The sequence below is a fragment of the Phyllostomus hastatus genome, unplaced genomic scaffold (assembly GCF_019186645.2).
Source record: "Phyllostomus hastatus isolate PE091 unplaced genomic scaffold, TTU_PhHast_1.1 phas_contig_1162, whole genome shotgun sequence".
NCBI classification, from domain to species: domain Eukaryota; kingdom Metazoa; phylum Chordata; class Mammalia; order Chiroptera; family Phyllostomidae; genus Phyllostomus; species Phyllostomus hastatus.
This window is the reverse complement of record NW_025333537.1, coordinates 11,258,027-11,531,676: the sequence shown is the minus strand read 5'-3', so window position 1 is coordinate 11,531,676 and position 273,650 is coordinate 11,258,027. Positions and strand designations below refer to the sequence as shown.

At 59.3% G+C, this 273,650-nt stretch overlaps 11 protein-coding genes across 20 annotated transcripts in view; 3 read left to right on the top strand and 8 right to left on the bottom strand.

Annotated features, from left to right (window-relative positions):
• The window catches only part of DNAH10 (dynein axonemal heavy chain 10), a 90,782-nt gene extending 2,410 nt beyond the window's left edge, over positions 1-88,372 (bottom strand). Inside the window, exons 1-77 of the mRNA XM_045843105.1 lie at positions 88,153-88,372; positions 86,428-86,514; positions 85,244-85,296; positions 83,382-83,426; positions 82,165-82,273; positions 80,086-80,201; positions 79,643-79,859; positions 78,986-79,143; positions 78,089-78,319; positions 76,290-76,480; positions 75,278-75,476; positions 74,617-74,811; positions 72,377-72,547; positions 70,480-70,656; positions 69,572-69,697; positions 68,676-68,839; positions 68,134-68,285; positions 67,637-67,801; positions 66,896-67,103; positions 65,806-65,962; positions 64,101-64,577; positions 63,833-63,991; positions 62,252-62,368; positions 62,066-62,168; positions 61,413-61,591; positions 59,488-59,699; positions 58,340-58,493; positions 57,188-57,421; positions 56,184-56,306; positions 54,183-54,416; positions 51,544-51,767; positions 49,051-49,320; positions 48,714-48,897; positions 47,209-47,343; positions 46,605-46,757; positions 44,468-44,656; positions 43,084-43,230; positions 42,457-42,648; positions 40,913-41,031; positions 39,396-39,554; positions 37,225-37,360; positions 36,071-36,193; positions 35,038-35,172; positions 34,510-34,726; positions 33,555-33,674; positions 32,418-32,563; positions 31,088-31,240; positions 29,979-30,239; positions 29,177-29,349; positions 28,115-28,208; positions 27,686-27,853; positions 26,920-27,108; positions 25,508-25,679; positions 24,804-25,007; positions 24,158-24,238; positions 22,567-22,764; positions 21,484-21,645; positions 20,180-20,354; positions 17,409-17,590; positions 16,177-16,313; positions 15,335-15,552; positions 14,177-14,398; positions 13,841-13,988; positions 11,994-12,273; positions 11,137-11,366; positions 9,899-10,172; positions 9,019-9,123; positions 7,627-7,781; positions 6,915-7,069; positions 5,863-6,046; positions 5,063-5,263; positions 4,121-4,330; positions 3,667-3,762; positions 3,044-3,215; positions 2,456-2,587; positions 2,079-2,290; positions 1,830-1,997 (exon numbers count right to left, since the gene is read on the bottom strand). Of these exons, the coding sequence (XP_045699061.1) occupies positions 1,830-1,997; positions 2,079-2,290; positions 2,456-2,587; positions 3,044-3,215; positions 3,667-3,762; positions 4,121-4,330; positions 5,063-5,263; positions 5,863-6,046; positions 6,915-7,069; positions 7,627-7,781; positions 9,019-9,123; positions 9,899-10,172; positions 11,137-11,366; positions 11,994-12,273; positions 13,841-13,988; positions 14,177-14,398; positions 15,335-15,552; positions 16,177-16,313; positions 17,409-17,590; positions 20,180-20,354; positions 21,484-21,645; positions 22,567-22,764; positions 24,158-24,238; positions 24,804-25,007; positions 25,508-25,679; positions 26,920-27,108; positions 27,686-27,853; positions 28,115-28,208; positions 29,177-29,349; positions 29,979-30,239; positions 31,088-31,240; positions 32,418-32,563; positions 33,555-33,674; positions 34,510-34,726; positions 35,038-35,172; positions 36,071-36,193; positions 37,225-37,360; positions 39,396-39,554; positions 40,913-41,031; positions 42,457-42,648; positions 43,084-43,230; positions 44,468-44,656; positions 46,605-46,757; positions 47,209-47,343; positions 48,714-48,897; positions 49,051-49,320; positions 51,544-51,767; positions 54,183-54,416; positions 56,184-56,306; positions 57,188-57,421; positions 58,340-58,493; positions 59,488-59,699; positions 61,413-61,591; positions 62,066-62,168; positions 62,252-62,368; positions 63,833-63,991; positions 64,101-64,577; positions 65,806-65,962; positions 66,896-67,103; positions 67,637-67,801; positions 68,134-68,285; positions 68,676-68,839; positions 69,572-69,697; positions 70,480-70,656; positions 72,377-72,547; positions 74,617-74,811; positions 75,278-75,476; positions 76,290-76,480; positions 78,089-78,319; positions 78,986-79,143; positions 79,643-79,859; positions 80,086-80,201; positions 82,165-82,273; positions 83,382-83,426; positions 85,244-85,296; positions 86,428-86,514; positions 88,153-88,372 (13,293 nt within the window). The remainder of the gene's footprint in view (positions 1-1,829; positions 1,998-2,078; positions 2,291-2,455; positions 2,588-3,043; positions 3,216-3,666; positions 3,763-4,120; positions 4,331-5,062; positions 5,264-5,862; positions 6,047-6,914; positions 7,070-7,626; positions 7,782-9,018; positions 9,124-9,898; positions 10,173-11,136; positions 11,367-11,993; positions 12,274-13,840; positions 13,989-14,176; positions 14,399-15,334; positions 15,553-16,176; positions 16,314-17,408; positions 17,591-20,179; positions 20,355-21,483; positions 21,646-22,566; positions 22,765-24,157; positions 24,239-24,803; positions 25,008-25,507; positions 25,680-26,919; positions 27,109-27,685; positions 27,854-28,114; positions 28,209-29,176; positions 29,350-29,978; positions 30,240-31,087; positions 31,241-32,417; positions 32,564-33,554; positions 33,675-34,509; positions 34,727-35,037; positions 35,173-36,070; positions 36,194-37,224; positions 37,361-39,395; positions 39,555-40,912; positions 41,032-42,456; positions 42,649-43,083; positions 43,231-44,467; positions 44,657-46,604; positions 46,758-47,208; positions 47,344-48,713; positions 48,898-49,050; positions 49,321-51,543; positions 51,768-54,182; positions 54,417-56,183; positions 56,307-57,187; positions 57,422-58,339; positions 58,494-59,487; positions 59,700-61,412; positions 61,592-62,065; positions 62,169-62,251; positions 62,369-63,832; positions 63,992-64,100; positions 64,578-65,805; positions 65,963-66,895; positions 67,104-67,636; positions 67,802-68,133; positions 68,286-68,675; positions 68,840-69,571; positions 69,698-70,479; positions 70,657-72,376; positions 72,548-74,616; positions 74,812-75,277; positions 75,477-76,289; positions 76,481-78,088; positions 78,320-78,985; positions 79,144-79,642; positions 79,860-80,085; positions 80,202-82,164; positions 82,274-83,381; positions 83,427-85,243; positions 85,297-86,427; positions 86,515-88,152) is intronic.
• Positions 88,373-89,052: 680 nt separating this feature from the next.
• ATP6V0A2 (ATPase H+ transporting V0 subunit a2) lies at positions 89,053-116,873 on the bottom strand. Its single transcript, XM_045844810.1, has 20 exons — positions 116,552-116,873; positions 111,997-112,075; positions 110,709-110,806; positions 109,220-109,357; positions 108,262-108,350; positions 107,122-107,248; positions 106,334-106,416; positions 104,963-105,056; positions 104,037-104,249; positions 103,078-103,228; positions 102,813-102,949; positions 102,300-102,487; positions 102,095-102,185; positions 100,824-100,942; positions 100,058-100,268; positions 97,993-98,112; positions 96,562-96,681; positions 94,322-94,439; positions 92,672-92,843; positions 89,053-92,070 (listed from the first exon to the last, which is right to left on the bottom strand). Exons 1-20 carry the CDS (start codon positions 116,666-116,668, stop codon positions 91,971-91,973), a joined length of 2,565 nt encoding a protein of 854 aa, XP_045700766.1. The 5' UTR covers positions 116,669-116,873; the 3' UTR covers positions 89,053-91,970.
• A 2,079-nt stretch (positions 116,874-118,952) lies between these two features.
• Positions 118,953-135,758, bottom strand: TCTN2 (tectonic family member 2). The gene is made up of 18 exons (XM_045844823.1): positions 135,579-135,758; positions 135,310-135,417; positions 134,775-134,854; positions 133,765-133,960; positions 133,060-133,160; positions 131,789-131,985; positions 131,279-131,405; positions 129,872-130,013; positions 128,706-128,768; positions 127,615-127,749; positions 127,315-127,392; positions 125,618-125,698; positions 124,937-125,048; positions 123,623-123,729; positions 121,140-121,296; positions 119,573-119,698; positions 119,343-119,431; positions 118,953-119,159 (listed from the first exon to the last, which is right to left on the bottom strand). The coding sequence occupies exons 1-18, from the start codon at positions 135,658-135,660 to the stop codon at positions 119,056-119,058; spliced, it is 2,085 nt and encodes a 694-aa protein (XP_045700779.1). The 5' UTR covers positions 135,661-135,758; the 3' UTR covers positions 118,953-119,055.
• A 2,621-nt stretch (positions 135,759-138,379) lies between these two features.
• GTF2H3 (general transcription factor IIH subunit 3) lies at positions 138,380-151,370 on the bottom strand. 2 transcript variants are annotated; one of them, XM_045845433.1, is made up of 13 exons: positions 151,288-151,370; positions 148,991-149,070; positions 148,569-148,675; positions 147,708-147,874; positions 145,479-145,541; positions 144,758-144,787; positions 144,589-144,617; positions 143,275-143,349; positions 142,550-142,603; positions 140,562-140,630; positions 140,139-140,274; positions 139,994-140,030; positions 138,380-139,907 (listed from the first exon to the last, which is right to left on the bottom strand). In XM_045845433.1, exons 1-13 carry the CDS (start codon positions 151,298-151,300, stop codon positions 139,838-139,840), a joined length of 930 nt encoding a protein of 309 aa, XP_045701389.1. In that variant the 5' UTR covers positions 151,301-151,370; the 3' UTR covers positions 138,380-139,837. The 2 variants fall into 2 exon arrangements, with proteins under 2 accessions (XP_045701389.1, XP_045701398.1); XM_045845442.1 differs by lacking the exons at positions 148,569-148,675; positions 148,991-149,070; positions 151,288-151,370 and adding an exon at positions 148,299-148,545.
• An 81-nt stretch (positions 151,371-151,451) lies between these two features.
• Positions 151,452-160,428, top strand: EIF2B1 (eukaryotic translation initiation factor 2B subunit alpha). The gene is made up of 9 exons (XM_045843289.1): positions 151,452-151,587; positions 152,385-152,486; positions 153,695-153,831; positions 153,911-154,027; positions 155,088-155,200; positions 155,675-155,743; positions 157,115-157,190; positions 158,449-158,574; positions 159,182-160,428. The coding sequence occupies exons 1-9, from the start codon at positions 151,575-151,577 to the stop codon at positions 159,344-159,346; spliced, it is 918 nt and encodes a 305-aa protein (XP_045699245.1). The 5' UTR covers positions 151,452-151,574; the 3' UTR covers positions 159,347-160,428.
• DDX55 (DEAD-box helicase 55) lies at positions 160,355-173,190 on the bottom strand. Of its 2 annotated transcripts, XM_045843266.1 has the most exons (14): positions 172,675-173,187; positions 170,076-170,126; positions 169,901-169,987; positions 169,476-169,567; positions 169,335-169,397; positions 168,185-168,334; positions 167,401-167,590; positions 165,209-165,291; positions 163,454-163,585; positions 162,519-162,611; positions 162,156-162,270; positions 161,527-161,695; positions 160,972-161,261; positions 160,355-160,756 (listed from the first exon to the last, which is right to left on the bottom strand). In XM_045843266.1, exons 1-14 carry the CDS (start codon positions 173,035-173,037, stop codon positions 160,412-160,414), a joined length of 2,223 nt encoding a protein of 740 aa, XP_045699222.1. In that variant the 5' UTR covers positions 173,038-173,187; the 3' UTR covers positions 160,355-160,411. The 2 variants fall into 2 exon arrangements, with proteins under 2 accessions (XP_045699222.1, XP_045699232.1); XM_045843276.1 differs by lacking the exon at positions 163,454-163,585 and having other exon boundaries at positions 172,675-173,190.
• Positions 173,191-174,369: 1,179 nt separating this feature from the next.
• Positions 174,370-183,442, bottom strand: TMED2 (transmembrane p24 trafficking protein 2). Of its 2 annotated transcripts, XM_045845048.1 has the most exons (5): positions 183,150-183,442; positions 181,506-181,698; positions 181,046-181,066; positions 179,181-179,288; positions 174,370-175,798 (listed from the first exon to the last, which is right to left on the bottom strand). In XM_045845048.1, exons 1-5 carry the CDS (start codon positions 183,327-183,329, stop codon positions 175,674-175,676), a joined length of 627 nt encoding a protein of 208 aa, XP_045701004.1. In that variant the 5' UTR covers positions 183,330-183,442; the 3' UTR covers positions 174,370-175,673. The 2 variants fall into 2 exon arrangements, with proteins under 2 accessions (XP_045701004.1, XP_045701012.1); XM_045845056.1 differs by lacking the exon at positions 181,046-181,066 and having other exon boundaries at positions 183,150-183,441.
• Positions 183,443-191,703: 8,261 nt separating this feature from the next.
• Positions 191,704-222,454, top strand: RILPL1 (Rab interacting lysosomal protein like 1). 4 transcript variants are annotated; one of them, XM_045844710.1, is made up of 9 exons: positions 191,704-192,228; positions 198,112-198,262; positions 203,756-203,874; positions 204,669-204,890; positions 212,255-212,427; positions 214,237-214,329; positions 218,798-218,885; positions 219,179-219,202; positions 220,871-220,986. In XM_045844710.1, exons 1-8 carry the CDS (start codon positions 191,926-191,928, stop codon positions 219,179-219,181), a joined length of 1,152 nt encoding a protein of 383 aa, XP_045700666.1. In that variant the 5' UTR covers positions 191,704-191,925; the 3' UTR covers positions 219,182-219,202; positions 220,871-220,986. The 4 variants fall into 4 exon arrangements, with proteins under 4 accessions (XP_045700666.1, XP_045700640.1, XP_045700657.1 ...); XM_045844684.1 differs by lacking the exon at positions 218,798-218,885 and having other exon boundaries at positions 220,871-222,454; XM_045844701.1 differs by lacking the exon at positions 219,179-219,202 and having other exon boundaries at positions 191,705-192,228; positions 220,871-221,009.
• A 1,419-nt stretch (positions 222,455-223,873) lies between these two features.
• Positions 223,874-229,456, bottom strand: SNRNP35 (small nuclear ribonucleoprotein U11/U12 subunit 35). The gene is made up of 2 exons (XM_045844716.1): positions 229,341-229,456; positions 223,874-225,499 (listed from the first exon to the last, which is right to left on the bottom strand). The coding sequence occupies exon 2, from the start codon at positions 225,494-225,496 to the stop codon at positions 224,756-224,758; it is 741 nt and encodes a 246-aa protein (XP_045700672.1). The 5' UTR covers positions 225,497-225,499; positions 229,341-229,456; the 3' UTR covers positions 223,874-224,755.
• A 13,194-nt stretch (positions 229,457-242,650) lies between these two features.
• On the top strand, positions 242,651-252,831 carry RILPL2 (Rab interacting lysosomal protein like 2). The gene is made up of 4 exons (XM_045842466.1): positions 242,651-243,325; positions 246,639-246,790; positions 248,746-248,865; positions 252,373-252,831. Exons 1-4 carry the CDS (start codon positions 242,999-243,001, stop codon positions 252,401-252,403), a joined length of 630 nt encoding a protein of 209 aa, XP_045698422.1. The 5' UTR covers positions 242,651-242,998; the 3' UTR covers positions 252,404-252,831.
• A 2,584-nt stretch (positions 252,832-255,415) lies between these two features.
• On the bottom strand, positions 255,416-272,379 carry KMT5A (lysine methyltransferase 5A). 4 transcript variants are annotated; one of them, XM_045842462.1, is made up of 8 exons: positions 272,286-272,379; positions 267,388-267,515; positions 266,126-266,282; positions 263,150-263,369; positions 262,729-262,816; positions 258,752-258,811; positions 257,312-257,502; positions 255,416-256,624 (listed from the first exon to the last, which is right to left on the bottom strand). In XM_045842462.1, exons 1-8 carry the CDS (start codon positions 272,293-272,295, stop codon positions 256,414-256,416), a joined length of 1,065 nt encoding a protein of 354 aa, XP_045698418.1. In that variant the 5' UTR covers positions 272,296-272,379; the 3' UTR covers positions 255,416-256,413. The 4 variants fall into 4 exon arrangements, with proteins under 4 accessions (XP_045698418.1, XP_045698419.1, XP_045698411.1 ...); XM_045842463.1 differs by lacking the exon at positions 272,286-272,379 and adding an exon at positions 267,785-267,919; XM_045842455.1 differs by lacking the exons at positions 267,388-267,515; positions 272,286-272,379 and adding an exon at positions 267,785-268,052.
• Between the last annotated feature and the right edge of the window lie 1,271 nt (positions 272,380-273,650).

The following is a 273,650-nucleotide window of genomic DNA, read 5'->3' as shown; positions in this document are numbered from 1 at the left end:
GTGAGACAGTCCCCAGCAGTAGTCCCCTTTCAAGGGCCCGCACGCAGGCGCACTCGGACCCACTGGCCCTGGGCTCCCGCGCTGGGCAGCGGCCCAGAAGGCCCCAGGGACACTTGGGGGGAGCCGAGCTGTCTGGCGTCAGGGCGCGAGCTGGTCAGGGGCAGCTTTCTGCAGAAAAAAGTGCCGGCTGGCAGAGGCCACTGTTCCTTCCTGAGCCCTCCCCGTGCAGAGCCAGCAGGTGGGTGCCACCTCCGGTCTCTGTCCGTCAGTGTGGCTCGCTCTGTCTGCCCGTCTGCCCAGCCTGAGACCTTGCCCCGCCCACCCGAGCGGTTTCTGGGGGCCTCTCCTTGAGAACGGCCTGCCCTGCATGGAAGTTCAGGCCTTCCTAAAACCTCTCCAGCAAGCGGCATCCGGCCTCAGGGAGCCCCTCAATGCTCACTAAGGGGACCACTCCAAGACACAGCCTACTTAAAATGCAGAGTTAGAGACAAAGAGAGAATCTTAAAAGCAGCAAGAGGAAAGTGAGTCACCTGTGAGAGAGCTCCCACAGACTGTCAGCTGACCTCTCAGAAGAAACCTGGCAGACCAGCAGGGCCGGCAGGGAATACTCAGAGTGACTAAGAGCAGGGACCTGCAGCCGAGCCTGCCCCACCCGGCAAAGCTGTCATTTGGAACCGCAGGGCAGATAAAGAGCTTCCCCGGACGAGAAGAAGCTAAAGGGGTTCATCACCACCAAGCCAGTATCACAAGAAATGTTAAAGGTCTTCTTTAAGGAGAAGAAAAAAAGATAAAAATGTTGAGTAATAGAATGGCAACGAATACATATCTACCGACAACTGAACCTAAAGAACAAGATAAACAGACAAGCACGAGAGAAAGAGACTCACAGACACAGAACACTTTGGTGGCTGCCAGGTGGGAGGGCAGTGGGCAGTGGGGGGCTGGTGAGAAGGGGGAGGACTGGAGAGCGCAGACTTGCTGCGACAGCGACAGCGCGGTCATGAGACGCCCAGGGAGTCCCGCACGGGGAGCCGAGGCGGCGGCACCCCGACAACCAGGCCCGGTGGCTCATGGGCGTAAGATCCATCGGGATGAGCTCTTAGTAAGCCCCACGGTGTCTGATCGCTGGGGTGGACACCTGATACAATGTGGTACGTCAACTGCACTGACCTATGCTAAACCAAGAGTGAAAATGACTTTGAAAGAAGGAGAAATGCACGTCCCGACAACCAGGCACCACTGCTGCCGGCCGGGAGAAGAGGTTCAGCACACTGGGCACACGCAGCGCTGAGGAGACGGGCGACCTCACACACTCGGGTCTCGGCTTCTCCAGAAACCGTCTGACAAGAGCCGCCCGGATCTGAAACCCGCGCACCCTGACCCGCCGCTTCCGTGCGGAGATGACCCGGGGACATACGCGTGTGCACGCCCAAGGCGCACGCCCTGGACTGCTGCCGCTGCTGCTGGCAGAGAGAAAGAAGAGGAAAACCCCACGGTGAGCGCCTCAGTGCCCACCAGTGCCAAGGGCCCGGGGCGCCTGCGAGGTGGAGAACCCCGGAAAGAATGGGGTGGGCCTGGAGGGACCTGGGCGGAACAGTTTCCGAGGCAGGCTCGCCGAGGAGTGCACCGAGCTGCAAGGGGCCCACTCCCACGCCCTCACACCAGGAAAACCAGAAGAGGAGGAGGCAAAGAGACGCAGACGCGCCTGGAGGGGCAGAGACCGTCTCCAGGGCGCTCGGGCAACTGCCAACACAAGCCACAGGGACAGCGGGGGTGGGGGAGGCTGGGAGAGGGTCCGGGCTGCGTGCGAGCCAGCCACTCCCCCTCACCCACGACGTGTACTGGCTGAACCGCTGCAGGAAGTAGAGGATCCAGTTGCCGAGGGACTTGAGGGTGTCCGGGGCGAGCTTTCTCCAGATGTTGGGGATCTGCCCGATGAACAGGGACCTGGCGACGTCGTCCAGCTCGCTGCTCATGCCCACCTCTCCGGCCAGGGCCTGCGGACGCACGGGGAGCGGGCGGGGGTCAGCTCAGGCTCCAGGTCGAGGTGGAGCCCTGCCCGCCGGGGACGCGCTCACCCTCTGCAGCTCGGCCAGGGACCGGGACATGCGCAGGACGAGCTTGTTGAAGCGCTCCAGCTCCTGCAGGAGCACCACCGACGTGGGGGAGATCCCCGTGCCCAGGTGCTTCCTGACCTGGTCCAGGTTGAAGACCTTGGGCATCTTGTTCTCTATGTCCTTGGCCACGAGGCCGATGTAGTCTTCTCGGCTGACGCCACTGCTCGATTCCCCTGAAACCAGGGCACGCGTCGGGGGAGCGCGGCGGCGGGGTGTGGCCTGGGCCCCGAGCCTGGCAGCTCAGGGACAGGCGTCAGCAGCACAGACGCTCTAGGCACCAGCAGCAGCGCTGCAGACCAACGGGCCCCGGCCCCCGGCCCGTGCTCCCAGGCCGGTACCTGTCTGTGGCTGCAGCTCCAGCAGGTGCGCCCACATGTCACGGGCGGCCTGCGTGTAGTAGCCGATCTCCGCGTTGGAGTGGAGCCCGAACACCTCCGGCGTGTTGGCCAGCGGCAGGGCCTCGATGGCCTCTGCAACGAGAGACACCCACGAGGTCCGTGGCGCGCCACCCCCGGTCGCGGAGGGGCCGCCACCCCCACACCCCCGATACACAGGCTGATGCCCTGCTCGGTGACGTGTCTTTGACCAGAATTTGACGCCAGCCTGACCCGTCCAGCTCTACGTCCGTCTGCTGTGAAAACAGCTCGGTGAGCCTCGGGGGCCGCCCTGTCCTTCCGGGCGGAATCCGACAGACTCGCCGTCACCCCAGGGTGGGGAGTCTGAACTGGCTCCATCAGCTCAGGGGCTGGGATGAGCCCCACGGGCTGCTCAGGGGTGTGACGGGCCGCACCTCCCGGCCAAGGGGTCCCTCGGGCGAGGGGACAGAAGGGCCGCCAAGCCGACCACAGAGAACAGAACAGCTGCAATGCATGGACCCCCTTAGAGAAGACTTTTAAAATACTTCTCTGGAGCCCGAGGAGCCTCACCGACGAATCTCTCCTTCATGTCGCCAGCGGGGATCTTGTAGTCCACTTCCCTGTTCCGGAAGAAGTGGAACGGCTGGAAAGTGTCGAAGAGGAAGTCCCCCAGGTACTCGTCCATGTAGATGGTCAGGATGCGCCGGTCGAAGCTGTCGATGGCCCGCCCCCCGTACATGACCTGGGGTGACAAGGGAGCCCACGGCGTGGGACTGGAGAAGCAACCAGAACACCACAACCGAACGGGCCAGTGGCCGCGTCTGTTTCGAGAACTGGGACGTCACTGTTCGGGCCGTGGACCGCCACCGGGGAGCGCAGCAGTCCCGCATGCCCTGCACAGAGGCACGGAACGGGAGCCAGGCTCTGCGACACGCCCAGGGCGCGGCGAGGTGGGCCCTGCCACCTTCGAGGACACCCGCCTCCGGGCGATGAGCCCAGAGCCTGCGTGCGGGTGGGGGTCTCTGAGAACGAGGATGGCGGGGTGACGGGCTGGGTGTCGTGCACAGAGACCCAGGGGCCCAGGCTGCCGGGCAGGAAGAGCGAGAGGGGGGTGGCCCGGGGCTCCAAGATCACGCTCAGGGGCGCCAGGCCGCTCCGGGAGGCAGTGCTCGGAGGCCCTGAGACGCTCCTACCTCTCCGATGAGGTACTTGAGGCTGCCCCAGGGGATCCGGGGGTCACGCTGCTGGAAGGCTTTCGTCAGGTACGTGTTCAGAATCTCCATGCAGACCTTCGAGGCGGAGGGACGGGCTCAGCAGCAACCAGACCCACAGTCCCTCGCACCCTGCCCCTTGGGAAGACTGGGCAGGGCCGCCACCACCGTCGCCCTCGGGGGAGAACGGGCCAGAAGTTTCCCGGAAGCCACGGGAAACTTCTGCATGAACCGCTAGCGGACAGCAGGCCGGGGCGGGCCTCTGGTTAGAGACACAAAGTCCGTGCAGACCAGCCGAGGCTTTCCCTGGGAGGCGCAGCTGCCGCCCAGTTCGGGATGGGGTGACCTCTGAAGAGAGAGGGAGGGCGGAACTGGACGGGGTACCCAGGAGGCTCGAGCCACATCCTCGGGGGCGAGGCCGTGGCCGCACGTTCACCTGGAAGTCGGACTCGTTGAAGTCGTAGTACACGTTCCAGCCGATCTTCCCGAACTTCCTTCTCTCCTGCACCACGGCGTGGAAGAACGCCAGCACATAGACCAGGGGCTTGAACGCGGGGTGAGGGCACTCATCCAGGGTCTCCTGGGAGATCTTAAAGTAGGTCGCCCTCATGTTGAGCTTCAGCCCGTTGGGTGCCTCCGTGACAACCTGTCAGAGGAGGGGACCGAGGGTGACGGAGGCCACGGACCGGCACACCGCTCTGCAGAGCACGGGAAGCGCAGTCTCCCCGGCTGTTGCCGCATCTTTCCGTGGCCGCCTGTCCTTTCCCCGGAAAGCAGCCAAAGCAGCCACCTCTGGTTAAGGGCCCAGCAGACCCTAAGGAGCTGGACGGACGTTCTCAGGAGCATTGCCCCTTGCTCTCGGCTAGTGACCTGGAGGAGGTTCTCCCACCTCTCCCCGAACCGGGGGTCCTCCAGTGTGAAATGAACGTAGTCACATCTGCCCTCTACCGGCCGGAGACAAATGACAGAACCGCTCCAAAAATTCTCTGGGCGGTAAGTTAAACAGGGCGTGTAAGCCACGGGAAACTTCTGCATGAACCGCTAGCGGACAGCAGGCCGGGGCGGGCCTCTGGTTAGAGACACGAAGTCCGTGCAGACCAGCCGAGGCTTTCCCTGGGAGGCGCAGCTGCCGCCCAGTTCGGGGCGGGGTGACCTCTGAAGAGAGGGGGAGGGCGGAACTGGACGGGGTACCCGGGAGGCTCGAGCCACATCCTGGGGTTATTTCTGAGCACGCGTGCATGCACACATGCAAGTGCACAGTCACACATGCACGCACGCACCCCCCCACACACACACGTGTGCACAGGCGTACACAGAGGAATGGCAGTGAGCTGAAGACGGGGCTGTGGGTGCGTCAGGGTCTGTCCTGAAGCCGGACCTTCAAGGACTTCTGCAGAATCCCGATGGGGAAGCCCTTGGTGGGGTCCGTGGTCAGCCACAGGCGGAAGTCCGGGTGGGGCTTGGTGATCCGCTCCAGGGACTTCTCCAGATCCTTCAGCCACTTGACCAGGAGGTGGCAGTTCTGCAGCATCAGCCACTGCCCGCGACCCACCGCCGTCTCCAGCAGCTGCAGAGCCAGCTGCAGCGACGGGAAAGAGGAGCCGGTATCCCGGAGCCCCGGCCCCCCGGGTCCTCCCGGAGACCCACCCTGGCCCCTGCCCGGCAAAGGCCCGCTCCAGCGGGAGCTGCGGAGGGGGCCCTGGAAGGCACAGTGTCCGCACTCCCTCCCTCAGGGTCGCCTGCGTGTGCAGGGCTGGTCGCAGCCTGGGCGGTGAGGGAGCCCTGCGGCCTCCCCCGTGGCCTCCCCCAGCCCCGAAAGCTCCCACTCCTCCCCCCACACAGTCACACCTGCTCCCCGACCACTTCCTCGGCCCGGCCCCCTGGGCGCTGACCACCCCGATCCACAGCCGGGGAGGGGCTGCAGGGGTGGGAGGAGCTGGCTGTGTGTGAGAGGGCTTCAGGGAGAACAGCACCCACTGCCCGCGCGCGCGCGGGGCAGCCACCGGGTCTGGAGCGGGTCTGGAGCGACGCTCTCCCTACAGCGCCGTCGTCCTGGCACCCGGCAGCTGCTCCGGCTCTCGTGGGGTGTGGCCGACTCGCCCAACACCGGGTCAGCTCTTTCCTCAGAGGCCAGGGACACTGCCCGTCTAAGAGCCGTTCCTTCCAGCAACAACTCACCTTATCTTGGCCTTGGCCCATGGCGAGGAACTTGAGGCGGTTTCCCCCAAACCCACTGCGCTCAGCGAGCTTCATGAGGTCGCTGGCGGGGTCGGAGCCGGGGCTCAGGATGAACACGATGGGCGAGTTGGGGGTGCTCTGCTCGAAGATGGCCTCGAAGCTGATCATCGGGGGCTGCACGTACCTGGCGGGAGGACGCGCGGCCGGAGCACTCTCCCACGTCCGCCCCCTGGGCCCACCCCTCTGCCGGGGCTCCCGCGCAGCCCACCCGGCCAGAGGGTCCACTCGCCACACAAGCTGGATGCGGCGCACCGGGCCCTCCCTGCCCCCCACCGGCACAGCCGTGTGGGTCTGCGTGGGGCCGGGGCCTCCTGACGGAGCCCCCCTCGGCCGGCCTCCCAGGGGACGTCCCCTTGGCACCAGACCCCGGGGTTCCGCAGTGACCTCGGCGCAGGCCGGTTCTCAAGGGCTCCCATCTTGAGATTTCAAAAAATTAGCTTCCGACATACAAGGATGGGGAGAAACCTAAACTTCTAGCTCCTTTTGAAGAGTCAGAGGACCTGGGCCCGCACTGCCACCTGGTATCAGTCGGCGGGAGTTGAGGGGCCGCCGACCGGGACCTGACCTCCCCCCCAGTCGGCACAGCCCCCGCCCGGCCCCACACACTCATCTCCACCGCCTGTCCGCCGCCAGGCCACATCTGAGCTGCAGCGCCTGGCGTGGCAGGCACGAGGCGCCGTGGCCGCTGGCACCTGAAGCGTGGCCGTCCACACCGAGACAAGCCCAGGTGCGAGTCCACGCAGGGTTTTAAGTCCTCCATCCCAAAGAAACGCACATGATGTCTCACGGACCCCGTGTTGAGACAGGACGTTAATACGGGAGCTTCCACACTGGGTCTCCCCAGACCGGCGCTGCTCTGGGGTGGCCACCGAACAGCTCTGACGGGCGGCTCCCCCGGAGCTGGCCACACCGCCCCCCTCCGACCCGCCGTCGGGGCTCGAGGCAGGGACGGCCCCACAGAAAGGGCTGGGCAGTGCGGCCACCGCACTCACTTCTCGCCCATCGTCACAGTCACGTAGTCGGTCACCGCCCGGTAGACCCGGTCCACGCGGAAACAGCGCAGGATCAGCAGCTTCTGGAAGGCGGTGATGTTGCGGTCGTAGCCCAGGGGGAAGGGAAACTGCTCCAGCGAGTCCAGGTCGTACCACTGGGGAGGACGAGGCGCGGCCGAGGTGGCGTTGGCGGTGTGGACAGGCTGCACAGGCCCCGTCCTCGTGCGCCGGTCCCAAGGCCACGGTCAAGGGGGGAGTCTGGGAGCGTGACCACCAAGGCCGCTTCTCACCAGACCCAGCGTTTCCTCCCCCAAACCGCACACCCCAGGAAAGGGGGCGCTGAACCGTGTTCACCCCCGAGACCCCCAGAGCCCGTCAGGGACGTGCCCTTGGTGGACGCTCAGTGAGTGTTTCTTGGACGCTGGAGGGATGAGTGGATGGAGGGACAGATGCATGGATGGACGGACGGAGAGACAGATGGATGGACAGAAGGATGGATGGTGGATGGACGGGAGGACAGCGGTTCTCCCAGGAAGTTAGCTGACCCAGCACATGAGGAAGAACTCTGCCCAGGGAATCAGAGGGCCCTGGTTCCGCTGGGAGCGGCCCACTCGGAGAGACGCCCCGCAGGCACGCACGAGGAGCCGGGTGCAAGCTCAGTCCGGGGAGGCGACGTGCAGGGAGGCAGGGGAGGGGCCGAGCAGGAGCTCACCTCCTGCCAGATGGTGGGGTGCTTCTCGATGTCCTCGGGCAGGCGCCCGAAGCGGTCTGCGAACGCCTCCGACAGGAGCATGATGTCCTCCCAGCCCTGGTCGGACAGCCACGTGCAGGGCTTCTTCCGCCGGCTCCTCTCCAGGGAGATGTTTCCTGGTCGCGAGGGCGGCGGCGGGAGCAGGCTCAGCGGGCAGCACTAACTCCCACGGTGGGTGGGGGGGGGCGGCAGATCTGTGCCCGGACCTCCCTCCCTCCCGGGGCAAACCCACCACAGAAAGGGGGCGTGGCCTCCCTGTCACCACTGGTGACCCCTGCCGGCCCCCTCGACGGCTGCCAGCTCTGGGGGCACCTTCAGGCGGAGAGCGGCGGCGCCACGCCAAACCAGAACCAGAACCAGAACCAGAACCAGAGCCGTCTGTGAGGCTGGGACTGCCCACTGAAACCTTCAGTGACCAGCACGACGGAAAGCCGATTCCGAGGAGAGTCTGTTGTGGTCGTGTTCGTGAAAGCAATGTGTACCCGTGTGAATGAAAGGAGATGCTTTCCTTACTTTTCTTTTCTAGGGGATCCAGCACCTCTGTTTTCCTTTATCTCAAAAATGCTATGGGCCCTGGCTGGTGTGGCTCAGTGGGTTAAGTGCGGGCTGTGAACCGAAAGATCTCGGGTTTGACCCCCGGTCAGGGCACAGGCCTGGGCTGTGGAGCCAAGTCCCCAGCAGGGGGCGTGCGAGAGGCAAGTGACGGATGTATCTCCCGCACAGATGTGTCTCTCCCCTCTAAAAGTAAATTAAGAAGAGCCATGGATTTCCAGGCCAAAAAGTACCCGAAATGCCATCAAAAGTAGCTCCTCTCTACCCTCCTAGGCCACCAGCCACGCCACAAACTCCTTAGGGCACAATCAGGTTTTGACTTTTTCTGTACTGAACCAAGGACACTTAGAACACGCTGGGTGGATACACTCTCAGCCCCAACCACACATCCCAGGACTCTCGCCAGGGCACAGAGGAGGGGCCCCAAGCGAAGACCAGAGGTGCATTTCCCACCGAGGGACCACTCAGCAGCTCACACCACTTGGAACAGCCTGAAATGGACTGGAGGCAGGCAGGGCAAAGGAAAGACGTCTTTAGAATTCCTGGCCCGCAAACCCTCCACCCCACGCGAACTACACATCACAGGAGAGCTGCTGTCAGAAGGAGGTCCCAAAGCTCAGCAGCAGGAGGGAAGGGGCCCATGCAGGCAGCACCAGATCAGAGGCCGCGCCAGCTAGCAGGGTGGCAGAGTCAGCGATGCCTGCCTTTGCACCAGCGGCTGTGTCTAGGACAACGCCATCCACCGTGCACACAGGAGACCCGGAGGGGGTGGAGTGGAGGCACCGGAATCGCTTTCCTTACCTTTTAAGAAGAAATCTAATTCCTCCTGGGGGACTCGCCCTTCTCCTTGCTCTATCTTGATCGTCATATTGAAAGAAAAGAGTAACTTGTGTCTCTCAAACAACCCTGGGGAAAAACGGCGGGTGGATATTGATTTAGAAAATGTGCTTTTATCACTGCGTTTCTTATGCACGATGTGATGTGCTCATGCACAGGAGAGAACTGTGACGGGACGAGGGACAGGGCTGCGGAGGGAGGGAGGTGGGCGGGGAGCGGGGCGGGGTGGGGGACACGGAGACAGCTGTGCCGGAACAACAGCAAGAAAAGAAAAGGGAGGAAAGTAACAAAATGCCCAGATGGCGCGGCCGCACCTCGCCCTCCCTGGGCTGGGTTCACAGGCCCCGCCCCCCACGCTGGCTGTGTTCCAGTGACACTTGGGTTGTGAAGGCAGGCGGCGGCCGGGCGGCCCGTGGGCCGTGGCTGCGGATCTCTGGCGCAGAGGCCGTGCACCCCGCCCACAGGAGGACGCGCACGCTGGAGTCCTTTCTGACGGGTTCCCGGGACAGCTGCCGTCTGAGCCCAAGTCAGAGGCCCAAACTCCCCTTCGCCTGTGTGAGGAGGGTCGGCCACCCGAGGGCGCCCTACAGGGACAACAGTCCTCAACCAGTTTCCCGACCGCCTGGTGCAGCCGGGTGCAGCCGGGGTCGGCTGGGTGCTGACCGCCTCCCAGCCCTGTCGGGGGAGCCCCGAGCCAGGGGCCCGGGGTGTGGCTGCGGCTGGAGACAGAGCCTCTGAGGAGGCGGGGAAGCCGAAGGGAGGCCGTGGGCGGGGCCCAGCCCCACCTGGCGTTCGGGCGCGGACACCCGAGGTGCACACAGGGCCCCCTGTCCCAGTCGCTCACCCGTGCAGCCGTAGTTATAGATGTTGAAGGTCAGCGTGTCCATTATGTTCTTCAGCCGCTTAATGAGGATGGAGTCCGGCAGCGACTTCTTCAGCGACAGCCCGAACACCTCCAGGAAGGCGCTCAGGGAGTACTGGTACATGGCGTTCACCAGGGCCATCTCCGACAGCACGAAGAACAGGACGGCGCCCCGCCGCGCGGCCGGCCGGTAGCCGTCCCGCAGCCTGTCGATGTCCAGGGCAGTCTTCTCCGCCAGCTTGAGCTTCTCTGACACCTGAGGGGAAAGTGCGTGTTGCCAAGGGAGCGAGGAGCCTCACGCCCGTAACCACGGGGACTGCGAAGTGGGTGAGAGAGTAAGAGGCAGGGGAGGGAATCGGGGCCGCCAGAAAACCCCAGCAGTGCCCCAGGGGCGACCAGGGCACCCACCCCCTCCCGAGACGTGATGGACGTTAGTGGCTTGGTTTCCCTGCCCTCTTTTCTAGTAACAGTCTCTGAATTTTACTTGGGGAGTCACAGCTTTCCCGTCTCGTCCCATCTGTGGGACCCCGCCCCAGCCGCGGGAGAGGAGCATGTGCCTGAGGCCCGGCCAGTCCACACAGTCCTTCCCCAGGCCAGCCCCAGGCCACGGGCCTGGTTTGGGGTAAGCGTGTGACTTAAACGCCTCTCAGAACCTTCGTGATAGGGACAGGTAAAGACTCTCACCCTTCCCTTGGGACTTGAACCTGAAAGGACATGAGGCCAGACCCATCCTGAGACCACAAGGGGAGTTTAGCTCCACAGGGAGGCAGAGGACAAAGCCAACAGAAGGCCCAGCCCAGGAGTGGAGAGAAACCCAGTCTTGATGACATGCCTGAAGTCTTGGGTCTGGAGTCCTGGATGCAGCCCTACCTGAAGCCTTCATAGACCTTTCTGTTTACTAAGCTGATAAATTCCCTTTTGACTTAAGCCAAGCAGGGCTGGACTTCCCATTACTCTCAACTGAAAGAGGCTGACCTACTGCACAAGGGGCCCTGGGTCCCCTTCAGGATGACCCTCCCCAGAGCACGCCCCAGTGGAAGGGCCAGTTCTCATCAGGTAGACCCTCGGTAGCCCGAAGCCTGGGCCCAACGAGAGAGCAGGGTGATGTCCTCCCACCCCCAAAGCCTCCGATTCTAGGACCTGGGACCTCGAATGAGGCCCTGAGGTCAGGGAGTCCAGCTCTCCCCTCAGACTGAATGCGTCTCCTGAGCGGCCGGTACCTCTGTGGCCTTGGACTTGGTCTCCTCCAGGGTCTGCACCAGCTCCACGTTGTCCAGCATGTTCCCCGTGGAGGTGGCCAGCTCGCGAAGGAGCGAGTCCTCCAGATCCTTCAGCAGGTTCTTGTTCTCGCTCGTCTCCTGGATGAGGTGCTCCCGCTGCTCCTCCAGCTCGTGCCGCTCGAAGGCCACCAGCACGCTCAGCAGCTGGTCCTCCAGGCCCTTCAGCGTGACTGCAGGGGAGCAGGGCGGCCCTCACTGCACCGTCCCCCCGTGAGCCTGCCCCCGTGTCTTCTCGCCGGCGCAGCTGTGCCGGGGGCAGGCCGAGGGCAGGCGCAAGCCAGCATCTCAGCGATACGGAGACTCACGCTCCGGACATAATCACTCTGAAGCCACAAGGCGATCGAATGTCAGAATGAAATGGAGACGCCGCCCTACAGAGGGGCGGGCAGAGTGCAGACGCGCTCCATAAAACCCCAGTGGGAAGCACTGCCGCACCTAGCCAACCTGTCTGAGACCCTGCGTGACGACCCTGGGAGATTCAAGACGTGGTGTGCGGCCCCTCACAGAGCTCAGCCACGCAGCGTGTGCACGCACACGGCCCACTTCCTGCCCTGCCTGTGGGGTCTCGCCTCTTCCCAGTGTGGACATCTGAGCCTCGGTCCCACCCGGCCACCTCAAGGCTCAGAACGCGTCACCATCCCAGGTGTCACTGGGTCGTTAAGAACTGAGCGGCTCAGATGTGACAGAGAGGAGGCGGCGGGCCACTGGATAAAAGGGCGACCTGGGAGAGCCTCGGCCGCAGACCACAGCCCCCATGGCAACCCCCTGGCCGGGCACCGCGGCGCGGAGGCCCTCACCGGTGTAGTTGATGACCATGGCCTTCCCGAACACGGACGGCGTGTATCGGGGGTTGGCCAGCTTGGTGGTCAGGTAGAGTCGGAAGTTGGAGTCGTAGTCCACCTCCTTGTCGCCCAGGATGATGAACTGCCGCCCCTGGGAGACCTTGATGTTCTTCTCCAGGACGTTGTCGATCACGGGGTCGATGTACTCGTCCACGTCGTGGAACAGGAAGGGCGTCCCGTACTTGATGGACATCTCCAGCTGCTTGAGGAAGTCGGGGTCGTTGAAGGAAGCAACCTGGGGGACGGGGGGCAGAGGCGCGGGGTCAGCCCCCTGCCCGGTGTGAGGCGAGGAGTGGGGGTGGACCCAGAGCCTGGAAGACGGCCAGAGAGGGGGAGAGGCCGGGCGCGTGACCCGCGAGAACCCAGAAGGCCCCCAGGCTCAGGCTCAGCCTCCCACTCCAAACGCAGAGTCCGGCAGGGAAGAGCGATCACCTCCCTCCGGAGGGAGGGTTTTGTTACGTCTCCCGCAGGACGGCAATGGGGCCCCAGCCCAGAGCCCACGGAAACCTGCGTTTTCATCCCCTTTCCTCTTCCGTTCCCCTCTCTGAACCAACCCTCAGGTCTGCCTCGGTCTAGATCCTCAGAGCACGCGGAGACGCCTCCTCCCCGTGCCGGCCCGCTGGCACGCCCCCCTCCTCGGCTGCGCCCCCTCCTACTGCGCGGGCCTAGCCTCTCCCCGCGGGACCCGAACCCGCCCTCTTTGAGGCAGAACGGGGCAGCAGCGGCAGCGGCAGCGGCAGCAGCAGGACGGGGGCCGGCAGCGGGCGGCCGCCTCGAGGCCCTGGCAGGCTGAGGGAGGAGGGCCGCTGGGCAGCGCGGCCGCACACGGGAGGACGCGCGTCCCGGTCTGTGGCTCCCCCGAGCTGCGCGGCCGGCGCTCCCCTGACCACACACACAAGCAGTTTGGCCCTGGCCGCAGGTACGTCCCGGACAACAGGGACGGGAAAAAAGGGCAGAGGTAAAGCTCGAGATCGTGGATTTGCTGATCCCTTCAGCCCAGAGGTCGGACTCCGGCCACCTCGCCCGAGGAAACATGAAAACGTGCCCACAAGACGGCGTGGGCTCGAGCGTTCTCGCACTCTTCACAGCAGCTGAGAGGCGGAAACACACCACGTGCCCGTCAGCGGGTGGACAGACAGACGTGGTCCGTCCACGCAAGGGAGCCGAGTCAGCTGTGAGCAGGAACGCAGCACTGACTCCTGCTGCGCGGTGCGCGTGAACGTAAACACGCGGCGCCGAGTGGGAGACGCCGGACACGGAAGGCCGCACGGGGCGTGACCCCACCGCACCGAGGCCGGGAACAGGCAGGCAGACGGGCACGGTCAGAAGGCCCGTCGGTTGGCGAGCGCCAGCGGCTGGGGATAGGGAGGAGCTGGGGGAAGGGTGGTGGCGGCTGAGGGACACCGCATCCCCTCGGGGTGGCAGACCTGACCCGGGTCGCTCCGTGAGTAGTGACTCAGCCAAGCCCTCCCCCACTCCCTCCCAGAACAAAGCGACTGAACACCCAAGGCCTCCGAGCCCCGCGCTGCAGGGACACGAAGATGAGCAAAGCGCAGCCTCCGCCCCCGAGTTGCTCGCAGCCTGAGGGCTGTGCAGAGCGAAGCCAGGGGACCGTCCTGCCCTCCAGACTTGACTAAGGGGCAGGGGGGCTCCGCCTGGGGCTCAGAGCAGTGGCATCTGAGCTGGGCGTAGCCAGAGGTGGGGGTGTGGGTGGGGGGTGCCTGGGGGGAGAGGAGGCGGGGAGCCAGGCCGAGGCCCGAGCAGGGCCAGGAGGGCAGCGGGGGCCAAGGGGGCCGGCATACCCGCAGGTTGTTTTTCTCCTCCTTCCTCTTGATCCAGCTGAGGGCCTGCTGCTGCGGGTCGATGCACAGCGGGAAGCGGCTGGCCCGGGTGGTGAGGATGCCGTTCTGAATGGAGAGCTCATCGGGGGGCAGTCCCTGGGAGCCCCACCTGGAAGGGACAGTGGCAGGAAAACCCACTTTTCTTGCCCAGTTGTGAACCAAGGGTCGAGGGGGGCGGGGTCAGCCTTCCCCAACAATCCACCCATCCTGGAAACTGCTCCACCACCCTCCGAGTCCGGGAGCTGGATTCGCAGCACACCCGCTGCTACCCGCCCCCCGGCTGGGGACCGCACACACCTGCTGACCTCCACGTCGTCCGTGAGCAGGCTCTCCAGCCGAAAAGGCAGGCTCAGGGGGATCTCCCGCTCCAGGATGTCCTTCTGCCAGACCTCCCGGACCATCTCGCTGCGGAAGTCCCAGGTGAAGGCGCCCTGGTAGCTCAGGAACGCCGCGCAGAGCAGGCAGTCCCCCAGCAGCTTCACCCGCCGGTGCATCAGCTCGCCCAGGTCCTTCAGCCACCTGGCGCAGGACAGGGGGGCTGCAGTGAGCAGTCACCTTCCGGCACCGTCTGAAGGAACATTCTAGAAGAACCGGCCTGACCCACTGCTAATGGGGCGAGCCAGAAAAAAGATTTTCTTTTCTGTTACAGATTGCCAACTCACTTTGCCACTTCCCTTCCTACACACTTAATGTTCTAAAAAGCTTTGCTCAATTCCAAGGCCCAGCGGAACCCGGCCCCGAACAGGGGCCTTGATGGATGTCCGTGGGACGCGCTTCGTCTCCGAGCTCTCTGGGGAGCGGTGACCGTGTTGCTTCCGAACACTCCACCAGGACTCACGGACACGGCCGGTGGGGCGCGTGCGCTCTGGCCCGGCCAGGCGGCGCAGAACCGCCTGCAGCGGGAGCGCTGTCCCTTTGGCCTCTTCTGGGACACGGCCAAGGTCCTCTGGGTTTTGCAAACAGGGACCGTGTGCGCTTCCCACGAGCAGCAGTGCCCCAGCGTTTCTGCACCGCGTTCGCAGGCACTGCATTAGAAACTGCTGTCCCCCCCAGTGGGCCGGCTGCGACCACGCGGCCCCGCCCCGAAGCATCGGACAGCCCCGCCCACTCGGGGGCGCAGCTCCGGGCTGACAGGGCGCAAGGGCACAGAGTGGCCTCCCCTCCAGACCCACCCAGAGAGGACTCGGGGCCCTGAGAAGTAGCCACCCCCGGGACGGGGGCACCTCACAGGAGGCGCCGGTTTCTCCCTGTCTCCACAGCGGGTCTGCCTCCGTAACCCACAAGAGTCACTGGATAAACAGCACTCCACAGCGAGCAGAACGGCCATCTGCAGGCGGCCGCTGCCCCTTCTCCACCACAGCGGCAGCCGGGGAGTCGAACTTTCTCACGCGTTTTCAGAGGGAGACGCAGCGCAGACTCGGCCCAGAGCCCCGGCCGGCCCAGGGCCCCGCTGACCTGACGTTCTCAGAGCCCAGGCCAGAGATGAGCTTGTCGGCCGCGATCAGCCGCCGCTCCATGATTTCGGCCTCTTCCTGAAGCTTCTGCTTCTCCAGGATGGCCGCCTCGTACTTGGCCCCCAGCGCTTCCAGCTCCCTCTGGATCGCCGCCAGCTCGTTCTGGATCTTGTCCAGCTCGCGCTTCGTGAGGTAGAAGGTCCGCTCCAGCCTGGCCACCTGGGTGAGGAGGATTGGCAGGCGGTCAGGGGCAGGCTCACCGAGCGAGCGCTCTGAGCAGTGGAGTTCTGCGTGACGACGCGACATCAGACAGTGGCTCGCGGCGGCAGCCCCAGCCCCGGCCTGCGAGTGCTCTCTGAGCTGTGGGTTCGGCGTGCCACTCCGACCCAGCGGTTCTCCGCTCGGGGCCACCTGCCCCCAGGGGATACGGGACGATGTCTGGAGACCGTGTCAGTCGTTGGAGCTTGGGGGCAGGGACGGCGGCACTGGAGGGCAAAGGCCCGGATGCCGAGCTGCGGGGCGGAGGACAGCGCCCTCGACCACTCCACCCTCGACCCCGCTGCCCAGCCCCACTGGCCGAGACCCCTGCGCGGCCCCCAGCGACGACCCTGAGCGTCTCTCACCCTGCTCCCTCCCACAAAACTGGGATGCCTGCGGCCCCAGCTGCCGTCAGTCCCCGAGACGGTGACGTCCAAACGAGGGCTGTGACCCACAGGGACGTCGCCTACCAGGACAGAACCGTCCGTGGGCTTCAAACCGCAACCTTGCCGGAGTCCCTCCAGCACAGCGAGGACACGTGAGCACGCAGCCCAAGGCGGCCCGCGTCCCACAGGCAGGCAGTACCTTCTCTCTCTTGGGCTTGATCTCCTTGAACACGTCGCAGTAGCCCATCACGGCCTCGACGAACTTCAGCATGCCCAGGCCCGCCTTGCTCACGGCTTCCATCTCCTCGGTCGTGGTGTTGAGGTTCTTCAGGAGACCTGCAGGCCGAAGACAGGTGACCGGGGTGGGCGGCAAGCCCCGTCTAGGGGAGCAGAGCGGGGAGTGAGCTGCCCGGGGACGAGCTGAGGGCAGCCGGTCCCTCGGTCCTCGGTCCTCGGCCCCCGGGAGCGGGCCGTGGACAGCCGCCCCGTGGACACTGGGGTGGGCCCAGCCCCGGGTGAGTCCTGTGTAAGAGGACGCTTCAGAGGGGGGCGAGGGCACAGGCCACTGCCGCCCAGAGCATCCTGTGACCCAGGTGCTTCCGCAGGACAACCAGCAGTCCCGGGGCACCTGGGGGGTCAGTGAGGGCCCCCCACCAGGCAGCAAGGTGGCTCAGGGCAGGGAGCTGGCTGGGACCCGTAGGCCACTACAGGTCCCGCCGCCTCCCCCCGCCCCCTCAGGCCCGGAGCAACTTCACACTGAGCCAGTGCTCGGGTGGAGACGGTTCCTTGGGCTTTTGTGGTGGCTTCGACCCCTTGTGCTTCCTTCGCTTGTGTTTTCAAGGGGCTGCACACGGACACTGGACAGCACGGCTCCAAGCAAACGTCGGGGTGGGCAGTGACGCCACAAACCCGAGCCGGCTCTCGCAAAGACCCTCGGCGTCCTCCCGGCTCAGCGCCCGGGCAGGACAGGCTCCAGGTGGAAAGGGGGTGTGGGCACCCCGTGACTGGAGGCGGAGGGGCTGGCCGGGGCGGTGCTGTCCCCTCCCCCGCATCCTCCCCGGGGAACCTGCAGAAGACTTGACACTGGCGAGAAGCCAGGAGGAGGAGCCGAGGGTGAGAGCAACTCTGGGCACCTCGGTGCCTGTCAGACAAGACGCTCAGAAGACGGGGCTGGTTCGAGCTCCACGGGACGGCCCGGCCTCCTCCCAAGGAGAACCAGAGCAACTGGGGAGCTGAGCATGCGGGCCAGCCAGGGTCCACCCTCCTGGTTCACGGGACACTGCCCCCATCGTCCTCTGGGGACCAACATCCCACCCCCTCCACCCACAGGGCCACCATGCGGCTGCCGGGAGGGCCTGCCGCCCCCACCCCGGAGACGGACGTGCCCGGGCAAGAACCACCCTGGCCCTCCCCACGTTCCTCTGCACTCACTTCTGATATTTTTAACCTGGCCCTGGGTGATCGAGTCAAAGTCGATCTCCATCAGCGACCGCAGGAAGTTCGGGTCAGACATCATGCCCTTGGCGGTCTTCCAGTTGAGCTCCTTGTAGCCCTTCATGATGAGGATGCACTCGCACACCGTCTGCACCTGCTTCGGGGGCTTGGCGAAGGACCTGGCGAGACACGGGGGCACCAGGTGTGGCCAGGGCTGGGCCCGAGCACGGGCCCCAGCCAACACACCTCGGCCCGGAGCGCGGCCGTGGAGGCGATGTCACGTGGCAGCAAAGGGAGCCACGTCCCAACTGACACTTGGGCTCCTGGGGGCGAGCTTCTCCAAGGACGGATCGGGGGTCTCGCCCACTGGGTGCCAGCCCAGGCTCCCTGAAGCGGCCTGGGCACCAGAATCGGAGCAGGGGGGTCAGGAGAATGCAAGCCCAGGTCACCACCGAGGGTGTCCCAATCAGTAGGTCAGGGTGCAGCCAGAGGATCTGTGTTTTTTTCTTTTAAAGATTTTATTTATTCTTAGAGAGAGGGTAAGGGAAGGAGAAAGAGAGGGAAAGAAACACCGATCAATTGCCTCTCACTCACCCCCAAGCAGAGGCCTGGCCCACAACCCAGGCATGTGCCCTGACCGGGAATTGAACCGGCGACTTCTCAGTTTTGCAGGATAATGCTCCACCAACTAAGTCACACCAGTTGGGGCAGAATCTGCATTTCTAATTACACGCTGAGGTGACTCCTCAGACTCAGTGGGAGCCAATGTCAGTACCGCCATCACCGCCACCACGACCACCACCACCACCATGACCATGACCATCACCATGACCATCACCACCACCATGACCATGACCATCACCATGACCATCACCATGACCATGACCACCACCACCACCATGACCACCACCATGACCACCACCATGACCACCACCACCATGACCACCACCACCACCATGACCATGACCATGACCACGACCACCACCATGACCACCACCACGACCATCACCACCACCACCACCATGACCACCACCACGACCATCACCACCACCACCACCATGACCATCACCACGACCATCACCACCACCACCACCATGACCATCACCACGACCATCACCACCATGACCATCACCACGACCATCACCACCACCACCATGACCATGACCACCACCATGGCCACCACCATGACCACCACCATCACCATGACCACCACCATGACCATCACCATGACCATGACCATGACCACCACCACCACCATGACCACGACCATGACCACCACCATGACCATCTCCACCACCATGACCACGACCACCACCATGACCATCACCATGACCATGACCACCACCACCACCATGACCATCACCACGACCATCACCACCATCACCACCACCATCACCACGACCATCACCACCATCACCACCACCACCATGACCATCACCACCACCATGACCATGACCATCACCACCACCACCATGACCATCACCACCACCATGACCATGACCATGACCATGACCACCACCATGACCATGACCACCTCCACTGGCCTCTTCTCCGTTTCCCAGAGGCAGACCGGGGCCCCGTGCGCGGGGCCAGGGGTGCCCACATCCTAGTCTCCTTGAGGGCTCGGTGGCCCCTTCCCTGTTTCCTTTGTCTTGATGGGACCAGACTGTCCCTGTGCCCTGCCACTCTGTGCACAGTGCTCTTGACCCTCTGGGCACTGGAGGCCCAAAGGCCCAGAGGGGCTGCTTCTGGGTGAGGCGGAGCACGCCACAAGCTGTGAAGACACCAAAGCTGTGAAGAGGCGGAAGCCGAAGGAAAATGACGAAGAAAGGGCAAAGGAAAGGGGAAGGAGAGCAGGAGCCGGTAGGGTCACGGCCGTCGTCCCTGGGGCCAGCTGTCGGGGGGTGAGGGAGAGTGGGGAGGGGGGTGGAAGTGGGGGAGAGAGAGCCCCCACCCACGTCCCCGCAGACGAGAGAACGTCCAGTCCCTGAACACTCCACGGGGACAAACACCGCGGGGAGTAAGCCTGCAGCCCGGACCCGGAGTCTCTCCCAGGAGACCCGGCTGTGCGGCCAGAGGACAGAACCCTTCGGAAAATGAGGACGCGACAAAGAGTGAGGGACGGAGAGAGCTGAGGTCCCTAAGCCAGGGTGACGAGTGTGGGGCCAGGCAGCCCAAGGACAGCAGACAGGCGGGCGAGACGATGTTTATTCCTGGCTTCACTCTCGGTGCTGACTTTACCAGCGGGACCCTGTTAACGGCGAACCCGCCCTGCACCCGCCCCTCTCCCTGACAGCAGGCGGAGACGTCTTCCAGACTGACTTGCAAAACGTCTGGGCCACAGTGAAGGCCTGTCCTCCCTGCTGTGGGCAGGCCCCTCCGGCTGGTAAGGGATTAGAGCGTCTCCCACAGTCCCAGGGTCCCTCGGTCCCTCGGTGGGGACAGCTCCGCCACACTGTGTCCAGCGGGGTGCCGGCCCAGCCTGGAGTGTCTTCCCATCAAGAGGACCGATTTATGAAGCTCCACCTCTCCCACACAGCCCGTTCTGTGAGTCGGCCTGGGTGCAAGGTCAGCAGGCCCCGCAACCTACCAGCTGGGGACCGAGGGCAAGCCACCTCACCTCCCCGGGCCCCACCTCCCTCACCTGCAAACGAAGGTAATGACAGTCCCCACCACAGTGGCACCACAGTTACCATAACTACTTTCAGGAGGGGTGCTGGGGACAAGCCGAGCTGGGGACCAGCCCAGCTGGGGACTGCCATCGATACCTGATCTCGGTCACATCCGACTTGTCCAGCTTCTGCAGCTCCAGCTTGGCGGCCTCCAGGATGGGCATGACCTCGGCAAGGGCCGTCTCGGCCTCGGCCTTCTCCACGGCGATGATCTTGTTCTGCTCCTCGATGTCTATGGCCTTCTCCTCCGCCAGCTTCTTCTTCTCCTCCGCTGTGCGAGGAGGGGGCAGTCAGCGAGGCTGCTGGGCGTGGGCAGGACAGGCCACCACTGTGGGGGCAAGCCATGCACAGCCCTCGGTCCTCACTGGGCCACGGGGGGTCTAATGAGCCCTGGCCAGCCCAGTGCCCCAGGGCTCCACTGGCAGGGGAGTCCTTTCCATGCCCTGGGGCTCCCACCGGGACAGCTGCCCCCGACTCTGACCCTCTCACCCATGTCCCGCCCCCTCCATCCCACGTGACATCCCCCAGGCCTGCTGGGCCAGTGCTGGATGAGGACGCCAGGCCACCCTCCGTGTTTCTGGCTCACTGAGCTCTCTCTGCCTTTCCGTCACCTTTTCCTACGTGCATTCGGGCCCAGCTCAAAACGCCACGCTGCCCCCCGAGTGGCCTGGCCCTCTGCTCCTCTCAGCCTCATCACCCTGTGTACGCGCCTCACAACGCCGACCCCGATCCGAAACCTCGCCACCTCATTGGCTCGCTGGCCCCGCTCACTAGAACACAAGCACCTCCAGGGGCTGTAACTCCAACATTCAGGACAGGGCGTGACCAACAGGAGATGCACTGCATTGAATAACGGTCCCCCAAAGTTCAAGTCCGCCTATAACCTCAGGGCATTGCCTTGTTTGGAAGCGTCTTTGCAGTGTAGTCAACAGGAGGCCGTGTGGGGTCAGGGTGGGCCCTTAATCTAGCAACTGTGTCTTCATGAGATGGCCACGCGAGGACACAGAGACACAGCGGGAAGAAGGAAGGTCACGTGACGAGGGAGGCAGCGGCTGGAGCGACGCATCCGCGAGCCCAAGAGCGCCCAGGGCTGCCGGCCGCGGCGGAGGCTGGGGGTGCGGCCGAGCCCCACCTGGAGCCCGGGGTGGAGGCCCGGCTCTGCCGACAGCGCCCTTCCAGGCGTCTGGCCACCGCAGCCGTGAGGGAGTAACTTTCTGTGTGGCCGCGTGTGTGGCGCTTCGTCGCGGCCGCCTCAGGAAACACCTTCGGCGGTATGCGACAGACGCACGCGGGCCTCACTGGCGTCGCCCGCCTGACACTAACTTAGGAAAACATGGCAGTCGAAGGGTCAGAAGTGTCGCCCCCGCCCCCCCCCAGCAGAGCCCCGCCCCGCCGCTCACCTGTGGCCGTGTTGGTGGCGATCTCGTCCAGCAGGGTCTCACAGGCGGCAGACTTCTCGGCCAGCACGATCTTCTGCTCCGCCAGCTTCCGGTTCAGCTCGTCCAGCTGGATGGTGGCCTCCTTCAGCTTGTCCAGCCCCCCCTCCAGACGCTTGCACTGAGCTGAGGGAAGAGGACGCCGGCACCCACCACCACGGTGGGCGCTGGGCCCGGCACACCCAGCAGCCGCGCCGCCGTTCCTCCCCCCGGGCTCACGGGGGAAAAGTCCCTCTCGGCACCTCTACTGCCCCGTGGGATGGCACTAGCCAACACGCATCTCTTTCTTTTTTAATCTGTTTTAAAGATTTTGTTTACCTATTTTTAGAGAGGAGAAGGGAAGGAGAAAGAGAGGAAAACATCCATGTGTGGTTGCCCCTTGTGCGCCCCCCACTGGGGACCTGGCCCGCAACCCAGGCATGAGCCGACTGGGAATCGAACTGGCCACCCTTTGCTTCGCAGGCCGGTGCTCGGTCCACTGAGCCACACCGGCCAAGGCCAAAATGAATCTCTTTCTGTAAACACCCCTTAATGTGGCCAAGAGCCAGAGCATTTTTAAAAAGCATTTTCCAACAAAAAGCTATGAAAGGATTTAAACCAGAATTTAGAGATTATCTATGTCTATGACAAAATTTTAGAAGCAATTTTAAAATTTCCTTCAGTATTTCTGATTATATTTTTCATCTTTCTATAACATGCACATTACTTTCGGAATTTCTTAGAGGGCTCATATTTTTTCAATAAATAAACGTTAATAAAAAGGTTTTCCAACAGAGCACAGGGCTGCCATCAAAATATCTCTACGGCAACAAAAACTTAGAGCTAAGAAAGTTCACAGCCCTACACAGAAAAATAAAAATAAGGGCATGCCAGGGCCCTGCGCACACAGGAGAACCCTTCCAAAACGCAAAATCCCAGCTGTGTCCTGCTGTGCCTCAGCCCCGAGTGCTCCTGAACTCACCGAGCAACACCTGCTTGAGGAAACGGTCGGAGTTTGGACCGTCACAGATAACAACAACGTCTGCTAACCACCCATTCCCGGCTTACCTATGTTGTACTGCGTTTTCTCATCCAGCAATTTCGAGTACGTGTTGATAAAGTCGAGGTAATTCTTGGGAGTCACGTAGTTGCTGCGCCTCAGCTTCTGCAGGAACTGTTTGCTGAACTCGCCCACGGATTCGTGGACCAAAACCACGTGGTCCACCAGGTCCTCTAGATTTTCCGCCGGGATCATCAGATTGTTGCCTGCAGAGGAGGGACCGGAAACACGCCCCTTAAAGAGAGGCGAGGAGCAGGGCCTGGAGAAGTCGCACATGGAGTCCCCGCGGGACCCAGCGACCCCGCTCCTGGGAGAGTGCCCGAAAGAGTGGAAAACGGACACAAGCAGAGTCTCATCTGCCGACGCGCACAGAGCACTGCTCACAGGAGCCAACGCGCAGGTGGCCCAGTGTCCCGCGGCAGATGACGGACAAGCTCGAGGTGGCCCGCGCCCACGGTGGAATGCCACTCCGCCTCACGGAGGAAGGAGCGCCGGCCACAGGCCACACCGGGATCGACCTCCAACACTCAAACACACGCCGAGCGAAAGCAGCCGGACACGAGAGGACGCGCGCCGCATGACTCGACTCACCGGCGGGCACGGGGACGGGGGGAGGTGGACAGGCACGGAGTCTGGGCTACAGGAGGGGAGAAGCCCCGGACGTGGACGACGGTGGCGGCCGCACAACAACGTGAACGCACTTAATGCCACTGAATCGCATACTTAAAAATCATCAACGTGGCAATTTTTGTGTTACATATTTTATCCTTTAAAAGACACAGAAATGTTTTGGAAACAAAAGAGCAGCAGTCACTCGTTGGTGTGTCTCTGGACCGCAGCACTGCTCTGTGCTCCAAAATTTCCTCTGAGAACACAGAAAATTCTCCTCCTTTCTTAGCTCCCTCCCCGCAAAACTGCATTCTTCATGTACAGGGAGAGTAATTATTTATTGAATATGTATTTACAACGGTGACACTATTAATAAGGTCACCCGGGGTCATACATCTGCCCAAATTGGGTCCCTAAAAAAGTATTTTCCTGAAGATAAATTAACTTGTTTTCTTATTTCAAAGATTAAAGTTAATAACCAAAGCTTAAGGTATTTGACACTTTAGAGCAAATTCAGTGCTGATTGATAATCAATTTATTGAAAGGTCCTTTAGGTTTCTCTTGGGCCAGGGGTCAGCACACAAACATGTAGGCTTTGTGGGGTCCCACGGGCTCCGTCACCAGAACTCAACTTTGCGTCTGTAGCTTAAAAGCAGCCACAGACAGTACATCTGTTAGCAAGTGAGTCGTATTCCAGCACAACTTTATTAACCAAAATAAGCAGTGGGCCGTGGTTTGCCAACTCCTGCTTTGGATGATGCCTGATCAATTGTTACCCTAAAGTCCTCAAGTGTCCTGGTAAGTTCCCTGAAATCCAGTTTGAACTACAACACAGTACATACCAAAAACACACTAACACGCGAAGACCCCTTCGTGGTCGTGGGGGTTAGCAGTGAAGGAATCTACTGGACCACAGTTCAAACCCAGGAGAATGAAAACCAATTGCGCTGTTATGCCACCAATGTGGTCCCCACGCTAGCTGTCACTCACCTAAAAACGACTTGGCGACAGCATGCAGGGCCTGGGGGGGCCAGGGCATGAACCAGTCGATGCCGGTGTTATTCACCAGACCTAGGAGACAGAGAGCGCGGGAACAGGGGTCACTCTGCAGCCTGAGACGCTGCCCCACACAGCGCTGAGCGGGCCGGCTGTGTCCGAGCACGGTTCATCAGAAGCAGGCTTCGCAGCCTCAGCACCACTGACAGCCTCGCGGGAGGACCCTGTGTTTGGGGCTGCCTGGGCATGGCAGGGGGCTCGGCGGCACCCCAGGCCTCTGTCGGCTGGACATCAGCAGACTGCTAGCCACCCCATGCTGACCGCCAGAAGTGTCCCCAGGGCGCTGCACCTTGCGCAAGGCTGGCACAATTCCCCCAAACGGAAGCAAGCAGAGAGTGGGCCTCACACCTGGGACTGTGAGCACGTCCTTGCGCCAGAAGGACAGCACCCACCCACGCCCCACGCGAGAGCCGGTGGCAACTGCGAGGGGCGGGCACAGCCTGCACTGTGGAGCCCGAAGCTCCTCCCAGTGACCGGTGGTGTCTGACCTCGCTGGTGGGACCGCAGGCCGCGCACGGCTCTCCACGGCGCACACCCCGCCGAGAGGGGGCTCGCGCGTGCGAGCTCAGCCCCAGGGTACCTGGGAAATTCCTGCACCAGGTCCTCAGGGTGTCTCCCACAGGCGACATGCCCAGGACGATGTGCAGGTTGTTGGCGCTCTTGCTCACGAAGTACTGCCACACAGACTCCTTGGCCAGGCCCAGCCCCTGCTTCAGAGCCTCTTGTCCGACCTGACCGAGGATGGACTCCTTCTCCTCCTCTGCGAACAGCGCAGGCACCATTCCTGGAGAGCACAGCGGGGGCCGGGTCCCCTAAGTCTCGGGTCCTCGTCTCGGCAGGCCCTGGACGACAGAGGCCGCGGCACAAGAAGAGCCCAGAGAGCAGGCCTGGGCTCCCACCTCTGGCGCCCAGGGCTCGCCCGCTCTGAGCCCCGTCTCCTCGTCCGGGAGTTGGGGGGGCAGAAGCCGCCTGCCTGCCTGGGAGGTTATTGTGAGCATCAAAGCAGGGCTCCCAATGGGGGCAATTCTGCCCCCCAAGAGACATTTGGCAGTGTCTGAGGACGTCTTTGGTCGTCACAACTTGGGTGTTGGGGGATTGCTCAGGGCCTGTCATGCTCCGGTGAGCACCGCTCCCCTTGCCGGCCCCACCTGGCGGCGACGGCCTGACCGTGGCCTCTTCTGTGGGGACGGACAGGTGACGGACAGGTGCAGCACTCCCCCGTGGGAGCCTGCGGAAGGCCGAGCCCGGAAAGCTGGCCCCACCCGGCGCCCGGCGCCGCGGTACCTGAGGTCAGCATGTTGTTGATGAGCTCCAGGAAGCCCTCCTCGGCCACGTGGGCGTCCGTGAACAGGAAGATCATCATTTTGTTCTCGATGCCAAGCTTCAGGTAGAGGCTCTTCAGGTCCTCCCGGAAGTTGTTCTCGGAGTAGCCTCGGCTCAGGAGGATCTCAAACACCTGCGGGCCGGAGCACAGCAGGCGGTCGCGTGAGACGCCGGGCCAGGCCGGGGCTGACGGCCCCCCGGGAGTGAGGGCCCCTCGGGGGTGAGGGCCGCCCCGTGAAGCAGAGGTGCGCGTTCTCGGGGGCCATCAGGCCGTGCAGCCGGCGGAGAAGGACGCGTGAGAGCACAGCCAGAGCACGCGGGCCGTGTTCACGAAAGAGCACTGAGTGAGAAACGCAGAACAGGAGCCTCGCCGCCACCTGCAGAGGCCGCGCAGGCGAGGCGCCCGTGGGCCGAGCGAGAGCCACTGCGAGGCCCTGAGGACCCCGCCCGGTGCCGGCGGGGGCGTGGAGCTGCGCAGACACTCTGGGAAGCGAGCCGGCGGTCTCCCAGATGAGCAAACACAGAGCTGCCGGGCCCCGCGAGCCCGCGCTGAGGGGTGTGCACCAGCAAGAACACGGGCGCTGGCGTGTGTGCGTGAACGTCTGCACGGCGTCGCTCACGGCAGCCGAAGGGCGGGGACAGCCCGAGTGCCCGCCTGTGTCTGGCACCCTGTGTCTGGCAGACAAAGGGTGGCGTGTGCGCACACGCAGCGGCGTGCGGAGACGCGGGGGAAGCCTGGAAGCGCCGGGCCGTGTGAGCGAGGCCGCACCGCAGACCGGGGCACGCACTCCCGTCCGTGGGGGATGCGCAGAACAGGGTGTCCATCGGTCAGACAGCAGCTAGTGGCGTCGTGGCGGGGGCGGTGTGGGAAGGTGGGGGACAGCACTAAAGGGTATGAGGTTTCTTTGTGGGCGTGGGGCGAGGAAACTGTTCTGAAACAGACGGAGGTGACGGCTGCACGGTCTGCGAATCTACCGAGAAGCGCGGAACTGTACACTTTACATCGGCAAGGAGTGTGGCCTACCAATGCTCTCTCCGTGACGCTGTTTTCAAGGACCAACCCCGAGCACCACCCAGCACGGGCTGTGCAGCCACAGCAGGCGGCCGACCGCCGACCCCGGGGCTGGGCCCGAGCCCCTCCACCTGGGGGCTCGCACCTGACCCCCAGCCTCAACACAGCCTCCACCCCAGAGCCAGGACGAGGACTCGGCGCTCCAGCTGCACGGTCAGGTCAGTCCTGAGCCCCGACAAGCACCCGCTTCGTGCTCCACGAGACCGCCACGTCATGACCGTTTCCGGACTGCCCCAGCACTGCCTGAGCGGCCGGGCGCATCAGACCTGTTTCTGGGGTGGGGGGCGGGGGGACACCTCACCTCATAGCCAGCTGTGAAAGCAGCCAGCCTGGCCAGAGACTGCTTCCCGGAGCCCCCGACGCCCACCAGCAGGGCGTGGCCGCGGTCCATGCGAATGATGCGGTGCACGCGCGTCAGGTGCTCCAGAGCGTCGTCAAAGAGGACCAGGTTCATCCTGGTGTTGCTTTCGTTGTACTCCTCGAGGATTTCCTGAGTTTAAAAAATTCCAGGTAATGGGGAAAATACAGTAAAAGACAAGTAAACTACTGGAACACATAAATAAATAGAAATGAAAAGAGTCCCAGGGCCCCTGGGTTTGCAGAGGCAGCCTCTGTCCTTGTCCGGGGGGGTTAAGAGTGGGGGAGCCTTCTGCTCAGTGCGCGCAGCAGTCCAAGTAACTGAACCGTCCAGGTCTACGGGACCGAGCGCAGCATTCGGGACCCAGGCTCCCCTCTGCTGACTGGCTGGCTGCCAGGCTCCCCTCTTGGGTCAAGATGAGAATGAGTGACGGAGCCGGGTGAGTGGCCCCCAAACTCGGCCATGCACCGGGACCCAGGCCCCTCCCCGGCCTGATGAAGGCAGGGCCTGTGAGCCCCGGGGTCTGTGTGTGCTTAACAAATTCCTCAGGTCACTGCCAAGCACCACGGGCCCTGGGGACCCCTGGGTTAGACACGAGCCTGTGTCCTGAGCACGGACAGAGGGAGGCCCAGGGGCTCCTCCCAGATCCCCCCGCCCCGGGTGTCCCTGCAGCGCGCGGCTCCTCGGAGAAGGCGAGCCCCGCCTGCACCTGGAACAAAGCCTTGGCCGCCTCGTAGTCCTGGATGTCTTCGTAGACGCGCGTCTCCTCGTCGTGCAGCGCCATCCGGAAGTCCCCGAACAGGATCGGGTCCCTCATCACCACCTCCACGTCGTCGTGGAAGTGCTCCGTGACCAGGTCCCCAATGAGCTCTTGCACCTGACAGCAGAGGACGCGTGGGCGGCACTTACCGGGGGAAACGCCTGTGCCGGGGTCACGGGGTGTGCGTTTAATTCTCCTTCCCAGTCGCTACAAGGTACTTAACGACCCCCCTCCGACCCCCTCCTTTACAGGCTGACTCTCATTTTTAGTGTCTATTTACTACATGTACAATACATCGGGTTTCTAATGCTTTTTTCCACTCAGAGGAGAATTCTGCGGTTAGTTTTGCAACTGCTGTGTCGGTTTCGATGCACTGACCAGCTGCTTGTCCGTTTCGTTGATTAATCGGTCGTGGAAGACCCGCAGACACTCGTTCCTCCAGACCCTCACCATCTGCGTCACCGTCTGGAACCTGCGTGGGCGGGGCGCGGTCAGCCAGGGCGGCAGCTGGAGGAGGCGGGGCTCCCAGGGTGCGGAAGGACAGCATTCCGACAGCCCCGCCCCCGCTGGGCTCACATTACAAGCGGAAAATTCAGGGTGCAGACCACCGCGTGGTGTTTATGACTGACCCTGAGGCAGGGGAGGAAAGGGCATCATCTACAAACGACACTCACGGCACCAAGTGAGCATGGCTCCTGCTCCAGCTTTGTGGGAACTCGTGAATTTAAAGGCAGCACCGGGCACTGGCGGCGCCACCTAAGAACCGGCTCCATCCGGCCCCAGATCTGGAGCTTTCTCTGGTTTCTGGCAAGGAGCCCCCACTACACTCTAAAGGTGGGGAGCCTGAGCTGCCATTCCAGCCCCTCACGAGCGCCTGAGAGTCGGTGTGGGTGGGTGGAAAGGCCTTACTCCAGCAATATGATGCGGATTCATAATGGGACTCCAGCCTTGCAATGCACACAGACTGAAGCATGCCTCACTGGGAGGGCATGCGTCCGGTTTTAAAGAGAAAATCTGTACGCCCAGATGGAAGTCCCTTCTGTCCTCTGTGCCTTATCCCAGACACACCACAGAGCCGATCTGAACTGGAAACACTTCAGCCACACGAGCAAAAGGCACCATATGGGCAAATCCAGACTTCAGGACCACGACAAGAAGCCAGCAAGCGGTCTCAGCGGGGGACACACCAGTCCACATGGCCACCCCGCTGCCTCTCCTGTCCCACCTGCCTTCAGCTCAAGGGCTTACAAGGCAGCGGGCCCCATGCCAAGCATGTAACTCTTTTCTTCTTTTAACGTAACCAGAGGGACACGGAGCGATTCACCGACACACTGACTGATGGACTTCATCCGTAAGTCCCCCGTCTTACTTTCCTTGAAAGAGTAAGAAAGGCCGTTGCTCCACAGCACGCGACCCCTTCACGGCACAGCGCAAACTCACCGCTCGGGGTTGGTGAGGACCAGCCCGTGAAAGACCCGTGAGAGGTCGCGCAGGTTGAAGATGTAGTGGAACTTGGACGGGGTGGGAGGCAGGTCCTGCACGATGCTTGTGTACAGTGCCAAGGTGCAGCGTGTCAGCTGGTCGCTCACGGCCACGATGCTCTCGTGGAACACCTGGGGAAGGAGGCCGCCCTCAGAGGCCACCCCGGGGCGAGCAGAGAAGCAAGCCTCGGCCCGTCCACTCGGCGGACGGCGGGTCCTCCCGGAAGGGGACCGGGCACCGGCCGTGACACGGACGGGCCCTGAGAGCTCGACGCCCAGCGAGGGATGCCAGACACAGAGGCCACGTGCTGCGTGACCCCGTTTACAGGAGATGCCAGGCGGGGGAATCCAGGGGCTGGGGGTGCGGCTGCTTTCAGGGTAGTGAACGCATCCCGGAACTAAACAGCAGGGGTAGGGCCATAAACCACTGTGAACGGACTACATGCCACTTAATCACACACCTTAGAATGGTTACTGATCTCATGTGAGTTTTGCCGTCATTTTTACAGAGGAGATAACATATACTGAAAGAGAAACTCACCATCTGGCCTGCCTCTGCCCCCTGGATTCCCACACTGGACGAGTCAGCAGGTGGGACCCGGCGCCCGGGCTGGGTCTCACCGGAAACGCTGTCTCACAGGCCCTACAAGCTCCGTGGGCGCTGTGCACGCGGCACCGGATGAGCAGGCAGGTCGGCCCTGGGGCACCCCCACCCCCGACACGGGGCCCGATCAGTCAGACTGCTAATCAACGTCCATTACCGAGGTGTGGCCTTTCAGGATGGAGAAGTAAATCAAATGCAGAGACTCCTCCGAAGGAAACGGAACGTGGAAGACACTGAACAGCGAAATAAACCTCAGGTCCACCTCGTTGCGGCCGCCCCCGGCTTTTCCCATCGCAGCCAGAAAGCCAAGGTCTCGAATGCTTTTACAGTTCAGCTCCTTCCCGCGGTCGTACAAGTAGCCTTTCTCCAACAGCAGCTTCAGCAAGGCGATGGGCTGCTGCGTGCCGTATTCGTCCACCTGGGTTTTTCACAGAGAAGGCAGGCCACAGTCAAAGAGCAGAGCCAGCGATGCCTCTGCACCCCGCTTCCCAAAAGTCCGCAATCGTACGTTCATCTGCACTTCGCTCCCTCTCCAGCCTGTAAGCTCCACGGGGGCGGGCACTACGCCCGGTCACTCATCGCTGCACAGCACCGGTGCTAGGGGATGCTCAGTAAACACACGCTCACTGGAAGGATGGACAAGCAGGTGTGTGGATGGATGATGCCTGGATGGAGGGTGGACGGATGGATGGATGGACAGGTGCTTGGATGGATGAAGGACAGGCGGATGATGGATGGATGCATACATGGATGGATAGATCCTAGCTTTGCATACAGTCCTTCTAAAAGACAGATTTTCGGGGGGAAATGGTTCTGTAGAAATGATACAAATTTAAACGCTAGTACTAAGAAAACTTGGCAACTCTCAGGCTCTGGCCCCAGAAACACACCCACCACAGGTGCTTAGTCCCCTCCTTGGTAAGTGCAGAGGGATTCTCAGGGAGTGTCCGCCCGCCTGCTGCCCGTGTGTGGGGCGCTGAGAACAGCGCTCTCGTCGGACGGACCGCTCCCTTGGAAACCACTCGCTCAAACTCGCGCTGGGCACGGTCCAGAGGCCGCCTGCTTCACTCTTTTCAGAAACGGAGGAGCACGACCCCTGAGGAAAAGGCTCCCCGTGCAGGGAGAGCATCCCAGGAACGTGGTCTCCCAGGCTGGCTCCCCGCAGACGTTCCACAGCGTGCAGGCAGGGAGGTCACACGCACGCACGCACCGCCCACGCACACAGCACCCGGCCCTCCCCCCCCACACCCGGGAGCGTCCCCCTACCTTGGGCATGTTCATGTCGTCCATGAACACCAGGAGGCGTTTTCCCATGGGGGGCCCGTAAGTGTCTTTGGTTCGTTTTTCCACATTTGTCTCCAGATTTCTCTGGATATCCAGGGACGTGGTGCGGGAGGAGAAGCTGACCATCAACACGATCTGCAACAGAGAGAGACAGCTGCAAGAGTCAGTCAGCCCTTCCCTCCCGGTGCGGGCAGTGGAAGTTTGAGCGCGAGCCCCCACCTCTTCTACAGACTCCGGGGCCGGAGCTAACTCGTTAGGGCCAGGCAGCGGCGTCTGGCGCCGTCAGTTTAGGCGCTGGAACAGGAACGCCCCTTTCCCTCCGGCGGGCCGCGGGGGCGGGAACGAGCTGCCCTGTGGGCCTCGGGGACAGCGCCTCGGGGGGCTGGGGGGTCTGGGCCCCACGCAGTCCTAGCCAGGCGACTGCACAAGGTCGTGGAGCCTCCCCGCGCCTCGTCTTTCCCTCTGGGGGTGGTTCTAATGAGACTGCGGGGGCCGCCTCCCGGGGGCCCGCCTCCCGGGGGACCGCATGACGCCACGAGGAACACGAGGGCAGCAGCTGCAAGGCGACGAAGCAACCGTCAAACATAAGCCCGACCGCACCCGCCGAGCCTGACCGATGGGTCACGGGAGCTCGGCCGCCCTCAGTCCCCTCTCCGAACCCACTGCCGAGAGGAAGGGGAGGGAGCGCCGGGTCCCCGTGCGGGAGCACATCCTCATGCTCGGGGGGGCCCCAGGCCTCTCCCCGTGCTTCTCAGAGCCAAATCCCCGGACCCGGGGCCCCACACCTCAGGCGTCGGGATCGCCTGGTGGGCTCCTGCACTCAGTGCCCCGGGCCCTGTTCTCAGTGGATCTGGGGCAGATCAGCAAGTGCCCAGGGGATGCTGCCGGTCGACCGGAGAGCCCGCGCCCCAGACAGCCCCTCCAGCTGAGGCCCCAAGTGCAGGTGCACCGGAGCTGCACGCGTGGGAGCCGAGTGTGATCTCCCGGTGGTGACCGCGTGGGCCGTGCCTCCCTGGGCCCGGAGGCACCGGCGCCGAGTCCCTGCCCAGATGACAGGCCCTGTGGAGGGTGCTCCGGAGCACCGCCCCCCGTTGCCGGGCTCCCCAGGCCCGCAGCTCTCTCTGGCCGTGCACACCGCAGCCCCCCCACCCCGTGCCCTCCGCAGTGACAGCCCGAGAGCTCGGCAAGCCACGTCTGCACGTGCCAGGATGTGGGCGAGCGTGCCCCCCCATGGGCAGCCCAGCCTGTCCTGTGAAGCCCATGGGCGGACACCCCCGCTGTCTCCGGCCCGGTCAGCACCACGCGGACTCACGTTGGTCTCCTCGTTGAGGTTTTTGAGGAAGTTCTGCGTGGTGGCCGTCTTCGAGGTGCCGGACTCCCCGACCAGCAGCACGGGCTGCTTGATCTTCACCATCTGCTGCAGCACCCAGGTGAGGCGGGTGGTGTCCACCGTGTGAACTGCGGAGCACAGCACAGACGGGGCGTCACGGGGACGCGGGGGTGCGACGGGGACGCCGGCGAGTGAGCATCGGTGACACGGAGCTTGGCAGAAACTCACAGATCCCATAAAAAGTGTCAGCGGAAACCTGACCCGTGGCCCAGGTACAATCTTCTCAGAAGCTCACTTCCCCAACCGCTGTCTTTAGCCACTCTGTGGAGGTACGACGTGTGCCCACGAAACCCCCCACTGTGAGGGGGCGACTTCCCAAGGCTGCTCATCCCTCAGGCCGTGGACCCAACGCTGTAGTCCAGGCGCAGACCAGTCAGGCCCGCCCCCTGCTCCCCAGCAGGGCCTCCCTGCTGCCCACGCCCCTGACGAACCTGCAGGCCCCGCTCTCCTGCCCAACCACCTCCTCTGAAGAGAAAACAAAACCTTGAATTTGGGCCTGGCTCGCTCCAGCACTGGCAGTTTTTAATTCTGACTGCTTCCTGAGACCCTCACTCTCCATGAGCCAGCGCCGGACCCTGGTTGTGGGAGACCGCCAGCCTCTCTGTGATCTGAGCACCCGGGCGGCGGGGAGGGGGCCGCCTCAACGTGGCTCTGGGGGAAACACGCAGCTGCCGAACACGGCTCACAGGGCAGCGGCGGTCGCAGCACCCCCGGCCTCGTCCTCTCCTCTTTTCGTCCCTCCGGCCCAGACAGCAACGGGAGGGGGATGGAGCCGCACCCAGCCCACCCTCACCCTCCCCCCCTCACCCACCCACCCGTCAGACCGGGCCTGCCGCAGGAAGAGAGTCGCAGACGGGAGAAGCAGCCCGGACGCCGCGGCCCCAGAAGAAGTCCGAAGCGCCACCCTCTGGGCAAGGCCCAGGTCGCGTCTCCGGTCTCTCCCCACTGCCGTCAGGGTGGGGCCCCGGGTGCCAGAGAGACCACGGGTCCCCGTCTCCCCCTCCCGGACTGAGAGCCGCACACTCTCCCACCAAGGACAGGGGCTCGGGCCCCACTCACCCAGGATGTCAATGAACTTCTTCTCACGGGAGTGAACATACGCGGGCACTAAAGCGTTCCACGGGATCCATCTCCTCTGGTCGGGGTCAAAGTGGAAGTCGTACAAGGTCGGGAGCTGGCCTGCAGAACACAGCGGTCCACTCCACATGGGTCACAGGTGTGGAAACACGCCGTCGGCCCTGCCTGCACACGTCTGACGCGAACTCACGCTCCCCGTTCCCAGGACGGCAGCCGCACCGGGGGCTTCCCACTCCCACCCTCCCCGCTCTGGACCGACTCCGCTCCCTCCCTGGCAGAGCTGCACCGAGCGGTGTGAACCACCCAGCGGTGTGAACCACCACCGCCCGCCCGCCGAGCCCTTCCCTGGGCGCGCAGCAGCGGGCAGGCGGCTCTGGCCCCGACTCTGAGCCGCCGGTGCGCTGGGCGGCGGGAGACAGAGACAAGCACACAGGCGGTCTCAGCACCAAGTGCCGAGCTCTGAGGTGGGCGGCAGACGCCCCGTGAGGCGTCTCGCCGGGTGGGCCAGGGGGGAGACTGAGGGGCACTGGGTGCGGCAGGGGGTGTGGAGAGCCTCGGCCCACCCCTGCACCCACACGCTCCGTGCCGTCCTGCCGGTGGACGACAGGGGTGCTGTGCACACCCAGCTTCGGGAGAAGGTCCTCATGCACCCCCCTCCCACGTGGGCTGCCGCGCCACACGTGCCGGAGCCGGCGGGGCAAGCGGGGCTCCTCGAGACAGGCCACCCGGAGGGGCTGGGCTGCCGCCGCAGCAGGTCACGCACAGAACTTCCCCTGAGGGTACCGCCGGGTGCTCTGACCACTGCCCGCTCCTCCACGGAAGCAAACACGCTGGAAAGCCCACACACTTACAATGGAAAAGCAAAGTCAAGGTCGCTTCCTCTAAAAACCAACCCCAAGTATTCTGAGCAGGAGAACAGGCAACCCCCGGTTCCCACCTGGCAGTTCCCCGGGTTTGGCCCAAACCCCGTCGGCATCGGCGGACGGCAGAGAGGCGAGACGTTTGACACACTCGTCGAACCGGGCCCGGCCGTCGTCCAGCAGGGCCGCGCCCAGGGAGCAGCACAGCGCCTCCAGGAAGTAGCACTCCAGGAGGTCGGGGTCCTCTGTCTCTCCTTCCAGGAGGGCGTCCAGCACCCGGGTCAGCTGGGTCACCTGGTTCACGGGGAAATGCCCGGGTCGGCCCCTGGAGGCCCTCACACCTCCCCGCCACATGCCCACCCGGGGTCAGCTCTGGTTCTAAAGTCCCGGGACCCCAGTCCCGGGGTCCGTCACTCTGAACCCCCGGCCCACCCTGCTGGCTCAGACAGACGGAGCGCATCCCGCACAGGGTCCCACAGGGCAGTGCTGTGTCTTCCCCATCACAACCCGCGACGTGATGCCTACACACCAGGCATCTCTGTTCCCCCCACGCACCCACCCACCCAGGGGGAACATTCTCTCGGCCAATGGGGCCCATCTCTCACCATGTTCAGGTCTGTCTGAGGAACTATCATCTTCAGCTTTTCTCCCTGCCTTCCGTCCACCAGGCCCTCCACGATCATGTCAATGAGAACGGGCACATACTTCTCAAAGAGATTCTGCAAGCAGCTCTGGTCCGCCTACCAAAGGCCAAGCGCCGAGGCATTTTCAGGGCCCTTCGCCTGCGCTGCAGCCGGCGCAGGGCCCCTCTCCCGGCCGAGGCACCGATGGCCCCGGGGCCGGCGGGCCCCGACAGCTCGTTCCCATGGGACCGCCTCCAGCGGTCCCCTCACGCTTCCCGGCCTCGTGGTCCTCCTACGGACACACCCATGTCCCTCGGACATGTCGTCATGGTGTCCTGGGTGTGGTCAGGCCACAGCCTTCCCACAATTGTCCCATCTACCTCGGTGCCTTTCCATGAAGCCCACTGCTAAGACAAGACACACTCATGCGGAGCAGCCACGTGACACACCACAAGGTTCGAAGTGAAATGAAATCATCGCATTTCCACGCCCAACAGGCTAGGCGCTCCGCACGCTGCTGTCACCCAGTGAGCAGAAGAGGAGGGGCTGGGCGTCTCCTGGAGACAAGTCTCTGCGGAGCCGGGCGGGCCGGACCGGGGCTGCCCCCACAAACAATGAGGCCAGCCGGGCCCGCCACCGGTTTTCGCACATGAAGTTTCCCTGGTGCACGGCTGTGCCCGTTCACACCCCAGCGGCAGAGCTGAGCAGTCACAGGAGAAACCACGGGACCCACCGAGTCTGGAGTCCCTCTCTGCGCCCCGTATGGAGCAACCGCGCCCGTCCCTCGTCCAGACGACCGGAACCGGCAGCTCTCTCGCTGGCTGCAGGTCGTCTAGAAACCCAGTAAACCTGCCCTCCTTGCTTTTGTCCAGTTTACTGACAGCATTAAGTGCTCAAGGTCATGACAGGCCAAGGCCAAGGTCATGGGCTTCAACTACAAACACCTGTCTGGGTGATGTTTATCCAACTGCCCACCACTGCCACCAGCTGTAAGCTCATTTAGAAGCAAGCTCACCTTGTTTTGTATTTGGTTGACCCACTTCTTCCAGTACGGCTGGTACTTCAGGTTTTTAGGGTCCACGTAAACCATCCCGCATCGAGACACGGTGGCGGGGGAGGCGTACTGCAAGTCTCCGACCTGGAGGAGAACGAAGACCACGCGCGCCTGCAGCTGTCAGCACCTGGGCCGCACACTGAGAGGTCTCCGCTCGTGCGCGTTGTCACGGCGGCAGAGAACCCAAGTCACACTCAGGTTAGCACGGCTCTCGTGAGGCTTCCAGCCGAACGCTCGGGCTCATCGGGGGAGACCGTACATCTCGGATGCAGAGCCTTTTAAAGTTCCCTGTTGCTATAAAATGAATGTGAAGGCTAACAGGCTGCAGAGCACCCGACAGAAACCGAGAAGTACAGAGGGGAAAATGAGCTATCCAAAATCGCACCACCAAGAAACCCGTTAACCCCTCTTCTGTCGTGTCTTTTCCGCACAGCGGGGGTTGGGCATGGTAAAACTCGGCACGTGTGCGCCCAAGGCAGCGACCCGAACACACCTGCCCCTGTCCCAACAAACAGGACGGCAACAGGCACGGCCGCGCCGGCGCAGACACGCTCTGGGCCCGCGCCGAGCTAGCGCGACGGCGAGTCTCGGGCCCACGGCTGCAGGACGGGCGCAGAGGGCGCAGCAGAAAGTCCGAAAAAGCGAAGGGAGGAGGGAAGCGAATGGTGCGAGAGGAAAAGCAAGGCGGTGACAACTCCAGGCCAAAACGAAAGGCTCTGGAGAAACGTGAACGGAATCGCGGCATGCTAGCCGGCTCCACGGCAGGGACGTCCGTGTTCCAAGCAGCGTGCGTGCTGGGTCCGGGCTCCACGGCCTGAGCGGCGCCGGACTTCGAGGGGGAGGCAGGCCGACGGCATCAGTCACCAGCCGGCACCCAGACTGGGCGGGGGAGGGGGCGGCTCGCTGAGCTCCTCGCGCGCAGAGGCCGGGGCGGCAGGGGAGGAGCGGCGAGCTCAGGGGCACAGCGAGGAGGGGGGAGGGGAGGGGGGATCGAGGGTCAGACTCCTCATGACCTCTTCTCCACCCTTTGAGTTTTCCGTGATCACCTGCACTGACTCCCACTTTAATGAACTGAAAGAGAGACATTGAGTCAAGGTTCCTTTTCTACGACTTGCCTCAAAGAGCAGAGCACAGTGTGCCTGCAGCCGGATGCGCTCGCCGTTGGCCAGGGTCAGCAGCTTGTTGTCGTCCATCACGGAGTTCATGTTCTCCACCCACAGCGCGTCCACGTCGCCGTCGAACAGGATGTACCTGCAGCGACCGGGGACGGAGCCACGGCTGTGGGCCCGGCTCCCTGCGGGGGGCTCCGGGCAGCGCCCCGTCCCTGCTGCACGGCGCCCCCAGGGCTGCCCGGCCAGGCCCCGCGACACGGCCCTCTGCTCGGTCCCGAGGTTTGACCCGGGAGATGAAGAGGAAAATACATAAAAACTGAGTTAACACCAACTTTTAAGAATCAGGCAACTGGAAGGTCTGACGACACAGACCTGCATGCCTGCCTGGGGACAACATGCCAGTGCCCCTTGGGGACAGAAAGTGTCACAGTTGACCTCATTCTTGTCTTTTCCTCAGTTACTGCTGAAGTCGACCACTGCTTGCATGAGTTTCCGGGGTACAGCCAGCAGTTACGCTTACGTAGTTCACACAGTGGCCCCCACGGTGAGTCCACACCCACCTGGCCCAGACAGTTGTTGGGCATTACTGACTACGTTCCCTGCGCTGTATTTTAAGTTCCGTGACTATTCTGTAACACCTCGTTCTTTCAAATCTGACACTGTACATCAATTATTCTCTGTCACTGATTCCGACACCTCGCTTTCTAACGGTAAAATGAAGAGAAAAGGGGAGTATTTAATATACCCACGTGTGCTGGGTTCCACCGTGGCCCCTCAAAAGGTATACCCATCTGGGACCTGTGAACGTGACCTTGTGGGAAAAAGGTCTTCGCAGGTGTAACTAAGTAAGGGATCTTGAGGTGAGATTGTCCAGAGGGCGCCTAGTCTGGTGACCAGTGTCCTTACAAAGGGGACACCTCTGTGAAGATGAAGGTCCCCTGCGAGGAGCACTCGCCAGGGACGAGCCCCGCCCCTCACACAGCCGCAGGACAGTTACCGAGTCGGGGGCTCAGCCCCGGCGGAACGCTGCTGTCCGGCGCCCGAGCCGCACCCAAACTTCGCCAGCTGTCCCCACAGACAGAGAGCCTCCGTTTCACCGTCCTCCGTCCTCGCGGGGAGACGAGACCCAGGCCCCACCGACAGAGGCTGAGGCCACCAGGGGACGGCGTGAGGAAGAGGGCGCTCCTCCCGCGGTCTCCGGTTACCTCCTCCCAGGCTGCTCATCCACTGCGGGGAGAGCCTGACCCCACCTGGCCCCACCGTCCAGAGTGAAGACCGCCACCGAGGGAGGTTCGGAGGAGACACGAGGACACCACGCCAGTGCTGCGAGGCTGCTGCGCAGACGCACAGTCCGCTCCCACAAGGAGGATGCGCCCCACGAGCCCCAGCCGGAGCTTTCTGTACAGCAGCTGGCATGCAGTCTTCCGGAACATCAAGGCCGCAGAAGAAGTCAAAGGCAACCCGACGAACTTCGGGAAGTTTGAGGACACCGAGGAGACAGGACGCTGAGTCCAGTGCCAGACCCCGGGCCGACCCGGAGCTGGGGGAGAATCACTGAAAAGAGGCTGTTCCACAAGCGATTCGCTGAGAGCCGGGCGCTTCTTTCCGGTGGTTTTCGTTAACGGGTCGGAGAGCGCAAAACCAGGCCCGTCCCTGAGCTCACCTGAGAGGTGTCACAGGAACAAATGACACCAGGGGAGGCTCTGACCCGACGTGCCGACAGCACTCCTGCTCTCGGCTTTGCGCCACCCCCACCGGCACAGCGTGCCGTGATGGGAGCACCGCAAGCGTCACCAACTGCCTCTACTCGTGAGAAAGTGCAGCTTGCGAGGGTGTTCTAGCCCTTTCCGTGCCACTTCGCTGCCCTCCCTTGACTTCCGTGCCACCCGGGCAGCCTGGCCTGGTGGCTGTGTTTAAGGGCCAAGGGTCCGACAGCCCAAGTTCTGACCCCTGCCCTCGGGGCAGGGCCCTCACCTGCCCTAGGGCTCAGTGTCCCCTGTGGCAAGCTGGGGACGCTGGCAGGTGAGGGGCTGACCGGGACAACACGTGAAGACCCAAGACGGCACTGGGCGCGTCGCGAGCTGAGGGCCCGGTCCCTCCATCTGCTCGTGCGGAGAGCCTGGCCGACTGGCCCCCACCAGCGCGGGCGCCCTTCCCGGCCGACAGGCACTCACTTCCGCTCCTTCTTATCTGTCGGCTTGTTGATCTCCCTGAAGATGTTGGACAGCACCCCGTCCGTCCAGTCTCGCGTGGTGGGGTCCAGGATGCCGTAGAGCTCGATGACACTCACGGCTTTGGGGTTCAGGATGTAGAGCTTTGTGGTCAGCCCAAGCCTAGGTCACAGGAGAGGCTTCAGGGGGGCTGCGTGCGCCCAGAGAGCCACTCGGGCCACCGCGCAAGGGTCACACGTTTTGGATCTAATGTGACATTTGGGACGCAATCCACACAGACTCTCCCCTGGGCTCCCCCCTCGCTGCAGGGAACCGCCCTTCACCGAGACCACGGCCCCCACACGAGTGAGGTCTGAACCAGGGCTTGGCTTTGCCTCTGGAGGACTCGGAGAAGCTGACTTTCCTATGTATTGCAATCCACATCTATTCCATATTCATGCATGTGACCGGCTACATAAATGTTTCATGACTGGGGTGCGGGAGAGAAGTCAGTCATCGGGACAGCACCCTAACATTTAATCCTTCGTGTTTACAGGGTGACCGCTGCTCCGCACTGACTTCCTAAATCACGTGGTCAGGGTGCTCCCCACAAAAACACCTGTGAGTTCCCACAGTGCCGTGGGATTAGCTCGTCTACAGAAAACTAAAGTTCCCAAAAACCACAGTTCGTAACTAATGAAACACAACAATAAAAGTAACAGTGGCACACACACACACACACACACACACACACACACACACACATTCGTGATCGCCCTGAAAGTCAGCTAACGAGAAACGAACTGAAGAACAGAGCACGGGACGGCCCCGGCACAACCCGCTTCGACCCGGAGGCCGCCGCCCACTGGCCCTCCCGTGAGGAACACCAGCAGTCGGAAGTGACCGTCGCTCACCGGGTCTTACAGGCTGTCTGCACCTGTCAGAGTCCCAAGCTCCCAAGGCCCGACCTGAGCTTTGCTGGGACGCTGGCGTCACACACAGCCTTTCTAGAGTCTGGTTATTGCCCAGGAGAAGAGCGAGGAGCCGGAAAGCCCGTGCCCCCTCGGAGGGCAGGGCAGGTCCCTGCGGGTCTCTGTGACTCGGTGCGCGGGGTCCCCGCACACGGAGCCGCACGGCCCCCCACCCCACGGCAGGGCTGGCAGGGGTGAGGCGGGGATGGAGGGGGCGCTGTCTCCGGGCACGCTGCTGCCGGAAGTGCTGTGTCAGGACGGGAGCCCTCACTTACTCTAGAAGAGCAATCTGAACACCAAGGGAGCAGGACGTCAGTTAACTTTTCAAACACCCTCGTGAGACAGTCTGGGGGACACTCGTTCCGTTCAGTCTGATGCACAAGTCACCGTCCTGACTTTAAAACGCGTGCGATACACCAGCCACGAAACAAGTCACAGTGTGACAAGGGTGAAGGGGTGTTGGGACAAAACGCACCCCCCAGGCAGTCAGAGAGCAACGAGGGACAGGGGGCGCTGCCACCAACCGTAGCGCAAGGCCACCCGGCCACCGCCCCACGGGGTCACACTCACTTGGTCTGGGCCTGGCACAGAGCGTTAATGACCACGGACTTGCCCCCGCCCGTGGGCCCCACCACCATGGTCGTGTGGCGGGTCAGCATGGTCTCGTACATCTGAACGACTTTATCCACCTGCGGGACAGAGTGCAGAGCTGGGTTCAAACCACTCTTTCTTAGACAGCTTCACGGACCTTTAACTCACCTCCCCTACAGTTCACCCTCTGAAAGTGGACAAATCGATGACTTCTAGTGCGCCCGAAGGCTGCGCTCCGTGTCACTGCCTGCCGTCACCCACTCCCCACGAAAGACCCTGTGCTCACTACCCGTCTCCCCCAGCCCCCTCCTCCGGCCGGGTGCCCACTCTCGTCCACCCTCCGTCTCTGCCTGTGCGGGGAATGACGTCAGTGGACGCGCACAAGAGAGGCGTGGCCCGTGTCCACCCTGCAGCAGGCGCCGGCGCTCCGCTCCTCTTCGCGGCCGAGCCAGAGTCCACTGGGTGGCCGGGCCACATTTTCTTTACCCATCCACCCCCCGTGGGCGTCTGCACTGTTTCCCCTTTCTGACCGACTCTCGTAACTGACACTGCCGTCCACTCCCGTGTGGATGTAACTCCTGGCTCCCTACGGGGAGACCCCTGGGAGTGGGCGGACCCCTGGCACGGGGCGGTCCCAGGACGACCTCCACGAGAAGCCGCCAGACTGTGCCCCACACCGGCTGCACCGCCGGGCGCCCTCGCCAGAACACGCGCCTCTCTGAACCACCGCCTCCAGAGGAGAACGTCCCGGCGGGGCCGGTGCAGGGAGCCCCCTGACCCGTGTCCAGGGCCGCTGCCCAGGCCCGAGGCCTCTGAGCAGCGGGGCAGCTGCGCTCTCGGCAGAACGCCCCGGCAACCACGTTCGGCTTCACGACGGCACAGACGCCCCCCCAGGCTTCAGACGGTCGGCGCCCCACCAGCCACGCCTCAGCTCCTCGGTGAGTGTGACTCCGGGGGCGGGGACGAAGGGCTGGGCGGGAACAGTGGCTGGTCAGGCCCCCAAACACAACGCTGGTGTCGTCTGACCACATTATGCCAAACAGCCAGAGCAAAGCCGGAGGGCGGGCCAACCTCACGACAGAGGGCCGTCCGGCCTCAGCCAGGAGGGAGCTGCGTGCCCGGCTGTGACTCGAACGCGCCCGGCAGACCTACGCCGAGTGAGACGTGCCGGACGCAGAGGGACACGGGCGGCACGACTGCTCACGCGTGAAGCACTGCGAGGAGTCAGACTCAGGGAGAGAGAGAGCAGGACGGGGTTCCCTGCGCTGGTGGGGGACACGCGGGGAGCCAGCGTTCAGTGGGACCGAGTCTCGGTCTGGGAAGACGGAACAGTTCTGGGGACGGACGGTGGTGGCGGTCGCACAGCAAGGTCAGTGTGCTTCACGCTACCGAATAGCACCCTGAAAAGCGGTTGAGACGGTGCGTTTTGTGTCGCCTGTACTTCGTCACAATGTCTTCAAAAGTCACTGGCAGAGATGGAAAGGACACGGCAGTCAGTGAACCCCCCGTCCCAGCACTTTTACCTGGACAGGCAGGATGATGAAGCCGTTCTCCTCGAGCACCTGCTCGACGGCGTCGTTGAAGTTGGGGTACCGGACCCGCGGGCAGTCAAGCCCGGGAAACAGGTCAGAGATCAAACCCAGGAAAAGAGGCACGTCTTCGAAGACGAACTTGGGCAGGTTCATGTCTCGGAGCGCCCTCATCAGCACCACGTCCTGGGCGGAAGGAGACGCAGGCTGAGGGCTGGCCTGGACGCCCTCTCGCAAGCAGGGAGTGGGGCGTTCATATAGAACCCAGAGTCAGACCCAGAGCGCGACACCCCCGTGTGCAGCTCTGGAGCGACGCGGGCGCAGCTGGGCCGAGCGTGGCTGAGCTCCCACGGCACTCACGTGCAGAAGCAGCACGACCGTGCCTCTCGCTTCTCTCACCAGGGGGAGGGGAGTCGTGTGCGTGCGTCCGCCCGAGCGGCGAGGGGCTGACTGCCGCCGCCGAAGCAGCGCCAACCCGCTCCACAAAGACACTGAACTTGACTGACAGCGGAAAGTCACGTTAGAAGAAAACAGATGGAATGCAGGCCAGAGCAGCGAGTGAAACGGCAGCCGAGACAGAAACGCTCCCCAGGGCACCCCGTGCCTCCGCACGGCCCTCACCTCCTTGAGCTCCAAGGAGCCCCTCTTCAGCTCCCCCGCCATGACCAGCACCGACTTCAGGGCCCGGAGCCCGAAGTCGTAGTGGTGCTGCTTGGAGAGCTGCTCCCGCGCCAGCTTGTACAGAACCGTCATCTTCTTGGCCAGCATCTGCGGGATGAAAGGTCGTGAAACACAAAGAAAGGAAATGACCAAAGGTGTCCGGACGAAGCTGCTCTGCAAACAAGCAGACGCCGCCGCCGCCGGCAACACCAGGACGGGTCCCTGGCTTTCCTGCCTGCGGCGGGCGAGGAGAGAATGTAGAGGAGCGCCGGCCCGGCCTGCGTCTGACGGCTGTCCCTGAGCGCAGGGGAGGGTCTCCCCCGCCTTCCTGCCAACGCCCGGGCCCAGCCGGAGCTTTCAACCACAGCCGTCACGCTCCAGAAATGCGCGTGCTCTTTATTTCCGCCTGAACGTACTATGAAAGCTCCTCCTGTACCCGTTTCTGAGGACAACTCAGCCACCTCGGCCACACCAAGGACTCAAAGCTGCCGGTCCCCAGGGTGCACGGGGACCTGGCTCACGGGGACCTGGACCCACAAATGTCACCCCTGTGCTCAGAACCCGAGCAATGTAACAGGCAGTGAGAGCCTTTAAAAGATGTGGGAACGCAACCTCACAATCCTTTATGTTCAAGGTATCTGCTATTTTGTGCCTTTACCAGAACCTCCTGCAAAAAACATTTGTGCGTATTTTATACATACTTTAAACAGTGACAAAAGACACACACACACACACACACACACACACACACACTTACAGCCACGTATCCTTGAGGGAATGAGGCTGAGTGAAGGAAGCCGCCTCTGAGAGTGACACACAGTGTGATCTATGCACCGATGACAACCTCACAGTGACAGCTACAGCGGCACAGAATGACCGGTCACTGCCAGGAGCTAGGGCTGCTAACGCCCACTGCTCACACAGAGGGAAATGCGGGGACAGTCCCGCACCCTGCCTGTGGCTCCGGTCACTCTACAGGCATGATAACATGGCACGGAGCTGCACACCCTCTGGACAAGGTAAGCCCCGGGGGTGCCCCAACCGAGTCCCTGCTGTGGGGGAAGCATGTGCCCGCCGCAGTCCCCGATTCCGACGGTGCGCTTCATTCAGCGTGTGAGACCATAGGTGTCATATCCGGGGGAGGCTGGGGGAGGGGTGCGTGGGACTCTGCTCTGTTCTCGCCCCTTCTTGTCAAGTCATCACAGAATAAAAGTTATAATTTTAAAAAGAGGGAGAGGGAGGAGAGCGGCGAGGCCGCCCGGAATGAGACGCCCGGGGACCAGTGTGGGGGTTGGCATGGGGGGGTGGCACCGGGGGCACGGGGGATGGGGGAGGGCGCGCTCACCTTGGCCTGCAGGAAGCCCTCGGAGAAGAGCATGATCTCGCAGATCTGCCTCATGTCCGGCACGATCACCACCACCGGCCGGAAGAGCGCCTTCACCGACTCGGGCAGCTCCGTGCGGCCCGCGTAGCCGGGGTTCATGGTGATGAAGATGCCCATGCGCGCGTCCAGCGAGATCTCCTGCCCTTCAAACTGAAGAGCAGCAGGAAGGGGGGTCAGGCCGCCGGCCGGCCCGGTGCAGGTACAGGCAGAGGAGGCGGTGCGGCCCTGTGATCCCACGGGCACCAGGCAGTCCTTGTGCCGATGGCCTGGGTGTCCGGGAAACGAGCCTCGCCAACCCCCAACCTGACCTGCCGTCCCAGGTCGTGCCCCTTGAGAAGCTGCTCATGGTGGGGCGATTCGAGGAGCTGTGTGACCCCTGGCAGGTCACCGAACCTCCCCGAGTGCCAGTGTCCTTTCCTGAAGGTCGTGGAGGCCCGGTGAGACGGGGCAGGCCAGGGAGCCGTGCACCCCTGTGAGCTGTCACACTGCCCCCGTCCCTCCTCCCCAGCCTGGGGGCCTGGACGCAGCGTGGCTCGCGCTCCCCCAGACCCTGCCCGCCACTCAGGGCGCCGCCCTTCCTCCCCCAACGCCCAGGCACGTGTGAGCTGCAGCCCCTCCCCCTGTCAGCCTCGAGCCCGCGGCTGAGTCTCAGCCACCGCGACTGCTCTCAGTGCCGGGAGTCCGCTTCTTCGCTTCTGTCAGCGGCCCGCCTGAGACAAAAGACAGAACAGCGCACTCTCGTGAGGAGGCCAGGCTGCCTCAGCGACAAGAGGGCAGCCCAGCGGTTAGCCGATGCGCCCCCCACAACAGAGCTGACTGTGCTGACGTCCCCACCCCTGAGCAGCCCACCGAGGACCGACCACCCCGAGATGACAGGCGGGCCTGCCCTTGAGCGCACGGCTCTAGAAACCTAAACGCGCGGCGGCAGTGAGGTCTCCGCCCCCACAGGAGCAGCAAGCTCAGCCCCAGAATACTTCGGAAGAACTCCCTGAAAGAAAATGCGCCCAGAACCTCTACTGGGACCCTGAATGTCTAACAGTGTCCAGCTAACGTGACCCCTGGACAATGACAGTGAGCCCACTGAGGTCTGGGGAGATAGCAGGGCTGCCAGGCCGCAGGGGCGCCCACCACAGAGCCGTCGCCAGACCGAGCCGACGTCGGGTCCTGAACCACCCCCGTCCCCACCCCACCCCCCACCCAGGAGGCTCTGCGGGGCCTCCAAGGACGTGTAGGCACGCTCAGGCGAAGAAGAACAAAGGGCAAGAGAGGGCAGACAGGGATGGAAATGGTGTCACAGCGCATGGCGTGTCTGTGAAGCGAGTGGTTTGCGGTGGCCAAAGTGTAGGGCACACGGGGTCAAGGGCAATGGCAGCAGCGGTAGCAGAGCATGCTGGGACCACAGAGGACCCCAGCGTGGGGAAGCGGCCCGGCCCCTCTGGGCCCCACTGCCAGAGAACCCGCCCCTGGGCCACCCACACCACGGAAAACCGCGCTTCCCCGGGCTGTGGGCCGGTCAGTCCGAAGTGGCCTCACGCGGGCTCCTCAAAGCCAGGTCTGAGCGTGTCTCCTGGGACCCAGAGAGACTAGGGAACTCTCTCCAAGTTCTCTAAGTTGGCCTCTTCACCTTGACCACCTTCAAAATCGGGCTCGCTGTCAGGCCCGAAGTGCCCCAAGTATGAAGGCAGAACCTCTTACTCCCTGTTACAATTTCTGTTGAAGACACTCTGACTGGCTGGAATGTTCATCTTTTACGTCATTTTCCCCAAATACGGGAAGTCACTCAGAACATTTTTTTCCTTTAAAGAGCATCACTTCTCTGAAAACACTGCTCACTTGTCTGTAACGACTAGTTACCTGTCTGGAGCTAGTCTGAAGCTCTTAGAATATTGAGATCCTCAGTCATCGAGGCTGCTGACAACCTTGGGAAACCCAGCCATGCCACCCAGAACAAAGTCCATCAGATCCTCTCCCGCGGGAAGCCTGGCCGGGACCAGCCCCCTCCGAGGCTTCGACAGCAGAGCCCGGCGAGGGTCCCTGTGGGGACAGGGAGGACGGGGCGGACGTTCACAGGGCAGGCCTCACCTGGAACAGGCCTCACCTGGAACGTGGCGAGCTGGTGGATCAGGGCGTTGCGGATGGTCTGGATCTGGGACGAGATGACCGAGAGCACCGAGGCGTCGATCCGGTTAAACTCGTCGAAGCAGCCCCAGGCCCCGCACTGTGCGAGGCCGGAGAAAATCTTCCCCACGGCCTAGACAGAGGAGACGTCCAGACAAGGGCCGGTGTCCATGAGAGCTGCAGGCGGCGCCCCGACGGAGACGCGTCCCCAGCGAAACCAGGCGGCCCTCAGGCGGCCCTCAGCTGGCCCGGGGGATGGCCTGCCCCCGCCGCCCGCGAAAGGCCTCCCCGGCGGTAGCCGACGAGTCACCGAAGCAGAACAGGGGCCGCTGAGCCCGAGCGCTGCTCCGTCGTCTCTGCCGGCCACTCCCCTGGCTCTGGCAGCTACGTTCAGGCCCCCGCTCCACCTGCTGCCCACATGGCAGACACACGTGAACCCCAAGACTGGCATGGTGAGAGGTTTTCTCCACACTTCCCCGGCTCCCCCACGTCCCCACCGGGGGGCACATGCCGTGGGTCCCACAGCACCCCGCCTGTGCTCTCTGCCCACTGACACGGTGCCGGCAGCGACACCAAGGCCTCACTTTGTAATCCATGCCTTCGCCGCAGTTGGTCACGACACAGAGCAAGCCCAGGGCTTTGGCCAGATCCTTGGTGGTCTCGGTCTTGCCGGTGCCCGCTGGGCCCGCAGGGGCCCCACCCAGGTACATGGACAGCGCCTGTCAAAAGCCAAGCCCAAAGTGAGGCTGTCTGACTCACCGCGGGGCACAGATGTCACGTGCCGGTCCCACACTGGGGGGGCAACAGACGTGAGGCACACGTGCGTGGCGGCGGACAAGGTCGCACTCGCCTTCCCGACACTCACCACGTGCAACGTCCCTGCCTCTCCTGAACCTCGACTGACCCCTCCGCCCATCGTGAAGGGCCAGGCGGCCCCGGGCCGGGCGGTGCGCCGGGGGCGGTGCCTGGGCCGGGAACAGCGCCCGGCAGCTCCGGAGCCGCGGCTCACGGGCACACGCACATCTGTGCGTGGCGCAGTCGTCTCTGCCAAGGGGAGGTCTGAGCCTCTCTCTCCGGACCCCAGCACTGGCGCCTGAGCCCTCGGGACACCCTGCCCGAGAAGCGTGGCCTTGTTTATCTGGGGACCACGGGCCACGCACGACAGTCTAACAACGTGACCGTCGGTGGGCCTCCGGGTCGCGTGGCATCGGCCTGACTTCCGGGGATGCTGGAGGCCACGGCCAGCCTTCGGGCGGTCAGTCACGTCCGCATGAGCAGTCCCAGCTCCAGCCCTGGCCCCCAGGCTCGGGCAAGCCTCCCGGGGGCAAGAGCTTCCACAGCTGTCACTGCCGCTGCTGGAGGAATCGGCGCTGCTTCTCCGGGCCCTGCCCCACGCCTCCTCCTGGCGCGGATTCTGACCCGTGTCCCATTGCTACAATGAACTGCGACCTGACCCCAGGAGAGCTGTGAGCCCTTGTAGCCAATTCCTGACCCTGAGGGTGGTTTCAGGGGCTGCCTCCCCTTCAGCAGCCCAGTCTCGGACAGGGACAGTGAGGTAATGCCCCAGGCGGAACCCCCTTGGAAGAGCTTGAGGCAGCGATCCCCTTTGCCCTCTCGCTCGTGTCCTGGGCTGCCATACCGGCCACCACCACCGGGCGGGCGAAAACACAGGAATGTACTTGTCCACAGTCCTGGAGGCCGGAGGTCTAAGGCCAAGCTGCTGGCCGGGCCATGCTCCCTCCGGAGACTCCAGGAGGGGTCTTTCTTTGCTTCCGCTGGCTCCGGCGCTCCGGTCCCTGCCTCCGCCTTCACATCACCTTCCGGTAGCTCTGTGCCCTCCCCCCTCCTTACAGGGACGCCAGTCACTGGCTTAGGGCCCTGGCGCAGGACGTTCTCGTCCTGGTCCTTAACCAGTCACGTCTGCAAAGACCCCGGGTCTAAGTGAGGCCGTGTTCTGCGGTTTTGAGAGGGCGCGGTTTTGGGGAAGACCCTGCTCGGCCCGGTCACTGGCACGGTCTCCGCAGTCACGCTCGGGACACGCACACGGCCACCGCTGAACGACAGCCACAAGAGCCCGCGCGCCCGTCACCTGCGTCAGAGTCAGGTAGATGCGGTCGGTGAGGGGCGTGATGACCAGCCGCCCGTTCAGGCCCATGTACTCGTAGCCGTAGCTGAAGGTGCCGGTGCACTGGCGGACGTGCAGGTCGTCGGGCTCCCGGTCCCAGTAGAAGCGCAGCTGGCTCTCCCACTCGAACTCCCGGGCCTCGAGGATGCTGGGGGCGAGACGCAGGACACGGAGGAGAGTGAAGGAGGAGACAGGTGCGGCGGAAGAGAAGGTGGACGCGAAGGAGGCCGGAGAGGCAGCGAGAAAGGCCAAGGGCGATGAAGGATGCCCCCGGAGCCGCCGGCACCCAGAAGGCCCTCACCTGCCCCTGATGAACGAGTCCACTATGTCCCTGGCGTGCACGTCGATGATGAGAACAGTGTTGTATTTCTTCCGGTCGTTTTTGCTCAAGGGCTTGGTGATCCGCGAGACCAGCTCGTCGATCTGCCGGTGCATCTTCCTGCCGTAGCTCTTCATGGCCTGCTTCTCGCCCTCCTTCACCTTGCGGAAGACGTCCTCCACCTCCCAGGTCCACCACACCTGGCTGGCGGCCAGCACCACCATCCCTTGGTAGAGGAGCATCCAGTCGACTCTGAAGGACAAGCGCACCTTTACGCGTCCCACCGGGCACCGCCAACGGCCCCGAGGAGCCGCCATCTCTCTGGTCTGGGAGAGGGCAGGCAAAGTAAAAGCCCCGGGAAGCCCGAGGCAGTCAAAGTCCTCCGGCAGGACGGTGAGACGCAGACCCCCACACAAGCATGCACACGAGGGGCCGGGGCACGTGCAGGAAGATGCCAGGGAGCTTTAGAAGTGCCTCATACAGTTCCAAAATCACACCAAGTTTTTAATTTTTTTACACTGCAACAGCAAATACCTAATAACCTCTGAGCACACTGCCCAGGGGTCCTGGGTGTAGGCAGCTCCTGGGAGTCACTCGCCACTCCTCCCCACTCTCCTGCAGCCTGCGCCCAGTGGCACGCACGTGTGGGAGGCGGGCTGGTGTGGATGTCGCGCCACCGACGGCACCTCGCTTCTCTCGCTCGGTGATTCGAGTGGGCTGCCCGGGCCGGTGGGTGCCGGTCTAGCCCCGCCTCTGAAAACACTGCAGGGTCTTCCGGGCATGGCAGGCCCACAGCGCCCTCGGACGCCGCCTCACTGGGGTCTGCTGCCTCACTGGGATCTGCTCGGGGTGCCTCCGGCCCTTGTGCCAACACGAACACTGCACGAACCATCCCCCCATGGCGCTGCCGAACATCCCTCGGCACACAGGACAGTCTCTCATGGTAAAGAGCCCCCTGCCCCCGCCCCCACCCCCGGACAGTGGGGAAGCTGAGTGCCCGGCTCCGCACACACCCTGAGGAGTCGGAGTGGCCTCTAGTGCCCCGAATGGAGTCCCGAAGCAGGGCGACAGGCCGCGCACGGTGCTCTCTCTCGGGGTTTCCTTTAGTAAGCATGGTCACGTGGCTTTAAAAGGCCGCAGCAATGCCGGCGCCTGCCCAGCACCGCCCAGTGCGCCCTTCTCACCAGCCCCCTCCAGTACCAGGTGTTACCGTGCTCGGCTCCCTTTCTATTTTTTACTGCACACGATTGGTTTTCTTTCAGCCTACTTGGAAGGTGAGAAACTGTCTCATCCTGCCTTTGCCTGCAGATCCCTGACAACTAGTGGAGTCTCTCCTCTCTTCACATGTTTATCGGCCACTTGGGTTTCTCTACAGAGATACTAATTTCCCGAGCTGTTAAGGGCCTTGAAGTACATTTAGGGAAAAATATTTTTTTCCTAAATCATACTTAAAAAATATGGACCCAGAGCTTTAAGTTCCAGTCCGGGAAGAGTGTCTGGGAATCACTGGTCCTTATCTCAGTGCTAAACCATTCATTAATGGTGAAATAAGTTTAAACGAACATTTCAAACAATAAAAAGAAGTATCAGGCTTTGCCGTCTTGCTTTAAACTTGCATGGTGCGTCTGAAACCTCACTGGCACTTTCACTTAACGAGCCCTGCACACACACGAGAGCATCCAACGAATCCGCACCAAACGTTGCGATAAACTTAAACGCTCCTCCTCGGAAACTATTCGGATGATTCAGAGGCTGCAGCCACAGGCAACGGGTGACAGGCAGCTTCATCACGACAACGTGCCTGCTCATGCATCACGTCTCGTGCAGTCTTTTGACGAAACATCAAACCACCCAGGTGACTCACTGAGCCTCCTACAGCTGAGATGTGGTGCCCTGCGACTTCTGGCTTTTCCTAAAACTACAAGCACCCTTGAAAGGGAAGGGATTCCAGACCATCAACAAGATTCAGGAAAATACAACAGGGCAGCTGAGGGCGACTGGGAGAACTGTGTGAGGTCCCAAGGTGCCTACTCTGGAGGGGACTGAGGTGTCATTGTCCTGTGTACAACGTTTCTCGTATCTTCCTCAGTAAATACCTCTGTTTTTCATAGTGCATGGCTGGATGCCTTCTGGACAGACCTCGTACACTACAACTTTCCTGCGAATCCGCCTAAGTCTAATCGAGTTATCCAAAGGTTCTATATGTACTGGAGTTCAACTTCACATTGAAGCCAGCCGCAGTTTCCAGCCCAGGAACTTGCGTTTCCCACAGGCTCCCAGCAGCCCTGAGGCTGCCGGTCCAGGGCCCACGCTGTGGCAGGTGCTGCGCCAGGGGACCCTTTCAAGACGGACGGGCGCTGCCAGGACAGAAACCCCCTCCGGAACACCAGTCAGTGCAGCGCACGTCCCGGGACCCGCCCTGCCCGCCGCGACCGCCGCCGCGACGCAGGAACACTGCCGGGGTGGCCGGCTCACCTGCTTCTGTCTTCGCAGTACCTAAAGATGGCCTCCTTGGTGATGAGCCGGTTCGACCTGCGCATCTCCTTCAGAACTGCTGTCATCCAGTCCTCCACGCGCCCCTCGGCCCGCACGATCTTGCGGAACTCCATGACCTCCCCTTCGGCCGAAACCATGGCGGACACCAGCTTTTCTCCGCCCTCCCCATCGCTGAACCGCAGCGACGCGATGTTGTCGTACATCTGCAACACAGCGGGAGGACGCGCCCGTGACACGGCCGTGGGGCTCTGGGGCCCCAGCGCCGCCCGGGGTGCCCGTCGCACATGGACAGACTGCTCGCCCGAGTGCGTCTTCGCGGACAGGTGCACGCGCAGCGTGAGCTCCCGTCTGCCCTGCGCAGCACAGAGGCCTGGGGTGGGCTACGAAGAAAGAAGGAACAGGAAGACGGACTCCCTCCCCGCCCTCGAGATTCCAGAGTGCAGAGGTGCCAGACGCACGGACCGGCCGAACGTGGGAGAGGGGACAGCCTCTCTCCTCGGGGGCAAGGTGCCTCAGTGCCCTGGGGATGAAGAGTCAGAGACCCGCGGCTGCACGCCAGCTCCCCCCGCAGTCCGGCTGGGCAACCTGGGCACGCTGCTTCCTCTCGCTCAGCCTGGGATAAACGTAAGTGCACCACTTACAAGATGAGGCTGGAAGGAGCAAATTAACAACGTGTGACATGCCAGCACGTTGTCGGCTACCGTCACTGCTATTAATCAGAGTAATAATCAGGGAAATGAATCTGCCGGGGCCCCATATAAACATCGAGGTGCCCTGCAAACCCAAGAGGAGGAGGAAAAGGCAACAGGCTCTAGAGGATACTATCAGAGGTGTACAAAAGGGACTCTCAGCAAATGCAGCACTTCTAACAACACGGGTTTCTACAGCAGTGAAACGGTTTTTATAAAAGCAGGCAGAGAATATAAGCCTCCCCTTTGGAAAAAAACAAAAACGCGCACTGGAACCCTGAACCTGCTTTAGGAAGGAAGTCAGCATGAGTTAGAGAGTCAAGCCCCTGGCCCTCACCGCCCTGTGTGTCTGGAACAAAGAAATGACTCTTCACAGGCACAAATACAAAGGACGCAGGGACAAAAACTGGGGGGTGGGGGACTGTGGAAATGGGAGGCAGATGGGGAGGGATGTGTGGGTGGGCTGGAATCAGAATAAAAGGCAGAGAACTGTACCTGAACAATGACGAAAAGAAAAGAAAAGAAAAGAAAAGAAAAGAAAAGAAAAGAAAAGAAAAGAAAAAAAAGAAAAGAAAGGAAAAGAGAAAAAAGAAAAGAGAAACGACTCTCCCACGCTGGTTCAGAACCGCGGACGGCCTCGCCCCAGGGGACAACGGCAGTGTCTGGAGACATGCTGGGCCACCCTGACTGAAGGGGGTGCTCCTGGAGCCCAGCGCGTAGAGGCCAGGGACGCAGCGGGACATCCTCCTGTGCACAGCCCAGCCCCGACCCCTGCCCTCACGCTCTTGCACGCTCACGCGCGCACGCACACACACACACACAGGGCGAAGGATCACCGGGCCCAAAACCCGGACGGGGCCAAGGTTGAGGAAGCTGCCCTGGGCTGGCCGTGAACACAGAGCTTCGCCTCGCTGACCGGAGCCCGCTCCGGCCGTGCCCTGGCTCCCGGCCACAGGAGTCATCCTCTCTGGTGTGCTTCCTGCCGCGAAACACTGCTCACGACACACGCGTGTGTGTGACAGCGTGGAAACGCGGCTCGGGGGGGGGGACGCACAGGCAGCTCGTGGGAGTGGCTGCCTCTTAAAGGTGGAGGAGGAACTGTGAGTGGGGAGGGGGACAGAGAGTAGGCGACTCTGTCCGTCCCACCTTAATTTCGAAGAAGATACACAGAAAACATGACCGGATGGCAACAGTGTCCATCCTGAGTGGTGGGTGGGGCTCTCTGGCCAGCACTGTAAGGCAGGCCCTGATCTAAGTTCTTAACTCATTTAATCTTCCTAACAACCCCACTGAAGAGGGTGACTGTTGGGGTCACCCCCACTGACAGATGAAGAAACTAACGCCCAGAGAGGCTGAGTAACTTGCCCACGTCGCACAGCAAACCCGTGCGGAGCCAGCCCCGAGCCCAGGCAGGGGGGCCCCAGAGTCCTGGCGCCAAAGCACCACCCTGCACTGCCGCTCTGCCTGCTCTCTTCGTCTTTGTGTATTTGCGCATTTCCTGAGTTTCTCAAAAAGTGTGGTTTTTGGACTGGAAAAAAGAGCCACATACAGCAGCTGAGTCCTGGTGTCGTTTCAGATGACACGGGATTTCATCAGATTTGTGCTTTCAATGAAATTCCAGCAGCTTTTTCTGCCCTGGCTGGTGTGGCTCAGCGGACTGAGCGCCAGCCTGGTTGGCTCACCGGTTCGATTCCCAGTCAGGGCCAGGTCAGGCCCCCAGTAGGGGGCGTGCGAGAGGCAGCCACACACTGATGTTTCTCTCCCTCTCTTTCTCTCTCCCTCCCCCTCTAAAATTAATTAATTTCAACAACTCCCGCAGCTTTTCAGTCTATGACCTCCGAGCTGACCCACACTGGGAAGAGGACTCGGGGAAGACAAACCACAGGCGCAGAGTGCACCCCCCGCCCCGCCGGGAGCCCCGGGGCCGACCTTGATCATGTGCTCCTGGACACACAGCGGGTCGCTGCTCCCCAGGATGCTGAGCAGCTCGTCGTCGGAGATGAAGAAGAACCGGGGGAAGGCGTTCCTCTTGGAGTCCAGGTAGTCGTTCAGGCTCTTCTGGCACTTCTCCAGGCCGTCGCTGATGAGATGCAGGTCCTTCAGGCGGTTTGGGGCCTCGCAGCACCTCTTGATCACAGGGTCTTTCAAGGTCTCGCCCATGATCTGGACAAGGTCAGGAGGACAGGGGTCAGGCCAGGGCAACAGGGCTCCGCACTTGTCCCCGCTGGCACTTGCTGGGGCCAGCTGGGCAGACGGAGACGAACCGACACCTCCCCGGGAACAGAGTCTTTGGAGAGGCCAAAGCTGTTAGGCGTTAGAACGAACACACCCATGGCACCTCCTGACCCCCCTACGGAATTTACTCAGCTCCAGGTCAGCTGCTCGGGGCACGGCTTTCCCTGTCTTGTCCTCACTGACTGCCCCTCACACCTACAACGGGGCCCGCGTACAGCAGGCCCTCGGTCAGTGTCTGCCGATGAGCAGAGCCAGCAACCCCACTTCGAGCAACCCGTATGGACCGGAGAACTGAGTACGGCGCCCTCTACAACGGCAAAGAAGGGGGGACGGGGGAAGGAAATAGCCTAACCGCTGGACAGCAGGGAACCAGGGCAGTCCCTGGCTACGCTACTGATTTTAACAGACGAGTAGATGTTTGTTTACTGGCACGCACATCAACAACGTTAAATTACAAATAACAATCACTGGCATTTTAATGACTATTTTGTAGAAAACTTACTTGTCTGTTTATTGGCATGTTTACATAGGAATATGCAAATTCGGGAACAACATATGCTAAACTGTTCAAATGGTTATTTTGGGCATGGGATTGCCAGCCTTTTTTCCTTTTTCTTTTTAACTTTGCTTTTTTTTGTGGTTTTTAATTTCTCCTTCAATGGATATTTACGATATAATGTTTTTTAGGTTTTTTTAAGAGCTTACGCAAATGGACAAGGACAATGACCACCTCTCACGGACAAAGGAGGCCCGGGGCGGACCGGCCGCTGGTGGCAGAAGACACGGTGGCGTCGATAAGCAGCAAAGCTCCGGACTTGAGGGCAGGTGGGCTGGGTTGGACCCCTCGCCCCACAAGCCACCACCAGCAGCGGTGACAGGCACACTCTCTCACGGCAATTCACCCTCTGACAACCTCCTGGAAGACACTCATCCTAAACATGGGGACAGCGCCAGGTGCAGACCTGCAAATGAGCCCTGACGGCAAAGAGCTCCGGCTCCAACAGGGTGTCCAGTTACCAGACAAACATCAACTAAATTCACATCAAGTCACACATACATATAAAGGCATTAAAAGACTTTCTCAGATGGTTTCATAATATGAGATACATTTCTCCTAATGCTAAGGAAAAATCATAAGATATAAAAGTATACAAAATATCACTGTAATTGTTTTTTAAACCCATGTACACAGGAAAGCATTTTTAACATATGGCATTAAAGTGGCCATCTGCAGGTAACAGAACCGTGAAAAATACATCCTTTCTGTTTTTCTAAATTTTCCAAATTTTTCTCATACAGCCAGTATTACCACTGCCCTGCCTGGCGGCTAGTTGTTTGGAGCGTTGCCCGCCACCAAGAGATCGCGCATTTGATCCTTGGTCAGGGTGCGTGCGAGAGGCAACCCATCAATGTTTCTCTCTCACGTCGCTCTCCCCCCCCACCCCTGCTCTCTCTCTAAAACCAATAAAAACATATCCTCAATTACTTCTATCATAAAAATAGGTAAATACAAGAAAGCGCCGTGTGCCAGCAGCTACAGATCAAACAAACTTTCACTGGGCAGACTAAGGCCACCTACGGCGACAGAAAAACTTCAGGAGCCACAGACAGACAGACAGACAGACAGAATAATACATGAAAATAGGTGAAACTACTCCACTTCTCTCGGGACTGAAAGAGAAGCCGGTTACTTGCCCTTTTAAAAATCCGGTCGATGTTGTCGAACTTCTTCGCCTCCTCTGGGAGCTGCGACCGGATGTCCCCCCCGATGAAAATGCTCTCCAGGTACATCCACTTCCTCTGCACCAGCATCCAGATCTGGGGGCGCACACGCTGCCGTCAGCCCCGGGCCCCGGGTGCGTGGCGGCATTCCCCCCAGCACGGGGCAGGCTCACGCCAGGCAGGGCGGCCCCTCCCCGGGGAGACGGGATGATGGAGGACGCACAGCCGGGTGTTTCAGAATCCGTGGCCACACTCAGAAGCACCAGAGAGCTCTGCCCCGGACAAGGAGGGCGCTTCCAGCCGAGCGCAGGGGTTCGAGGGGCCCTACGACCCAGGACCTAGGCCTGTGTGGTCTGCCATGCACCCCCAGGCGCAGACCCACAGGAACTGAGAACAGGGACTCAAAAGCAGTTGTGCACAGATGTTCACGGCAGCGCTACCCGCAACAGCCAAAAGGGGGCCATGGACAAGCGACAGGGAAACAGAAGTGGCCCATCCACACAGCGGACGGTGACTCGGCCCTGTGAAGAGCTCTGACACCAGCTACAACCTGGGTGAACCGTGAGAACGTGGTGCTGCGAGAGAGATGGGGGACTCAGAGGGCCACACAGTGCGTGATCCCATTCCCGGGAAATGTCTGCAAGAGGCCAGCACCCAGGGACAGAAAGCAGACTGGAGGACGCCGGGGCCAGAGGGAGGTGCAGCAGGGAGTGGTCACTTCCAGTGGGTCGGAATTTAACTCTGAGGCTGAAAACGTTCTGGGACTAGACAGAGGAGGTGGCTGTACCTCTGAGTGAACGTGCTGGGAGATTCTGAATTGTAACTTTCAAATGGTTACTTTATGTCATGTCAATTTCACACCCACTGAAACACCTTCATGTGACAAACAGCCACACTGCACCCGACCTACCAGCTGTGAAGGCTCTCGCCCCCTGAAAGTCGGCTCTCGGCCGTCTCCCCGGGGTCTTTTCTCTCACCTCGATGACTTCGCCGATGAGGGAGAGCGTCTTCTCCCACTTGTGAACTGTCTGCAGAAAAGGCCCCACAAACCGGCTCCCCGAGATGCTCTGCAGGTTGAAGGTGTTGTCGTCGAGGCACTGGATGATCTCGTCGACAGAGCCCAGGATGTAGCCCCGCTCCTGGGTGCCCTTGCAGTACTTGACCACGGAGAACTTCAGGTTCTCCCACGTGTCCAGGATTTCCTTCACGGCCTGCTCGGGCATGCGCGAGGGACGGTTCGGGCACGCGCGAGGGACGGTTCGGGCACGCGCGAGGGACGGTTCGGGCATGCGCGTTTAACCAACGGCCCCACCCCTCCCGCAGCTTCCAGAGCCTGCCCCGGGCCAGCCCCTGCACCCAGGGTCCCGGTCCACTTCCAGAACAAGCAGAGGTCCCGACGGGGAGATGCTGGCCACCGTTCGCCAAGGACTCGCTGCCTGCCAAGTGAACCCCCTGGCGCCCCGGTTACCACCCGTGTACGGAGGCGGGGACAGGGGCTCAGAGCTGAAACAGCCTCTGCTCCATGCGCTCAACTCTGAGTGCCGGGGCCGGGGTCCAAGCCCCCCAGTCAGCCCCTGGCTGCGCGCTCACCAAGCCCTGCCTGCGCTCACTGTTAAGCAAGAAAACCAAATGATAAAATAACACGCCTACATATGACGACTTACAGGAACACTCCATCAGTGTTTATGTTATTAGAAGCGTAGGTATATCGTGTGTACGTGTGCTATCACATATGTGCTTGTGCACGTGTGCCTATGTGTGTGTGTGCCTTTCGTGTTTGTGTGCGAATACGTTTTAGTGTGTGCGTACATGTGTGTATACGCATGTGTACGTGCATCGTTAAATGTTGAAGGATAGACCTAAAGTGTTAATAATCTTCAGGTGGTGCGATTCTGAGTGACTTGTTCATTTCCTCGGTTTTCTGCTGTGAACCTTCCTCATTTCTTTAATAAAAAAATAAACAATGAGACTCTAGTTGAAGAAGATAAAAACCTCAACCGAGGCTGAGTCCCACGTCTAGGACACATGGCTCCTGGTTCCCCGCACACCACAGGTCCCCGGGCCGCCCCCGGGTGAGGCCAGCGCCCCTCCGCCCAGAGCGCGCGGCCAACCGAGCGCGGCGGCCCCACCTTCTCGATGGCGATCTCCTTGACGGCAGCCATGACGATGTCGTTGAGGACATCGGTGTGCCGGTGAAGCTCCATGGCAAACATGTTTTCCAAGGTGAACGTCTCTGTCATCTCGAAGAACACGCCGGTCTTCTCCATGAGCTCGTTCCAGTGCCTGGGAACGCACCAACAGGCGACTGTTTACCAGACCGGGCTGAGCTACGGGCCGGTTCGCCCCGCCGAAGGCGGAGGACAGCCCGCCACAAACACTGTGGAGTCCTGCAGCGGGAGGGCCCCACTGGCCGCCCCGGTTAAAGGCAGGAAACACCGAGCACGACCTCCTGCTGAAGGGTCAGAGGGGCTGGGAGGGACTTCCTCGGGGTCGCCTTCTCACGGGGTCGGATGAAGCCCTGTGACGCCACATGGCCCTCTGCCCGCCTGGGAAGTGTGAGGGGGACAGAGGGCCTGCCAGGAAGAATGCACTCACACCTTCCTGCGGACCCCTGTGTGTGGGGGGCCGCGTCCGAATGGCCATAGACAAATGAGAGGGACCCTCCTCCACGTCACGCACACCCGCCCCCCCCGCCCCAGCTAGTCCATTAAAAAACAAGGGAGACCTGCTCTGATTGACAGCCACGGGCCACCTGTGGCTCCCGAGCATCTGGCTGTGACGAGTCCCAACTGAAACCTACTATAAGCGAAAAACATACACTGGACCGAGATGTACTTTTTAAGAACATAAACTATCTTGTGAATAGTGTTGTACCTGGATTACATATTGAAATGACAATATTTTGCCTGTGTTGGGATAATTAAGTATGCTATTAAAGTTAATTTCACCTGTTTTCTCTGCAGCTGCCAGAAAACTGTAAGTTCCTTACATGTGTTGCACGCATCCCCCAGAGGACGCTGATCTAGACCCCTTCCCAGTTTTTAAAAACAACTTCTGGCTGAAGCAACTGCAGATCACACTTTGCACCTGACAAGGTTCCTTTTGTTTTAAACGAGAGAATCCTTGGGGGCGACAATTCTGTAGGGAGTGCACATCAAACAACAGGACGGAAACAGGCCTTGCTCTTGGCCACCAGACCAAACTAAGCAAAGACAACTCTGACACTGGAAGCATCCCCCCTCTGCTCTCACGGTGGCTGACAAAGGACGAAACGCACCTGTCCCTGAGTGCCTCGTGCTTCAGGTCGAGAAGGAGAGGAATCGAGTCTTTGAATGCCTTCATTTTTGCTTCCAAATAGTAGGCCACTGACAAGTTCCGGACCTGCCGGGGCAGCTTCCTGAGGGACCTGAGGAAACCTTCGATCCCGTCCTGGAGAAACTGAACGTTCAGGTTGACCCAGAGCGTCTGCGCCCACTCTTCTTTGGCAAGCTGGGGATGGGCGAGAAAGGCCCGTCAGCACGACCCCTCAGCATCGCGCAGGCAGCCGGGCCGAGGGTCACGCTCGCTGCTTTTCTGGACCGTCGCCCATCAACCCCCGGCAACCTCTCGTTCACGGGGGAGGACTGACCACGGGGCTCTAGAACACAACCCAAACAACTCCGACCCCTTCCGACCCTCGCCAAGAGAGGTGTCTTCCGAGCCCTAGGAGAAAGGGCAAGCGTGGGGTCAGAAACAGGTGTTTGAGAGGGAGGAGTCACGTGGGCCCTTGTGTGCTTCGTCCAGAGGCTGCCCTGACGGGCTCCCCCTTCCTGATAAGAGAAGCTCAGTTCACAGAGCACAACTTAGGTGACCGCGCTCGATCACCACGGCGAGGACCCGGCTCTCTGTGCTCCGTCTTCCCGAGACTTACGTGACAAGCACCGTCGGGCGTAAACTTGCCGCCTCCGACAGTTCCCACGTGCCCCTGCAGCACCGAGGCTCCTCAGGCTGGGAGACCATCGGCCTGACCACAGGCGGAGCTCACTGGGGCACTCCGCACACGGCGGTTGTTTCGGTCCAAGGAGTAGGCGGCGTCCCGCTGGAGGAGGATGAGCCCTGCACCCGCCAGCCGGCCCAGGCCAGCCCCGCTGCGGATTCGGAGCCCTGCTCGACCACGGCCCCACCTCGCCCCCACCCCCGGGCTCCACAGCGCCCCCTGACCCTCACTTCTGGACGCTGCACAGCAGCACAGGGGTTCGTTCCCGTGTCAGTGGGAGGGTTACCGCCACGCATCAGCCTGACCAGGCCCTGGACCCTGGACACTGGTTTAACGCCACCCTGGGTGCGTCTGTGCGGAGGACTCCGGGTGAGAGTCGCGTCTGAGTCAGCTGACTGGGTGCAGCAGACCGCTCTCCCTGCTGCGGGTGCGCCCGCGCCAGGGCCCCGAAGGCCTGGGCCCAACTACGGGGCCCAGGAGGAGAGAACCCGCGCGCTGGACGGTCCTCGAGCCCAGACTCGGTGAGAGCAACACCATGGGCTCTGCGGGGCCCTCAGCCTGCCGACTGCGGGCCGTAGGACCGCTCGGCCTCTGTGGCCACGCGAGCCGATTGCTCGCGATCCATCTCTCTGGTTCTCATTGGTCCTGTTTTCCGGAAGAGCCCAGACTCACACATTAATTCTCTCGTCGGGGCTCAAGAAGGGCAGGGACGGCGAGTGTTCCTGCTCCCCAGCCAGCGCGGCACTGGGCCGTAAAGAAGCAAGTGAATAAACAGATGGAGGTATGAATGGATCAACCGACCGACCAGCCAACGGCATGAAACCGCACAGGGAACGCGCACGGCAGAAAAACCCAAGTGACGCGATGCCTGCCACCCGCCACGTCCCCTCCCTTCCAGCAGCGCACGCCACGCCCTCACCAAGCCCTGGCCTCCGGGGGGGTTTTATCATCACGGGGGTAAAACACATGCGACACCTGCCATGTTAGCCGGTCAGTGACGTCAAGAGCGTTCACCGTGTTATGTGACCATCACCACTCTCCTGTTCCGGGACCTTCTCCCCCGCCCAAACGGGAACCCCGTACCCGCCAGCAGTCCCCCTGAGAGCCCCAGTGAGGAGAGTTCTGGGAAACCTGCCCGGGCTCTCCCTGGCGGGGGCCTCCGAGTCCGCTGGGCCTGGGCGCGTCCTGCCCCCGGCGGGCAGACCGGGTCTGCGGGGCACGCTCACCTTCAGCCCCCGGTAGAGCTCGTACACCACCTTCAGCCCGCTCATCTCCTTCTGCACCTTGAGCAGCTCGGGGTACATTGTAATCGGAAGGTCGAAAAGTTTCTCAGCGTTAGCCAGCTCCTGGCGTTTCTTTTCATGCTGTACCAGCTCTCTTTCAAAAACGGCTAAAAGGTCTACTCCTAGTAAACAAGTAAATGCATAGGTAAATACAGAAAACTGTAAGGCGCCGAAGTCACAGGAGAAACCGCAATGTACGTGAGCTCTCATTTCCCCCGCAGAAGCCACCGGGGAAGACAGACTTGGAAGTACCAGACTCGATCTCACCATGGCTCTGACGAAAACGGAAGGGCCAGTTACACCTGCAAGTTGGCACAGCCTGTCCCCTTAGCATCCCCCTCCTCTCGGTGTCTCAGCCTGGGACGGGCCCCAGGACCCCACGGGAGCTCCTAAACGTCCCCAGGGCCGGACCACCCTCGAGGACAAGGGACTCAGACAACGTGGCCCTGGGCCGCGGCCCCAGTGGTGCTTGGAGGTCCCCCAGGTGAACCCAGCACACAGGCAGGGGTAAGAAGCACCACCCCATCCTGTCCTCCCATAGAACTCGGAGGTAAAACACACTCGACACCCCAAAAGACCAACGAGACTTTTCTCACCACTGTCAAGATCTTCCCCAACAGAACCAGGGCCTTCGCAATAAAAACGTTTTGCAAAATCCTCTATCTGCTGCCTGTAGCCTGATATTTCTCCTCGAGTAATCTGGGAGAAGCAAGGAGGCATTAATTTGACCCAGTGGACGTTTCTCAACGTCTTCACTCGGAAAGCAAAAATGTGAAAGGCACCTCTGTGAAAGTTTTCTTTATGCCACCCAGCGCGTGCTCCACGTTCACCGAATCGCTGAACAGATTTAGCCACATAGTCTCAACGTTGTCCACCAGTGTCTTCTCTGCATCGGAGGGCTAGGCAAAAGTAAAGGAAGGGCAAGGCAAACGGTAAATGATCAACAACTTGGAAGGGAAATTCCTGCTCAAAGACACTGCCAAGAAACTTCTGCTTACGGTCACAGCAGGCCGAGCGATTTGAAACAACAAAAGAGCTGGTTGAAAAATAAAAATTATATATGTATAGCCCTGACTGGTGTGGCTCAGCGGGATGGGCATCCACCCGCAAGAGGAGAGGTCGCTGGTTTGATTCCCGGTCAGGGCACATACCTGGGTTGTGGGCCAGGTCCCCCGGTTGGGGGTTGGGGGCGCGTGTGAAAGGCAACCAATCAGTATTTCTCGCACATCAATGTCTCTCTCTCCCTCTCTCCCTTCCTTCCCCTCTCTCTAAAGTCAATAAGCATGTCCTCGGATAACGATAAAAAACCAAAATAACAGGCATATAAGGATACAAAACGACTTGAATGAAGCCAAGAAACCAAGAGAAACATGAACAATATAAGCAAACCATAACAAAGTTTTAGGATACAGAGTTTAAAATCACTTTACTTAATAGAGTAAAAGAAACAAAAGACAAAACAATTTTTAATTACAGAAATAAAAATTCTGTCCTGGCTGGCGTAGCTCAGTGGATTGAGCGTGGGCTGCAAACCAAAGTGTCGCAGGTTCGATTCCCAGTCAGGGTACATGCCTGGGTTGCAGGCCACGGACCCCAGCAACTGCACATTGATGTTTCTCTCTCTCTCTCTCTCCCTCCCTTCCCTCTCTAAAAAAAAAATAAATGAATAAAATCTTTAAAAAATAAATAAATAAAAATTCTGCATACTGTGCATTTTTCTCATGAGAGGATCTCTAACTATCAGCCCAGGGTTACTGCTCAGGGAAAGGTACTCAAAGCAGTCGAGTAACATCAATGCTGAAATATAGATTTTATGCAACTAGACTTAAAACAGCTATTTCTCTCTCCCAACTGTGCATTTGTGTGTGTGTGTGTGTGTGTGAGAGAGAGAGAGAGAGAGAGAGAGAGAGAGAGAATGCAAAATCTCTGCATACAGTTTCAGGGGCTCACCCACGGGTTTCTAAAAGTCCTTGAAACCCACACTTAACAACCCTAAACAAAGAAAGACAATTAAATTATTATCTTCTACCAGTTTGCTATCATCTTTTCTCTCTCTCCCTCTTCCCTTACCATTTTTGCAAAGGCTTTTACTTATCAAAAGAAATTACAGCAAACAGAGAGAGATTGAAATAGTGTGCAGTTAAAGACCAGCCTACAAAACGTATTATTTGGGCTATGCAAGATTAAGAACTAGACCCTAAATTTTCACGGTCCTAAGTAACAGTGGGGTTTCCTTTACACTTCAGTCTCATCACTGGAAGTCTCAAACAAATGCGTGGCAGTGCATCCGAGGCGCATCTGCAGACGGAGCCCCCGTGCCCGAGACCAGCAGAGAAGCGCAGGGAGAGCGGGTGCCCACTCACGTGGAGGTTGTACGCCGCCAGGGTGCGGTACCGCTCCTGGACGTCCCTGTATCTGAGCTCCATGAGCAAGGACTTGCTCCTGATCTCTGCGATTGTCGCCAGGACAAACTTGAGGTCTTCGAGGGTGCTGGGGCTCTTCTTCAAGCTTTTACCCAGGTTCTATGGAGAAAGTTCGAAGGACACAAAATAAACACCGGGGGGGGGGGGTGCCAAGCCGAGCCCGCACTCGCGTGAAAAGCAGCTGCGACTAAGCCCAGTGGCCCGCTACCTCCATCTCCTCGTGCAGGCTGTACAGCTCCTCCTTGGCCGACTCGCCGAGCAGCTTGCCCAGCGAGACCACCCAGGACCGGGCGCTCTCCTGCACCGTGCTGGCCAGGGGCCCGAGCTGCAGCCGGACGCAGTGCTCGTCCTTCGTCAGCGAGTTGCGCGCGACCTCGTAGGAGATCTTGGAGTAGAACTGCAGCTTCTCGTCGTACGCCGTGCAAGGGGGCCTCTTGGCGGCAAATTTCTCCATCACGATGGCTTTGTCCAGTTTCCAAAGGGGGCGATACTTCTTCCATTTCTGTAGGTACTTCATGAGATTGATAAGAATCCTGTGGACGTTCTGGGGGATCATAACAGCTTGTTCGATGATCTGAGGGTTCAGGGAGATGTCGCTGTAGAAGCTGATGATCACAACTTCCTCCTCCTCGCCCTTCTGAGGGGGGCACTCTATGCAGCTGCCATGCATCCACCGAACAAAATTCTGGCAAAGGGAGAACCGGGGGAGAGACAGCACTTGAGTATCAATGTTGCTTCCTGTGTGTACAGAAGTATTCAGTAATAATTCTTGCTAGTAATGAAAATCACTCGATTATTAATAAGCTGTGCTCAGGTGCAAGCAAGACCACGACCCTCTGTCCCTCCCAGCAGTCCCCTGCCCCGGGCTGGCCGGCGATGAGACCACCAGGAGGGCCAGAAGTGGTTTCTGCAAGTTCCAAGCCCAGGACTCGGGGCACTGCGCAGCTTCCACTCTCAATGGGTAAATAAACATGCAAACAAGCAAGAGAAGGTCAGACGGGGGAGCTGCCAGGAAGGAGGCAGCCTGGTGCTGCTGGGACAGGGAGGACAGGGAGCCAGTGAGAACAGGTCCGGGGAGAAGGCCCCACGTGGGCAGCCAGCCCGGGGGGGGGGGGGGGCGGGGACACGAGCGGCAGGTGCGCGAGGCTGGGGCGCAGGGGACGGACAGACTCAGGGAGGGGACAGGAGAGGCGGGCGGTACTGGCTGTGACCGGAACAAGGGGCTCAGATTACGGTCTGATTGCTACGTGAGGTCACCAGGGCCTCCAGACAGGGGAGGACAGGAGTCACCGGGGCCTCCAGACAGGGGAGGACAGGAGGCGGCTCACGTTCTGACAGGACCGCCCTGACCACCTGCTGTGGTGGGGGACCCATCGCCCCGCCCGCGTCCAGGTCAAGTGGCAGCACTCAGGAGAGACCGGTCACGCAGAAACGGGGAGGAGGACAGTAGAAGATGCATTCGGGCAGCAAGATGTGCCCGCCAGTGGGCTGGGCGTGGGTGGACAAGAGAAAGGGCTGAGTTGGTGCCATTTCCTGAGACAGGGAAGCTGGGGTGGGCCCAGGCTGCTCGACCTGCACCCTGGACGAGCCAAGTCTGAGACCCCAGGAAAAGGGGACGTCCAGTGGGCAACGGGCCATCAAAGGGCGGGGAGGTCTGGGCAGTCGGCTCCAGGGGCCGATCACGGCTGTGCAGGGGAGGGAAGGGAGAGGAGACGGGGGCGCCAGGGTCGAGCCTCGGGACAGTCCGGAGCCTGGAGCGCTGCAGAGGCCGGGGCGCTGGGGAGAGGACAGCGATCTGGGCAGACCGCAGAGCGACCCGGCCACGACCTGCTCGGGAGACCGCCGTCGGCCGCGGGCGGGCTGGCCCTGCGATGCCAAGCCGCTGGTGCAGCAGCGCAGACGCCCCACCTCACCTTGGTGACCTCCACGCAATTCCGGACGCAGTGGACACACATCTTGTTGATCTCGTTTGAACTGGGGTGGAGGATGATCTCCGGCGCGGTCAGGATGGTTTCCGTTTGGAACACAGGGACGTTCCCCAGGATCAAGGAGTTAAAAGATTGCAGGTTCCTGAGCAGGGTTGATGAGGAAGACTCAGTCCTCACTGGCGCAGCGCACACGCAGCCACGGACGGCAACGCCCAGAGTACCCGGGGTCCCACGTCAAAAGCCTGGTACACGGAGTGTCCCATCCCAGGGCAGTCATGGACAGTTTGGGGTGAGCTATGTCACCGATCCTCTTTTTTTGGCCTAAATTTTACAAATAGCTCGTTCCAATTTTGGGGAGATAACTACCGGTTGGGCGACACTTAAACAATGACGATGACCTCCAAAAGCCGTCCGACTCTGGCTCAGGAAGACTGGCCACGCACAGGCTCACGTTCCGCCCCGGAGGCGCCGTCCCTGTCAGCGCCCTCTGGTCTTCAGGCCTCGGCTCGGACGCGGCCTCTGCATACCCCCCGTCACAGCTGCACCCCCCACCCCCACTCCCCAGGACACCCCCTCCTCTCCCTCTCTCATGGCCGCCGCCGCCGCGGCTGTGTCTGTCGCCTGTGCCGTGCCTCTCCCCGCCGTGAGGCTGGGCCAGGCCGCAGGCATCCATCCCACTGTAGCTGACACTCTCCTAGCCGGGGCTGCCCTCGAGGCCACCGGGACATGGGAAAGGGTCCCCTGACTTTCACAGCAGCCCCTCTCAGCACAGGCAAGAGAGCCACCTGGGGTTCTCGTGACCTCCGCGAGACGACAATGCTCTGCTGCCCAGGGGACACACATGCTCGTGTCTTTCTGGTGGCTGAGGGGTGGAGGGAGAGCTCCTTTTCTGAGGGCCTGGCAGGAGCCAAACGGAAAGTCGTCCCCCCGTGCGGCGAGCAGCCTGCCGCCGGGAAGCAGCGTCACCCCCCGCGCGGCCCTCGCCCTGCCCCTGCAGCGCCCCGGGAACCACCGCCCGCTCCAACTGCCTTGCTCTGCGCACACGGTCCTCAGACAAGCCACGAGACGGACTCACTTCAGGATGAGCCGGGTCAAGGCCTCGTACAGTCTCTTCTCCCAGTGCTCGTAGTAGGAGGCCAGCTTGGGGGCCTTGCCCGTGTTGGTCTGGACGACCAGGCCCTCGACTTTGGTCAGCAGAGGCCCGATGGCCAGGTACCACCTGACCATGTAGTCCACGTCTTTGGCCCTTTCTCGGTCAATGTGCTCGAAGAACTCCTTCACGCCTGCAGAGGAAGTCACCTGTCACGGCTCCTCACAGGGAGGGACAACTCCTGGGAACGCATCCCCAACGTTAGCTGTCTGTCTCGGAAGCACGAAAGCAGCCTCCAAGCCGGACCCGAAGCCGACAACGAGGCGACACCAGAAGCCCAGACGGGCGGGCCCTCGGCGGGAGAGAAGGACAGCGCCCAGCACCCCTGGGCCGAAGCGCACGCACCACGCCCCACGGGCAGCGGGCGCGTCTCTGGGCCGACCCACGTTCCCCGAACTGCGGGCTGACTGCGCCTGAACCCCAGGCCGACGAGTCTGAGGCCACTCACGACACCTGGTCTGAACAAGCGAGCGTGAGCCCATGAGCGTGAGCCCATGGGAATCACTGGTGACCCCGGCAGGTCGGTGAGCGAGACCACTTGGAGTCGTGCTACTCCGTGCATGCGGTGAATGTGTGTGTGTGCACACACACCTGTGGGTTCGCAGTCACCACCAAGAGGCTGCTTCCTTCCCTTCCACGATCGAAGGACCAAGGAGTAGGGCATACCTGGGAGCTCTTCCCCACTTTTCGGGGCTGGATACTTGAAGAGATTTATGGACTCTATCAACGTCAGCCTGGAAGAAATGTCATCCGCGTTCTTCTGAATCTGGTGGACGAGGGACTCGAACTTCCCAATGGCCTGTCTGCACCGGGCTATGTAGTCAGCGATGCCTTCGGGGAAGAGGGAAACGGAGAGAGACAGGCATTGGCCTTTGGGCCTTTCTCTCCGTGGCCCCTCTACCGTCTGCAAAGGTAATGCCGTGCAGCATCCCTCTCGCGGGAAGGACGCAGCCTGTCCCGCCCCTGGGTCAGCGAGGTGGCAGAGAGCCACAGGAGCCCTGGGGAGGAAGGACCACTGTGCTCAGAATCAGCAAAATGACATATTTCTTATTACGCTCCCACGTAACTGGTCACCACATCCCCCCCACACACACACGGAGAGATTACGGGGTGACCAACACCACCTCCAGGGCCAGAAGGCGGTCACGGACGCGGTGCGTTACCTAGCGAGTTCCAGTTCAGGCGCTTGTACCCCGACCTGAAGACGCGCACCAGCTCCTGGGAGTGCTCGTCGAGGAGCACGGCCTCGGCCTCGGTCAGCGTGCCCACGAGCTCGTGGTAGTGGTCCAGCATGCGCTGTATCCCCTCCGTGTACCTGCGTGTTCCGGGGGAGACGGCGGCTGAACGCAGCCCCCCTCGGGGACGGCCGACCGGAGGCCTGCAGCCGGCCTGACCCTCGGACCGAGAGCTTTGCAGAAATGCACAGCGATGCCACTCTCCCCACCCACTTCCGTTTGGTTGCTTCCCGTTAGAAATGTTCCTTACGTTAACATGGAATGGCTCATTACTGTTATTTTTAGGTGAGTGAATAAATACACGTTTTAAATGTTTCTTAGTTTTAATTTATAGTGGTGAACACTGGTAGTTATAAAGTCCACCAAAATGAAAGCTTTGCAGAAGGGGAGCAGTTCTCGATGGTTTTTCAGAGAGCGAGGGTGTCCCAAGACCAAAGTTTACTGCCCATTTAAGAGAAGAAGCTTTTTACCTAAGAAACTTGTCCTCCTGGAGGGCGACATTCCTTGCTAATTCGGGGACAGGAAACCCCAGCTGTTCCAAGTACTTTGTTTCATTAATAATCTCCCTGAGAGCGGTGGGGAAATTGATTGCGAAAGCCGCGCTCTTGTCGGAGCTCACGGCGTCATCAGAGACCTGTGGAAGGGCAGTCCTCAGGGCAGTCAGTCACTACCCAGGTCACACGTGGGTTTGAGAGAGAACAGTGCAGGTACCCCCGGGCTGACAGACTCGGGAGCTGCCTGGGACCAGCGAGAACATGTATCGGTGAAGTTCCTGAAGAATTCCACTCAGCCACCCCCTTTGGCAGCCGGGTGATGGCGTACAGAAGCGCACAATTCTGGCTCCCCTCAAAAGCCTGGGAAAGCTGATGGCGTGTGACAAGAGGGGCCGGCGTGGGGGAGCGACGGCCCCTTTGAAAGGACCAGAGCAGTCAGCCCCTCACAGGCCCCCCGGCCCTGTCCCTCCTTCTGGTCCCTCCTTCAGAATTTCAGGGACCAAAGGCCGAAAGCCAGCGGGCCCCGGCCGGTCCTACAATGTCCCCACCGGGCACCTGCTGCGTGCCGGGCCCGGGACAAAAGACGAGGAAGAATCACGTGCAATGGCGTCTCCTGCCGGTAAGAAATGGTCAGCAGCCAGCTCTTCCCTATGCGGTTCAACCAACACTTTGTGCATTTACGTCACGGAACCCAGCTCAGGCTCAGGGTGCAGCCGCCTGCCCAAGGAGTCGGGATGGGAAACGCCCAGTTCTGGCGGGTTTCCTGCCAGTGTCTGAGTTTGCAAACACCCATGGGCTTTAGGAGGTCAGGAGGAGGCCGCGCCCCCACAGGGACAAGGCCGCAGTGTCCGGATGGGGCGGGGCGGACACACCTTTGTGAGCAGGCTCTTCTTCATGAGGGCCGGCAGCAGCTGCTCGGTGGCATCTCTCCACTGCTCGTACTTTCGGTCCTCGTAGCTCTTCATCGTCCTGCCCACCTCCAGATACTTCTGTTTTACCTATCAAAGGGTTCAAACAATTATCGTTTGGTCCTTGAAGATAATATCTGTCTCTCAAAAAAAAAAATTATCTAGCACATTCTGCAAAAGGAAGCAGACAGAAACTTTGGAGGGTCTGCTTGAGATGGTGCGGCTGGAGACCCGGGCCGACGGGCAGAGACCAGCCGACCCAGCCGGTGGCTGCGTCCGCTGCAGCCCCTGGGCTGAGCACAGCTTTCCCGCGATCAGAAGGACATCACAGAGGACAGTGCCTTGTGGCACGTGAAAACGACACGAACTCAAGTTCCAGCGCCCACCAACAAAGTCTCGCGGGACCACACCACGCCCGTCTGTCTTCATGGTACCTGTGGATGCCATCCGCTGCAAGTGCAGGGCCACGGAGCTGCACCCGGACTGCACGACCCACAGCCCCTAAAATATTTCCTCTCTGGACTTTTAAAGACAAGGGCTGTCAACACCTGTGACAGAACTTACAAAGCCCACGGGCGGGGAGGGACAGGCGGCATTATTGGAAAGACGGTGGTCACCCTCTGGAGGCTGAAGTTCAAGTCCAGGGAGAAGCCCACTTGCCTACCCCCTGGAAGGTGTCATAGGTATCGAGATGCCAAAGACAAAGGGTGAAAGGGGCACTTTAAATCTGAGCCCCGAATCAGGGACCACAGAGGGGACCTCCAAAGTGTCAGGCGGGAGGAGGGGGGGGTCTGAGTGTGAGCTGCTTCTCGCGTGGCATCTCCCGAGAGCCCGGGACCCACGGCAGGGGCGGCTCCGGCAGCGCAGCACACCTCTCGTCCCCGGTCGCTGTCCAGGATCTCCGCCACCTCCTGAAACCGGAGGATGGTGTGCTTGATGCGGAAGAACAGGGACCGCTCCCAGTAGATCGCCCCGGCAACGGGGGGGTGGTTCTTGTACAGCGGCGGGTTGTCGAGGTTCTCCGTGAAGATTTTATTGACGGTGTCGATCTGGAAAGCAACCCGATGTGCACCGTGAGTGGTACGCGCCGCCGTTCGGCCGAGAAACACTCGGCCGGGAGAGCGGGCGCTGGAGTGTCAAGGGACAGTCCGGAGAGAGTGTCCTCACTACGTCCTGTTTCATGCTTCTCTTGTGTTCTCCCTGTCATTTTTCTACTGTTTGATACTCGGAACGTTCCAGATTGCCTAATCATTACAGACCGTGCACGTCCACCTGACTGACTGATTAGGAATTCTGAACCCGCTCTAGACAGGAATTGTGCGTGTGTGTGCACACCGCTGAGGCTTTATCATCCTTACACATTTTCAAATTGCGGCAAAGCAGACGTAAGATAAAACTGACCCCTTCAGCCCCTCCCACCGCACTGGCCGGCGGCATCCAGCGCACTCACGAGGTCGCGCACCGGCCACCCCGGCCGGCCCCGGGACGCCCTCACCGTCCCACCCGGACACCTGCGCCTGTGAAACGCTCACCCCGGGCCCCGCCCAGTCCTGACGAGCACCCTTCTACCCTGTCTGCAAATCTGACCACTGCCGACTCCTCAGATAGGGAAATCGGACACGAGTGGTCTCTGTGACTGGCTTATCTCTCTGAGCAGGATGGCCTTGAGGTTCATCCACGCTGCAGCAGGTGACAGAATTTCCTTCCCATTTAAGGCCGAATAATAGTTTCCCACTTTACGGACAGGCCACATTTTGTTCATCTGTTTCCCGTCAATGGACACTCAGGTTCCTCCCACCCCTTGGCTGCCGTGAACACGCCGCCGTGAACACGCCGCCGTGAACACGGGTGTGCAGATACTCCTCAAGACCCCGATTCCAGTTCTTCTGGGCATGTACGCAGAAGTGGACTCATGGGGCCACGTGGCCTGGGCCTGCACTTTAAAAGCATTTCCCCACTCTCATCTGGGCATTAGGAGTGGGGGAGAATAACAGCCCCCACAAAGGCCCTGGTCCCCAGAACTATAAGTACGCTGCGTCCCACGACAAAGGGAATGAGGCTGCAGAGCGCACAGAGGCCGCCAGACCACTGACCCCGAAGCAGGGAGACGCCCCCACACTGTCCGGGCAGGTGCTGCCCTCACAAGGGCCCTTCAAGCAGGAGGAGGGGCAGAGCCTCGGTCGGGGTGGGGCTGGCCACTGCTGGTTTTGAAGGTGGGAGAAGACCATGACCCTCCAGAAACCAGAAACCACCGGGGAGTGAATTCCCCCAGGAGGCTCCTGCCGGGTGACACTTTGATTTAAACCCAGTGAAACGGTGGCCGGCTTCCACCCCTTCGGACTGAATGTAAAGAAACAAACTAGTGTAGTTCTCCGTCCCTGAGTTTGCGGTTATTTGTAGCAGCGGCGGTGGAAAACTAACAAGCAGACGGACGACCACCAGACCCCTCTGCTCGACCCTGCCCTCTGTCAGCCCACGACCTCCCGGATCTCAGTTTACTGTCCGAGTAAGACGGGAAGCACCTTCCCGCCCAGGGCCCGTGCAGTCACCATGGAGGCGTGTCCTGTTACACCTGATACACTCTCACCGAGTCTCTCCACCGAAGAGGCGAACCCACTCTGCTCTGGTCCCCACACTAGGTGACGTACCTGGGAAACCCCGCCGTCCCTCTGAATTCAGATGGAAAGGGCAGATAATGGAATGACTCGGTTGTTCACATCTCACCAAGTCCATTTTTCCTGCGACAGCAGCTACGGACTTCCCACTTACCTCTTTGCAGTACTGGGCAAGAATGTCATTGAACTTCATCATCATCTGTCGATTAATAGCCTCCCGGGAACGAATGTGCTTAAACTTTAAAAGCATGTCAAATGCTGCCTCAGCTGATCGAAGTGTCTTAAAAGATTCATCAATAAAATTTTTTGCTTCTTTCTCAATAACCTGCCAAAACAAACAAACAAAAAGTCAAGAAAACATTCCAATGTCATTATCCCACAAAAGCAAAATGGTAAAAAAAAAAAAAAAAAAAGAGCAAAAAGCCAACTGGTGCCCCAGGGGGTCCCCAGAACTGCAATGGCAGGGTGGGGGGGTGTCCACTGCACAGCAGGGGACGGCTGCTTCGTCCCCGCTCCCCTCTGCCCGTTCAGATGATGGAAGGGGAAGGCTTTAAAGCATACGTACGGAGACAGGGAAACGGGAGAGGGCACCACAGTGGAGGAGGCAGTTCAGGAGTGTTTGGGAGGAGAGGGACTAACTTTACAGAAGGCAGGGAATCACCCCTCACGCCGGCAACAGGGGTCCTCTCTGCTCCCCAGGAAACCCCTGGGGGGCTGAGCTCCGGAGGTGCCAGGAAGAGGAGGGGGAAACAAGGGGTCCTTCCCTACCCCACACAGCCAGGCCCCAGTGCCGCCTCCACAGCCCCACCCCACTCTTTAAAAAGGGAAAGGCTGACGCTAGAAGAATTAAATCAGAATGACATCAGACTTCCAGTAGCACTGGGAGAGAGATCTCAGCGATGAACGCCTTGAACTTTTGGAAGAGAAGTTACTCTCAACCTCGACTTCTATGCCTGTTGTTGCGGAGCCCACAAACACAAGACTCAGAAAGTGTGGGTCCCGGGAGACACTCCCAGTGGCTGCCTGCTGACCTCTCGGGGAGCCACTGAGCAATGTGCTCCCACAGAGCAGAGAAGCGGACGAGGACGGAGGGGCGTGAAGCCTAGAACACAGGACCAGCAGAGGCGAGAGAAGTCGGAAAGCACAGGGCCCCTGCTCTGAGAGCCGACGGCACAGGGCGGGGCAGAGCGCCGCGGGCTCCGGGAGGGGGGCCCCCCCGGGAAAGCGACAGCACTGCTGTGCTCCAGCAGAGGGGGCCCACTGGTGGCAGGTGTGTGGCTGCGATGTTAGAGCAGCTGGAGAAAATGAATAATGCAGAGGCAACCGAGCGGGGGAATGCAAAAGGAAAGCCGCGGCTAGCTCCAGGAAAGCGAGGCCTGGACGGAAAGGCAGTGAGGCCGGGGGCTCCCTGCACCGGCAGTGGGCAGCATCCGCACGGGCATGGCGAGCAAACTCTGATGGGGGGGCAGCAGGGAGGGGACGGTCGGGTCTGAGAAGGGGACAGCCGCACTGGCCCGCCCTCCCCTTCGGGAAGCACGGGTCGTGGACACCGCCAGCGAGGGCGGGGATGGAGAGGGCTCGGCTTGGGGCTGCTGGTTCTCATCATGAGCCTTTCGTGTCGCAGCGGCTTTGGTGAAACGTTCAGTTTAAGAACAAACGACACGTCTGATGAAATAGAAGCTGAGAATAATTCAATGCAGTTGAAAGGAAAACGTTCATATAACCAAGTAGGACTGCCTGGGCTTGTCCACATAAAGAGGTATTCTGGGATTAGAAAACAATTACTCAAGGCGCAACACGGGGCAGTGCTTCCCCACTGGGCGAGAGGGAGCCCCTGCCAGGCCTGGTGCAGCGAGGTCGCTCGGTCACCCCCAGCCCCGCCCCGGCAGCTCTGCCCCGCCCACACTGCAGGCCAGAACCTCGGCAGCATCCCCTCCCCAGCCCGACCCACCCCCACCGGTGCTGTGGCCAGAAAAACCTCACTCAAGGCTAGTCCCTATTACACTGCTCCCTTGGCCACCAGCCCTCAAGGCTCCTCCCACGCACGGAATCAGCCCCACTCTCGGCCAGGCCCTCCCGTGTCCCCTCCAATTACACAGTAATTGGCCTAGGCAAAAATGCCGCTGTGTCTAGTGTGACTCAAACTCACTCGTCTTGGGGAGGAGGAGGGGAAACCGGGAGAAGACTGGGGAGTGAATGCTGACTTTTGTCCTGTGCTCTTCTGTATTGTTTCCATGTTTTGTTTTGTTTTTTTTTACAAAAAAAGCAAGTATTAATCTTTGTGGTTTAAAAGAAAAAGAACTCTGAGCCTAACTAAATAACCCAGCCAATTTAATGAGGAAACCCATGGCGTCCACGCCCAAGATCGGACCGACAGCGCAGCCGGGTACTTGCCAGGACTTCCACCTTGAAGTCGTCCATCACGTACTTCCAGTACTGCGAGGACTTGATGCTGAAGGGGTCAAAGGTCAGGACTTCCATGGGCGTGACCAGGCTGTCCACCCTGCACAGGACGTCGTCGATGCGCTTGGGATCCCCCGTCACGGCCTTGAGTTCTGGCCCAAATATGTTGTAAAATTCCTCCATCACCTGTCCGATCACACAAAACACACGGAGGTCACCCCTCGGTTCTGCCCTGAACGTTCTCACCGCACAAGGGCCTCGGCACCTGCACCGACCAGCTCTGCGACCCTGTTCCGACCCGAGGCCTCAGCGTTTCTGCCAGAACCGCTGCCCTCGGGCCTGATCGGCTGGGTGTGTGGCCAGGAATCTGGCCAAGGCTCTCATCCAGGCCACAAGGGAATCCTCGGGAATTCTGGGGAAGACTGAATTCCCAAGTGCTGGTTTTCGGACAGAGTATGATCCGTAGGCCTGTCTCTCCCTCTGCCCCTACGATCTTGCAACAATGTGCCTCATCAGTTGTGAGTTTACAGGTGAAGCGATTTCCCACATAAATGGGTATAAATGTATAAATGTGGTTTTTTTTTTTAAGCCAACTGCTTTTCACCTAACCCCCTGCACACGCACTGAAGCAGACGCGCCCTGGCCTGCCCACCTGCAGAATGTTGGCGAGGTCCTGGCAGATGCTGGCCATGTAGTCCGTCCGCTCAAACAGCCGCTTCCGGTCGAACTCCCACCGGGCCTCTCTCCCGGAAGCCTCGATCTTAGCCCTGGTCTCAAAATAGGCCTTCTTCCACATGACTAGGGTCTTCTTGGCCTCCGAGACTTTGTGCTGTGCGCTCGCTCGGTTTTCCCTGTGACCAGAGAGCCGGTGACGGGGACACAGACGTGCGGGGACTCTGGGCCACAGCCCCCAGGGGAGCGGGGTTCCAGGGGTGGAGTCGCCCTGAGGGGCAGAGCCCCCAGTTCACAGCCTCTTCACGGAAAGCTCCCCGGGCGGGCAGCTGCTCTGTCACAATACACCACAACACGCACAGATGTGACGGCAAGTCCGAGCCGCAGCCCAGGCCGACCTTGACACCAGCTGCCCACCCGAGCTGAGGCTCGCCCAGGGAGCTTTCGGACCGAGCTGGAAGCGGGGCAGGTGGCCTTGGGTCCCAGGCCCGATGCCGACAGTAGGGGCTGCCACACCGCAGCAGCATGCTGAGACTGAGGGTTTGGCTCCTGTGTCACCTACGCAGGTTATTTTTACGGCCCGGCTCCGACCTGCAGCCCAGGCGCAGGGCCAGGACAGACAGGACTGCAGTCTGCTCTGCCCTGGCCGAGACAGAGCGCCACCGCCAACCGGGGGCTCCGTGCCCCCTGCCAGAGATTAGACTTTAAGAAAGTGAAAGAAGATCTGTGTCTCCTTCAACATTTGTCCCTCCGAGGCTGTCCCACCCGAGGGGTCTGGGGTCGGAACTGAGGACTTTCTGACCCCCTGCCTCGGTCTCTGAAGATCTGAGTAAAATACGATTACCAAGCCTCCACACAGTGGGCAACGCCTTGGCCATCGAGGGGACAGAGCGCTGACACCTGCCGCGGCGTGGGCGACCCTTGGGGACCCACGCTGAGCGGGGACTCGGACAGAAAACAGTCCCGAGGGAACGAGCGCGCCGCCCCCTCACTTGAACAGGGTCCGCAGGTTGACCACTCGGCAGACCCGCTCGGCGATCTCCCAGGCGATGCGCTCCATGAGCGGGATCATCCTCTCGTCCTTGTTGTAGTGCCGGGAGATGGTCCACACCATCCGCAGCGCGCTCATCATGGACGGGATGGTGTCCAGGATGACGGGGAAGCTGGACCCGTGCGTGAGGTTCTGCGCGGGAGACAATGCGGGAGAGAAGGCAGAGCCAGCGGCCTCAGCCTCGGGGCCGAGAGATCAGTGCAGCCAGAGAGCGGGGGCTCCGCTCTTCTCGGGCCCCCCCAAACACACTTACTACGGACAAAAGTGGTGACCAAGCAAGTTTGAATGAAACAGGCTGCACGGACTGCCGTGGAGATTCACGATCAAAGCGGATAAAGCGACGTGCAGAAGTGCTGTGAAGTGTGTGTGCACACACACACAGCACCTGCACACGTAAACAGGAGTGCCGGCACACGCGCACCGGAGCCGCCCCTCTGCAGGGACCGCAGCCACTTCTCCGAGGCGTGTGTCCCCCGGCGAGAAGTGCGGCAGCTCTGGTGGCGCGGCACCCAGAACTCACACAGCCTCACCCACTCTAACGCGTGTCGGGGAACGTGTGCGACCAGCCCGCGAAACAACCGCACAGGCACCACTGTCTACCACGAGGCCAAGCTGCACACTCGCACACGCGTGCACGCACAAATACCACAAGTAAATTTGAAGTCGACGTAAAGGAGGGTAGGGGAGGGCACAGACCGGGGCAGCGGCCCGGGAGGGACGGGAGCCCGGCACCCCCGAGCTGCACACGCCACTCGTCCTGCAGAAGAGGAGAGGCTGCCGTCACCACGTCAGCCCAGGGGCAGGCCCTGCTCGGACCGCAAACCCTCGGGCTCTACCAAGGTCGCACCACGTCCATGCCACCCTTGTGTGTGTGTGCATGTGTGTACCCGTGTGCACATGCATGCACACGTGAACATGCATTTATGCTTGTCCGGCATGGACAGTGGGGTTTGGGTCGGTTGCTTCCCCGATGCTCCTGGCGTCAAGTGCTGTGGACGCATGTGCTCATGCAAGACTCCCAGCAACCGTGTGAGCTGAGTGTTCTCCTCGTCCCCATCTTCCAGAAAAGGAAAGCAGCTGGGAGGTTGCGCACACAGACCTGGGCATCGGGGCTGAGCCTGCACCCAGCCAGTGCTCTGCACACACGCACCGTGCCCTCGGGCACACACACAGGGCTCTGACCACCCTCATTCTCGGGACAAGAGTAATGACTCCGGGACTCAGAACGCTATGCCTATGTGTAATAAATTCAGAGAAGAAAAGGACCCCCCAGATGCAGTGACACCCGTGCAGTGTTGAGGGGAACGCACGACGGTGCACAGAACCGTTCACCAGAGTCACCACAGGACCCACAGTTCCACCCCCAGGAGCACAGCCGAAAGATCCAGACGCAGGGGTTCAGACAGGCCGCCCGTGCACCCCCGCCACCGCAGCGTGTTCACGGCGGCCAGCGGGGAGCCGCGGCCCTGGGCCATCACCGGGTGGTGGGCATCAAAACAAGGCCCAGCCACACCAGGGAACACCGTGAGCCTCAGAAGGGAAGGCACCTCCGACCCAGGCGGCCCCGTGGCACTGCGTCCAGGAAACCGGACACTGAGCCAGACCCTGCCTCCGCGGGGCCCCACGACAGGGGAACCCGAGGGACAGGAGCGAGAGGGGAGGCTGCCGGGGCTGGGCGGAAAAAGGACGTTGACCCCACGGGAGGCCTGATCTGCAGAGGCGGGCCCCCGAGCGTGGCACCTTGAAGTGGCGCTCCACGGTGGAGAGGAACCGCACGTTGTCCGAGGCCTCCGTGTGCAGCTTGAACAGCTCTGTGAAGACCGGCTGCAGGTTGGCCACGATCATGGAGTCTGCCTCCCGGATCACGTCCAAGACTTTCCTGACCATGGGCAGCTTCGTCTGTTCGTGGAGTGCGCTGAGAGTGGCGTTCCTCTCCCTCCAGAACTCGATTTCGGCCAGAGGACCGTTACCCTGAGAGGCGACAGGAATGCACAAACGACTGCCATCGTTAGTGGGACACCCGCAGCTGTGTCTCCAGCACCCATCCCTCTGTTCCCAAGGGGACATCCCTCTGTCCCCATAGAGGGGCTGAGCAGGACAAGGACTCCGGGGACTGACGCTAGACCCAGGACAGTCGGACCAGAGTGAGTCCCAGGACTTCGGCTGGGAGCACCGGACAAAGACACTCCGTCTTCCTCCAGACAAGGGAGGAAACCAGCCTGAGGGAGAAGCGCCCAGGGAGAGGAGGGTGGAGTGGAGAGTCACAGGGAAGCACAGCAAAAGCCTTGATCAGACTACACCTGAAACCAGCCTGCCTGTGGACCTTCCAGTTATGTGAGCCAACAAACTCTTTCCCTTATCTGAGCCAGCCGAGCTGGGCTTCCTCTCCTTGGCAGCCCGAGCATCACGACCGACCACGGCACTACCTTACCAATCAACGCAGGAAGTAACCTGACCGCACACGAACATCAGAGAGCCCCAGAACGGCATCTTGGGTGTGTTTACGTCGACCTCCTGAGGAGGTCACGAAGCAGCATGAAAACAGGCTCGACCACACAGGGTGCAGACTGCCGGCTCCTTCTCGGGGAGGCGAGCGTGCGCCGCACCAGGGACACAAGGAAGCACGGCCCAAGGTACCTGGGGCGTCTTCTTCAGCTGGCCCTCCACGGCCGCAGATATCTGGTTCAGCCAGCTGATCACGGTCTGCTCCAAGGCCTCCACGGTTTCCAGGTCGGCCGCCAGGGCGGACACCGGTCCCTCCACGCTGATGCTGGGCATTTCCAGCTTGATCTCACCTAGGACAGTAAAAGTGCCCCCCGCCCATCAGCTTGGGAGGAAATTATTACGGACGATAATGTTCAGTTTAACCTGCTGGCTCTTCTCCCCAAAGGTCAGTACGAGAAGCTGGGGTACGTCCCCTGCCCAGCCTGTCTGTATTCCCATCTCTTCCACGGGAATGAAAATGGAACAGTTTGGAAGGCGGATCGTTGTCCCAGTGTTAACCTCAATCAAAACGTTTAGTTGTTTAAGATGTTCCTGAAGTTACAACCTAGTAACTTCTGTTTAAAAACTGAACCAACCAGAACTTCACAGGTATTTGAGAAAACGCCCATCACGAAACACAGTCCAAGATAAACCAGAAACAACGACCTCAGGGGGCACCGAGGCAGTGCAGGGAAAATCTGAACAAGAACGATCATAAATTAAAAAACAAGAAGGCTCCCGGACTCTTACGTGGCCCTCTGAACGTGAACCCCGCGTGCCTGGCCAAAGGGGAGGAAAACGGAAGCTCACCTTCGAGCTGCTGCATCGTTCTCTGTATGCTGTTTGCGAACTTCTGGACGTTCATCAGAAACTCGTCCCGTATCAACTGAATGCTGTGGTACTCCACCGCCTCCCCCGGCACACTGGGCAGGTCCACTTCGCGCTCCAGGCGGTCGGCGACGTCCCCGGGAGCGGACCCTGTGGCTGCCTCCTTGTGCTGATTGAAGGACAGCGCTGGCAAGAACACCTGAAACGCCACGCCGGTCACATGGATCGTCACGCGATGCCGTGTTCGCTGACTCGTGCTGGCACGCTGCCTCCGGCTACGAGTGTCTGTCGCCGGAGGCACGACCGCAAGGGCAGCCCGCGGCAGTGCCGGTGGGGTCGGCGCGGTCAACAGCCCCCCCGGGTGCGCAGGAGTCAGACGGCCCTGACCTCGGCAAGGCCGAGCCCCCGCCCCCGCCCGCCCTCACCTGGCATATGACGTCTCTCAGGAGAGGAAGCACGTTCGCGTTGATGACCCCGTACTCCATGGCCTCGGGCATGGTCTCCATGGCCTCCTTCATGTCCACGGCTTCCAAGATCGCCTCTGAGAGGGGACGGGTCGGGGGTGAGAGGAGCGGGGAGTGGCAGTCACTGCTCCCCCGCGCACTGGGACGCTCCAGCCACAGACGCAGAACACACGCCACTTTCCAGTCAGACGGACGCCCTGGCCGCTGAGAAGCCGAAATGGACACGGACGCCGGGGGCCCGGGGCTGGCACAAGCGGCGCCCGAGACTCGTCCAGATGAGCGGCCCTGGCGGGGTGGCTAAAGCCGGACATGAACAGCAGCACCTGGGGGCTCCTGAAAAACACTGGCCGGGCTCCCTGCTGGGCTGGTCTCCGCCTCCCCCTCAACGCCTCCCCAGTTCACTGGCAACGTGCCTTTGACTCGTGGGGCCTTTACAAAGACATTCTCAGCAACAGGCCACCCTTCTGACGAGGTCTGACGGGTGTGAACTGGCTGCACTGACCGAAAACCGATCAGCACGCAGACATTCAGACGCCACCCAGGCGTGGCACTTCCCCCGTCTCATTGGGGGGAAAGGGGAAACACAACAAACGCACCCACTGAAGCTGGGCAGTGTTCTTCGCTTAACATATTTGTTTGTATCAAACACTTCTTCGTTTAAATTTATTTTAAAGGGAAACTGTGTCAACACCCAGTGTGAGAAAGAAAGAGAGCCTGACCTCAGTGAGAGAGCCCTAAAGAGGCGAGTAAGGGGAGGGTGAGGGTGAGGGTGCGCAGGAGCAACGCCCAGGCGCCTGCCCAAGGGCGCCTGTGTGCGGTGAGTCCCACTGTCACGGGCACAGCACCGTAACGGGGCGGTAGCTCCGGAGGCAGCACAAGGCTGCTCAGTGCCCACCCTCTGCGAGTCCCGTTCCTCCTGCTCACCCCCGCCCCCTGGGGGAGAACGAGTTACAGGAGCTCAGCGCTCAGCTGTGAAGTCCTCTCCCAAAGTGCCCCCGAAGTTCAGAACAAGGAGAAGAAGCGTAAGAGTTGTCCTAAAATTCAGGGTGTGCCCTAAAACGTAGCTAGGTGGGGAGAGTGGAAGTTGGCCTGAACGGATACAGCCAGGAAAAGAGCGGGGGTCGGAGGGGACCAGAGAGCAGCGGTCCCCGGGGGCGCCACTAAAAACCGCCCATACTTGCCCTGCAGGGCGACCTGGGCCTCTGAGAAGCCACACAGAGAGCACCCACCAAGGCTCACTTTACAACCCAAGGTAGATCATTTTGAATCTCCCACGGACAAGTTATAAATAGAACTAAGACTAGACTAATACAGTCAGTCCCCATCATGCACAGCAGCCCCGTCCTACACAGCGCCAGGAACGCCGAGTGGACGGCCACTGGGCCACTGTTCCCAGGAGAGAGGCAGGGCCGGGCCCCCGTGAGCCCCTGGTCTTGAAGACCTTGCTGGGGCACAGTCCAGCCGAAGACCCGTTAGTCGACGGGCGTCCCTGAGTCACTGCCGCGGACCTCCTCGCGCCCCACCACACTCCCTCCCCGTCCCAACTGCAGGGCTTAGCTAGCACCGCAGGCTTCCTCCCTGGGCGCACCCCGGCCTCCCTGAGCTCGGGGGCGCTGGACGGCCTCGGGCACTAGGCCAGGCGCCACCGTCCGCAGTGAAATCAGCAGCAGAGGGCACAGAAGTGTGGAACCCGTGGCCCCAAACAGGTCACTGTAAGGGCACCTGTTTACGGAGAAGCCGCAGTAAGAAGCAGAGTGTTGCCTCGTTTCAGCCATGTCAGCGGGGGACGCGCGTGTGGGGTGACTGCTGTCTCCCCCTCGGCACACGTCCTTGAACGACCTCGAAAGCATTGCCGGTCTTGATTTAGGCATTACAAAGAAACTCAAGTTGGTAGATAAATTTGCAGCCATGAAATCCAAGGAAAATGAGGACTATTCCAATAAAAAGTCACACTCTCAGGAGAGTGCAGAGAGTTAGACTCACGCACACACACAGGCGTGTGCAGGCCCCCACAATCGTAGGCACACAATGGAAACATACCTTTCGTATTTCTCAGAAAAAACACCACATTCTGGTCCAGAAACTCCTCGGGAACAGGAGCACACAGGACGTGGAGATACATCTTTTCCACAACTTGTGTGACAATTCTCTGAAACAGGAGGAAGAAACCCGTCACCCCGAGATTATCCTCCCCCTAAACAGCCTAACATCCCCTGGAGCTGTCCCCCCAGCGCCATGTTCCGAAGTCACTTGCCCACCATGCAGACACAGCTGTTACACGGCAGGCACTAGCGGTAACACATGGCCTGGAACGCACCCGGACACTTCTGCTGACTTCCGACGCAGCTGCACTTCGACCAGCTGCCCTGGCCGGTTCCCCAGGCCACAAACTGCAACTGCCCAGGCCGGCCCAGCTTTGGGGGCGGGCCCCACGCCTAGGGCGGGTCGGTGTGGCCTCATTCAGCAGGGGTCAGGCTGAATGCTTGCATCTCAGCTTTACCACCCCCCACCTCGGGATCTGCACAGGAAAGGGCCAGCTCAGCTGGTCTGGGCTGCCCAGACCTGCACCTGCAAGGCTTTCAGCCTGGCCCTTGACCGGCCCCTGGGTGACAACTTCCAAGACTGTGGAACACCCTGCCTGACTTGAGAGCCTTTCTGTCCTGGGGACTTGGGTCCTCCTGTTGGACAGCAGACACCAACGCAGTGACTTCCGCTGACGCTGCTCTGTCTGCCCTGGGCCCCGACTCACACTGCAGTCTGACCTCTGGGGTGCTGGAGACTGAGGAACCAAGGTCAGACACTCGGGCACCTCTGGCCTCTGTGACTGACCCCAGTGAAAACCCTGAATGTCAAGGCTCAGGTGGGCTCCCCTGACGGGCAGCGCTTCACACAAGCTGTCGCACAGAGCTGCCGGGAGAACGGGCTGTGTCCACGTCCTGCCCCGAGGAAGCTCGCACTGTGTTCCACTGGACTCCGCCCTGTCTGTCCGTCCCTGTGGGCTCTGGTCCGTGCTCCCGCGCTGAAATCAGCTGCAGCCACGAGTCCAGGAGCCCGCCTGGGTTCTGGGGGTCACTGTGGTGCAGCGCTGCGCCCGAGGGTGGCCTCTGGGACCCCTGCACAGACGTCTGTCATCTCCCCTCCCACATGGTGCGTCCCTTGTCTGAACTGGGTCAGTTAGTCAGATGCATCGGAAGCAGGGCAGTCCCATCACCCACCCCACCCCCCGCCCCGCCCCGAGGGGAAGAAAGCACACATACCTTGGCAGGAAAGTTTTCCAAATTCTCTTTATCCACTTCTGCACCCTCTATGCTGATTAAAGACGGAAACGTGGAACTGCTTTTCAACAGCAAATTCTTAACTGCAAAACATTATTCAGCGAGCAAGATGCACCAGTCAGAAGGCTGGGTTCTCTTCCATCAGGCCAGATGCACACTTTGTACAGCGTATTTCATTCACCAGGTGTGGTTCCAAAAAGCTGCACTTGCATTTACAAATGGGTCTATCGTAGTCCAGACTTACAATGTAACTAGGAGATCTGTGTTGCGGTTTTGACAGGCCCTCAATCAGAGACTGTGTGTGTGTGTGTGTGTGTGTCTTCTACTACAGTGTCCACTGAGTGACTGACTTCCCAGAGTTTCACTTAAAAAGATTTATCATCACAATGGGAATCACAGCTAACATGACAACATTTACTCCTTTTCCACGATGAAACTCGACATTTGTGGAGGGGTGACAAGAAAATAAAAACGACCCCGTACCTCTCAAGTCCACCGTCACCGGGACAGACCCAGAACCCCGGGGCCCGGGCACAGCCCTGAGAGTGCCGGACGAGCCTAGTAGCTACAGAGAAGAGAGACCCTCCCTGCACAGTTCAGCCCCCGCTTCGGGCGGCTCTGTGCGCGGTCGGGGTGGCTTCGGAATCAGGCCAACATGTGGGTCTGAATCCGCCCTCCTATTCTACTGGTTTCCCCATCCATGAAATCGGACAGCAGCACCCACTGACCAGACTCGGGAGGACCGGGGGCAGTGTGGCGCGGTGCTGGCACGCCGGCTGGCAGAAGGCGGCTTTGTGGTCGCCAGTGCTGACACTGTCAGAACACGGGCAACAGCCCGCAGTCAAAATACACTTCAGTGTACACTCTGTGCCACTGAGCTGCACACATGGGACGGGTTAAAATGGCAAGTTTTACGTGATGTATTATATTATCACGATAAAAAAACACACTTAAGTAGTGACTTGGAGTAACGCTATTTCGCTTTGCTGCAGAAGACTCTCCTGGCCTTTCTCTGCAAGCAGCTGCCTCCCACCCAAGCCTCCCTGTTCGCAAGTTCACAGGGCGCATTAGGGGGGACCCTCTGTTACTCGGCTGCGGCCCTCAGACCCACTGTGTGTCTTATCAAAAGCCAAGCCTTACTCGTAACGCACAGCCTTTCTTTCTAAACTTGTAGTCCCCAGTCTTCACCAGGGAGGGTATTACATTTTGGCTAAAATAAATTCTTTTGAAAAATAAAGGTGACTAGAAGAGACACTGAGCATGGCTAAAACCCCTTCTCCCCTCTGACTTTCAAACACTCAGGAGCGTGCTGCCCCGGTGTGTCTGACCTACAGCTTCTGCTGCTCACAAGGGAAGGCGAGTCACGGGATCGCAGGAAAGGGACGGGCCGCTCTGCAGGCGCTGTGGGGGGTGGGGCACCGAGGCTTTTCCGTGCTCCACTGCCGACACTTGGGGCTGGGGCACGACTGGCTGGGGGCTGTCCTGTGCTTTGCAGGGTCTTCGGCAGCGTCCCCGGTCGCCACCCACCAGATGCCAGCAGCACCCCCCTCCAGCTGTGACGACCAAATGTCCCCTGGAGGCCAAGGTCTCCCCTGGATGAGGATGGCCGCTGCAGACCTGGGCCGACACATCCGCCACTGCAGGGGAGACTGCTCCTGCCGGGACCTGCAGCGTCACGACACCCCCAAGCGTGTCTCCAGAAACGTCTCTGGTTTAGACCTTTCCACTGGTGAGCAGTGAAACCCCCGATGTGCGTCTCAGATTTGCCGAAAGAAAGGGCAAGCGCAGCTCACGCAGCGGGACGCCACCCGCACTGCGCATGTGCCGTGGGCTCCGGGCTGAGCTGCCTGAGACGCTGCCCGGGCAAGAACGGGTGTTCTGAGCTCCAGGCGACGGGCTGGAGTAGTGCCCATCCCCCTCGAAAGGCACGTCCACCCTGAACCTCAGACAGTGAGCATTTTGGGACCGAGAGTCTGCAGATGTGAGTAGTTAAGACGAGGTCACACTGGAGCAGAGTGGGCCCTAAATCCAGAGACTGGTGCCTTCCTAAGAGTGTGGATAATGCCCTGGCCGGTGTGGCTCAGTGGATCGAGCTCCGGCCTGCAAACGTAAAGGTCGCCAGTTCGATTCCCAGTCAGAGCACTTGCCTGGGTTGGGGGCCAGGTCCCCAGGAGGGGGCGCTCCAGAGGCAACCACACATTGTTGTTCCTCTCCCTCTCTCACTCCCTTCCCCTCTTTAAAACAAAATTAAAACTTTTTTTTAAAAGTGTGGATGAAACGAGGGCTTCTAGGACGAGTCACCTGACAGGGTGCTCTGCCCCTAAGTCCCTAACTGGGCAGGGATGGGGGGGTCCCGCCCCAGGCACTTAACGCCCGGAGTAAAGGGCTGTCTGCTCCGAGCCCTGCCGCCAGGTCTGCGCATCCCGTCAACGCGCCGCTGAACGTCCTCCTTCTGAGGCGAAGCGCCCTCTACCGGTCAGCCCGATCCCCGTCTTTCCGCCGCCTCCCGCCACCTCTGCCTTCTGGGCCCTCCGAGGCAGGAAAGAAACCGCAAGGTGTGGGTCTCAGGAGCACCTGAGATCCTGCTCCCGGGCAGACGCCGTTGGTTTGGCTCACACCCACCGGGGGACCCGGGCGGACCGGCGGCAGGAGGACCTCCACGCGACCCGAGGTGGAAATAGCCCAGGACTGACAACCGCCACCTCGGGGGAGGGGGGGGTAGCGAGCCGGCAGGCTCCCCGGGAGCCTTCGAGGGCCGCTCGGCAGGTGGCAGCTCGACTTTGGCCCTGCGACCACCGGGGCCGGGAGCCGCCGCCCATCCGCCGCCGCCAATCCGCGGCCTCCAGTTGCGGCAGCCCCGGGACACCAACGACGTGCCTACGGACACCCCGCGCCCTCGCTCCGTGCGTCCCACCAAGTCCCGGCTCCGTCTCCGGGAGAAGTGGAAACGATCCCGGCCCCGGCCCCGGCCAGGCCCCCCCCCCCCGCCCCCGCAGCACCGTCCGCCCGGCGCGTCCTGAGGCCACACCTGACGTTTTATCAATGACCCCGACTTGCTGGGCCTCGGCCTCCTCTTCCTCATTTTCCTCCTCAGACGGGGCAGGAACGTCGCCGTCTTCACAGCCACGTACATGGAAAGAAAGAAAAAAACCGTGACCGTCTCACTACGTGAGAGCCCATGGAGCCGACGGACCGGCTGAGGCGGGAGAGCCGCGCTAGTAAGTCCGCTAGAGCGGAAGTGACCCCGGCTGACCCGGAAGTCGGCCTCCCTGCGCTCGGAGTGTAATGTAGGTTCCGCCGTGGGTTCCGCCCACGGTCCTGCGGCGGGAGGCGTTTTCAAGGACGCAGCCTGAGAGCTCCTTGGGGCTGAGACTTTCAGGGTGGTGACCGTGACTGAGCCGAGCAGAGGTCTCTCTATAAGCTATGATCACGGCGGGCTGAGACGGCCTCGTTGGGCGGGCACCCAAAACGAGCCGCAGGGGCAGCCCCCTTGCTTTTTAAACCTCTCACCGCTCCACCTGCCTGCCCTTCTCCATCTCTCCTTGCTCCCCACGTCCGGGGGCCGGTCTGTAAACCAACGCGGTCATATGGAAATACCCGAGAGACAGCCTTCATCGACTCAGGGAAGAAGAAGACTTGCGCAAATTCTCCCGGAGACGAAGGACTCAAGAATCATCACATAGTGACAACCAGCACAGGGGAAACATGAATAACCAGAACGCATTTTAAAAGACGCTCAGCCCTACTAAGGACTGAAATGTCGATTAGCATAAGGAAGCGCATCCGCCATTCATCTATAGGAAAGAATAAAAAGATCGACCACATCCGGTGGGGGCGAGGCTCCCGGCACCCAGGCACCTCTCGGCTCTGGGCGTGGGCTGGCGGGGCCCTTCCGCAGAGCAGATTGGCAGGACCTACCCACACTGCAAATGCGCATGCCCAGGAGAGCAGCAGCCCCACTTTTACACGCCTATCCCACAGAAAGTATACATATGGATATATATATATATATGTGTGTGTGTGTGTGTGTATATGTATAAACATACAGGGTCTGGCAGAAGGAAGGCCTGTTTGGGTCTAGTTGGTAGGGTAATAATAGGGGTGTAATAATTTATCATTTGGAAAAGGTGTGGCAGGGTACACACCAAACTAACAGCGGTCACCCACAGGATTCCTGCATTCACTGGCGATTTCTGCCCGTGCCCCGACTGCAGAGAGCTGACTGCAGGGCACATCCACCCACTGTAGTTTTGGGAATCTCATTCAGGCATTACTTTACCATTGCACGCCAGGGGCCTCAGGAGATAGAAAGGACTGCTCTTCAGACCCTCCACAGCCCCTGCCCCTGTCAAGGAGAGGGAGGGCGAAGCCTCCCTCCCTCCCAGGGCCGCTTCTCTCGTGTCTATGGCCCGTCACTGGGCAGTGGGTCCTACTCTTGAATCCTGTGTGACCTAGGTGGGTGAGTTGTTCAAGCCTCCCTGGGCAGCAGCTTGCTGCTGTGTGAAATGGGGTAACAATACTCCCACTTCGTAGCACTAATGAGCTGATACGGCCGTTAGGGACTGCACCCGGGACAGACTAGGCACTCCATAAGCGTTTGCTGTGACTGTTCATTCCAGGCTGCCTTTCCAAGCGGACTGTGGGAGCCGGGACTGGGGACCATAACCGTCTGCAACCTGCACCGGAGGCCAAGGTCAGCCGGCACAGGTCCCCAGCGTGGAGAAAGCGGCAGGAGGGGCGGCCGCGGGCTCACCGATCTCCACCTCCACCTCCACCTCCTCGGGCACCATCTTGCGGTAGAAGAAGAGCGTGGCGGCGGCCTCCTCTTCGCTGGCCTGGTTGAGGAAGTGCAGTATGAGGTCCTCAGCCTCACCGTCGTTGCGGGTCATCAGGTCCTCAAAGAGCTGGGGGTCTGTGAGGCCGAAAGCCGTGTATACGCGGTCGCGCATCCACAGCACCCGCAAGTCGTCCATGGCGCCGAGAAGGGTCTCGCCCGGGGAGCCCAGCAGCAGCGGACCGGCGTCCTTGGCAACGGCCCCCCTAGCGACGGGCGCCCGGACAACGGCCGCGGTCGCGGGCACCAGCTCTCGTTGTCGCGGGACAAGCCTGCACCCCGCCCCTGCGCTCCCAGGGGCGCGAACCCAAACGAACCCAAACGCCGGAGGGAGGGTGACGGCGAACCCTGAGGAAGGGCCAGGACCTCACAAGCCTGCGCGCAGTGGGGCAAGGGGACCCTCCCCCCATCCCGACGTGGGTCCGCCCTTCTCCGAGCCCAGCTACTGGGCAGCACGCATGCTCCTCGGAAGCCGGGAGCTGCTCTCAGACCGCTGTGACCGAGGGCAGCCGACTGCGAAACTCGCAGTGCGCTGGGAGCGTCGTCCTGTGCCAGCGTCCTGCCCGTGCTGCTCTCAGGAAATCGCGGCGAGAGGTGACCACACAAGGTCACAGTACCCCTGAGTGGCAGAGGCAAAGCTGAAGACCAGGAAGGATTTGTCTGAGCCCGGCACTGCTATGCCTTGAAGGACGTTGGAAGGGCAGATACCTTGGGAAGAGGTCCAAGAAGGAACTAGTCCCTTTACAGGGTTTTGGGTCTCGGAAGGAGCCAGGTGTTTTGGCTTCCTAACCAAACCAGGGTGTAATAAAGCAAAACACGTTTTAAAAATATAGATGTATTTATTGTTCACCAGTAAAAAGAAGTTCAATACTGATAGGAAGATGCAAATTTGTCCTTGCATGCATGTGGGGAGCTTGGACTTGCTCAGTGGTGTTCCCTCCGCAGAGAGTTGAGCCCCTAGATGTCCGTTTTCCCTGTAGGAAATACGTGGCAAGTTCTAGGTATTTCTTAACATGATAAATCAAAGCTCAGCATCAACGGCCTGGCTATCAGGAAATTATCGCTCGGAACTGCCTTATTTTCGTTATCTTGAAGTAAGATTTCTCAATAATCTTGCTGGAAATATACCAGATGACATGCAAGCAAACCTGGCTTTAAAATTTTAACCAAGAAATTTTATTGTTTTCAAATGCAGACTGAAGAACAGTTGTTGAAGTTATTTTGTGTGTGTGTGGTTTTCCAAAATGAACAAGATTCTAAAATGTCCGTAAGAGCTACCTATGCTATCTGCTATGAACTTCTTAAACTGTTACAGGTTGAAACCTGAGACTAGAATGTTGCTCTAAAATGCCCATTCCAGCAGTGAGGGCAGAGGGGCACTCGGTGAAAGGTGTCTTTTCAAAGCCGTACCCACAATGACCGGAAAGGCCGCAGGGCTCAGGGACCTGACCAGACACCTTTGCGCTTCTTAACGGGCGTGACGAAGTCACCTTGCGGGATGAAGCCAGAGCCTACTTCCCTGAAGGAGTCCCCTGGGTTTTTAGGACTCCGTCCACACAGAGAATGAGGACTGGAGGAGTGGTCGCCGTGACACTTCTCTTTAGGGAAGCAAGCGTATTTGGCATCATCTAACAATGACCGGCGCTCCTCTTGAGATCTGCTGTCGAGAGAATCAAGTCTGTGCTGAGGACTGTAACACGACAGTCCTACCAAAGGCTTACACGCAGAACAAAGCGACTGCTCTGCAAACAGGTCCCTGGAACCAAGAGCTGTTATCAGGAAGTAAAATTTCCCCTGGTGCCTAAAAGACACCATTAAACCATATTTCTAGAGTTCTGTGAGGACTATTAATGTTTACTATAATTACATTCTACGGTTTTGATTGAAAAAATGACCCTATGCTCTCCATTCTACCCCCTGGGATGGGTGTTCATTAGAATGTAAAAGTGGCCCCCAAGACGAGCAGCCATGGGGCCAGGGCGCATGCCTGCAGGTGCCGCACGTCTTGCGTTTCCTCGTTAGCTAGTAGTTCCCCAGAAATCGTGACTTTCCTGGGGTGAATCCGCCACCATTTTATTACAACAGACCCTTGGAGTAAAGTAATCAAAAAATGACCACCCGTGAGGGACAAGTTTGATCCTGGACGGCATTATTTTGATTCCATACTCACCCCCAAAACTGTCCAACTTTCTGGGGGAACTCGGAGAGCAGAATCGCTTTCCGGAGTTTCATCGGGACCCTTTTGTGTTTGCTATTTTAACGTCAAGGACAAGACCCAGGAATTCCAGATGGCTCTGGGTAATACCTCATGGAGGAACAGCGTAGGATCTGTACTACATTTTAAAAAGTTTAATGTCAGAGTCACAGCTGTGTCGTGACGTTCGGGTCACGCCCCTCAGCACACGGGCCTTGAGATCGCCGAAGGGAGACGCTTGAGTCCAGCGCCAGCATCGCGTCGGCCTGTGACGAGAACGCCACGCTCGCCCGCCAGCCAGGGCAAGGGAGGACGGCGGCGAACAGGCCTTTGTGCGCGTCACAGAAAATGTGAGAACTCGGAAATACTGCAGATTTCTTTTTGAAAATAATTATCTAAAATCAGTTACAACAGAATATGAAAAATGAGCATAATTCACAAGACGACAGATCGGAACGTTCGACGGGACTGACATTCACGTAAAACTAAATGTCAAGGGGGCAGGTGAACTTAAACTAAAGACTCCAAGTTAATGGCTAACAATTAGCTTTAAAGTTTAGTTTAACAATTAGTTTAAAGTTCCAATTAACTCTAAATGCCTTCATCAGACCTTTCTTTAGACTTAGTCTGAAAGGAAAAGAACTATCAATGCATTGTGCTCAAGGGTAGGTTCCAATCTCTCTGTGGTAAAATATCTTAACGTATATTTTGTTATAAAAATACACAGAAGACTGCTTTTTACCCTTCCCTCACGCAGCATAAACCCCTTCGGGTCCAGTTGCATGGGTCACTTGCGTCCGACCCTGCCTGTGCCGCGCCTCCGCCAGGCACACTGCGCTGCGAGGCGCCGTGTACGGTTTCTTTCCGAACACACACACAATCATCGTCACTGGTTTGATGGAGGGACAACAGGGCGAGAGGTCTTTAAATATACACACAGGTAGGGTAACCACGTGTTGCAGGTTCTGTTACCCCGTTTCCCCAATTATAAAACAAGACAAAGTTGTAGAAACCATCTCCTACTCGTAATTCTGGACAGCATACAATAAAAAAAGGTTCATATACTTTCAGTCAAGCAGAATAACGTGTCTTGATTATCCGTCATTAACATTTTTAAAAAACTAGACTCAACTTCAGCTGTTGGAAAATATTATCTGACTTCAGGTGACAGAATAACTCTGTTTTTTTTCTTTTTTTTAATAAGGTGAAAAGGAATTAAGTATCTAAGACCATTTTCAGTTAGCCATTTGGCATGGACTTCTCTCCCCCAAGTCTGTATTTTAAAAAATAACTTTAGCATAACTGTTGGCATTAACTTATATTTGTTCATCATAAAAACTGAAATAGATTTACGTATCTAAAATTGATCAAATTTACAAAATATTTAACATGAGGAAGAGGTATATCTTACAGAATTATTTGGCTATATCATAAGGCAATCAATGAAGACAGAATTTTCCCCATCGTGAATCTGACCTAAGTGAATTTCTACAACATGATAATTCTCTGTCACTCTGAGAGCTGGCCGGGTGCGGCCAAGTGATCACGCCCCCTCGTCGTTGAACTTCCATGAAAGGCGTCTGAACGAAAAAGGGACGAATTTGATGCCTGCACCAACGTAGAATTTGTTCTGAAATTCTACCCTAAAAGAAAAAAAAATTCCACGTGTTAAAGAAACGTTGCAAATAACATTTCCTAAAGCAAATTTTACTAAGCTTAAGAAAAAAAAAGTTCTTGCACTGAAACCGCTCCGTTCCACACGTGCTCTGGGCAGGAATTATTTGCACTCAGATGAAACTTAACTGCACACCCACCCCACCTGGGCTTTCTCAGAGCGCACCAGAAACGCTGACACACACGCCACCCCACACCCTACACTACGGTCCTCTCTCCCCGCCTTCGTAACTGGATATGCAGACAGGTAACCTGACATACACTGTGGAACATTAAGAAATAGGTGTGAAGTATTTTACAAGATAAAGCAATCTGTCAGGCCCAGAGTGAACGGAAAATATGACTATTCATAATTACTTGGCAAGCATTAACTTGCTTTTACTCGCCAGTGGTAACGATTCGGAAACACAGCCCAGGGGTAACTCAGGGGATCTGAACACGCCGATCCCAATGTGAGGAAGAATCAGCCTGAATCAAGCACAGAAGTGTGTGTGGGCTTCCTGTGCACGTGTCGGGGGGAGGAGCCAGGGTGCTGCGAACACTGGTTCCTGCGCCCCGTCCCCCGCTCACCAGTGCAGGCGTATGGCGTGCAGGAATGCAGACAGCCCTTCCATGACCAGAAGGATGAAGACGGTCAGAACCGCGAAGAGCGCGATGACGGGCAGCAGCAGCAGGACCCCGTAGGTGGTGTCCACCCGGAGGCCCACGCGCATCAGCATGGCCCACAGGACGTCGGACAGCTCTGCGGAGGAAGCATCGCGCACAGTCAGCTGCCGTTCCCACTCGGCGAGCCTCCGCGGTCGGCTCGCGGGACGGGGTTTCCTCCGGCGAGTCCCAGCCGCCGTGGGCGAACTGACCGCGCCCGCCTCCACCAGAACACACGCGTGACCCGCTGCTCGTGTGAACCGTCTCCAACACGGAGGGGGACAGGCAGGCCAGGGACACGGGAAGCCGGCCTCCCAGTGAGAGCTCTCGCGCCAAACCGGGGTGGGGTCGGCTCTGTCCCAGCGCAGCCCTGGGCCGGGAGGGAGGAAGCCGGGCGTCCGGTCCTGGCTGTGGCACCAGTGACCGACCCGGTGTCCCTGCGTCGGCACCCACCCTCACTGGGCTTCCGTGTCTTCCTCTGCAAAATGAAGACGACAGACCAGGTCCCTTCCAGCCACGAAATCCCAGACTTTCGGCCGTGCTCATAAAAACATCAGTGTGACGAGAATAAACGTAAACCCTCCCTATCACCAGTTCTCACCGGCACGGGCAGGCTCCACCCAAAGCAGGCTCAGTGATCAGCGGAAACCATCCCCTCGTCCCCGTGGCTTGGAGAATTTTTGTCAGATCATTAAAAATGCTTTATTGTCAGTTTATAAATGCATAAAAAATGAAAAATAATAGATCTACTTTTAAAACATAGGAAACATTGAGTATTAAATTCCCTTCTTTTACCAAAAAAGAAAAACACGCATCCAGGGTGGTTTGAACGCTGTGCCTTCTCCTCGTGGAACCCGGGTGAGCTGGCCCCCGACACAGCGCGGGCAGGTGGCTGCCCCTGACTGCCCTCTGCCGGCCAGGTCCCTCACTCGGCCCCCATTCCGGAAAGTGCCGCCTGGGCCTGCCGCTGTGGCGCAGGGAGGAGAGCCACCACGTGCTTTGCTGTCTGCGTGTGAACGCGGAACAGGCAGAGGGACCGACCGGTCCCCGGCAGGCTCTGCCAGGACCGAGGGACTGGGCACTGGTCACGGAGTGCACGTGTGTGTGTGTGTGTGTGTGTGCGGTGACCCGGCAGTGAAGCCGGGACTCTGCACTGTGGAGACCAGCTGCCGTGGGGCACGCGTGTGATGTGGCTGAGGGTCATCCTAGCCATGCACAGGGAGGACCGCCTGTCACCAGAACCACTGGCTGGCACAGCTTTAGGGCCTGCCTGGGAGAAACGCACGCTCCTACTTGGGAAGCTGGGACTGGACAATAAAGTACCAGCGACGACACGAACAATGGTGGTGACGACAGAGAGGGCAACAGTGCCAGTGCCGCAGGCCCCAGGCCTCCCCAGGCCCTCCTGGCTCTGGGGTTGCACAGCAGCCCGAGGCCCGACGGCCACCCCGGGGCTCCGCATGCTCAGTAGCTAAGACCCAACAACACGCATCGGATCGGACAGATGGCGCTGGGCTTCCCTCGCAACCTGAAAGCGTCCCGGGGAGCCGGCTGCGGTGCGGGGGCGACACTTACGTGCGTGAGCCAGGCTGAGGGCCCAGAGGCGCAGGTAGGACGCGGTGTTGGAGATGCAGCCCAGGCAGTACTCGATGGAGTGGATCGCCTGCGTCATCAGTATCTCCCCGAAATTGAACTGCGGGAGAGAGAACATGGCACGGTCAGCATCCGCGTGCCACACCACACGCGTGCTTGCGAGGACTCGGGGACACGCTCCCGGTCATGTTCCTCGGAATTAACCCACTGTCTCAAACGAAACACTAAATCACCACCGATTAAACGTGACAAAACGTCGATGACAAGAAACTTGGTTCCATCTCCCTTGGCGAGCCAAAGGAGTTTCCGAGAATTTCCACACACCGGAGCGGCACAGTCTGGGTCCCGTCTGCCCGGCTCTGGGCCTCTCTTCTTTGGGGGGAACCGCTTCCTCTCCGTCTAGCCCTGTACCCCCAGCCACAGCAGTGACGGGCTGAACCCTGCTCCCCAAACTTCACTCTGAGTAAGTCCCAAGGTGACCGTGTTTGGAGAACAGGGCTTAGGAGGAGTGAATGAGGGTTACGTGAGGTCACGTGGCCCGGGCCCTCATCAGAAAGCCCGGGGGCCTCGTGGGAAGAGCGAGCGGCCCCAGGTGCGCCCAGAGAAAGACTGAGCGAGGACGTGGGGAAGGCAGCCACCTGCAAGCTGAGGAGAACGGCCTCGGGAGAAGCCGACCCTGACGACACCCTGATCTTGGACGCCCAGCCCCCAGAATTGTGAGACATTAACTTCTGCTGTTGCAGTGACCCTAGCCAGGCCAAGCCCAGCTTCCTCATGAGTCTCCCTGACAGTCGTGAGCGATTAAGAGTGCTCTTCTCTCTGAAAGACTGAAGAAAATGAGCCCAGCACAGCCTGGCCGGTGTGGCTCAGTGGGCTTGGTGTCACCCCACAGAACAAAGGGTCACCAGTTCGATTCCCGGTCAGGACACAGGCCTGGGTTGTGGGTTCAATCCTCAGTCAGGGCGCATATGAGATGTTTCTTTCTCCCATCAATGTTTCTCTCCCTCCCTTCCCCTCTATCTAAAAATAAATAAGTAAAATCTTTAATTAAAAAAAAAAGAGAAAGAAAAAAATGCTGGTCGCATAACTTAAAGAAAGAAAAGAAGTCCAGAGCCAGCTGTGGCCACGGCTCCAACGTCACGGAGCCGCCCGGCTGCAGCACAGGAAGCGGATCTGCACAGACACACCACCCCAGGCCTCCCGGAATCGGGGTCCACCGACCAACCACCCCGGGGCCGCGGGGCTCCGCCCCGACGGCAGCCAGCGTGCACTGGGCCCCGTCTCACGGCCACAAGGCAGGTCTGCCTGGATGAGTGTCTTTGGGAAGGAGCGTCCGTGGCACCTGTGGTCGGTCACCAGGTAACCGCCGCTGCAGCGTTACCACCACAAATCCCACCGAGAAGCGGACACGACGGAAGTGAAACCGAAACCTGACGTATGATGATGACAACTGTGAGGCCAGACGAGCATCTGGGAACCGCGAGCAACGGTTGTTTCGCTTCCGCTTTACCTGCTCATTGAGGCGTGTCGCGGGAACGCTGGTTAGCAAGTTCAGGTGAATTGCCGGGGCGCGACACTGCGACGTGCTCCCCCCGCCCCGGGCTCGCCACCCCGACAGCGGCCGACCGGACAGGGCGGGCCCCACCTCCGGGTCCGCGTGCCACCTCACTGACGTGTCCTGCTGCGGCCCACCTCGCCTCCCGGGAAAGCGTCCCAGAGCCCCCAGCTGACGGCCACCCGTGTCCCACACCGTGCCGCCAAGACCACTTTTGTCCTTGACGGCCAGAACGGCACGACCAGCTGCTGGCAGCACTGGTCACAACAATCACCATCGTGAGGCCCCCGGCGGTGCGGCCCGCGGTGCACACTGCGTCCTGTCCCTGCGTCGTGTGTCGTCAGCACCCGAGTCACCCTGTCAAATAGCCCGGGGAGCGGGGCTCGTCCAAGCGAGCGGCCGGGTCACCTGTCTGCGCCGACCCGCCTCCCGTGAGGAACCCCCACCATGGAATGAAGTCCCTCTCGGTCCACCCCGCGCCTGTGTCGTCCTTCGGTCCGCAGACACCTTCCCAGACCACCAGCACACCTGCACCCCGCCAGCAGACACCACCCGCGGCCTCCGCGCTGTTCCGTGGGAGACTCGCACCTCCGCTCTCGAGGTGGCGGCTGCCCCCCCACGGAGAGCTCGGGCGGGTCCGCACCCCCGCGGGCCCGGGACGCCTTACCTCCTCGCCAGTCACGGCCCTGCACCCGTCATCCAGCCGGCCGCCGCCCTCCTCCACGTCCTGGCTTCCCAGCAGGGACACCTCCTCCTCGCTGTCCTTCCGCACGAGCGTGTAGCCGCCCTGCCGGCAAACACACAGAGACACGGTCGGCGCCGCCGGCCGGAGCCCCGGCGACACCGGCCCCAGGTGGAGCCCCCTCCCTGGTCTGAGCGACTTCCGTCTCTTCGGGGGTGAAACATTCGTTCTTCAAAGGACAGTGAGCACGTCACACCCGTCACAATGACTACTATGTAAAAAAGCACAAGGAAGGAAAGATAAAAAATGCAAAACCAACATTTTTTTAAAGAGCACGTGTCAGTGAAGGCATGGAGGGACGGGACCCCAGGCGCTGCTGCTGCAGGGGGACCCCGGGCGGCGGCTCCTCCAACAGTGAGCCCGGAGCCAGAGCCCGACCCAGCGCTCCCACATCCGGGTGCAGGCCCCAAAGACATGCTCATACGCCCGTGTTGCCAGCAGCGTTGTTCACAACCGCCAGCAGGTACACACACCCCGAGTGTCCGCTGGTGGGCGGACCGTGAACAAAGGGCGGGCAGTGCCCGGCGGAGCATGGTCGGCCTGGGGTGGGGAGGAGCCTCTGGCACAGGCTGCTGCGCAGAAGGCCCTGGAGGCCACTCTGCCCGGGGGCGGGGGCGGGGGGAGGCCCACCGCAGACAGGCAGGGTGCCGGGAGTGGCCACACTAGACACCCCCAGAGCTGGGCGGCAGAAGGGCGGTCGCTGGGGCGGGGGAAGGGGGACCAGGGTGAGTGTTTCGTGGGGACGGAGTTTTGTTTGGGAAGAGGGTCTCCCTGGAGACGGAGGGTGGCAGGGGGTGGCTGCACCACTGCGTGAGTGTGCCTTGTGCCCCTGATTGTGCACGCTTGAGCACGCTCAAGAAAGAAGATGTGTTGTGTGTGTTTTACCACAATTTTTTAAAAGGGGATAAAATGAGAAAATAAACGCCTAAGTCTAGAAAGAAACTTAACGTGGCTCATAATTCAGCAGTAAAACTTAAGGGCATTACTTTCAACGTTTTCCCACAATTTCTGTAATTAAATTATATATTTTTATATGAATAAAATTACTTTTGAGGGGAAAAAAATAAGAGGCAAGAAGGAGAATAAGACGTTTTGACCGGCAGGACTCCATCTGAACCGCCGGCGGGTCCGGCCCCCGTGGCGGGGCCTGTCTCCGCGCCCAGACACTCCGGCTCCGGCTCCGGCTCCGGGGGTGTCTCGTCTGCAGAACAGGCAGCCCCAGGTCTAAATCGGGGAAGCTCTGGCTTTTGAACGAGAGGCCGGGGACCCCCGAAAGGTGTTTTCTTCCCCAAACCTTCCGTAGCCAAGGGAGACCCCGCGCCGTGTCCACGGACGCGCGCCCGGCCGAGCACTCACCCTGCTGACCCCGAAGCAGCTGCGCCCGTTGTGCAGCCAGAACAGGAACAGGGGCTTCCCCAAGAAGAGGACCGGCACGGACAGCGCGGTGATGGCCAGCAGCAGCCTCTGGACGTGCTCCTGGGGGCGCAGGAGGAGGGGGTCAGCGGCGGCACGCGCACGAGCCACGGTGTCTGCGGCGCTCGCGACCGCAGCGGCGGCGAACGCACGGAATGCCCGTCTGTGTACCAACAAGGAGCGGGAGCCGGCGGGAGCCGGACCCCACGGGCCGGCGGGCGGTGTCCTGAACCCACAGCGGGGTCCCGGTGCCGGCGGGCGGCCGACCCTGCTGAGAACCGCAGATGGGCTTTCGTTTGGACCAGGAAGGAAGCTGCGGGGAAACGCTGAAGAGTCAAACTCGAGCTAGTACTGCCAGGTGTTATTTCTGGAAACACCGTCGGGGGGAAACACAAGAGAAGCTGCACATTTTTCTATATCCTTGGTTCGGGGTTTTTTTTTATAACTATAGTGACTATTTCAAGAGCGCGAACTCTCACACGTGAAAAATACGGAAATGGCATTCAGGAAACTAAAAACATTTCCTTAGAACGGCAGAGGTCTCGCAGTTGTCTGAAAGTAACTCAGGAGCGAGGCAGACGCACGCTGGCACAGGCACCGCGGTGGGGGTGGGCCGGAGGGTCGGGAGGCGGGTGCTGAACGGGCCACCAGAGGGGGCGCTGTCCCCTGCTCGGCCCTGTCTGGGGCCCTCCCAACAAACACGGGTTCCCAGAGCCCTGCACCCCCCTCGGCCACAGGCGGCAGCATCCGTGTGCGAGCTCCCGTCCTGCGTGACCAGCACCCTCGCCCTGAAATGCCGATGGGAGTGGGGGCCATGGGGGCCGTGGGCAGAACCACATCCGGGTCGGGTCATGAGCTGCACGGGCAGGCAGAGCAGGTGCGCGTCCGGGGCCTGAGCCACCCAGAAGACGCCACCCGCCCCGGGAGGGGGAGGCCGAGGGCGTCAGGAAAGGGCAGGAAGGAAGGCTGACCCCCGAGGGCGGCGCGGGCTGGAGAGAGGCGTCCCTGCCCGGCCTCCCTGCCCCCAGCACCCACGCCCCACTGAGCTCTGCTGTGTCTGCCTAGGCTGTGTCGCTCTGCAAAGGCTCCGAAAACAGTGCCAAAACACAGTCCTAGAATCCTCACCGAGAGAAACACCAGCAAGAGGGAAAAGCTCGAGCCGTTCACAGAGGGTGCCCGGCGGCAGCGCCCCGCGGGGCCGCAGTCGGCTGCGTGGAGCCTCATCCAGCTCGGCCTCTCGGCTGCACGCACCAGTCAGCGGACCCAACGTGCCGGGTCGGCACGACTGCAAACCCAGGCGCCACCCGGCTCAGGAGCACCGGGGTGTGGCAGTGACGGCGGAGAGGGCCGTCCCGCAGGCAGGGTGCTGAGGCCCTCGTGGTGGCTCCGAGACCAGGACGGCACGCCCTCCCGGCCCCTCCCATGCACTCGGGGCCGGGCACTCTGCTGAGGGCTCCGACGCACCAACTCCACGCTCTGAACAAGTGGGTCTGGATTCCACGGCCACTTCACCGACGAGGGGACCGGGGACCAGGGCCCGGGGCGCAGCAGGGCTGGGGCAGGCAGGCAGGCAGGCAGGCAGGCCTCGGAGCCCAGGCTCTCGGCCACCGGCCGCACCGCGCTGCGCATGGGCGGCACCACACAGACGCACGGTGACGAGAAGCCCCGGAGCGGACCGCCGTGCTGTGGCCCAGAGGCCGATGCCCTGGTGACCAGCCTCGGTCAGAGACTGATTTCAAAGACACAGGACAAATGGAGGCCGCCCTCGGGGATCCCCCAGTGACATGTTCTGACGGCTCCCATGCGGCAGCGGGTCTGGGTCCCGCTGTCCACCCAGCGCCCCCAGCACAGCGTCCGGAGCAGGCTGGTGTCCTCCTGGGACGCCACAGGGAGGCGCAGAGCCCCGGGTGCCGGGCGGCCCAGGGAGAGCACCGGCCCTCGTCCGCCGGCCACAGAAAAGGCTGCGGCAGGGCTGCCCATCGGCTCGGGGTGGGGGGGGACCCCTCACCTGGCCCGAGTACAGCCCGCTCGTCGCACTTCCCGGGAACAGGAACATGTTGATGAACTCAATCAGGATGCTGGGGGCGGCCCTGGAGGTCTCCGCGGAGTAGGCCAGCCACTTGTAGAAGATCATGAAGATGAGGTACCCAAAGATGCAGAGCAGGAAGAGCAGCTCTGGGATGGAGACCAAGTAGATGTTGAACTTCTTCCTGAAGTGCCTGGAAACAGAGGAGCCCGTCAACCCGCAGAGAAGGCGGGACTGAGACAGACAGTCAATTTCCCGCGAGGAAGCCCACCTCAGCCCCCCGACATCCGCCCGGAGCCCCACGCCAGTGACTCAGGGGCATCTCGAGAGCAGACACCGCCAGGTCCGGTCAGAGAAAAAAAGACACGACCCCTTTCTCTCACTACACCAGCTCTCACAGACAAACAGTTTTCTAATTAAAAAAAATGGTGAAACGAGAAAAGTCAAGTCTCTGAACGCACAGGACCACACGCTGCCCCCGTCACTCGGACGTGTAAGTGCCTCGTCTCCTGCCCTCCCTGCCTGGCCCCCGGCGGCCCGCACGCCGCCGGGCACGTGCTCTGTGCGCAGGGACACCCGCTGCACGAAGGAGCCGAGGGAACAGCCAACACCCTGTGTCGCCAACCAGAACCGCGCAGCACGACTCCACCACCGGCTGCCCCCGGCCTGTGCAGGCCCCACTCCAGGGGCAAAACCGCGAACGCCCAGCTAGGCTCAGAAACGCTGCTTTTACACAGCCTGTACTCACAAGTGGTTAAATATTCCCAGGACGACTCCAAAGGTCATGTGGATAATCCCTAAAATCACAGACATTTTCATCTTGAACGAGTTCAGGAAAGTGAGGCGATTCGTGGCCAAGTTCCAGATCTGCAGACAAGACAGACAGACCCAGCAGGCTGTGACGCCCTTCCCGCGCCCCACGCCCGGGGCTCGCGGCGCCGGGGTGGGGGTGCGGGGGTGCAGGGGCGGGCGGGCTCCGGGCTGAGGTCAAGGCGGCCACTCCTCTCCACCCTCCAGTCTGAGAGGCACCGCTGTCCCGGCCCCGGGCCACAGGCTGCCGCACAGCAGTTCCATTGTCAACTCGAGCTCCCGGGATGACGAGGATGCGGGGCTGCGTTTAGGGGCGCGTCCAGGATGGGACACCGGGGAGGAGAGGGAGAGGACGCGCACCCGGAGCCCAGGGGGCGGGAGCGTCCCCTCTGCGGGCAGCTGGGGGTGGGGGGGTGGTGAGGCGGGTCCTGGGGTCTCTGACCCTGGGCGGGGACACGTTCGATACACTGTCCCGTAAGTGTGTCTTAAAGTTTAACTGCAGAAAGAAAAGGAAAAAGGGCGGGCAGACTCATCGCTTCGAAGCGGGACCGGGATTTCGGAGAGCGAGGCCAGGCTGGGACGGGCCGAGAGGGGGCCGGCCGGCTGGCCCGCGTGGCTGAGCCCGGTGTGCGGCCGGCACTCCCCGTGGGCGTGGAGCTCAATTTTAGAGTTGGGCACGGGGCCGGCTCCCGGGGAAAGCGGGGAGAACGAGAACGCCTGTTGCGTGTGTCTGCGTGTCCTCGCAGACGCTCCGGAAGGGCACACGTGTGACCGGCACGAGGCCCAGGAGCGGGGGGCGGCCGGGGGCGTCTGGGGCCCGTCAGCCAGGGTTGGAGGGGTTGCTTCTCACCAGACCCAGACCCTCCCCGCACAGAAAGCCCCCCTCCCCGCGCCGTGGATCTGCCCGCGGGCCCCGCGGCTGCCGTGCCGTTTTACAGTCAGACTGAAACCCGTGCGGTGCCGGGCGGGCACCGGAGACGTCGGGGACCCCTGTGTGATGCGGACGACTGTCCCGCCGCCGTGCCGGCCGCACCCCTGAAACCAGCACCCAGCAACACTGCCTGCAACCTGTGACTGGAGGAGGATGCCGAGAGAAGAGACGAAGCCTGTGACCCTTGAGGGACGGTGAGAGAGAAACCACCGCGGTGGCCAGCACCTCGTGCACGGGGCGGGGGCGGGGGGGGGGACGGCGGGGAAGCGTGCACTCACGGGGTCGATGCCGAGGGGGTAAGGGCCTTGGAACACGCCGGGGACGCTGGGGTCCAACTGCAAGACCCGGCTGTGCTTGACCACGCTGTCGCTGCAACAGAAAGCAAGTGAGCAGGAGGAGGAGGAGGACGGAACCCGGGCCAAGGCGTCTGCTCCCCGACCCCCGTGCGGCGAGGGGACCCCCGTGCGGCGAGGGGACCCGTACTTCCAGAGCGCCATCCTGCCGCGCTCGGCGGCCGTGTGGCCGGCGCTGTACATGGCGGACACGTTCCAGCCGGAGCCGAAGAGGTTGACGGACTTGGAGAAGCAGTCGTTGTAGATGAGGCCCGTGTACACGGAGAACAGCCCCATCAGCAGGAGGATGTAGCGGCCGTTGAAAAACATGCGTGTGATCTGTGGGGCGCGGCGGGGGCTGAGCCGGGGACGCGGCGGCGGGGGGAGGTGCGTCCAGCCCAGACCTCGGCCGCCCGCTCCTCTCCACCCCCGCCCTCGGGGCTCCCGAAACCAGGCAACGCCACAGGCGCCCCCGTCACACCGAGAGGACCCGCCCACGCCTCTGACGTCTGGGTCAGCCGGGTCACGGTCACGGCCAGCCACCGAGCAGCCCTGGAGAGCCAGCTCTCGCTCGCCCGCTCGGTGCAACAGAAGGGCATCGGCACTCACGCCCCCCCCCCCCACCCCGGAGGCGGACGGGCGAGCGGCGGCGCTGCCCCTTTACCTCCTGGGACTGCGTCAGCCGCGGGTGGTCCTCGTTCAGCACCAGCAGGAGGGCGAACAGGAACATCACGAAGCCGTGCCCGAAGTCCCCGAACATCACGGCGAAGAGGAAGGGGAACGTGACGATGGTGAAGAGCGCTGCGGGGGGGCGGGGACTGCTGACCCGGGCCAGGCGGGGCGCTCCCCTCCGCCCGGCCCCCGCGCAGCGCCCGCCCGGCCGCGGCCCGACGGGCCCGTGCTCAGACGCGCGCATTCGGACGCCCAACCTGGGTTCACCTCCCGGTAGCTGCCCACGCCGTAGGCGTCCACGATGTTCTGGAAGCCCTCGGTGAACTTGTTGGTGCGGATCAGCGTGGGCGGCGTCTCCCTCGTCGGGATGGTGTTCATGAACGAGGGGATCGCGGCACCACTCTCTCTCTTCCGCGTGAGCAGGGAGAGAAGGAGAAGAGACTTACTCTCCAGGAGCCCTGCCGACCAGCTCGGACGCCCGCCGCCGCGGGTCCGGCGGGGCCCTGCGGGAACAGACTCAGGCAGCGGAATATTAAATAGTTATTTTCAAAAACAGAAAAGTTTGCCCCGGGCGGTGTGGCACGGTTGGTTGGGCATTGTCCCGCGAAGCGAGAGGTCGCTGGTTCGATTCCCAGGTCAGGGGCCTGGGTTGCGGGTTCAGCCCCTGGAGGGGGCGCACACGAGAGGCAACCAATCAGAGTTTCTCTCTCACACACTGATGTCTCTCTTCCTCTCTTTCTCCCTCCCTCCCCCTCTCTCTAAAACTAAGTAAATAAAACCTTTTTAAAAATAGGGAAGTTTCATTAAGTGAAAAGAGCAGTATACATAACACGTGACCTCTTGTGAGAAAAGGAAAGAAAAATCACCCATTCGTGTCTGCTTGTCCGGGATGAAGAGCCGCACAGACACCCTGGGACTAAAGCGCTGGCCGTCACTGGGTGGGGGCATGGGCGGTGCCGCTGCGGCATGGCCGCCGCATTTTCTGACGTTCCCACGGGGGGGGGGGGAGGGGCGGGACTGCGCCCCTCGCTCGGAAGACCAAGGCGAGAACCCCACTCACACACGCCTGGAACGGCGGGCGCTCGGGCAGCCCAACCCCAGGAAGAGGCCCGGGCGCCCCCGTGGCCCCGAGAAACGCGGTCTCTCTCTCTCTCCACACTCGCAGGTCTGACCGCCCAGCGGGCGAGCGCAGCGGGGCCCGGTGGGACGGCCTTACCGACCCGTCCTCGAGCGCCCGGCGCAGGCCCTGCAGGTCGGCCTCGGGACACCAGACCTCGGCGATGAGGCACTTGTTGGTCACGTCGAAGCTGCACATGTTCAGCATGTGGTAGATGGCCTTCATCTTCTTCACCTGGATGGCGCGGGGGTAGACCGACTCGGCGGCCTTGCACAGCACTTGCCTTAGGTAGTCCTCGGTCTTGTGGAGCACCTGGGTGAGGACAGCGGCGGGCGCTCAGCGGAGCGGGTGACCTGCAGTGTCTGCCAGGCGCCCACCGGCCCTGGAGACACCCGTGGGGGGGTGGGGTAGCTCCTGCCTCTCCTCCCAGGGCCCAGCACCACCCGGGGGCAGGGGGAACACCTGAGTGTGGCCCGTCTGACCTCCTGGAGTGGCCTCTCAGGGACACGGCCCCAGGGCCACGGGAGAGGCCAGAGGGCCTGGTGGCTGCGGCAGCAGCTCGGCCCGGCCGGGTGCCGAGCCCCCGGGTCCCCGCCCGTTCCCCACCTCGGCCCGGCTCCCCGCCAACCCGGTGGGCCCCCATCTCCCGCCCTGTCCTGCCAGGAGTGCCCTCTGGCCTAAGCAGATCACCGCCAGCTCCCTGCAACCGAGAGCCCCTCCGCCATCAGCAGACCCGGGAAACAAGAGCCACACTTGAAACGGGCTCATCTGTGCCCCCCGACGGAGAGATCCCCCCCTCCGGGCCCCACAAAGGTGGGCTTTCGTTGCAAAGCCTGGCGCTCTCTAGGTTTCGAACAGGCTGCTGGGACAGAGCCGCCACAAAGAGGGGGCAGGTGAGTGACCTTCCAGTCTTCCTAAAACGCCTGAGTGGCCCCCGCCGAAACGCGCCCGGGAAGGCAGGAAGCGTGTGGGCACGCGTGGGGCAGCTCCGGCCGAGGCGGCGGCGGCAGCGGCGGCCCACTCACGGTGTAGAGGTCCTGGATGCGGGTGCTCAGCCCCTCCTGGATCTCCTGGCGCTCCGCGGCCGTGCTCGGGTAGGGGTACACGTGGCAGTGGTAGCTGGAAGGCAGAACCCAGGCAGGCACACGTCCCGCGGGGCCGGGTCTCCCTGGCCGGGACGGCTCCCGACATCACGCCCAGTTCCAACCTCCAGACACGCGCCACCCTCCCCGGGTGGGAACCTTCACACGGGTTTGAGACGGAAACACAAAGATAACACGCGACACCTGTCACCTTTGAAAAAGAGAAGTCAAGGGGAGACAGAGGCGCTGGTGAACCAGCACCGCCGGGCCGTGTGCTGCAGTGAGCCCCTCCCCCACCTCACAGCGCCACCAGTCTCGGGGCCGCGTGACGCCAGGACACGGGTGGGGGGGGCACGCAGGGCTGGGCCCGCCGCCCACACTGCAGCCACCCCACCCGCCTTAATGCTTCCCTGTAAGTTCTGACTCCTAAAATTAGCCCCGCCCCCCGCCTGACCCCCAGCGGGGACGTCCGTGGCACCATGGGCCGCTGAGCCGGGGCAGTGTTTCTGCCGCGCGCTCAGACAAGCGGCTGTCCACAAAACCACCGCCGGTTTGCCCACGTGACGCCCGAACGCCTTCCACGGCCCGGCGACTGGGCATCGAGCTCCAGGACGCGGGATCGAAAACAAAGCCGAGCCCCTCCCTCGCGCCCGAGGGACAAGGCGGCCGCCTGCAGGGTCCCCGCGGACGAGAAGGCGACACGCCCTCTCCTGCGCGTCCGCTTGGCTTCGCCTGCTCTCCCAGTCGCTGGCAAGAGCGAGTCACAGGCAGGCTCCTGTGTCCCCGAGGGGAGCTGCGCCCCCTCCCCGCCGTTTTCACCGCTGAGGACACGGCGACGTGGTGACCCGCCCGCGGCTGCCCAGGTGGGACGGAGCCCACGTGCCTCCCCCACCACCCCGCCCCCGCCGCCCCCGGTGCGCGGGAGCAAGCCGCCCCGTGTGGGAGAGGAGAGAAACCACAACCCCACGAAGTCTCCGTGCAGCCAAGGGCAATGGGGAGGCACGAGATACAACAGTTTGATTCTTCTTCCAATGGGGTCTTAAGTCTTGATTTCAAAAAAGGGGAAAAAACCCGCAATCTGACAATGTTACTAACGTGATCTCCACTTTGAAGTTACTTTAAGTGCTGTCCTGGCAAGAGAGAGGACAAACTAAGTATTTGAAAACGTGGGGTGACAGTGGCGACGTCCCCTGACGAGACCCAGGAGCCCCTGGACCCCCGCATCTCTCCTCCGACGGGGGCACCCTCGGGGAGAACCAGCGCCCCCTGCTGGACACAAAGGAATAAAGGGAAGCGAGCACGGCTTCTCCTTACCAGTCACATATCTTCTTGACCTTGTGGCCGATCTGCTCTCCCCAGAAGGAAATCAGGAACACGTGCCACTTCGTGACTTCTCCCTGCGGAGCGAGCAGGACAACGGTCACTTCTGCGGCCACAGCCGTGAGGGCTCTGCCAGCAGCGCAAACTCGGTCACCACTCGACCTGACCTCCAGCCCTCGGCACCGCGGGTCCCGCGACGGCAAGGTCACCGCCAACACCGCCCCTCACCCCCAAACCGACACTCGTAATGCGGTGTTGTTTTTTTTTTTGGTCACTTGCAGACGTGCAGGGCGACAAAAATCGCGAGTCGCCCAACGCGCACGTGGACAAGGTGACTTCCTGGTTCACCTCGAGCTGTAAGAAAACGTCCTTATCAGGACGCACGCGGCGCAAGGTCCTCCCACGCTCGTGCTCTCGGTGGGCGCCGGTGCTGCTGACGCGGCCCCCCGGGCAGCGCTCAGGTGCCGGCCCGTGTCCCTGAGCGCAGGGAGGGCAGATGAGCTTCGTCCACACGTAAGGGACGGTGCTGTTAGCTGAGATCAAGGTCAACGAACTGACAGTATCTACTAAAGCATCTTCACAAACAAACGCAGAAACAAAGTTTCGTCCCGTGCTGCCGGCTGGACGAAACGCTGGGGCCAGAGGCTGGCGGGCACCTCGCCGTGGCCCCAGGGCACGGCAGCGGCGCGGCGTTTGCAGGGAATTCACGGATCAGAACGACCGTGAGTGACGGAGCCTGACTGCCCTTACAGACGGACGCCCCACAGAGAAACCAAACTCACCGTCTCGGGGTCCTCGAGGGGCTCGTCCAACTCCGCGCAGGTCACGATGGTGTACCCCTTGCAGGCCCTCCACAGCATCCTTTCGAACGCCTCCACTTTCCCTTGGCTGATCAGGCCGGACACGAAGCTGGGGGACAACGTGGGTGGGCAGGCGGCGGTCAGCGGGGAGCAGGGGACTCGCATCAAACACACTCGGGACACGACGAGGACGTCCGTTTCGGCCGGCACGGCAGAGACGCGGAAGGCCGCCAGCCGCCCAGTATCCAAAACGCGGGATCAAGAGCTGTTGACACTTCCTTCCCCCTGCAGAGCTGAGCCTCGGGTTAGAGAAGTTCTAAGAAATCAAAGCGACGGCACCTCGCGGCCACCCCGATGCCTCACACTGGCCTGGAGCTCCCACCTGGCGTGGGAGACGGGCGTCGGGCAACGGGTGTGCACAGGGGAGAAGACACTGACCCCCCACCCTCTCCCTTCTGAGGCGGGGACCCCCAGAGGGCTACGCCTTCAGTGCACGGAGGGACGAGGAAAAAATCCACCTCCTTGCAGAGGAGCCTACAAGGACACTCGTTTCCAGGCTGGGTGGGGGAAGTCTGCATGGAGGACTTACAGCCACAGCTGAGAATTCACTCAGGCCTGGGGCTTAGATTCTCATCAGGCGCACAGTGAACAAACAAACAACGCAGAAGCCTCGCGGAGAAACTGATGTGAGATGACTCCCGTGGGCGGTGGGCTCTCAGGCACCTAACGCACGCAGAAATCCACTCTCTCCGGAGGAGCGAGAGGCGCTTCGAGTCTGGGTCACGTGTGAACCGGCTCGGTTCAGCCTGCGTCCCCGCCACGCAGAGCAGGCCCTGCCGCCGCCGCAGGGACCCGGCGGCTTGGGGTCGCGGGGGTCACGCCGGCACAAGCGCCCTTCCTCCCAGCTCACTGTGCCCGCAGCGGCAGCACCCGCCACACACACACCCGTTGGCGGCTGAAAGCTCGCCGCGCAGGCCCTTCGCCGCAGGCCCAGACACACGCGCTCTCTTCGACAAGCCCCGCCTTCTCCCCCTCGAGCCCCGGCCTCCGAAGGCGCCCTCGCACCCAGCACCAACCTGGCAGAGTGCGCCCGAGGCCCCCCGACGCCCAGGCGTCACCTACCCCAGCTTCGCTCCCAGCCTCTGCATAGAGCTGTAGTCCAACAAGGAGTCGCTGTCCAAGGGGGGGAACTCCTCGTAAGTGGGTTCAAACTGCAACGAGAGCGGGAGCCCAGTGTGTCCCGGGAAACGTGAGTGTGCGTGTCACGCTTCCAAATGAGAGCGCGGGGCCGTCACCGCCTGCTCAGACCTGGGTGCTCGGCCCCTCGGCGACCCAGACACGGCACTCGGCGCTGACCGAGGAGGAGGAGGAGAACTTCTGCATCCCTCATCTGCGAGCTGCTTTACATGAAAGGACAGTCGTAGCCCTGCCTGGCGTGGCTCAGTGGACTGAGAGCCGGCCTGCGAACCAAAGGGTCGCCGGTTCGATTCCCAGTCAGGGCACATGCCTGGGTTATGGGCCAGGTCCCCAGGAGGGGGCGTGTGAGAGGCAACCACACATGGATGCTTCTGTCCCTCTCTTTCTCCCTCCCTGCCCCTCTGCCTAAAAATAAATTCTTTTTTAAAAGAGTAGAGTTACAATTTTTGCCATCCCCTAATCCAAGGTAATTTTTTGACATGAAACTAAGTTCGGAAGAGATGTACTCCTCTCTGATGCTCAGGTGAATGCAGGAATACAACGTAGGCTGTTCTTTATCCTCCTAAATCAGGTTTTCTTATCTCCTTCACTCTTAGCAATTTGGAAATAAAAGCGATTTTAGAACTGAACTTCCTCCATTCAATTTTTCCTCACGATCATGAAAAGATTTTCCTCAATTGTAAACTAAAGCATTTTACCCAGAGGAGGCGCTGTAACTGCTAACAGCAACCGACCCGGGGAAAGACGGAGCTACGTCCGGCTGGAAGCACAGCCCAGACCAGAGCCCCTCTGGGCAGCGGCAGCATGTCGCCCGGAACCGAGGGCACAACCGGGCCCGACGGGAGGGAGACCCCCATGGGAGAGGCGGGCGGGCCGCCCGTACCTCCACGTTGCGTCTCACGAAGGTCTTGGTCACCCTCAGCATGTGCGTGTACTCGATCAGCTCCAGCAAGTTCTTCCTCAGCTTCTCCTTGTTCTTCGTGACCTCCCGCAGCTCCACCTCGAGCTTCTGCAGCTGCTCCTGAAACGAGGCAGAGGCGGTTCCTGGAGTCCGAGCCTGGCCTGACGGCCTCCCGCCCGCCCCGGCGGGGCTCGGAGGGGCCGGACTTTACGGCAGCTGGGACGGGAAGCGCGGGACAGGCTCTAAGGGCCGTCGTCCGCTGCGCCACGTGAGGGCGGGTGACTGCCGGGGTGGGGGGCACACGACACGCACGGAGGCCAGGCCCCCTCGAGCTGCACTGACTGGGATGCGGGTGCCTAGGGCTTGGGGGGCCCTCCGTGCCCACCCGTCCCCTCTCCCTCACCACGCGTCTTCCTGCTTCAGGGCCGCGTGTCCTTTTATTTGCAGTGCAGCACACAGGTTGAGGCCCTCTGCTATGAACATACGTACTCCTGTCTCCAGCTTGACAGTTTGCACACAGCCGCACTCACCGTGAATCGGGCATAAAAACTCTTCTTAGATACCGCGGTGCGGGCAAAGCATTCTTAGCAACTTGCAAGCACAGAAACAACAGAGGCAGGGACCCGAGACACAGACGCCTGGCCCCAGGGACTCGCGCACCCGACAAGTGACAGGTCGGGGGACGCACCACACGCGTGCCTGTGCTCCGAGCCAGAAAGGGCCGGAGACCACGGCACCGCCCTCCGCACAGGCCGACCCGGGCGTGACTGCGTTCTGCCCTCCCTCGGGCCCACTCAGCACCAAGCATGCGGTGGCGCCCTCCCGGGTGGACCGACAGGGTGGCCCGCAGTGGGGCGGCCCGAGTCACCCAGTGAAGACCCTCTGGGAGGGGCTGTCAGGGGCTCTCGGCTCCCGCCAGGGTGATGCTCGACCAGGTGCCTGGACTCAACCTCAGGGGTCACTCACGGCACGGGTGTGGGTGTCCTCCCAGGGGGACGCTGTGTCCCCAGCACCCGAGACCCTCGACTCTGGCAGGAGTTCCGTGGGTGGCCCCCCTGGAACAACCCTCGCCTCCCGTGGCTTCTGAACACGAGGGGGAGGCTCAGGGACACGGGGACAGCATCGTCCCCCCACCACGCCTTGCCCGGGGGGGGGGGAGGCCTGCTGCAGCCCAGAGAAGCCCCCGCTGACCGCCCAGGAAGCAGGCCTCATGGCCAGCTCTCCTCGGCCCGAGCCGAAGACCGCCAGGAGAGGGGCCCGCGCCTCGAGCTCTGAAAGGAAACCGGTTCCGGGAGAGTGCGTCCCAGGCGGCAGGTTACTGAGGGTCAGCGCCCCTGGGCTCGCCTGCGCGCACTCCACGGCCTTGAGAGGGAGGGCAGAGGAGCCCCCGGCGGCGCCGTGAGGAGAGAGGAAATAAGCAGACTCACTCGGAGAACAGTGACGGGAAACGGCAGTGGCGGACGCAAGTTACCTGCATTTCTAGGACCTGCTTAAGAGGCGGAGCCGGAGGGCTGGCCTCTCCCTCCGGAAGGGGAATGTCGGCCCTGTGGATCTCCTGGACGAGGTACGCTGCGGAGACAGAGGTGCACGCGTCAGACCCACAACCGAGCGATGGGCGCACCGGCCAGCGCGGCCTGCACCCCGCCTCCCCTGGGCCACCTGAAGACTCAAGTCTAGAGGCCCCAAAAACCCTGCCGGTGCCAACAGACCCGCAGGCCGCCCGCTGCGACCTTCTCCCCAGGGAAGACGCTGCCCAGATGCTTTCTCTTCATTTCTAGCACTCCAGTTAGAGGACCCTGGGGTGGCAGCGGTGTCTGCACGTGCAGAGGGAAGGGCAGGGGAAGGACACAGCTGGCCGGGCCGCAGCAGCCCAGGGACAGGCTGCCACCGTCCCCACTGCGACCGAGCAGAAGCCCCATTTCCTCGCCGGGACCCTGTCTCCCCCGTCCGTCCACCCCCCTTCACCATCAGGCACTGAGGATGTCAGACGGCCGTCAGCAGTGACCTGCCTTCAGGACGGGGCCTCAGGACTGCTAACCACACGGACAGCGTTTTGGTCACGCTGGAGACACCGTCCGGGCCCCGGCTGGTGTGGCTCCAGGCCCAGGAAAGCCAGCCCACTGACCACACCCTTGGGAGCCCGCCTGACCACCCCTACTCTGACGCCCACCAGTCAGCCAAGACCAGGACCCCAACCAAGCGCACAGGCCGGGGGCACCTCCGGCAACCCCGCATAACTCGGGGGCCGACAGCCAGGAGACCGCGACCTGACACCTTCAGGAGGGAACCCGGGGACACGGAGTCACTGTCATCCGGCCGGCCCGCCACTGCCCGCCGCCTCTGCGCACGGACAGGACGCTGAGTTGCACGTGGACCTGCACACGGTGCTGTCGGGTCCCACTCAACTACGAGGGGTCGGATGGACGGGCGGGCGGACGACGCCACGTGCATCAGGGCGCAGCGTGCAGCCACTGGCGACGCGGACGGGCGGGCGGGTGCGCTGCCGGGGAAAGGCGCCGCAGCGCCGGCGACAGAGTCGTCACCTGGCCGTCCCGGGGGGGAAGCCCTCCCCTGCACGGGTGAGCGGTGAAAAGCACGGACAAGCAGCGTCGGCCCACGTAACAGTGTTTACCTCTGAAGAGCCAGAACACGGCAGTTCCTTCCTTCCTTCCTGTTTCATCTGTGTTTTCTGGTTTTCCTCATGCGAGCAGGGTTTGCTCATATAAAAACGGTTACTCAGGTTATCAAAATAAACTCACCCAGTATCCGCTCCAGCTCCTCACACCTCTTCACCTCGCCAACGAATTTCCTTTGGAAAGAACTTACATTCTGGTTGAGCTGAGAAAAGAGTAAAAAAATTTTCTTGGAACGCTCCGAAACTTAGAAAGTGAATTGATTTTAAAAAATACAGTATTACTGGCGAGGGTCCAGAGAAGAGCCCACCCTCAGGGACCATTCAGCGGGGGCACAAACCGACGCCCCCTGCCCGGAGAGTGACCCGGCAACAGCTACCAGCACACCCAGAGGTCCCTCCGGCCCAGAGCTACTCCGCGGAGAAATGTGCCCAAGGAAAGAACGACGGACACGGACACGGGTGTGTCTGGAAGACACCGACCTCGGGCACTGAGAGAAGCTGATTCGAAGGAGAAAACGGATGCGAGGAATTGCAGGCAGTCCTCACCCCGCGGAGCACCCACGGGCGCGCTCAGCGGCAGAGCAGCCGGGGACGACGCTCTGACACAGGGCGGCAGAGGAGGGCACACAGGGGCACTGGGCGTGATTCCGTCTCTAGGACAGGCCCAGGAGCGGCTGCCTGGGGCTGGGGGAACGGCCCGCTGTCCGGGAACACGGGGGTGCACTGGGGTGCCGGACGCACAGGTCGGTCGGTCTTCTAAAACTCAGTGACCTGCGCGGCCGAAATGCGTGGATTCTATCACAGACACCAGGGAAGCTGTATAACAAGTACGATTCAGTCATGTAACTTACGCACTTTTTTAAACTCTAACTGTTGTTAACCCTCCGCTGAGGACGCATTTACTGGTTTTAGAGAGAGGGAGGCAGAGAGAGACACCACCCATCGGCCGCCTCCCGAGCTCGCCCGGACCAGGGATTCTGGCTTTCGGGACACGCTCCAGCCACCCGCACCACCAGCCGGGCTACGATGCCCTGGTCAAAAATGGCGTTTTAAGTGACTAAGGCCTTTGATTCTATAAAAAAATTAGTTTAAAATTTTAGGTGTGATAAGGATGTTATGGTCGTGATTTTTCCGTGGCCTGACCTTTGAGAGATACTGTCTGAAATAATCTGTAAATGGAAGTGCGCACCTGGGACTGGCTTCATCGTGTTCCCGGGGGGCGGGGGTGGGGGTGGGGCGAGTGGCCAGAGTTTCTCCCGCGGGGACGCAGGCGGTCACTGCGCCCGCACACTCTTCCCTCAGCCTGACTTCTCGCACCAAGCTCAAAACAGTAAGTAACAGTGTAAAAAAATACTTAATAAAGTCAGGAAGGTATCCATGATTTGTGTCTAAAAAAGATTAAAAGATATTTTCAGTGTGGTTCCAATTACATAAATATATATGTGCATTTAAAAATAGTATTTAAAAAATCACGTTTGGCCCTGGCTGGTGTAGTTCAGTGGATTGAGCGTGGGCCTGTGAATCAAACGGTCACCGGTTTGATTCCCAGTCAAGGCACAGGCCTGGGTTGCAGGCCAGGTCCCCAGTGGGGCGCACGTGAGAGGCAACCACACATGGATGTCTCTCTCTCTCTCGCTCTCCTTCACCTCTCTCTAAAAATAAATAAATAAAGTTTTTTTAAAAATTCATGTTTGACCAATATTAACCAAAAAGTTTAAGTGTTTATTTCTAAGTATTGGAATCAGAGAAATTATTATTATCTTATTGTTCTCTTCCACATGTATTACTTGCATAACAGAAAACTTGACAGCACTCACTCGTGCGGAAGGCAGTCAGGGCAAGGGTTTTTTGCTCAAGCAGCACCTGTGTGGGCACTCTCAAGAAACAGAATGAGGCAAGAGCTTGGTGTGAAACTGCCCAAACATGAGAGTATCTACCCCAAAGGTTTCGTTCTTTTTTTTTTCTATTCTATTTTATTTTGCTATTTTTAGACAGAGGAGAAGGGAGGGAGAAAGAGAGCAAGAGAAATAAATACCCATGTGTGGTTGCCTCTCACACGCCCCCTACTGGGGACCTGGCCTGCAACCCAGGCATGTGCCCTGACTGGGAATCAAACCGGCGACCCTTTGGTTTGCAGGCTGGTGCTCAGTCTGCTGAGCCACACCAGCCAGGGCCCAAAGGTGTAGTTCTTGTTCAGTCTTTTTATAGACTGAACCAGAAGAAGGATTTTTTAAAAATTCCAATTTCACTTCTGTCTGTCACAGTCACATTCATTTCTGGAACTCACTCTTGTCTGAAGAGACCACTTTCCGGTCCCTGGTGCTCCGGGCACGTCTGTTCCCACCAAGCTGGGCATGTGAAGGGGAAGCCCAGGCACCACACCCCGCCACGAGCAACACCACGTCTCCGTTCCCATTTTCTGTTCCCTATCGAACACTGTAAGTCTAAGTGGACACTGTGGCTCTCCAAACAGAACCCTTATGGAGAGGCCCGTGTCTGCAGCCCTGCCACCAACGTGGTGGGGTGGACAGCCACTGCCGCCACTGCCACCTTAGGTGAAGTCATTGCTTCCTCCCGGTAGGTGGTTTCTTTGACAAAGTTTTATTTATTTCTCTTTCCTTTTTAGGGAGGTGACATAACCCTCATTCGGGGCCAGGGACAGGAAGCAGCTTCACTTGAAGCCCAACAGTTAACTCAGGAAAGCTGGCGGGGGGGGGGGGTTGGGGGGAGCCCTGGTGCAGTTTTCACTGGTCTGCACCCCAGTCCCCGCGGCAGCAGCTGAGGGACGGCAGGGAAAGCCGTCCTTGTCCTCGGGCTGCAGGCTGGCACCGGGAGAGGGGCTGGCACCCTTCACTGGGGCCCACAGCTCGCCACTGTCACTGCAGACGCCCACAGCCCACCTCCTTTCCCTTAGAAGGATGATTTTTTTAAAAGCAGATCATTCAGCCCATGCAAGCCAGGCAAGGCTGGGGTCAGGGACCCCATCGGGTGAACTTGAAGTCAGTAAAATGCCAGGAAAGTGCGGGAAACGCCAGGTGCGATGGGACGTTCTGCACACGTGTGCTGCTGCTGCTGCTGCCATCACACAAGGCAACCACCCCCCTGCCCCCCTCTCACCCGGCTCTGAGGACCCAGCGCCCCACGGAGACCATTGAACATTTCAGTTTTATTTTCCTTCTAGCAAAAGACACACCACACTCTTTTTCCTCACTGATTGTCCGTTCCAAAGGATCCCAGTGCTGAGGCCAGCAGTGAAACCGGAGTCTGGGTGGTGACTGGGGCACCGGTTCAAACCTCTGAGATTCGAGCGGGCGCACCTCCTGGCCCGAGCTCTAACGGGACGGAACAGCTCCACCTGCCCCCGTGGAGGGAGCGTGTTTCTGCGGTGACTGTTTCCTAAGCCTCTGAGGCGCTACTCGCAGCTGCACACAGCCCCTGCCAGGTCCGTGGGTGCCGGGTGCTGGAGCCCGAGTGGCTCCAGGAACCGGGAACAGATGGGGGCCTGCCCTGCAGCCTCCTCACCTGTCCCTCTGGGCTTTCTCTGGACTGTGATTGCCTCGGGGTGCCAACCCAGGATCACTGACATCAGAGCTCAGGGAGGGCACTCCCTTTCCAAGTGAAGTCCGCCCCGCCCCCCAGAAGATGAAGAGAAACAACCAGGGGATGAGAGCTGTGGCCAGGAAATGACATGTCCACCTAAGTGACTTTCAGTTCCATCAGTCAGTACCAGGTCCGGCTTAATAATCTCCCTTCCACGCCCTGTTCTTCCCGAACACACTGCATAATCGGGGTGATTATCTGTCTCCTCCCAGGCAGTGAGCAACAAGAACACAGGGACCTTGTCCTCCTTGCGGGCCACTCAGTCCCCAGCACCAAACCCAGCATCTGGAACAGAGCAAGCCCTCAATAAAAGCCTGTGGCTTCACTCAACAGATGCCCATTAAGGCCCAGAAGTGCCAAGGGCTGCAGGACTCAGGAGTGAGCAAGTCCGGCAAGGCCCTTGCCCTTGGGGGTTAGCAGTCCCCTGGTGGAGACAAACAATAAACAAGTAAAGAGATACATAAGCAAGTGTTTATTGTTACTTGTTGGCCACACGGCTCCCACTCCCTACCAGGCAAGCGGCCCACATCAGTGAACGAAACCGACAAGGATCCCTTCCCTCGAGGAGCTTACACAGGCTCACCGCCAAGTCAGGCTCTGGGCTGATCCGGCACCGCGTTCGCCCAGACCTTCCCGGGGACAGCTCCTTCCCATCAGGTCTTGGCCCAAACGTCCCCTCCTCCGAGAAGCCTACCTTGACCACCGCCAGCCAAGCCACCCTCATACTAGCCCCCTTTTATTTTCTTCATAGCAATTTTCTTGTTTATGGACTTATTTTCTCCAACCTTTGTCCCCCACCACCCCCGTAAGTTCCAGAAGAGCTCCGAGAGGCCTTATCATATTTGTTCTCCCACTTAGCCCTGCGCCTGGCGCGGAAGCATCTGATGGCACACCCCAAAGTTGCCGAAGCCCTCGCGGAGCGTTCCCAGCGAAGGCGGGACGCTGGGCTCGGTCCCGCTCTGCGGCAACTCCGGCCGGGGGCCGGAGCCTCAGCCTCCCCGTCTGGGAAATAGAGGCGGCGGCGCGGCCCGGCCCGGGCGCCGGCAGAAAGGGGGCCCGAGTCCCCGGGGGACACTCACGTCTCGGAACTGGACCAGGCCCTTCTCGCCCAGGGCGCTCAGGCACTCGTAGGCCGTGCCCGACTGCAGGAAGAGCTGCGCCAGGCACATGCTCTCGCTCCGGAACAGGGACCCCATGGCGGGCCGGCCCGCGCCCCGGCGGGGCCCGACGGGCGGCGGCGGCTCCGGGCAGAGCGGGCCCGCGCGGTCAGCGGGGGCGGCCCAGGCTTCGGGCTCCTTCTGCGGCCTGGCCGCGGCCCCGCACCATGGGGCTCCGGGCTGCAGCAGCCGCCGCCCCCAGTCCTGCTGCCGCGGCCGCCGCTCCAGCCGCCGCCACTGCCGCGTGAGGCCCCGCCCCCAGCGACGGCCGGTTCCGGTTCCGCCCCCCCGCGGCCGACCAATGGCGCCCGGAGTTGCGGCGGGCCAGGGGCCAACCGACGCCAACCCGGCGGAAGACCGCGGGGCCCCCGACGCTGAGCCAGGCCCGGAAGGAGGGCGGCCGCTGGCCCCGCCGCTTGGAGCCGTTCAAGAGCAGCCTACTGAGCGTGCGGGCCATGAAGCTCGCCCGGCGAGAGCACGCAGTCCCGGGGCTCGGGTCAAGTGACAGAGCTGTGCAGCCCTCCGCCCGGGCGGCGTCAGAACCCGGCGGTCCGCCCCGACCCCTGCGCGGCCGCGCGCCCTGCAACCGCGGAACAGCCTGGTCCCCACAGATCTGCCTGTTCAGGACACTCATATCCACGGAGCTACTCCGTCCCCGTGCAGACCAGAGAGCAGGCTCGGACCGCGGCACTACGGAAGCGTCTGTCGCTCCGGTCTTCTGCGCAAGCTCCTGCACCCAGCAGCCACGGTGACCTCTGACACAGGGCCGAACTCACGCAGCCTACCTGAACCCCTCTGGCTTCTCCCACCCCACTCCCGAGAAAAGCCAAACTTCGCACCGTGGCTAGCGAGACCCCACTGCACCTGGCCTCTGCCCTTCTCCCAGCCCTCACCCCCGCCGCCTCCCCTGGGCTCCCCGGGCCCCGCCGGCACCTGCCTTCTTTCCAGGTCTGAGCCCTGGGCCTTACTGACCCCTCCTCGTGCCTAGAATTCCCTGCTCCCAGACCTTCCCAATGCAGGCTCCTCCTTTGGGTCTCAGCTCAAAAGTGCCCCCTGAGGGCCTGTCCCTGACCCCTAGCGCAAGTAGCCCTTCCGGCCACCCCATCACATCCTCGTTTTCTTTTCTTCGTAGCACCTACCACTGTCTGAAATTATCTTGTCTGTGTTATTGCCAGTTTCCCCACAGAGCTTGTAAGTTTTATTGGATAAGGGACACTGCCTTCCTACCTCCAGGGCCAGTGAGTAGTGGCCACTCGGGAACTGTTTCTCAAACGCATGCAAGGGTGGATGGACTTGAAAAGGTTAAAACTGCGCGGGATGCCCCCAGGTCCCAGTCTACTGCCAAAGCGCGTTTTCCCTTCTTCAGTACCAAGGTCCTGCCAGCACAGCTCACAAAATCAGGATAGATGACCTGCCGCTTAGAAATTCTTAATTAGTCTCCCAGAGCTACTTACACCAACTGCCATAGACTTTCTGAATCACTGCAATTAATCAATCACCGGGTATTTCCTTCACTTTAACAAAAGACAATTTTCGACTTCTAGGATGACTTTTCAAAACCAGGTTTATTGATGGTGCACCAAGCCCGTCTGCGGCAACGACTGAAGGCAGCTGGCCCGCAGAGGAAGCTCGGAGGCGACTCACTGTGTGGCCACTGCAGGGGAGGAGTGGGTGGGGACGCGCCCCGGGCCGCACCCTACTGTCTGTCCCCTTGTGAGGGCCCTCGGGAGGAATCCCTCTCAAGACTCAAGTAGGCAAACCTGCCCCTCGGTGAAAACCGGCCTGTTTTTAACCAATGGACCCTGCAGTTCTTGTGTTTAATCACAGTTGGGGTCTCTGTAAGCTGAAGATTAAATCAGGGTCTAACTTTACTGAGTGCAAGGTCTTTGGCATGCATTTTCAGGGGCTTAGATTCCCTCCTGGCTTTGTTCTACTTTCCTCCCTAATATTTTCCCTCCCAACCCCCATATTGTTCCGTAACAACTTATTTTGTGCTCCTGTACTACAGACGTTTTTAAGGCTTTGTGAGTTTTCATCCTTTCTTTGGGATAGGGGAAATGAATCCATCAATGCAGCAGAAAATATGTAAAAAATTGGAGAAAAGACTGACCCTCAACAAATAACATAGTTGGCCCAAAATTCCTACGACTTGAGTAATTTCTGATAAACTGGAGATTCTGATCGCCCTCATTTACACAGCTGACCCTCATATGCACTAGGCCCGGTCGGGCCCAGCAATGAGAATGCCAGTTCTGTATAGCTTCGCACACCTGGGCAGCGACAGGTGTTTATTAAATCCACAGAGCACGCCATCAACATTTCCTACAAAAATAAAACACCTCGTTTATTGAAACTGCGCATCGCAGGACAACAGATCCCCACAGGAGAAGCCTGTGGTCTGGAAGGACACAGGTGGTGGCCGTGGGTCACGCTCTGTCTCTTCGGGGCCAGGGGTCCCGGAGGAACACGGCTAGCAGGGACAGGAACACCAGCAGCAAGCCCTTGGCCATGCACTGGGGGTAGGGCTCCCCTGCAGGACAACAACGCGAGTGAGCGACAGTCTTGTTGCACAACCAGATGTTTACCCAGAAAGAAGCCAAAACATTAGTAATGATCACTTTTAAGTGGCAATGTTAACTGATAAATTTTTTCTTCTTCCACTTTTCTATACATAACATCATGATGAGCATTCCGGGAATCGGCTTCCCCCTACCTTGATAGTCCCGGGTCAGTGGGTATAGGAGCTGTGGCCAACACACGTCGTTTCTGTTACAATCGTACTCTGTGAAGTTGACCTGGAACCTAGAAAGCATTTAAGAAGATGACAATAGCTACAGCAGAGCACGCTTCTGGCGAGAAGCATTAAAAGCTGGTTGAAGCAATAACCTTATTTTCAAATGTATACACACTTCCACTCCCTAAGACGTCAGCCGGGGCGGTTACCTTGTCAGCGGCCGGGGAGACTGCGCAGGTATCTGAATGAACTGCACGGACGCGCTGAGAGGCAGCAGGTCGGCCTGGAGCTCACAGGTGAGCCCGCACTGGAACTGCCAGTTCACCGGGGAGACCCTGGGAAAGAGGGCGCAGGCCACGCATGGAGCTCACGCCCACTCTGCCGAGCGCGCCGGGGGGCTGGTGCAGCAACCACCCAGACCGGAGTCTCGGCTCCCCCGCCTGGTGTGGCGGACCCCTTCCAACACGTGCGCGGGAGGAAAGGGGGTATGACGGCCCCTCGGGGGCCTGGCACCCAGCCACCGCGCCGCCCACATTGTGCCAGCGTTGTCTCTCTCCCCCGTCCTGTGGGTCTCATGTCGCACTGGTGCTTCTAAAGCTACTTTGCTCTTCCACCTGCTCGTCCCAGGCTGTGTGAGAACAAGGACCACGGCAGCTAACCGCGCTCATGGCTGTCCGAGTCCTAGGCACGGGGCCACGGTGCTCCGGGGGCCTCCGAGCAGTACCAGGCGCGTTGGGTGCTTAGCATCTGCTACTTCGGCCCACCCAGCACCCCTTCACCCTTCTGCTGGTCACTGTACCCCAATTTTCCCATGGGGAACCACCCCCCTACTCTCAGTTGGCGGGACCAGGAGGGACCCACCTGAATTCAGGGGGCGGGCCCCTCACTGAGACCAGCCAATGCGAGTGGCCTGCTGCCCTGGCCCCAGTGGTTGGTTCAGAAGGGGGCACGTGACCAAACTGCAGCATGGAGGTCTGCCCAGACTATCTCTGAGGAAGATGGGGAAGAGGCGCCCCCTCTCCACTGCACCTGCAAACGGGTGCAAGCCTGGAGTTGCTGGTGTTCGCCTTTGCCTCCTCTGGAGGAGAACCTTCCCAGGGCGGACGCCACCGGAAGGAAAAAGGAGCCAGGGATGAAGGAAAAAGACCCTCCGTCCCCTGACCGTGAGCACATGGAGACCACGAGCCACAGGCAAGGCGCGTGTGCACCTTTCGGAGCTTCACCCAGGAAACCCCCTCCCGGCGATGTCAGTGTGCGTCGGGACCCTGTCGCTGAGAGCTGACAGAGGCCTGAGGACACGTGACGGTGGTGTCCCCACTTCACAGGTGAGAAAACTGCCGCTCGGAAGAGATGACATCGCCGTGCAGCTCACAGGGCCCCAGCGGGGAGACGCGTGGCCCGGACCCACCTGCCTGCCGCCGCCGCCTCTGCCCGCTGGGCGGCACTCCCGGCCTCCGTGCCCACCGCGGTCACGGATTCCCACTCACGCTCTGCACCAGGAGGCCCCTGTTCGGCTCTGTGCCCCCCCAAACACCCTGCGGGATCCCTCACACCGCACTGTGCGAGCCCTTGTGAGTGAGCACAAGCCTCCGCCACACACACGGCCGACACACTTGCCGCCGGTGCACGGGCTGCTGGCAGCTGGGGTCCGCAGACAGACCCTCGGGTCCCCGGCCAGCATCTCCCTGCCCCGTGGAGCGCCCCGAGCACTTCCCTGACTCTCTCCCCCGACACTCCCTCTCGGTGGGGCGGGGGGGGGGCGCGGCGCAGTCAGACCTCATCTCTGCGCCCAGGATCTCCCGCTGGGCAATCCCTTCCACCGCGCCAGCGTCCGAGAAGAGGATGCGGATACTCAGCCGAGCGGGAACGTCCGGGCAGGTGCCATTCGCGCTGCCGACAGGAGGGTCTGCACCCGGGTCAGGGGCGCCTGCGCCTGCAGAAAGGTGGGGTTGCGCATCCAGGAAAGAATAACCTAACAAATCGTTCTACAATGCCACGATACCAAAAACTGGGAAATGTTCTTAGAGAGCAATCACGATAATGAGGCTTAAATCTCTAACAGGCTCTAGCTGTTTGTTACGCCATAACCGCATGACCGTGTTCAAAGGTTCAAGGTGTTTCCTCGTGAGTTACATCAGCCACTGAGACTGTAAAACCCCCGACCCACGTAATAAAGCCGTAAGTCGCGACTCTGCTCCTCACCGGAATCCCCTCAGAGTTTCGGCAGGCACGCTGCACCACGGCAGTGAGGGCCCCGGGGGTTGTCCCGGGGAGTCCCTGTTCTTGCAGCAGCGGACGAGGACACGTGAAACCCACAGTGACAATGTTAGTTAGTGTGTTACAGTTCACACGCAGTTTCGTAATGTGTTGCCAGAGCTGTGACCCAAAAGGGAGAGAATGACACTGGATGGGAAAGTAATTTTCATTCACCTTCAGAGTTGGCTCACGGAGGGAACAAGAGTGAGGTCAAGTATGACAGGTGAACGGCAAGTTCTAAGGCAACCCTGGGGGGGGGGGGGGGTCCTTGTTCCCTCCGGGCTCTTGAAGGTCGGTGACACTGTTTCTTTACGGGGTCCAGCTTCCTCCTCCTGACACGTGAGTTCCACGTCACGTCTCTTCTGTTTAGGAACCAGGGTCCAGGGTGACTTTGGCTCGGGCATGAAAAAGACGCTGTTTTCTGCCTTGAAGGCCACACAATGTCACCACCTGGGGTTTCTTTCCTGACCAACTTGGCTCCTCTGTCCTGCAATTCCCCATTCTCATCTGCGGTGCCCTGCTCCCTCCCTCTGTCCCTTGGTCATTCCAAGACGGCCGAGCCCAGCGGCTGACAAGCCCCAACCTCGGGGTTCCATTCCCAAACGAGGATCGAACTCTGGGCCTCGTGAACTCGGAACGGGTGGCCACCAGGACCCCTGACCACCCGAGGGTGTCAGGCGGAGAGAGGCATAATGTCTGGGCCCCATCACAAGGGCTGGGGAGAGCGCAGGCATTTGTCCAGAGGGTGCTTTTTTGTGGGTGCGCAAACTCCAGCCCACGGACATGCCCGCAGAAGGTGCGGGGGATAGCTGCTGCCCGCCGGCCAGCCAGGCTGCAGGCATGGGAGGAACCAGAGGGGCAGGAGGGGACCGCGGACAGCAGGCCCTGCAGGGCCGCTGAGCCCTTCCTGGCTCCGAGAGACGCCCTGTTACCCAGAGCGACAGCAGTGGCTTCCTTCTCGTCGGGCATCGACGCGCTCAGGCCCCCCCGCAGACGCCCGGAGGGACGCGCCCGACCTCCCGGCCGAGCAGCGAGGATGCAGGCTGGAGCCCCAGGTTCAGTGCCGGCGCCGCCACAAGCAGCTGGGACTCGAGGCTTCTCCGCTGACGACCGTGGGAGCTGGAGCCCGGGGACCAGCGGGCACCATGGGATCATCTGCAGGTGACGTCAGGCCTGTCGTGGCAGCCAAGGCCGGTTCCCTTCCACCCCGAGGGACACGTGGGCTGCGTGTCTCGTCTTCCGGGCATGCATGCCCCTGTGTGCCGACCCCGTGCTGTGAGCGCCTCCGGCCAAGGGAGAAAGGCCCTGGGCGCCCAAGTCTTCTCACATGGCCTCGGGGTCCCCGCCGTCATTGGAGCTGCTGCACCCTAATCTCTGTCGTCCGGCCTCATCGACATACCATCCGCCCGCTGAAGTTCCAGGCCCAGCAGGTTTCAGTGTGTTCACAGGGGCGTGCAGCCACCCGCAGATCAACCTGAGAACATCCTCACTGCCCCCGCAAGGAGCCCTGCGCCCACCAGGCGACCCCTCGTCTCCTCCCAACCGCCCGGCCCTGGCCCCGCCCCCGCTCATCTGCGTTCTGTCCCTGTGGGTGTGTACCCAGCCCCGGGACACCCCACACAGACGGGGTCGGACAGTGCGTGGTCCTTCACGGCTGGCTCCTCTCACTTAGCACCTTCTAACACCTCATTTCCTTTGAGGTTGCTTTCCTGAATCACAAAGTCAGTGCTCGACGGCCCATACGCCTGCCGGTCAGAAACAGCGCACACTGAAACGCGCCGACGACCTTCGAACCTGCTCCACGCAGGCTGTCAGCTCCTTCGACAACGGGGCGACCCGACCTTCCCGCAGTCCCCCTTTCCCAGAAACAAAAGCGGCATCGCGAATGCAAGGTAAAGACGTGAGGAGGCCTCCCGCCTGGAGTGTCGACCTCTAAACACGCGTCAGCCGCGGGGCCCCAGCAGCCCGGTCACGCACGCCACGCGTGCGAGGCCTGGACTCACGTAGGATGGCAAGCCAGCCGTCACTGAGGTCGCTGTAATCGGAGTTGCCTCTCATCGCCACGTGAGTTGCCTGCATCAGTGAATCGAGCATTTCCGCAGCCTTCCTCCTGCAAGAGAGTCAGACAGTTCGCGGCGCGCGGCCGGGCGGTTAGCCCCACCCTGAAGTCCTTCGCAGGCTGCAAAGTAAAGGGTCTCGGGTTCGATTCCCAGTCAGGGCACAGGCCTGGGTTGCGGGCCAGGTCCCCAGTAGGGGACACGTAAGAGGCAACCACACATTGATGTTTCTCTCCCTCTCTCTTCCCTTCCCCTCTCTCTAAAAATAAATAAAGAAAATCTTAAAAAAAAAAAAAAAAGGACTGAAGACAGATGTGCAAACAAAAACCAGGGCGTGAATGTTCACAGTGGCCCGAGGGCGGAAGTGACCGTGTGCCCAAGACCAGCTGAGGACGGACAGGACACAGGTCGCCCGCACAGCGGCTGTGACCCGGCCACGAGAGGGAGCGGAGCTCTGGCCCCGGCCGCAGCGTGGACGAACGTTGAGAACGGGACGCTGAGTGACAGATGCCGGACACCGAAGGCCACCCAGTGTGAGTGACTCCGCTGACGTGAAAGCCACAGAGAGAGCGCGCAGACCGGTGGGGGCTGGGGCTGGGGGCGGGGCCGGGCGGCAGCTGCGAAGGGCACAAGTTTCCCTCCGCAGGTGGAAACGCGTGGGGACCGAACATAAGTGACGACTGCGCAGCACCACGAATGCACCAAACGCCACTTCCAAACGACTAATCACGTTACACACACTTCACCTCAATTTTAAAAAACAAACTGGGGGGTGGGCCCAGGGAAAACTAAATTAAAAATTAAAAAGAATGCCTATGCATATCTATAAAAACACGTTCCAAACGCCGCCCACTTAAGAGGCAAGTTCTTCCTACACCACATAAAAGGGCTCGGTGCGCTTTCAATGCTAACCGACCGACGACACCCGCCCGGCCCCTTTCACAGCCCGAGCAGCCCCGGGTTCCCGTGCGCTGACCCAGCTGCAGCAGAGGAACTGGCATACGTGTGGAAGAAACGGCGTGAGCCCCAGGAAGAGAAGTCCGTGTTCCCTCATATTGTATCTGAATCAGCTGTGAACTGTGCTGGAAGCTCCATTCATTCCACACTCACTATCGCTTCCACATGGATGTTCCGTGCAGACCCGAATTCCCCACCCACTTGTCCTCTTCCGGGCTCACGTGGTGAACAAAATCTAAGCGAACACCAATGACGCCAACGACGACGCCGAGGACGCCGACACCCCCTCCGGGAGACGCCCACCTGAGCCGGCCGCAGTCCTCCCCGACCCAGACTTCCAGGAGGCACCCAGAGAGCGCGTTTTCTCCGAACAAAATGGGCTTGCGAGCTGCCGGCGTGCACAGACCTCTGCCAGCTGTGAAACAGAGAGAGTGTATCCTCTCACTATCGTTGCTAAATGAAAGAAACGACGTGCTTCCAAGTTCTCCCGGGAAATCAGAGAGAAGACGAGGAGCAGAAACAAAGTCTCCAGTCTTTCAGAACCGAGGTCACGGTGGGACTGAGCTCCTCCACCCCAAGGCTGGACGAAGGCGCCCTCCTGTGTCGGAACCCCTGCCGCAGCGGTGGGTTCTGAGCTCGAGACCCGGGGCTCTGGCGACGGCGGGTAACACCCCCCGGGGTGGGAAGGCCGCCACGGTGTGGGGCCTGCCTCGCCGCCTCCGACCGGCATCTCCCTGGGCTACGGGCGAAGGACCCTCGAGCCGGCCCCACGTGCAAACCCCTCTGGGGACCAGCGCCTTGGGGGCAGGCACTGTTACCATTTTCACAGCAACAGAAAAAAAAAGAACACAAAAAATAACCACCCCGCAGCTCCATAAACCAACTGAGGCTTAAAGTGACTGCTTGCTTGATGGGACTCAAAATACGGCACCATTTCCCATTCTAGTTTACCTAAGAGCTAGTCCTGTGACCAGACCCCATTACCTGGCTGCCAGAGGTGTAAAGTCGAAACGCCATGCATCCCGTTGGCATCCAAAGCGCGCACAGGCCTGCCAAGCTGGTAACCTAGACGACGGCACAACAGACAAGAGACAGCAGCATGGTGAGCACGAGCCGGCCGAGCAGCACACGAGGGGGACACACACTGAAGGGAGTTACCTAGGCAGGGCTTCTTCAAAACGGCCTGGAGGGAAGGGAGGGCGTCGCCTTCATTTGTGTTAACGAAGGCATTCGTGTGGCCCAGGCTGGTGTGGCTCAGTGGATTGAGTGCTGGCCTGAGGACCAAAGGGTCGCCAGTTCGATTCCCAGTCAGGGCACATGCCTGGGTTGTGGGCCAGGTCCCCAGCAAGGGGCTCATGAGAGGCAACCACACATGGGTGTTTCTCTCCCTCTCTATCTCCCTCCCTTCCCCTCTCTCTAAAAATAAATAAAATCTAGAAAAAAAATTTAAAATACAAAATAAATTGCATTTTAGGAACAGATTGTGAAAAACAAAATAAATTGCATTTTAGGAACAGATTGTGAAAAGCGGAAAGCAGGCAAGGATTTGTCTGGGATCCCTCAGCTGCACTGGCCGCTTGGTGAATGCCTGCTGCCTGGCAGAGCCGCTCCCCAGAGCAGCTCGCACAGGACGCTCGGACCCAAGGGACCTCTCGACGGAGCCCCTCCTGCTCTACAACCCCGGTCCGACCCCACCCACGGCCCGGTCAGATCCCGTTCCCACCCGTCGGCGGTGAGTCCTAATTATCATCCCCAACCTTTTATTACGAAAACGTTCACACGCCCAGCTGGCATAGCTCAGTGGATTGAGCTCGGGCTGCGAACCAAAGTGTCGCAGGTTCGATTCCCAGTCAGGGCACATGCCTGGGTTGCAGGCCATAACCCCCAGCAACCGCACATTGATGTTTCTCTCTCTCTATCTCCCTCCCTTCCCTCTCTAAAAATAAATAAATAAAGTCTTAAAAAAAAAAGAGTTCCATTAAAAAAAACAAAAAAAAATGTTCACACGCACAGAGAAGCCGGAAGTAATACCGTGAAGGCCAATACAGCCACCATCTAAAACCCACCACTGTTAATATTGAGCCATAGGTGTCTTATCTGCATTATATAAACACAGACTTCTCTCTATATATACATAGACAGATAGATATGAACAGACACGCACGTATCTTTTGTAGGACCATTTGAAAATAAACTGGAGACATCTCAATACTTCACCTCTAAGAGCTCTGCCCACAACCCCCAAAGGAAAGGCGACCCCACAGCCGAGAGGTGGTCCGGTCCATGTGCCCATAAACACAAAATGCACGGCGTGACAGGGACATCACAGTCCCCGGGAAGGCTCGCCACGGTCCCCCCAGGTTAGGGGCTCGTCATCTGCAGACTGTTCTCCCTTAAAACGCCAACCTCAGCGACATTTTACAGGTGTCACCCCTTTTACAAAAGACCGGGGGCTAAAGAGAAGGAATGCCTTGCGTGTACGGCAACATGCTGCTGTCTACAGCAACTTATGCAGGAAAAAAAAGGGGTCATTGGAATGAGAGCTCCGTGTCAGCACAGAGAAGGAGGGAGGCCAACCGGGGCCGCAAACCGAAGCGGGAGAGTCGCGCAGAATCACCGCGTCGGGGACCCATGCCGGACGGACACGCCCGTGAGATGGTGGCCGGCGGGCGCCGGCTTACCTGGGTTTCCAGACGTTCCCCTCTCGCCACCACTGTTGTAGCTTAAAAATGTCACCGTGAACCTCTGCGTCATCACTCCTGAGACAAAGCAAAGCAGAATGTCACGTGTGCCGTTCCACTGGGAAAGGAAATGATCCCTTGCGGTCATTTCATGTTATTCTCTCTACCCTAGAATTGCATTTGGACGGGCCAAAAAATTAGTCTTTTTTATTAACTCACACATACACATAAGAAACAAGTGTGGCTGACTTATAAAACACTTTACAATGAAAGCAGTCGCGCTACCCTCGACCCAGTTACCTTTCTGGTGGGCATTAATTTCTGCCCTAACAATCCTGACATGTATGTCACTGATGGTATTATTATTCCATCTGAAAACATAATGTTCTTCCACAGTCACGTTTCTGGGGGCGGATCCGGGGCTTAAAAGTGTTTCTGCAAACACAAGAAAACTTCCATGAACCAAAGACCCCCTTCGGGCTCAAGTCTATTGACGGCCCCACCAGCTCAGCATGGGGTGCTTGCTGGGTACCCTCGCCATGCCCCGAGTGAGGTCTGGCCCCTCCCTGTCATCTCTGTACCCCGCCACCTGGCTCATAGCCCAGGGCACGTGCTGGGTAGAGCGCACATTGGATGAAAGACTCAAGAATGCCAGCACCTCCAGAGCGGGGCCCGCGCCCAGTTCACGGCCGCGCTGCGGGCACCCACTGCGGTCTGATGACGAGACGAGGAAGTTCGAGCACCACGACACACCGAGAAGGAGCACAAAGGGTGCCCTTCGTCAAACACAAAAGCCCTGGCACCAGCAGCCACGCTCTGCATAGCTTGTCTGCATCACGACTGCGACGTTTAAGTTTAAAAAAAAAATGCCCTGGCTGGCGTAGCTCAGTGGATTGAGCTCGGGCTCAGAACCAAAGTGTCGCAGGTTCGATTCCCAGTCAGGCCACATACCTGGGTTGCAGGCCATGGCCCCCAGCAACCGCACATTGATGTTTCTCTCTCTCTCTCCCTCCCTTCCCTCTCTAAAAATAAATAAATAAAATCTTTAAAAAAAAAAAAAAAAGGAAGACGAGAAAATGCTGGTCCTGAAAAATTCTAAAACCATCCGGAAGACATTTAAGGGAGGTTCGCAGACCCTGCGACAGAGGGGCCCGGAGCCCATGGAAGGTGAGCGGCGGAGGAAGCGGTTCCAGGTCACTCAGGAGGCGCCGCAGCAAGGGAAGACGGGACGAGGGACAGGGACGAGGTGCGGGTGGGACGGCTCCGAGCGGCTGTGAGCCTCCTTGAAGGCTCAGCGACAACGCATCCGATCTGGGAGTGCACGCCACTGGTGAGCAGCAGCAGCACGTGCATTTCTGCGGAAGAGGCGTAGGGGTGGCGCATTCCAATACCTGTGCTGAGGAACCTGTCCAGGCCGGCTGCTTCCTCGTAGGTCACTTTCGGAGTGACAACGCCTGAAAGGACACGTGTGTTACCCTTCCGCGGGACGGCGTGGCCTGACCTGATCCCATTCCCTCGTGCAAACGAGAGCTCACCGTGCAGATGGGGTCCCTGCCTGTCCCCTGTGCGGACCACACCACCCTCTCCCGCTCTCCACACACCTTCCGTGGGAGCCCCACTACCGTCCGCCTCTCACCACAGCCGAGGGGAGGGGGCGAGGCCACCGTCCTCACGCGCAACCTGGAAAGTCCCTGCCACGCAGGGACTGCTGGCGGGAGCGTAAACGGGTGCAGTCGCCGTGGAAAACGGCTCGGTGGGCCTGGGTAAGTTAAGCAACCCCGTGACCCCGCAACTCCCCTGCGGGGCACGCGCCGAGAGAAACGAGAGCGGGCGTGAGCACAGACACCTGTACCCGAGCGCTCACCGCGGCCCCACGCCAAAAGCCAGCAGCAGGAGCGAGCCCGGCGCCCCCCATTGGAGGGACTGGGTGACACAGTGAGGTCTGGTCACGCGGTGCAGGAGTCTCAGGAACCTGACGCTAGCCCTGGCTGGCGTAGCTCAGTGGATTGAGCGCGGGCCGCGAACCAAAGCATCGCAGGTTTGATTCCCAGTCAGGGCACATGCCTGGGTTGCAGGCCACGCCCCCCAGCAACCGCACATTGATGTTTCTCCCTCTCTCTTTCTCCCTCCCTTCCCTCTCTAAAAATAAATAAACAAAATCTTTTAAAAAAACCCTGAGGCTGAGCGAGAGAAGCCAGACGCACAGGCTGTGTGCGGTGTGAGGGCGCTGGTGTGACATGTCACTACGCGGAGGAGGCGGCTGCACGACATTGTGCATGGATGAGAGGCCGCCGAACTGTACACCCTCAAATGGTTCGTTTTATGGTCAGTGAATTCTAATGCATTCTTAAAAAGGAACCACTATGCGACAGGCTGGCTGCCTAACGGAACGGAACGGAACGGAACTTCTTCCCAACACGACCCCCTCCTGGATCGGCGGACGAACTACTCCCTTCTGTTGCTCCAGCGGAAGTGGCCTCTGTTCTCGCGAGACCGGAGTTTAGCTAAACGCTCGCTCGGTCCGCCCGCACCCGCCTCTCACGCCAAGGTGGCCTACCTCCCACGGCGCCACTCTTTATCCTGGCGTCGGCCGCGCCTGCTCGTTCTCGGTAGACTTCCACGTCAGCGACGCACCGGATGTCGAAATTCTGAAGGAACCCCACCGGGGCGTCCTGCACACACTGCCCAGCCAGGGACACCTGCAGGGGGGCCGGGGAGGGGGACCCGAGCAGACGGGTGACCTCTGTCCTGACCCCAGAGCACAGGCGCCGTCTCAGAGAGGGCCCTTCTGCAGCCCGCCCCTGCTGCTGGGGTGGGCTCGGCGGCGGCCGGCTCATCCACTGACGGGCGGACCTGCTTCCTGCAACATGGGGTTAGCTCGCCAACCAAAGTCTGGAAGCCACCGGCTGGGGGGGGTCTCAGTGCCCTTCCGTAAAAACCAGGAAAACTCCCTGCCCTCCTCCGCCGACTTTGCCGGAACGTGACTGTATTCAACTTCATTTCTTTGCCTCGTTACAACCGGATTTGTCTTAAAACCATAAAAATGGATTCACGTGGATACTCAAGAGAAATCGTTTTTAGACTCCCATTTTTTGTTTGTTTGTTTGTGCATACTCCCCCAAAGACATGCTACTGATCGCAGAGACAGGAAAGGGAGGGAGAGAGGGGGAGAGAAACGTTGCCTCTCGAGTGCACCCCAGCGGGGGGTCAAACCCACAACCCAGCCACGTGCCCTGACCGGGGGTCAAACCCACAATCCCCCTGTTTATGGGCCAACGCTCCAACCCACTGGGCCACACCACCCAGGGCTAGACTCTCACGCTTTGTTCTCACTGATATTTTTTCCATAGAATTTCGAACTAAAAAAAAAAAAGGTTTCACATAAAACTCTATAGCCTTAAAACAGTTTTCAAGATTCTGGCATGTTATTGAATATATTAAGTTATACATTTATAGCTTACTAGAAATTGGCTATTAAACTAGCAGAAGCGAAGAATGAGTTACTTTGATGGAAATTTATAGAATGTCTTTTGGTTTTCATTAAGTTCACGCTGAGATTTAGCAAAGACAGTGGTTAATTTAAGAGTGACTATGAGAAAAAAAATAATCTAGAGACCATAGATAGTTGAGTGCCTAGAAAATCCACAGGAAGAAAAACAAGTAAGTTAGACTGGTATTTTTAAGAGCAGTATGAGTTAAATTAAAAGTAGGATGAAAAAATAAGGCCCTGGCTGGTGTGGCTCAGTGGATTGGGTGTCCTCCGGTAAAGGGAAAGGTGGTCGGTTCGATTCCCAGTCCCGGCACATGCTTGGGTTGGGGGCCAGGTCCTCCGCTGGGGGGTGGAGAGGCAGCTGATCGATGTTTCTCTTGTACATCCATATTCCTCTCCCTTTCTCCCTCCCTTCCCCTCTTCCCAAAAATAAATAAGAAAAGGCTCGCACCGTGTTACAACTGAAATTCTCACCTGAGGAACAGTAAAATATGCCTTGTCCGCAGTCATAACGGGGTCTCCTTGTTTGTACCCGAAGTCCGAAAAGTCTCTCGGGTCAGTGTGCACGGACACCTCCGAGGGCGCGTGCTGGCCCGGGGCCCTGCGAATCAATGAGAGGGACCATCGCGGACGCTTGCAGCCGCTCTCTACTAAAACAGCTGTTTATGGGAACTGTATTCTCTACTTTAAACTGCCGACGTGGTGTGTGTACTAAGCGTCACTGAACTGCATACTGTAAAGCGGTCAGTGGATAAAAACAGTGACGCAGTGGGTGCGGTCAGCTGGGCGTCTCTGGGCTCCACTCGGTCATCACGACAACAGCGGCTGGAGCTGACAACAGAGACCCCTGCCCCGACCCCGACCCAGGGGCGCTGCTCTCCGTCCGTCTGGGTGTTTCAGGGGAGGCCGGTTCTCTCCGGCACAGAAGACACTCACTACCTGCAGTCCAGAGGGGAGGGGGGACCGGCCGCGGCGGGCACTCACACGTCCCCGAGGTGGAAGTAGCCGAGGAAGGGCGAGCTGGCGGCGGGCGACTGCACGCACAGCAGCGGGAACCAGTCCGCGGCCCCGGACGCCCTCTCCGCCGAGCAGAGCTGATCAAAGAGTGGGTTGACATCCCCTCCAAACACGCCGGTGAAGCAGGACCCCCTGAAGAGCTCTGTCACCTCTGGGGAGCATTCCTGGGGAGGACATGGAAAGGGGCAGTGGGAAGACCCACACTCCGCCCAGGCCGCCACCAGCCCCCCGCCCCACTGCGGGCCAGCACCGACTCTGTGCAGCGGCAATGGTGGCGGCATCCCTGGCGCCCCGCAGGGGGCAGGGACGGGGCACACACTCCGGCTAGTGTGCGAGGGCTCTGCGCCCCTTAACCCACTCCCTCCGAGCCTCCAAGTCGGGAACCCCATCCTTCGAGGGGACCACCCCTCTCCAGGGGACACAGGTGTGCCCACGGAGAGCAGGAAGAGAGGAAAGATAATAGGGAATACACCCCAAACGGGGACGAGAGCAGAGCGCACCTCCCTGTCATACTGTCCTCCCCCTTCCCAGGAGAGGAACGGGACATTCCGCCTGGTCCACATTCAGTGAGAACCCCGAAGGCCCCCGCTGCCCCGCCCTGCAGGACACAGCCCCGGGAGGAGGGGACAGGACGGAGTGCCCCGTGCCACTGCGGCATTCCTTTACGTCAACAGAGCCACTGCCACGGCCCTAGCCTGCACGTCTCCCTGCACACGGACGACGGTGAACCGCCTCGTCCCTGCCCTTCATGATCTGACAGAGAGACGCAGCGGCTCACGGGCCGGGGCCGGAGCTCCACTGACGGAACAGGAAGGCGCGGGGGCCTCGTTTCTGCTGTGATGCTCGCACTAACAGTTGCAGCCACAGTAACAACCCTACCTAAGTTAAAAAACTAAAACGGTAAATCTGCTCCAGTATCAGCAGAGGCGTGATGGTTGTACAACTCGACACACTTTCTAAAAATCATTGACAAGATGTATTTTCCTTCCGCTTCATGTTTTCTTGGCGGCTCCTACAAAGGAAATTCAAACTGCCCTCCAGGGTGACCGCCATAGTGCGACCTCACCCACAGACATGCTTCTAGGTCCCTGTGCAACGCGGGCGGCGCTGGCGAAGGAAATACTCCATCGGAAGACAGTTCGCACGTGAACCACAAGGAGACTGCGGGGGCCCCGCCGGGGCCCTCCCCACGCCGCCAGGCCCCGTGATTCTGCGCCCAGTAATGGGAAGGAGCGTACCTGGTCACAGCAGCAGCGGACGTCACAGGCCCCGGCTGTTAAATTACAAGGGCACGGACCAAGAGGCTGGTACACCTGGTTGGGGATGACAGTCACATTCTCTGAAAAGTACAAGCAACGGAGAAGGTCAGCCATGAAACAAACCCTCTGACAGAGCACAGCCACAACGTTGACATTGAAGAGAAAGCCGAATCCCTGTTTCACAAACCGCCATCCCCACGTGCCCCACGGGACGGAACCCCTGAAGGGAGCGATGCATAGAGCGCACCTGAGGCCCGTGTGTACTGCCCCACCAAAAACCCGAGTGTCCGGAGACACGGGGCTAGTTGTACCAGACCACAGAGGGTGCCGCTGTCGTGAAGGTAAGCCAGTGGCTACAAAGTTAGGGTAAATGGAATGCACTGGTTTTATCTCTCAATACGCAGAACCACCCTTTTCTTCACGCAGACTGCTGTTCAAGCATTTACCCCTTCCGATTCACCGCCTCCTCCAGCAGAGGGGCCCGGAGCCATGGCGACACTTCAGACGGCTCGCCTGGAGCTCATCCAACCGTGAGAGCGCGTGTACCTGAGCTACCTGCCCGGCCTCTAGTCCTGTCACCCTGTGAGGCCAGATCTCCCCGTCCACAGTTAAGGATGCAAGCTACACGGCACACATAGACACCGCTCGACATGAATGTCGGGAGGGTCAAAAGATGTCACTTGCCTGATGCATTCTGGGCCAGAGAGGAGTTGGCATAAATCTCCACCTGAATGGGCAGGTGGGCTAAACAGGATGAGTTGTGAGAGGCGGAAACCAGCAGAGCGTGGACGAGACACGGGGACTCGGAGAAGGGGTCTGTCTCGCTGGAGGAACACCGCCGCGGAGGCCTCTCCAACCGCACTGCCACTTCCAGCGTATTCTGGACGGGAGAGAGTGCTGCGCTTTAGCATGATGGAAAACACACCCAGATCACACACCAGCCTGAGTTCGGTTTACACAGGGAGGGCTGTACACGAAGGTAACACAACTCTGTGTAATTCCACCCATAAACCTCCAGCAATATGCTAGCCCTGATTTCAAAGCCTGTTTAACATAAAAGCAAGCAGCCTTTGGGTACGCAGAGAAAGCGAACCCCAAGTCTAAAAATTAACTCAGTTTGCCCAGCCCTTTTTGAGTTATCATCCTGCCAGTGGACGATTAAATATACAAAACAAGCCACTGAAAAAATTAATAAAAACAAGGAACAACAACAACAAAAAGTGCCTGCACACAGCCCCCGGGTCCTGAGGGGCGAAGTCTGACCTTCTCCTCCTCCATAAACTCTGGAGCCTGTATCTTGCACACAGTGGGCACTCCTTAATGGAAATTACATGGAACATATTTAGTCTCTCCAGACTTCAGGGTCCTTACACACGAGCCCAGGGTAGGATGAGATCCGTGGTTTAAGGAGCCTTTTTGAGTCACAGACTCATTTGATCATCTGATGAAAGCTGGCAACCCTCTCGTAAGAAAAATGCACATGCGCACATGGTTTGGCACCCAATTTCAGAGGGTTCACAGACCCTTTGTGACTCATCAGAGGATCCCTAACCCCCAGGGAAGGACCTCAGGGCTGGATGAGTGTCTACGGGACCTGAGAGCCCACAGTTTGGTGGCAGTTCCAGCCCCGAGACAGGTGCACCTCGTCCAATCGAGAGAACACGCACTGCGGGTCTCCACAGATGCCACCTTACCACACTGCGGGTCACAGTCAAACTCCAGTCTCCTGTGTCATTGTTCAGCACGTCATCACACTCGGGAACGGGCAGTGGTCCTAAAGGAGATGAAATGCAAGGCGGTTTTGCCCGGAGGCTGACGGGGTGCACGCACTGCCTGGGATGGAACCCCTTTCCAAGATGAACATCGGGCCCTTCACAAGCTGTGTGACTTCGGGCAAGTGGCACCCTCTCTGAACGTCAGTCAGTGTCCTTGGCTGTCTCATGGGACTAAAAAATATTACTGTTCTCATTGGGACAATGAGGGGGTGATGCGTGTCAGGCACGGGGGTGCAGCTCACTAAACGCCAGCCACTGTGACTGCAAGCTGGCTTGATCCGAGCTGCCCGTCGATCATCCAGGGTCCACAGCAGCCCCCCGCCCTCCGCCCCACATCCACGCCGTGGACAACTCCAGGCAGGAGACACCCCGGGTGCCACCTCGCCCGTTTCCTCTGCCGGCCGGGACCTGGCCCGTCCACCTCCCTCCCCACTGGAAGGGCCGGATTCTTTACCCGCCTCGGCTTGCAGCAGGGACAGGGACACAGCCACATCCTCGGGGGCTCCGACCAGGGTGGCGCTGACCTCAGGGACAGACATGCGGATGAAAGAAGGGATGAACACTAGGGAAGGAAGAAAACAGGGAGGAGTTAGTAGAGGTGGGGTCTGTGCTCCCGGCCTGCTTCAGTGCTGACTCCGGAACTCCCCAAAGAGACCGCATCTGGCCCCATCAGCGCCTCGTCCCTCAGCCGGGCCCTGCAGGCCCCGGCCCCGCGGTGCATACCCGGGCCTCCCGACAACGGCCTCGTGACGCCCTGAAAAACCAGGAGCCCCATAAGCAGAGTGACCGGCGATGGCAAGCCCATATCTGGGACCTCTCCGAGTCGAACGCGGAACCGCGCGCGCCCTAGAAGTCAGGAACCCCCCGGGACGCAGCACCCAGGGCCGTGTCGCCCCTCCGCCGCCATTTTATCAAGCGAACGCCTGGAGCTATGGCAACCACCAATCAACCACGGGCCTGCTGAGCAGCGCGGTGTGATTGGCCCGGCGGGAGAGAGCCCGCCCCCGGCCCTGCCACTGCATCGGGGCCTCGCCCACAAGGCTTGTGCCCAGGTGAATGATCAAGAAAAGTAGGAATCCGCGTGGAGTTTAAAAACTGGAGTTGCGCGTGGGGAGGGCGGTATAAGGGGACTAAGTAGTAATGGAAAGAACACAACAAAGATTAAACATAAGAAAACAAACTGGAGTTTCGTTCTGGCAGCTGTGGCTCAGCTCGTTGGAGCTTTCGTCCTGTACACAGAAGGGCACGTGTAAGAGCCCATTGGTGTTTCTCTCTCTCTCTCAATAGCCCTTCCCAGACAAGATCGTGTGGGAAATAAATGAGGCAAGGTATCGAATGAGCTTAGCCCCATGCCGGGCACACCATAAGCCCTCGATAAATGCTGGCTCATTTTCACTCTCAGAGGGCTAGTGCGGCAATTAGCTGAGAGAACGCACGCAGTGTGTTCAGCACAAGGACTGACCGACGACAGCAAAGGCCAAGTAAGCGTTTGCCTGTATTACTCTATATGTTCCAGGGGGGGAGGTCTGTTATATATTAATTGATCAGCGAATCTAACATTCTGAGCATTTTTTCTTACACTCTTCTCGCAAAACTGTTAACTGCTGCAGTTGTAGCATTAGCATTAACATGGCAAAGTGTTTCCATCTCTGGATGTCTGGGAAAAAAGCCCAAGAGAACCTCACTAAAAGGAGGGTTATCAAATGATGAACATTTTATTTACTAACCATTTCTTAACAAGAAAGTAACCATATACAGTGAGGGAAATGGGCATGTTGAATTACTTTTAATCCTTGGGTCAAGATGCTTTTTTATTTCGGTAAAGCATAGGGAAACACTAATGGCCATGGGGTACTTTTAATGTATTATAAATCCTTTTCACCAAGTCCCACTTTTCCAGACCTTTACACTCTTACTATGTTGTCATGTATTTTAAATAGACATCATTGGTACCACAGTTACCTGTACTGGCAAAGGTTGCTTGTCAGATGTAAAATAAACACTTTTTCTTAGGTCAGTTGAAAAATCATCCTTTCATTTATCAGACAACGGACCTGATCAATGTGAGACGTGCCACCGTGCCACCGGTGAAGAATGTACCGAATATTAACAGTGATTCTCCAGCCCTCCCAGCTCTGGGTGAGCAGGGGGGATGATGAGAGTGGATTTTCTTTCTATTTTTCCTCTACTTTTGTAAATTTTCTCCTGAACACATGTAATCATTTCACATTGTAATAAGAAAAAGAAGTACTTATTAAAAGTATGCTTTAACTTTCCTGCTTTTAGTTGCATTAAGCTATTTTAGCCAAAGGAGATTTATGGAAATGAACTATGGAATTCTAAGGCATTACACTCAAAAGAAGTTTCAAAAGTAAAAAGTGGTATTTCTGAACTCCACTGGTATTAAAAATCAACTACTGTAGGTACATGTGAAACTAGTATTGTAATCAATTACCAGAGAATTCTTAAGATTCTTTGTGATAATTTGTATTAATATAAAATGCATATATAAAATTTTAAGTCAACTACCAATGCAAAGTCCTGATTTTTAAACACTGCACTTTTCATATAAAAATGTCGCTGCTAGCCCTGGCTGGCGTAGCTCAGTGGATTGAGCGCGGGCTGTGAACCAAAGTGTCACAGGTTCGATTCCCAGTCAGGGTACATGCCTGGGTTGCAGGCCATGACCCCAAGCAACCGCACATTGATGTTTCTATCTCCCTCCCTTCCCTCTCTACAAATAAATAAATATTTTTTAAAAATGTCGCTGCTGTGTCCTCTCCTCTCCGTGACTGCTGGAACCGTTCCATGCACTCTTTCCACTCTTTTGGGAACTGCTGAAACTCTTATAAATGTTTGGATTATTTCAAATGAAAAAAACTTCAAAAAAAAAAAGCCACAGTAGGCATGCTTTCATGGATAAGGCTTGAAGACCCGCCTTCAGAGCGGCAGCTGGACGGGTCTGACGCCTGAACGATGGACTCTGTCCGGGGGCCACTTCGTGGTTTCACAGGCGGCTCGTGCGGCAGAGTCAAGTGCCCCGCTCTTCTGGCATGGAGACATTCATCACACTCCAACACCAGCCTGCTGTACCCAGTGAACATGCCCAGTCACTGAAATTTTGTGAATCCTGCTCCCAACATAAAATTATAAATACACATCAAATCGTTCTTCTAATCCTTTCACGCTTAGAAATCTTGTATTAACTACTTCATACCAATCTATTATCGCATAGGATTTGGAACAATATTTTCATGAATAATTTTGGCAAGATTTGAAATTAAAGTTCTTCACAACTGAGTAAAATATTGTCTGGCTCTGGCTGGTGTGGCTCAGTGGTTGAGCCAAAGGGTCACCGGTTTGATTCCCGGTCAGGGCACAGGCCTGGGTTGCGGGCCAGGTCCCCGGTGGGGGGCGTGCAGGAGGCAACCGCACACTGATGTTTCTCTCCCTCTCTTCCTCCCTCCCTTCCCCTCTGTCTAAAAATAAATAAATAAAATCTTTTAAAAATATATTGTCTGGTATTTGAAATAATAAAAATTTATTTTATTGTAAAAATGTATATAAAATAAACCATAAGCACAACACAAGCATAAAACAAGCAGAACTCAGACAGTATGTAAAACAGTTCCAGTGAAGGAAAAATAACAGAAACCTTGTCAGCTTGCTTGAGCATACCCGTCTTTTACAAACACGCTGCTCTTCCCTGGGCTTCAAACAGTGACCTTCATTACACTTAACCGGGCTATAAAGTATTAAATCTTTTTAAAGGACAGATTTTCATACTTAAGAATTAAAAAATACTTGCAAAGTTATTATCAAAATTTTTATTTAAGAAAATTATAAATCCAGAATACAAAATCCACCTGAAATCATCTAACCAAAGACCACCAAGTTACTTCAATGAGACTCAGTTTCTGAGATGGCATTAAGAGAAAATGTAAATCTTATTTATACACAAAATCAGATACACAATTTACCAACATACTTTTCCAATCCAGCCACTGTTCCTGAAAACCCTTCCTACGCTATTAAAGGACTTTTAATAACTTCAAAGTTACACAGAAAAATAGTTGTTATTGTTAAAACTACAAATAATTTGTCTTTTGAACTTATAGAAGTTTTCAATATTAAGTCCAAAGCTTCTAAAGGACAGCTCTCCACTATCAAAGATTTTTGCCTTTTCCTCGGTTAGAAAGCAAAGGATTCAGTCTGCGGGCAGAACTTAACTATAAAGAATCTATGTCACACACACACACCCCGCCCCCACCCCCACCCCGGCCAGGCCCCGAGAACTCCACTCTCACAACTGGACCCTGGCTTTCCGGGGAGAGTCTTCATGCAACGGCTTTCAAAGAAAAAGTCGCTACTAGACTCCCGCACTCTCTTGCCTCGCTCATTTAAAATCGGATTTTGTACGGAGTCGGTGACGAACCATTATTATTACTTGGCTATCTTTGTCCAAACACGTACCGAGGTCGCACAACAGAATGAAGAACCGCTAATATCTAAAGCCACACCTCAATGGGGACAGTAAGGGTTTCAGTTGCACGACTACTGCCCCAGTTAACAGCCGACTCAGCTACAGCGCTCCCTACTGACTAACGCCATTACTGCACTTTTTCTACCCCTGAATTTCGCATGTACCATTTCACAGTAAGAGCCTAGACCTGGGCAGTAACTCCGAAGCCTGTAACCAGTCAGGGCAGACTGATGGGACGGACAAGTGATCAGCACAATAAGTCACGAATGTGTGCTTTCTCCCCCTCTCGGGACCAAAATCGGTCTGAAAACACACTGGGGTACACAGACTGCGCAGAAGGGTTCCCGCCCACAACCCAGCCCAGAAGCACAGCGTGAGGACGGCTCTGCAGACCTGCGCGCGTCCTGGAGGCACGCCTGCGCATGCCCGGGGCCCTCCCGCAACGCCTCCCCCGCACGGGGTCCGTGGGTGGCTCTAAATAAAGGACGGGGCAGTTTCATCACGCAGACACTTTCAGCTTCTTCTTCTTGGCCTTCAGCACGGGAGGCAGCGAGATCTTGAAGGCAGTCCTGCAGTGACACGGGAGGAAAAGCCCGGTGACGCTCTGGCAGCTCCGCGGCGCGCGGGCCGGCCACACCGCCTCAGAGGTACTTACTCGCAGGTGGTGCAGATGGGGCTGAAGTTGCAGAATACTGTAATTCAGAAAAGAAAAAAAAAAACAAAAAACACAGGAGGGTTTAAAACCACATAGCCAAAGTTTTCTCCGACGTGGAAAAGAAAGACGCGGTCGGTGAACTTACTCGACAAGCACACAGAGCAGACGTAGCCGATCTCAATGAGGTTCCGGTGGCAGAAGCACGCAGCCCGGTAGTCCACGTGCACGGGGGGCGGGAGGGTCAGCTGAGGCCTCTGGTCCTGATCAGGAAGAAAAACCCACTGCAGAGTGGGGGGGGGGCGTTTTTATTCACTCAGCAGTCCCACGAGCACCTCCACACCCCCCTCGTGCAGGCAGCGCTCTGGCAGCACCCCCACCACACTCTGCGCGCATGCAGCTCCCAGCGTTGAGAGACCCCCCGACGCCCAGCCTTCTGGGCGTCCTGAGCCCCAGGTCACCCCTTCGCTCCGTTCTCCCATCCTGCCGGCACCAGCCACCGGGCTCCCACCCGTCCCCCGGGGCCCGGCTCTCCCGGCACACCGCGCCCGCCCTCCGCCGGCTTCCTCACCAGCAAGTACTGCAGGAGGGAGGGCATCTGCGGCACCTTCAGGTACATTCCCCCTGTGATGTCACACGCCTGCAAGACACACGGGGCTCTGGCACAGCAGCACGTACTGAGCCTTTCCGGGGGCAGGGGGGTCCCTCCAGCCACCTCCAGGTCCCGCGGGGGGAGAGGCCACGCGCAGGGGAGGACGGCGGGGCCTCCCCGCAGCGGGCCAGGGCCAGAAACGCCCAGCTCCCGCCGAGAGGCCCACGCGTTTCTTGTTCCCCTTGCTCGCACCCTCTCACTCTTCGGAGACTGTAGGTGCCCCATCTTCCGTCTGCCTGCTACTACTGGCAGGTTTTCGTTCGATCATGTTTATTCATTTTCGTTATATTTTTTTAATAACAACTCTGAGATCCAATTCGCACTATTACTTGAAAAGCGTACAACTCTCTGGGTTTTAGTATATTCAGAGCTGTGCAACCATCACCAATACCCGGCTCCAGAACATTCTCATCACCCCACAAGGAAGGCCACACCCATTCCTCCCCCGGCCCCTGACCGCCACTAATCCGCCCTCTACGCGCATGGGCGTGCCCACTCCGGGCACTGCACGTAAATGGAATCTGATAGTATCTGTCCCTTCGTGTCCGGCGTCTGTCACTCAGCATCATGTTCTCAAGGTCTGTCCGCACTGCAGCGGGCGTCAGAGCTTCGTTCCTTGTCGGGGCCGAGTCCCAGTCCACAGTGTGGACGGACGGGGTTTTGTTCACCCCGTCGTCCTCTGCCCATGGACGCTTGGGCTGTTCCCACGTTACGGCTGTTATGAACAGTGCAGCTGTGAATGTGCATGTATAATTTTTTCTTTGTTTTTTTTTCATCGTGAGTAATTTTTTAAGCTTGCACAATTTAATTTCCCTTGGATACATGCAGTTTGCTGGGTCACAGGGCAATTCTGCGTTCCATGCTCTGAGGAAGTTTCAGGCTGTTTCCCAAAGCGGCTGCCCTATTTCACGCCCAGTGGACGCCATGGGCCTACCGTCGAGCTGAAGACACGGGAGCACTCCGGAGCCTTCCATGCGGGCGCACCCTCTGCTTGTCCCTCCCCTGCACCCCATGAGCAGCCATAACTGAGACTCGAGGTTTTCTGCAGTTTCGTGCTTTTACATGATCTTTTAGCAAACAATATCTCTTATGGTCAAAATGCATTTGTCAAAAGTTTGGTAATTTCTTGAATCTTCATTTTCTCTTCCTTTCTGGTTAAAGTTGAATCCAGTTTCCTACTTCCGACCCAAGAGTGACATCTGACAGTGCTGTCCAACAGACACACACACAAGCAACCCAAATAATCTTAAATTTCCTAGGTGCATAAAATGGAAATAAAATTTTAATAACATATTTTCTTTAACTCAGTGTATCTAAAGCACTACCAGTCTGACACGCAATCAACGCACAAAGTCAGTAAGAAGACACTCCGCACTCTGTTTCTCACAGGCAGTCCCTGAAATCCAGCGTGTCTCACACTTACCGCACACCTGAGCTCGGGCCAGACTCGTTCCCGAGCTCAGCGGCCGTGTGGCTGCCACGGGGACGGCACAGACCTGGAGCGCGGTCCCATTGCCCTAAAATTCTCGGCTCAGGGGCTGGGTCTTCCATCTATGCCCATATCCGGAGAGATGTGGCATTCTGTTCGCCTAACATTATCGATGACGGTCATTCTTGGCTGATGGGACCCGAAGGGATTTTTTAAAACCCTTTAAAAATACCTTGCTGTATTGTTTGAATTCATTTAAATGTGTGAACCACTTTGACAAGTCAATCAAATCACTATTTGAAACATAAATAAGAAGTCTGGCAGGACCAGAGGGCTGTGAGTTCTCCGCTCTGCAGCACCGGAGAGGCCCACCCCTGACAAGGCGCGAAGGCCGGTGAGAGGCATGTAGCAGCAGAGGCCGCACACGCCGCACACTCCCTACCACCAACACCAACGCCGAGCCCCCCCAAAGACACACCTGCTGGAGGAGTCCCGAGTCGGAGTCCAACACACAGGCGTCGATCAAAATATTCTGAAACGAACGTTGCAAAAATGTTATGACGACGACAGCAATGACCACCTTACACCGATGACCTACCACGTGCCACCCTCCACGCCTGAAACACGGCTCACTTAACGCGCACGACCGCTCTGCAGGGGACGCGTGTGACTGGCATTCTGCAGCTGAGGCGTCCAGGCCCCGGCCAGGCTGTGGTCGCGGAGGCCAGGAGGCACTGCCGCCAGCCCCGGCCTGCCTGTCCCCGAGGCCCAGGGTCTTGTCACTGCATCGTGCAGGCACTCAAGGTGGAGAAGACTGCACACGGCTACAGCATTTCAGGTTAACACTGATGTCTTAAGTTCTCTGCTACGAGCGATAATCCATCCAGGGATGGAGCAGACCGAGAAGCCAGGGGTTCTCGGCCTGGGGTCCAAAAGTGGGCTGAACAGGGAGGGCCGCAGAACACCCCGAAACTAAAGTGAACTGTTCCAGTGCCCGTTTTTTTCTGGGGCTCACCGGATTCTCAAGGGGTCCAGAACTCAAAATAGAGGAACAACTGTATGAAGTATGGATTGCAGATCCCTAATCCACGAAGAAGGCCATTTAGTCAGAACCCCTCCCGAGCTAGATCATTCAGGAAGAGAGAAAGCAGCTCCTTCATCCGGAAGCAAACGCCCCCGAGGAGGGCGGGCGGCGGGGCGCACCTGTTTCTGCGCGGCGAAGATGACGTTCATGAAGTTCATGTACTGCAGCGCGCTGTCCTCCGCGGCCTTGATCACCTGCGGACCACACGGCGTCAGCGCCCGCAGGCTCGCACGCATGCACGCGGCGGCACGCGCACTGCGGGCTACAACCGCTGCTGCTTTTCTCACGTGCCGGCCTCGTTACCGCCGCTACGTAACACCTCGGCGTGTAACGGTGCCCACGAGCTGCCGCTCGAGAGGCAATCGATGTTCCCAGAGAGCGCCATGGCGGGCATGTGCGCACACTCACGCCCACGGCACTCACGCCCACAGCAGGACGACCCCCTCTCTAGCGTCTGCAGCCTGCTCGGGTGGCTCTAGCTCATCCCTCCTGCCGACGTCACGGATGCCCGCCGTTCACCGGCTACCCGCGGGGCACGTTTTCGCATGCGCGTCCCAGTTCCAGACCGCGCTCTGATGGCCACGCTCGGACGCCCCCTGCAGGACTCTCGGGGTAGCCCCTGCCTACGGAATCGGTGAGGCCGCACATTTCTCCCCGACACCACAGGTGACCAGCCGCCCTCCAGACAGGCTGTGCACTGTATCCTCCCATCGGAGACGCCAGCAAGTGTCCAACCCCCAACACCACCGTCAACCCTCGGAAAGGCCAGCTTTTTCATTTGTGCTGAGCGAGAAGCGCACAATGAAATGAATGTGTTTCCAAACATTAGCTGATCATTCGCATTTCTTCTCTGGCAGACTGCTCATCATTGTTGTTTTTTTAGACTAACTTTGACTTGTAACCATTAATGAGAGGCCCAAGCTGGTGTGGCTCAGTGGACTGAACGCTGGCCTGCAGACTGAAAGGTCACTGGTTCAATTCCCAGTCAGGGCACATGACTGGGCTGTGGGCCAGGTCTCCAGTTGGGGGCGCACAAGAGGCAACCGATTAATGTTTCTCTCCCTCTTGTTCTCCCTCCTTTCCCCCTCTCTAAAAATATAAATAAAATATATTTTAAAATTTATGAGAGCTTTTTACCTTTTTTTTTAATCCTCACCTGAGGATATATTTACTGATTTTAGAGAGGGAAGAACAAAGAGAAAAGAGGGAGGGGGAGAGAAAGAGAGAGAGAGAGAGAGAGAGAGGCACATTGTGAGACAGAGACCTCAATTGACTGAATCCTGTACGTGCCCCGACCTGGAATCGAACTCGCAACCTTTTGGTGTATGGGATGCGTTCCAACCAACTGAGCCACCCAGCCAGGGCTCCCACTAGGTTTTCTAATTGGCTATAACTGACATATAAACATAGTATTGATGTTTTTAGAAACTTACCAATATCCTTGACTTCATTTCCTGATTATCTATAAAGAGATAGAAGCAGATTACAATTTAACTGACTCTTATTAAACGTATCATAAGGTTTTCGAAACAATTTTAAACAGCCCACCATGTTACAGTAGTAAAATAAGAATTAGTTTCGTAGAAAAATGAAGGTTCCTACCTTTAACTTCCTTGTTCATTCTATGAATGTCTTATTTTCTTAGCATTAAGGAATTTAAAAATATTATTTAATTTCATAAATACTCATAGTAAACAGAGAAATAACCTCAAATTTTAGTTAAGTAAACCCAGCAACCACATAGTTGAAAAAAAAATGTTCCATCTACCGTGATAAACACACAAAACAGAAGAGACCGGGGATTTCCAATGACCATCTGCAGTCACTGACCTCATGACCCGACCGAAGCATCTTTGTCCCCGAAAAGTCGCACCACCACCACCTGGCCGCTCTGTGCGCGATTATCCACGACCTCCTACACCCGGACCCTGGGCCCACAGGGGAACCACCACGTCCGTCACATGAGACGGCAAACTCGGCGACCACGCAGCGAGGACCGGGCACGCCCCGCAGGGCCAGGAACAGCCGGGTCGGGACCGAACGCTGCTCTCGGGGACAGAGGAGAGAACCGGCTCCCGGCCCGTCCCGACAGGCACTGAGGACACGTCCTGAAGAGCCGTGAGCAGGACTCGCCGGGGTGCCTGGCGGTGCCCCGACCTCCCCGTTCCGCGTTTTCACCGCGTGTCTCGCAGACGTGTGACAGCCCCGCTCCAGACTGCTCGCGCCTCCCGCTCGCGTGGGCACCGGGCTCCGGGGAGCCCCGCAGGGGGAGACGCACCCGCCCCAGCAGGCACCCTCTGCGCGGCCGGAGCACCAAGGATACAGCAGAGAGCTTTGGCGAGGGATCCTGCCAGCAGAGTTTCTGTGTGCTGGCCCTTTATGTCACCTGTGAACAACAGTGAAAAGATCAAAAAGGGAGGTTTTTTGCATTTTCTTGAACTAAAATGATTTTCAAACCAAAGCATTCTCCATGAATGAAATAACACAACAATTTCAAACTGGGTTTAAAAACAGCAATTTGTTCTCAACAATGCTTAAATGGGCAGTTTTTTAAACATTTTCGGAACTGAAGAAACCCTGGTGGCCAGGGGTGGAGGCGGGGACGGGGCGGTCCGGGGGCACCGAGTCCCAGCGTGGGACGGGGACGAGCTCTGGGTCGGGCGGCGGTGCCGGCTGCACGACAACGAGCCACCAGGAGGAGCTGCACGTGCACTCGGCTGGGGGGTGGGGGGGGGGTGTTTTGAAACAGTCAACATTATGCTGCGCGTGTTTCTCCACGACAGAAAGTAAGTGACAGAAAGTATCCTGGGGTTCCGTGGAAAGTCCACACGAGAGGGCCGGTGTGACCGCTGGCAGCAGCACAGCGCCCTGGGCCAGGCCCCAGCCTCCCTGCCCGACTTTCCCACCGCCCCCGCCCCCAGCGCCCCTGGGAGAGCTGCCGCCAGTCGGGACTGGGGAAACCTGTCCGCTGTGTGAGCCGCAATGAAGTCTGCAACTTGCTTGCAGCCTTGGGTGAGAAATCCTCACTCTTAAGAAACATCAAAATTGTAAAGCTGTGGCGCACGGGGGCGGGGAGCCCAGACCGCCACCTCACAGGACAGGGCCTGCAGCTGATCCTGGAGCACGGACGCCCCACCTCCTGAGCCTGGGCCAGGAAAGGCCTGAGCCCCACCCTGAGAAGCCGGGACGCTGAGCGGGCCGCGCCCTGGAGGCCAGAGGTTCTGAGTGTGATTCTGGGCCCGGCTGTGGGAGCATGACCGGGGCCTCCACAGAAACACAAGTTCTGGGGACCACCCTAGACCCAGGCCATCAAAACCTGCGGAGTGGGGCCTGGCGCTTTCCTCCAACGGGCCCGCCAGGGGACCTGTAACAGCCTTCTTGCCATACAACTTACGGACATAAAACTCACCCCTTTAAGTACTCAAGGCAATGATTTTAAGTACTACGTCATTTTAGGGCGTTTCCCTCACCCCAAAAGATCACGAGAGCCCATTCCCGGCCGCTCCCTGCTCCTCCACAGCCCCGCAAACCACGGACGCCCTCCTGTCCCTACAGAGTCGCCTCTCCCCGCCAGGGGATTCTGACAGAGGCCACGCTCTGAAAAACATGGCCTGCAGGTAACAGGGACCCGGGCAGCAGGCACCAGAGAAGGCCTTTAGGCCACAGAGGAGCCGCTCTGGCCCCCAGGGGGAGAACGCTGGAGGCTGAGCGGAAGGACCGAAAAGGAAGAGACAGGTGCCACTCAGGAAGCTGGGACAAGACCTGCAGCAAGTGCGCCCTGCAGGAGGCATCCGGCCCTGTCTGCAGACACACGCGGTTGTCACGGCCAGGGAATGAACGTGTGGCAGCCAGTGGCCGAGGCCGGGGACGCCGCAGCGCACGGGGCGGCCCCTACCACAGAGAACGGCCCGGCCCGAACCTCGGCAGGCCCAGGTGCAGCTACAGCACGGGTACCGAGGGCCGGCCTGTGAGGGACCTTCAGAGGCTGTGGGATTTCAGAGCTGATCAGACTCTGGAAAATTCTGGGTGGGTGCGGGTGATGGAGATGGGGAGCGGACTGGGTGGGACCGAGGAGGAAGGAAACGGAAACGAATCCAGGGACACGGGGGGCCACTGGGGGGCGGCATGCATGCACGGAAAAGGAAGACTGGGCCGGGGCAGAGGTCGGGGAGTGTCCATAGGGAAACAGTAAAGAGTGGGGGAGGACACACGGCAAAAGAAAACAAGGCGTGCAGAAGAAAAAATACTTTTTTAAAGAGACCAGGTAAAAGAAAAGTCAGAAAAAGAAAGAAGGCCCAGAGCAGAGGAAAACCAGATGGACAGGAGGAGAGACAAAGAGCGAATTTCAAGAAGCAGAGGCCGGGCCGCGGCACCCGGGGCTGCGGGGGCAGGCGGACGGAGCACAGACCGTGCTGGAAATGACCGTGAACCGGGGAGAGCAACAAGCAAGCAGGGAGTGTCAGGAACCTCAAAGCTTTGGGCTTAAAGCCTCTGGGACCCCCACCTTCAACTCCGTTTGCAAAATAACTGTAAGGGAAAAAAAAGCTCTTACTCTTGGTCATCAGATCTTTAATCTCTTCGACAATGACTTCATTTGCTGCTGTTAACAACTCGTACTTCCCGTCTTTACTCCCCGAGGGGGTGAGCTCAGCAGAAGTCTTGCCAGGGTCCCCGAAGAAGTCTCCCAGTCTGCCATTCTTTCCAGGATACAAGAACCGGCTGGAACAGCAGGGAAAGAGGACCTAGTCACCCCGGGACCCGGGGCCCTCGCTGACACCCACGGGAGACTCAGCAGAGAAACAAAGACCACGTTAATCCTGGGCTCACGGGATTCTATAATACATTTCATCTTCTTAAAAACGTTCAGAACAGGCAAGTTGGAAACCCGAGTCAACCACCACAGAACACTGTAAGGACCCCCCTGTCCTCTGGAAGGTGGGAGGAAAGCAAGGAGGACCGGGCTCCATCTCTCCCAATGCTTCCCTCCAGGGCAGCGGGGCGGGGGCGGGTCTCACTCTGCTTCCTCAGCGACACCTGGGAGATTCCCACACACACCCCGGAGGCCCATAGAGCAGTGAAACACGCCTGCCAGGAGAGGCAGGCCCAGAGCCCCGGGGAGAGCAGACCCCCACCTCCCTCTCACCTGCCTCCGGGGCAGACCCACGAGTAGCGCAGAGGTGGCTGCCTGGCCGATCCCATCATTCTCCTTTGTGCCTGCGGCTGGCAACCCGACTGCGGATGAGCTACTGCTCGCCCTCTGGAGGCATGCATGCATGGGCCCTTGGTGCCGCCGGTGCCGTCCACTGGCACAGAACAAACTGTTGCCACGCACAGTGGGACAGTGCTGGGCACATGCTGACCAGCAGGACCACCTCGAAGGGCAGGAACCACGCGGGCCCTTCTGACGACCTACCTTTCCTGAATGTGACTGGCTATCACCGCGAGCTTGTTGGAACGGTTCATGAACAGGTGCGAATTCCCCAGCACCATGACCGCGTCCATGCATTTTGATAAAGTAAACTGTTGAAGGAGGAAGACAGCAGAAAGGTAAAGCAGCTGTGCAAATACCTGTATCGGCTCTTAGCGCAGATTTCACTGACATATTAACCACCCACTGCTAAACATTTGCCCAGGCGCTCCCTCCTCCAAAGCCATGAGCCGAAACACTTGAAAACTACAGTTTTCTAATTTTACTTATGTGGGATCGTTTCTGTGTCAGGACGCTATTCCACAAATACTTTCTGTGGAATGTTTAGGGGACAGCAAACACCACATCCTCTGTGATGAAATGACTCTTCCCCAGAATCACCCAAAGGCCTCCTCAAGCCGTCTTACCTGGGATCCCTTTAATGCTTGCTTTCCCCACCAAATCGGGTTGGTGTCAACTATGATAACTAGAAGGTTCAGTTCATCTTCTGAAAACATTAATGGAAATAAAAACACATTAGCCCAGTGAAAGTGAATGCCAGCTGACATCCCACGTGCCTTTTCGTGTGTCTGATCTGACGGCCGTGAGGTTAAGGGAAGGTCAAGTGCCCGTCAACGCCTGGAGTCTGCGGGCCCTCGGCAAGCCCCCGCCTGCCGCCTGCACCGCTGCCCTGACAATGCTGCCCCTGCACCGCTGGAATGGAAACGGCTTTCTGTCTGTTCTGTCACCGCTTCTGCTTCTCCTCGGCTCCTAGCCTGCCGCTCGCCACAGAGGATGCGTAGTAAGTATCTATTACATGAACCCAAACACTATTGCACTTTAAATACCTGGTCAGTGATAGAAGCACTGATTAACCAGCAGTAAGAACCACTAGTAGTAAAATGTTGTGGGGCGGGAGGGTTTCGGGGCTTAAAGGAAGGAATCAGGAATCAGTTTGGCCCTGAACACGTCAAAACCCCTAGCAGCAACGCCAGCTGTGATTGGGAGCTGGTTTTAAAAGGCGAAAACCAACTCCCATGTGAAGAATATTTTCCTGGGACAGAAACCAGGCTACACCCTCAACACGGAGTCGCCCAGCTTAACGCATGCATTCACGCAACAGACTTTACACCAAGCGCCAGTGTCAGCAGTTGGGCCCGCTGCGTCTGAGCCCTCGGGAGCCTGCATTCTGACGCAGGAGACGCTGGAACCTGTAAGCACGTGCTCTTGTGAAAACCCAGGGTGCTCCTTTAATGCCGAGAAGCGACCATGCCTTTCCTGCTCCCATACTTTCCTTCTTGCAGTTCGGTCTCCAGTCTTAGCGTCATCCCCACCCCACCTCTGATTCCTGCTCACCCCTCCAAATCCCACTTCCTCTTCAGGGCCCCAAACCAGTGCCACCCCCTTCTTCCGAAAGCCCTTCCTAGGTCTTCCAACAGGCCCCAGCTCCCTGGTCTCGGGAGCCTGCCTCCTCTTCCCCCAGCCCGGCGCAGGGAGGCCTACAACCCCACTCCACGCTGACAACCCAGCAAGGGTCATGTCATTGCCACCGTTCATCAATTACAAGATGTACCTCCTCCCTTTTTCTTTTTGTTTACATTTCACAGTTGCTGAAATCAGATGGTATATGGTGATTAAGATGTGCAGTACTTTTTTTAGTGGTATTTTAAATAAAAGCACGTTTCATAATCAATATTGTTTTAGATTAGATGAAATATGGTATTCCTGTTTTACAAATGGAAGTAACTTGCATGAAGTCACACACCTGCCAGCAAACAGCAAAGCCAATGCCCTGCTCTGAAGGCTGATCCTCCCAAAAGCCCCATGGCCGGCCCGGTCCTGCCACTCCACAGTGCTGACGCTCAGTACTCCTACCTCCTTCCCAGTCGCTGTGTTTCTCATCTCTCCCAACCCCGCATGCGAGACTGGGGACTCCTTAGACACAGGGGATTTGTGTTAATCCTGCAAAGCACACCACCAAGTGCCCAGCACAGAAGCAGCACTGAAAAATGGTGCTTCCCATAAATCTTACGCCTCTGGCCTTATTATCTATCCATCGGCCTGCACCTCACAATTCTCAGGACACCCATTCCTTGCTGCTATCAGGAAGCCTGGGGGAAGACACAGCGCACTGTCTGCCAGGAGAGAGGTGTGTGTCCACACACATGCAGTGTCCCTCCCGTCCCTCTTTTCTTCAAGGAATCGGGCTCCATACCTGGTCGTTTAAAGTACGAGTGGAAGTCTCTCCACCTGCGCTCACCCCCCAGGGTCCCCGTTCCTGTTTCCCTGTGAAGTAGCCGCTCGACTCGCCACGGGGCGTCGGCACCGTCATCCGTCTCGGTTTCGACAGCACTGCCGCCCCCTGGGCGCCGATCTAAAGTGGTCCCTCCCCCAGGAGCCCTCAACCGCAGTCCGTCACATCACCCCCATCACACTGTTTGCATAGCTCTTGCTCCCCTTCAGGATCATGGTCCGTCTCACCCACTAGGCTGTGACCTCCTCGAGGGCCTGTCACGCCCTCTGCTGTGGTCCCCAGCGCAACCCGCGACTAGCGCCTGGCACACAGGAGGTGACCCCAAAAGATCTACTGAATGCATACATTCGCTAGCCCCCTAAGGACCAGCCAGATTCCGCCCCGCCCCAAACACAAACTCCACGCGGCCAGGCCCGACCCGGCCCACTCCGTCCAGCCGCGGTGTCCGAGCCCCGCAGGCGCGACCCTCACCGTCGGAGGCCATGGCAGCGGGGTCGCCCAGAACGGAGCCGCCGGGAACCAGGCGGGCATCCCGGATGCGGCGCTCACCGACTTCCGGCGCCGCCGAGGGACGCGCCAGGCGGTTGGGCCCAGACCCGGCGCCGTACCCAGGCCCCGCCCCCAGAGCGCCGGAAGTGGAGTGCGGGCCTGGCGGCGCGCTGTCAGTCCCTGCGGCTCGGAGCAGGCGCGCTCGCGGGACTCCTCGGGGCAGCACGGACGGCCCCGGGCTCCTCGGGCTCCGCGGTCAGGAGGGCACCATGGACGACAGGGGTAAATTGGGACGGGACGGGACGGGCCTGCTGGGCCTGCAGCGGAGCCGCCCAGGGGTTCTCCCCGCCTCGCACGCCCAGGCTGGGCTCCGGGAGAGCTCACGTTCCAAGCTCAGGCTGCTCAGCCGGCTGAATGCCGTTCCTTAACCCCTGTCGCGGTCCCGTATCCAGGGAATGGGAGTGTCCGCAGGCACCCCCTCTCCCCACGCTTCTTTCCAGTGCCCTCGTCCAGAAAAGGGAGGCTTCAGACGGAGCGTGCAAGTCTTAGCAGTCTCGATGTGCCCCTATGTGGGGTAGGAATGAGACTCCCTGTCCTGATGACTCTGGTGCTAGAGTCAAAGAATAAGGCGTGTTTGGTGTGCCTATCTAGTGTGGTTGTCAAAGTGCTTTGCTAAGGGAACTACAAGGGCAAACTAATATCTCTAATGTAGTTTTCATGTTAAAAAAAAAAAAAACAAAGGGGGTGGACCTCTCCACACACATAAATAAGTCTGTGTGCTAATAGGCTTGACTTAGCAGACACCGTCCGTGGGGGTGCAAGAGAATGGATAAGGTGGTCGATGCCGGGATGCGCTCAGGACTTGGGGTGTCGGTGAAGAGGGAGAAGGACCTTTCCGTTGTCATTTAGCAGGTGTCATGTCTGTTCCCATCAAGCATCGGCATTCCCCTGAAAGCCGAACACCTTGAAAAGAAAGTTTTTAAATCAGGTTGCTTCGTAAGGTCAGCAATTACTGCCAAGCCCTCTGGCCTTACAGCCTGCCGGGCGAGCTTGATGAGTCACGTTTCTGTCTGTTCCAGAGCTAATTGGGTACTTTAAGTCTCAGATGAAAGAAGATCCTGACATGGCCTCAGCCGTGGCTGCCATACGGACGTTGCTGGAGTTCCTGAAGCGAGATAAAGGTGAGGGCCTTCCTCCAGCACACTGGGCCCCGGGAAAGTCTCCTGGTCCCTGTCAGAAGTGGAGACGGTGAGGGACATGCATGTGCCTACATCACGTCATGTCGCCCCAAGCTCAGCCTCTTCCTTCATTTCCCTCTTCCTTTTAGACTAGAGAGAGCCCTCGAGTTACCACTACAATGGGTTCCCTTTCATAAGTGAAATACACTTTGAATCAAGGATAACCATTCTAGCCCTGGCTGGTGTGGCTCAGTGGGTTGAGTGCCTGCCTGTGAACGAAAGGGTCGCCGGTTTGATTCCCAGTCAGAGCACATGCCTGGGTTGTGGGCTGGGTCCCCAGTAGGGGGTTGCAAGAGGCAGCCACACGTGGATGTTTTTCTCTATTTCTCCCCCCTTCCTCCTCTCTAAAAGGAAATACATAAAATTTAAAAGAATAACCATCTTATATCAAGTTGACTGTGAAGCTTAAATTATAGCAACAGTTCAGCGTTCGGACTGTTTATGGGCTGTCTTGGGCCAGATTGTATGCAGATGTTACAGAGAACGTTCCAGAGTAAATTCTGGTGTTAATGTCCTGCATTGCGACTGCCTACTAATTCAGGCATTCCCGATGTGAGCATCTGGGTATGGCATGACATCTTGTGTAGGCAAAACAATAAAGCCCAAAGGGCTGGCCCAGAGACCTGTGTCTCCGGGACCACCTCTGGCGTCTTCTCACTGTACTTGCAGTAGCATCCATACCCCTAACCCTCGCCTGCGCCCCCTCACAGACCCTCCACGCTGGCCCTCCACCAACCGTGCTCTCGGTCGCAGCAACTTTGCTCCCGTCTCGGGGCCTCTGCATTGTCACCGCCTGGCCCTGCGCCTTTTGCACCGGCTCCGTATGCAGCCGGATCCCCCCTCCTCCAGTCCCAGTTTAAGTGGCCCCCACCGCAAGAAGCCATCCCTGTTCGCTCTGCCACAGCCTCACCTTGCTCATCATGCTGCTTTTTTTTTTTTTGTGCTTGTACCATCTGTAATGAGCTTCTGTATTTCTCTGAGTACTTGTTTCCTGTCTGCCTCTTCCACTGGGGAGGGAGCGCCCTCGGAGCCCGGGCCCTGTCTCTCGCTCACCCACGTGTCTAGAATGGTGCCTGGTGCCCAGTGTGTGCCCAGCAAGTGCCCGTGGCACTAAGACGACGAATGTCTCGTTGCCCGTCTGGTCCATGCAGGGGAGACGATGCAGGGCCTGAGGGCAAACCTCACCAGAGCCATCGAGACCCTGTGCGGCGTGGACTCCTCGGTGGCCGTGTCCTCGGGCGGGGAGCTCTTCCTGCGCTTCATCAGCCTCACCTCCCTGGAGCACTCTGTAAGCCCGCCCCCTCGGGTCCCCGTCCCCGTCCCCGTCTCTGCCCCGGCCCTCCCTCATTTTGCTCTCCTCTTCCTAGGACTTCTCCAAATGTAAAGAGATCATGATCGAGCGGGGAGAGCTTTTCCTCAGGAGAACGTCGCTGTCGAGAAGCAAGATCGCGGATCTGTGCCATACTTTCATCAAGGACGGGGCGGTGAGCAGGCCCCCCCGCATGCACCGATGGGGGCCAGGACTGCGCGGTTAGACCCCTGGGGTACAGTCCTCCCTCTGCCGTCACCTGCTGTGTGTGTAACCTCGGACAGGTCCCGTGACCTCTCCGAGCTGCACTTTGCTCCTCTGCCCCCTAAGGGGCGTAACGGCACCCACCTCCCCGGGTTGTGGTGAGGCGTCGTGTAAGGACTGGGCTCAGGGCCTGGCACCCGCGAGCACTGTGTACATGCAGATGTTAGTGTCACGGTTGTCGTTCTAAACGGGCAGAGGAAACACAGGGACAGCGTGGGTGACACCTGGTCCAGTAGGAGGCCTGACTCAGGAAGCATTTTCACTCTGGGACGTGCTCGGAGTTAGCGTGACCCACCGGGCGGACACCGAGCCGCTCCTGTCACTGGTCACGGCTGCCGGTCTGCCTGCCGGGGGCGGCTCTGGACCGAGGTTTTCTCCCAGCTCCCTCCAGGTGCTGTCTGAGCAGTGCTGCCCAGGGTGGATTGGGGGGGGGGAACCGGAGCTGCAGGTCAAGTCCGTCCCCCGCACGGGGCCAGTAAACCCTTTGGGACGCCTCTCCCACCGCCTGCCTCCTTCCTGCCGTCCGCCCTCCACTGACCGTAAAAATATTTACGTGCATTTCCACTCTGAAATCTGGTCCTGTTTTATTACCCTCTTCCCAGCCTTTGAAGTGTGTAGTTAAATGGGTGGCGTGAGAAATGTGAGTGGAACTTGTACAAAAGCCAGGTGCAAACACAGCCATTTTCCGCCCAGTCGGAGCCCTCCAGTAGAAAGGCTTCCATCCCCTGTGAGGGGCTCCCGTTCCGTCCGGGCTGGGGAAGAGGAGACCCCAACACGTTCCTCTGGCGGAAACCTTTCTGGATGTGCGCAGGGGCTTCAGGCTCGGCCCAGCGTCAGGGACCCTCCTCTGACTGCGGCTGAGTTGTGAGGACGCACGGGGGAGCCCTAGGCCCAGGGGGCCCGTGGGAGTGGCAGGGCGTGGTGGCCATGGGAGGCCGGCCCTTTGACGAGCGCTCTCTCTCGGCCCACAGAAAATACTGACTCACGCCTCCTCCAGAGTGGTGCTGAGGGTCCTGCAGGCGGCAGTGGTGGCCAAGAAGCGCTTCAGTGTGTATGTCACCGAGTCCCAGCCGGACCTATCCGGGCAAGTACCTTTCCGCCTGGGGATGGGCCCCGCCACGGCCATCACGAGAGGGGCCGGAGTGCACCCCAGGTCGCCTGCCCCTGTGCCTTCAGGGCGGGTCACTGTGGGGGACCCAGGGGCTTTCATTCGCGGTGAAGTCAGAGGAGCGGCAATATTTTTTAACAAGGAACAGACGGCCCACGTCTCATCTACTGGGAAGATAACGAAAGAATAACGTTCTCCTTTGTTCTGGATTTGCACGCCTTACCCATAGTCCCCAGGGGAGTCGTTTCCCTGGAACACACACTTCCTTCTGAAGAACCCAGACCCTCGCTTCCTGAGTCCGAGGCCCGGGGCCTGTCCCTCAGTCCGGGAATGCCAGCGCAGTTTCGGGCTGGCGTGCTCTGTCGTTGGCGTTTAAATGACGCTCCACGTTATGCACCACCTCGGGGCTTTCTTGGATTTTCTCTGATGCTTTCAAAATGTCGTTTTCAGTAAGAAAATGGCCAAAGCTCTCTGCCGGCTTAATGTTCCTGTCACCGTGGTCCTGGATGCCGCTATCGGGTAAGCGCCCAGCCTCCCCAGACCCAGTGTCTCGCCCCCACCCACCCCCGGGTCGGCAGGGGACAGGGTTCCCGGACTGGAGGTGTGTGTCCCACTCGTAAACCTGCACTGGGCCGCGTCCCGCCTCCTGATTAACAGCTGCATTAAACAGCAACTCATCACAGGGTTTTTTTTTTTCCTAAGATTTTATTTATTCATTTTTAGAGAGGAGAAGGAAGGGAAAAAGAGAGAGAGAGAAACATCAGTGTGTGGGAGACACATCGATCGGTTGCCTCTCACACGACCCAGCGGGGACCTGGCCCACAACCCAGGCACGTGCCCTGACTGGGAATAGAACCCACAGCCTCCCTGTTCATAGGCCGGCGCTCGGTCCACGGAGCCGCACCAGCCGGGGCCCTCACAGGGTCGTGACATTGTTCCCAGTGGCGGGCCGCAGGACGTGGGGGTGAGAGTCATTCGCACAGCCTTTTGAGGCGTTGAGAGAGCAAGGTGTCAGGGTCGGGTCCTGATCAGCACACGTGACCCGTGCCGCCTCATCTGAAGACACGGGCGTCCCCGGTGCCACTGGGATTCTTTGCACCCACGCAGCTGGCACTGAGGTGGCCTGTGGGCGACCCTCGAGAGAGGAGACAGGAGTAGCAGTCTCTTACCAGGAAAGCGCATAAGGAGATGACCAAGGGAATTGGGGCTGTGTTGGGAAGGAAGCGTTTTGGAGAAGGCCACCACGGCTCACTTTACAAGGTCAACCGGACCTGACCCGTGCGGCTCGGCGGGCTGAGCGTCGTCCCGAGAGCTGACAGCTCACCGGTGCGATTCCCTGTCTCGGCAGGTGCCCGGGCTGTGGGCCAGGCTTCCAGTTGGGGTCGTGCGACAGGCAACAGATCAGTGTTTCTCTCCCTCCCTTCCCCTTTTCTAAAAACAAATAATAAATTTTTTTTAAAAAGGTAAGTGGCCGTTCTCTCACCTGGAAGACGCCTGAGTCATAGACCATCTCCCAACCTCACGTCGGATCTGTGAATCTCAGAGTTGCGGGCATGGAGGCGGAGGGGGCACTGCGTGCCGCACGTGTTAGGGGCCGATCGCGGGCCCTGAAAGTCTCGCTGCAGGCACGCCTGTCCGCGTGCACGCACTGGGTGCAGTGTGACACGCGACGGGGAGCCGGCGGGCCTTAACGCCCCGGCAGCGGGAGTGGCAGCAGTGCCCGGGGCTGTCTCTCGTGCACAGTGCTCTTGGGAGGAAAGGCACAGGAGGAGTTCACCGCGGTGACGGGGGAACGTGACCCTCCGCTGGTGGACCCATGGCCGGAGAGCCGGGAGGTGGCTAACGAGAGCCGGGAAACGAGCGTAAACCTGTCTTCCTTAACTTCCGCAGCTACATCATGGAGAAAGTGGATCTCGTCATAGTCGGTGCCGAAGGAGTTGTGGAAAACGGAGGGATCATTAACAAGGTAGGGGCCTCAGCTCCCCCCAGTCCCCCTGGTGGGGAGCCCCCGAGGACCAGCCCCCAGCAGTGCCGCGTGCCAGGGCTCGGCCGCCTGACCGGCGCAGCCTGGTGACTGGCTCCCCGAGTCCCAGGAGCCTCTGCAGCGGTCAGTTCCATTTTGGTCAGAGTCCACTCTGCTTTGGAGACTGAACTATGCAAACAAGGGGATGTAACTTATATTGCCTCAAAGCATGTTTTACCTGAAATTGGGTTTTTTAGTTGGTTGGTTTTTAATTAAGCACACTTCTATCAACAAAATGTGTTAAAACCTCTCTGTCCGTTGGGTAACATGGACCGATTTCACGGCAGTTCAGTTTCTGTGTCTGCGTTAGAGTATGTGTTGCATAAAGCCCCCATCCTAACGAGTTTCCGGCGCACAGGTCAGGGGCGTCCACTACACCCCGTCGCTGTGGGCACATCATTTCCGAGACTTGTGCCGCCCGAGCCGGGACGGTCCCCTGGGCAGACTGCACCACCCCCTCCCCGCGTCTCCCAGTCTCTCTGTCTCCCCGGCTGCTGCCTGTTCTGGGCCCCTCGTGTCGCATGAGTCGAATCATAGTGTTTCTCCCTGGAGTTCAGCTTGTTTCGCCTCGAGTGCCGTTTGCAAAGCTCATCGAGGCTGCAGCGTGGGCCAGCGCCTCCCGTTTCCTGGTGGCCGGGTCCTGGCCAACGTCCAGTCTGTCCATTCGTCCGCTGACGGACAAAGCAGACCCTTTTGGGCTATTGTAATGCAGCTGCGAACGTGGGTGTACAGGCCCCTGGCCGAGGTCCTGGTTTCGGTTCCATGGAGTGCGCACCCGAGTGGCCTTGCTGGGTCACGCGGTGGTTCTGTGTTCCGCCCTTTGAGGAACCGCCACCGTGGCCCCAGCGGCTGCACCAGTGTTCGTTCTCCCCAGCGGTGCACCCCCCAGCGGTGCACCCCCCCGCAGTGCACGCGGTTCCGGTGTCCCCCCTCCCCGCTCAAACTTCCAAAAGCTGCTGTGGCCATCGAGTGGGCGTGAAGTCACATTTCACTGTGGTTTCGACCTGCATTTCCCTCCTGACCAAGGATGCTGAGCTTCCTTTCCTGAGCTCATTGCCGGCTGGTGTGTCTTGCTCAAAAGACCCTCTTCAGTTCCAGAGTCAGAGTTACATCTGTTTTGTTCACTCGTACTCTCCGCTGCTTCTACCTGCGACGTGCTGTGACGCTCACCTGTCTCCTCCCCCTGACCTCTGACCCCCAGATTGGAACCAACCAGATGGCCGTGTGCGCCAAAGCGCAGAACAAGCCGTTTTACGTGGTCGCGGAAAGTTTCAAGTTTGTGCGGCTCTTCCCGCTAAACCAGCAGGACGTCCCGGATAAGTTTAAGGTAAGAGTTTTACGTGTTTGGAGGGGTGTTTGCATCTAAACTGAACCCTTTGAGAAACGCTGAGAATGTTTCAGTGAGTCACGCCCTTCTCGTGGCTGTTCCTCCCACACGGCGGCTACAAAGCTGACCTGCGGGTGGTGAGACTCCGAGAGTCCAGTGTGCCCCGAATTGCAGTCTCCCAGCCCCCTACTCCCCGCAGCGCTGCGTGCACACGGGCTGCGTGCGGGGGCAGGAAGGCTGTCGGCGAGCAGTGCGAGCTTAGGGGCCAACTGTCTGGACCCAGTGCCCTCCCCTGCCACTTACTGACCCGGCGCCCTCGGCATGTGCCTCCCTCTGCAGCCCCGGACCTCGGGTGTCTGTGCATCGGGACAACAGCACGAGCAGGGCTGGGAGGGCTCTGAGCCAGTCTTGGGACGGGCTTAGCATGCTGCCCGGCACATGGCACACTGTCCACCGTTACCTGGGGAGGCTGCTTGCTAGTGAGGGGACACACGTGTGGGCTGTGTGGCCCACCCGCACCTCGGGGTGCACTGCCTGCTCCCGCAGGGCCTCGGCAGGCGAGCCTGAGTCCGGGGGGCGGACTAACCTGTGCTCCCCGCCCTCTCAGTACAAGGCAGCCACTCTGCTGTCGGCGCAGACGGGACAGGATCTCCGAGAGGAGCACCCGTGGGTGGACTACACCTCCCCCTCCTTGATCACGCTGCTGTTTACGGACCTGGGGGTGCTGACGCCCTCTGCAGTCAGCGACGAGCTCATCAAGCTGTACCTGTGACCAGGGACCCTGCACTGCCCCGTGTGGGAGAAGCCACTGGGCAGGGGGAGGAGCCTCCGGACCCCTCGCTGAGCCGGGCCAAGACGAGATTGTTTTTTTTAATGAAGATTTGTGGACTAAGGACTTAAAATCATAGGTTTTGGTGAACTTTGTTTTCATTTCAGTCCCATTTAAACATGTTCAGGGTTCCCCTAAAACTCAACCTAAGTTGTACTGACAGCTTCCAGATACTTTTTCATTTCCTGTTTCCAGAAATACACATTAAATTGTTGGCTACTTAGCCAGTGAGAGCTGAGCCCGAGTCCCCTCCCGGCACCCTCCGCCGCCCACAGGCCGATCTGCCAAAGGCAGCCACCGAGGAGACGCCGCCTGACCACACAGGCGCTCTCCCTGCGGGAACTAACAGCCGCCCCGGCCACGCAACACTCGTGGTGCCGTGTAAGGCAGGCGGTGCACTCCTGCGCAGCCGGCATCGGGCACCCGGGATCAAGCCCAGCAGAGGGAGGCGGGACAGCCGTCAGCAGGCGTCTGCCACACGGCCCCCCAAAACGAGACGCCAGCCAGAACGTTTGTGCAGTTCCGTGTCTCTGAAAGATGTGGACCTGACACGGCTGGGACCTGAGCACCTTGGGAACGCCGTGTCTGGGAGCGAGCGCAGCACCTTTCCGAGTGAACGGCACGAGAGACTTCGCTGCGGGGTTGCGCTGTGCTGCGTGCTGCCCCAGGCCCTCCTCGGTGAGGCCCTGCAGCTGCGCCCACCCACTCCCGGCTCCGTGGGCCGGAAGGAAGCACACTTCGTTCGACAGGAGGCGTCACGGTGCTCTGTGCCGGGTCCTGACGCGCTCCCTCGGGCTGGCACCTGCTGCCACCCAGGAAGAGAGCCCCCGGGCCGTTCCCCTGCCCAGGAGAGGAGGAGGAGGACCCTGGCCTTGCCGGACACACGGCGGTCAGCTGCCTGAAGTCAAGTGCGCTTCAGTGTCTGCACGTTAGAAACGAGTACAAAGTAAGCCCAGAAAAACGAGCTCTTTAATTACAGGTGACCCATCAAAAAATAAATACTAACGTCTAATATTTACACTCAATTTTACATCGTGTGCCGGACTGCGTGTTCTCAGTAGAACATCCAGGAGGTGAGAGCCCCGCCCTCCCCAGACAGAAGCGACGGCGCCGGCCGGGGCTCCGGTCACGGGGACGCCAGCACACGCCGCCCGGCACGCGAGGCCCCGGGGTCAGCAGTCCCCCTCCACATCCGAGACCCCCCAGCTCTGCTGCCGTCCCGACCGGCCCTCTGGCCCCGGTCAGCAGCCCCTTCTCAAACTCCTCCTCCGTGATCTTGCCTTTCTTAAGCTTCTTGAGGAGCCTCGTGTCACTGAGAAGCTCCTCCATGTCCTCGTCATCCGTGTCCGAGCCCTGAGTGCACACAGGCCACAGCACACCCTCGTTTCCCGGCCACAGGGTCTGAGGGGCCCCTGGCAAACCCCCGCCCCCGCCCCCCGATCCGACACACTGCATTCCCCCCCACAATCCCCACGGGGACACGCGAACCTGCGGGCCCCTGCCGCGCCACCAGAGGGCGCTGCTCCAGGGAGCCGGCTCGGGGTCCCGGGCGGGTGTGCGGGCCTCACCTCTTCCCTCCTTCTCTTGCCCTTCCTCCTCCGCTTCTCCTTCTTGGCCTTCTGCTTCGACCACGCTTGGTTTTTCATGAACCTTCTCCTCCCTCCGCTGTCTGTCTTCTCCTCCCTGCGCTGCTCCAGCAGCTTCTGCCTCTGCTTCTCCCGGACCTTGTCTCTGAACGGGATGCTGTCCGTGTCCACGTCCGCGGGCTCGAAGTCGGGGAACTGCCTGCCCCTCAGCTCCGGCATCCGGGGCATCCGCAGCAGGGCGAAGCCCCGGGCGAGCGCGGCGAAGTCCAGATCTGGGGAGCCGGGCGGCACAGTGAGCCGCGCGCCCGGGGCGGGGGCCGGCAGGACGGCTCTCCGACCAAAGGCCCTCCCGGGTTCGTCGTGGTGGGAGTCACACGGACTCCGTCTCCGCTGAGGGGGGACCCTCGGCAGCCAGCTCACTGCCCGCGCACACCCCGGGCCTTCCCGTGGAGCGCCGAGAGCGGAGGGGCCCCGACCCGGCCGGCGCCAGGGGGACCGCCCGCCCCCACGGGGACGCCCGCGCGCGGCCCGGCTCACCCTTCAGCCTGAAGATGAGGCTGCACTCGTGCTTCGCGTAGGCCTGCACGTGCGACACGAACGCCCGGACGCCCTTCTCGAAGACGGCCCGGTCGGCCAGGGCCATGGACCGGAGCATGGGGAGGAGGTCCGCGGGGTCCCGCTGCGGCGCCATCTCCTGCAGGGGGCACTGCACAGGGACCGCGCTCAGTCCCCTCCCCACAGCGCACTGCCCCCGGCCCCCGACGCCCCCCAGAGCCCGAGCCAGCAAAGGCAGAGCGGCTGGTCTGAGCCCCCGTCACAGGCCCCGAGCCCTGAGCCCCAGGCCAGCCCACGGGTTCTGCTTGGTCTGAAAGTGTTTCTAAGTTTCTGAAGGAAATCTTAAAATTAGGCTTTGCGCAACACCCCGACTCCCGGTTGGGAAGCAGGGCAGCATCAGGTCCGCATTCCCACGAGTGCCCACGAGTGACAGCCAGCTGGGGGCGAGCCGCGGCGGCCACCCCGGGTGAGGCCGGTGTCTCTGCGCAGCCTTGAGGCTGGCCGGGGTCCTGCAGGGGCGTCACCGGCCTGGCCCCGGGGGGCTGCCACCCCCAGCCCGGGTTCCAGACCACCTGCTGGAGGAGGACTCCTCCGGCCGGCGGGCGGCTCACCTTCTGGTTGATGGCGAGGAAGCTGACGTAGGACTCTTCCATGGGCAGGAGGAACACCAGCGCGCTGCCCCCATGGCCGATGCGGGCCGTGCGGCCACAGCGATGCACGAAGGCGCTGCGAAGACAGGGTGGGGACGCGAGCACGCGTGACGGTGGCTGCGCAGAGCAGAGCAGGCCCGGGGCCGCCCGCCTGCAGCTCAGGCCCCGCTCTGCCGCCAGCCGATGCTGACACAGGAGAGCTGGCGGTTAGACACACCGAGAACCAGGAGCATTTGGAAGCGCCTGCAATGGCGGCGGAGCAGGCGTCACAGCTCCCACGGAGGCGACCCGCCCACCCTCCGGCTCTCCCGTTTGTGGCCGTACCTCGCGTTGCTGGGAGGGTCGTACTGCAGCACCCAGTGCACCTCGGGGATGTCTATTCCTCGGGCCATCACGTCGGTGCACACTAAAACCCCGCTGGGAAGGGAGGGAACGCCGTCACGGGGGCCACGCTCCCGTCCCCACCCAACAGGCGCCCCCCAGCTCGGCGGTGCCGGCAGTAACCAGTGCCAGGAGCTCTCCCCGAAGCAAATGCTTAGCACGAACATCTTCGTTCATTCCCTGCCCCCCGACCAAGACCCTCCAGGGCTTCAGGAGCCCCCAAGAAACACAGGAGGTGGGGCAGGGACTCGAAGGGCCTTGAAGTTCTGTGTCCTCCCGCCTGGAGAGAGACCGCAGGGGGCCTGGTCCTCTACAGCCGGTGAGAAAAAGCCAGGGAGACGCTCTGTCCCTGACTGAGGTGTGGCAATCGGTTCCGTCACTTCCCCAAACACGTGCTTTTAACAGCATGTCATCAGGTTGGCTCAAATAAACTTACAAAAATTCTCTTGAAAAAAAATAGACAAGGATCGTTCTGTGCACAAACAGAATCAAGCCACGGTCCCTGAGAGACACACGGCCCCCCATCGTCACCGCTGGATGACCTGCAGGCTGGAGGGAATGCCCTGCTCGGTGACCCGCTTGCCCCCACAACGGGCAGTTACGAAACCCCAGCGGCCAGGCCCCGGCCAGACCCCGGGAACCCAGGCGTGGACTCCACGACACACACGTGCCTGTTCCCGTGGAGCTCACAACCTCACGGGGGGGTCGACAGGGAGCTGAGGAAGCCCGTGCAGCGAAGCGTGATGAGGCCAGGGCAGAGGGACAAGTGGGGGGGGGGCACGCCCACAGAGAAGACGGGGGGGGGTGGGGGGCGGGGACGGGGGAGCAGCGCTCCGGCGGGCGGCGGCTGGAGCTGCCCCGCCCCGGCGAGGCCTCACCTCTGCAGCCTGCGGAAGCCCGTGAAGACCTTGTTGCGCTTGTGCTTCATCTTCCCGTGGAGGCACATGACCTGCACGCCGCGCAGCAGCGCCTCCAGGGCCTTCCCGTAGTACTCCACGCAGGCGCAGGTGCTGCGAGGGCGGCGGGGGCTCAGTCGCCGGCCGGAGCCCCCGACGCCGCGCTGGCCCGTCCCCGGGGGAGGCAGAGCGGCCGCGAAGAGCCGCCGCTAGGCTCCCAATCTCGAAACACACGGCTCAGAACCCCGAGCACACACTCCCACCGCCTGAACACGACCCAGCACGGGGAGCCCCGGCCCCAAGACGCGCGTTAAGCAGTCTTTCATCACAGAGACGGTGACAGCCTAAATCCAGTTTCTGAAGGTTTCCCCACACGCCTGCGCCTCCTCCGCGGAGCAGCTTCTCCCCCGACCGTGGTCCCCGGGCCCAACGGTCGCCCGAGTCAGGCCCCGCCGGCCCTCTCCCGGCTGTCCGGTCTGGGCTTCAGGCCACCGAGGACATCGGCGGAGGACTCCCCCCCGTGTCTTCCCAATGGCTGCCCGCCCGACCTTCTCTGAGTCTGTGGCCCCCCAAGCCACGCCCCTCTGAGCAGGATCACCCCAAGCCCCCTTCATCTGGAAGGACACACGTGACGCCCCGCCCCTTCACAGGGCAGGGAGCCAGAGCTTGCAGAGAGGCGAAGTGAGCGAGGGGCGGAGCCCGAGCCTGGGCCTGACCCCCTCTCCAGGCTGCACCAGGGCGCACCAGGGCGCACCAGGCTGCGGGGCCCCAGCCTGAGCCGACTCCTGTCTCTGGAACACCTCCGTCGGAGACACCTGTGCTAAGAGACGGCCTCACTGTTCCCAGCGCAAGTCCCGTCGGGACGTGATGAAGCACTTAGGTCCTGAGAGCGCCCCGCTGGGGCCTGGCATCAAGTCAGGGGCTTGGGAGCAGACAGAACACACCGGGCTGTTCCCCGCCCCTCCAGTCAGGTGCGGTTTTGTGACATCCTTCTGCATGCATGCACACGCGTGCCTGCACGTGTGTGTGCACCAGGCTGTACCCTTATCTGTGGGTCAGTACGGCTAGTGCACGGTACTGGTGGGGTGGCCGATGGAAAAGCAGCTTCTCTTGGCGTTGCCAAAACACACCTCCGCAGGTCGGTCTGTGGGGGCGCAGCGGGGGGGGGGGGGGGCAGAGAATGCACACAGCTGCCCCCGGCCACGTTCTGACAACGGCTCGAACCCCGAGGTGGCAACACGGGCCTGGCTGATCCGACACCACGATCTGCCGGCCCCCTCGCCTCCCGCGCCGCAGAGGCGGGCACAGGGGCAGTCCCTCTCTGCACCTGTCCACGGCGAGGGCCCCAGGTGACCGACCCCCTTTGGCCACAGCATCCAAGGGGAGCCAGCCAGGGAGCAGGGGACGCCGAGAAAGCTTCCCGCCCTCCCGATCAAAAAGGACGGACGCAGCTGACACTGCCTCCCTCCCTCTGTGCGCCCTTCCCCCTCCGTCGGGTCGCACGCAAGGAGGACCAGGCTGTGACAGTGACCCTCTTGAAACTATGAGGTGACATATACAGGAAGGAGAGGCCAGGACAACTGCAGAAATGCCGACCCTGACGTCGAGGAGACAGGAGCCCCGTCAGGACTGGCCCACCGCGGGACTCAGGACCCCACACCCGGGGCCTCGCCTGCGCGCTCTGGGTGTGGCTGCGCCAGGCCCTCCCCGCCCCGCCCCAGGGCCCAGCAGCGTTACCTGAAGAAGACCAGGTGCTTTTCCTGCTTGTGATTGCGAAGAAAGTGTACCAGCTGGTTAAATTTCTCATCTGCCTTACAAACCTACAACGTAAAAAGGAAAACCGATAAAATAAAAAGGAAATACGCCAACGGTGATAATGTCTGCAGCAATCTCCAGTTTCACCCTTAATCTTAAGGAATCCGAGGGCCCACACGCATAGTGCACGTGTCAGAATGCTCGTCAGACTGCCGGGCTCAGCACAGACTCAGAACGCGCTACTGTCACAGCGTCTCCAGGACCGGACCCCAGGACCGGACCCCGGCACCCACAGCAGGTAAACGCTCCCGGGAGTCACTGCTCCGGGCTGCCCGCCGGTCGGCAGAAAGGGACGCACGCTGTCGCTGGAAGACCTCCGAGGAGACAGAGCCCCCCTCAGCGACGCGGCCAGTGCTCCACTCAGACCCTACGCTGGGGACAGCTGACGCCACCGAGTGCGTCCCCCGCTTTCACCAAAACCAGTCTCGCTGGGGCACTTCCTCCCACGCACTCAGACGTCCCCAACGCAGCCGCAGCGACGTCGAAGCCAACACCTGTCCGCGCCTCCGCGGACGGACCGCACAGTAAGGAACTCATTCGCACGGCAGCGCCGCGACGATGCGGGCACAGCCTGAGCCCCTTCCACGCTGATGAGCTGCAGGGGCCTGGAGTTCAGGCAGCAGGAGACAAGGGCAAGGCACACCCCCACTGCCGACCACGACTCTGTGAACCAGCCCCTCCCCCCCGGGGAACCGCCAGCCCCCGCACTCCGCCAGCCCCGCCTCGGGCAGAAGTGCCCCCCAACCCCCCACCCTGGGCACCCACGTCGGGTGGGCCTGTCTGGTCTCGACCTCGCTCTCCGGGCACGGGCGCCAGAGGCAGCGTCTGACCTGCAAACCCGCCCCACCCCCACGAGCTGACACAAGGACGGCAGCCTCCTCGCCCTGACAGCCCACAGCCAGGGCCATGCTGCCCGGGACACCGGCCCCCTCTCGGTGAACGGGAGCCCTGCCCGCGAGCTGCAGGGCCCCTCTGGGCCGAACGACAGGCCTGTCCCCCGGCGGGTGCAGGTGAGCCTTGTCACGCAGGGGCCCTGGCCATCCCGGCGAGGGGAGAGGAGGGCAGGGGGTCCTCGGGACCCCACAACCCCGTTCCCAGAAGCCCTCCCGCCGCCTGGGGAGGAGCCGGCACCTGGCAGTTGCAGCCGCGCGTCAGACGGTCCCGGCTGCCGACCACACACACAGAACGTTGAGTCACAGCACAGTGGGGCGCTGCCACCCAGCGGCCTCCTGCTCTCACCTGACTGGTGCCCAGCGCACCCCGCGCGTGTAATAACCACCTTCGACCACTGGGGGGCAGGCGGTGCCCGCACCGGCCTTGGAGTTCATGCTCGACGCACAGGCAGGCCCTGGCTAAGGTGCTCGCGCCTCAGCAAGGGTGCCCGCCCGCTGCGCTGTCCTGCGGCGTCCCCAGACGCCTTTTAGAACAACCAGGGTGGGTGCCGTGTCCCAGACGCCCTGTCCTGGGGAAACGCGGGCTGCGCCCCAGGACACTCACAGTCGCTGGTTTCTGCGCGGCAGCGCTGCCGCAGAAAGCTAACGTGAGTCGGTGAGAAGCCGTGTGCCACACTGACGGAGCACACGCACGCGCGGGGAAGGTCGAGAAACACTAAGGAATCGCAGTTCAGGGAGGTGAAGACACAGAAGCGGCCAAACTGCCGACACCGTTGCTACAGCCGACCGTTTAGAAGGGAAGACGGGCTCCCCGCCCCTGCACTGTGACGCGCCCGGGGGTCCCCGCCGCCGTGTCCTGCAACCCACCAAAGCGGCCCCCGCCCCCAAACTCCCCGAGAGCACACTGCCGGCTGAGAGCCAGGCGGACGAGCCGGCAAACGACCCACGAGGAGCAGCAGTGCGCACAGCCAGGCCCCGCTTTCCCAGCGTCCCCCGGCACCTTCGCCTCTCAGGAAGATGCAAGCAACGGGGTTCCCTGAAAACTGCAGGAAATTCTCACAGACCTCGTTTTTTTTTTTTTAAAGAAAGGAAAAACAGAACTCAGCTTTCTGAAAGCAGTGCAATCAAAAACGATAATTAAGGCTCTTCGGCGACCTGCTTTGGCGTGGAGCGCGAGCCTGACCTTGCCCTCCCGCAGCCCCCCCACCCCCCGGCGCTCACCATGTAGTGGTTCTGCAGGCGGGAGGGCGTCTTCTGGGAGCTGCTGGCCGCGGCGCCCTTCTCCTTCACCGAGATGCGCACGGGGTTCCGCAGGCCCGCCCGCACCAGGCTCTCCACCTCCTGCGTCTGCGTGGCAGAGAACAGGCCCGTCCGCCTCTGCTTCGGCAGGAACTCCAGGATGGTGTTTATGCTAAAAACGACAAAAACAACCCAGGGAGCACACTGAGCCCCAACTCACCGGCGTAAGCAGCACACGCCGCACGCTGACCCGAGCCGGGCCTCGAGGACAACAGAGACAGGCCTGTCGCCGCAGCGACCGCGGCAGGTCTCACTGGGCGGCGAGGGGAGGTGACGCTCCCCTCCCCTCGTCGCCTCCTCGCCCCACCGTCCCCCAGTGCGCGCATGCACTGTGCGTGCACAGCCGGGGCCGCCCAAGACGGCAGAGGGGCTGAGACACGAAACCTCCTGAGACTGGAGACCACGGTGTCCGGTGTGCTGCAGATGGGCGGGCTGTGGGACGGAGGGGCTGCACCACCCCCCCCGCCCCCCGGCAGAGGTGCTCACGAAACGCACACACAACCGTGGAAGAACCCGGGACGGAAAAGGCGCTTCAGGAGGAAGCAGGGGCATGCACATCGCGGGGTGGAAACTGAGCGCGCAAACCACCGGTGGTTTGAGGTCCCACTCGGCTGCTCCAGACAGTGAGCCCGGCGCCGCCCGGGGCCCCTCTGCCCCCTTGCACGTCCAGTGCTGCCCAGAGCCCATCAAGTCCGAGGCCCCGTACCTGGCCTCGAACCCCATGTCCAGCAGCCTGTCCGCCTCATCCAGCACCAGGACGTCGAGGGACCTCACGCAGGCGGCCAGGTCCAGGCCCTCGGCCTTCCTGCGGAACATGTCCTCCAAGCGGCCCGGGGTCGCCACGACGATGTTCCCCCTGGGAAAACGAAGGGAACGTTCACCGTGCCCTCTGACCTTGGGGTGCCTGTGATTCCACACACCAGGTTCGTATCTGCCTCCCCCCAAGTGCGCCCCCCAGGTCCCCATGGCGGGGGGGAGGCCCGCCAGTGGGAGGGGTGTGCTGCCGGGGACCCAGGGCGAGGGCAGCAAACTCGGCCGCCAGCTCCAGCCGTCACCCAGACCTGGCCACGCCCCCCCGCTTCAGTGACACTCCACCGGCAGCACCCCCACCCCTGCACACACGCGTGGTCTCTGGCGACTTCCACACAACGGTCAAGCTGACAGTCGTGACAGAGGCCATGAGGCCCACGAAGCCACGACAGTCCCCATCTGGTCCCCCCGGAGCCTGCGGACCCCACCAGGATGGGGCTCTCTGCCCCGGTGGCTCCAACGAGGTTGTCCACAAAACGAGCTCGTTAACAGAGACGTAGATGACCCCCCCATAAGGGTCGCAGGCTGGCAGGCCAGAGGCCAAATTTGGCCCCCATGGACGGGCTGGCCCGCCGGAAGTTTCGTTAAGGCGTGAATCACACGCCAACAGTTTAAATAATCTGCAAGTAACACACAAAAACCCAGAATTCCATATTCATTTTAAATAGCCAAAGTCCAGCCCTGGCTGGCATGGCTCAGTGGATTGAGTGCTGGCCTGTGAACCACAGGGTTGCCAGTTCAATTCCCAGTCAGGGCACACGCCTGGGTTGTAAGCCAGGTCCCCAGTTGGGGGCATGTGAGAGGCAACCACACACTGATGTTTCTCTCCTTCTTTCTGTCTCCTTTCCCCTAACAACAAAAAAATAAGATCTTTATTTAAAGATGAGGGCTGAAGGGAAGGAGCCAGGAGCAACGCGGGAGACTGGGGTGGAGGAAAAGCCTCTCTGGGGAGGGGCGGCGGTTCCGGTCGGCCCGAGACCGCGCATCAGCTCTTCCCGGGTCCGGCCAAGGGCAAGCAAAGAACCAAGCAGGGCGAGCAGTCTTACCCGTGTTCCTTAAATCTGGCAACATCGTCTGCGGGGTTCCTGCCTCCGATCCAGAGGATCTGGCTGAGACAAGACGCAGGCCCCTGAGCGGGCCGGGCAGCACCACGGCCCCCGGCCCCCAGGGACGCCGCGTCCCTTTACCTGAACTGCGGGAAGGGCTTCGTGAAGTGCGACAGCACCTCGTCGATCTGCACAGCCAGCTCCCGCGTGGGCGTGATGACGATGGCCCCGACCTGCGCGCGTGGGGGAGGGACGCGGTGAGCAGCAGCCCGCGGGCCCTGTGGTGAGCGGCCATGAAGAGGACCCCGTCTCCGGCCTGAGGGCCGCAGCAGGAGGCCGGAGCTACCTGCCCAAACCGCGCCAGGCACGGGGCTGCTCCGCACGAGCCGGCGGCGAGGCAGGAGCTCGGGGGGCCCGGCTCCGGGAGCAGGGAACACGCTCACGGGGAGGCCAGCTCGCAGACGCCGCAGCCGTGAATAATGAGGACAGGCTGCACTTCCTTTACTCCGCGGGCTCCGAGCGCTCGCTCCGATGGCCCGGGAAACGAAGCTCGGGGCCGTCCTCACCTGCCTCTTTCTCAGCTGCTCCTCCCGCCTCAGGAGAATCTCCAGGATGGGGATGACAAAGGCCAGGGTCTTCCCGCTGCCGGTGACCTGAGGCGGGAGGGGGTTGGGTCGGCCTTTCCTCTCGGCTCACCGTGGGGGGAGCGCGGGAGGGCAGGCCGGGTGACCAGGCACTCACCGCTTCCGCCGCGACGTCTTTGTTCCTCAGGAACAGAGGGATGGTGGCGGACTGGAGAGAGAGGCGGCGAGGCACTGGTTAGAGAAGGCCGCGGCCCCGCCCACGGGGCCAGGGCCCTGAGGACCTACCTACTGGGTGGCCCCCACCCCAAAGCGGACTCTGAGCTGAGTCTCCACGGGGCGCCCAGAGGGGCCGGCTCAGAGGCGCCGTGGCAACGGTATCTCCACAGATGTGGGCAGGGCGGGAACCTGGTCCCGCGCCACCCACCCACTTGTCCCCTGGGGACCAGAGGGTTTGCAGACACTGAGTTGTACGGTCCCGTCCGGCTCCAGGATCAGAGAATAAAGACCCACTCACTTTAAACACTGAACGAGCCCCCGGGGGTTACACGGAGCCGGCCCTTTGGTTCCACTCTCCTGAAACCTGGGGCTGGAAACGAGCGTGGGGGCAGACCTTCTGCGGCCACAGACGTCACGCAGACTCAGGGCCTGGCTTCAGGGTCGCCCCTCGAGTCCCCGTTCCTTGCTCCCCGAGGCTGAGCGCACCCCAACCCCATCACAGCACATCAGACCTTTCTACTAACCGGTCCCTGCGCCCCGGGGACACTTGGCCTGGAGACGTTTTGGCTGTCAAACCCAGTGGTGGTGGGCGCTCATGGTGCGGAGAGGCGCCAGAGGCCAGGGCGCCATCCAGTGGCCTGCGATGGGCAGGACAGCCCGAGACAGAGAGTCACCAGTCTAACACGTCACCGGTGCAGGGACTGAGGGACCGACCCCTGCGGTCCACGAGTGTGTGAGTGTGCGAGCCACAGACGTGTTCTAAAACCTCCGTTCCCACACTAAGGTTTGTAAGGAGGAAGAGGTGGGGTGTATTTTAACATTTTATTCTACCCAACACATGTGGACTATTGCCACATTGATACATAGTCAATATTTTAGAAATTAATGAGACCGTTTCCCTTCTTCGTATCATACGAAGTCCCCGAAACGACGTGCATTTCACACCTAGAGCACGTCGCCGTCGGGACCCGCCCTCCTCCAAGTGTGCAGGAGCCACGTGCGTCTAGTGACGGCCGGGGTGGACCACGCAGACCTCGACCCACAGCTCTGGCGGCAGAGGTGGGGGACCCCGTTGGCACTACATTCCCAGATGTGGCACACAGCACCCCAAGTTTCATCTCCAGCCCTGCCTGTTTCCCCCCATCTTTCCTGAGGGCCACGTGCACCCCCCGGCGCAACATTTCAAAACAGAGCCCTCCTGCATCTCCCTCTGAGGCGTGTTACCCGCCCCCAGTCTTGGTCTGGGTGACACGTTCCACCTGCCCAGACACCACGGATACAAACCTCAGGGTCCCTCCAGGCTCCTGTCTCCTGCAGCCCCTTCCTCTGGTCCCTCGGCAACCCTACAGCAACCCAGAACCTGACTTCTCAACATCCACGCTTCCTCCCCAGGCCAAGCCACCACCATCTCTCCGGGACACTGGCCTCCTAACTAGTTGGCCTCCTCGCTTCTCCTTTCAACCCTTGAAGTCCACTCTCTACCCAACGGTCACGCCCCTGCCCCGGTGCACCGCTTTCCATGGAAGATGGCTTCCCACTGCACTTAGAATAAAAAGCCAAGCTCCTACAAGACCCTCCGCCACGTGGACCCTGCTGTACTCGTCTCTTACACTTCTCCTGAGGCTCCAGCCTCCAGGGCCTCCCCTTGGTTCCTCCAAGCCCATTCCCTGCCCCAGGGCATTTGCACTGGCTTTTCTCTCTGCTGGAACCCTGCCCAGTCACCCCATAGCCAGCTCCTTCTCCATCATTCAGGTATCGGCTCAGTGACACCTCCCCAGAGGGGCCTTCCCGAACACCCTCTCCTGGGCCTTTCTCCTCCCTGCCCTCCCCTCAGTCTGTTTTAGTTCCTTCACGATACTTAGCAGCAGCTGACAACCTCCTTCCTTTACTCCTTTCTCTCTCTCCCCCATTAGAAAATAAAACTCATGAGTGGGGACCAACCCTGCAGAACCGCCAGAGCTTAGAAAAAGGTACCTGACAGGTCCTCAATAAATTTCTTAAATAAACGAGTAAGCTGGGCCAGGACACGTCCCTTGGCCCACACAACAGTTAACAGTGACATCGGCCGGTAACATTTACCCATTACGGGCGCACAGTGTCTCACGGAATCCCACAGCAGCCTACGCGGCCGGCAAGGTCACTTTCGCCGTTTCACAGAGAAGGGAAATGAAGCCCAGGGAGACTCAATCACCCGCCCCACGTCCGGCCGCGGGAGCGGCAGGAGCAGGCGCTCGGGTCCGGGCGCCCGCGGGCCGAGGCGCGTGGGGGCGTGAAGACGCGGCGCAGGTGTGCCGCCGCCCGCCGCCCCGCCCAGCCGGAGTCTCCAGCCCGCTCGGCATCCCCCCGCCCCCCGCGAGTGCGCGCCGCCGGAAGACGCGGCGGCAGGCCCCGCTGGAGGAGTGAGAGCTCCAGGGCGTGGGTCGCAACGCTGACACCGACCAGCCGCGTTCCGTTCGGCGAGGGCCCGGCGCCGCTGAGCCGGCCATTTCCGCCTGGCCCCTGCGCGCGGAGGACACGCCTCCCCGCGCCGCGCCGGGTACCTGCACCGGCGTCATGTACGGGAACCCCAGCTCCTGCAGCACACCGAGCACCCGGGGATGCAGGGGCACCGGCAGCGACTCCCAGGATCCCTCCGTCACGTGCTCCATAGCGCGCCGCCGCCACCCGGAGGACCTAGGAGCTGCGCCGGCGAGCACTTCCGCTTCCGGTCGCAGGCCCGGCCGTCCGGGAACCACGCTCAAGCCGCTGAGTTCCGGAGCGCGGAAAAGGCACCCTCTCCGCCCGTGAGTGGGAAAGCCGAGTTCCGGAGAGTGAAAGCCGGCGGCAGGGGCCCGGTGGGAGTGGTGCCACCCGGGCTGCGCGGCCACATGGGCTCGGGGCGCCTCTCCACACTCAGCGGGCATATTTTGGCGGGAGGGATTCTGCCCGGCTCTCTCGCTTTCTCCGCCAATCGGAGGCAGAGGGCAGCACAGTACCGCGCTGGCCAAAGAGGGGCTGTGGGGAGTGGACAGAAACGGACCCCAGCCCCGAAGCCCCAGGTTAACAGTGATACAAGAGAGGGTTGATGGAGGGGATCCAAAGCCTGGCACATAATAAATGATGGTTTTCTTCTGAGAAAGTTGTGGTGTTGTTTAGGACTCCGCGTCCACCACCGGCTTGGGCCATCCGTTTGCCCACGTGCATGCACTGAGCAAGTTTTGCTGATCCCATCGTGTGCTGGGCTCCGTGGGCACTGCGCTCTCCGGCTGTGTGCCTGCGCCACCCCCGCCCCCTCCACTCCGTGGGCATCTCGGCGATGCCTTCCTTTCCTGATTACTGAAACCACTAACCCCAGAGCTTACAATTACTGTGACTGACACACTCGCTTCATCTCCCCCACCAAGTAAATCCCAAAATGGGGGATTTCGTTTTTATTTGCCCCAGTGGCTACCCTGGTAGTACACGGACAGTATTTTGGAATGAATACACAAAAACAGTACCCATGCAGACTCCATTGTCTGACTAAAGGAAGCGAGAACAGAAAAGCCCAGGACATTTTCACTGGAACGTGCGTTCATCGCATCCTCAGGGTGGACCCCGAGCTTTCCGGAAATGAGACGGACACAGGCTGCTGGAGAGCCAGGGCGGAGGGAAAGAGCAGCGCTGCATCCATCTGCACTGGAGGGCTGTGCCTCCAACCTTCTGAACCCGCGGCCTCTTCCAGCCTGTTTGTTTCCAGGAGGAGGATTCGGAAGCCCAGGGTGGTGGTGGTTCTGAAGAGTGAGTGTGACAGACGGTGTCAGGTGTTCGGCATCTTGCCAGGACGTTACCCTGTGCTCCATGAATCTCGCCTTTGGTACGGCTCGCGGGACCTCAGTGTAGTGGAGGGCGAGGAGTCACTGCCACAGGCGGAGATCCGGTTTCCGGTCTCACCCATCCCTCTTCCTCTGGGAGTCCTGGGCAAAACCACTCTCTCTCAAACTCACTTCTCACATTCATTAACCAGGTGGTTGAATAAAAATCACTCAAAACTTTTTTCCCAAATGGAAAAAATACTTAAGATGTTAATGCTGACCCAAAGAACCCACACAGGGAAACCTAAAATTGGAACCCTGTTCACTATCCTCCAGTGTATAGACACAAAAAGTCATAGGCATTCTTACCCAGAGAACATGGACCTGTCTCATTTTGAGTGTGAACAGAAAACTGGTATCTAACAAATGTGAACTAATCAACATATAAAACAGTACAAAGACTTTTTAAAAAGAATTATTTATTTACTGAACCTGGGGCAGATCTGATACACAACCAATTTCTAATGCACACGTTGTAATTCCTCTGGACGTGCTCTCACACAGAGAGACAGTTTTTTCACCCAAGGTTGAAAAATTGCTTATCCTGAACATGAAAACCTGTAACAAATTTAAATTAATCATATAAAACTTGTTACTTGTAGTTTTACTTTTGCAAAGATCCAAAAAAAAAAAGTAACTAATATACATCAGTCACAACATAATCCTGGACCATCCCCACACCAAAACCAGATGCTCCTTCAATTTTAAATCCATCATCCGAGACCAAGAGAAAGTCATTTCGTTTTATACAAAACAAAATTCACATGTGCCAAAAAGGAGACCGAAGAAAAAACAACCAAAAACCCTAGTACTGACCATGCTGCCAGCACCCTAATGAATGAGCGGCCAAATGCCACCGATCAAAAATAAAATAGTGGCTGCAAATCACTCACCGCAATGAAACCCAAGAGGCTGCATTCACCCCCTCGCCACCAGAAGCCCAGACGTCCCCGCTGGCGCGGCTGCGCACCTCCTACGTGCCCGGAGTGGAGCGGGTGGGAGCCGGCACAGAGAGCGAGGTCCCGCTGGCTGAGGCACCCAGAGGACAGGCTTGAATAAAAATTTCTTACAAGGTTAGGCAGAAATCAAAAAATGGTTACTAGCTGCTCTGTCATCAATTTAGTAAAGGCGAAGTCCTATGGTTCGAAGTGAAAATTTAAGGGGGAGAATGTTGGGTTGTCTTATCTTTTAAGCAAAAACAAGACAAAGGGTAAATGCACCAGCCTGGCAGCGCACTCCGAAGCCACAGAGCTCTGCCCTCCGGCGGCAGAGAGCAGCGAGACTCAGACTGGTGTTCCTCGCGAGGACCACACAGAACGAATCTCTGAAGACCGGGATCGCGGGATAAGGGGCCAAAAGAACGCGGCCGTTTTAGTAAAGCACTATCATGAACAAACTGCACTCATTAGGAAAACGAAGGTATAATAAGGACTACAGGCCTACGTTTCATGTACAGTGTTCGAGCCCTGGGAGGACCTGTATGAAGGAGGAAAAGTCAATAAGAAACTGTCCCAATCAAGTGTCAAATTTTCACTATCACTTTCCTAAAAAAGGTGTTTTTTTTTCCCCAACATCTGTTTTTTACAAAGAAACATAAGCTGTGAATGTACAATTCAGAAATCAACACGTACAAACTGATGCCGTTTTTATGACTAAGAGGTTGGTGAACAGTGAGCTGTGGGTTCCGGATCTTGAGGAAGAGCTTGTTAGACGACCCTCCGGACCTCGAAGAACCTCTTCAGGTAGTAGATCTGTCCCAATGTCATGGCCACTAGCACAAGGGCTTCAAAGAAGGACCAAAGGACCACTCTGCTATTTGTGTTGTCGTTTACTGTTGAGGAGAAACAAACACATTTTAACAGGAACCACCACCAAACCCACAGAAGCATCAAAAATCACCCCTGTCCCGCGGTGCGAGAGCGCCGCCCGCACACCACCCCCAGTGCTCTGGACACGTCCGTCTCCAAGCAGCTCCACCCACCCGGACGCGGGGACCTTACACTGACACGGAACCTCGGTGATGCCGAGTCCGGTCCGCTCTGCCGACGCACCGGAAAGGAGAGGAAGAGTGACCCGCCCGAGGCTACACTTCTGGGGTGAAGGCCCAACTGTACCTCCGTTCCCCCTCACGCTGCAATGTTCCTACGTTATAACCTCTTTATCCTGAATCAGGAAATTGACTTTAAAAATTTTCAGACATTTCAAGATCGCAGAGTTACCCAAAACGCACTACTTACCAAATCAAGATGTGTCAAAATAACTTTTTTTTAAAAAACAAGGATTACTGAGCACCTACTATGTACTTGGTACTCGTTCTAGGAGGGGGAGAGTTCCCGGTTTCACGGACGGACGGACGCTGGCGGTGCCGCCCAGCCGAAGGGGCCCCACGCGTGGGGCTAAAGGCCGGGTCCTGCCAGCCCCAGTCCTGGCCGCGCTACCTCGTCCCGCTCAGCTTACGTCACACCCTCTCCGGTGTCCGAGCAAAGTCCACAGCCTTAGCTTTTAAAAAGTATCACACAGTTTTCTGGTTTTTCTGTCCATGACCAATATTAGAAACAATCGCAACTACTAGTATAATTTTTAGATGTATATATACCATTTGTAAACTATTAACTAGAATTTTAACAGCTACTGGATTCATGATCACCAAAAAATAACTGAAAAGAAATTAGCATATTTCCAGGCCTGGCTGGTACGGCTCAGTGGATTGAGTACCAGCCTGCAAACCAGGGGGTTGTAAGTTCCATTCCCAGTCAGGGCACAGGCCTGGGCTGCAGGCCAGGTCCCCGGTGGGGGGCACACAAGAGGCAACCCCACATTGATGTTTCTCTCCTCTTTCTTCCTCCCTTCCCCTTGCTCTAAAGATAAATAAATAAAATGTTTAAGAAAATCAGCCCTGGCTGGCGTAGCTCAGTGGATTGCATGCGGGCTGGGAACCAAAGTGTCCCAGGTTCGATTCCCAGCCAGGGTACATGTCTGGGTTGCAGGCCATAACCCTCAGCAACCGCACATTGATATGTCTCTCTCTCTCTCTCCCCCCCCTTCCCTCTCTAAAAATAAATAAATAAAATCTTTAAAGAAAAGAAAAGAAAATCAATGTATTTCCAAAAGAATAATTCAGTTTCTAAAAAGAAAAAAAAAAAAAAAAGCGTGGCTCTTCCCCGGAGTAAGAACAGGCACGGCCGAGAATGCCACCCAGAACCCCCTCCGCCGCCCACATGGAAGTCAGCACTGACTCCACAGCACCAAGCTCACTTCTGCTGAAAACTCAGTGACCAATTTCTAGCTCAACTGTGAATGACGAGCATTTTAAGATTGTGCCTGAAAGGGCAAGTACTTCAAATTAAGCAACCATGGAAAAAGAAGTATTTACATCTCCCTTCACTTACAGACGATTGCATCTTTAAGATTAAACCGAACACGCCGAAGCACGGTAACACGGCAGAGCAGCCACCTAGGAACATGCGTGCCTAGTGTCTACATAAGATGCTGTCTTCACGCCACTCACGGGTGCACCTGATCTAGAAGGAACACGGCATTACTGCGACACTGCAATAAAAAACGCTCTCGCGTCCACCTCTGAGAAGTGCTGTCGGAAGGGGTGCAGGAAACAAACAGAGATGGGGGAACTGGTTCCTTTGCAAAATTACACTGAACGTCTAAAAGTGCACTGTTCGCGAGAGGGCACCTCCGGGCAGATGAAGGCTGGGTGGACAGGGCCGGCCGCCCCCACGGGCCGGGAGGCAGCGCTCCCTCTGCTGCTCCGTTCCCAGGGACCGCTGCTGCTTCACAGCCGCCTGGTCTGCGCCAGCTACAGCGGCCGAGCAGGGAGAGCCCTCAGCCCTCGGGCTTCTCCGGAGCAGGCCGGCCCCCAGCAGGCCCCTGCCGGGGGGGGGGGGCGGGTGTCAGCGGGTGAAGACGGTGCGAGTGCACCCGAGGCTGGCGGGCAGAGACACGGGCCTGAGCGCCCCCCGGGCCGCACCCCACGTCCCCAAGAGTGAGACCGGGGCACCTGTCCAAGCTGCTCTGCTCACTCATCACCCTCCCGAGGAGAAGAGAGCCCACGCTCCTTCCCCACTGGGCCAAAAGCAGGTGTGAGAGGCAGGACGGGAGCCACCACTGAAGAAGTCACCTGTACCTATCTGCCACTCCTCCTCCCTGCCCCAGCCTCAGAAGGAAGACTGTGGACCTAAGCCGCTTTGCACCTACAGACGAGACTGTGCTCCTAGTGAGGTCTGTCCCCAAGAACGACTCACAGGGTGAAAGACACGGAACCACACGCGTGGACCTGGATCTGAAACACACTGTCTGGTCCGCGTGTCGATATGGTGCCACAATTGTAGCCTCAAAAGCGTTCTACTTGAGGCTATACTTTCGGCTAACCAGGGTTTCCCCACCTAACGGGGACTCCAATCATCACTGCTGACACAGACAGACCCACGCTCAGTTCCCAGGTGACAAACTTGGGAGCCCAAGCCGGTCGTTGCTTGGTCACTGCCTATGTTCATGTTTTTGAACTCGCTATTTTAACTATACTAAACTTTCCCCTTTTGGAAAAAAGCTAAATCTGAGCATATAATAGTAATCATACTGGCACAAAAAATTGTAGATGTTATTAAAAACCAACACAATGACCATTTTGGAATGTCTTCCCTTTCTGCTTTAAGAAAACAATTAGCGCCCTGGCCGGGTGGCTCAGTTGGTTGGAGCGTTGTCCCGTACACCAAAATGTTGCAGGTCTGATTCCCAGTCAGGGCACATACCTAGGTTGCAGGTTCGATCCCCAGTCAGGGCGCATGCGGGAGGCAACCGATCGATGTTTCTCTCTCACATCGATGTTTCTCTCTCACATCGATGTTTCTTGCTCTTGCTCTCTCCCTTCCTCTCCCTCTAAAAATCAATGAAGACATATCCCCAGGTGAAGAATGATTAAAAAAAGAAAGAAAGAAAACGATTAGCTTACTCTTTAACTGACCACATTTTTTTAAAAACTCGTGGTAGCTTGGGCTGAATCATAACAGCATTTACTGGTTTCGGATGTGGGTCTGCGTAGCAAACTGGTGCAGCACAAGGTGCTGCAAACACACACACTCGGGAAACCCCCTGGCACGGGGGCTTCTCCAGGGCGGCGCATCACGACGGCAGCGTGTGCCAAGCTCCCCCTGCCGGGCCGGCCCCGAGCGGCGCGGCGGGCCTCACCCACGCTCACTCACTTGCTCTGTGTATCCTCTCCCGCACTTCCATGTACTCCTGTTCGTGCTTCACAGCTGTCATCGCCACGGCCAGCTCGTTAATCATTTCTTCTAGCTTGTTCTGGTGAGCTGCGGGAGGGTTTAACACACATCAGCATACATGTGGAATCTCTGTTGGAAATGCACTCACAAAGCAATAAAAATATTCCTCAGAGAAGACACACAAAAGCAGCTGTTTCTAGAAATGGCTCAGACATCACTCTGGACCCCTGGTGACAGCGTGCTTCTCCAAGCGTTTGTTATTGTTAAAGTTGTTCCCAGCAGCAGAACCTCCTCCAGGACAGAAACTACCTGCACAGTCGTTGCTAACTGGAGGAAAACCGCCCCACGGAATTTGCTCTCCTGCACTGCCCCTGAGTGGAGGTCACTAACCGCCCACCAGGGACGGGGAAACACTGACGGGGAGGGGCATGCAGAGAGCACAGAGTGTCGAACACACACCCCAGCAACACCCGAGGACTAACCTACAAATGTCCGACTGCCATCAGAACCCACCCGGAGCCCCCACATTTCCTGGCCAGGCCAAGGGCCCACCACCCAGAGGCGGCGGGCTGCAACCCCAAACCCCGCCTCAGCGCCGCCCTGGGAGACGCGGGCACAGCGCGGGGCCTTTAGAGCAGGGCTCTCAGGAGCGGCGCTGGGGGCGTGCCGGGCCAGGCGACCCCTCAGCAGCTGCCCGGCACACTGCAGGGTCACCCGCCAGGCCGTAAGAACCACGACATCTCCTACTAACCCAGATGTCCCTCGGGGGTCACAACTCATCCCGACCTGAGAACCACTGCTGCAGAGGGAGGCCTGATTTGACAGCTGCCACTCACCGACATCCACAAGCAGAAGCAAGAGTTTTAAATATTGTGTTATGGATTATTTATTTAAGAACAATTCAACACTCTCATTCATGGGCCAACAACTTCTAACCACTTAGAGATGATTAACTTCCAGAAGATAAACAAACACAAAACACTCCCAGTTCTCCCCGAAAACCAGCCAAGCCCTGCACTGCTAATGGCCCTGCACAGCGAGCACAGGAACCACTGGGTAGTACGACTCTCTAAGTTCTACAGACTGTAACACCTGACCCACAATCCAACTTCCTCAGGGTGTAAGCACTCTACTACCTGTTCAGTCAGTACCTGCGACAGATTTCACGTTAGTACCATGAAATGTGCCAAACTGCCACTTTCCAAAAATCCTAACATGCACTGTGACCAACACCCCTTCCCCCCAAAAACCCTAATGTGCTGCCTCCTGGCACACGGTTCATCCAGAAGAACCATTTCAGGGTTCAGGGTTGGTCGGCTGAGAAATAACAACTAAGCGAACTGCAATGTGTGGCTGAAAGAACTTTTGATAGTGTATCGAGACACGGCTCCTAGAAATGCATTTCATGCCAAGTTCCAAGCTAGAAAACTTCAATCACCATTAAAACGAGCCTACCACACGCTTCCTAAAAGTCAATGGCACCCTTCGCTATCAGCTGCGTCTCACTGAGACTTTCACTGGTCCAGTGACGGTGACCACCTCCGCCCCCCGGCATTCAAGCGACAGCACAGCAGGACGGCACCACCCAACTCCTGGTGGCTGTGTCCCCAGCGCTACCTAAGATGACTGAACCTGCCTCTTCTGACAGCCAATAAAAACTATCAAACACTATGTAGGCGCAGGGTGGTGTTTTGTATTTTTTTTAATTAAGACAAAAAACAAAAAAAACAAAAAAAACACTCTCATGCCAGCAAACTGAGGTTAGAAAGAAGGAAAGCGGGAATTAGCTAATAGCAAACAAAAATGCAAAAACTCAGGATGCCATCAAAAAGCAGTCCACGTACCGTCCCAGGTATCTCCACCACCTACGGAGAAGTGTAAGATATAAACACACAGAAAATAAAAACGACAAAAAGTTCAGCTACACTAGTCACGAATACAAATGAGCAAACAGTCACAAGAGCCAGGATGGGCGAATTCACAGAACAAGCCACCTGGGACGCACACGACCCACATGCTCACCGGTGCACAGGGTGACCCAGCTGCAGAGGGGTGCCTGTGAGGAACTGAAATATAAACGTGATCTTCCAGAAACTTCTCTTTGTTAATCAGGAGATCTGGATAAGTACAAGTACACCTCACGAGAGTTTCTGACTTTAAAGACAGTGGACGGAAGAGGAGACGAGGGGAGGAAAGACAGTGGATGAACCCAGAATGAGAAATCGAATACTCCAGAGGACGAAAATGCTCAGAACTGACATTCACCCCGGAACCGGACAGAGGTTTCCGGCACGTGCCCCTCACCTTCTGTCTCCATGTCCTGCCCTTTGGGGGCCTCCCCGATGTCGATGGTGAACATGACGATCTTCGGGGTCATGGTGGACATCCTGTTGCTGAAGCAGAACTTGTACGTTCCATCCATGTGAGCGGCAAACGTGTACTTCCCACTGGACTCCCGGTCTCCCTTGTAGATCCCTTTGTTGTCGGGGCCCGTGATCTGGAGGTGGGAGAGAAACGCAGGCGATGTCACGACACACTGCCGACCGTGAACTTCTTCCCAAGCGCTGTCTGCCGGCGGCAGGATGTCCACCACGGAGAGCACGTCACCTGGCTCCACGTGGGTTAGTGACAGCGGCCTCTCTGGGCTCCCCCTTCCGAAACAAGGGCCTCTGCCTGCACACACCTGTCTGACTACACCTGTGCTCCTCCTTCCACGGAAACGCAAACCCCTCAGAGACAAAAGCCGCACCCTCCACCTGGTCTCCAAGTGGCCTAATGCCCCCAACCACCGGGTAAACGTGCAGCCCTTAACATCAAAACAAACCCCTCTTTAGAAGAACAACCGTGAGCGAGGCGCACTTCTAGATTTCCCAGGTTGATTATCCGCAAACAGGGAAGGGACCTGCTTTACCTGAGATGCCGGGGAGCCTGAGGGCAAGGACCGGACTGGAGACCAGGAGACCAGGAGACCGGGGCGCGCACCCCCACCTGCCACAAAGCAGCTGGCGGGCCCCGCTCGCTCCGTCCCTCCTCCAAAGTGCCCCACCCACCCACCTGCAGCCCTGGGCACCGGCCTGGCTGAGCTCTGTGGCCTCGGCTAATTCCGCCCGCCACTCCTTCCACTGTCGCCCCAGTCCTGGGCCTCGCTTGCGTTGCATAATCGTGCCCAACTCCGCTAAGGCTCACTGCCAAATGGAAAATCCTTCAACCCCATTAATCATGCTAACGGGTGGCTTTAAATACTAATTCCGTGTGATGCCCCCACCTCCAGAAAGTTAGAGGTGAACCATTCCTTTAGTTCAAAAAAAGACGTAGAAGGAAACCTAGGGACTTGATAACTTAATAAAATGTCCCCTTTTCTGCAGTTAACTCACTGCAATCATTACTCCTAAGTCATGACCCTAGTCGGAGGTGGCTAAACGGCTTATGTGGGGACTTGTGTGAAGACGGGTGACACACTCGGGTGGTTTCCCGAGAAAGGAAAGGACGACGACGCGAACGTCCGTCCGCCCGGCACTCCTCAATAACTTCAGACCCACTTTTCCCAAAGTTTCTGGACCCCGTTCCAACACGGATCCCTAGCGAGACGGGACGCCGCTGCTGCCCGGATCGGGTCCCGCCACCCCTGAGCCGCGCGACTCGGGAGCGCCTTCCGGGCCGGGAGAGGACACGCGGCGCCCAGTCGACGAAGCTCGGCCAGAGGTCCCGAGGGAGCCCGCCGTGCGCGGCGTCAACCCACAGCCCCTGAGCAGCCGCTCCGTACCCCGAGGGGAGCACGGGGCGGGTGGCAGGGGAAAGGGTCAGGAGCGGGGTCGCCGCGGCCCCTCCCAAAACGCGACTCGCCGCCTCCAGGCCCCGCGCCCTCGCAAGCCTCGCGCGGGCCCCGGAAGCCGCCAACCCCCGGGCGGCCGCGGGACCCCGCCTCGGTCGCCGGCAGCGGGCCCGCACCTCCACGTCGATGTCCAGGAAGCCGCCCTCGGCCACCTCGAAGATGAGGCCCATCTTGGTGCCCGAGGTGACCCGCTCGAAGAAGCACTCCTCGGCGTGCGCGTCGATGCTGACGAAGTAGCCAGAGGCCGTGGCCACGAGGGCGGCCAGGAGCACCAGCAGCTCCGCGAGCGTCACCATAGTGGGATTGGGGCCGAAGCCAGGACCGGGACTGCGGCCTCCACAGCCGCCGCCGTCGCCGCCACCGATGCCTTCTCAGCCGCCACCGCCTCAGCTCCGCCCCTTCCGGCTGCGCCACCCGAGGGGGCTGATGCGGGCGCCGGGGATTGGCGGGCGCCAGCACCTGCCACGTAACGGACGCACGGCGGCCGCAGAGGGACAAGGCGGCTGCGCGCGGCCCGAGCCTGGACGGTGGCTCGGAAGGGCCATAAAACATCGGCCCCACCTGCCTTTCCCGCCTCGCGCGCAGCCTGCGGTTCACGTCGATCATGTAAGAAAGCGACAGGATTGAGAAACCTCCCCCGCGCGGTTGCAGTTCCCTCCTAGGATGGTTTAGAAAGATGGCGAAAGCTTTGGAGGCAACAGTGGGAATAGGAGGAGTGGGCGATGGGGGCGGCAGCCAAGGGCTTTGAGGTTTCATGTTGGCCTCCTCTCACCCCGCGAAAATCGACCGGGAAAGGACGGGGGCGGGGACATGTAAACGGGGAGGGGTACTTCCCGGGATACTTGGAATGTTTCACATCTCCCCCCATGAGTGAAGGGTACATGCGTGCTGCATTTTTTTCTTAACAACGACTAGATCTGAAGAAGATCTATACTTACGGCTGATGCAGCTTATTTTACGGTGATAAACTTGTTTTGGCTGAGTCCGATTTCTCCAAAATTAGAATCTTCTCAGTTGCGCCACGTCTCGCTGCCACTCCGTACCCGCTCAGCTCTTGCCAGCTGCTAGGACCCCGCAGCCCGCCGCCTTTTGCTTGCTGACATGCTCCTACTCATCCCTCAAAGCCCCACTCACGAGTCGTCCGCTCTCGTCTCCGAAATGTTCCTGAACCTCCTGCCAGAGACTAGCGCTTGCGACGCAGATCTGTGCCTCCGGGGTGTAGCTCTTGCAGTTCATCGGCCCACGCCCCTCCCGAGGCACTGTATGTGCTGTGCTCTCGGGCCCACGAAAGACCTCACGCGTGACCAGTTAGCTGAGTTCTTTGAACCGGCCAGGGGATGAGGAGACCTAGGTTGTTACTCCAGTTTGCATGTAGCTGCTTGATCTTAGTTATGCTACGTCATCTCTTATCAGTAAAGGAAGAACGCCACGTGCCTGGCTTATCTGGTCCAACGCCGCGTAGGTGAGTGACTGTGCCTGCAAGTTTGAGGGATCCTGTCTTAAAGGCACCGGGCAATAGGGGGCAGTAGCGGCCCAGCACCCAGCTTCCCGCTTCGGGTATGGAGAAACCACCAGGTGCAGCTGCAGTGAGGAAAACCGTCCAAAACAGGAAAACCCATGGACAGGGTGGATTAGTAGTCACCTCGGGCTGTGGCCGCGGGTAAGGAAGAAGTGGGGAGTGACCACGAATAGAGTTTCTGTGCGGAAGGAGGAAAATGGGCTGGGACTAGGTGGCAGTAATGGTGGCGTGTACCTGCGGCCACACTAAGAACCACCGCAGTGTACTTTTCTAGGCGTGGAGTTGATGGCGTAGGGATTGTATCTCAGTGAGGCTGTGTAAAACAGGGAAGCGTTTTTCCACTGTCCGGGTGTAGTGCAGAAACAGGCAGGCCAGCGCCACCGGCGTCCGGTGGCAGAAAGCACCGGGAGTGTCCGTCTTGGAGATTCAGTGGCGTTCCGAAGCTGGTCGGGGTTCGGTTCTCTTCCTTCCCGGACTGGATTTCCATCACGGACGCCACGCAAACGGCGCGTTTTGAGAAGGAGCAGAGCAGCGCCTGACAGCCATTCGCTGGCCTGGCACTGGCCGCTGGCCTCGGTGTTCTCCCGTGGAAGTCACCTCACAGGACGTCAGCATCAGTCAAGGCCACTCCGTGACCACGGTGGCACGAGACAAAACGCAAACACAGCACAGGCTGCAAACACCTGGGTCCAGGCTACAAAGTGCCGAACGTCTCGCGCTCTTGGCTCATGGGGGTGACGCTGCCTCTTTACCAATGACGGCTCTAGCCTGCCCTCCGTGGAGATAATGTCTGCGAAGAGCCTCAGCCCCAGATCTGTCCCTGCTTCCCGGTGGCACGCGCCCCCACGCAGGCTCCCAGGCCCTTACGCTCTCCCCAGAACCGCCCAGCCAAAGCCCAGGCCCTGTAAGAGGCTCTGACGTCCTCGCATTCTCACTGAGACGCCCCGTGGTTCGCCATGGTGTGCAGTCACCCCGGCTGCGAGTGATAAACCCAGCTGGCTCCACTGCCCGTGTTTTCCTGGTGGTCTTCGGCGGCAGAACATCGATAGCTTCCCAACACTCACTTTCTGTGTATTTGCCTGACACCGAAGCCTGCTCCACCAGAGCACCAAGATCAACAACAACAAGCTAATTTACCTCTGAGCCTTGGTTTCCCCTCCATGAAATCATGCCACGCTTCCGCTTTAAAACCCCAGCGTGGCTCCCCCAGCTCCCTGTGCATCACAGCTGCAGAGCTTCCGCTTCCCTGGGCCGCAGAGCCAGGCCCCACGCTCCCCTCCGTTTCCCCCCACCTTTGGCCGGCCCCTCAAGCTCCAGAGACACCGCTGTCCTTGCTGTCCCTCTGCCACTCCGTGCACACACCTCACTTGGGCTCTGCAAGTCCTGTCCCCTCTGCTCAGAACCGTCTTCTCCCAAGCTTCCGCCGCGTGACTCACTCCCACCCTTTCCCAGATCTCTGCTCCAGGGTCACCTCCTCAGGAAGAGCCCCCCAGCTCTCTCACTCTCGAAGACAGCGGTTCTCAAGCTTGGGTGGACACCCGAGTCACCAGGGACACTGGTACAGTGGGAAAGGCCCACTCTGCTCCATCGCTGCGGGAAGGGACTCAGGGGGCACATGCACTGGGACAGGTTTGGCGGTCTCTTGGAAAGTTGAACCCCTACTTCCCCAGCGGCCCAGACACTCCACTTGTAGGCATCCGTCCCCGGGGCTGGTGCCCCAGTCTCCTCAGGTCCTGGCGGGTCTGATGCTCTCAGATCACAGAGGCACAGGCTGCAGCCGCCTCAGCACCAGGACCAGCCCAGGGGATGACGGGAGCCTCCTGGAGATGGGCGGAGGGGGTGGCCCACAGGGAGGACTTACAAGAGGCGTGAAGGAGTGGGCAGGTAAATTGCTCACCTTCCCCCATGGACCCTAACCCTCTAGTCCCCCCTCTGTGCTGCTGGGCAGCTCTGAGACTCAGGGGTGTCACACACCCTCCCAGACACACCCCGCCAGACCCAGCGGCCAGGCCCACGCCGGGACCACGCTGCCCAGACTTCGCTCTCTTCTTCTTTTCCCGCCTCACTTCCCTTCTCCCTCGTTCTCTCGTAAAGCGTTAGCTCATGCATTTTCTGCAGGAACCCATGCGAAAGCAATGGGTGATTTTTTTATTACTACTTTTAAACTATTTTCCTTGAAACGTTCACTTAAGCGTCTCGGTGACTGAGACCGCCGGAGCAGAGCAGCGCGGGCGGGTTCACGCAACAGAACGGAGACGCCACCCAGACTGGCACGGCCAGGTGACCTCCCTTCAGGGGGGGACAGACGTTGACGCTCAGAGCGCGAGCCCCGTGCACTTTAAAGAATCCCGCTGCCGAAGTTGAATCTTCCTGTTTCCCCCCGCCCCCCCCCCGAGGTGCGCGTTAGGGAGCCTGCCTGTGTCTCCCATCGCCTTGGAGGGAGGCGACTGTCAGGTAGGATCAATATGCAACCAACTGTGAGCCCCGTGGGGTCCCCGGTGGTTGGAGATGTGACCGACTGTGACATCAAACTCGCCCACGGCCATCCCAAGTGCTCGCCTTCAAGAGGAGGTGGCGGGGGGGGGGGGTGCGAGAAGTCGGAATGGCAGCCACAGGAGGTCGGGAGGACCGGCGGGTAGGAGAGAGGGCATGAGGCTGTCATTTCCGGTGAAGTCCTTGGGACCGAGACCAGGAAGAGGCGCAGTAAAGTGGGGTGCCCACAGAATAGCCTACCCTAGCCCGGGCTGCCGCAGCAAAAACACCGAAGACCAGATCCTTTGTAAACTCCGAAATTTCTTTCTTGTGGTTGTGGAAGCTGGGAAGGCCAAGGCCAAAGCACTGGCAGACTCAGGGTCTGGCGAGGGCCGCCTTTTGGCTGTGTCCTCCTGCAGCAGGCACTCTCCAGGGTCTCTCTTTATCAGGGCGCTAATTCCATGCAGGGGGGCCCACCCTTCTCACCTCTAGCCTCCCAGAGGCCCCACCTCTGAATTCCACCACCCCCACCCCGGGGCTAGGATTTCAGCCTGTGCGTTTGGGGAGACACGGACAGTCGGTCCACGCCCAGCCCACAGCACCGGTTCAGGGAAACAGACATTCAGTCCACACCCAGCCCACGGCACCCACGCAGGAAAGCTACATGCAAGCAGCCCGAGGTAGCCTCTCAAAGCCTGGTGTGGTTTTTCGGGACCTTGTGGTCTGATTTTCCAGGAAGCTGGGACTTCTCCTTCCACACAATCACTGCTTCTCTCTGCCGCAGGCCCGGCCCAGCTGGCTCGCCGTGAGGAACCGTCTGTCATCTGCCACAGCTCTTCCTCCTGCCCCTGACCGCGGGTGGCCCCCAGCACCCACCCCTCCCCGCCCCCACGCCAGACCTTCCGTTCTGCTGGTGCCATCCGATCTCTCTCCTGCGACCCGTGGCTGGGCCAGATTGTGCTCGTCCCAGGCAAGCCAAGACTGTGGCACTCCTTCAAGCCTGTAGTCTTTATTTTTTTAAAAAAAGTGTTATGGGAAATCGCTACTCTTAAAAAAGGAGGAAGAATGGTGTGATGAATGTCCATGGTCCCATTCCCCAGCTTGGACAATTATTCACAAAACGGCCAGTCTTCCTTTCATTCATATTCCCAACCATCCCTCCCGCCCAGAGGGTTATTTGAAAGCAATTCGCAGGAGTCATATCATTTCATTCTTAAAGATCTTAGGAAGCGCGCAGTCTTTCATCAGTTGTCTCTGGTTAGGGAGACAGGAGGCTGGTTGTCCTGTGTGGGGAAAGGACGGAGAAACGCCCTCTAGTGGAGGGACCTGTAATCCCCACTCTCGCGGCCCAGCCGTTCTGCTCGGGCCCGCACGTGCAGGCCCTCCGAACCTCGGGGGTTGGCTCCCGCTCCGCATCCGCACTCCCTCGCTAAGTTCGGTTACTGAAAACATTCCGAAACTAGACAGCGGTGAGTGCGCAAGCTTGTGAACATACTACAGAACACTGACTTTGCACGTGAAAAGGGTGACTATTACTGCGGGTGATTTACATCTAAATAAGCATTAAAAAAAGTGAATCGCCCCTCAAAAACAGAAAAAGGAAATACTGAAACACAACACCGCCAAACAAACTGAACTCGAATCAGATCACATCTCTTGATCCGACGACCAGTTTACAGAAGATGCGGAGAACAGGTAAACACACTATAAAGAACGTTACAGTGGAGGAATTGGCAAAATCCAGGCTGAGACTCGACAGGACCAAACATCCTGTTCCATCAGCCAATAAACGTGAAGGCTGGGGAGTGAAAAAGCATCGAAGAAGACGGAGGAACCCAGCCACCAACTGCAACACGCAGATATTATGTGGATCTTGAGTTGAACCCAAAAATAACTACAAAACATGAGACAATTGACATTTGGAACACACTGCATATCTGATATAAAATAAAATCGCTGTTATTGTTTTGCAAGTGCAATGGTAACAAGTGTCCTTCCAGGGGAAGCAGAGAAGACAGGCCGGCAGGGGAGGGCCCTGTGGGGTCAGGCCGAGGCTGCAGCCATGGGGTCACAAGTCAAGGGAGCCAGAGCTGGAAGGAGCGAGGCGGCCCGTCCCCTGGAGCCTTCCCAGGGAGCTCAGCCCTGCCGACACCTTGGTTTCAGACTCCTCGCCTCCAGGGCTGGGAGAGAATACGTTTCTATTGTTTTAAGTCACCACTGCCTGTGGCAATTTGTTACAGTAGCTGCAGGAAGCTAACGCCCCTCCCTGCTCCTCACTGTCCACCTCCCTGAGCTGCAGTGCATGGATCTGACCTCTGACCTGTGGGTAGCACTTCCCAGCTGCCTGGCCGTGGGCAAGGGCTCTGATCGCTCTGTGCCTCAGTTTCCTCATTTGTAAAACAGAGATCATCATACTTCTTAGGATGTTGTAAGGCAGCAGTTTTCAAACCTTTGGGTCTCTAGAACCCTTTTCTAAGGGCACTTTTAAAAACTATTGGAGTCCTGGCTGGTGTGGCTCAGTGGCCTGAGTAACAGCCTAAGAACTGAAGGGTCGCTGGTTTGATTCCCAGTCAGGGCACGTGCCTGGGTTGTGGGCCAGATGCCCAGTAGGGGGCGTGTGAGCGGCAACCACACTTTGATGTTTCTCTTTCCCTGCCTTCCCCTGTCTCTAAAGATAAATAAAATTTTTTTTTAATTAAAAAAAGAAAAAAATTATTGAAGACTTTTGATATTTTGTTAGGTGCCTTAGATCTAGAGATATCTGTTGTAACTAGAAATTTAAACTGATTTTTAAAATATTGATTATTTTAAAAATAGACATTATAACATGTTTTTTTATTTTTTGAATAATTTGTTCATTTATTTTTTCCGAGAGAGGGGAAAGGAGGGAGACAGAGAGGAAAGAAACATCGATCAGTTGTATGCGCTCTGACAGGGAACTGAACCCGCAACCCAGGCACACGCCCTGACCAGGACTCCAACCAGGGACCTTTCACTTTGCAGGACAATGTCCAACCCACTGGAGCCACACCAATCAGGGCTAACAGAAATATTTTTTAATAAAAATAACTTTCCCCCCAAACAACAAAGTCCTGAGGGCAGGGACATTATTCATATACCTGTACATCTCTGTAATGCCTGGCCCATTATAAAAGTTGGATCCTCCAATCGGCTGTGTAGTCAGTCTATGGCGATATGCTGTTTTCTGTGGAGGACAAGAAGAACACATCTAGCCTGTCACGCATACAGGGGACAAAAGGCACAACCTCAGCGAGACCCCATGGGTACTGGGGAATCTCAACAGTCCTCTGCCGTACTTGGAGGACAGATGGAGTAAGGAGATGGAAGGATATTTCGAAAGCACTTAGAATAATGCCTGACACACGGCAAGGATAAGCATTATATATTTTTAAATCAAAATGAAGCAAATGCCCTACACGTTAAAAAAAATTTTTTTTTTTTAAGTTTCAGTCCACATGCGTCAGGTCGCCGTGGGCTTCACGGCTCCAAGGGCGGGAAGGATTTCTCCTGCCCTCAAGGAGTTCCCAGGTTGCTGGGGGCGCCCTGTGTGTAGCCACGCCGGTCAAACTCAGTACGCTAAGGGCACATCGATGGGAGAAGCCAGCGGGCAGTGGGCGCGCCGCAGGGTCCCCAACCCCTGCGGGAGGGGCAGGAAAAGAGGGGCGGGGCTGCCGGTCCACGAGAGGCTCTCCTGGTGGGGCTGGGAGGTGCGGTGGGCCAGAGGATGCAGCCAAGTCAAAAGGCCCGGGGCTTGGGAAAAGGGAACTCGGGGTGCGGAGATCCAAACCCCGGCCTCGCCCTCTCCGTAAAGTGGCCGGTGTGTCACCAGGACCCCTCGAACCCTGCGCCCACCGCCGGGAGGTGGGGGTGGGGGCGGGGCACACCTCTCCTGGAGAGCAGGGCCCGGCGCCGCCGGGTCCGCCAGTGGCCGGGTTGGCCGGGAGGGTCTGCGGGAACGGGGCGGCGGTCCCGGCTTCCTCCCCAGAATGGGCCCCAGCCTGGAGTCCACCCCACGACTCCCCCATTGCTCCCCAACGCAGGGGCCGCCCCCCGACCCGGCGAATCCTCTAGAAATGAGAGACCTCCGTCACGGTCGCCGCCGTCCCCCACCTCCGGGCGAGCCCCGACCCCTCCGGGCTGGGAGCCGGAGGGGAGGAGCCAGGACCCGGCCGGGGAGGGGGCGGCGCGTCGGGACGCGCTGGGGGCGCGGTGGGTGGGGAGAAGGAAGGTCGGCGGGTGGAGCCGGGTCCGGGGGCTGCAGAGTCAGCCGGTGAGAGGGGTCGCTGCCCGTGGCGACCTCAGGGCGCCCCCCGGCGGCGGAAGCCCGGCGCCCCCGCTCTCCAGGCCGGGATCGGGGCGGGGCGCGCGGCATCCCAGCGGGGGGAGTCGGCCACCCGGCCCCGCCGCCGCCAAAGTTTCCCGGAGCAGCGGCGGCCGCCCTTCCTTCCCGGGTCCGGGACCGGGCGACGACCCGCCGGCGAGAACCGTTTCCGAGGGCAGCGCGTCCCCGCCTGCCGCCAGACCCCGCGCCTCCATTGCTCCCAACTCGGATTCCCAACTTGGGAGGCGCCACCGGCCTGCGCACGCGCGCCTCCCGCGCCCCCTCCTCCTCCTCCTCCTCCTCCTCCTCCTCCCGGCTCTTGGGAGCAGGATCCGGGCCGAGCGGGCGCCGAGCCCCGCACCCGGCGCGTGGACCCGGCTCCCCGTGCGCCGCTCCGCCCATGCCGACGCCGGCCGCCCGCCCGGGACGCCCTCGCCCGAGGGCCAGCTAAGCGCGGGCCGGCGCGGGGTGGGCCCGGCCGGGCGCTGCCCTCGACAGCGGCAAGTTTGGGAGTTGCACTAGTTTGCGGGGTCGCGGGGCACAGGCCGCGCGGGGGGCTATGGAGGAGGACCCGGGGTCGGCCGCCGAGTCGGTGCTGGAGAAGAACGTGGCGGAGCTGACCGTCATGGACGTGTACGACATCGCGTCGCTGGTGGGCCACGAGTTCGAGCGGGTCATCGACCAGCACGGCTGCGAGGCCATCGCGCGCCTCATGCCCAAGGTCGTGCGCGTCCTGGAGATCCTGGAGGTGCTGGTCAGCCGCCACCACGTCGCGCCCGAGCTGGACGAGCTGCGCCTGGAGCTAGACCGTCTGCGCCTGGAGAGGATGGACCGCATCGAGAAGGAGCGCAAACACCAGAAGGTGAGCCGCGGCCTCCGCCAGCCCCTGCGGGCCGTGGGGCCGCCGGACCCGAGGGCCTTTCAGCGCCGAGCGCACGCGGGTGTCCCGGGACTAGATGGGAGGAGACCCGCCTGGATGACAGAGCTGAGTTCCAGCCCCACCTTGACCACTGAGCAGCTCTGTGACCTCCGGGGAGTTCCTTAACCTCTCTGTGCCCTATCCCTCACCTGTCCGGCGGTGACAGGAACGGGACCCACCTTAGAAGAACTGCATGGGGTATTATCTAACGCGCCTACCTGGGTAAGAGGACCTCTTTTCAGAAACGAAATCAGCTTCCTGCCCTTCAGTGTTCCCCGAAAACACGGCGTCATTCCAGGCCCCTTTTCTCATTTTCCCTCTGAACCCCCCTCTCAGAGCGAAGGGACGGTGACGGCCAACCACTGAGATCACTGACCCCCCAACCCTGGGTTCCTGTTTGCAAACTGCTTGTCAGGGTTCCTTCTGGCCCAGTAACCTGTGCTCTGAGCTGCTTCCCTCTCCTTGATTTTGTCTTGAATTCTCGCAGAACTCCGGGAGGGATGGATTGTTATCTTCATTTCACAGATGAGAAAACCGAGGGGCTGTGTGGGCCGGGGCATTCGCCGACCGAGCCCCCTGCCCAGGGGAGAGAGTTCTCCCAGCCCTTCCCCACCTCTTTAAACTGCGGGCAGATGGAAAGTCGACCCTCTGTCCTGTGACCAGCCAGCCTTCCCTCCAGACTCATGAATCAGGGCTGCCCCCCCCACCCCCACCCCCCACCCCCCGCTGGGCCCGGAGTCCTGAGGAGGTGCTGGAGAAAAGGAAGTGGGTGACTGTGGCTTCCTGTCCCAACCTCAGCCCAGGGAAGCTCCTGTCCGACCCTTCCGACCCATAATGGGAGGAAACACCTTTCGGGAACCGGGGGCCCGACGGGCTCTGGCTTGCTGTGTGGCCTCAGGAAATACACGTAGCCTCTCTGAACCTCCCCGGGAGGGCATCACCTGTTGTGCAGGCACCCTGAGGTCCCGGAGTTGTCACAGACAGTAGCCCGGTCTGTGTCTGCCGTCCTCACAGGGCAGGGCAGAGCATGGGCTTTGTGAGGCTGGACTCTGTCCTCACGGGTCCCTGTGCCCTGGGGTCAGAAAGGAAACCCCGGCCCCCGAGAGAGTTCGGCACCGTTTCCCAGGTCCCCGGGGCAGGTTCTGAACGGCCCAGCCCTGCATTCCCCGTCGGGATGCCCAGGAGCAGGGACCTTGGAGCTAGACAGCCCGGGTTCCAGCCCCGCTGCTCACGGGCTCTGTGATGTTGGGCAAATCACCCAGCCTCTCTGTGCCTCAGTGTCCCCAGCTGTAAAATGGGATGGTAGCAGCACCCATCTTGTCGGGTGGGGGTGAGAATTAAAGGGGGGGCATATCCTGAGGTCCCCAGGACAGAGCACAGCTCATTGAGGTGGGGGTGGGGGACTTACAAGTGTTAATACTGCTTTTAGGTCTGGAGAGGCTGGTACTGGGGACCCCACCCCCATCCCAGGCACCCCCACTCCTACCCTGGATGCTTTCCGTCTCTCAGGGTGGGAAAGGATCCTTGAAACTCCCTCATGCCTTTTATAAGCAGAGACCCAGGGGCCGAGCCCAGGTCACGCTGGTCCTGGCACCCAGGTCCCCACCGCTGACTTTGAGTTCTGCAGCCGGGCTGGGAGGCGCCCCGTGGAGTCACCGGAGGCCACTGGGCCTGGCCTGGCCTGGCCTGGGAGGGGACGGAATTCCCGGCCGGCTGCACTTGTCGCCGCTGGAACGCCGTCAGCTGGGGAGAAAACACCAGCGAGCTAGCGCAGAGGCAGGGATCGTTTGTAAACAGGAGCGTGAGCGCTCCTAAACAAGACACCTTCCCCAGCCCAGCCCCCTCCGCTGTGTTCTTGGGGAACCCGGAGAGAGTCCTCTGGTCCCCCCGCGCCCCTGTGTCCCCCCCAGTCTCAGAGACTCTTCAAGGTATTCCTTCCACGGATGTGGAAAACGTCCTTGGTCCGATCTGTTTGTCCCTTCTTTCCTTCCTTGCTCCCTTCCTTTCTTCCTTGTTCTACCTGGTTATGGAGTCCAAAACCCCACGGACGAGCCACGGCATGCTAAGTGCCCTCCTAGGTGGCGTGGGCAGAGAGAGGAGAGGAGGGTGGGGGGCCCCCACCGCGCGCAGGGGGTGGGTGACGGGGGTGGGGGGCAGGAAGCACGCACAGATAGGGGTTCGAAGGCAGCGGCTGTGTGGGTACAGTTGCATATAATGTAAATAGCATGTGTTGCTCACTTATTCATTAAACGGATGCATTTACTGAGGACCTACTATGCACTGGGCACTGTTCTGGGAGACCGAGGTGACCGCAGATGAGGTCTTGACCCTCAGGGACCCAAATTTCTAGGACAGAGCTGTCCCATAGACATAGAATGTGACTTGTCACATGAAGGAGAAGGCACAGATGAGGTTAATTGTTAACATATCAAACCCAGTCCATCCAAAATACGGGAGGGGGGAGCAGAAGCAGGGTGACAGCGGTGAGCGGCACTCTTTCGAGTTCACAGGCCGTTGTGAAAACCCCGACAGCCCTAACCTGCGCTTCCTTCTCTCCGTCCGAACAACCTTACACCTACCTCTGCCCACTCCTTTACGATGTCGACACATAATCAACCAACGGAGGGAGTTCTTTTTATTGAGCTGTAACTGACCTACTGCGTCAGTGTCGGGAGTACAGCGTGCGGATTTGATACATGTGCAGATGGTGACATGATCACCAGAGTAAGTTAACAGTCCTCACCTCTCATAGTTACAAAACATATTGTTCATTAGATAGCTTGCTTTTTTGTTGTTGTTGTTGTTGCACTGCTTCTCCTAAACCCAGTGCGTGTTTAACTCCTGTTGCCGGTTCCAGGCCAGCCTGCCCCAGCTGGTTGCCCTGGCTGGTACGTGGCGGGGCCCTCCGTGTGCTTGGCTGGTGCCAGGCGGGAGCGGAGAGGACCGGGCCGCGAGAGTCCCACTCTCCCGGCCTCCCCGGTGGCGGCAAGGTGGCCTGCCCAGTCCATCACCCCATCACCACTTCCGCCGTCTGGCCCTGCCCTTCACCTCTCCCGCCGACCTTGAGCCAGCTGTGCGAACACTTGCCCATTACCTCTCACTTCCCCTGTGCTGTGAGCCTCCGGACAAAGGGGGTGGGATTTAGGGGCTTATTTAGGACAGGAACGGGCCGGGAGGCTGACGCCCAGCCGCCTGGGCGGGGCTGCGGGAGCAGCAGGAGTCTGCTCGCCCGGCCTTAGCCCCCTCTGGGTGCCGGGCGCTCTTCCAGACACCTGCGTCTGCGGACCATGCAGCCCCCGCGGCAGCCCTCGGAGGCAGCGGCCCCAGCGCCTCCCTCATTTCCATGGCTCCCGCGGGCTGAGGAACGTGCCCGAGAGCAGCTAGTGGGCGGCAGAAGCGCCTCAGATGGCGCCCACGCCTCAAACGGCAGCGCAGCCCATGCAGGCACGGGCGATGATGCTCTGTTCAGTTCGGGGTTGCACAAAAACACCTCTTTTTTTTTTTTTTTTTTTGGTAAGAGCTTTATTGAATATAATTTGCATGTTATGCAATCCACCCCTTTAAGGCATACAACTCAGTGTTTTCAGTCCGCTCACAGGGTTGCGTCACCATCACTACAGTCAGTTTCAGAACGTTTTCATTCCCCGGGAAGAGAACCCCACACCCCTTAACAGTCGGTCGCTCCCGAGCGACCCCGGCCCTCCAGCTGAGACAACTGCAGGCTGCTGTCCGCCGCCGCCATGGGTTTAACTCGCCTGGGTGTCACACGGCAGTGGCACCCTGCTGTGTGTGGCCCTTGCTGTCTGGCAGCTGTCACTTAGTATGACGTTCTCAGGGCTCATCCACGTGGTAGCAGGTGTCACTGCTTTGTTCCTTCTCACGGCTGAGTCGCAGCCCGCTGTGTGGGTGGACTACGCTTTATTCACGCATGCAGCGCACTGATGGGTGTTTGGGTCGTCCCGACCTTTTGGCTGTTGTGCATGGTGTCGCCGTGAACATCAGCGTACCTGTCTTCGTGTGGCCATGTTTTCATTTCTCTGGGCAGGTCCTAGGGGTGGGCCTGCTGGATCATACAAGGGGGGCGGGGACCCAAACAGACGGAATTCATGTATTAAAAATTATGTATTTATTCTTATATGTTTAAACTTTAGTCACCTTCAAAGTACTCTCTCCATTTGATGCAATACACCTATTGAGACTTTTTTCCCCACTGCTTAAAACAGTTATATTTTTAGACAGAGGGGAGAGGAGGGAGAGAAACATCCATGTGTGGTTGCCTCTCACGTGCCCCCTACTGGGGACCTGGCCTGCAGCCCAGGCCTGTGCCCTGAGTGGGAATCGAACCAGTGACTCTGTGGTTTGCAGGCCAGCGCCTAATCCACTGAGCCACGCCAGCCACAGTCAAAACAGTTTTTAAACTCCTCAATTTTGATACTTTTTAGTGCTTGTGCTGGGGGTTTTTTTTTTAGATCTTTTTTTTTAGATTTTATTTATTTATTTTTAGAGAGGGAAGGGAGGGAGAAAGAAAGAGAGAGAGAGAAACATCCATGTGTGGTTGCTGGGGGCCATGGCCTGCAACCCAGGCATGTGCCCTGACTGGGGATCGAACCTGCGACACTTTGGTTTGCAGCCCGTGCTCATTCCACTGAGCTATGCCAGCCAGTGTGCTGGTTTTTTGTTTCACCTCTTCTCTGTTAGCAAAATGCTTTCCTCTGAGGACTTATTTCATTCGGGAAAACCAAAAAAAAGTTGCTCAGGGTGAGGTCAGGTGAATAGGAAGGGTGGGGCACGGGGTCACGCTGGTTTTGATGCAGAACTGCTGACCACTCAGCTCTGTGTGGGCCAGTGCAGTCATAAACCACCTATCACAAAATAGGCAAACGTGTCGAAAGCCTGAACTACAAGGGGCCCACCCTCCAGAAGATAATGCCGCTTTGCGGGGGATCCCCCCTCGTATGCTAACTGTTGAAGGTTTTGAGGACCTGCCAGACTGCCCCCCATTTGGCACTCCCCCGGCAATGCACCGGGTTTGCAGTTTCTTCCTAGCCCTGCCAGTACTTGTTATTATGTTTCTTTGATGACAGCCATCCAGGAAGTTATTTTTTTACAGATTTATTTATTTATACACAGAGGAGAAGGGAGGAGGAAAGGGAGAGAAACATCCATGTGTGGTTGCCTCTTGTGCGCCCCCTACTGGGGACCTAGCCTGCAACCCAGGCATGTGCCCTGACTGGGAATCGAACCTGTGATGCTTTGGTTCACAAGTCGGTGCTGAATCCACTGAGCTACACCAGCCAGGGCCTGCAAAATTATTTTAATAGATGAAGCTTGTTTATCTTTCCATCACCCGGTGAGCCTCCTCACTTGAGGGAAACCGAGGCAGTGGTGAAGGGAGTCGCCCAGGACGGCTTGGAGAGATGTCTCTGTGAAGCACACAGGTGGCCACCCCCGGGGTCCTTGCAGCCTCTGTCTCCCTTGGAGAGAGGTTCGTCCTGGCGGAGGGTCTGTCCAGAGGTCAGCGAGGATGGGGATGTGCGGGTCCCCACAGCCCGGGGCTGCTCGCTCCTCTCTGCTGTCTAGACGGTGATTAACGGGCAACGGGAGCTCGAGTGCCGCATTGACCTTGGGCCCTCACAGAGGCAGGGCACCTCTGTCGCTGGCAGAGTCGCCGTGCGGGTCAGTGGTGGCCGAGGCCTGGTGCTCGTGGGGAAGGGGGTGTCCCCAAGCCCTGGCAGCCCCGAGCTGTCCTGAGGACCGGGCGGGGGGGAGGGGGGGAGGCTGCGGCCCGGCCGACCGCCCCCCCACGCCAGCCCGTCGCCCCCGCAGGAGCTGGAGCTGGTGGAGGACGTGTGGCGGGGGGAGGCGCAGGACCTGCTGTCCCAGATCGCCCAGCTGCAGGAAGAGAACAAGCAGCTGATGACCAACCTCTCGCACAAGGACGTCAGCCTGTCGGAGGAGGAGTTCCAGAAGCACGAAGGTAGGAGCAAGGTCGGTGGGGGGGTCGGGAGGAGGCCGGTCCCGCCGTCCTCCCGGGGCAGGCCCTGAGCCTCGGGGCTGCGCCTTCTAGTCTCCAAGCCTCTGTCTCCGACTGTCCCCGTCCCTCTGCCCGAGGGGTGCCGTGGCGTCCCCTAAGTGACGCATGCTGACAGTGAGAGGTCCATTCGTCCAGTCGCCGCAGGTCCCCACCTGCCCGGGCACCGGGGCTGCGCGGCGGGCCAGAGGCACCGCCTGCCTTCAGGGAGCCTCTGCCCGTGCGGAGGGCACAGGTGATAAACCTGCACACGGATGGCGGGGGGACCCGGTGCCAGGCAGTGGCTGGCGGTGTGGGACAGGTGACACGGGGACATGATGGGGGCGCTTTGGCGCGGGCTTTCTTTGCGTGTGTCGATCGGGGAGGCCTCCCGGAGGAGCGACATCCCAGCCCTCATGGAGTGAGTGGTGGCGTGAGCCGTGCAAGTAGCCGGGGGGGGGGGGAGGTGCGTGCAAAGGCCCTGGGGCATCGGTGTTTATGGGAAACCAGGGCCAGTGTAGCGGAGAAGACGGTCGAAGGTTCACCGAAGGGTCGGCAGGGGTCTGGTCGCACAGCTTCTCAGGGGCTCAGGCCCAGGTTTTACGCCAGGCGCTTGTCCCGGGCCTGCGTGTGGCCATCAGCAGCCCGGCTCTGGGTGGTGCCCGAACTCCCCGCGTCACTCGCTCTCCCACAGCCACCCAGCTCCTCCGGTCCTGGCCCTCCGCTGCGCTAGGGAAGCACGCAGACAGTGGGGTTTGGTCTCGGCCCCCTGTGGGCTCCTTCCCGCTCCGAGGCTGCCTCTGATCCCCAAGGACTCGCAAGCCTGTGTCTTTCGTCCGAGTAAACACCCTGGGTCCCTCCCCAGCCCCCCTCCCCATGTTTGATGGGATGGTGGGCGGGCGGACTTTCGTGGGGCGCCCACAGTTCAGCACTGGTGGTTCCGACTCCCGGAGACGAGAGCGGCTCACCGGCGAGGGGTGCAGGGGCCTCGAGAAAAGGGGGCGTCTGGTGCAGGTGCTGCAGTTTCTTCACCCTGCGTTTCCTCTGTCGAGATATGGCTCGCGCAAGGAAGTTGAAGGTCTCAGTGGCCGTGAGCGTGGGCTCCACAGCCCAGGGGCCCGGGTGTGAATCCTGACCCCAGTACTCCCCTGCTGAGAGACCTTGAGGAAGCCACACATGACCTTGGTGTGCCTGGGCGCCCCACGTAAAAGTGGGAATAACCGGGTCTTCCTCGTGAGGTTGCCGTGAGGTCTAAGTGGATTAGCATGTGTCGGCAGATTAGCCTTGTGCTCGGGACACACACTCAGCAAGTGGGAGCTGCCGTTACTACGAGTTGCTGTGTCCAGTCTGACCTCCTTATGGAGCAGCTGAGAAAGGCTGAGGCGGAGAGAGTTCGTCATCGCTTTTTAGGGCCTAGTAACGTTCCGTTGGCCGGAGAGACCGCAGTTTGCTCCTGCCTCCGTCTGCGGGTGGACTTCGGGGTCACTTCCGACGTGGGGCTTTGTGAATAGTGCTGCAGTGGACCTTCTGGTACAAGTTTTTTTATGTCTGGGTATCCTGTGGCAACTGCGTTGAGCTCATTGGGGAACCTTAGCCATGTTTCCACCTGCGACGTTTCCGCAGGGCCCCGCAGGCTTCTGGGGGTGACCCGGGAACTCAGGGTCCCCGGGCCTCAGCCTCGCACACCGTTGCTCCGCGGGCATGCGGCTCCCCCTCTGCGGTGGGGGGAGCTCAGCCCAGCTTCCCGCATCTTTGCCCAGCTTGTCGTGAAACCGCCCACGTGGCGCGTTTGAGACGCACACACTTCACCGGCCTCTCGCGTGACTCCGGCCCCCGAAGGGTTGGCCTTGGGGAGGCTGGGGTTTTCGCTCAGCAGCAGCCCCACCCGGTGGAGAGGCGGGGCAGGGGCCGGCGTGCCTTTCACGGCTCTTTGCATTTTGCACGGAAAACCATGGGGACGTGAGGACAAAAGCACGTCCGCCTGTGGGAGGAACAGGCGCTGGGGCAGAGGGTCCCGGGACGCAGGTGTGGCCTGCAAAGTTAGATCGAGCGCCTCGGGGAGACCGAGGACTTAGGGGCGCAGCCATGAGGCGGGGTGAGGGGACCCGGCCCCGTGGGCCCCCGTGTGGCAGAGCGCTGCCTTCTGGGTAATTAAACACTGGGCGCCACGCTCGGAGCCCCCGCGGCCTCCTGCTGTCTCCCACGCCCTGCCCTGCTCCAGGTTCAAGAGCATTTCCCTGCCCCCGTGTCTTCAGAAATCGGCCAGCTGGAGGGCAATGACGGGAACTACTTGTTAGCACACGCAGAAGTAAATTACAGGCGTCCGAGCCGTGGGCCTGGGAGGTGGGGGTGCAGAGATACACTCACGGACCTGGGAAATCCTTCAGTTCTGGGCAGACAACTCCATCACCGGCCCCATCCCCTGCGGAATGGGCGCGGCAGCCCCTGCCTCCCGGGACGGCTGCGGAGAGGCATCGGACGCGGGGCCGCCCAGAGCTGGTGTGCCCGGGGGCAGGGACGCCGGCTTTCCCTGCCAGCGGCAACTCACCCGGAAGCCGAGAGTCCGTGGTAGGAGTTTCGGCTCCATAAAGAGTTGCTGTGCACCCTTACCTCAAAAGGAGAGAAAGTAAATTTTTTTCAGTGAGGTGTACTAAATTTACCGAGGGGCACAACCGTGGTGACAGTCTAATTTTAGAACTTTCCGGCGCCCCCAAACAAAGCCCGTTGCCCACGTACAGGCTGCTGTTAATCGGCTTTCTGTCCCTATGGATTTGCCTGTTCCGGGTGTTTCCGATAAACGGAATCATAAAATACGCGGCCTTGGTGTCTGGCTGCTCTCACTCAGCGCCGTGTTTTCGAGGGTCGCCTGGGGTGTAGCGCGAATCAGCGCCTCACTCCTTTTGGTGGGTGAGGGATAGTCCATTGGCTGGACCACATTTGCTAGTCCATCCTGCAGTGGACGGACGTCTGGGCTGTTTGTACAATATTCGGCCCCTGTGAGTGGTGCTGCTATGACTTTGTCACTTCCGGTTCCCGCCTAACGTTGTATCTCAGTCTTTGAACCGGCTGCCTGGAGTCCCACTGTGTGGAGGGCCTTGTTTACCTAATGACTTCCTTGCTGGTGGTCACTTAGATTGTTGCCATTTTTTTGCTACTACACATCCTCTCTTTAAACCTCTGCGTCTTGCGTTGCAGTGGGGGGGAGGGGCTAAATGATTGCTGAGGAGTCTTCCAGCTTTTAACAGTGTCTGCAAGTCTGTTAAAGACACTCGACCCTCCTCTCGTTTTTCAGGGCTCTGTCGTAACCGCTGCCGGACTTGATCTCAGCGCCGCCTTCGCCTCCGGGGCAGGGAGGCCTGGGATTTCCGTTTTACGGGTGAAATGACAGCCGGCACTTGCTCCGTGCCAGGCCTTCTGCACGGTGAGCCCGTGCACCCTCACGAGAGCGCCCCAGGTGGGGGACCCCACAGGATGCCCCATTTGCAAGGACGGAGGCCAGGAAATCCAGCTTCACACCTGAAGCTCTTGACCATTTTGTTTGGCACCTCTCGGCCGTCCGGCCACAGACGCCCATAAAGTGGGTGACGTGTAGCTGGTTACAGAGCTGGGGTTCCTTTCTCGGGTTCATGCTTGCCCCCGCCCCCACTGAGCTGTTTTTCCTGCCCGACTTCTCCAGGAGTGCCACCTGCCCCTGGCCGGATGAAGGGAGCTCCGCCCTCGGAGCCCCACCCAGAGACTGCTGTCCAATGGGGGCTCAGAGGGCAGACTGCAGACTCCGCCCACAGCCCGTTCCAGCCCCGCCCCACGCATGTGCACACACTGTGTCCCAGAGACACTTTTGCAGGGAGGTGTTAGCAGTGCCCTCTTGTCCTCCAAGCCATGGCCCCGGGGGTGTTGGGAACGCTCCTTCCTGGTGGCCACCGCCTGTTGGGGACTGTCCAGGGCAGGAGCGGAAAGGCCAGCGGAAAAGACACAGATGGGAGGGCAGCCTGGAGGAGGGAGTCACACACGGGAAGTAGTTGAGGAGTCGCCCCCGTGGCCTGGCTGATCTGGCCAGGTGTCCCTGAGTCCCAGCGGGGAGGGAAGTGGGGGGTGTTCCTCCCTTCTGCATCTGTGGTTGAGCCTGACCGCACCCCCAGCCCCGGTCTGCGGAGGAGCAGGGCTGGCTGTGCACCCCAGGCTGTAGGAGGCTGCGTGATGGCCCCCAGCCTACCAGGTCCTCGTCCCTGGGACCCGTGGATGCTACTTTACGTGGTGAAGTCTTTACACACGTGATTCGGTTCAGGATCGCGAGGTGGGGAAGCCGCCCTGGACGACTGGGGTGAGCCCTCCGCGCCGTCCCGGGCACCCCTGTAAGAGGGAGGGAGGCGGAGTGATCTCGTGCAGAGAGGAGACACGTGGTGTGGCCACAGAGCGGGCAGAGCCCCGAGTGATGCGGCCACAGGCCAAGGCCTGCAGGCAGCCCCTGCTGCTGGGGGGCGGGCGCGCAGGAACGGACCCTCCCCGGGGCGGAGCCTCCAGAGCGACCTCGGCCCTGGCGACACCTCCATTCGGGACTGATTTAAACCCTCAGCTTCCGAAACGGTGAGAAATGAGTTCCTGGGGTTCCTGAGCTACCAGGTCGTGTCGGTCGTTTGTCCCAGCGGCCCCGCGAGCCCAGTCCAACCCCCACGCTCCCGGCCTGTTCATCCACCCAGGCCCTTCGCTGGCGCCTCCCGCGTGCCGGGCACTGCGCCAGCCCGGGGAATGCTCGGCGAACAGGCGGGGCGAGGCCTTGCCTCCTGGGCCAGCCGTGCCCTTGGTGGGTGGGGGGCGCACGGGGCGGACAGTGGACGGGCGGCAGACAGCACTCCACGCGACTGCGCTGGGCCAGCCACCGTTTTCCCCACTCCATGTGTGTGGACGCGATCGGTCCTCGCAGCAGCTCCGTGGGTGCTGCTGGTCTCCCTCCCACTCTGTCGATGTGGAAACTGAGGCCAGGGATAGGAGAGAACCGCCCGGAGCCTCGCGCGGCAGCTGATGGTGGGGGAGCAGCCTCTGCTCTGTGTCACTCCGCAGCAGCGTCATCTTTCCGTGGAGGGAAGAGTGTACACGACACCTAGCAACCGCGGCCCGAGGGGGGACGGTACTCAGTGGGGCCATGGAGGGCGTTCCCCATGGGGGTCAGGGAAGGAGCGGCCTCGGTGAGGAGGTGACAATCGGGCTGAGGCCCCGGGAGGAGGGGGGCCAGCAGGGGAGAGGCTGGAAGGGAGTTGTAGGCACCTGGAACAGCAGCGGCTAAGGCACGGAGCTGGGGGATGAGGTTGGAGGGGCGCGGGGGCCTGTGCGGGGGGCTGGGGGTGAGTGGGACAGGAGGGGGGCCCAGGGGGGGCCGTCTCATCTCAGCAGGACGCCGGCGGATGACTCCGGCAGCGCAGGGATGTGGGCTCATGCGCCGGTCTCACCCCCGCCCCCCCTCAGGCATGTCGGAGCGGGAGCGGCAGGTGATGAAGAAGCTGAAGGAGGTGGTGGACAAGCAGCGCGACGAGATCCGCGCCAAGGACCGGGAGCTCGGCCTGAAGAACGAGGACGTCGAGGCCGTAAGTGAGGAGCCCCTGCCCCGTCCGTGTCCATTCTCCCGCCAGCGGGTTCTGGCAGGAGACGGCCCCCCCGTCAGAGGTTCCTCTGTCCCCCAGGTCTCATTCTGTGGGCTCCGTGGGGCGGGGGGCCTGCCCGAGGTGTGTCAGGCCCAGTCCCGAGACAGCAGGAGGGACCGTGGGCCCGCCCAGTGACCGGACTCCGGCCGCACCCGCCCTGGGGATGTCCACAGGCCCCAGCAGCCTTTGCTTTGACTCTGAGGCTCCCCCTTGAATACATGGTTCCCCGGGGCCCACCCACTTCGTGCCCACCAAGCTGCTCCGAGAGCCTGTACAACGTCTCTGCTTGAATTAGAAAAAGACCCCAGCCCCTGGCCGGGTAGCTCAGTTGGTTAGAGCATCGTCCCCATACGCCAGCGTTGTGGGTTCAATCCCTGGTCAGGGCACATACAAGAAGCAACCGATGAGTGCATCAGTACGTGGGATGATAAATCAATGTGTGTGTCTCTCTCCCTGCCTCCCTCCCTCCCTCTCAAATCAGAAGAGAGAAAAGGACACCCCTTTCTCAAGGCATGTGACTTCCATCTGCTAGGGCAGTGTCCCAATATACTCACAAGACACTTACCTTCCATCTGCCTTAAAATCGTCCTAGTAAATACACGGACGCCCCACCCCTGGCGCCCACGCAGCTGTGGGAACAGACGTGCGCAGTGCGCGTGGCACACACGTGCCGAGGGTGGGTGGCCGGCCCTGGGCCGCGTGCCGCCCGACACGCAGCGGCCCCCGTGTCTCTCCAGCTGCAGCAGCAGCAGACCCGGCTGATGAAGATCAACCACGACCTGCGGCACCGCGTCGCCGTGGTGGAGGCCCAGGGCAAGGCCCTGATCGAGCAGAAGGTGGAGCTGGAGGCTGAGCTGCAGACCAAGGGGCAGGAGACCGGCAGCCTGCGGGCCGAGCTCGGGAAGCTGCGGGAGCGGCTGCAGGGGGAGCTCAGCCAGAACGGCGAGCAGGAGCCCGAGGTGAGGTGGGCGCTGCCGCTGAGGCGGGGTGGGCGCGCTGGTCTGCGGGCCGGCCCGGGGCTGCTGGGCTGCCTTGTGTTCCGTTTTCCCTGTTACACTTAAAGAAACGGAGCCCAGAGACAGCAAGCCACTGCCTAGAGGACACACAGCAGGGGGGGGCAGACCGGGGCCCGGCACCCGGGACTCCCAGGGCGTTCTCGCCCCAGAGTGTGAGGCTCAGAGAGGGACCCGGGCCCCCTGCCGTTCATTCTCCGTTCGCTCGTCCAACTCATCGCAGATTACACTGTGGATTCAGAGCAGCACCAGCCACGGTGGCCGAGAGGTGGAAACACCCACGTGTCCATCAGCTGATGAATGGGTAACGAACGTGGTCCGTCCATCCAGTGGACTGGGACTCGGCCACAAAAGGAGCGGAGCCCTGACCCCTGCCACAGCCCGCACGAACCCCAAAAACATGCTACGGGGAAGCGCCAGCACAAAAGGCCGCACACTTCGTGGCTCCGTTTATTCGAAACGTCTAGAACAGGCAGGTCCACAGAGATGGACAACAGACCGGTGGTCTCAGGGGCGGGGGAGGGGGGCCACGGAGAGGCTGCCACTGGGGGCGGGGTTTCTTTGGGGTGATGGAAATGTTCTGGAATTAGTGGTGATGGTTGCACAGCTGAACGTACTAACAATGCTGAATTCTGTACTTGGAAAGAGTGGATTTTCTGGAGTGCAAAATGTATCTCGATTTATACGGAGGTGGTCCGTGCTCCGCGGAAGGGCGTGGCTCTGGTAGGCCCCTCGACTGAGGGAGGGGCTGTGGCCTGTGGCCACCTGCGTGGACCCCGAGCAGGTCTGTCTCGGCTCCAACCTAGCCTGTCACCACCTCTGTGACCTTGGATGAGTGAATTAGCCTCTCTGTGCCTCAGTTTCCTTCTCTGCAAAGTGGGAGCCATACTGCGAGAACAGTACTTACCCCCGGGTCGCTGGTAGGAGAGCGGAATGAATTAGTTCCTGTCAAGTGTCAGCTGTCGTGATCATTGCCACGCTAGTGTGGGGGAGTCGGAAAGGCTCCCCCGAGGAGGCGGTGGAAAGAGTGAGTGAGAGCAAGCCAGAAGAAGGCGGGGGAGTCCCGGGCGGGGGCGGGGGGTGGCGCGCGGGAGGTCCCATGGCAGGAGAAAGGCCGTGCAGGGGGGAGTGGAAGACGGCCAGGTGGCTGGCGTGCAGGGGGTGGGGGCAGGGCCAGCCCTGCAGGCCGCGTGGGCTGTTTCGGAAAAGCACAGTGAACCGTGGGGGTCGGGGTGGGGCACTCAGGGCTTGCTTTTCCTGCCAGCAAATTATGGATTGTGTCAGGTCTGCGGGCGCCGTGCTAGTCTCCCGGGTTCCAGGTGTGGGAGGTAAGACAGATGAGCTTACTGTCAGGATGGCTCAGGTCCCAGCAGCATCATTAGGCAGCTTCTGAATTCAGGCCAGGCACTGCTGGGATGTCTGAAGGACAGGAACCTGGTAGGGGAGATGGAGAGGTGAGCGAGAGAAGTCTCACAAGGGAGAGGTCAGGGCCGGCTTTTGGCTGAAAATGACAGAAGGCTGTGTTAAAATGAGCTAAGGATTTTTTTTAAAGGTATTTTTAGCTGTGTGACTAAAAGCTTTAAGTTAAGGATAGCTTCAGGTATAGCTGGTCCCAGGCCCCCAAATGATGCTATCAGGCATGCGTTTCCGACCCTCTCTCGGCTTTGCGTTCCTCTGTGTTGGTGTCACGTTCACGCAGGCACTTGCCGTAGGGTGGCCCAAAGCTGGTACTCGACCAGCTTTGCAACCCCAGTGGGAAGAAATGGCCTCTTCTCAAATTCCCAGCAAAAGTCTCAGGGAACCTTCTCATTGGCCCACCACTGAACCAATCACTGTGGCCAGAGATCTTGAGTATGTGTGTTCTTCGTTCCGTGGTCACGTGGCTACCCCTGGTGGTACCCACCCGTCCCAGCTCTATGCACCGAAAGTGAATGAGCAGAGTTTCTCCGGGAGGAAATCGCAACGGCTCAGCCCCCAGAAGTGTGTGGGGACGGAGGCAGGCCAGGCGGCGACAACAGCTGTTGTCTGCCGCGCCAGAGTCAGGGCCGAGACGGCCACACACAAAACCCTGAGCAGTGGGGGGGGTGGGTCCCTCCACAGGGTTTCAGCAGGGACTGACAGGACCCGCTCTGGGTTTCTGGGGGGCAGGCTGACCCGGCGAGGAGCTGGCAGCCAACAGGGCTGTGGGGAGCCCTCCGCAATAACGCAGGCAGGGAAGGTGAGGGCGGGACCAAATCTACGGCAGTGGGACAGAGGGGCAAGATGCCAAAGACAGCCACTCGGCGAAGCTGGGGGTGGCCACCCTTCCAGCCTCCTGGGCCCCATGGAACTCAGGCCCGTCCGCGCCTGGGCCACGAGCCTCTGAGCCCAGCTCCAGGCGTCTCCAAGGACAAGGACACTTCACACCTCCTTGGCCGCATCGCCTGTGGGTTTCAGTTTCCCGTTCTGGCACCGGCGGGGTGGGACAGGGCGGAGGAGTGACATCAGGTAGCAGTGATGACTGACCTGCTGACTGAGCTGCTCCCAGCGTCTGTCCCCGAGCTCCGGGCATCCTCGCCGGCTTTGACTCTGTCCCTTGGAGCGGGGTGGCATTCAGGAACCCTGACACTCCAATGGGGAAGCCACTCGTGCTGGCTTCACCACCTGCTGCCGCGTGACCTGGGGCCCGTCCATCTCCTTGGTGGTCAGTTCCCTATCTGACCAGTGAGGGGAGTGGGCTTGACCTGACCCGGTAGATCCAACAGTGTGGCTGGGGTCGAGGGTGCTGGGAGCGGAGGGGCCCAGTGGGCTCTGAGTCGAGAGGCGAGGCGGGGTTGCAGGTCTCCAGACCCGGAGAGGGGTTTGGTGGGGCGGGCAGGGTGGGCAGGGGTGGAGAGTGGGGCCGGCCGTTCCAGGCGGGAGGAGGAGGGCGAGCCAGACTGGAGAGCTGCGCGGGCTGGAGTGGCCGGGGGAGGCGGGAGCGGCAGAGGGACCCGGCTTGGCCAGGCGAGCAGGGCAGGAGTCAGTTGTCTGGGGCACTCTGATTTTCCCCCTCGATTCCTGCGATCGTGCGTGTGCAGGCCGGGTCCCTGCCGGTTCGGTGTGGTCTCCGGGAGACAAGGCTCCTTCCGTGTTGTGACGACGTCTCCGTACAGCCCGACCCCCCAGAGTGGGCCGTTCAGCGGTTCTAGTGCACTCTCTCTGCACTGCGCAGTCATCACCTCTATCTAGAACATTCCCATCACCCCAGAAAGTCCCCGTGCGCGCCGGCGGTCACCCCCCTCTCCGCGTCCCCCAGCCCCAGCCACCCCGGTCTCCCTCCTGCCCCCGTGGGGCCGCCTGTCCTGGGCCTTTCACGGGAGCGGAACCGGACACCGCGGGGCCCTGGGGCCCGGTCCCCACGCAGCAGGGTTCCCAGCTTGCCCGGCTCCCCCTGTCTTAACCGCGGGCGCTCATGGACGTGCGGCCTTGAGGGAGGTGCGGGGGACCGCTGTCCGAAGGGCTCTGTGTGAAATCGTAGGAACGCCGGGCAGTTGAGGGTTGCCTCCTTGGGGCCCCCGTCTTACAAGTTCTGACAGGAGCCATCCCGTAATGGGGGTTTTCGGGCTGAACTCCAGAGTGGGAGGCCTGGAGACCCCGAGGGTGACTGGAGCACTGGCAGCCAGCGCTCCCCTTGCCGGGTCGGGGGCACGGACCCCGGCCTCGATGAGCCAGCAGCGGGGGGCAAGCCCAGGGGGCCCGGCCTCGGGATGGGGGCCCGGCCTCGGGATGGGGGCCTCAACATAGACGTGGCCCCCCCAGTGCCTCCCTGGACAGGCCCCGTTGCTCGTCAGCCGAGACTCTTAGATCTCCCCAGGGAGCCGCTGGGGCCTCGGGCCATCTCCCTCAAGCCGGGCCTGCAGTCCCTCGGGGGACCGGCGGACAGTCCGCGATAACCCAGGCCACCTCCCTGTCCCTGGTGCAGTAAGCCTAGAAGGCCCGCTGCCGATGGGCCTGATCTCCGGGCTGGGATGAGACTTCGCTGTCTCTCTCTCCGGCTGGCCTGGCCTGGCCACCGGGGCTGCCCCAGGCGCTGCATCGGGGCCCCAAGCCGTCCCTCTTCTGCACTCCCAGGCGGTGGCCCCACGACTTGGTTGCAGACCTGTCCGGGAAGCCTCAGGGGATCACACTGCTCCCCCACAAAACTGCACCCCCCCAGAGAGAAAGAACCGAGGTTCTGACGAATCGTATAACCGTGTGCTGTGCCGGGCGATCACAGCCTGGGGGGTGAGCAAGGAAAGGCTCCGGCTTGAGAACCGGAACTTGTAGGGTCCCCACACGTCTGGGGGACGGGCCCTCGGAGACGCTGTTGGCTCACCTGGGGCTGGATGGAGAAACACCGCACCGGTCTGCAGAGGAGCCTCCTCGGCAGCAGCGAGGTTTGGGGAGCCCCGTGAAGGGCTTTTCCCTGCGCCAGGGCGGGTGGCCGCCTGTCAGAAGGCCCCTCCCCAGACGGGACTTGGCCCTGCGAATGGCAGGACCTGAGAGGTCTGGGCGGAGGGGCTGGAGGGAGCGTGTGAGCAGGGGCCCAGGCAGGGTGGGGTCAGGGGGAGGAGGGGGTGGGGAGTCAGCAGCCAGGAACGGGCGCCTGTAACCAAGTAGCTGTGTGGCACCAGCCCCGTGTCGCCGTGTGGGTCCAGTGTGGGCCCCCCACCCTCCCCTTTTTATCCAAAAGGAAGCCCCAAACCCAGAAATCTTGTGATGTAAACTTTTTGATCAAAAGTTTTAGAATACAGTGAGCGCCCAGTGAAATGGGGGTCGGGGGCCAGGGAACAGAGTTCCTAGCAAACTCCTACACGTTCGTCAAGGCCCCGTGCATGGAGACCCCGTCTGCAGTCACGCCCTCTGTGGCCCTCCCCAGTTCAAGTCCGAGGTCCTGGCGCCTCTCTCACCGTATCACCTGCTGAGCGTCTGTTGACGTGTAGCGTCCCCCCACCTGCCCCTGTCCGACTCATCTCATAGCTCCGTGACGGATGGGCACAGAGTTAATGCCTACTGGATGGTGAATGCATATTGGCCATCAGGGACGCCCCATGGTTAATCCGGGCAGGGGAGGAGAAGTGAACCAGTGCTGTGAGCGCCTGCTGTATACCAGGAGCCTGCTCTACGTGGTCTTGGTGGGGGACACTGTCCAAGCATGTGGCTGTGCAGAGGGGTTGGGCACCCGACCGACCACACAGCCCACCCGATAGGGGGTGTCCCCAGATGCCTGCAGCACTTCCGGGGACGGCCACTCCTCCAGCGTTTCCTGCCCCAGTTCTTGAGTGGGAAGAGGCCCCACCCGCTCTGTGGCCCAGCCGACCTGGCAGGGGGCGGCTGTGTCAGGGCCGGCTGCCCCGGTCACCGGCTGCTTTCCCCTGACCGGGGTCACGCCCCCTCCCTGCCTCCTCCCCACCCCACTCAGGGCTCTCCTGTCACCTGACTTGCCCTGGTGGGTGGTGTCTCCTTTCAAGTGTCCTTCCCCGGAACAGCCTGTGCCGACTGTCCCAGGGTGCCTCCTGGAGGCCTTTAATTTTGCATCCTGACCTTGCATCACCCGTCTGGGCCGGGTCCCTCTGCCCCCGTGCTGCTGTGCAGGTTTTTTGGAGAGGGGGTATGGGAGGGTCTCCATTTCGGTCCTTCATTGTCCTGTTCCAGAGCTTTCCCACTGTCACCCTGTGCTCTGTCCACTCCTTCTTGCTGGTCCTGAGACGTCGGCGGCTCAGCACAGGCCGCCTGCAGGTTTGGCTGGCTGGCTGACTTGGGGGCGGCTTGCAAAACCGTCCTCGCTTTCAGAAAATGAGGGGGAAAGTATGTGGGCGATGATGTGGCGAGTGTGGAGCCCTCCCGCACTGCGGGTGGGGGCGTGGAGCGGGGCAGCTGCTGTGGGAGGCGGTCGGGCGCTTCCTCGAAGAGTTACACACCCAGAGCGGCCGCACGGCCCAGCAGATCCTCTCGCAGGCGCGCGCCCTGGGGAGTTGGAAACAGGCGTTCAAACAAATCGCTGTGCACAGATGTTCCTGGCACGTCGATTACAGTAATCGGAAGGGAGGAGCAACCCCATGTCCGTCAGTGGGTAGGAAGATACACGAAGGGTGGTCCGTCCATCCAGAGGAATATTACTCAGCCATGAAAAAGGGACGGCGCACTGGCCCCTGCTACAAGGTGAACGAGCCTTGAGATCGTGATGCCGAGTGACAAGTGCCAGACACAAAGGTCACGTGGTGTGTGGTCCCACTGATAGGAAATGTCTGGTGGTGCCGGGGACTGGGGGGCTGGGGAGTGACTGCCGATGGGTGTGGAGTTTGTTTTGGGGGTGACGAAAATGTTCTGGGACTAGACAGGGGTGGTGGCTGCACAACATTGTGAGGGTCGTAGATGCTGCGGAATTGTAGGTCTTAACAATGGTGAATTTTATGTTGCATGCATTTTAGCATTTTTAAAGGTTTTTATTTATTTCTAGAGAGAGGGAAAGGGAAGGAAAAAGAGAGGGAGAGGAACATCAATGTGTGGCTGCCTCTCATGTGGTCCCCACTGGGGACCCAGCCCACAACCCGGGCATGTGCCCTGACTAGGAATCGAACCAGCAACCCTTTGGTTTAGCAGCCTGCGCTCAATCCACTGAGCCACACCACCCAGGGCTATTTTATCCGTTTTTAAAGCTCCTTTCTGTGGTAGCGGGTAGGAGGGCCAGGTTTGGGTCTGGCCACGATCAGGTGACGCAGCATGCTAGGGTCCATCCGTGGGACAGCCCCCGCCAGGTGGTGGCTGAACTCGAGTGAAAATGCCCACAGCCACTGGGGAAGGAAGGGCCTGGCCGGAAGGCCGGTGACAAAAAGGGACAGGCGTGTGACTTCATGTCAAGGGAAAAGGAATAGAGAAGGACACGCCGGCTCTGCTTCCAGCATCTTCTGCCGAGCGGGCAGTGGTCTCGGTGAGAACTCAAGGAGAGCACGGGGGCAGGGGCGAGTGGGTGGGTTTCTGAAGGGGACGGCTGGGTGGGCTGGGGGGCGGGTACTGTATCTTCTCCTTGGCCACCTGTGAATCGCTGCTTGTGATGAAGCCCTGAGTCAGGTGGGGAGGCGCGGGCTGCGGGCCTGGCGGTCCTGAAGGCAAACAGTGAACAGGTGGCCGCCGGCGCAGGGGGACCGGCTGCACAGAACCTGAGCAGAGGCCCCCGCGAGTCCCTGAAATAGCGGCCTCGGCAGGCTGCGGAGGCCCCGCCGGGGTGGGCAGGTCCGTGTGACAGGATGCCGAGTGGGAGCCGGTGGCGGCCGCCAGGAATTCGTCAGCAGCCTCTCTGCCCCCTGCAGGCAGAGCCCGGCGGGGAAGAGAGTTTGTCGGAGGCGGAGAAGGCGGCCATGGAGCTGAAGGACCCCAACCGCCCCCGATTCACGCTGCAGGAGCTGCGGGACGTGCTGCACGAGAGGAATGAGCTCAAGTCCAAGGTGTTTTTGTTGCAGGAGGAGCTAGCGTACTATAAGAGGTGAGCGTCCCTGGGAGCCCCCAGGCCGGCTCCTTCTGGGGGCTGTGCGCAGTTTGGGGACCGCTAGCTCCTGCCTGGGAGACGAGGGTTGTATCTGTGTCTGTTCCGGGGACTCGCAGTGCTTTTGGGACATCCTCAGGTTCAGGTGTGTTTTATAGTCCAGATCTTTCCTGCTGTTAGAGAACAGTATATTCTGTGTATAGCCTGCCACCACCGGTGAGGTCTGGGGCCGCTCCCCCAAATAAAACATATGAAAACATACGCAGCAACAGGTACTAAGTGGGATGAATTAAGATTGTAAACACCCTCACGAGAGAGCGTGTCAGGTTTTGCCAGCCATGAATGTCCAGAAAGTGAACTTCGATGTGTAGAACCTTCTTGGGTTTTGGAAGTGCAGATGAGAGACCGGGGAGCTGTGCGCCCTAAGTTCTGCTCTGTGGTCCGTGAACTCCTTGCACATGGTAACGCCCCACTGTCCAGTACGGGAGCCGCTCGCCGTGTGGCTGTGTAAGTGAGCTCAGTTAAAGTGCAGCTCGAAGTTCTGTGTCCCCACTGCACTCCCCCGTGTCCAGCGCTCAGTCGGCGCTGTGGCCGGCGGCTGCCTCATCGGACGTTCCCATCACCGCGAAGATCAGGGGGCAGCACTGCTTCCTGCGTGTACCCCCGGCCCCCGCCGGGGCCACCGCACACTCGCTCAGCTTCGGGCACGCTGCCCTTGCACGGGTTCCTCCGAACACGCCGCGCCCGTTGCTACTGCAGGACCTTGGCACGTGCTTCTCCTGCAGCTGGAAAAACAGTCCCCTTCATTCTCCCCGCGGTTCATCCTGGCCATTCAGGGTTCGGGTCACATGTCACCTCCACGTGGAGGCCGTCCTGCCCCGTTGTCCCCCAGGCAAAGGAGTGTCCGGCCCTGGTCACTGTCACTTTACCCTGTTTCACTCCCTTCTTGGCCCTTTTCACTGTCTCCCATGCGCCCTGGTCCTTAACTTGCATGTTTTCTTGTCTGTTTCCATAGCAGACTGAACAACATGAGACCAGAAACCTCACTGGTCTGGTGCAGGGCTAGGTTCCCGATGCTTAGAATGGAGCTTAGCGCAGAGTAGGTGCACAGCAAATATCTGTGGAACAGAGAGCCGGAAGGAAGGACGGACGCGCCAGATAGGGCCCCTGCTCCAGCAGGAACAGTAAGAGATGCAGGGCAAAGATGATGTCAGATGTTTTATTGAAAACCTATTATATGCCTGTCATAAGAACGTTTTACTGGTGCTGTGTGCTGGCTGTTCAGTGAAGGGAGAGATCACTTCTGGTTTGGGGATGGGGTGGCAATCAGGAAGGCTTCGTGGAGGAGGTGGCATTTGAACTGGGCTTTCCCTGAAGGGTAGGGCACTGTTCAGGTATGGAGATGTTGAGGGTGGGCGGCATATTCCTGAGGGAAGAAACCACAGAGGCAGGCACGGAGACAAGCTTTTGGCCAGGACAGGAAACAGGAAGTAGCTCTGTTCGGCTGGAATCGTCGAAGGAAACTGAAAATAGAGATGCGGGTCCCTTTCCCAAAAGGCCTCACATTGGACCGGCGGGGCCAAAGGGACCCCAGGCACCCGTGTCCATTGCCTCCCGGGCCGCGCCCGCCTCCCAACTGGCCAGCCCCCCGGGCGGAGGGACGCGGGCCCCAGGCCGCAGGCGCCATCCTCCTAGGTCCCCCGATTCCAAGTCCTCGCAGACCCTCAGGCAGTACCCTTCTGGAACATTCCGGCTCTCGTGGCGTTTGCGTTTTTGACTCTTTTCTCTTACACCTCCTCACCCCTCCAGCGAAGAAGTAGAAGAGGAGAACCGAATGCTCCAGCCTCCGCCCATCGCCCACCCGAGAGTGTCCCCCCAGCCAGAGTCTGGCATCAAGCGGCTGTAAGTGGCGTGCTTCCCGCGCACGGGGCTGCTCGCTCCCGGCTGACCTGGCCGTGCACACGGCCTCTCGCTCCCCCCCACCCCCCTTGGGCCCCGGCTGCAGGCCAGGCTTGTCGCTGAGCACCTCCTGCTGAGACGGGCCTAACCCCGGCGCACGGGACGCCGGGTCCGCCCTTGACTCTGAGTTCCTCTGACAGCCGGGCGCCAAGTTCCTCCTGGGCGTCCCTGGGCAGAGGAGTTCGGGAAAGGCCCAGAGGGGCGGGGAGGCTTCGGGGCCTGTGGCTGCGTCTCAGGGCTTGCTTGAGTGTGTCGGGGGTGGGCTGTGTCCTTGAGAACAGCAAACAAGGCTGGTGGGGGGTGGGTTCCAGCTGCTTGAAGGCTTGGCGCCCCAGCTCCAGGAGGTCCGCGGTGGCCCCCGGTCCACCCCATGTGTGCGTTCTTCCGATGGCTCATCCACCTGTCCCTCCATCTCTCCATTGAGTTTTCACTGGTGCATAGTGCTGTGCATGCAGAGTCGGGCTCGGGGTGCCGTGGGGGGCGCCCAAGGAAAAGCCACCCAGTCCTTGCCCTCAACTAGACTGAGAGCCCCTTCGGGGGTCTGTGCGTCCGAGGACCCCTTTGAGATCACGCGGACAGCTTGCAGGCCCTTTTCCCCGGGTGGGGAAGGGAGGGGAGGGGACGTGCACAGTTTTGCAGACAATTTCAGGTTCACTGGCCCTGCAGTTTTTGAGATAAAGGGTGAAGCGCTCCGGTCTAGTTAGCTGATGTGTACGGAGAACCTACTGTGTGCCAGGCCCTGTCCCCGCAGATGACCTCACTGTGTCTTCACCGTGGCCCACGGGGCAGAGGCACCGCCCGCCCCATTGCAGAGTTAAGGAGACTGAGGCACTGAGAAGAACCACCTGCCTGGGGTCAGACAGCTAATGAGAGAGGGAGAGCCGGGGTTCGAACCCAGGCAGCCTGCCCCCCGCCCTGCGAGCCGTGGCTTCGGCTCTTCGCAGGGAAGCCTCGTGCCCACCGTCTGCCCGGCTCTCGGCCGGGATTCCGGCTGCGGCCCAGGCTTCCTGCAGAGGCGGCCTCGGCTCTTCCCCCAAACCCCAGCAAGAGCTTTGGAAGGCCAGTGGGGGCGGGGGGGAGCCAGCAGGAGCATGTGGGGAGAGGTACTGGGGTGTGACTCAGAGGCTTCCAAGGACGAGCAGAATCGATCTTGTAGGGTTTTTTAAACATTTTATTTATTTATTTTTAGACATAGGGTAAGAGAGAGAGAGGGAGAGGAACATCAATGTGTGGTTCCCTCTCACACACCCCCTACTGGGGACCTGGCCTCTCCCTCTTACACGCCCCCTACTGGGGACCTGGCCCACAGCCCAGGCATGTGCCCTGACTGGGAATCGAACCAGCGCGCCTTTGGTTCGCAGGCTAGTGCTCAATCTACTAAGCTACACCAGCCAGGGTGGAAATTAGCTTTTTTTTTTTTCCCACTCGTTTTTCTACCCACACCTTATTAAGCTGTGGTATCTGATCCTCTTTTTGAGAGTGTTCCAGAAAGGATTCTGGGGCCCCATGTTCAAAGCCCTTCTCCCGCCTGCGTGACCTCTTGTTGCTCAGCAAGACCCGGACTCCGGGCCTGGCAGGAGTAGCCAGAGACAGACAGACAGACAGACAGAAAGGGACAGAGCGACAGACAGAGACGAAGCGGAGGGAGAGAGAAACTGATCTCCCACCCCCGGGGCGCAGGTGGCCGGCCCCAGGCCCTCCTGGACGGCTCGGGGATCACTAGCAAAATCAAACTGGCACAAAGGGCTTTTGACCAGCCCAGGCGGGACACTGGTCGCCTTTGTCTGCGCTGGCTGCAGAGCCGCACCAGCACCAGCGTGGCCCCAGAGCCCAGAGCCCGGGGCAGGGACGGCTTTTCCCTGGGGGCTGGGGCGGGGAGCGGCTGTTCCTCCGAGGGGTCCACGCCTGTGCCCCTGTCCACCCCTCACGTCTGGCCCCTGTGGGGTCCGTCCGGCCCCTCGGTCCTTGCTCTGCAGGCTGTGTGTCAAACGGTCTGTCGAGGGCAGCTCACAGCTGCTTTCCACTTAGCCTCATGCCCTTGACCCATGCCCCACCCCCACCCCCAGGTCAGCCGTAACTGCCCTGGAGGTCTGAGGGGGATTCACGGGCCTCAGGCACCAAGGTGTCTGCCCCGACGTCAGAGATTCCGGGCTGGGACGTTGAGCGCCTTTTCTCAGAGGAAGAAAGGGAGGCTTCCCTGGGAAGCCCATGGACTTCTTCGGTCCTGCTGCTGGGAAGGGCGGAGGTCAGGATTTAACCCTTGAACCCAGGCCACCCGGCTCTCTCACTCTGCCTCCCCGCCCCCCTCCCCCTCACTCATCGAGTGCCCAGCTCTGGGCCGACCGCCCGGTCCCCTTATCTCTCAAGTGCCCGTGAGCCAGAGATGCCAGAGTCTGTATTTCTGGGCTGAGCAGCTCACGGGAACCAGAAACCCTGCTGCCAGTCACAACAGTGTGCCCAGGAGACTGGCCAAGAACAGCGTGTGACCGAGCAGCTGCTGGCCCGGGCGGCCGGGTTGGCACTGCCCGGGCGGGTCACGCCGGAGCGCCTGAGCGACTCCAGCCTCGTCCCCAGCGGACGCCAGGCACCGGCGTCCCCTCTCTGTGGTCACAGCTCTCCGTCGGGGTCCCACGGACGCGTACTCAGCTGCTGGCTTCTGAGCGGGGCGGAGGGGCTGAGCCGGAGGCAGGCGGCGGGGGCAGAGGGCCGGCCAGGGAGGCTCTGGGTCAGACAGCGTGGCCTTCCACCCCGGAAAGGCCGGCCTTGGGGTGGGCGCCGCCCACGCGCCCAGCGGCAGCAGAGCATTCTGTCCCTGTCCTCCTACCCGCCGCCCTCCCCGCTCCGGCCTGGAAATAGCCTCTCCACGGCCGCACATGACACGGCCCGAAATGCCACCGCGGGCGGGTCGCTCGGCTCGTCTTCCCGACGTCCGCAGGGCGTCCTAACCAGCTACGCCACATCCAGGACGTACGTGAGCTTTTGCCAAAACAGGCCAGTCTCCTTCATGCAAGGCGCTCTGCCTCTAGGGGAGGGGGCTTCTGCAGGGGGGCTCCTGTGATAGGCAGGCGAGGGGCTGTCCGTCTAGGGAGCCACACAGAGTCTCTTGGCCAGGACCCTCCCAGTGTGCGTCCCACTGCCCCTCTGCGTCCGTCCGGCTCCCTTCACATCCCCAGTGGGGTCCCCCGTGTCCAGGTAGGCGGACGCCTCTCCAGGCCAAACGCCTCCCCCGCCCCTGCACAAAGACCATGTCTTTGGGGGCTCCCCGTCGTGCTGAGAGAGGGGTCCTGGCGAAGGTGGGTGCAGTACCGTGGGGCTCGGAGCCCTCGGAACCCTGACTCCAGCCTGGCCTCTAGGGACCGGGCCCATTCATTCAGCAAGAGTTATATCCTCTTCTCGGTGTCGCCGTGAGAAGCCACCCTGGTGGTTCGGCCCAGATGCCAGCTGCCCTGTGGGGCCATCAGAGGTGATCCCACGTACAGAGAGTCCCCAGGCCTCACTGGAGACAATTATCTTGTATGTTTTCCCAACCACCCTCCAAAAAACAAAACAAAAACGGGCAAAGCTATTCAAACTACAATGCAGTGGTTCGGGTGGTGTTTCCTCTTCATTGTCCTTGCCCCGCCCAGGGGCCGGTGCCCGGCTCTCGGCTCCGACCTCCCCAGTGGGCGGTGAGCCGCAGCTGTCTGCTTCAGCCCCCATCCGGCCTGGCTGTGCTGGCCATGTCTCCTGGCCACCACCCCCTTGCCCCCAGTCATCTGCAGGGCATGGCGCCTGAAGCTCATGGCAGTTGGGGCAGATGTGCTGGAAGGCACCCGAGGGTGCCCCCGCCAACTCCCACAGCAGGTGGGGACCCCTCGCTTCCCCGAGCCCAGGCCGGCATTGGCACCATCTTCCCTCGGTGGCTTCCCCGGGCCGTGGCGGTGTGCTGGCGGTGCTGTCACAACGGTGCCACAAACCGGGCGGCGTAAACCGCAGAGATGCATTACGGTTCTGGAGGCTCGAATCCCAAGGTCAAGGTGTCTCAGGGCCCGTTCTTCCAAGGCCATGAGGGACACCCTGTTCCGGGCCTCTCTTCGGGCTTCCGGCCGTTTGCTGGCCCCTGGAAGCATCGCCCCGACCCCTCCCTTCGTTCCCACGGGGTGCGCTTCCTGGGTGCACACCTGTCTCCAAGGACCTGCTCCGCGCTGACTCGACTTCACTGCTTACACCTGCATGGACCCTAGTTCCAGGGAGGGCGCATCCCGAGGCCCTTGGGGGGGGTGGGACTTCCACGTGAGGATAGCGGGGGCCCCATCCCACCCAGAACTCGAAGCAGCAGCGAACCCCTCAGCCGGTGCAGGAGTGGAGCGTGTCGGCTCCCACGCCTGCCCGCTGCTGTCTTCTCTGAGTCTGTCTGTGCTTTTCCGACCAGGATCTTTACAGCCATAATGCCCATGGTAGCGGCTGGACTGATCCTGGACGACCCCTCGCTGCAGCCTGCCCGACGGCTGGTCTCCCTTGTAGGCACTGGGGCGTGGTGTGTGTGGTGTGTGTGGTGTGGTGTGGCGCTCCGCCTTGGGAATGCTCGCCGCGGCTGCCGCTGGGCTGGCCCGCCGCCTCTGGCCGCGTCAGCTGCATGGCCCTCGCCCGCGGGCGCCCGCCGCCGCTGTGGGTGCCGCGCACGCGATCGCAGACACGCCACGCATGGCGCCCGCGCTGCACGAGTGAGGCCGTGGACGTCTCGGGCTCTGTCACCGATAATTCTTTCTGTCTTTTCTGTTTCCATTCTAAATCCACCTTGCCCATGATCCAGTAAAGAAGGTCCTTTAAGTGACGGGTCAGTAAGCCACGCCCGCTGTGACACCCCCGCCCCCGCCCCCGCCCCGAGTGACACTAACTCTGCATTCTCCGTCTCCGCGCCCCCGCTTCCTAAACCGCTGTGTTTTGCCAGGCCGGCGGCGGCGGCGAGCTGTTTCATTTTGCTTTTTTTAAAAAAAGGAAGAGCGGAGGAGGGGACCAATGTGTTGATTCCGTCTGTGTCCCCTGGGACAGGAAGTGGCAAGTGGCTTATCTGCTGGAGTCAGACAGAGGGGAACCCTCACGGCGGGCGCTGAGCTGTGCCACTGCTGTGCTGTGGCCGGCTCTGCAGAGAGCTCCCCGGTAGCCCGGGACGCACACCGGGCCTTCGTGAGCCTCCACACGCACCTGTCGTAGCGGAAGCAGCCCTCAGCTGCTGGGGAGACCCTCCCCAGATAAAGGGGGCGTGCCCCAGCTTCTTGATGAAAGACCACCTCCCCCCTGGTAGGAGGTGATGGTGGGACCTAGTGGCCACAGAGCAGGGAAGTCATTTCACCCAGATGCGATTAAAACTGGACTCCTCGGGCTACATGGCCGCACATGGGTGCACACGAAGCTAATGGGGGAGCAGACGGGGTGGGGGGAGCTAAAAGTAGTCGGTCTGAAGCTTGGATTCCTCCGTGGTTCACTCCTACCCCTGCTCCCGGGAATGATAACACGGCAACTCGATTACTTACCAAGGTTAGCAGCCAACATGCAAGGGTAGGGGAACTTGGGCAGGATAAAAGGAACCTTACGGAAGGGCAGGAGAGGACAGGTGGCAGCTGAGAAGGGGTTTGGGGAAATGCTCAAGGAGGGGGACCTCCCGTCCGCCGGCCAGGGCCCGAGTCTCTGTTCGGGCAGAGCTGCAGCAAGCCTTGTCAAGGGGCCGCTTACTGAGCTCTTGGCCTGTGGTGCGTACCTCGACCTCCGAGGCATCGGATGGTTCGCTCTGACCGATCACTGACCAACAGTCACAGCCGGTTTCAAAAGACCTCTCGGTCTGCATCCGCTGTTTCTGATGGAAGCGATAACTCCTACAGGCTTTCACCAGAAACCGGTTTCTGGCGCTCCCAGTGACGTCTCCCAGATTCCACTCACACGCGTAGTCGTGGTGTCTGTCTAACTGGGGAGCCACACCGGGGTCCTATTACCGTCCTTTGTGATCCTCTCATTTTCCCGCATCACCACGCTCGCGGCCGCCTCAGCGGGAGTGCCCGTGGATTCCGGGCTCCGAGGCGCCCCTTACCTAGCTTCCCGGCTCACTAAACGCACAGCTGCACGCCAGCGTTCGCCCTGCACGTCAGACTCCTCCCACCTGCCACGTGGCTTTCTCGCGTGTTAACCTTCTCTGCATCCTTGGGGCGAAGAAACCCACGGTGTGTGTCCCGAGTAGCTTTTTCCTTCCATTTGTGGCGAGGAGCCCCTCGAGGTGGGTAAGGTAGGAGGTCACACGTGTGGAATCCCCGTTCGCACTGTCACCTCCAAGGTGCCGTGGCAGTGACACGCACAACCCCTGCCGCTTTCCAGCATAACTCTGACCCGCAGCCCCCTGACTTGATTCGCTCCCTCCCACCATCGGCCGGCTGCCGTGTGTCCCCGCGTTGCAGAGTGCTGAGGTGTGCACCCACGACGGGCGGGAGCTCATTGCCTTCTCTCCTCCCGAAAGGTTTAGCTTCTTCTCGCGGGATAAGAAGCGTCTGGCCAACACGCAGAGGAACGTGCACGTCCAGGAGTCCTTCGGCCAGTGGGCCAACTCCCACCGTGACGACGGTTACACAGAGCAAGGACAGGAGGCCCTGCAGCACCTGTGACCGTGGCCCTCGGACCCGAACCAGCCGCCGCCGCCCGGACGGGACCTGGCAGCCCCGGTGTCACCGCCTCGCACGCCTCTCGGTTCAGGCGCACCCTCAAAACTGACCCCTCAGACCCGCTGCTTTGAGGAAGCACACTGAAAACCTGACGCCGAACTCTGCAGAAATGTTTATTTATACCCAGGGCTGTCGCCGTTTGTAGTAGATGACTTCGATCCCTTAGGATATATATTTAATGAGACTGGGAGTGAAGGCCAGACTTTTGCATTAACTTCAGTAACACAAGCTTCTTTAAGCCAAATACGTCACTCGCCACTATGGAACCGGCTGTTGGGCTGCTCGGTATCAAACTCTGTGGCCAGAGGTTTTGTTACATTTGACCTTTAAGTGGGAGCGGTAGGTGCTCATTCCTTACGTTCTTGAGATTGTCACGGGGATCGAGTTTGCGTAGGGTGGACCCAGGAGACATGCGGGGCCTCCGGAGTCACGGGACGAAGACACACAGCAGCAGAAAAGGTGGACAGGGTCCCTCCCGCCCAGAGACTGGGGACAGCTTTGCAGGAGCCGGTGCCGCTCTCTGGCCCCTGGTCCCTGATAGTGCCTGAGCGTGGGGCGCCGCCCGAGGCCGGGGCTGGGGGCCTGGGATCCGCTGGGAGTTACACGCAGCACTAACCAGCCAAACAGTTGCTAAGGATGAGATTGCAACATTTCTCGTGTGGGTTTTTTTTTTTACTTGACATCTTTTCTCCTTTTAGCCTTCACCACATCAAATACCTAGCCCCACCCCCGTGAAGAAGACAAGTGTCCCAGAGCAGGTTGAGAACGGGGCGCTAGAGCCCAGGGGTGGAGGACGGTGAGTGGGGGAGACCTGCGAGAGCAGGGGCGGCTGAAAGGTGGGAGGGTGGTGAGCGGGGGAGCCAGCGGCCCCCACTGCAGCTGGCGAGTTGGGGCTCTGCCCAAACAATGCTCTTTCCCTCCACCCACTGAGCACGCAGGGCGGCGGGCTGGGTGCTTGCGGATGGAGAGAGGTGGCATTTCCTAACAGAGGACACAAGCACATGGGACGAGGCCACATTTTTTACACACTCCACTCTGGTCGGCTAAGAAACAAACCGTGGGGTCAGCTTATCGTAGTCGCCAGACTGTCCCCGGCGTGCTGGCGGCACCCGGCAGACAGGATGGCGTTGCTGCGCAGCGAGGTTCTCAAAGCTGACTGCCCGTGAGAACCACAAGTTGGTTCTCAGAAGCATGTGTGCTGAGGAACCTCCCCCACCCCCAGCCCCCAGCCCCCGACCACCTTTGGTTGCCCTCCCAGGGGTAACCAGGATTGCCAGTTCCTTGGTTGTCTTTTCTGAAGTCGTTTATAAACCTGCATGCAATTGTGTAAAAATCAAAACATATATTTTCATTCTTTCACATAAATGGCAGCACCCTCTAGATACCTGCTTGCTGTCTGGTACCTTTTTTCTTAGCATGCCCTGGACAGGACTTCCTGTCAGTGCACAGACCCTGGGTCTCGGCCAGGGGCGGTTCTGCCCCCGGGGACACTTGGGTTGTCACCCTGGTGGCAGCTGCAGTGGGCGGGCTGCTGTCATCCAGGGATGTGACCACACACCCTGCACCGTGCGGGATGCAGGAAGAACTCGCCCACAGGCCCCAACTGGCAGCACTGCTGAGGTGGAGGCACCCTGGTCCCCCTGGTGGAGACGGAGTCCTCCCGGTCCTCCCCGAGACAGCGTCACAGGCTCTCACAAGCGTGCGCCCGGCTGCAGAGGAAGCTGGAAGCGGATTGGCTGGGTCAGCGCTAAGTGCCTTGGTCACGCTGACCGACTACTTGAGTCCCTGCCGGGCGGGCGGGCAGTCCACCCTTTTTTTTACTTTAAGTTACCAGGGTTCGTACAAGACTAAACCCAACCGTCCAGGGCCAGGGTCTGAGAGCATGTTTTTTAATCCAGCAGTCCCTGACCTTTTTAGCCCAGGGACCAGTTTCATGGAAATCTTCCCACGGACGGGGCGGGTTCGTGGGTTACCGGAGAGGGAGCTCAGGCGGCAGTGAGAACACGGCCTCGCTGGCCCGCCCACCGCACCCCCTGCTGTGCTGCCGCGGGTTCTTGTTAACAGGCCAGGGACTGGTACCGGTCCGCAGCCCAGGGGCTGGGGACTTGGGACCCATCCGTATTTTGGCACTCGGGGTTGACAGCACATTTCAACTGGTTTCCCGTGCTGTCCCCCGACACCTGCTTCCCTAACATGTCGCACTCTTGCTCAGCTACAGCTCCTGCCGACTCACTGGGTGCCGCAATAGGGAGCGCGTAGTAGGCAGAACACGGACGCGATCCGGCCGGTGTTCCTGCGCGGCTCTCTTCTGAGCCTGGAGACTGTCGAGTTCTGCGCTGGCAATTCGCAAAGTTCCCATTTTTTCTAAAACCGTTCTAACAGCTGACAGCAGTTTTAAGACCCAGCGGGCTGCCTACGTGACGAGATTCACGCTCCTAATGCAAAAACCCGGTAACGCATGTGTGAGCCTTGATGTTAACTCAGACATTTGTGTTGCCTGAAGTATCCTGAATTATAGGAGCCTAAACCTTCAAACCAGAAACGCTAAATGTCACTTTCATGGCACCACGAGAACGGGTGGCACTTACTGAGAGCCCCCAGGAGCTGAGGTCCGTGCACCCAGCTCCACAACAGAGGCCAGACGGCCAGAGGAAGACAGCCACTCGATCCATCCATCCAAGCTGGACACAAACCTGTCACCGGTTCATCTCCGTTTCACTCCCTTTTGAGCTTTCTCTCCCCCAAGGGCTGGAAGACTGCCAGACACCGCAGCCCCACAGCGCTGCAGCTTTCGTGTTTCATTTTTTAATTTGTCTTAAAAGACTTTATTTACTTTTAGAGAAAGGGAGAGAGGAGACAAACACCAATGTAGGGGAGACACGTAGACCGGTTGCCTCTCGCACGCCCTCTGCTGGGGCGCTGGCACGTGACCCAGGCGCATGCCCTGACTGGGAGTGCAACAGGCGGCCTTTCGGTGCTCAAGCCACTGAGCCACGCCCCCCAGGGCTGGTGTTTCATCTTAAATGTCAGCCTCCCATCCAGGAAAAAAAAAAAAGACAAAGGCAGCATGTAGCTCAAAAAAAAAAAAAAAGACAAAGGCAGCATGTAGCTCAAGCACGGAGTAACATCTGCTCAGGAGCAGCTGGCCGCCGCCTGGATCACAGCTCAGGCCGGCTTGGGTGCCCAGTCTCTGGACGTCCCTCCTCCCTGGATTCGCTTTTCCGCCCCGTCTTTATGGCGGTTCCACCACCCCTTGCTCTGTGCACAAGGAGGTGGAAGAGATGCAAGTTACTCTGACCAGGGCCGGGCTGCCAGGAGTCACAGATCAATACGAATGATTTTTGGTCATGCCTTCTTTTTGCCAAGCACTCGAAATGGTCGCTTTCTAAGAGATGGGAGAAAATAAAATTCTCCAAACGAATTCCCTGCCAAAATTAAAGACCGGTACCAGACCATCACCACCAAATTGAACACCGGTGCTCCCTGGCCGCGCCCCTCCGTGCGGAGGCCGGCGAGCACGGTCAGAAGCGTGTCCCAAGCGACCCACGGTGAGGAAGAGAGACTCCCAGCATCGGCGGTCAGCTGGCACCTGCGCTTCGTCGGCACTGGACTCGTCCTCCGTGTAAAAGCCGCGCGGGCCCCTCCGCCCTGCTTCGGGCTCTGTGGCCGGGGGCGTCGGGCCTCTACTTACTCCTGTCTTTCTTCTCCCTGCCCTTGACCCTGTCCTCTCGGAAGTCCCTCTCCCTCTCCCAGTCGTTGTCGGGCCACGCCCGGGCTGGCTCCCGCTCCTGCCGCCTCTTCTCCCGGCCCCGGTCATGGTCCCGGTCCCGGGGCCGCGACTCCCAGCGCCTCTCTCGGGACCGGGACCGCTCCCTCTTCTCCCTCTTCCCCTCTCTGTACGGGTCGTTTTTAATAACAGGCAAATTAATGGGCTTGCGGAAGGGCCGGTCCCGCCCCCCGAATCTCAGTTGCCCCGATTCCTTCTTCCCCCCCAGACCTCCTCCGAGTCGCCGGGGGATCCACCCTTTGAGGGTCCTCTCCAGTTCGTAGTCCACGAAGATCTCGTGCTGGTCGATGACCAGGCCGTCGGCGTCCCGGTACGCTTTGAGGAGGGCCCGCTCCTCCTTGTACTCGATGAAGGCGTAGCCTTTGGAGAAGCCCGTGACCAAGTCCCTCACCAGCCGGAGCCGCCGGATGTCCCCGTAGCGGGAAAACACTTCCTTCAGCTTCTCCTCTTTGGTCTGCAGGTTGAGCCTCGCCACGAACAGGGTGAGGAGGGGGTCCCCCGTGACGCCCTTGTTGGGGGCGTACCGCGCCAACATCGCCCTCCAGACCGCACGGTCGTGGGGGTCTTCATCCGTGCCATCGATGCTGCCAGCTTTCAGGGGGTCGTACTCCTTGGCGATGGGCACCCAGTCGTTCATGTTCTAGGAGAGACCACAGGAAGCGTTTATGGAGCGCCTGCTGTGAGCGCCGCCTCTGAGCCCGGGAGGCGGACCCCACCACGCACCCCTCCTCCCTGGGGATGGAGGTGGGGTCCCGGAGGCCGAGGCACCCAGCTAGAAGGTGGGCTCCGGAGATGCTCTTACCCACCCTCCCCGCCCCCACCCTCCCAGGAGGCAGCAGGAAACGGCCAGGCCCGAGTCGGATGTGTACCATCCGGCTCAGCCACCACAAGGCACGCACTGGCGACACTGTAACGCGGAGGCAGAGTCAACATCCAGGCTCACCTTTCACACACTTTAAAGTGGCCACCGGAAAACCAGTGTGGGAACTGCTACGGAAATGCGGCTTTTAAAAACTCGACCGCCAAGAATTTCAAACTTACCTACGTAGAGCGTGGCGGTACCGTCCACAAATTCCCCAGCCGGCTTCAACCCCAACCAACAAGTGGCCGGTCTGGTTTTCCCTGCGCTTCCCCTCCCATCCCCACTCCCAGGGGATTCTGAAGCAAATTCTAGATATCGCACCACTCCTGTGTGAACGTTTCAGTATGCATCACAGAGAAAAGGGCTCTTTCTTTCTTTTTTTTTAAAGACTTTTATTTATTTATTTTTAGAGAGGGAAGGGAGGGAGATAGAGAGAGAGAGAGAAACATCATTGCAAGGTTGCTGGGGGTCATGGCCTGCAACCCAGGCATGTACCCTGACTGGGAATCGAACCTGCAACACTTTGGTTCGCATCCCGTGCTCAATCCACTGAGCTATGCCAGCCAGGGCTGAAAAGGGCTTTTTCAAAAGCAAAACTATGAGGGAAAATGGTGCCTGGAAGGCAGCGTTTTCCATCCGTCAGGACACAGGGGGCAAAGCCAAACCTACTGACAGCCACGCGGCTGCGGGCCGCATGGTAACAGCTTTTGAAAGGGGGTGCATAAAACGAGAACCCGCCGGAACGACACAGTGCTTGCCCACGTTCCAGACGCCGCTGATGACCACGCGACCACCTCTGGGACTCCTAGAGCCAACGCTGAAATACGTTACTTAAAACCCAGGGCTCTTCGCTAACAGCACCTTCCCAGGATATTGTTAAAATAATATCTACAACTTTCCCTTCTTTCTCAGATGTCCCTCCAGGATCTTTCTGCTTTTGTTCTTCAGTCTATGGGTTACGTAGGAGGAGTGATTGTTTGCGGGGAAGGCTGCAGAGTTCTCTTTCCCAGGAAAAAGCCAAACACTGCCCTGGCTGGCGTAGCTCAGTGGATTGAGCGCGGGATGCGAACCAAAGCGTCGCAGGTTCCATTCCCAGTCAGGGCACATGCCTGGGTTGCAGGCCATGGCCCCCAGCAACCGCACATTGATGTTTCTCTCTCTCTCTATCTCCCTCCCTTCCCTCTCTAAAAATAAATAAATAAAATCTTTAAAAAAAAAAAAAAAGCCAAACACTCCAGAAATTCAGAAGTCGAGGGACTCGGCCCTCTGACCTTCACTTGGCCTATCCATATCCCACCGCAAAACCCGTTCTGCCCAGGAGGGGCCCCTGTGGCTCGCACGTGCCCTAACCCGCCAGCCCCATGACTCTGCCCACAAGACTTCCTCTGCTGGGAACATTCTCTTCCTTTCCGCCTCCCACATCTCCACTTGCAGAAATTCTGCCGGCCTTTCCAAGTCCAAGTCCAGCCTGCAGCCTCCTCCCCAGGAAGCAAATCCGTCTCCCCCACAGCTCCTGGTGCCTCCTCTGCCACACTCACCACTGTCCCCGCCACCCACAGTGCACACTGCTCTTCCGCCCGGGGCCTGCTCACTTCCAGATCCTAGGGCCCTCCCTGATACACGCTGGGGGTCTGAACCAACTGCAGTCCCAATTCGCTGAACGTCTTTTGGTACTAATCAGACGGAAAGGAGTACTTCAATGAGCACCGAGAGGGACAACAGGACACTGTCACCATTTTGTAAAAGGAGGGCATGTAAGTCTGTCCTCACTAACAAGCAACTCGGGAGAAAACCCCTCAGGAATCCTCACCCACAAAAGGCTGATGGACAGTCAGAGCAATGGGAGGAGCACCGGGCACAGTGGCACAATTGTGCTGGGTCTGGGCTCTGCCCCTGGGCACTCTGTGCTCCCCCCCCCGCCCCCCCGCGGCTGGAATATCTCTACGTGGGGGAAAAAAGATACCTCTATGTTGGTGGAATCTCTGCTCTAATATTCTCTGCATCAACTCCATTCTACTGGCCCTGAAATTCTTAGATGCTAACCTCCATCACAGGGGTTGCAGGGAAAAAAAGAAAAGACCATTATAACTACAGTTGACTTGTATCGGACACTTAGGAGGCGCCAGCCACTGTGCGGTGCACTCAAGTCCCCTCATTTCTCAACAACACCAGGAAATAGACACTACTCTTACTGCCATCTCAGATGTACAAGGTGATTACAAAAAGTTGTCTTTTACGCCAAATGACAAAGCTAAGAAGTAGCCCGGCGTTTTTTTAGCTCCAAAGCTTAAGTTCTTCACTATTTCCTTCGATGGCCATCATAAACTATAACCCTTTGGAGATGAGGATAGGGAAAAATGATTAGGGTTCTGGGAGTTTGAGGCTGAGACCCTTTCCCCATTCTACACGAAAAGGTCACAGAGATCCATCAAATAAAAATAATATTACTGTAACCCTGGCTGATGTAGCTCAGTGGATTGAGCACGGGCTGCGCGAACCAAAGGGTTGCAGGTTCAATTCCCAGTTAGGGCACATGCCTGGGTTGTGGGCCAGGTCCCCATTCCGGGGCTTGGGAGAGGCAATCATACATTGATGTTTCTCTCTGTTTCTCCCTCCCTTCCCCTCTAAAAAATAAATAAATAAAATCTTAAAATTTTTTTTTAAATCAGGCACAAAAATATTATTATTATTATTATTATTATTATTGTACGCAGAGCTCCGGTTCAAAGCTTAAGGAGATCCTCACATTAATATCTGGGCAATTACAAAGGGATAAACACGACTTTTGTTTTCTCCCTCATCTACACAGTCTTCTATCAACACCAAATAGGAGAGAACTGCGTTCATCTTTCTGGGTACACATCCTCCGTGGCAGCATTATGTCCGCATTTCCTACAACCTCTTTGGCGTGTTAGATCCTCGCCATTATTTTATAAATGGGGATAGGAGGTGAGAGACGAACGGTGTGTCGGGTGGAGGTGGGTGGGAGGTTTAGTTAACCACTAAAAATAAAAGCATGGAAAGTGAAAAAGAGCATTAGACTGGGAATCGGAACACCCAGGTTTCAGGCCTGGTCTTACTTTGGGCAAAATGTAAATCACCTGGTAAAATGCAGCTAAACGCCACTTCACTAGGCTTTTGTGAAGACTGGATAACAGTCTCTGAAAGCGCTTTATAATTATAAATTATTATACAAATAAAAGTTGTTATTATTAAGCAAACAAAGCACGTCTCTCCTTACTGAGTCTGCAAAACAAGACGTTCCCGCGCTTTCCACCCGAGTGGGAAACAACCCCGAACCGGGGACCCAGAGCCCTGGCGAGCATGCGCAGTGGCGCCGCGGACGCTAAGACGGAAGTGTTCGTGGAAAGGCCTGTACCCCCAAAACCCCGAAGCGCCTCCGCCATAGCCGCCGGCCTCTCGCCTTCTGTCGAGCGGCAAGGGCCATCTTTCCAAAGCAGTTATTGTCCCAGCCCCCCGAACCACAACACCGAAAGGTCTCCCTCCTTTGCCAGGTTTCAACATGGCGGTCACACGCGAGCGGACACAACGTCCGGGCCGAAATACCTAAATCCTTCCCGCCGCGGGGCCCAGCTCCCTGCAAGCCTCGCCCACGCACCTTAGCCAGGCTCACGCTCCCTTCCCCACGGAAACCGGCGCGGGCTGGGAACGATGGAAGATTCTTGGTGTCTGCCTGACCGGACCTTCACATTGGGAGAAGCAGATTCGTCACGGAGCTGTTTTTTTTTGTTTGTTTGTTTTTCCCACTTCCGCTTTTGTTTGAAGATATTTAATCCTCTGTATTGAGCATCGGAGGCGTATTATTTCCGAGGAGAATAAAATGTCTAATTTTTTTTCCACGAAGGCAAGACCTGCTAAATTGCACCGTTGAGTTGAAAAACTATCGAATGTGCAGTTGGGCGTCCGGGAGCCGCCGATTCCCGGTGCCTCGCGCTCGGCTCAGTCCGCGCCGCGGGCGGCTGTCCGCAGTCTCCCTTCGGTCGTTATTTACCCTTTCTTTAAATTACGGTTTCTTCAGAACATGCGTGTGCCGGTCCACATGAAATCCCGTACGTTTTCCCCGAGTTTCCCTGACTCCTAGATGTAATAAGTTCGCTTTCGCACGAGCCAACCCGTTCTTCGCAGCGCGGGGACGCTGGATTCGCGTGGGTTCGTGTTAACAGTGCGGTTTCCCGGGCCCCGCCGGGGTCTGCGACCCCAGATCTCCGGGCATTCTCGTTTTTTCCCCAAGTCCCAGGGGTTTCTGGGAGCTACTGAAGGACCCCTGCCCGTTCGTGGGAGGGGCAGGAAAGGACCGCGTGGTCAGTACATACGCGCAGAACGGGGACATGGGTGTGTTTTGATTATGGGGGTTTTTGGGGGGCAGGTGAAGGTATTCGGGTAGATGAGGGCTTGTCGCGCCTTTTCTTAACTTTGGTGGTGGGTGTCTTGTGATGTCCGTACACCTCTCATTTTCGGATTAATCCCTGCAAGTGGGCAGTTTCTGCAAACACCCGATCTCATTTTCGTCCTAATCTTATTCTTGGAAGGTAAGCTTGTGTCGAATTACTAAGGGTGTATGACCACCACCGGGTCTCCACTGAATCTCGGATACGTAGGTGAGGCATGGGCTCTAAGTATCTAGAACTTGTCTGAAGTACATTTTTCTTGAACTATATTAATGAAAACGTATTATTGAATAAAAAAATAAGCAGTAGCTATAGTTTACATTTTTATGTTTAAAAAGGGTATGTGGTATATGCAGGGTCTGGCACAAATAACGCCCCTCGATTACAAAATCTTCTATTACGAAATCATAAGCATGTCATTCTGTAACATGACAATAGCACACCGAAGCGCACCATGTGACATTTTAGGTGAAATGTTCAGATGAAAACTGTACATTGTCACACCCTTGTTATTACCCTGCCCACCACACTCAAGCAGGCCTTCCCTCTGCTGGACCCTGTGTACATGCAAAGGAATGCTGTTCAGGCCCGAAAAGGAGATCCTGGTCACTACGGCAACCTGGACACACCCGGAAGGACACTGTGTGAGCCAGACACGGAAGGCCAAGTCCTGTGTGATTTGATTTACATGCGGGGCCTGGTGAAATGTGTAGAGGCCAAAGGGCAGTTCCCTGGGGCTGTGGGTGTTGGGAGAGTTGTTCAGCGAGCACAGGGAGGATGGAAAAGCTCCGGAGATGGATGGTGAAGGCCACAGGACCTTGTGACTATGCTGAGTGCACGTTCACGCGCTGCACTACACACTTAGGAGCAGTTACAGTAGTGACAGTTGTGTGTTTGTTTTAGCACAACAAAAAACAGTTGGTGTGCGTGCACCCCGGTAGCACTGAGCACAACCGAGCGCCCAGACCTCAGTTTCTGGCGTCCTTCCCCGATCAAGGTAACGCATGCTCCTCAAACAAATGACTGATTCTAAGACTGGGCCGAGGAAAGCATAAGATGAGCTTGGAGCAAGCCGTGGTGCCGGAACTCAGAGAAGTGTTGAAAACCAAGGAGCCCGCCAATGACAGCTCAGTCAGGGTGCGCAGCACTGACCGGAGGCTCCCCGGGACCGAAGCAAAGCAGCTCGCGCAGCAGCCTAGTGTTAGATGATAGCCCAAGGTATGAAATGAACCGGGCAGAAGAGACAAGCCTGCAATGCCGAGTTCCAGGTCATCTGTGCAGCCAGCTCCTCTGTGGAGAGGATGGAGTGCAATCCTCCACCCCTTAGTGTGGGCCGGGCACAGTGACCTCCTTCCGAAGAACACAGCGTGGGAAAGGGGAGCGAGGAGGGACTCGACGGAACCCTGGCAAACACGCATCAGCTGGGGATCAGGTCGACGTCTACAGTGTAAGGCGCCTTGGGTGCAACGTGAGACGTGGTGCACATGGCACTTTACCCCTGTGAGCTTCCCCCCCAAAACCCGCGCCCCAGTCTAATCGTGACAAAAGCACCAGACAAATGCCAAGGAGTGTCCTACAGAACAGCTGACCAGTCCTCAAAACCATCCAGGTCGTGAAAAACAAGGGGAGCTGCAAACTGTCATGGCCGAGAGAGACCCACACTGTTACTGTCAGTTTTAGCTGTGTAAATTTCAACTTAATTAAAATTTTAGGCCCTGGTAGGTGGCTCAATGGGTTGGAGTGCCAACCCGTACTTCAAAAGGAGGGTTCAATCCCTGGTTAGGGTGTATACCTCAGTTGTGGGTTTGATCCTGGGTTGGAGTATGATGGGAGGCAACTGATTGACATTTCTCCCTCTCTCAAAACAATAAGCATATTTTTGGATGAGGATTTAAAACAGCCTTTTTAAACTCATTTGTGCCAGCCACATTTTAAGTATTCATTAGCCACATGCAATTAGCTAATGGGTACCATGTTCGACTTCTTTCAGCATAATGTTGTCCATGTTCACCCAGGTTGTAGCCTGTGTCAGTCTCCTTTTTTATGGCTGCATGATATTCCACCGTGTGGGTGGATCACATTTTTTCATCCATTCAGTTGGGGGCATTTGCGTGGCTTCCACCCGTTTGCTGCTGTGAACACTGCTGCAGTGAACGTAGGTGTCCAAACATCTTTTCCAGATTCTGCTTTCAGTTCTTTAGGTTATGCACCCAGAAGTTGTTCTATTTTTAATTAATTGAGAAACTGTCAAACTGTTTTCCACAGCAGCTGCCCCATTTTACACCCCTACCGACCATGCATGAGGGTTCTAATTTCTCCCTGTAGGTCCTCACCGACACTTGTCTTTTTCTGATTTTTCTTTTAATAATAGTCATCCTAAACTGGTGCAAAGTGACATCTCCATGTGGGTTTGATTTGCATTTCTCTAATCAATGATGCTAAGCATCTTTTCATATGCTTGTCAGCCTCTTAAAGGGTCATCTGAAAGACATGACCATGACTGTCACATCTATATAATTAAAAACTACTTATATACAAAATAAAATATATTAACAGCCCTGGCTGGTGTGGCTCAGTGGATTGAGCCCCAGCCTGCGAACCAAAAGGTTGCCGGTTTGATTCCCAGTCAGGGCATATGCCTGGGTTGCGGGCAGGGTCCCCAGTTGGGAGCATGTAAGAAGCAACCAATGGATGTATCTGTTGCATATTGATGTTTCTCCCTCTCTTTCTCTCTCCCTGTCTCTCCAAAAGTAAATAAATAAATTCTTTTAAAAACTTATCAGAAAATATAAACCAAGCAGAAGATCTGTAGGCCAACACGGCCTACTCTACTGGAGACTTCTCTAGAAGTTTCACACCGATACAATCTTAAAGCAACCACTCAGCACTGGGCTCTGGGCAAAGCTCATTTTATTCTCTTAACAACTGTGTGAGGGGCATATTGTTACATTCCAAAGTGGAGCACCAGCGGGCATGGAGGGTCGGGTGGAGGACTTCAGTCCCTCCACCGCCATAATCTCCTGTAGTGCTCCCCCAGCTCTTTCCCGTGAACAAACAGTTCGCCTGAGTTTTTGTTTTGTGTTTTTTAAAGTGGTTCTTACGCAAACACAGAACTCAAAGAAGTGCCCTTGGCACCACCCTTCCTGCCGCCAGATTCTTTCTAAAGATCTTTAACTCCAAGAGATGAAGTCACTGACCCAGGACTGCAGGCAGTTAACCCAAGCTGGGAAAATCTCCAAAATCTTTGTTGTTTCCGTGCAGGGTAAGAGCGTAGCAAGACCAGAAAGTCCTTGAGAGAACAGGAAGAGAGGGGCGCCGCGTGTGCCACTCAGGAAGTGAGCGGAGCCACGGATACGCAGACGGGCATGAGGCGTTCGGGGCTTGATGCACCAAAATAGGACCGGCAGGTACCTGCTAGCGGAACTTTCCTGTTGGGGCACTCGTCTAGCCCCTAAACGTTTGTACGGGTCTATTTTTATGAAGTGTGACCCACCCACTTCTTCTTGTTTCCCAGTTCACTTTGTCCTTGTTTAACCATGAGTAAGCCATGAGCTAACCTTGGGCTTTCTGGTACAGTCACTGCGGTTTCTACTAAAAGAAAAGAAAACGCAACTGCCTACTGCTGCATGCCTATCTTCAATCTCAGGGGAAGAGTGTTTTTGAAATTATTATTTTTTACTTATATTCACTGTATTTTTTTCCATTACCATGTATCCCCCTTATACCCTCTTCCACCTCTGCCCATCCCCTCCCCCCAAATTATTTTTAAAACTTCATACAATGATGCACCACTGGGACTTTTTAAAAAGCTTTTTGTAGACATTCCAAGCGTGTCCGTGGGGAAGCTGAGCTTGGAGCATCCTCATTCACTCGCCTGGTACAACTCAGCTTGCGAGCGGCTGAGCCAGCCGAGGTCTGAGCGCGTGGGGTCCGGTCCGGGCTGGAGCCCCCCGTGTGAGCACTGTGCTGTCACTCGCTGCTTTTCACACTTGAGCGTGCATCAGGATTACCTAGAGGGCTTGTTAAAGCAGATCGCTGGGGCCCACCCGCAAAGTTTCTGATTCAGTGGGTCTTGGATTTGCATTTCTAAAATGTTTCCAGGTGAGGCCTGGCTGGTGTGAGTCAGTGGGCTGGAGCTTAGTCATATGAACCAAAAGGTCACAGGTTTGGTTCCCAGTCAGGGCACAAGCCTAGGTTGTGGGTTTGGTCCCTGGTTGGGGCACTACAAGAGGCAGCCCGTCGGTGTCTCTCTCCCACATTGATGTTTCTCTCCCTCTCTCCCTCCCTTCCCCTCTGTCTAAAGTCAATAAGCATGTCCTCAGGGGAAGATTTAAAAAGACAAAAGTTTCCAAGTGATGCCTAAATGGCTGGTCTGGGGCCATTTTGCTTATCCATTCATCCATTGTTGGGGAGCTTTTCCAGCAGAGCCCCCCCAGCCACCACAGATGAGGGTAAGTCTACCAAGACTTTATCTGCTGGGGAGGACAGGTAGTTAGTCTCTCAGAGGGGAAGGGCCACGAGCCTGTTCCTCAAGGGGCTTTTACTGGGTTCAATTTGCGCACAGGAATACAGGTAAAGCTCCTCAATCCTTGTCAGGAAGTAAGGCTCAAACAATAGATAACATTCAGAGAACTATGAGGGCTTGTTCTGAGTCAGGGTCAGACAGCTAAAGGGCCATAAAACTTTGGGAAACAAACTCATTTGATGCTTGGACCCTTACCACTTAAATTGAGGGCATTCTTAGCAAAGCAGGCTTCTCAGGGTTTCACTCGTTCTTCCTTAGCCCTGATCTCCCTGGGGAGCCGCCCATTCCTGTCCAGGGCTGCACCACCCTCGGGCGGCATTGTTTCGGGCTTAAGTCAGGCGAGGGAAGTAAGGCAGCCAAGAGATTAGGAGACTTCTTACAGGCAGAATGAGGACTCAGGCTATGTCAAAGCTGAGGGCTGAGGGTCCAGCACCCCCTTTTTCTATAGTCCCCCAAGTCCTTTCCTGATGGCCCCTTCGTGACCATGCCTGTCTTAGGTCACCCCTCCCTTGAGGAATCTTACCCATCATTGGCTAACCAGTCATCCGCCTGGGGCCAAGCAGGGTGGAGTAAAAGAGGGCAGAGGCTGCGCTCCTGCTCAGATAAGCTTTATCTCCTTAGTGGCTTATGGTCTCAAGGTCCTTGACTCAGCCTTAGCCCTGGGCGGGGCAGGGTCGGGGCGGGGGGGTTACAGCTTCTGAAATCAGGCAGGGCAGTTCCCAAGAATCTGTGGATGGACGTTTGTGTTACTTCCACCTTTTGACTGTTGTGAGTTAATGGAGCACACTTTAAAAACCTCTACTGTAGCCCTGGCTGGCGTAGCTCAGTGGATTGAGCACGGGCTGTGAACCAAAGTGTCGCAGGTTCGATTCCCAGTCAGGGCACATGCCTGGATTGCAGACCACGGCCCCCAGCAACCGCACATTGATGTTTCTCTCTTTCTCTCTCTTTCTCCCTCCCTTCCCTCTCTAAAAGTAAATAAATAAATCTTAAAAAAAAAAAACCCTCTACTGTAACTCATAATTGTTTTCATAATTTCCCAACAGAGAAAGAAGGGTCATGATTACCTGCCAACAGGTGGTGGAATTGTAGGAGGGTCCAAGAGTTAAGGTCATTAACACTTACTCTGTAATAATGGCCCTTATCCATGAATCCTTATGATGTGCCAGCCATGGGAGCAGGCACTTCCTATGCCTTATCTCGTCTAACCCTTACACCAGTCTTGGGGATGGCTTTTATTTTTCCCAGCTTCCAGTGAGGAAACGGGGATTTGGAGAGATGAAGGAACTTGATCTGGCCGATGCACCAGCAGGCCAGACTGGGGAGGTCCAAGTTGAAACTACTTGAACTCCACGTCCTGTTGGCTGAGACCCTACAGGCTTTGCACACAGTAAAGGCTCAGGAAATACTCTGTTAACCAGACAAACAACAGAATCTTCTACAGCAAACGCACAGCTTCTCGATGGAAGACGCTGACCTTTTAAAGGCACGATGTACAGGTTTCACTGTGTAGCAAAGGGTGTAACAAATGTAAGGAAGGGAGATCCGGTGCCTTGGAGAGTGGACTTCTAGGGAAATCTCAAACAGAACTTCGGGTGCCCACAATGGCTCTGACGAGACTGATGCCAGTGGTGGCGGACGAGGACAGTGACGGTAAAAAAAAGCAGTTCGGCAGCACGGAGCTCTTTCTGAGAGCGTCGCTCCGCTTAGCAGCAGAGAAACACAATTCCTGTGTCAGAAGATTAACCCATTTAAAGGGTGCAATGTGGTGGCTTTCAGTCAGTTCACAGAGTGTGTAGCCATCACCATGGTCCAACTTCAGGACATTTTCTTCACCCCCAAAAGAAACCCTGTCCACATTAACAGTCACTCACCAGCCGTCCTCCCCCAACTCTAGACGATGGTTGATCTGCTCTTCCTTTTCTTTTTTTTTTTTAAGATTTTATTTATGTATTTTTAGAGAGGGGGGAGAAAGAGAGAGATAGAAACATCAGTGTGTGGTTACCTCTCACGTGGCCCCCACTGGGGACCTGGCCCGCAACCCAGGCATGTGCCCTGAGTGGGAATCGAACCTGCTACCTTTTGTTCTGTGGAACAATGCTCTGTGACGGATACCAGGCCAGCGGCATCCATCGCGGCTGTGTATGCTCGTCGAAACACGAGAAAAACATACACACGGACAGCCGAGTCCTGTGGGGAAATAGGGACGGAACGGCCACTCTCTCTAGTGGGGAGCACCATGGCCACCCTCCCTAGGGGAGAGCCCCGAGTTCTCCCGCCCGAGCAGGCTTTTATTGGGTTCCTTTACACAGGAATTCAGGTAATACTCATTACTCATTGCCAGGAAATAAGGATCAAACAATAGATAACAAAGAAGTCTGAGGGCCTATTTTGAGTCAGGATCAGATAGATAAAGAGCTGTAAAACTTTGAAGAACAGCCCTGGCTGGCGTAGCTCAGTGGATTGAGCGCGGGCTGTGAACCAAAGCGTCGCAGGTTCGATTCCCAGTCAGGGTACATGCCTAGGTTGCAGGCCATGACCCCCAGCAACCTCACATTGATGTTTCTCTCTCTCTTTCTCCCTCCCTTCCCTCTCTAAAAAATAAATAAATAAAATCTTTAAAAAAAAAAAACTTTGAGGAACAAACTTACTTCTTGCTTGGATCCTTATCATTTCATTGAGAGCATTCTAAACAAAGCAGGTTTCACAGGATTTTACATATTCTTTCTTAGGCCTGATTGCCTGGGGAACCCACCCTTTCCAGCACAGGGCTGCACCACCCTCTGTCATTGTTTCAGGCTTAGGTGGAGCAAGGGAAGTAAGGCAGCCAAGAGATTAGGAGATCTTCTTGCAGATAATGAGGACTCAGGTTTTGTCAAAGCTGAGGGGTGGGGGTCCATCACCCCCTTTCGCTGTAGCCCCCAAAGTTCTTCCTTGGGGGCCTCCCACGTGATCGTGATTGTCTTAGGTCGTTCCCCCCTTGGGGAATCTTACCCGTCATTGGCTAACCGACCAAGCATTGGGGGCCAGTTATGGATGAAGCAAAAGGAGCAGAAGCGGTGCTCCTGCCAGGGAGATAAGCTTTTGTCTCCTTGGTGGCTTACGGTCCAAGGTCATTCCCTCAGCCTTAGCCTTGGCAGGGGTTACAGCTTCTGATACCAGGCAGGGCGGTCCCCAACAATGCTCAACCAACTGAGCCACGCAGGTCAGGGCCGATCTACCTCCTGTCTCCACAGAACAGATGTGCCATTCTGCACAGTTCACGTAAATAACATCACACCGTTCCTGGCCTTTTCTGGCTGGCGTTTTTCACATAGCAAAGAGGGGTCAGGGTTCACCCACACTGTCTCACGTGTCAGTGCATCTTTCCTGCCTCCTTGCCCCTACCAGCACTTTATCAAGGTATTTACCTGAAAGAAATGCGCAATATTGCATGCAGCACCTCAACTTTTTACCTGTGTGTGTACTCATTTGACCTCCACTGCAATTGCGATATGGCACATTTTCAGCGCTCTAGAGAGCCCCCTTAAAACTCGGGTCAAGTATACAGAGCATAAAATGTATCGCCTCAGCCTCGGCTGGTGTGGCTCAGGGCATGGAGCGCCGGCCTGCAAGCCAGGAGGTCACCAGGTGGATTCCCGGTCAGGGCACATGCGTGGGTTGCGGGCCGGGTCCCCAGCTGGGGGCACATGAGAGACAACTCATGTATCTCTCCCACATCGCTGCGTCTCTCCCTTTCTTTCTCCCTCCCTCCCTTCCTCTGTCTCTGAAAGTAAATAAATAAAATCTTTTTAAAACTTCACCACCCTAGCCACTTTGAAGTGCGTGGTTCAGTAGCATTGAGCATGCACACGCCGTGCAGCTAGCTTCCAGAACTTTCTCATCCCTCCAGCCCCGAGTTCCGTGTCCACGGAGCAGCCGTTTCTTGCCCTCCTCCCAGCCCCCGAGACCATCCTGCTTTCTGTTTCTAAGTTTGCCCCTCACGTAGGGACAGTCATACGGTGTTTACCTTGTGGGCACTGTTTTATTTCAGCCAGCATAATGTCGTCAAGGTTCACTCGCTACAGCCTGCGTCATAATTTCCATCCTTTAAGGCTGATTAAGATTATGTTGTACGCTATGTACATACCACACTTGGTTTACCTGCTCGTCTGTGGGCAGGCGTTTGGGTGACTTCCACCTGTTGGCCAGTGGGAGTCCGTGCTGCCGTGAACAGGGGCATGCCGATCCCTCTCGGAGACCCGCTCTCAGTTCTTTGGGGAACGCACTCGATGGCGTTGCCGGACCGTCCGGCGATTCCGCTTTCAAGTTTTCGAGGGAGTTTCCCCCGGTGGCTGCGTCTCACCTTCCCACCAGCCGTGCGCACGGGTTCCAGCTTTTCCACATCCTCGCCAGCACGTGTGATTTTAGGTTTTTTAAAATTTTTTTTCTTTTTGTCCTTTTTTTGAAAGTAGTGATTATCCTAATGGGTGTGAGGAGACATCGCACTGTGGTTCCAACGTGCGTTTCCCTGACAGTTAGTGACACTGAGCATCTTTTCCTGTGCTCATTGGCCACCTGTACATCTTTGAAAGAATGTCTGTTTAAGTTCTTTGCCATTTTTCTTTTATTTTTCAATAATGGATTATTAAAGTATAATTCACATACCATATAACTCACCCACTTAAAGTGTACAATTCAAAGATTTTTTGGCAGGGGGGGGTGAATGGGTGGGGGTGAAAGAGGGTAAAAGGGGGATAAGTGGTAACAGAAAAAATACAATAAATATGAAATTTTGCCCTGGCTGGTGTAGCTCAGTGGATTGATCACAGGCCTGTGAAGCAAAGGGTCACCGGTTTGACTTCCAGTCAGGGCACATGCCTGGGATGCAGGCCAGGTCCCCAGTGGGGACACATGAGAGGCAACCACACATTGATGTTTCTCTCCCTTTCTTTCTCCTTCCCTTCCCTTCTCTCTAAAAATAAATAAATAAAATCTTTAAAAATAAAAAAATAAAAATAAATTTTGAAAGGGCTTTTGGTATATTTACAGAGCTACCACCATAGTCAGTTTTAGAACATCTGTATCATCCCACACAGAAACCCCACGCCCCTTGGCTATCTCCCCCCAGGCCCCGCACCCCTCAGCCTGCCAGTGTTAGGCAGCCACCGTGCTGTCCCCGTCTCTGTGGACTGGCCTGTTCTGGGCGCTTCCTGGACGTGGAAGCACACAGGGCGAGGTCCTTGTGATTGGCTGCTTTGGCTCAGCATCGCCGCCCGGCAGGAGCGTGGCCCACGTGTGAAATGCTGTTTCCTCGGGCAGCCCCTCGGACACTCTGTGCCGAAGCTTTCATGGGGCTGGTCCTGCAGGCGCCCTTTGCCTGGCACACACCCAAGGCCCAGGCTCCCAGAGGACAGCCGGGGCGCTCCACAAACTGTGGCGTTGGCGCACACAGTTGAGGCACAGTGGGCTACTCTCACCAGTTGGGGTGGTGGGGACCCTCCCCAAATCAAGCTCCCAGAACCCAGCCAAAGGCCAGCCTGCAGGTTGGATTTCAGATGACAGCATTCTCAGGCCTGCCGAGAGTGTCGTGTTAGCTATTTTCTGCACTTATCTTGACGGGAATTCTCCTGACTCTGGATCGGTTGGAGATGTCACACGGAGAGGCGCCGTCTCAGCCGCATGCAGTGTCCCGGTGCGCAGGGAGGACGTCTTTCCGTTTGCGCGGGCCTTTCGCTGCGCTCAGTGAGGTTTCCCAGTTTCTGGTGTACACGCCTCGTTCTTTTGTCGAATTTGTTTCTTAGTCCTTTATTCTTTTTGATGTCATTGTAAGCGGAATATTCTTAATTTCTCTTCAGATTGTTTCTGGCAAGTGTATAGACACACAGTTAGGTTCTGCGCATTGACCTTGTATTCCGCAACTGTGAGCTCCTTCATTGCTCTGGCAACTTCTTCTGCGCATAGACTCTTTAGCCTGGTACGGCGGCGGACGGCATAGACTGACTTCTTTTAACTAGCCTTGCATGCCTGGAGTAAGCCTCTGTTGGTCGCGGTATATGGCACTTGTTGTGTTGTGCTGAACTCTCTCTGCTAATAGTACGTTGCTGGGGATTTTGCATGGATTTGTACTTTGTCTGTTACTTGGGTTTTTGTTGTTGCTGTTATTGTTGTTGTTAATGCATTGTGTTGTTCTTCATATACTCTCGATACTAACCCCTTGTTCACATGGTTTGCAAATACTGTCCCTCATTCTGTAGGTTGCCTTTTCACTCTGTTAATTGTGTTCTTTAATGCACAGGTTTTAAATGTGCATTATTTTCCTTTTGTTGCTTGTGGTTTTGAAGAAATCCAGTTGCATAAGGCTGTCCCCCTATGTTTTTTTCTAAGTTTTCTTGGTTTAGGTTTTTGATCCATTTTCAGGTAATGTTTCTGGATGGTATGAGGCAGGGGTGTCAAAATCATTTTCACCGGGGGCCACAGCAGCCTCGCGGTCGCCTTCAAAGGGCCGAACGTGTAGTTTCAGGACTGTGTAAATGTAACCACTCCTTAACAGTTCAGCGAGAGCTCAGCCGCCACCAGGTAAGAACAAGGTGCCGGCCGGATAGAACAAGGTGGAGGGCCCACGGGTCTTGCGTTGGCCTGTCTGCCGCCCGTGCTGTAAGGCAGAGACCCGGCCCACACTTTGACACGCGGGTGGGTGTCCAGGAGTCCCAGCACCATGTGTTGAAAAAACTCTCCCTCCCCCAGGGAACGGTCTCGCGCCTTGTTGAAAACCATCTGACGGATTTATTTCCGGGCTCCCTAGTCTATTCCTTCATTCCTGCTTCTTCTTCTTCTTTTTTAAGATTGTTTTTATTTATTTATTTTTAGAGAGAGGGGAATAAGGGAGAGAGAGAGGGAGAGAAACATCCACTGTTGTCTCTTACACGCTCCCCAGCTGGGGACCTGGCCCGAAACCCAGGCATGTGCCCTGACTGGGAATCGAACTGGCGACCTTTCGGTTCACGAGCCAGTGCTCAATCCACTCTTGCATGGCCTTTATGGCTGAATAATGCTCCATTGTGTGGCTGTACCATTTTTATCTGCGGGAAGCCTAGTGTCTATGGTACCTGGGCATCTAGCCCACCGGTGTGGCAGCACTGGGCGGATAGATCACTGAGCCCCTGCCAGGTGCCTCCCTTCCACCAGGAACGCTGCACCCTCTGGACACAGTGTCTGCTTGCCTTGTCCTTTCTTTCGTCCTTGTCCACTCTGCAGGGCGATTCTGGAACTTCGGTGTGGCGAAAGTCGGGGGCGGCTGCCTCGAGGAAAGCTGGCCGTCCACCCCTGGGAAAGACAAGCTCCATCGCTGGGGCTGCACCCTGGCACGACCCTCCCCCGGCGCAGGCAACTCCTCCGCAGTCCGCGGGCTAAACGCTCGCTGTGCCCCGCACAGCTGTGGGTGCTTCCTGGTTTCACAGCCGACCGAGTGTCGTCTGGTTTATCCCCACCCCCCCCACAACCCTTGTGCCAAGCTTCTGGCACGCGAGCTTACTGGTTTTTATCTCCTATTTTTTAAGAAAGAAGAATGCTAGCTGACGTTTTTGAGCTCTTGCTAAGTGTTTTTCTGTGACACGCACTGTCTCCTGATCTCATCTGACAGGCTCCTGGCAGCAGCCCTCCCACTTGGGGGCACTGTTACTGAATGAGGAGGAAACCGAGGCTCGGAGGACTTAAGTAACTAGGCCAAGGCCACGACGCTGGTTGAGGGACCAGCGAACGCACAGCGCACGGAGTCTCCATTGCACAGAGCGGCGACAGTCGGCCTGGGAGCTTCGTGGCGGCGCAGACCCCCACTGCTTTCTTTTGTCGCCGACTTTCAAAAACACCCCAGAGACGCAGCCTTTCCCCCAGGCGCAACGCAAAGTCTAGGACCGGGACGCTAGCGTGTGGGAAGGAAAACGCCGGTGCTTTCTGCCGCCCTTCCCTGCCTCGCGTGGGAAATTCCGCCGTGGTTGCCCGGGGAGTAGCGGCCGTCTCCAGGGGCGGGCCGCGAGCCGCAGCTCCGCCCCCAGTCTGCAATAGCTCCCAGGCAGGGAGCCAGCTCCGCTACGCCGTAACCTCTCCGTTCCTCTTTTCGGCTGCCCAGCCTTTCCGAGGACCTTTGGTGCCACCAGCCACATCCTGGAGGTGCTCCCCTGCAGCGGGACAGAGCTCGGGGCGCCGGGCGCCCCCCTATCCGCGCCCTCACCCCTCGGCCGTGCCGATTGGCCGCCCCGGGACCACCCCCGCGGACAGGCAGGGTCCTCCGCCGGCGGAAAGTTTTCTGCGTCCGGAAGAAGTTGCACGTCCGGAGACTCCGAGGCTGCAGGGCTCCGTGCGGCCATGGAAGAAGCCCCTTTGCGAGAGGAGGAAGAAGAGGAAGAGGAGGGGGACGAGGCTGGGCCCGAGGGGGCTCTCAGCAAGAGCCCCTCCCAGCTAACCACCGAGGATGTGTACGACATCTCCTACGTGGTGGGCCGTGAGCTGATGGCCCTGGGCAGCGATCCCCGGGTGACACAGCTGCAGTTCAAAATCGTCCGCGTCCTGGAGATGCTGGAGACGCTGGTGACGGAGGGCAGCCTGACCGCAGAGGAGCTGAGATTGGAGCGGGACAGCCTGCGGAAGGAGGTGGAGGGGCTGCGGCGGCAGGGCTCGGAGGCCAGCCCGGAGGTGAGTGCGGAGAGAGGGCGGCCGCACACCGCATCCGGGGCGCGCGGGGCAGCGCCCACGGGCGGGGAGGCCCCCTTCCAGTCTGGAACATCCGCGGCCCTCCAAGCAGATCACTGTGAGGGTCCAGCTCTCGGATTGGAGACACTATGCTTGTAAACATTTACGGAGCCCTTACTACGCGTGCGTGCTGGGCCCTGTGCTGAGTGTGTTCCGAATGGGTGGCCTGTGGTCTTTTTGACCATGACCTAGAGCAGCGGTTCTCACGCTTTAGCAGGCAGCGCAATCACCAGGGTGTTCCGTAAAACTCAGACTGCCGCCGGGCCCCAGTGTCTGATTTGGAAGGTCCGGACTGCGACCTGAGCACAAGTTCCCGCGTGATGCAGATGCTGTTGGCCTAGGCATCGCACTTTTGACTATCCTTGACCTTGATTAAGAAATAAGATTTTCCCTGGCTGGTGTGGCCCAGTGGATTGAGCGCTGGCCTGCAAACCAAAAGGTCGTTAGTTCGATCCCTCGTCAGGGCACATGCCTGGGTTGTAGACCAGGCCCCCAGCTGGAGGCATGTGAGAGGTAGCAGATGTCTCTTGCACATAGATGTAGCTCTTCCTCCCCTCCCCCTTCCCTCCCCCTCCCCTCCCCATTTATCTAAAAAAAGTAAATAAATAAAATCTTCTAAAAAAAGAAATAAAATTTAACTAAAGAGAAATGAGTGCTTATGACCACAAGAAGACACATGCAAGAATATTCAGAGTAGCTTTATTCATAAACGCGCTGAACTGTAAAGAATCCAAGCGCACCAGAGGCGTGCGTGGAGTTTTAAATTGAGGTGTAGCCACACAGTGGAATACTGCCCAGCCACCGGAAAGGACCGTGCTGCCGCTCTCGCCACGTTACACTGAGAATTAGAGGCACAAAAGAGAGCCTACTTTAAGTGACACTCAAGGACGGGCAAAGTAATCTTGACTTACAGAGGGCAGGCTGATGCTGACCCCGGGGAGGGGACAGTGAGAGGGAGCGGGAGGGAGCAGGTCGTGGCTGCAGGGCTGTGTACTCACGGCCGCCATCAAGGAGCCGTAAACCCGAGATCCGTGCACTGTGCTGTGCGTGTGTGACACCTCCACTGCACACAATTACATCTCAAGGAACAGTTTACCCCAGTGCACCATGATGCCCAGTCTTACTTTCCTGGTTTATGAGTTTTTAAACTCTCTGTGTGACTCACTAAATTAATATCCTACTCTGCAGTGGGTCTCCAGCCGCAGCTTAGAAAAGTTCTGCCCTGGGCGGGCTCTCTCGTTTAACCCCCACGCCGTATCATCCCCGTCTCTCGGAAAGGGAGGCGCAGGACAGGTGAGTGATTTACCCGCTCGAGATCAAGTTAGTGGTGGAGGCAGGGTTCGAACTCGGAGATGCTGGGTTTAACCACACTGTACTCCAACAGGCCCTTGACCTTTTCGTTGCACTGACACTCGGTGAGTGACCGCACCGTGTGGCTCGGGGGCCGTGGGAGTAAACCAGACCGGGCCCCTGCCTTTGCAGAGCTCCCGCCTGGTGGGAGAGGTGAGAGCTCCCACGGGTCTCTGGCAGCCTCCCGGGTGCGCTGGTGTCCCTCCTCCTCCTCATTAGTCATGGTGACAGCTGCATTCACAGGGAAGGTTCTGCTTTTTGTACCCATCGCATCACGATGAGTAGTGGCTTTTGAGAGTCGAGAGCAGCCCCAGGACGCGCCCCTCATCGCTCAGCTCACATCCGTGTTCCATCGTCCCCTTCGAATGCAGGCACAGGGACGCAGACGAGTCCCACGGTGGACCGTGGCAGTGTGGTCCGCCCAGGGGCCCGTGGCTTCCTGCTCGAGGCGCAGTGGACGCCCCCACCAGCCAGCAGAGGGTGTGGCACGCCCCCCCCAGCCCCAAGCCCAGCCTTAGGGGCGGTGCTGGGAGAAGAGGCAGCGAGAACGAATGTTTACTGCCTTTAGACCGTTCACACAAGTACGCCTCGTTTGTTTTTCTTTTTCAACTATTATTTCTGCTTGTGATAAAGTACGCACAAAGTGTGCCGTCTTAACCATTTGAAGACCCAGTAGCACTGAGCACATTCGCATGGCTGTGCGACCGTCACCGCCCCCCCCCCAGAAGTCTTCATCCTGCAACACTGAGGTCCCTGTGAAACAGCAGCTCCCCACCCCCCAGCCCCCAGCCTTCGGTAACTATTGTTGTACTTTCTATTTCTATGAATTTGCCTATTTTAGGTACTTCCTGAAAATGCACTCATATAACATTTACCCTTTTGTGACTGGCTTATTTCACTCAGCCTACTGTTCTGAGGTTCTCCAGGGCCTCCCACGTTGCAGCAGGTGTCAGAACGTGCTTCCCTTTGAAGGCTGGACAATATTCCAGGGCGGGGGGCGGGGCGGGGGCGGGCCACATCGGTTGATGGACAGTTGGGTGGCCGCCGCCCCTTGGCTGTTGTGAAGAGTGCTGCTGTGAACGCGGGTTTGCAGACACCTTTTCGAGTCCCCGCTTTCGATGCTTTTGGGCATATACCGCAAAGTGGAGTTGTTGGACTGTATAATCACTTTATTTTTAGTTGTTTAAGGAGCCGCCGTCCAGGTTGCCATAGGGACGGCGCCATTTTTCCATTCCCGCTCTCGGCGCAGAGCCCCCGCTCTCCCGCGTCCTCGTCGGCACTCGTTATTTTGGTTCCCTTTGTCTGGAGTAGCCACCCCAGCGGGTGGGTGCCAGGCAGTTTTTTCCATTTTTTAAAAAAAAACTTTAAGTTCAAAATTTAAAAGGGGCAACCGTATTTGCCTTGAAACACCCCCTCCCCATCTCTTCCCCCCTCCAGCATCGCTCTTGTCCGCCCTGGGAAAATGTAAATGCTGTCTCTTGCACGTCCTTCCAGAGATACTTCACGCAAACACAAGCAGACATGAATCTGTTTTCCATATCTTACACAAATGGTGTTATAACATGTAGTCTGTTCCGCCTCTTGCTTAGCTTCACTTAACGTGGCATGGACGTCGTACTAGCCCCCATAGAAAGAGCTCTCTCATCCTCGAATGGCTTTTGAAAACTTCCATTGCACAGTGTTACCAGTTGTTCAGCCCGAGGGTTCTGGGGTTTTGGGGGGGTATCAGCCAGCTCCCCAGGAGCCGTGGTTCTTTTCTTAGGGAATGTACTTCTGCCTCTTGACGACCAAGCAAACACTTGCAAGGCCAGGGCCCGGGGAGTAACACGGCCAGAGGACTTCGCTTTCTGGGACGGAGAGTCCATCCTCGTGAGGGAAACTGCATGCGTGCCGTCCTGTCCCGCAGGTGACCCTGGGGCCAGACAAGATGGTGGTTGACCTGAGGGATCCCGGCCGCCCGCGCTTCACCCTCCAGGAGCTGCGGGACGTGCTGCAGGAGCGCAACAAGCTCAAGGCCCAGCTGCTGCTGGCGCAGGAGGAGCTGCAGTGCTACAAGAGGTGGGCCCCACACCCCTCCCTTGCCGTGTCACGTGTGTGTTCGTAAGGTCACTCGACTGATTCACCCGAGACCTGGGGTTCCTGGCAGTGGGGGTGTAGCGGGGACCCACATACAGGAAGTGTGTGCTCGGCCCGGGGAGGAAAGGCAGGCCAGGTGGCGAGGAAGCCTGCGGCAGACCCTCCGGCCCCTGGCGGGAGGGAGTGCTCCAGAGAAGATAAGATGGGGACAGGACCCCCACTGAGCGCAGAGGGCGTTGGGGGAGGGGCCCTCTGGGGGAATGACGAGAAGCAGCCAACCATGTAAAGACTTAATGGGACCAGAGTGGAGCAAGAAGTTCAAAGGCTGGGGGCGGAGCCGGCAGGGCCCCTGTCTGAGACCCAGCACAGCAGGTCGGGAAGCACCGGATGGGGTGGTCAGGAAGAGATTGGGGAGAGCACAGGAAGGAACTCCAATTTTAGTGTAAGTGTGACGAGGAGTCACCGGGAAGTTTTAATCAAGGGAATGACGAGGTCCGATTTCCTATTCTTAAACGATCGATGTGGTCATTTTGATAACCGAAGTATTTGGTTATGTAAGAGGATATTCTTGTCCTTGGAAAATGTACACTGAGTTCTCCAGGCATAAAGGAGTAAGGTGTCTCCTACTTACTCTCAGGTGTCCAGAGAGATAGGCGTGTGTGTGTGTGTGTGGGGGGTGTATGGAGGGGGGAACGGGACAAGTAGATAGTTAGGGGATCTGGGGAAAGTATTGGAGAAATATTTTTTACTAATCTTCCAACTTCTCTGTCAGCTTTAAGCTGTATAAAAAGTAGAAGCCAGCCCTGGCTGGTGTGGCTCAGTGGATTGAACATGGGCCTGCGAAGCAAGGGGTCACGGGTTCGATTCCCAGTCGGGGCCCACGCCTGAGTTGTGAGCCAGGTTCTCCAGTGAGGGGTGTGCAGGAGGCAACCACACGTTGATGTTTCTCTCTCTCTCTTCCTGTCTGTCTAAAAATAAATAAATAAAATCTTTAAAAAAAAAAGGAAAAATTCTTCGTTGTGGTCAGGCCTCTTTTGCTTGCAAGTGACAGAAGTGCAATTCAAACTACTAAGGACGAAAGGGAATTTATCGGCCTTCACAGCTGGGGTTGCTCCTGGGGTTGCTCTCAGAAATAAAGAAAAAACTGCGCCTGAGGCCGCAGGACTGGCACCAGGGGCTGGCTGCCTCTCTTTTTGCCCTGTGCTTCTCTTCGTCCTCATCTTGTAGGACAGATGGCCCTTCTCTGAATCTTAGTGAATGTGACTGCTGGCGGCCCCAGCCGAGCACGCGAGAGAACAGCCTTCTTCCTGCTTCCGCACAGCGGGTCCAGGGAGAAGTGCTCTGGCCCCCGTGGGCCACCTGACCTCAGTGTCTCGTCACTTGACAGCGATCTGGCTCTTGCTGCCATCTGACTTACTACGTATTTTCTATTCTACGTATTTATTTTTCACTGACTGTTTTCTTCCCTACTGGAAAGTAATTTGCATGAGAGGAGATACCTTCTCTGTTTTGCTCACCGCCGTGTATCGGTGGCACCGTGGAACATCGCGGAGCCTGATAAATATCTGTTGAACGGAGGAGTGCCCTGTGTCCTTGTCTCACTTAGCCCCTCAGTTCTAGGAGGTATGTGCTCTCGTCATCCTCATTTTACCACTGAGGAAATCAAAGCTTAAGTTAGAGAACTTACGTGTGGTCATGTTCCTGCAAAGTGGAGAAGCTCGAACTACTGGCCAATGCAATCAGACAAGAGAAAGAAAGGAGAGGCGTCAACATCGGGGATGTGGAGCGGAGAGTCTCCTTATCCGGGTCAGAATCTTTCTGACTCCAGAGCTTTCCGTGCTAAAATCATAAAATGATAATATTAAGATTCTCTGCTTTCAAAGGTGCACAGATAAGAATGCAATAACACAACCCATTGGTTTGCCCCCTTTCTCCAGTGGCCTGATTCCACCCAGAGAAGGCCCAGGAGCAAGAAGAGGACAGGAAACTCTGGTTGCGGTTGCGAGGGCCAGCAATGCCAGGAGAAGCAAGGAGGAGAAGACCATCATAGGGAAGCTGTAAGTCACCTTGCTGCCCTGCAGCCACTAAGCAAATGCTAGAGGGTGGAGTGGGGGCGAGAGGAGGCTGGCCAGCCTGGGAGGTCCTGCTCTGCTGGTGGTAGGGCGGCCACTGATGAGCAAGCTCAGTTCCCGCGTGTTGTAATGGCCTCCAGGGAGGAGTCTAAGCACTGGGTGTCTATCTGCTCATCGGCTCATTACAATGACCTTGTGAGGCAGGAGCCGCTGTCACCCCCACTGTGTAGGCGTCCACCAAGGGGCGAAGCCGTGCGTCCGAGGTCGCACAGATAGTAAACAGCCGAGCGGGATTTGAACCCAAGAAGGCCCAGATTCCACACTGCACTGCCTCCCTCTGATAGAATAACTATAGCCAAGAAATAATAATAATATCCCAAGAAAAACAATAATCACTGGAGTCTAAGGGGCTAACCCATCGCCTCTCTCCTCCTGTTCTGGAGGACCCCGTGTGTCCCAATGTTGGGACAGGCGATACAGTTTCCTGTGAACACCCCCCTCAAGTTCATGCACCATCGTCCACCCCTCGTGCCTTCAGGTACGGTGCCTCAAACCGTAGCGTGCGGGGCGCCCGTGTAAAATCCAGCGTGTCAAACGCCACGCCAGTGGTTCGAGGACGTGCCTTCTCAGTTGTAACAGGACACCCCTTTCCTCCAGCCCCTGCCCCCCAGGCAGAGGGACCGCCTTGCTTGCTTTCCGACCGTCTGGGCCGGGGGCGGTTTTCCAGCCCCTGGTTTCTTCCATGGAAACTTAGAAACACGTTTGTTTAAAGGTTTCATACTCGAACGCCTTCCAGGCCAGGCCCTTAATGCAGATGAGTGATGGGCGGGTGGGGGGGCATGGGGGGACACTTGTTCCTTCCTCGGTTCTCTCCGGCCAAGGGGTGACGTGCTGCTGGAGCTTCTGATTCTCAGGACAGGCCAAGAAACCAGATTTGTGCATGGACTCTGACTTCCAAATGCTGGCAGATAACTTAAAAAATAAAGACTGTGCGACCCAGAGGGGCCCTCCGCAGGCTTCTCTGGGTCCCCGTGTGGCAGGCTGCCCCCTGCTCTCCCTCCGCCAGCCCCGCCTCTGAGGGAGGGGCGCTCAGCCGATGACCGAGGGGACCTTCCTTCCGTTCCTATGGCTCACTCGGGAGGGGTGACTGAAGAGATGGAAAGAAGGGGCACCTCACAGGTGTGTGGGCAGGGCTAAGGAAGCCATCCAAGGGTGGAGAAGCAAGCACCCAGGGTTTGGCAACAGAGGGTGCGGGGGTGTGTGGGGGGGCAGTCAGGGATGCAGCCATCCAAAAAGGGGCTGAAACTAGTGAAACCAGGCCTGGCAGGGGCATAGCCGGGAGTCCCGGGAGCAAACCCCCCACCTCCCCTCCCTGCTTCTGCTGGTGCCTGCCACGGCTGAGCCCAGCCCGGAGCCGGAGGACGGGCCCGTGGACAACACCACAGAGACCAGCCTCCTGGAGCAGAGCAGGGCGGAGAGGCCGGGAGACGGGTCTCAGGGGCCGACGGCCTGGGGAGTGTGCACCCGCTGCAGCCACGCACCGCCTGGCGTTCGTGGGAGGGCTGCGGGAGGGCTGCCCCGTCAGACAAGACCGGCCGAAACCAAACTCGGCCGTCCCTTTCACAAGTCGATGCTGAGGGCCATGTGCACCGGGCGTCCTTCCTGGGGCTGGACACGCGGTCAGCCGGGCAGAGGCCCCGCCCGCACGGCGCTCTCACTCGAGTGGGGGAGTCGGGGGTGAGGGGGTCGGGGGGTGGGTGGTATCCGGATAGTTTCAGCCGGCCAGCCGTGCGTGCTAGGATGTAGGGTGCTGGGGGGAGGCTGCGCGGGCTGCTGAGAAGGGGGCACCCTGGAAGGCTCCTCTGAGGAGGTGACGTTGAAGCCGAGCCCTGGGAGCCCGTAACCGCCCGAGGCTGGAGAGAGCTCTGCGGACAGAGACCGCGCTCGGTCGCTGGGCAGCAGGGAGAGGCGAGGTCGCAGAGGCCCGGTGGGTCGGTCGGCAGGGTTGTCGTGAGTGCCTTGGGAGAGTCTGGAGCTGGGAGGGGCTTGGCTCTTCTCCCTGCAAAGGCTCCATGGGGCTGCTCCGTGGGAAGGACTGGGCACGGGGTCCCAGCGGGGCCTCCGGCCTTGGTGCGGCCGCCCCAAGGAAGGAACTCCCGTGGCTGGGCTCGCGCGGGACCGTCCCCACCCACCCCGGTGCCGGCGCCGAGTGAAGGGGTCCGCTGAGCCACTGCCGCTGGCCGAGTGCCCCGCTCTGAAGGCTCCAGGGAGGGTGGGGGGCATAAATGGCGGGTTTCCTTCGGCCCCTTCTGGGGAGGTTCTTTGGGTTCCTTCCTGGAGTTCGAGCCGGATGCAACAAAAGTAAAGTGCCTGTTCTGGCCACTGGCCAGCCTGTGGGCACACGTATAAAGAGCAGGAGGCCGAGATTTCCTGCTCAGACGCGCTTATCGAGCCAATGAATGAGTGAATGACTTTCTGGAGAACCAGGTCATGCGAAGGAGGCTTCTGGCCTTTGTCCTGCAGCCCGGAGCTGTGGGGGCCTGAAGCTGAGACTTAGCTGTGCGTAGTGACAGGGTGTTCTGGCTGCTACGAGTGGGTTGTGGGGGGCGACCGGGAGGCTCTTGCGGCTTGGACTGGGGGTGGCCACAGGGTGATGAAAGCGGTGCGATCAGGGACAGAACGGGGTCAGGGTGAGAGGCCTCAAATGGAGCAAACGGAGGGAGGGAGGAGTCTAGCACGACTCCCGAACTCCTGGCTGGAGTGACTGGGTGGCGGGTGATGTCACTTCCGGAGAGAGGGCACCAGGTGGGGGAGGGGTGGCTGAGCACCAGCTGCGGAGCCCCACCCCAGTCTAGGGCTGGCTCCCATGTTCCTCGCAGGGCCGCCCACAGCCCCGGGCTCGCGGCGGGAACAGCTCCCAGACGGCACTTTGTGGTCAGCCCAGATACCTCCTCCTTGCCCGAACTTTGGTGCCGGGGGAACAACACCGAAAGTTCGCTCTTCGTGTCTCGGGTGGACACCTTTGTGTGTTTTCTCTGTCTTATCCCAGAGCTTAAATGTCAGTCTTTGTTTTTTCAAAGGTCTGCTTTATGATTTTAGGTAACATCAAGAAGCTGTTGCGTCCTCTACAGTAAAACCACCTAAAATTAAAAAAACAAAATGTGGCCAAGTCCATCTGTTTGTTAGTAGAGGGCAGGGGTTGGGTGGACTCTGGGTCCACAACTTTCTGTGTGACCCCAGCCTGGCGCTTGACCTCATGGAGCCATGGCTGGCTCATCTATAAGATGGGGACGCTGGCGGTCTTCCCGGTCCGGGGTCAGCACGCATGTGCTCTGAGCTGGTGGGTGAAGGGCCCCGGACAGCCCCTGTCCACAGTGAGAGGGAGCGTCCGCGTCAGGGGCCTGCCCGGGCTGCGTCCAGGCCTCGCTGAGGGCCCTGGGCCCCCTGCTTCGTCCTGCCTGTCCCCTCTGACCCCTCTCTCTCTCCGCCCAGGTTCTCTTTCCGGTCTGGGAAGCAGACATAGATCTAAGGCAGCGGCTCTCAGACTCGAGAAGGCAGCCCAGCAGGAAAACCTCAGAATCCGCTCAGCGCCACGCAGACCCACGCACTTTCTGCCTTGTTTCCCCTCAAAGCCGTCCGAGGCGGAAGGACGAGGGGTTCTCACGTTCGCCGTCTCCTGGCTGCAGACCTGGACATTCCCGGGGGCCTGGCCAGGGCGGGGGAGTGGCCTCAGGAAAGCGGAAGAAAGCACAGCCACCACCCGCCCACGTCAGCCGCCGGGAGGGGCTCAGGGTTCCGCCCCTCCGGCCCCACGCGCGGCCCGCCCACGGGGAGACGGCGTAAGCCCGAGAGCATGGCGCTGGCATTCCGGGGACCTCACCGACGCGCAGCGGGCGTCTGACTTGCCTAACGTGACTTTTGTATTAAAGCGAGATGACTTTCCTACTTTAATCACTTCAGAGTGGTCTCTTGGAGTCGTGTGGCCTTGCGTAAGGTACTTGTAACTGTCAGAGTCGTGGTGGCCAGACCTGCAAACCACATGTATGCATGGTGCGCGTGCACGTCATGGAACCTGAGCGACGTGTTACTGTTCTGGGTGTTGGTTTGAGAGGGAAAGATGCTACAGGTTATAACGTTAAGGTACCTGATTTTAAGGCTCATTCTGATTCCAGAGGTTGAGTGTGGGAAGCGTACGTGCAGGAATCAGTGAAACACAGTGTATAGATCAGCGGGTGCGCGCACTTTGCAGAGAAACTGACGGCGAGCGTGAAGCACGTCTGTGAGCCTGTGTCCTTGGTGAGTGCCATGGGCTCACTGCTGCACGGCCTGTCGTTCCTCTGGCATCACGGGGAGACGGGGACTGGTGTGAGCCTGCAGGACTGGAAACCGCAGCTCGAGAAGCCGAAGCAGCTCGCACGAGGTCACGTGGCTCGGAGGCGGCTGCCCAGGACGCAGGCGCAGCGCTGAGTCTAAGGCCCGGTTCTCGTCCGTGCAGCTGTGCTGCACGCCCAGTTCTCCAAAGAGCGCCGGCACTGATGATGAGCATGACTCACGCACGCCTGGCCTGCACCGTCGTAAGCAGGGGTCCCCAGCCCCCAGGCCATGGGCTGGAGCCCGGGACCAGGCCGCACAGCAGGAGCTGAGCAGCGGGCCAGGCCAGCCAGTGGGCAAGGCATCCTGCTCCCCACTGCTCACATGACCCCCTGAGCTCCACCCCCCACCCCCGTCCATGGAAAACTGCCTCCCACGAAACCGGTCCCAGGTGCCAGAGAGGCTGGGGACCGCTGAGGTTGAGCACCTCTCACACATTGTCTCACCGCACCCCTGCGGGCCGGGGAGTCTTATCCTGGTGGCACCCCAAGGTCACAGCACAGTGCGGCGAGGGATCCCGTCCCAGGTCCCAGCCCCCAGCCAGAGGGTGGTGGGGGCAGGGCATGAGCGCAGGTGCAGGCTCCACAGACAACGGGGCTTCAGCCGCCCGGCCCTGGAGGAGGGCCAGCGACATGCAGAGAGAGTCTGGTCCAGAATACCGCCTCCACGTGCTCAGGTCAGGCGCCCGACCCCTGACTTCACGGGACACCGCGGCCCTGACTGAGTACTCTCCTCCCTCAGTGTGGGGCAGGGGGTTCCTGCCCTTCGGGGTGACGGCCGACTGGGGAAACAAACGGGTGTGCCTACTGCAGAAGCACACGGACCAGACCAGGCACAGCGAGGGTGCAGAAGGGGTGGGGGAGGGGCGGCACGCCTCGCAGGACTGTGGAGCGGGGTCGGGTCCCGGGACCGCCGCTTGAAGCCCAGCCCTGGGACCAGTCCTCCATGGCACCGGCCCCACGGCCCACGGCCCACCCACGGTGGCTGGCAGCCAACCTCTAAGGTGGTGAGGATGCGACAAGACTCTCCAGCAGACGCCGGGCGACACCCGGCAACCGGGCAGGCGGAGGCGGTTCCCACCTGGTGGTCAGCTTTCCGAGAGGGTAAGTGATTTGTCCACAGCGACGGGCTGACCACCTCTCCAAGATGGTGCGGGAACCAGGTGTTTCGCCTGTAAACCAAGGACTCCACCCACAGGGCCCATCTGCTGCCAGAGCCCGGGGCCAAGGGAACGGCCTGTCCGGGGCGGGTGGTGGGGTGTGCAGCGGGGACGGATCGGGGCTGGCAGGGGGCACTGCAGCACCGGGATGACCCGGAGGTGCCCGAGACCAAGCCTCGTGCCTTGGAAACCAGTGACAACCACGGAGCTCACGTTCATGTTTACTGTGAGCCAGGTCCCATTCTCAGGGTTCAATGTACAGGAACTTCTCATCCTCACAAGCACCCAGTGACCCCGTCATGCAAATGAAGTGACTGTCCCACAGGACGGTCACCAAAACTGGAGACCCAATGGTCTTCTGCCTCCACCTGGTAAAAAACAGACACACGGGTAGCCTTGCCTGGCAATAAATATTTTAATTTTTGTTTCATTTTTTATGATGACAAATAATTTTCAAGTTTATTTCCTTTTTTTAAATACAAAGCTAAACCACAAACAGGTACAACCAAGACATTCTATCTCACATTGACACACTCCGTCGGATCCTCCTCCGATTGGCTGACCACTGACCAGGCAAGTGTGGGCTGGGGGAAGACTCCTTAGGTAGCACCGTCATGAGGCTGGGGGCGGGGTGGGGGGGGCGCGGATGAGGGGCTGGAGGGGGGTTCTCACACCTGTCTCCATTCACAGTCACCTGGGTCCAGGGGGGCGCCAGGGGGCCCAGGTCACGGCTCCAGGGCCCAGACCCCGGACCGCAGGTTAACAGGGTGAGAACCAGTCCCCCTTCTGGAAGGAGGAGGCAGCTGCCCATTTACTCCTCCTGATGTCACAGTCAAGGTGACCGCTATACCCTTAGCCTTGATCCCCGGGTACTGACCGCCCTGGGGCGGCGGCCTGCGCTTCAGGGCTGCACGGCCTGCACTTCGCAGGAAGGACACCAGGTGGTCTGACACACAGAAAGCCTGACAACAGGTCTGGAACTTTCCACCCAGCAGAATCGGGGGGCGGGGCAGGGCAGGGGGTACTGGATAAGTAATTTCTGGTCCCACTACAAAACTTATTTTTTGATTAGAATAGAGTACCATCTCAAATCTCCTCTACAAAAACAAACCAAAAACCAAACCAAAAGTAAAAGAAAAAAAATGCAGCCACTCCACTCACTTGAAGACCTATGTACATGTAAGTTGTTTTCTGTGGTTTTTTCTTTTTTTTATCTTTTTTGTTTTTTTTTTAATTTGTATTACTTTCCTAAAATAAATTCAGTGTTCACATTTCTATAAAGAATCACCCCAGTTTTGGGAAGCCCTGCCCTGGCAGGGCCAGCTAAGCAACGCTTTTCCCTGCCTACGACTCCTTCGACGGCCGCCCCGGCGCTCCCGGGTGCCAGCACGGCGGCGGCCCGTGGAAGAGTAAACCTAGGCCCAGCCCGTGCCCAGGGGCCACCAGGGCGGCAAGCTTTCGAGAAAGCAGAGGGGAAGACTAACGTACTGCGAAACCCTTTTAAAAAATATTCATACACTTCCATGTGCGCCTGGCGAGACATCAGGGAAACAAGAGCTTACATCCCGTCCAGGCCGCCGGGGGGCGCTGCGCCTTCCCGGCCACCGGCGCTCGGACCTCGGGGAGCGGGGAAGAGTCCTGGCCCTGCGGCCGGGGGCGGCAGCGGCACCCGGCCCCGCAGCTCGCGTGCGACTCTGTCCTCGGAAACCCCGCGCCGAGCCTCTGGCCCGCATGCACGGGAAGCCCGGGCGTCCAGGGCGTCCAACTCGTATGCAAAAAAGGTACAAAAACAACTAGAATAGAAAAGTTTTGGTAATATAAGGCCATCTGTTCAAGTCCACCTTGGAAACCTGTAACAGATATTTAAATACTACAGTGAAAAGGCATCTTAATATACTTTTTAAAAACATCTGAAGTAATCTGCTAAGATTAAGTGTGTGTAAAAAAAAAAAATCAATTCCCTTCGAGGGCACTTTGTCCACGGCGGGGCAGGGGAGGGGCGGTCAATGCTTCAGCCAGGGGTGGGCTTCGATGGACGCCCGGCTGCGGTCGCCGTAGTCGTACAGGAGCTCCTCCCCGGCCTCGATGTCGCGGGCGGCGATGAGGATGAGGTGAGGCACGCCGTCGATGTCGTGCAGCTTGGTCTGGCAGTTCCCGCACTTGCTGTGATTGATTAGTCTGCCCAGGCGGTTCGTCTCGCGGGTGGCGTCCACGCTGGTGGGGGGAGGGGGAGGGCGGGTGACAGAGGGTGGGTTAGTGCGGCGATGAAGAGGCTCTGGAACGCGGCCGGGTCCCCAAGGGCGCTCGCCTTGGCGGGGAGGCTGATGTATGGCCCCGTTTGGGGGGAAGCGATTTGACTCAAAACACTGTCTTTAAGAGCCTGGAGGGGCACCACCGGCTGGGGTGTCTGGCTGGGTGGGGCGGGGGGGAGGAGGCGGGAATGCAAAGGGCTCTTTGTGGAGGCCCGGGAGCAGGGCAGTGGGGTTCTCCACAACAAAGCACTGAATGGGAGGCCGCTCCGCAGGGTGGGGGAGGCTGCGCGTGGGCCACGGAGTGTGGGGACTCTCCGTCCCTTCCACTCCATCCTGCTGGGAACCTAACCTGCTCTAACAGAGTCTGCTAAAAAAAAAAAAAAAAAAAAAAGCCATCAGCTGCACTGGCCATATGGAGGACGGAGCAACCGGCGAGTTGCAGAGCCGCCCTGGCCACATGCCCTGAGAGGGGGAGGCCAGGTGAGCCTCGGAGCCCCCGCTCACGGGACCGGTCCCCGGCCGCCTCCAGCACAGCTCCGACCCCAAAGGTGAAGAAGGAGAAGGGGGAGAGCGGCTCCACAGCGCTGGGAAACCCACCGCGCACCGCGAGGCCCGTCCTCTCCGCCCCGCGCAGCGCCCTCGGACTCACCAGTAGGTTTTGCTCAAGTACTGGAAGTAGTACATGTAGCAGCCGGTGGAGGGGTCTTGTGCGTACAGAGCCTCCCGCTTCTTGGCGTCAGTGATCTCGATGAGGTCCCCGTGGTACTCCACCACGAACTCGCCCCGGGAGAACTGCTTGGTGGCGATCACGCCCCTGCCTTTGCCGTCGATGAGGTCGATCTGCCGGGAGGCGAGGAGACAGAGAAAAAGCTGGTTCGTCACAGCCAGATGCCGCCACGTGTGGCCTGCTCAGGGTGCCAGGGTGCTCAGGGTGCCCGGGGCCGCACCGCTCCCATGACTGGCTTTCCCGCGGTCCGCCGTAGAGCCCACTCGCTTTACACGGGCAGGACGGCAGGACACGCATTAAACGTACACAGATGTGCGACTGTGGCCTCGACCCACCACCCCTCCTGAGAAGTCTGCCCTCAGGTGGGTGTCTCCCCATCGTGCAGGTGAGAAAACTGAGGCTGAGAGGCAGGGCCATGTCCAAGGCCACGCGGCTAGGACACGGTGTAGCGTAGACCGAACCCTCTGGAGGGTTAAGGCGGCCTTCTGGAGGGCAGCAGGACCCAGTGCTCTGAGCCTCTCCTTTATGCCGAAACGCACCCTCCCGGGCCCCTCCTCACCCGGGTACAGACGCAGGGGAAGGCGCTGCGGCCGGGGCCCAGACTTGCGTTCAGCACGCCCCCCCCCGCCCCCCCCCACCCCCGGCCCTGACAGACCAAAACCGGCACAGCCCTGGGCCTTCTGACCTGACTCCCACCCAGACCCGTCTGGCCACCAGAGCGCCTCCCTTCTCGTCCGCCCACACGTCTTTGAAATTTATCAAGAGAAAAGTGTATTTCGTGGGCACTGCCATTTCCCAGAAAAACAGAGTTTGGGAAAAACGTATTCGTTTCTCCTTTGAAAAGTATGCCCAGGCATCCATCGTACTGACGGAAAGGAGCCAGATACAGCAGCCATCTATTCGACGGTGCCGTCTGTACGGAACGTCCAGAACAGGCCACCCGTGGAGACGGCGGGCGGCAGAGCGCGGGTGCCGGGGGCCGGGCAGGGGCCGCGGGCGGGGACCGGGCGTCCCTCCACGAGGACACGGGCTGTGGAAGCGGACGGGCGGCGCCCGCACGGCACCGAGTGTGCGGAGCGCCCTTCGCCATAGACCGTGACGTGGCCGACACCCCAACTTGCATGCTGCGTGTGCTTGAACCCGATTTATAAAACGTCCCCTTGGGGCCGCATTTCCCAGACGCCGCCCACCTGCTTCCCTCGCCAGACGGGGCCTGGACGAGGGTTTCGGCGCCGGGCGCCACGACGACCCCGCAGCCCGACTAGCTAGTGCTCACCCAAAGGCGGGTTACAGCCTCCTGCCGTCGCCCTGACCCTGAGCGTACCAGGTCCTCAGCCCCCACCCGGGCCCTGCCGCCCTTACCTTCATTCCTTCTTCCTTCCCGCTTTCGATCAGCTCGTCTATCCTCCTCCTCTCTTCGGACTGGGAAGGAAACGAGACCGGAGTCAGCCTTCTGTCCCCGGCCACGCTGGGCCCGCCTGGGCCACGCCACGAGGTCCCCCACAGCTGGCCTCCGTGACACCGGTCCCCAAGGGTGCCCGAGCCCCCCAAGCTCCCCCCTTTCTCACTGCCCATCTGTCTGTCGTGGACTGTTTTGCTGCTTGGGGTTCACCCGGGGCCAGGAGGGACACAGAGGTGGCCCAGGCAGAATCGGGGCGGGGGGGCGGGGGGGGGGGCCGTGTTCGGACCGCGGCGTGTTTCAGAGAAGACTCCGACTCGACGCCAAACCGCCAGGGCTGGCCGCGGGCTGCGCCCAAGAGACGGGCACGGCTGGGAAGGGGGCCCGACCTCAAGGAGTCCACACCGCCCTGATGCAGAGGCTGGGGAGGAGGGGATGCTCTGGGCTCACCTGTCCCGGGGGCCGCCCCTCCTGGCCCCACCTCCACCCTGGGCCCTGGCCCCACTGCTCGGTCAGCATGTGGGGGAGCTGGAGGGAGCCGAACAAACACACAGCAGGGGCCCCAGCCCACCACAGTGGGCAGCACTGTGGGAGCTGTGGGAGCAGCAGGGCCACCACCGGCAGCGGAGCTCGGACCCTCCCCACACAGAGGGCCCACCTGCGGCAACGCCTCAGCCAGTGGAGACCGCCTGCGGCCCACGGGGGACCTTTCTAGTCACCAGTCCACTGGGGTTTACTGAGTGCCTGCAGTCTGCGCTGCGGACACAGCGGTGAACAAGACCAGGTTTCTGCGACCTGAGGAGGGGGTTTCGGGCACTGCAGGAGACCCCCCACCCCACCACCTGGGACAGCCCCGAGCCCAGCTGCTCCCCATGTCCCCCGCAGCCTCGCAGCTGAGCCCGCCGGTGCCGCCCAGACACCTGCAGCCACCTGCACTCCCAGCTGCCACTCCGCCCTGCCCCCACTCTGTTGTCCACACAGCAGCTTCCACAGGGGTCCTTTAGAACCAGAGATGAGGTGAGCTCACGTTCCCTCCTGCCCAAGGCCTTCTGGTAAGTCCTCGCAATGCCCTACTTTCACCCACCCCTGCACTTCTGTGCCAGCAGCGGTGTCCCCTAGCGTGGCAACCGTAACAGTGGGGAGACTGTGGAAGGGCCTACGGGGACACTCCGTACTGTCCTTGCAACTCCTCTGCAAATGCAGAAAATCATCCCCAAACTAAAACTTCATCTAAGCAAAAATGCGAGACTTTCCTGCTACAGGGATGGAATCTGTTTTTCTGACGGCCTGTGGCTTCCCGTTCCTGTGACTTCTGGGGCTCCCGTGACTTCCCGTTCCACAGAGACCAGGCCTGGCCTCCGGAGCCCCGCCCCTGCACTTTGGCCTGGGTCAGGCCTGCTCCTGCCGCAGGGCCCTTGCACGTGCCCCCCCCCAACCCTGGGGTGCCCTTCCCCCAACCCATTCCCCTGGCCTGCTTCCTCCCTTGCACACGGGCTCTGCTCGAAAGGCACTCCCTCGGAGGAACGTCCCTGGCCACCCTGGCTCAAGTAGCTTTGGCCTGGCCGCACGACCAAACTACTGCTTTCCTCGAGTCCAAGGGCTCCCCGAAACTGTCTTGCTTTCTGGCTGTTTTTATAAGCTGCTCCTGGTCTCATGGACTGGGGCATCTCCTGGCCCAGAAGAGCACCGGCACATCAGCCCTCAAAGCAACGCCCACCCCCCCAGCCCCCAACAACGTGGACTCATTACTGAAGAAGGAGGGTGCAGCCTGGGGAGGAGCGGCACGGGGGGGGGGTGGCGGGGGAGGGCTGGGTCCATGGAGTAACAGGAGCAACACCGCGGCAGACGGCCGGGGCGTTTCCTGCCATGACTGAGCGTGGCACCGAGGGATGGGCGGAGGGAAACTGGGACCGGCTCGAGGTCCCGCAGGCAGAGCCAAAGAGATCGAGTTTCATTCTGAAGGCCCCGTGGTCGGGGCATGTCTCCACCCAGCTGGGGGCTTCCTAGACCCACCGCGGTCCCAGAGGCAGACCAAGCAGCAGTGGACAAAAGTCAAACATCCCTGGCTGGAGTCCCCAGGCTGTACGGTGCGCACTGGGCCCAGGGCCGGGCTGGGGAGTCCCCAGGCTGTACGGTGCGCACTGGGCCCAGGGCCGGGCTGGGGATGGAGCCGGGGCACGGCTAACCAGTGCAGCCCGGCCCCTGTGCTGGCTGTCACCCCCTGCCCCCCCCCACCCCACCAGGCCAGCCAGCCAAGAGCCCCCTTGGCCTGGCAACGCTCCGTTCAGGGCGGCTCTCCAAGGCCCAGGTCCCACCCTCCTGCCCTGGCCCTGGTCCCGCCCAAGCCATCTTCAGACCCAGAGTCGGCCAGGCCGTTCATCTCAGTGTCAGCCCTGGCTGCCCACACCCCTGGAGACAGCTCATCCGCCTGGGCCCCGGTTCCCGCTGCCTGGAAGGGCAGGCAGGCCAGCACTCCACCCCGGCCCACTGCCTGGCCAGTTCCGCCTGGCCCCGGCGCTTGCCGGGCGGTGCCAACACAAACACGGAGGACGCGGCGCGGCTCTCCGTCCAGGGACAGAGTGGCTTCTCTGGGCTGTGGACCGAGCTCTGGGGAGGCAGGCGCCCGCCCCCTGCGCGCGCCCGCTGCAAGGCGCAGCAAACCTGCATCACGGCCCATCGCGGCCTTCACTGCCTGGACAGAAAAGCCCTTGTTTTTTGTTAAAAAGGCCAACTCAGCTGCCCCGCCCTGCAGCGCGGAGGGCCTCCCTGCGTGGGCGCTCGGGGGCCCGCGGGCGCTGGGAGCGTCTGGGCTCTGGGGCCTGCTTGCCACCCTGCCACCACCTCAACCCCGGCCTCGCCCTCCTCACCGCTGCCTCCCAGACCGACTCAGCACAGCCCCCCCGAGATGACCACGCAGCTGCTCTGGGCCCAAGACACACCTTCCCGAGGACGCAGAGCCACGGCTGCTCCCTGGGGAGCGCACGGACCCTCGTCTGGTTTTCCTGGTAAACGAGGCCCCGCCCACGCGAAGGAAAGAGAGAGGAACGGCACGCCGGACTGCCATACCTGCACCCGCAGATTTAACGCAAAAATCGCTGAAGGAGACCAGTGCGCTATGGGTCTCCCAGCTCCCCAAGGGGGTGGCAGTTCTGAGCACTGCTCCTCCACCACCTTCGGGGGGCTCTGGGTGTGTGGGAGGAAGCCACTGGGGGGAAGCAGCCAGTGGCTATAGGGCTGACCAGGCCCGGGCTTTCCTCCGTGGCCAGGCGCTAACCACCTCCCACAGCATTAAATGCCAATGGCCTCCGCAAACACAGCAGCGGGCGGGGCCCCGTCCAGCTGGCCTTCCTGTCTGTTTTTCAGGGCCCATGGCCGGGTGGCAATGACCAAAGAGGAGCCCTGAGACGTGACAATGCCGGGGGAACACAGCACCTACTGTGTGCCGGGCACAGTTCTAAGTGCATTGGCATTTAATCCTCCCAGCGACCCCACAAGATGCTCCCTCTTCTCGCTCTAGAGAGAGGGAGGCTAGACACTGGCCCGGGGCGACACGACCAGTCGTAGCACTGTACCACCCGAGACCCAGTGCGGGGACTGCCGGACGGCAGCCAGGCCAGGCCGGCCTCTGGAAGCTCAAGGCCTTCCTGTGGTCCCAGGCTCCCCGGCCCTGCCCACAAGTTCCGGAAAAGCCCCCAAGGCAGCGCCTGGCTCCCCATCCACAGGTTCCGAGGCTCCTTCCAGGGGCATCTTAACCCAGCCGCACGGTGACCCCGAGCGTGGTGATGGCCCCCATTAGACCAGGGAGCCGGCTGAGGCCACAGAGGCGGGTGCTCGCCCCAGGTGACAGAAGGGACAGCTCAGTCCGCACGCCGAGTGCCGCCCGCCGCGCTGCCCTGCCCCTCGGGGAGCTGGCGTGACAACCACGCGCCAGGGACTCTACCTGCAGCTCCGCTTTGCTCTTCCTGGAGCTCCTCCGCACCGGGTAGAAATCTGTGAGTTTGCGGTTCTGCTGCGTCCTTCCTGGAGCTCTGGGGTGGGGGAAGGGGGAGAGAAAACCACACTCGCACCGGGGGACACACAGCTCCCGAGGGGCAGCTCCCTGGAAACCGTGTCACTTGAACACCTGTGGTCACGTGGGACGTCTCGGAGACAGGCCACCTCTCTCCGTGGGGAGGGGAGAGCGCTTGGGTTTTGGACAGACACACGCCAGACTGAGATGCTGGCAAGTACTGGGGCCGCTGGGGGTGACTCGAGAGAGGGGAGCCTTTGTTGGGAGGGGGGTTGGGGGGCGGCCCGGCACACTCCGAGGGGCTGGGGAAGACCGCGCCACCACAGGGCCCTGGGGCTCCGGGAGCTCTTACTTCTTGCGCGCGGCCTGCTTGCCCTTGCCGGGCTTCTTCAGGGCCGGCTTGGCCAGGGCCGCGTTGGGGGGGTCACAAGACGAGGTCGGGGTTTTTGGAGGTTCTGCTGCTTCAGATTTTTGGTTTGGAAAAGGTGCCAGGGGGCCTCTCCTGGCGTCTTTGATCTTTAGTTCCTCGGACTTCATGGTGCTTCGGATGGTGTTTCCCGTGGTTCTCTTCTCTGCAGGCAGAGGGTGGGGAGAGGAGCTTTATTCTAGGCGCCGTCTCCGGATTGCCAGCCCGCGAGCTGCGCGCTAGGACGGGGGCGTGGGTGTGCGGGGCAGGCGTGCCCTCGGCCCACTCGGCCCGGTGTCCGTCCGCTACCAGCTACCGGGGGCGGGTCCCCTATCTCTACCTTGGACCCAGACGCCGGGCAGAGCCTTCTTCCCCAGCTTCCCTGAGATGTGACCGACAAAGAGCGAGGTGTTTAAGTGGGTCTAGTTCATTGACACGTCTGGTCTTCCGCACCTGGAGGGGGTTAGACCCCAAAGCAGAAGCACCAGGCAGCCATCCCGGCACAAGCGCCCGGCCAACAGCTTTCAGGACCAGCGTTGCAGGCCCCCAGGAAAAAGCGAGCTTCGCGAAGCGAGAGCCAGTGTCATTGGCCGGGAGCAGGCTCCCAGCAGAGGCTCCTCCCCAGGCGCCGCCTGCGCACGGCGCCTCACAGTCCCCGCCTCTAGTGGGGTCCCAGCTGGGCGGTCACCCAGTTCTCAGCAGCGCAGTGCCGCGACACCGGTCAGGGCGCCGAGAGGCAGGGGCGTCGAAAATGGTTTGTTACTGAAACAGTTGTGGAGGCTCAGGGCTGGGGAGCGAGCCCCTTTTTAAAAAATGCCTTACTTTAAAAATATATATTTGTTTATTTTTACAGAAAGGGGAAGGAAGGGAGAAAAAGAGGGAGAGAAACATCAGTGTATGGTTGCCTTTCAAGCAGCCTCTACTGCGGACCTGACCTGCAACCCAGGCATGTGCCCTGACTGGGAATTGAACTGGCAACCCTTTGATTCACAGGCCCATGCCCAATCCACCGAGCTACACTAGCCAGGAAAACAAAAAAAAAAATGACTTACTTAAAAAAAAATAATAAGTCAGTGATACCTGGCTGGCGGGAATATACCATGGTGCGCTCATTTTGGAGAAGCGTCTGGCAGTTTTTCATAAACTTAAACATAACCCTGGCTGGGCGGCTCAGCTGGTTAGAGCGTCGTCCTGATACACCAAGGTCGTGGGTTCGATCCTCGGTCACATACAAGAATGAAGCAATGAATGCATAAATAAGTGGAATAACAAATTGATGTTTCTCTCTCTCTTGCTCCCTCAAATCAATGGATTAAAAAACGTAAAGAAAAGGAAATAAGACATGATGCTCAGTGAAAGAGGTCGGCTCACAATGCTATGTGTTAAGGGATTCCATTTACAGGACTCGTCCATGACAAGCAAATCCATAGAGACTGAAAGTAGACTGGTAGGGGCTTGGGGCTGGGGGAGGGGAGACATGGGGCGTAGCGGCTAACTCCGGGCTTCCTTTGGGGCGATGCAAAATCAACAAATGCATCACAACCCCTCCAGGCCTCCCTCACTCCCGCCCACGCCCTCCGGAGTGGAACCGGAGGGAGTGAGGGCCAGGACGTCAGGCACGGGCCCAGGAGTGTGGTGCTGTGAACGTCCGCCGTCAGCACAAAGGCTGAGGATCCAGACTGGGAGCCTGGCCCTTGGAGTCCCCTCCAGAGCACACCCTGCCCAAAACGCTACTCGCTGCCATCTAGTCTCTGTCGGAGCCAAAGGAGCCTGGCTGGGCACCACGTCACCGCGGAGGACCTTAACATCCCACCCGCTCCAGAAGGGACGAGACAGGCTGGCCACGTGTAGTGAGCGCCCCTCCCCCACCCCGTCCCTCCAAGGAAGGGGCTGCCTTAAGGCCTCCCTGGGCAGGGAGGAGCAGGGTGACCTCGAAGTCCGGCAGAGGGCGGGCTGCCGGGAAGGCCCTTTGGCGCCCATGCTTTGACTGCTCTCCAGAGTAGCCCTGAGTTCTCCCACTTCACAGACGGGCAAGCTGCCCCAGCCTGCTCCCCAGCAGTGGCAGAGCGCCGGTTCGAGCCCCGCCCGGTCGTCTGAAGACCACCAAAACAGCATCACCCTGGGCGGATCAGGGCGGGGCTGGCCGCGGCCCCTGGCTCTCAGATCTGGCCCCTGGGGCTGGCCTAACCTATCACATACGGCACTTCCTGTTATTAAAGACAAGGCTCCCTTGTATGGAGTGGCTCCTTTGAGGCGACTTTTACGAGAAGGGAGCGGGGTGACTGGGGAGAGCCCCCGCACCCCAGGGCCGCCTGGAAAGGGACTACTCGGCTGAGAGCAGATCCCCGGCTCTCCGGCCGGCTTCGGCTTGTTTTTCGGGGGCCGGAGGGAACTTTCAGTGGCCATACATTGTCTTGTTCAATATTTTAAGTCACTGCAGACTATGTTCTTTAGAGAGTAGCCCAGAACGCATGACTGGAAAGAAACTTCAGAAATGAGGTCAAGGCCAGCTCATAAAAGGGAAGGAAGTCAGGGCCTGGTGTTCACACAACAGTTAGAACACAGGCGTCTGGTGTGTTCGACCCAGACTCGTAATTTCTGCACGCTGGCGCCCGTGAGCCTCTCTAACAGCAACTCAGGGGTGTTATAGCTGTGGTTCGGCAGGGCGATCACGCCTGAGGGACATGCCGACTCTTGTGAAAGCAGGAGAACCTGTTAGACCAACAGCACGCACGCCCTGGGAGGGGCCGCCCTCTCCCCTGGGCCTGTGGTCCTTAGCAACAGCCGAAAACACGGCTCCTTCCGGGCCCGGGTGTGAGCAGGCTGGACTAAAAGGTACTAGAGGCGTGTGCTGATGGCAGAGAGAGGCTCCCGCGCAGCCTGACCAGCCGTGGGCAGCGCGGGGCCGCCGCGGAGGCTTACCTTCCCGTCTCCGGTAGATTCCGGCGAATGGCTTCCCCTGGCATCTGACTTCGTGGTGCGCCACCGAGTTCTCTTCCTGAAGGGGGGAACGCATTCCAGAGCATTTGTTCGGGCTCATGTAGGTGTAGATCTTGGACTGCCCGGTGAACACATTCTCCTAGAACGACAAACGCGTACTCTGAAAGCGGCTGTCAGGAGGGGGTCCCGCAGCGTCTCGGGCAGAAGGGGCGAGCAGAACACAGACAAAACCCCGACGTCACCGTCTCTCCGAAGCAGGGTTACCGGGGCCGCCAGCCCAGGCAGGGCAGCGGGAGGTTTTGAACCTCCCGGGGCCAAGTCGGCTTTTTCCTGAACAAATGTGGTCTCGAGTTCTGGTCACTAAGGGGGCATCTGGCCAGTGGGAGAACCAGCCGACGCAAAGGTCTCTGTCAGGCGGAGAAACCCACCAGCAGCAGGGAAGTCGGAAGGACCGGGAGTGGACAAAAGAGGACCGGGGAGGGCTGGCCTGTGGGCAGGAGCCGCAGGGACGCTGGCGCGGCAACAGGCCTCAGGGAAGCTGATTAACCACTTCTTGGTCTAGAGGTCAGCTGGTAGGGCTTGTCACAACCGGCCGGGCCTTCTGTGTGCCCAGGTCTGGCCCCTCTCTCCAACCAAAGCAGCCCAGCAGTCTCCCGGGACCGCAGACGGGACTGCGGCTGGAATCCTCTGGGGTAACTGCGGGTGGGTGGGGGGTGGGGTGCTAATGAAAGCAGGGCCTGCTGCCAGCGCATTCAGGGCGTCACTCTATTGCAAATGGCACCTTGGCACTAACGGGGGTGGGCAGGCGGGTGGGGTAGCCAGGTCACCGCTGGTGGTGTTTGTGGTGCCTCACCTCTGAGTAAGCACAGCCCGCAGGAGAGCTCCCCAGAAACAATGCTGGGGCCTTTCTGCCTGGGGAGCTATTCAACACCGAGTCAGCGACACCGCACACCCCGGGGAGTCAGCCACCTCGGGAGTAGCTGGGTCTCAGGTGTGGAAATGCCATAAAGACACAAACTTTTCCGAGGTCAAACACAGCCCGGGTCATGGCGGAGCAAGGGTGGACGCCACTCCCAGGCAGGCAACAGAAAAGGAAGCTGCCCGGCTGGGCGTCCCGCCCGCATCCCAGCCCCAGGGCGGCGGGCGGGGGCCGCGGGGCAAGCCCACGTGCTTGCGGAGCGGGGCTGCGGGGGCGCCCGGCCCTCGGGGCGCGCTGAGTGAGTGCGGGGAGGGTGCCTGCTTACCCCGTTGGTGCGGGGCCTCCCCGGGCCCCTCTGCTCCACAATCTCCGGGCCCGGGGCCGTCGCTGCCACCGCCACCGCCGCTGCCGCCGCCGCCGCCTCCACCGCGCGGGGCTTGGACATCTTCCTGCCTGGAGAGGGGGACCCGGGGGAAGCGGGGGAGGGGGCGCTCAGGGCGCGGCGGGGCGGGGAGCGGGGCCGCCCGGGCCGGGAGCCGCGGCGGAGCCTCCCGCCGCAGCCATGTTCCGAGGGCCCGGCGGCGGCAATGGGCCGCCCGCACCACCGGAGGCAGGGGCAGGCCGGCGGGCCAGGCCGGGCCCCGCGTAGCACTCCCGCCGCCCGGCCAGGCCGGGCCCCGCGCGCCGCCCGCCCCCCGCGCGGCCGGGCCCGACACACCCACCTGCAGCCCGGCCAGGCCCATGGCGGCGCGCCCGGCGCCCTCGCTGCGGCCCGGCCACCACCGCTGCCGCTGTCGCTGCTGTTGCTGCTGCCGCCGCCACCAGCGCCGCCGCGGCGCCCCGGGGAAGGGCCGGCGGCGCCCCACGGCGCCCCCTTCCCCCATGGCCTGCGAGGCAGGGCCCGGCACCCGCGCGCCGCGGCAGCCCCGGCCGGCCTGGGATGGAGGACGCAGAGAGGGAGGCGCTGGCGGCACTTCCTCCGCGGTCTGCCCGCTTGCCACCGCCCACCGTCCGGCTCCCGGCGCGGGGAGGGGCTGGCAGGGGCGGCGCTGCGAGGCTCCGGGGGAGGGAGGCAGGGCGGGCCGCGCGGCCATGACGAATCCCGACTCGGGCGCGCCCCCTCGCGCGTGTCCTCAGCCACTCGCCGGGCAAGGGGTGGGTAACCAGAGAATGACAGCCCAGGCTCCCTGCCTGCCAGGCGGTTAGTTCGCTGGCTCACGGATATTTTGGGAGACCCGTCCGTGCCAGGCGCAGTCAGCAGCGGCGTGCCCCGGAGCCTGGGCTCACGAAGCGTTTTTGTGGGCATTTGATCCTTCCCGCAAGCCCATGGGGCCAGGTGCTGAAGCAAACCCGTTTAGGACGTGGATACGGAGACTCGAGGGAGGTGCAGGGGCTTGCCCAAGAACATAGAACTGGAAAGTGACAACCCCAGGTGGTCTGTACTTGACAGGTACAGACCCTGCGGGGGAGAGAGCCAGGCTTACAACGGGAAGTTTGCTGGGTCTTCTTTCATGCTCGTGAACCCACTCAAACACCGCAGCAGCCCTAGGAAGGCTGGCACTGTTGTTATCTCTTTCCCACAGACCGGGAAAATGAGGGTCAGAAAGATGAGCAGGGCAGCCAAGTTCTTGGAACCACAAGTGAGTTTCCAGGCAAGTGACCCCACAGTCTACACTCCCAGCCACTACCTTCCTTGTCCCAGATGAGGAGATTACCGTTGGGAGGGGCACAAGGTATTATAGAAGGGTGTAGCAAGTCCCCAGGTTCTCCTGTCCCCGCGCTTCCTCCCCAGGAGCAAGTGCTCAGTAGGCAGGGGGTCCAGGCACGCTGGCGTCGGATCCCCCCCCAGCTCAGTGCCCAGGGCCACCACACCGCAGTCACAGGGCGGGAGGCCAAGGAGTCCCTGTGTTTATGCAAAGTCAGATGTAAACAAGACACCTCTGGGGCACCTCACTGGCGCTGCTGGGGTCACGGCCAGGGAGCGAGGATTGAGGATTGGGTTTCCCTCCCTGCCTCAGCCCAGAGGGGCTTTGCGACCAAGGCCAAGTTGCTGCCCCAGTCTAGGCCTTGGTGTTCTCGCAGATAAAGGTCAAAGACCTTGAATTCCATGACCTAGCCAGGGCGCCTTCAAACAACCACAGGTTAAACGAATAGCTGTCACTTTAAGTAGCTACACCTTAGAAGGAATAAGACCCGGTGGGATTAAATGGGCAGGACACTGCTCAGGAACAAGCCTCTCAAATCTGCTCAGGGTGTAGCATCCTTCAGGGCAGGGCTGGGCAGGAGACCACACCCCCGCCCCCAGCCACTGCACTGCCCCCTGGAACACCAGGAGGCCGAGGACGTGCTCAGAGTGAAAGAGGATGCTAAAGGGACACTCAGGAAGCCATCCGAAACGGCGTCTGTCACATCTGCGGGGCAGGGAAGGTTTTTCAGCTGCCAAACTATTAGGAGAATCACGGTTTGAGAACAGGAAGCACTTCGTCCACTTCATACACTGCTTTAAGCCCCACCCCATGCTCTCATACCCTTGGCCACAGTGCTCTCTATTTCGGCCAGGTGTAGGGGATACAGTGAACATAAGTCTGGCACCAATTCCTCGCCACTCTGCAGCTCTGGGGCCTAGAAATTCTAACGCAAGTCATTCCATGTAAGTTTTAAAACAGTCTTTCCTTTCTCTGTACACAAGGTGTTCTATGTACATATAACAAATACACCCACCAGCAGAAAGAAAAACTCTTCAATGTCGCCCAGGGTCTCCCAGAAATAGAATTCAAAAGCCGTGATACCAAGAGCTGGCCCTTACTGAATGGTCACTGGAAGTTCGGGCCTGCCATAGGCATTATTAAGTCGAGCCTCCCCAACCCTGTATGAGAAGGTGCTGTTCCCATTTTACGGATGCAGAGACTGAGGCTCGGGGAAGAGAAGCCTCCCCTGCCGCGGGTTCTGGGCCCGGTGCTGCCGCACGAGGGCAGTTTACTGGTGGGATGGACTTCGCTTCCCTTGAGCACAGACACTAACCCGGCAATTCACTGATTCTGCAAACATTTTCTGAAGACCTAGTCTGTGTCCAGCCCTGTGGTGAGGTGAACACACAGGCCGATGCGGGGCAGTGAGGACAGAGCGGTCGGTCGGGCCGATGGGCCATGGCGGGGCCTACGGTCCTAAGAGCAACGGGGTGGCGGGGGGTGGGGGCAGAGTGGAAGCCGCGTGGTAAGAATCTGTGTCCTGGCTGCTGAGGGATGGTCAGGAGGAGGTGACAGAAGAGCAGAGAGACCAGTAAGCAGGCCCTCTGACAGTGCAGTCGGGGGCTGGTCCTCCTCAGAGGGACACACTCAAGGTCGGAAACGTGTACACAATTCTGGAACTTCAAAACCAGAGAGGAGTTGCCTGTCTCTGAACCTGTAGTTGGTGGGGCCCAGCGGGCCTCTCATTGTGAACTACAAGTGGCCTCTCAAAGTGGTGTTTGTCCCAAAAACAAACAACAACAACGAACCCCTTGTTTGAAGTGCTGTAGATGATTTGGCATGTACGACGCCCAGTGCCCCATGTAATAGTTTGCAAGAGCAATGCAGCCTAAGAGATAAGTAACTACTAATTTGGGGGTCAAGTGAGACTGGGGAAATCAATAGCCAATAAGCTACAAAGGTGGTACAGAAGCCCACCACGGTAGCGGCCGGGAGCCCCTGCCCTCTTTGGCTCAGATTGGTGCCGGGGAACCGGCAAAGGCACAAGGGCTAGAGAGCGACTTAGGACTGCAGCTCCCACCTCCGAAAAATGGAAATAACCATTCATAGAGATTAACTGAGATAATAAAGTGCCTAGCCCTCAATGGTAATTATTAAGTATTGGTAATTAGTAAGTATTATTTGGCCCATATGAAGTATTTCAGTATTTCTATGGCCAAGGGCTTCATTTTGCCCCTCCACCCCCGGCAAAGATTAATTAAGTCAAACTATTTTTTTTAAATGCTCTACTGTTGAAATAGGTAGATTAAATGATTTTACTGTGATGGGAAAATGAATTGGGGAAGCATATTTTATTAGTGTTTGTCAGATAAATTAGTCAGATACTATTAATATCCTTTTAGATGCTTAACACTTTTCTGGAGAAAAACAGTCGTCTTAATTTCCTCTGTGGATTGAGTTATTAAGCGCTGTAACTTGAAGTTCATTATGCCTCATTTCTTAACCAGAATCTGGGTAAGTCTTATCCCAAAAGACCCTAGAGGGACGCTGGGAGAATAAGCTGGGTGCAGGGCCTGAAAAACAGAGGGGCCCGATAAGTGTTTGCCCAAGGAGTCCTTATTGTATCCATTATTCTTGCTCTCCTACTGAAATGCCATGCCTTGGAATATTGAGAAAAATGTAAAACCTCAACTTATTTTTAAAAAATAGTAATGCTAGTCCACCGTCAATCACGCTCAAATTTTTGCACGAAGGAGACGCAGCGGCTGGAAGAAATGACGGGCAGCTGGGGATCACTTGGCTGCATAATGTGGGTCTCACTGTCCTGACTGCAAACTGAGTGTGCAAAGAAGGACTTCGGGGGGCAGGGGCTTTGCCTCCCGCGGCTGTGCTGTCCCTGCCACCCAAGCCATCTCATATGGGCAGGAGCCCTGCCCAGCTGCGGAACGAAGGGCCTCCCCGGGAGGTGCCAGGGCACGCGCGTCACCCCCAACTGGACCAGCGGGGCCGGGTCCCTGTCCCGGAGGCGCGGAGCTGACTCAGGGCGTGAGGTCAGAAGGCAGGCGCCTGCCGCGGCGTCCACTCGGACGCGCTCCCCACGCTGTGGGTTCCCGACCTGAGCCCTCGCCGCAGGGTCACCTCCTTTCCCCAGCAGAGAGAGGGCCCAGAGCGAGCGAAGCCTCGCCCGCCCCGGTCTTGACAGCAATGACAACCATTCCCTGGAGGTGACCTGCGCTTTTCCAAAGGGCTTTGACATATGGACACGCTGCCTCTGCACAGGCAGGCCTGCTTGTGCCCACACTTAGGGGAAACTGAGGCACGGGAGTGGGAGGGGCTTCTGGAGGCTTGAGCGGGGGATGAGGAGCCTGGAAGGTTCCTCAGCGTCCCACACCTCCCACCTCCCGGTCCACGCGCTCCATCGGAGCAGCCCGCAGGAGGGTGCCTCCCCGCCGCCGCCGCCCCTCCCGCCGCCCCGGTCCCCCTCCAGCGCGACCCCCACCCCAGCAGCCCAGGCGCTGAACACCTGGGAAAATACCTCTAGCCATGACCCTGGTCTGTCACCGCCTAGGATCTCCCGGGAAACGCAGCTTTCGAAAAAAGTTGCAACAACTGTAGCCAACTGCTCCACAGAGCACCGGCTGCTTCCCTGATTGGCGCGGTCGCCCGCCTCTCCCCTTGCTGCGCGCCGTGATAGGCGAATACGAGAGAAAGCCCGCCTTTCTCCCCGCCTCCCCGGCTGGGGGCGGGGTGAGCGGCCGCACTTTCTACAAACGCTTTCAGGACAGGTCCCGGAGGAGGAGGTGGAGGGGTGGATGTTTAAATTTTACCGTCTCCCTGCGCTGATTGGCTACGTTGGAAGAGCACCCGCGCTGCCATTGGAGGCCCCAAACTCCGCCCTCTCACGGTGCTGAAACTCAGCCTCTAGAGGTTTAGTCATGTGGCTGGAGGACCCGGCTCCGAGTGGACTCCCGGGACTTCCGGCTTTTTCTCCAACTTGACCAGAACCCGACTTTGACCTGCTGCGTCCCCAAAGGAACTGGGAAGCCTGACTCCCAGCACTTGAGCATCTCCTGCACCTTGACCTCTTCCAGCAGTTTAATCCATTCCCTCCTAGGTTCGAAAGGTTTACTGGAACAGCCTGTTATGCCATTACAGTCAAAGCCCGCTGGCCTAGCTCCGACCAGCTAACCGAGTCAGTGGCTAAGCCTAGAACCTCAGCGAGCCGTAGCCCACCTATCATGCCCACCTGTCACAGATGGGGAAACAGGACCAGAAGGAACAGCTAATTTACTTGTTGCCCACGGTCACCCAGCAGTTTAATTTCAGGGCCCTGGATCAATTTTTTGACTATCAGCTCACTGGATGATGGCCTGAACCCCGGGGGGAAACAACCCTGCAGTGTTCCCCACCCAGGGGAGCCTCCCTCGGTTTGGTCCCAGAGAAGCACAGGTGTCCTGGATATTTTCTTTAAACACAGGGAAAGGGATCCAGTTGCAGCTCTTCCCTTAGGATCCCTTCTGGGGATGTTGGCCAATGTCACCTACTCATCCATTCTCCCTTTGGTCCCCAAGAAGGTTTTGGCGATCTCAACATTTCTCAAAGAGCCTAGCAGGGAGGGAAGCAAAGGAGGGTGATGCGTATGAAAGCACCAGGGGAAGGGGCCGCGGAAGTGCTGTGCAGTGCTGGTGTAGGTGCTGGTGTATCATTTCATCGCTCCGGCCCTCGACGTCCCTAGCTGTCCAATGATTTTGGAGTTGGGTAAAGGGTGATCTTTAAGGTTTCTTCCAGCTTCTATGAATATAGAGAGGTCCTTACTTTCCCTAAAATTCATCAATTCAACATTTCCTTGAGCTGTATACCTGGCATTATCTGATCCCCTGAGGATAACACAGTGGCAAAT

Bases quoted from the DNA above. Each gene is read 5' to 3' on its own strand.
- ATP6V0A2 (XM_045844810.1), bottom strand. From the start codon at position 116,668: ATGGGGTCCCTGTTCCGGAGCGAGAGCATGTGCCTGGCGCAGCTCTTC. The intron at 112,076-116,551 runs GTGAGTGTCCCC...CTCTTTTCTCAG, and splicing joins GCCTGGTCCAGTTCCGAGAC to CTCAACCAGAATGTAAGTTC. The intron at 106,417-107,121 runs GTGAGTTTGGTT...CTCGCTCCGCAG, and splicing joins CCCTCGAGGACCCCGAGACG to GGAGAAGTCACGAAGTGGCA.
- TCTN2 (XM_045844823.1), bottom strand. From the start codon at position 135,660: ATGGGCTTGCCATCGCCGGTCACTCTGCTTATGGGGCTCCTGGTTTTT. The intron at 130,014-131,278 runs GTGAGAATTTCA...GCCCCCCTGCAG, and splicing joins CATATTTTACTGTTCCTCAG to GTGTCCCTGGCTGGGCAGTG. The intron at 128,769-129,871 runs GTAGGCCACCTT...GTGTCCTTTCAG, and splicing joins AAAGAGTGGCGCCGTGGGAG to GCGTTGTCACTCCGAAAGTG.
- GTF2H3 (XM_045845433.1), bottom strand. The intron at 144,788-145,478 runs GTATCCTTGGTG...TAAGAAAATAAG, and splicing joins CCTCGCCAAAGCTCTCTGCT to ACATTCATAGAATGAACAAG. The intron at 140,275-140,561 runs GTGAGGAAGCCG...CCCACTCTGCAG, and splicing joins CCCTCCTGCAGTACTTGCTG to TGGGTTTTTCTTCCTGATCA.
- EIF2B1 (XM_045843289.1), top strand. The intron at 152,487-153,694 runs GTGAGGGCCTTC...TGGTCCATGCAG, and splicing joins GTTCCTGAAGCGAGATAAAG to GGGAGACGATGCAGGGCCTG. The intron at 155,201-155,674 runs GCAAGTACCTTT...TGTCGTTTTCAG, and splicing joins TCCCAGCCGGACCTATCCGG to TAAGAAAATGGCCAAAGCTC.
- DDX55 (XM_045843266.1), bottom strand. From the start codon at position 173,037: ATGCCCGCTGAGTGTGGAGAGGCGCCCCGAGCCCATGTGGCCGCGCAG. The intron at 169,568-169,900 runs GTGAGGACGGCC...CCACGCGCGCAG, and splicing joins AGCAGCTGAGAAAGAGGCAG to GTCGGGGCCATCGTCATCAC. The intron at 169,398-169,475 runs GTAAAGGGACGC...GTCTTGTCTCAG, and splicing joins AAGCCCTTCCCGCAGTTCAG to CCAGATCCTCTGGATCGGAG.
- TMED2 (XM_045845048.1), bottom strand. From the start codon at position 183,329: ATGGTGACGCTCGCGGAGCTGCTGGTGCTCCTGGCCGCCCTCGTGGCC. The intron at 181,699-183,149 runs GTGCGGGCCCGC...TCCCACCTCCAG, and splicing joins TCCTGGACATCGACGTGGAG to ATCACGGGCCCCGACAACAA. The intron at 179,289-181,045 runs GTACGTGGACTG...ACCCTCCCGCAG, and splicing joins TGGTGGAGATACCTGGGACG to CTCACCAGAACAAGCTAGAA.
- RILPL1 (XM_045844684.1), top strand. From the start codon at position 191,926: ATGGAGGAGGACCCGGGGTCGGCCGCCGAGTCGGTGCTGGAGAAGAAC. The intron at 198,263-203,755 runs GTAGGAGCAAGG...GCCCCCCCTCAG, and splicing joins GGAGTTCCAGAAGCACGAAG to GCATGTCGGAGCGGGAGCGG. The intron at 204,891-212,254 runs GTGAGGTGGGCG...TGCCCCCTGCAG, and splicing joins ACGGCGAGCAGGAGCCCGAG to GCAGAGCCCGGCGGGGAAGA.
- SNRNP35 (XM_045844716.1), bottom strand. From the start codon at position 225,496: ATGAACGACTGGGTGCCCATCGCCAAGGAGTACGACCCCCTGAAAGCT.
- RILPL2 (XM_045842466.1), top strand. From the start codon at position 242,999: ATGGAAGAAGCCCCTTTGCGAGAGGAGGAAGAAGAGGAAGAGGAGGGG. The intron at 243,326-246,638 runs GTGAGTGCGGAG...CCTGTCCCGCAG, and splicing joins GCTCGGAGGCCAGCCCGGAG to GTGACCCTGGGGCCAGACAA. The intron at 246,791-248,745 runs GTGGGCCCCACA...CCCTTTCTCCAG, and splicing joins GAGCTGCAGTGCTACAAGAG to TGGCCTGATTCCACCCAGAG.
- KMT5A (XM_045842455.1), bottom strand. From the start codon at position 267,946: ATGGGGGAAGGGGGCGCCGTGGGGCGCCGCCGGCCCTTCCCCGGGGCG. The intron at 263,370-266,125 runs GTAAGCCTCCGC...CTCTGCCTGCAG, and splicing joins AATCTACCGGAGACGGGAAG to AGAAGAGAACCACGGGAAAC. The intron at 257,503-258,751 runs GTAAGGGCGGCA...GCCTCCCGGCAG, and splicing joins GGAAGGAAGAAGGAATGAAG to ATCGACCTCATCGACGGCAA.